The sequence below is a fragment of the Pan paniscus genome, chromosome 9 (assembly GCF_029289425.2).
Source record: "Pan paniscus chromosome 9, NHGRI_mPanPan1-v2.0_pri, whole genome shotgun sequence".
Classification (NCBI taxonomy): Eukaryota; Metazoa; Chordata; class Mammalia; order Primates; family Hominidae; genus Pan; species Pan paniscus.
Genome location: NC_073258.2, coordinates 41,680,363 through 41,968,720, shown reverse-complemented (window position 1 = coordinate 41,968,720; position 288,358 = coordinate 41,680,363). Strand labels below are relative to the sequence as shown.

The following is a 288,358-nucleotide window of genomic DNA, read 5'->3' as shown; positions in this document are numbered from 1 at the left end:
TGTCCGAAAATATCTTCATTTTGCCCTCAGTTGGATAATTGTTTCAGTTGGTATCAAATACTAGATTCTAAGAGATACAAGCATTCTGAAGATATTTTCGGCAGCATTTAAAAGATATTATGGTTTAAAAAAGAGCCTAGTACCAGGCCAGTTGTCACAACTTCATGTGCAATTTGATTTTTTCTCGATTAGTTTTAAGATTTTATTTCAATCTTTGATGTACTGAAGTTTGTCCATGAGACATATGAGTATAAATAAATATTTTTCATGCTCAGTGTTCAGTGTTCACTTTTAGTATGAAGACTCGTGGATAATTCTTTTGTGTGTTTCTTCAAGATTGTTTTAACAACACTTTTTTTCATTTTATTGGTCCATATACATGAGTCTTTGGTCTATCTTTCACTGGTGTCTAATCTTCTTCTGTATTTTTTATTTTTCTCTATAATGCATTCTTGGTGAATCAGTGCTACAACAACTTTATTATTTTTCTCTGAAATAGCATCTGAGGTTTATTCCTTTAATTTAAAAAATTTTTTGTAATTATACTTTTTAACTCCAAAAAATTTTCACCTACACTTTTCTTGAATCATTTATGCCTGTTTTGATTTCATAATTGCTTAGTCTTTTTGCTTTTCCAGTTGCGTGTAAGTAAATAGTCATGTAGCAAAAATGAAATAGTAAAACAGGTCTTTAACTGATTCTTAATGAGGAGATAAGTCTTCTGGCTGGTTGTAGTATGGAATGAAATACTCATTTGGCAAATACACAGATGTCATTATAACTTTCTAGTATGAGTTCTGGAGCAGGGATAAAATAAAGCACTGTGAAAACTTTCACACCTTTACCTTCAGCATGTGCCCAAGTAGACTCGTCTTCCTCCTTGCTCTTCATCTCTCTGAGAAGAGTTATCACTTTTCAGGCTGTTGCTGGACTTTGATGATGATAAACTAGGGGCCTGGAAAAGATGCAGGAATAAAATGGGATCAGAAAGATAATGAGTGAAAGCACTAGAAAAGGGAGAAAACATTCTCTAGAAATTAAAATTATGTGTAAAACAAGAAGCTCAGGCAAAGAAAGAAAGCAAAAAGATCCGAGGCTAGTTGTGTGAAGGAGTTTTGAGAATTTTGTTTGTGAGATGGTCAAAAGAGTTTTTGTTTGTTTGTTTGTTTTTGTTTTTGTTTTTGTTTTTTCGAGACAGAGTCTCTCTCTGTCGCCCAGGCTGGAGTGCAGTGGCGCGATCTCGGCTCACTGCAAGCTACGCTTCCCGGATTCGCGCCATTCTCCTGCCTCAGCCTCCCGAGTAGCTGGGACTACAGGCGCCAGGGCTACTGGCTAATTTTTTGTATTTTTAGTAGAGACGGGGTTTCACCATGTTAGCCACGATGGTCTTGATCTCCTGACCTTGTGATCCGCCCACCTCGGCCTCCCAAAGTGCTGGGATTACAGGTGTGAGCCACCGCGCCCGGCCTCGAAAGAGAATATTGAAGAGGAAAAGAATAAGGCTTTAAAGATGTTTGTGAAATACTATTTAAACATTTTTAAAGTGTGGGTAATTAATGGAGTTATGATCCATTACTCTTGGCTTTTAAATGTACCTCACAGATAGTAGGCCACAGGAGTCCTGGATATTATTAGGGATATATTACTAAACATTATTTGTCACTATGGTAGTTTAGGGTATTATGGTTTAATTATTTTTTGTTTAACATTATGCTAGTTTCTGATGCTACAACTGAAAATATAAAATACCGAAACTACTGAAGATTTTCATTTGAGGTTATCTAAGCAGTATTCTCTTCTTCCCCCACTCAGATATATATATATATATATACACACACACACACACACACATATATGTATATGTATTTATTTAAATTTACTTCAGACTTATAAAATTACAAACAATTTATCCTGAGTGATATATAAATATTTGTGCCTTAAACAGAATTTATTTAGCTTCAGTCAACTTCTCTACTCATGGTAGGTTCTTCCCTGCTAATGGCTAAATTGGCAGGGTGGATATATGCCACTTATTCTTTTGGAATGTGTGTTAAAATTGTGATAAAATAGTGAAAGAAACAAAAGCAATAAAATAATAGAGCGTGATGGCAATAGAGGAAGCGAGATGGGGGAATCCACTGAGCTAGGATGGTCTAGACTTGGCTTCTCTGAAGAGCTGACATTCAAACTATGAATGATGAGAGAGAGGCAACATTAAGACCATGAGGAGAACTGTGTTTCAAAAACAAAGAGACAAGATATTCAAGGAAAAGAGTTTGTCATATTTGAGGAATTAGAAGAGACTAATGTAGCTGGACTGTAATAGTAATCATGTAGAGAGGCATGCAACAAATGTGAGGAAGTGGAAAGTGATTGATTATGCAGCAGCTATTTGGTTAAGTTTAGAGTTTTAAAAAATGTATTTCTGGCCAGGCGCGGTGCCTCACGCCTGTTAATCCCAGCACTTTAGGAGGCCGGCGCAGGGGGATCACCTCAGATCAGGAGTTCCAGACCAGCCTGGCCAACATGGTGAAACACCATTTCTACTAAAAGTACAAAATTTAGCCGGGGATGGTGGCAGGTGTCTGTAGTCCCACTTACATGGGAGGCTGAGGCGGAAGAATCGCTTGAACCTGGGAGGCCGATGTTGCAGTGAGCCGAGATCCCGCCATTGCACTCCAGCCTGGGCGACAAGAGTGAGACTTCATCTCAAAAACAAAACAAAAGAAAACAAAATGTATTTCTATCATTATTTTATTTTAAGTATACCAGGAAGAGGTTGAAGAGTTTTTTATAGATAGAAGTTACTGTATAAAAATTCAAGGTAATTGATAAAGTCTGTCAGTGTGATAAAAACACCAAATGATTTCAAATTCAAGATTTCAGGATAAAAATTCTGCCTTTACTTGAATGACTAAGTCACGCAAATGTGATATTACTTATTTTCTTTATTTTGAAAGTGGTGGATTATATTATGTGGTACCTAATTTCTTGTGATAGGAGAGCATGGTAAAATCAGTCAGTAATTTGCTGTCTGGTGAAATGATCAACCTTTGAATAAACTGAGCAGGTACGAAAGAGTCACTTATTCTTTTTGAGGAGTCATTTCCTGGGGCTGCTCTTTGTGAAGCTGTCACTCCAAATGGTGCTTATTATTTATATTAACTTTTAAATAAGCAACTACATATTTCATTTAAAACAAAATATTTACAGTGTTTAAAACAAAGTATGTACACTGATTTCTATAAAGTAAATATCTACTACGGATGAGTTATGGGAAATCAAGTTGAGATTATATACAGTGGTAGATTATTCTTAAGCTTTCTTTGAATTCTGAATTTCTTTGTTATAAAGACATTTCTTCCAGTCATTCTCTCTGCTCTATCCAGATATGGTACCAACATTTGGATATTGAATTTTGTATTTAGCATCTTAAAAATGTTAATTGAACTTTTAAATTAGCACAGGTGCTGGGGAAAACAAGTGTCTGGTTATTTTCCAGCCGTGCTGGATTCTAACGAAAGCTATGAAGCCATACTGAGAAATATGCAAATATATTTTTATAAAATTTCAGGGGTTCATGAACTCTTTGAAGCCTTTTCATAGGCCCTCCATATGCAACCCCTGTGGGGTGAATAACAGCCCAGAATAAGTACACAGCAAGATATAATCTGTGATTCTCAAAACTGGTTTCTGCCCTAAATTTAATATTTTTAATTAAAAATACATTCTGTTAATTTTTTCTTCATACTGTAACTGAAAATATTAAAAGTGCTACAACGAGAAAGTAAGAGTGAACTGTTAATTGAGAATTCAAATAGAGGAGTTTTGTGACAATCCAGAAGTGTTAGCAAAGGTCATTTTAAATATGGGTTCAGTTGTTTTCTCTCCCATCATATTGACTAAAGGAACCTTGTCTTGTACCTAGTTAAAACTGATTGAAATAGACATAAATTGATATAAATCTGTCTTTTTTGACTTGGTAAGGTTTTTATGCATTTCTTTAAAATTGATGTTATCAACATGCAAAATCCTTTTAGGAATGCAGACCTCAAAAATATGGCCACCATTTTTTCTCCCAGGGTAAATTACTGTATTTACAACTGTACTTGTTTTCCATATTTATCACTGCTATCTTTTATGTGCAAGTAAGCCAACATATTTAGGTTAATAACTAAATTGGAAAGAAATAGTGTTGAAGGTATTTAGATTTGCAGTGAAGTATGGTAAGATAGCAATAGACTGTTGGCAGCCTTTCTAGTTTCTTCAGAAAATGGAAGTAAATATACAAAGTACTGCAGTTTACACTTATAGATTTGTTAACATATTATAATTCTTTGAACAATCCACTGTGATAGTCGTTGTTGTCCATTGGCCTTGAGTATGGAGTGTAAACTCTCTGAGTTTCAGTATTCTCATCTGAAAATTGAGTACAATCACACCTCGGTGGGTTGTTCACAAGATTATAATGAGATAACACATCTCTTGCTGACTAACCAGTGCCTCTGTCCATTATTGCTTCTTGTGCAGGCAGTAGCCACAGAGAAATTTGAACTATTGGACTCAAAGTTGGGTGACTTGTCTGTGGAAAGCAAGCTGAGATTATTTGAGAGCATATGAGTGATAGGCCACATGTGAACAGCCAACAGAAGCAGGCGATAGTGAAGTCAAAGCAGACAGCATCACCTCCTCTTATGGGCACCTGTCTAAAATGTTACCAGGGATTTATGGGCAAGCCGCGAGCAGTGCTCTCATGTTGACAGCTCTCATGCGTCTTCAGCAAATGAAGTATAAATGTAAAAGAAAATCAGGTTTGAAGTAAAAGCTCCAGTAAAATAAACAGCAATCACTAAAATGGTCTACTAAACCATCTGAAATTCTCTCATTTAGAGCCAGAGGTCTGGATTGTCTAAACATTGATTATTTAAGACATTTCATTTAATTCATTAATCATATATAACTTACATCTTAGAATTTAGAGATTGTGAGCTATAGAGTAATTTAGGGACATAATCTGCGAAGAGATCAGGGTATTCTCTTCCACAAATTTCAGATATATTTTTATGTCAAAATTATATTCTCTTTTGCCACATTCTAAATATTAAAAAATATGTTTGGTGACTTTTCAGGACTTGAAATTAATGGTTAATGAATAGAAGGCATCTTTTTTTTGTTGTTGTTGTTGAGATGGAGTCTCGCTCTGTCACCCAGGCTGGAGTGCAGTGGCGTGATCTCACTGCAACGTCCACCTCCCAGGTTCAAGCAATTCTGCCTCAGCCTCCCGAGTAGCTGGGACTACAGGCACACACCAGTGCACCCAGCTAATTTTTTTTTTTTTTTTTTTAGTAGAGACTGGGTTTTACCATGTTGATCAGGCTGGTCTCGAACTCCTGACCTCAGGTGATCCACCCATCTCAGCCTCCCAAAGTGCTGGGATTACAGGTGTGAGCCACTGCGCCTGGCCCTAAATAGTGGACATCTTAATTATAAAATGGCATACTTATTGTATTAGACCATTTCCACACTGCTCTAAAGAAATGTCCAAGACTGGGTAATTTATAAAGGAAAGAGGTTTAATTGATTCACAATTCTGCATGGCTGGGGAGGCCTCAGAAAACTTACAATGATGGCAGAAGATGAAGGAGAGGCAAGTACCTTCCTCACAAGGTGGCAGGAGAGAGAGAGAGCAGGGAGAAACTGCCATTGATAAAACCATCAGATCTTATGAGAGTTCACTCAGTAACATGAGAACAACGTAGGGAAAACCATCCACATAATCCAGTCACCTCCCATCAAGTTCCTCCATCAACAACTGGGGATTACAATTCAGATTACAATTCAAGATGAGATTTGAGTGAAGACAAGCAGCTAAACCATGTTGTTCCTCCCCTGATGCCTCCCAAATTTCATATCCTCACATTTCAAAACACAGTCAGGCCTTCTCAACAGTCCCCAAAAGTCTTAACTCATTCCATCATTAACTAAAAAGTCCAAGTCCAAGGTCTCATCTGAGACAAGTATCTTCCATCAATGAGTTCGTAAAATCAAAAACAAGTTATTTACATTCAAGATGTGATGGGGATATAGGCATTGGGTAAATTCTCCCATCCCAAATAGAAGAAATTGCCCAAAAACAAAGGGGTCACAGGCCCCACACAAGTCTAAAACCTGGCAGGACAGTCATTAAATCTTAAAGCTCTGAAATGATCTCCTTTGACTCCATGTCTCACATCCAGGGCATGAGGATGCACAAGGTAGACTCCCACGGTCTTGGGCAGCCAAGCTTCTGTGGCTCTGCAGGGTACAGCCCCCGTTGCTGCTTTCACAGGCTGGTGTTGAGTGCCTGTGGCTTTTCTTTGCGCATGGTGCAAGCTGTTGGTGGATCTAACATTCTGGGGTCTGGAGGATGGTGGCCATCTTCTCACAGCTCCAATAGGAAGTGCCTCAGTGGGGACTCTGTGTAGGGGCTTCAACCCCATATTTCCCCTCTGCGTTGCCCTAGTAGAGGTTCTCCATGAAGGCTCTGCCTCTGCAGCAGACTTCTGCCTGGACATCCTGGCATTTTTGTACATCATCTGAAATCTAGGCAGAGGTTCCCAAAGCTCAACTCTTGTCTTCTGCACACCTGCAGGCCCAATACCAAATGGAAGCTAACAAAGCTTGGCCCGAGCTGTACCTTGGCCCCTTTTAGCTATACCTGGGGCTGAAGCAGCTGGGATGCAGGGCACCAAGTCACCAAGTCCTGAGGCTGCATAGAACAGCGCCCCCCACTGACCCCCACTGCCACAAAATCATTTTTCCTTCCTAGGCCTCTGGACCTGTGATGGGAGGGGCTGCTGCCAAGAGCTCTGATGTGCCCTGGAGACACTTTACCCATTGTCTTGGTTATTAACATTCAGCTCCTCATTACATATGCAAATTTCTGCAGCTTACTTGAATTCCTCCCCGGAAAATGGGTTTTTCTTTTCTATAACATGGTCAGGCTGCAAATTTTTCAAACTTTTATATTTTGCTTCCCTTTTAAACATAAGTTCCAATATCAGATCATATCTCTCAAGTTCAAAGTTCCATAGATGTCTAGGGCAGGGGGAAAATGCCACCAGTCTCTTTGCTAAAGCATAGCAAGAGTGACCTCTGCTTCAGCTCCCAATAAGTTCCTCATCTCCATCTGAGACCATGTCAGCCTGGACTTCGTCATTCATATCACTATCAGCATTTTGTTTAAAACCATTCAAGAAGTCTCTAGGAAGTTCCAAACATTCCCACAGCTTCCTGTCTTCTTCTGAGCCCTCCAAAATGTTCCATCTCTGCCTGTTACCTAGTTCCAAAGTCGCCTTCACATTTTCTGGTTATCTTTATAGCACTACCCCTCTCTACTGGTACCAATTCTCTGTATTATTTCATTTTTACACTGCTATAAAAAAATACCTGAGACTGGGTGATTTATAAAGGAAAGGGGCTTAATTGGCTCACAATTTTACATGGCTGGAGAGGCCTCAGGAAACTTACAATCATGGCACAAGGCTAAGGAGAAGCAAGTACCTTCCTCACATTGTGGCAGAAGAGAGAGAGAGCAGAAACTGCCATTGATAAAACCATCAGATCTCATGAGAATTCACTCTGTATCATGAGAATAGCATGGGGTAAACTGCCCCTATGATCTAATCACCTCCCACCTGGGGTTACTTCCTCGAGACCCAGGGGTTACAGTCCAGATTACAATTCAAGATGAGATTTGGGGGGCCAGTTGCAGTGGCTCATGCCTATAAACCCAGCACTTTGGGAGGCTGAGATGGGCAGATCATTTGAGGTCAGGAGTTCGTGACCAACCTGACCAACATGTTGCAACTCCGTCTCTACTAAAAATACAAAAAGAAAAAAAAAATTAGCTGGGTGTTGTGGTGCACACCTGTAGTCCCAGCTACTTGGGAGGCTAAGGCAGGTGAATCATTTGAACTCAGGAGGCAGAGGTTGCAGTGAGCTTAGATCGTGATGCTGCACTCCAGCCTGGGTGACAGAGGGAGACTCTGCCTCAAAAAAAAAAAAAAAAAAAGAGCGATTTGGGTGGGGACACAGAGCCAAACCTTATCACTTATGCTGTGCTAAAAGTAACAAAAACATACTAACAAGAAAAATGTTTTTGTATACTTATTGGCTCTAATCATACAGCACACTCATTGAGACACTTCTGTTTCTCTTCCAGAGCATATGTACATGTTCACATCAAGGTACAGATCAAGAAATGCTAGTGACACTGTACATAAGAGGCTTTGGATTCAGGATTAGATTCAGCTCAATCGTTACTACCTTTAACTTAGTGCAAGTAACTTGAACTCCATAAACCCCAGTTTACTCTGGGGTGAGTGTAAGAAGGAGGAAAATACCTCCCTTGAAGGGTTTTGATATACATTTAAGGTAATGTAGGTAAAGTGATTAGCATAAAGTAATCATCCAGTAAATCATCCCTATTATTGCTAATATTATTCTTTCTTATTGGTAGTACACAAAAATATCAATGAAATATCTCTCAACTCAGGATGAGAATTTGAAATATATTTATAAAGCATATCATGTAAATGCTAATTTATGAATAGAGATGATACCTCTTGCTTAAAGCTGTAGCAGGAATAAAGAAAATGTATTATTTTTAAAAAGTGTATACATACAGAGGACAGGGAAAGCATTGATATTCTCTTGGGGAACTTTAGTTCATTGGCATAGTCTATGGTCCCTACGTCCTGTATTTAGAGTTCCTCCTCACCTCTCGAATGTTGACTTTTATGAAGAAAAGAAGCCAGGTGACTTCTTTTCAACAATGGAAAGAAACTAAGGGAACTTGCACAGAAACTTTTATAGTCATTTTATATTTCTATTACCTTTTTGCTTCTCCCACCTGCTTTAAGAATGGACATGTCTCATTTGATATTGCTTCTTCAAGTTTTGGTCCCAAAATGCAAAGACATGGAACAAAGCTGCAGCCTATCCACAGCCTAGTACGGAGCCACAGTTAGAATTTAATGGAGCTACAGCAAAGAGGCCGCCCATATATAATGTGAGGTAGAAATAATCTTTTGTTTTTAAAAACCACTATGTTTTCAGGGGTTGTCTGTTATTACAGCAAAGCTGACAAATGTACCTTCACAGCTATTAAGTCTACTGAGCCCACTTATCATACATTTACATATAAATGTAGTCTCTGCTTTTCTTGTAATCACCTTTCCATCATCTGTACCCAGTCAGCTTGATTGATTGATTGATTGATTGATTGATTGATTTAGAGACAGGTTCTTGCTCTGTCACCCAGACTGGAGTGCAGTGGCCCAATCATGGCTCACTGTGGTGTTGACCACCAAAGCTCAATCAATTCGCCTACCTCAGCCTTCTAAGTAGTCGGGTCCACAGGCGCATGACACCACGCCTGGCTAATTTTTTAAATTATAGTTTTTGGAGATGGGATTTTACTTAGATGCCCAGGATGGTCTTAAACTCCTGGGCTCAATCAGTCCTCCTGTCTTGTTCTCCCAAAATGTTGGGATTATGGGCATGAGCAACTGCATCCCAACCCACCTGTAGGTTTTAATGCACATTATCACATTATGTTTGCCCTCTATGTAAAACCCTCCAATGGCTTCCAAGTGCACTTAAAATAACAATATGTTTCATAACCCCCAAACATATTCAAGAAGGGACTCCACAATCAAGTACTTTCTACCTCTCTAGATTCATTTCATGGCTTCCTACACTATTGTTATTTCGGTCCAGCTACACTAGCTTCTTTTTAATCCCTACAATATTATACTCTCAGCCTGGCATGGTGGCTCACGCTTGTAATCCTATAAGTTTGGAAGGCCAAAGCAGGAGGATCACTTGAGCTCAGGAGTTTGAGACTGGCCTGGACAACAGAGCAAGACCCTGTCTCTACAAAAAATGTAAAAACTAGTCAGGTATATTAGTGCAGGCCTGTAGTCCCTGCTACTAAGGAGACTGAGGTGGAAGCATCACTTGAGCCCAGGAGGTCAAGGCTGTAGTGAGCTGTGATTGCACAAATGTACTCCAGCCTGGGTGACAGAGGGAGACCTTGCTTCCAAATAAACAAATAAATAAATAATTACACTCTCTTACTTTTTTAAAATATATAATTTCTTTGTACCTGGAACATATTTCTCCTCACTGTTTCAACGCTGCCTCCTCTCATCACTCATAGTTTGAATATCACCTTTTCAGAGAAACAGTTTCAGACGAACCTAGCCCAGTAGATTCACCCAGCTCCCCTCTTGCCCTGCCATTATCCTCTAAAATTTCATTGTTTTTGTTTCTCTCATCACTCTCATTACAATATTAATACTTTTATCCCTAAAAGTAATAATAGCCAATATGTATTGAATACTTACTGTGCGCTAAACACCATTTTAAGTGAATGCCTTAGAAAAACCCATAATGTAGATATTATTATTAAGAAGAGGAAAATAGGGTACAATGTATATGTATTAATTTGTTTGCTTATCTATATTATAAGACACATGAGGGCAGTGGCCATGACTATTTTACCACTTGCACTGACATCTATTATAAAGTCTGGTATGGATAGGAACTCAAATGTATTTTTGAATCTTCTCAAATATTGAGTATCTCAGTTGTTATTCTCACAGAACTCTCCTTATACTCCAGTGCCTAAGATCCGTGGTAGTTTTATTTTTTATTTTAAATCAATACATTAAAGCACTATTGTGAAGTCTCTAAACTTTTTAATAGGTCTTTATTTGATAACAAATATTCGGTGCTGTCCAGTACAGTAGCCATCAGCCATATGTGGGATAGATTTTCAGTACATGAAATGTGGCTAGTGCAACTAATGAACTGATATTTAAATTTCATTTGATTGTACTTAATTAAAATATAAATAGTTACATGTAGCTAGTGGCTACCATATTAGGCAGCATCATTCTAGAAACTATGTCTTGAAAGCTAGTTAATATAGCAAAGGGATTAGTCAATGTCAAGCTTTAAGTTTCTTGAACTACAGTGACGAATGTCTACTAAAAAGTTAATTGATTTTTCTCTCTAAATAACTACATCATATTGATGAAACATTGAATTATTCACCAATCAAATATTTACTGAATGTTCATTATATCCCAGGCCCTGTAGTAGGCAACGGTGATACAATAATGCATAAAAACAGACATAGAGTTTGTTCTCAAGAAATGTACAGCTGGGAGGAAAATAGAAACATTCAATATGTATAAAAGAAGAGCTGCACATGCAATAAGTGTTATGAAGGAAACACACATTGGGGGCTGAGCTAAAGAACATGGAGCCATTGGGTGGAACCTCTTTATATACCTCGGATGCAGGCGAGGGCTTCTTGATTGAAGTGACATAAAAAGAGACTAGAGAGTGGAAAGGAGCTACCCACGTGCAAGGATGCAAAGCAGAATTTCTCCAAAAAGAAAGAATAATATATGCAAAAAGCCCAGTGGTGGGAAAGAGTATGACAACTGAAGAAAGGTCAGCTAACCATCGTGGAATTTTAAGCGGGGTTGTCATGACTCATGATTTATTTGGAGACAGAATCATGGGGTAGAATAATGAAAATGGTAGACCAATTAAGAGAGTGGAAATATGGCAGTAAATATTGTTGGCAGCTTGGTTTTAAGTTGCAGTAGTAGAGATGAGATAATAGGTAAAGATTTAAAATTCACAACTGATACAACTTTTTGGGCCAGAGAAAGTTTATTTATTTATTTATTTATTTTTTGGCTCCCACATTTTTTTTCCCCAAATACAGAGCCACTTAAAAAATTGTTTTTAACTGACATGTAGTATTAGGTTGGTGTAAAATTTATTACGGTTTTTGCATTTAAAAGTAATAGCAAAAACCGCAATTACTTTTGCAGCAACCTATAATTGTACCTAAATATGGGGTACCATGTGATGTTTTGGTACCTGTGTACATTGTGTAAAAAAATCAAATCAAGGTACTTAGCATATTCATCCCCTCATACACTTATGGCTTCTTTGGGGTGAGAACATTCAAAATCCCCACTTCTAGCTACTGTATTTTGAAATATACAATATTACGGCCAGGCGCGGTGGCTCATGCCTATAATCCCAGCACTTTGGGAGGCCAAGGCAGGCAGATCACCAGAGGTCATGAGTTCAAGACCAGCCTGGTCAACATGGCAAAACCCTGTATCTACAAAAATACAAAAAAATTAGCCAGGCATGATGGCAGGTGCATGTAGTCCCAGCTACTCGGGAGGCTGAGACAGGAGAATCACTTGAATGCAGGGAGGCGGAGGCTGCAGTGAGCTGAAATTGCACCACTGCACTACAGCCTGGGTGAAAGAGCAAGACTCCATCTAAAATAAAAATAAAAAAAAGAAAAGAAATGTACAATATTATTATTTTTTACTTTTTACTTTTATTTATTTTGAGGTGAGGTCACCCAGGCTGGAGGGCAGTGGCATGATCATAGCTCCCTGCAGCCTCCAACTGCTAGGCTCAAGTGATCTCACCTCAGCCTCACTAGTAGCTAGGACTACAGGTGCACACCACCATACCCAACTAATTTTTTTTTAATTATACTTTAAGTTTCAGGATACGTGTGCACAACGTGCAGGTTTGTTACATATGTATACATGTGACATGTTGGTGTGCTACACCCATTAACTCATCATTTAGCATTAGGTATATCTCCTAATGCTATCCCTCCCCCCTTTCCCCACACCACAACAGGCCCCATTGTGTGATGTTCCCCTTCCTACATCCATGTGTTCTCATTGTTCAATTCCCACCTATGAGTGAGAACATGCGGTGTTTGGTTTTTTGTCCTTGCGATAGTTTGCTGAGAAGGATCATTTCCAGCTTCATCCATGTCCCTACAAAGGACATGAACTCATCCTTTTTTATGGCTGCATAGTATTCCATGGTGTATATGTGCCACATTTTCTTTATCCAGTCTATCATTCATTGTTGGACATTTGGCTTGGTTCCAAGTCTTTGCTATTGTGAATAGTGCTGCAGTAAACATACGTGTGCATGTGTCTTTATAGCAGCATGATTTATAATCCTTTGGGTGTATACCCAGTAATGGGATGGCTAGGTCAAATAGTATTTCTAGTTCTTGATCCCTGAGGAATCGCCACACTGACTTCCACAAAGGTTGAACTAGTTTACAGTACCACCAACAGTGTAAAAGTGTTCCTATTTCTCCACATCCTCTCCAGCACCTGTTGTTCCCTGACTTTTTATTGATCGCCATTCTAACTGGTGTGAGATGGTATCTCATTGTGGTTTTGATTTGCGTTTATCTGATGGCCAGTGATGATGAGCATTTTTTCATGTGTTTTTTGGCTGCATAAATGTCTTCTTTTGAGAAGTGTCTGTTCATATCCTTTGCCCACTTTTTGATGGGGTTGTTTGATTTTTTCTTGTAAATTTGTTTGAGTTCATTATAGATTCTGGATATTAGCCCTTTGTCTGATAAGTAGGTTGCAAAAATTTTCTCCCGTTCTGTAGGTTGCCTGTTCAATCTGATGGTGGTTTCTTTTGCCGTGCAGAAGCTCTTTAGTTTAATTAGATTCCGTTTGTCAATTTTGGCTTTTGTTGCCATTGCTCTTGGTGTTTTAGACATGAAGTCCTTGCCTATGCCTATGTCCTGAGTGGTATTGCCTAGGTTTTCTTCTAGGGTTTTTATGGTTTTAGGTCTAACATGTAAGTCTTTAATCCATCTTGAATTAATTTTTGTATAAGGTGTAAGGAAGGGATCCAGTTTCAACTTTCTACATATGGCTAGCCAGAAGGTTTATTTTTAAATTTCCATTTAGAAATTGTTATCAGAGGAAAACATAAATAAAGTAAAATATGTAAATAAATAAATGAACACATAAGCCATTTTGTATTAAGTGGTGGCAAAAATTTCCTTGGATGCATTTTCAGGTATCACTATGAGGAAACCATACTTATTTTACTTAACATTGTTAGTCCAAAAAAATCTACTAACTTAAAATTACATTGAATTTTACAAATTATCCCTAAGATAGAATTTTATTTAAGGGCTACATTTTTAAGAATTGTTTTGTATTAAAACGAATCCAAATTTCTGATGATAAAAAGATAAATTCTTAGGAGTGAGTAATTTTCCAAGGTCAAGGTATGTTTCTCCTAACCCTCTTTTATGGAGATTTTTGCAGTTTCAAAATCAATCACTTCTCTTTGGGCGTCTGTTTTACTATATGAAAATGAAGATATTGGATTAGTCTGCAAAATCTTTTCTGTGTCACATCTCTATGATTGCTTCAAAAAGCACTATGTTAAACAGATCCCCAAAAGTTCTTGCCTGAATTTTACAAGAAAGGAAGCCGTTTGTCTCTATCTGGGGATCGATCTTTACATCTGACTGGAATAGTATATTAGTGTATAAGGTCAAAGTATTTACATTAAACAGCCCAACTTTGACACGAATACATCAAACATTAAAAAAAAATCCATCTATCATCCTGGACACTGTGCTGCCCTGCCTGCTAAGGTAATTTATATAGGGAACAATAAATAATATCACTGAATCAGTACTATGGAATTTTCTGTTTCACTTTTTCAGATATATCTTAGCATACATTTTTAAAAATTAAGAAGCATAGTTCTTATGAGCATGTCCAATGTCTTATAAGCACATACACATAATTTTACCATGTTATGTATTTATACAGAAAAATTCTCAGATACTATGTGCCAAGCACTGTTCTGAGGATGAAGTGGTGAGCAGGGCAGATTTAATCCCTAAGTAGCATAGAGCTGACATTCTTAAAAATACCACTTAAATGTAAAATAAATATACCTTTATAAGAAAAGCTAAATGTTTTATGCTGGCCGCTAATAATTACAAATAATTTAGGCATTCAACTTTCAAAAAGTCATTTAATTTTTCAGAGAATAAGTATGGTAAACTGAAGGTAAGTGAGACTTAAAGAGAAAACTAGAAAATTACTCCAGAGCTTGGTATTATTTGTATTTATTTACTTTCTTATGTCAGTATAGCATGCACATGTCATTACCTAATTAAAATTTTCCCTCTTTATTTCATTTGATTGTACTTAATTAGAATATAAATAGTTACATGTAGCTAGTGGCTACCATATTAGGCAGCATCATTCTAGAAACTATGTCTTGAAAGCTAGTTAATATAGCAAAGGGATTAGTCAATGTCAAGCTATAAGTTTCTTGAACTACAGTGACGAATGTCTACTAAAAAGTTAATTGATTTTTCCCTCTAAATAACTACATCATATTGATGAAACATTGAATTATTCACTAATCAAATATTTACTGACCATTCATTATATCCCAGGCCCTGTAGTAGGCAATGGTGATACAATAATGCATAAAAACAGACATAGAGTTTGTTCTCAAGAAATGTACAGCTGTACATTTCTTGTAGAAAAAATTCTTGTACAAAATAAAATTCTTATAAAAAAATTTTTACTTTATTAGTAAAAATTAGTTGTATTTCCTGACAACACACCAAAAGAAATTTATAAATTTTTTATAATGTGATGAAAGAGTCTAATATGATGCTGATGTGGAAACATTTGTCTGAAATTGTACAAGTGCAATAAAATACACTGATCTCATTGTAGAATATGCTCTTAAATCACTCTAAAGCTGTCTCTAAATACCATATTTTCTAATGAGTAACAAAATATGGTGAAATAACCAAATACAGTGTGTTTAAATAACCAATGGACACACATTTTAAACCACTGGATCTAAAATATGAATTCTTCAGATCATTTTAGCAGACCATTTTACTGAATGCTGTTTGCTTTATCTGGAACTTCTCACCTGATCTTCTGTTACACTTATGCTTACAAACCACCTCCATCCTTTAGAAACACATGAGAGTTGTCAACATAAGGACACTGTTCTTGGAGCACTGACAAATTCCTGGTAACATTTTGGACAGGTGCCCTTAAGAGCAGTTGACACTGTCTGTTTTGACTTCACTATAATCTGCTTTTGTTGGCTGTCCACATGTGACCCATTTTTCATGTGCTTTTAAATGACATGCTAGCTTTCCAAAGAAAAACCTAATTTTGAGTTCAATTGTCCAACTTTCTCAATGGCCCAGTAGCTGTGTGGTGATCACAAAGAATAATGGGCAAAGACAACTGTTGGTCAACAAGTGGTTTGAAATTAGTTTTCATTAGTCATACTTTATTTAATATTTTAGACACCATTTGTTAGGTTACTGGCATGCTGTTTGGGTAAAATACAAATAATATTTTGGGGCACTGGCTGTTATAAGATGAATGATATTGCTAACTCCCTTGCAAAGAAATAATAATACAGCAAGTGATTAAGTTAAACATACCTGTGAACAGACGAATGACAAAACTACTAGCAAACAAACTCAGTGGCATAGTATGTACTAGCTGGAATATCCTTACCTATGGGATGCTTTAAAAAGATGTACTGGCCAGGCACGGTGGCTCACGCCTGTAATCCCAGCACTTTGGGAGGCCAAGGTGGGTGGATCACGAGGTCAGGAGATCGAGACCATCCTGGCCAACACAGTGAAACCCCATCTCTACTAAAAAAAAATACAAAAAAAAAAAATTAGTCAGGCGTGGTGGTGGGTGCCTGTAGTCCCAGCTACTCGGGAGGCTGAGGCAGGAGAATGGCGTGAACCCGGGAGGTGGAGCTTGCAGTGAGCCGAGATCATGCCACTGGACTCCAACCTGGGCAACAGAGCAAGACTCTGTCTCAAAAAAAAAAAAAAAAAAAAAAAAAAAAAGATGTACCAGCTGTGTCTAACTTTGTAAACAGAAAACAAATATGGAATCTATGAATTTATGAAACAAGGTTCCTTGGCAAATGTCCCCTAAAGAATGAACTATCTGGGGATACAAGAGAAGTTTTATGACCTAAATGGCTTTCTTTGTAATTCATGTAATTGCAAACATTTCTTGGAGACCTCCCATGCTAAATTGGTGCAGAATGCATTTTGATGTAGTAAGAAAGAGCCTGGGGTGTTGCATGTGCACTGGTTGATTGAATCTTCTCCCTGCGTTGCCTGTGCCTCAAAATTACTTGTATCTTTGAAATTATTAGTAAGTCTTGATAGAGGATAAGACATCTAATTCTTGTGAGTCTGATTTGAAAATGTGATTCATTGCATTATGTCATATGGGTTCTGTGTGCAACAGTGTCTTTCGATTTCACATGTCATGAAGACAAAAGTGCTTTTTAGGTAACAAAAGGAGGAGGATAGGAAAAAAGTCTCGGCTTGGCACGGTGGCTCATACCTGTAATCCCAGCACTTTGGGAGGCCAAGGCGGGCGGATCACCTGAGGCCCGGAGTTCAAGACCAGCCTGACCAACATGGAGAAACCCTGTCTCTACTAAAAATACAAATTTAGGTGGGCATGGTGGCACATGCCTGTAATCCCAGCTACTTGGGAGGCTGAAGCAGGAGAATCGCTTGAACCTGGGAGGTGGAGGTTGTGGTGAGCCGAGATTGTGCCATTGCACTCCAGCCTGGGCAACAAGAGCGAAACTCTATGTCAAAAACAAAAAAAAAGAAAAGAAAAAAATCTCATGAGGACCTGATGCCAATTGGCAGCCTATCCATTTGAGGTACTAGGTGGTGAAAACTTAAAGCAAATATTGGAAGATATGTGTTACCATTAGAATTTGGAAGAAATAAACTTAGACTCATGAACTCAGCCTAAATGAATAGACAGAGAGTACAACTCAGAAGAGAAATTATCAAGACAATCTGATTGCATGCCTATGGGCAATTTTTTTTTCTTTTAGCAATTCAAAAAAGGGCATAAAAGGAAAGAATTGACAATGTGAGGGGATGGGGAAACACCTAGCTCAACTGAGTGAAGGTTTTATATGACTTTGCTTTGAAGTGTAGGGTCAGAAAGATGTGATCCCTTTCCTTACCCATCATAAGGGTCATCTCCAAAATTCCTATAACAAAAGACAGATTAACAGGTGAAAATCATGAAGAATTGATTTAATCAAAGTTTTGCATGACATGAATGCTTTCACGGTGAAGATCCACGGCCACAGAAAACTGTCTATTTTTATGCTTAGGTTTTATGAAGCATGAGCAACCATGTGGAAATCTGATTGGACAAAAAGAGAGTGATCTAATGCCAGTAGACTGAGGTGGGGAAATGCCGCAAGGCTTATCTGTTCAAATTCTTTTTGGCCTTTCTGTAGCGTTTCTTCCTCCTGGGTATGGGGCAGGACCCTTCTGAATTGAGGGTCTTATTGAGAGGTGAATCCAGCTGGACTTCTGGGTTGGGTGGGGACTTGGAGAACTTTTCTGTCTAGCTAAAGGTTTGTAAACACACCAGTCAGCACTCTGTAAAATGGACCAATCAGCAAGACATGGGCGGGGCCAAATAAGGGAATAAAAACTGGCCACCCAAGCCAGCAGCCAAAACCCTCTAGGGTCCCCTTCCATGCTGTGGAAGCTTTGTTCTTTCGCTCTTCACAATAAATCTTGCTGCTGCTCACTCTTTGGGTCTGCACTACCTTTGCGAGCTGTAACTCTCACTGCGAAGGTCTGCGGCTTCACTCCTGAAGTCAGCGAGACCATGAACCCACTGGATGGAAGAAACTCCAGACACATCTGAACACCTGAAGGAACAAACTCCAGACACACCATCTTTAAGAACTGTAACACTCACCACGAGGGTCCGCAGCTTCATTCTTGGAGTCAGCGAGACCAAGAACCCACGAGAAGGAACCAATTCTGGACACATTATGACATACCATCAGACAGGATAGGGAAAATAATTTTTTAATGACCAGCACCTACGCAGAAAAACAGGAAAGAAGGCTTAAAGTAATATTTCTAGGTTTTGTAGCTGGCTTTGGGGAAGAGAGATTCTAGTATCTATTGCTCATTTTGTGGAAGATGAACTCTAGTTTCTATGGCTTGGCTTAGAAAAGAAAGTGAAGCAGGAGAAAGGAGGGCAGGAAAAGGCCACAAAGACTTTGCTTCTGAGGCTGCATTCCTTCAATTCAAAATACTCAGCATGCCCAAACGTGAAACTTTGGGGTGTCATCTTCTGAGCCTCAACAGAAGAAATGTATGAAAACACAGAAGTTGGTGGATTTTCACTAAGAAGTTAATAGCACACAGTAACATTTTGAGTGAACTGAACCTGATTCACTCCCCACCCCGTTTTAAATTGCTTTAGCAAATTTGTTCTTTCCTCTATCAGTACCTACTTATGAGTGCTGTAATTTAGAATAAAAAGTGTATAAACAGAAAGATGAATGTATTCTTTCCATTAAATAGTCTGTTTGTGAAACCCCTGGCAGGAGATCTTAGTTATATGCAATGATTTGGCCCAAAGAAGTGGCCCAAAGAAGATATACAAAACTTCTTGGTATCGATAGATATGGATGCTGAATGTGCTTTAATGCGTATGAAAGGTATAGTCATGCTATCATAGACCCCAAGGCAAAACAGTGTAGATGTGGAGATATCATGGTAGAGGAAACAAAGGCAGGCGTGTGGTTAGGAATTAGAAAGTATGACTGAAGAGCCTATTCAGTTCTGATCTTGCCTTTACCTGGGTGTATAATTGAGATGGATATTATGCTCAAATAGACATGTGGCCTTTATCCTTTCCAACAGGGATATAAGTCAACTCCATCCTTTGTACAGTTTAACTGGCCATGCTAAATGAGAAGCTTTGGAATTGCCCAAGCCATCTTTATATTAAACATTAAGCAACAGAAAGTTCCAGGGACACACTAATGAATCATTGTTCTGATTGAGAAAAAGGTTGAGCCTGAAGTTTTTAATTCCACTAACTCCCTCTTTAAAACTATTCTGTACACACCAAAAGCAATCACAACAAAAGCAAAAACTTCTGCACAGCAAAATAACCTATCAACAGAGTAAACAGCCTAAAATATGGAGGAAAATTTTTGCAAACTGCATCTAAGAAATGTCTAATTTCCAGCATCTATTAGGAACTTAAATCTACAAGAAAAAAAACAAACAAACAACTCACTTAAAAAGTGGGCATGTTTCTTTCTTTGCAAAAGACAACATACATGTGGCCAGTAAGCACATGAAGAAAAGCTTAATATCACTGCTCATTAGAGAAATGCAAATCAAAGCTACAGTGTGATACAATCTCACACCAGTCAGAATGGCTATTATTAAAAAGTCAAAAAATAACAGGTGCTGGCGAGCTTATGGAGAAAAAGGAATGCTTATCCACTGTTGGTGGTAGTTTAAATTGGTTTAACCATTGTGGAAAACAGTGTGGTGATTCTTCAAAGACCTACAAACAGAACTACCGTGAGATCTAGCAATCCCACTACTAGGTATATACCCAAAGAAATATAAATCACTCTGTCATAAATATATGTTCATTGTGGCACTATTCACGATAGCAGAGACATGGAATCAACCTAGATGCCCAACAATGATACACTAGATAGAGAAAATGTGGTACATATACACCATGGGATACTATGCAGCCATAAAAAGAATGAGATTGTGTCTTTTCCAGGAATGTGGATAGAGCTGGAGGCCATTATCCCTAGCAAATTAACACAGGAACAGAAAAACAAATGCCACATGTTCTTACTTATAAGTGGGAGCTAAATGATGAGAACCATGGACACATAGAGGGGAACAACAGACATGGGCACCTCCTGGAGGGTGGAGGGTGGGAAGAGGAAGAGGATCAGGAAAAACAACTAATGAGTATTAGGCTTAATACCTGGGTAATGATATAATCTGTACAACAAATCCCTATGACACGAATTTACCTATATAACAAACCTGCACATGAACCCTTGAACTTAAAATTAAGGTTGAAAAAAAAAAGTCTTCTGTAGCCAACACACAAAACAAAATCTTTCTTGAGTCAATAAAAGATGATCAAGGATGAAACAAAGTGATTCCTCCAAATGTCTTAGCTGTATCTGAAATGTGAAAGAATAACAGTATAGTAGACCAAGGGAGGTTTGTAGGGTAACTAATGTCTGCTTTCCAGTTCAAATCTATTAGTCCAGCGAGGCACAATTTACATTTTGTGTGGAATAAAACACAGTATGCCTTTACCATTTGCCACAGTGCTATTTTCTTAAGGAAATTGCATTATCTAGTGAGGTGGGACTTGGACTTCGTACACAGTAAGTGCAAGTTAGTGTACTACATAAATGAGAACATGATTGTTGCTTTCTCAGAGGGAGGTAAGACTATAATTACCAACGTGGCTAATAGAGAGTAGTTGATAAGTCTGTGCAAAATTTTAGAACTAGTCAGTTTATTGAAACTCACAGTCTGGAACAACCAAAAAAAAGCACACCTCATCACTGTAAAAAAAAAATTAGCCAAAATTTCTTACAGAACCTGCTAATAAGCAAGCAACTTAGAGATGAAGAAGGCTGTTTGAGCTTTGGCAAAATGACACTTTAGGGGATAAAATTAACATGTTTTTCTCACCCATCATGAGAGTTATGACTGACACCCATATAACAAAACACAGATTAATAAGAGAAAAGCCTAATAAGTGTATTTAACCAAGCTTTACGTGACATGAAAGACTTCAGAATTGAAGACCCAACATCACAGGGAAAACTGTCTATTTTTAGGCTTATGTTAGATGAATAGTGAACAGTCATGTAGAAACTGTAGAAATTAATTGGACAACAAAGGGGGTATGACCTAATGGTAATAAACTGAGGGTAACTCGGCAAAACCTGTTTATTGAGATTTTTCTTATCCTCCCTATGTAGAATTCCTTCCTTGCAAGTATGGGGCAAAACCCCTCTGGAATGAGGGTCTTATTCCGTACATTCAGGTGAGGTATATCAGAGAAGGATTCTCTATGACCATGCTTCACACAGAAGAGTCAGGGAAGGTCAGAGTGCCCTTCCTCCTTCTGTAGCTTTTTTGATTGCCAACGTGCCATATTTTGGTGCTTTATGATCTGAGCCCTGACAATATTCTTAATATAGGAATCCTGCTGAATGCTCTTCATCAAGTATTGTTTTTGTTTTTTACTTGTTTTTTTTTAAATTTTTTGTGGGCACGTAGCAGGTGTATGTATTTGTGGGGTACGTGAGATGTTTTGATACAGGAATGCAATGTGAAATAATCACATTATGAAGAATGGAGTATCCCTTACCTCAAACATTTATCCTTTGCTTTAGAAACAATCCAATTCTACTAGATTCGTTATTTTTAAATGAACAATTAAGTTATTATTATTATTATTATTTTGGGACGGAGTTTTGTTCTTGTTGCCCAGGCTGGAGTACACTGGTGCAATCTTGGCTCACTGCAAACTCTGCCTTCCGGGTTCAAGCAATTCTCCTGCCTCAGCCTCCTGAGTAGCTAGAATTACAGGCATGAGCCACCATGCCCGGCTAATTTTGTATTTTTAATAGAGACGGGGTTTCATCCTGTTGGCCAGGCTGGTCTCAAACTCCTGACCTCATGTGATCCTCCCACCTCGGCCTCACAAAGTGCTGGGATTACAGGTGTGAGCCACTGTGCCCAGCCAACAATTAAGTTATTAATGACTATAGTCATCGTGTTGTGTGGATCAAATAGTATGTATTATTCACTCTTTCTAACTATTTTTTGTACCCATTAATCATCCCCACCTTCCCTTCAGCCCCCTACCACGCTTCCAGCCTCTGATAACCATCCTTCTACTCTCTATGTTCATGAGTTCAACTCTTTTGATTTTTAGATCCCACAAATAAGTGAGAACATGCAATGTTTGTCTTCCTGTGTCTGGGTTATTTCATTTAACATAATGATTTCCAGCTTCATTGGTGTTGTTACAAATGACTGGATCTCATTCTTTTTTTATGGCTGAATAGTTCTGCATTGTTTATATGGACCAGATTTTCTTTATTCATTCATCTGCTGATGGACACTTAGGTTGCTTCCAAATCTTAGAGATTGTAAACAGTGCTGAAACAAACATAGGTGCGCAGGTATCTCTTTGATATACTGATTTCCTATCTTTTGGATGTATACCCAGCAGTGGGATTGTTATATCATATGGTAGCTTCATTTTTAGCTTTTTGAGAGACCTCCAAACTGTTCTCCACAGTGGTTGTACTAATTTCTATTCCTACCAACAGTGTATGAGGGTTTCCTTTTCTTCACATCCTCACCAGCATTATCTTTCCCAATAGACAGGCAACATCTGAAGCTGGTGATAAGCAGCTTTCCAATAAGATCTCAGGAGTTGGTCAAGTGGACTCAAGCATGCACACTAACAGGAAACATGGTGGAGTTTAATTGGTATATGACCTTCCTCTAGGAATGCTTGACTCATAAGAGAAAAATGACTGAAATATGCATGCACACAACTTCAGTAAACACATTGTGCATGCGGCCCCTCCCAGGTGCTGGCAGGCTTCTGTGCATGCGGATAGCCTGCCTCAACAAAAAAATCAAGGGAGGAGAGATTCAATACCCCAGAAGCATGCCAACCTATAAAACCCTAAGTCATAGGTCAAACCAGGCGCTTGAATCTCTCTAGTTACCTGTCTCACGTGTCCGTGTGAAGAGACCACCAAACAGGCTTTGTATGAGCAACATGGCTATTTATTTCACCTGGGTGCAGGCAGGCTGAGTCCAAAAAGAGAGTCAGCAAAGAGTGGTAGATTATCATTAGTTTTTGTAGGTTTTGGGATAGGTGGTGGAGTTAGGAGCAATGTTTTGTGGGCAGGGAGTGGATCTCACAAAGTACATTCTCAATATTGGGAGAATTACAAAGAACCTTCTTAAGGGTGAGGGAGATTATAAAGTACATATATCAGTTACGGTTGGGCAGAAACAAATTACAATGGTGGAATGTCATCAGTTAAGGCTATTTCCACTTCTTTTGTGGATCTTCAGTTGCTTCAGGCCATCTGGATGTATACATGCAGGTCACAAGGGATATGATGGCTTAGCTTGGGCTCAGAGGCCTGACATTCCTGTCTTCTCATATTAATAATAAAAATAAAATGAAACAGTGGTAAAGTGTTGGGGCAGTGAAAATTTTTGGGGGTGGTATGGAGAGATAATGGGTGATGTTTCTCAGGCTGCTTCAAGTGGGATTAGGGGCAGCATGGGAACCTAGAGTGGGAGACATTAAGCTGAAGGAAGATTTGTAGTAAGGGGTGATATTGTGGGGTTGTTAGAAGGAGTATTTGTCATATAGAATTATTGTTGATGGCCTGGATGCAGTTTTGTATGATGCAGTTTTGAGAAACTAAACGAAAGACACAAGGTCCGAATAAGAGAAGAAGAAAAGCAGGTATTAAAGGACTAAGAATTGGGAGTACCCAGGACATCCAATTAGAGATTGTCCAAGGGGGTTCAACGTTATTGTTTGCTTGGTTGGCGAGTTCTGGGGCTCTGTCCTTGAGTTTTTTTAAGTTGTCATATACCAGGCCAGATTGATTTTAGGTAAAAACAACCCTCTTCATTTAAAAATATACAGAGTCCTCTTTTTTTAAGCAGTGAGTAAGTCAAGGCCTCAGCAATTTTGGAGGAAAGAGAAATGCAAAGCCAGCAATTGTTTGTTAAAGAAGGATTAGAAATGGCTAGGAGAGAGTGACTGAGATTGATAGTGTGGTGGAGATAGCTGGGAAGACATAGAGGGTGGCATAAGAAGGGGAAACAGAATAAGAGTGAGTATAAAAGTAAAGAATAGGACTTCATCAGGGTGAAAGTATTGGAGTGTACTTTGTCACTGAAGATCTTATATCCACTTATAGAAAGACTTAAGGGTGGCAGTTTGAGGTAAAACCAGGTGCCACTGAATACCAAGAGCCTGAGAAACTGCTTGGGTGATTTGACTAGTAAAAGCCGGTCCGTTATCAGACTGTATAGAGGTGGGAAGGCCAAACCGAGGAATTATGTCTGACAGAAGGGAAGAAATGACTGTGGTGGCCTTCTCAGACCCTGTGGAAAAGGCATCTACCCATCCAGTGAAAGTGTCTACCCAGGCCAACAGATATTTTAGTTTCCTGACTTGAGGCATGTGAGTAAAGTCAATTTGTCAGTCCTGGGCAGGGGTAAATCCCTGAGCTTGATGTGTAGGAAAGGGAGGGGGCCTGAACAATCCCTGAGGAGTAGTAGAATAACAGATGGAACAACTGAGAAGTGATTTCCCTGAGGATAGATTTCCACGATGGAAAGGAAATGAGAGGTTCTAAGAGGTGGGCTAGCATCTTGTAACCTACATAGAAGAGGTTATGAAATGACAACAGAATAGAACGGGCCTGTGAGGCTGGCAGGAGATATTTTCCTTGGTCCAAGAACCATTTGCCTTGTGTGGGAAGAGATCGATAGGTGGAAGTTTCATTTGGGGAGTAGGTGGGAGTGACCAGATGAGAAGGAGAAAAACTGCTGTGAGGGATAGAAGTTGAAACACTAGCTGCTTTTTTAGATACCTTATCAGCATAAGCATTGTCCTGAGCAATGGGATCTGATGCCTTTTGGTGGCCCTTGCAGTGTATGACTCCAGCTTCCTTTGGAAGTAAAGCAGCCTTGAGAAGAATTTTTATTGAAGAGGCATTAATGATGGAGGACCCTTGTGTAGTGAGGAAACCTCTTTCAGCCCATTTAACAGCATGGTGGTGCAGGATATGGAAGGCAAATTTAGAGTCAGTATAAATATTGATGCATAGTCCCTTTGCAAGGGTGAGGGCTCAAGTTAAGGCAATGAGTTTGGCTTGCTGAGAGGTGGTGGAGGCAGGGCAGAGTGGTAGCCTCAATGATAGATGTGGAAGATACTGTAGCATAGCCTGCCTTTGCTAGTGAGTGGCGATTAGGCCTGGTGGAACTGCCATCAATAAACCAAATGTGATCAGGGCGAGGAACAGGGAAGAAGGAAATATGGGGAAATGGGGTGAATGTCAGGTGGATCAGAGAGATACAGTCATTGGGGTCAGGTGTGGTATCCAGAATAATGTGGGAGGCTGGATTGAAGTCCGGGCCAGGAACAATGGTAACTGTGGGAGACTCAACAAAGAGTGAGTATAGCTGAAGGAGCCAGGGAGCAGAAAGTATATGTGTCAGATGTGGGGAAGGAATAGATTTTGGAAGTTATGAGAGCTGTAGAAAGTGAGTTGAGCATAATTTGTGATTTTGAGGGCCTCTAAAAGTATTAGGGTGACGGCAGCCACTGCACGGAGACATGATGGCCAGCCTAAAACAGTAAGGTCAAGTTGTTTGGACAAAAAGGCTACAGGACGTGGTCCCAGTCCTTGTGTAAGAATTCCAACTGCACAGCCCTGCACTTCGGCTGTGTGTAATGAAAAGGGTTGGGATGAGTCAGGGAGAGCTAGTGTGGGGGCAGTCTCTAAAGCTGTCTTTAAGGAATGGAAAGAGGAGTGGGGAAAGGATTTAAGATCTATGGGGTCAGCTAGGTTTCCTTTTGTGAGTTTATATAATGGTTTTGTTAGGATGGCAAAACCAGGTATCCAAAGGTGAAAGTATCCAACCATGCCTAGGAAGGAAAGGAGTTGTTATGTTGTAGAAGGTGTTGGGGTTTGAGAGATCAGTTAGACATGATCAGCAGGGAGAGCACATGTGTTTTTATGAAGAATTATGCCGAGGGAGGTAATGGATGGAGAAGAAATTTGAGCTTTAGAGGGGGATACCCAATATCCTTTGGAGAATTAATGTTGAAGGAGCAGGAGGGTGTCTCGTTGAGAAGAGTCAAAGGAGGGGCTACAAAGTAGGTCATCAATATATTGAATAAGGTGAGAAGCAGAGGGGTGGAAAGAAAGCAAATCATGAGAAAGAGCTTGGCTGAAGTAATGAGGGCTATCCCTGAAGCCTTGTGGCAGCACAGCCCAGGTAAGCTGCTGGGACTGATGGGTGTCAGGGTCAGTCCAGGTAAAAGCAAAGAGAGGCTGGGACAAGGGGTGCAGGTGAATAGTGAAAAAAACATCTTTAAGATCAAGAACGGAATAGTGAGTTGTGGAGGAAGGTATTGAGGGCAAAAGAGTGTACAGGTTGGGCACTACAGGGTGGATAGGCAAAACAATTTGGTTGATAAGGTGCAGATCCTGAACTAACCTGTAAGACTTGTCCAGTTTTTGGACAGGTAAAATGGGGGAATAGTAAGGAGAGTTTATAGGTTTTAGAAGCCCATGTTGTAACAGGCAAGTGATAACAGGCTTTAATCCTTTTAAAGCATGCTGTGGGATGGGATATTGGCATTGAGTGGGGTAAGGGTGATTAGGTTTTAATGGGATGGTAATGGGCACGTCATTGGTTGCCAGAGAGGGAGTAGAGATGTCCCATACTTGTGGGTTAAGCTAGGGGGCTATGAGAGGAAGACGCAAAGGAGGCTTTGGGTCGGAAGAAGGGCAGCAATGAGATGTGGCTGTAGTCCAGGAATAGTCAGGGAAGCAGATAATTTGGTTAAAATTCCTCAGCCTAATAAGGGAACTGGGCAGGTAGGGATAAATAAAAAAGAGTGCATAAAATAATGTTGTCCAGGTTGGCACCAGAGTGAGGCAGTTTTAAGGGTTCTGAAGCTTGGCCATCAATACCCACAAAAGTTATGGGGGCAAAGGAACAGGCCTTTGAAAAGAAGGTAATGTGGAGTGGGTAGCCCCGTATCGATTAAACAGGAGATGGACTTACCCTCCACTGTGAGAGTTACCCAAAGCTCAGTGTCCGTGATGGTCCAGGGGGCTTCCGAGGCGATCAGGCAGCATCAGTCTTCAGCTGCTAAGCTGAGCAGATCTGGGAAGGAGTCAGAGAGCCTTGGGCTAGAGCTTTAGGAGCTCTAGGAGTGGCTGCTGGGCAAGCTGGGCAGTCTGATTTCCAGTGGGTCCCTGCACAGGTGGGACATGGCTTGGGAGGAATTGTGGGCTGTGGGTATTCCTTGGCCCAGTGGCCAGATTTCTGGCACTTGAAGCAAGATCCTGATGGAGGAAGTCTTGTAGGAATGTGTGACTGCTGCAGCTTAGGCGTGTGTGGCTTAGGCATTTTGACGTTCTTGTGTGCTGGAGGTGCAGCTGGGTTTTGTCTCATAGCAGAGGCAAGTAATTGTAACTCAGAAATGCGTTGTCATCTGGCTGCCTCCTCTCTATTATTGTACAGCTTGAAGGCAAGGTTGATTAATTCCTCTTGTGGGGTTTGAGGGCCAGATTCTAATTGTTGAAGTTTTTTCCTAATGTCAGGAACGGATTGGGTGATATAATGCATATTAAGAATAAGGTGGCCTTCTGACCCCTCTGGGTCTAGGGCGGTAAAGCATCTAAGGGTTGCTGCTAAGCAGGCCCTGAACTGGACTGGGTTTTCATCTTTACCTTAGGTAGTTTCTTTAAGCTTGTCATAATTAACAGCTTTGTAAGCTGCCTTTTTAAGCCCTTCAACTAGGCAGGAAATCATGTAATCTCGCCTAGCTATATCTGGGCAATCTGCCTGATAGTTCCATTGGCGGTCCCCTTGGGGAACTGCTCTAATGCCTTCCTGGAGGTATGGCTCGTGGAGCCGGTGGTTGTCAGCATGAGATTGGCTAGAGAAAAAACTCTTTCCCATTCATCTGGGGAGAGGGTAGAAGTTAGGATGACATTTAAGTCACTCCAGGTTTAATTGTAGGACAGAGTTAGATATTGGAATTCCTGTATAAATTTAGTGGGGTCTGATGAGAAAGAGCCTAAAAGCTGGCTGATTTGGGAAAGGTCTGATAAAGAAAAAGGCACATGTACCCTGACTATGCCTTCAGCTCCAGCCACCTCTTTAAGAGGAAATTTTTGGGCAGGTGGGGGAGAGCTAGTCACAGAACGAAACTATAAACCATACCGGGTGTGGGGAAAGGAGGTAATAGAAGGGTTATAGGGTGGGGGAGCAGAGGCTGAAGAAGAGTCGGAGTCTGATTCAGCCTGGCGGGGAGCAACCTGAGGAGGAGCAGTCTGGGGAGGAGGTGAGAGGTCAGATGGGTCAGTAGAAAAAGAAGATTCACAAGACTCAGCAACACTTGGGGTTGGGACTGAGGGGACAGGCAGGAGGGAAAGAAGGAGGATTTGGGATGAGTCACATTGGAAAGAGAGACTAGGGAGGGACCGATGTGTAAAAGAATGCCTGGACATCAGTTACCTCAGACCATTTGCCCATTTTACGACAAGAATTATTTAGATCTGGTAGGATGGAAAAATCGAAAGTGCCATTTTCTGACTACTTGGAATGACTGTCCAGTTTGTATTGGGGTCAAGCGGCATTGCAGAAGAAAATAAGGTGTTTAGGTTTTAGGTCAGGCGAGAGTTGAAGAGGTTTTAAGTTCTTGAGAACACAGGCTAAGGGAGAAGAAGGAGGAATGGAGGGTGGGAGGGGTTGCCCATAGTGAAGGAGGCAAGTTTAAAGAGAAGGGTAGAGACACAGAGAGAAGAGGTTAGGGGTGCTTGTCGCCCAGGAAAGTGGAGAATGGGTGGGGAATGGAAAGAAGGGGTGGGGGGGTGTTTGTCCCCCAGGAAAGTGGAGAAGGGGTGGGGAGTGGTTGCCCCCCAGGAAAGTGGAAAAGGGGTAGAGACAAGGAGAGAAGGGGTCAGGGGGTACTTGCCCCCCAGGAAAGTGGAAAAGGGGTAGAGACAAGGAGAGAAGGGGTCAGGGGGTACTTGCCCCCCAGAAAAGCAGTGCTTGCCGCTAAGGGTGAAAGACCAAGGCAGGCGTCCCCACGTCGTCGGACACCTCTGAAATGTGAGTGAATAATCAGGCAGGTGTTCCCGCAATGATTAAACACCAAGGGAAGGCTGCCTTCCCGGGTCTGTAACCAGCACTGGAGTTTTGGGTCCATGGATAAAATGTGTCTCCTTTGTCTCTACCAGAAAATGAAAGGAATTGAAATTAAGAGAAGGGAGAGATTGAAGGATGTCACCAAGATTGAAAGGAGAAAGAGGTTGAGGGATAGTGAGAGAGGTTGGAGAAGAGAGTAAAAAGAGGCTGCTTACCTGATTTAAAATCGGTGAGATGTTCCTTGGGCTGGTTGGTCTGAGGACCTGAGGTCATAGGTGGATCTCTTCATGGAGTGAGGGTGAGGATAGGGACTGGTCTCCCGAAGGAGTGCTGCTGACCCGGGTCTTTGGCACCAAATGTCTCACATGTCCGTGTGAAGAGACCACCAAACAGGCTTTATGTGAACAACAAGGCTGTTTATTTCACCTGGGTGCAGGCAGGCTGAGTCCAAAAAGAAAGTCAGCAAAGGGTGGTGGATTATCATTAGTTGTTATAGGTTTTGGGATAGGCGGTGGAGTTAGGAGCAATGTTTTGTGGGCAGGGGGTGGATCTCACAAAGTACATTCTCAAGGGTGGGGAGAATTACAAAGAACCTTTTTAAGGGTGGGGGAGATTACAAAGTACATTGATCAGTTAGGATTGGGCAGAAACAAATTACAATGGTGGAATGTCATCAATTAAGGCTATTTTCACTTCTTTTGTGGATCTTCAGTTGCTTCAGGCCATCTGGATGTATACATGCAGGTCACAAGGGATAAGATGGCTTAGCTTGGGCTCAGAGGCCTGACATTACCCACTTGTCCCCCTTCCAAATTCATTTTATTTCCTTTCATTCCTGCTCTAAAATTTTGAGTAAACTTTCACTACTGCTCTAAAACTTGCCTTGGTCTCTCTGCCTTGTGCCCCTCGGATGAATTCCTTCCTCTGAGGAGGCAAGAATCAAGTTGCTGTAGACCTGTAAATATTCACCACTGCTAACAGACTTGTGGAGTGGCTTGAGCCTGCGTGCCTGCGGCTCTGTCTACTGAGTGAATTGGAAGTACTAAGGAGAATTGCCTCCTTAACTCCTTGTACCTTATGGCTTTTGTGATTGAAATAGCATCAGTAAGAGCCTGACATTGTGGAAGGATACAAACATGTGTGGACCCAGTTGTCTCTAATCTTGCACCACTCATGACAGTTTCATATGCAAAAGATTCATTCCCTAATTACCACCCAGTCTCTCAGAATATGTGATACCTGCAAAAAGCCATTTCTGTTGGGAAGAAATGGAGAGTTTTATTGTAATTTTAATTGATATGCGGTAGAACAAACATTATTATCTCTACCACAGTTATGTAATGCAACGAAGGCGTTGTATGTTTACCTTTGTGGCTACAAAATATTGTGAGTCTTAATTTCCCAATTAATGTCATATCTAGGAAACCTGCTTTGCTTATGCCTCATGATTACTTGTATCCTGGTAATTATTGGTAAAGCCTGGGTAAGATCCCTGATTTGCATGAATCTCATTTGATGAACTAATCCTCCTTTTGTTTTAGTGCCAGACTTTGCTTTGATCATTGTGGTCAACTTGTATCATGATTCCAGTGTAGATTCATATTTTACCTATAAATATAACTTAAAAAATTGGTTAGGGTGATTCAAATACAAGTAAGTTATGAAAATGTCATTAGTTTTTTACTATTCATTCACACATCTACATCCACATGTGTCTGCATGCACAAACACACACACCATGGAATATACTTTAAATCCTTTAAGGAATTGTGGGGGTCATGGCCATTGGCCCCCTAAATGTTCACTGAAAATTCACTGGCATGAGGCAGATTGACCAATAGAACAAAAACCATACAAATTTATTTAATGTGTATACATGTATAATGTAACATGTATGCAGACTTTTTTTCAGCCTTCAGAATGAAGACCCAACTTCCCAATGAGTTACCCAGACTTTGACACCATTTTGCTTGGATTCTGGCAAAACAGATTATGGGAGGGAGGAGAAGAAGAATTCTATTGAGGAGAAATAAATGATTGCTAGGTAAAATGATTGGATAGGGAACAGAGGTTAACTTGTAAGTGGTTTTCTTTGGAATTTAAATGGTCCTTCCAGACGGACATTATATTTGTAAAAGGTCTACTCAGGTATGGTCGCATCTTGGTCTTTCTCTGCAATTGATATCAGAAATGGGAAGGAAGAACAATTGTTTTCCTATGTGGGTCTAGATCTTAGTCAGATAAAAGAACTTCGGCCTCTTTGGGAGAGATGATGGGTGTGGTAGAGGCCGGGGAAGTCAGAGAGACCTTGAGACTTCTTTAGATCGGCATGCCAAAATGCCATATTTTGGGGGTATTGGTTTTTGAGCTCCAACAGAGTAGTGCAATTACTCTGTGCTCATTATAGTTCTCTTGTGTCTTTGCACTGAAACTTTCTCTAATTTTTAGACTGTAAGTAATAGTCTCACTTTCTCCTGCCTCTCTTCCTTCCTTCATTTCTTCCTTTCTTCATTTCTTCCTTTCTTTGGTTCATCCTTCCATCCTCACTGGCTGCCTCCCTTTTTTTCTTTCTTCTTCACTAGTCATCTTGTTTTCTTTCTTGCTTTCATTTAAAGATTTATTGAGTTCTTCCTGTAGGCCATTCTCTTTGTCAGGTGCTTGTAATATAGTATTTAACAAGACAAACAGGGGCCCTCTGGTCAGGAAAGTTACATTCAGGCAGGAAGTGAAAGTCAATAAACATGTTTACAACTAAGTAAATAAGATGATTTCAAACAGTGATAAGTGTTGTATAGAAAGTAAAACAGGATGAGGTAAATAACAAGTGAGCCTAGAGGTGGGCAGAGTCCCCTTAGATAGGGATAAAAAATATATCTCTGTGGAGGAAATATCTCAGATGATACTAAATCTCAGTTAAATTAATTCATTAATAAAACCAGCTGCTCCAGGAAAAATCTGGAGGCCAAATTAAATATATTCCCACCATCAAACTCAGCGTTCAATCTCCACATAACAATATTATCTCCAAAATATTTCTCAAATCTATTAATCATCTTAATTTCACTACCACTACCCTAGATTTCAGCACTGTATTTGTTACAGGTAGTTAGACAGGCATAAGCAGGGCAGGAGAGGGCTCTCCCCCATTCACTAGGAATGTTGGGTGATGGTTTGACCATTCCCTCATGGTCCATACCTGTTGCACTGAAGTGTTAATTGAATGCCGATGCCAGAGAGAGGGAACTTCCTGGGCATGCACATTAAGAGACAAAATGGTAGAGTATGACCTTCTGGGGGCACACCACTGGAAAAGAGAAGAAAGCTTTCGATGGGCATGTATGCACTGTCATAAACACACTGTACGTGCTCACCTCTCAAGGGCAAGGAGGGCAGTGTATATGTGGGCAGCCCACCCCAGGGGAAGCATCATGGGAAAGGGGCCAGCCTATAAAGCCCTAGGATCAAGGTTAAACACCGCACTTGACCTTCACATACATCTTCTTTCAAGTGTGCTTTCCTTTTTTTCCTGTTCTAAAACCTTTCTAAATAAACTTCCACTCCTACTCTGAAACTTGCCTTTGTTTCTTTTTCTACCTTATGCCCCTCAGTCAAATTCTTTCTTCTGAGGAGGTAAGAATTGAGGCGGCTGCAGGCCTGTACTGATTCACCACAGGTAACTCAAATACCTTCCGCCAGTAACATATTCACTCAGATATACTTTGTTATTACTAATATTATCATGCCCAAACAATTCTCATGACTACAGGAATGTTCTTGTATATATTTAAATAGTTTATTACGTATAATACATACATTATATGCATATATATGTATGTGTATATGTGTATGTATAGATATATATGTATGCATTTGTGTATATATGTATGTATAGATACATATATATACATTTGTGTATATATGTATAGATACATATATGTGCATTTGTGTATATAGGTATGTAAAGATACATATATATGCATTTGTGTGTGTATGTATGTGTATATAAATATGTGTGTATATACGTGTGTCTATATATGTGTGTGTGTGTATATATATATACACACACACACACACACACACACGCACAGACACATATCTGGGTACCAGCCTTCAAACCTAAGAACTGAAATATCCTGGTAATATTGAATCCACCTCTGTGCTCCTCCCTAATCTCACCTCATTGCCTGCCTAGCCCTCAAAGGTAACTATTATTCTAAATTTTATAATTCCATTGTTTTCTAAAATATGTAACACACACACAAACATACACACATACTTTCATAATAAATATTATTTATTTCATTAGTTTTATTTGAGCATTATAAAATTACTATAATATTCAGTCTTCTATGACTTTTTTTCAGTGATACTATGTTCATCAGATTCATCCACATTGTTGAATATAACTGTGGTTTATTTTATTGCTGTATAATGCTACATTGTGTAAATATTTGAATAGTTAATGTTTGTATTATCATGTTGATTGGCATCTGGGTTACTTGTAGTTTTGTGGGTTTATTTGCTTTTGCTGTTACAAACAATGCTCCTATGAATAATCTTGCATATTTATATTTGGGTATATGTGCAAGAGTTTTTTTATTATATATCTTAGAGTTTATTTTCTTTTTGGTTGGCATACCATGGTCAGCTTTACAAAACACTGCTAATTTCTTTTTCAAAGTGAATATATAAGATTGTGCTCCCACTAGCATAACAAGGTGTTCCTAATGTCCCACATTCTCTAAAATGCCCGATATCATCAGAATTCTTCATTTTTGTTTTGAGAGGATAATATATGTGAGTTAAATTTGAGTGCTGTTGATTACTACTGTAATCTTGCAACTTTTCATATTTCTATTGGTTATTTATTTTCTTTTCTCTGAGGTACCTGCTCATGGTTTTTGCCCAATTTTTATATTAATCCATAGGGATATTTTTATTCATTCTAGATACTAATTATTTGTCAGTTATTTGTGTTGCAAATATCTTCTCCTAGATTGAGGTTTGTCATTATTTTCTTCTTTACCCTGAGTTATAAAGTGATTTTTATACCATCTAAGTTGATTCTTTTATATGGCGTCAGGTAGGAGTCTAATTCTATATTTTGTCTAGCATGGTTTTTTGAATAGTTATCCTTTTTCCTTTTAGAGTGTCCACAGCAATATGTCAAGACATGTATTTGCCAGGACTATTGTAGGCTCAAAAATATTGAAAGACAGTTTTAACGTTTTCAATTTGACTGAGATGATAAAGTATATTATATAGAAAGTGGTTTCAAAAGATGTCCATGGTCTAGTCTCTGGAACCTGTGAATAGATCACCTTATATAAGAAAAGGAAATTTGAAAATGTTATTATGTTAAGGATCTTGAAATGGGAGATTGTCCTGGATTTTCTGAGTGGACCTAATATAATCACAAGGGTTATTATAAAAATAAAAGACAGTCAATGTCAGTAAAAGATTTGACTAAGGAAGCAAATATTAGAGTAATCTTGTTTGAAGATGGACGAAGGGGCCACAAGCCAAAAAATGCAAGTGGCCCTTATGAGCTAGTATAGGCGCCAAGGCCTTTGGTGCCCTAAAAGTTCACTGAGCAGTCACTGAGATAAGGTAGATTGATTAAATAGGAAAAAAAGGCATACAAGCTTATTTGATGTGTATATATGGGAGCCTTCCATGAAGATCCAAAGACACAGGAGGAAGTTGTCTACTTTTGTCCTTAGGTTTAACAAAGTATGGACAGCCATGTAGAAATAGGATTGGCCCAAAAGGGCATGATCTAATGTTAATAGACTGAGTGGGGAAACCCTTCGAGGCCTGTCTGTCTACATTTTCCTTGGCCTCTCTGAGCATCATTCCTTCCTTCTGAGTGTGGGGCATGGCCTTGTCTGAATTAGGGGTCTTATGACCTACAGTGAAACAGGATATATCTGATAATTTCTTTATGAGCAGTTTTTATACAGAAAGGCAGAAGGAAAATTAGAGTAGTATTTTTAGTTTTTGTTGGCTTGCTTTGGAGAAAAGAGGTTCTGATTTCTATAAGCCATTTTGGGGAAGACAGATTCTACTTCCTGTACCTAGCCATGGGGTAGAACAGGATTGAAGCAGGGGAGACAGGAGAAGGTCAGAGAAAAGGCAAGGACATGTATTCTCCACTAGCTTCCAGAAGGAGTGTAGTGGTCGCCTTGATTTTTTGCTCCATAAAACTTGTTTTAGACTTTCAGCCTCCAGAATTCTGAGACTATATTATATGGTTTGGATTTGTATTCCCACCCTCTCATGTCAAATTTTAATCCTCAATATTGGAGGAGGGGTGGGAGGTGATTGGATCATGGGGGTGGACTTCCTTCTTGCTGTTCTCATAACAGTGAGCGAATTCTCATGAGATCTGGTTCCTTAAAAGTGTAGCACCTCCTCCTTCACTTTCTTCCTTCTGCTCCAGCCATATAGGATGCGCCTGCTTCCCCTTCACCTTCTGCCATCATTGTAAATTTCCTGAGGCCTCCGCAGCCATGCTTCCTCTGTAGCCTGGGGAAGTATGAGCCAAATAAACTCTATTCTTTATAAATTACCCAGTCTCAGGTAGCTCTTTATAGCAATGTGAAAATGGACTAATATACTATAGAACTAATTTGTGTAGCTTTGAGCCATTATGTTTCTGGTGTTATAGCAGCAATAGGAAACGAATACAGAAGGTAATTGCAGAGTTTTGCACAAAGAAATTGTGTGATTTAACTTATATTTTAACAAGAACACTCTGGCTGCTATGTTGAAAATGTTGGGGCTCAGATAATGATACTCTAAAGTATGGCATTGGCATGCTGAGTCCTTTGAACTAAAGGAGATTGGAAGGCCTCAGAAGCAAAGTCTTTCTGACCTTTTCCTGCCCTCTTGTCTCCCACCACTCTTTCTCCCTTGCATGAGTCATAGAAACTAGAATTTGTCTTCCACAAGGTAGGTCAGAGAAATTATAAGCCCTCTCTCTCAAAGCAAGCCATAAAGCCTATAAATATTATTCCACCCCTCCACCCTTTCCTGTAGAGGAGCTGAACATAAAGAAATTTTCTCCCCTACCTTGTCTGATGGTAGGTCATAAAACCCTCATTCCATAGGGGTCCTCCTCTATACCCAGAGGAAGGAATGCTGTACAAAGAGGCCAAGAGGAATTTAAACAAACAGGCTTAGCTAGGTTTCCTCCACTAAGCTCATTACCATTAGGTCAAACCCTTTGTCCAAGCACATATCTACATGGCTACCCATTCTTCATCCAATCTGTGCATAAAAATAGAGTTTTCCCTGCATTTTTTGGATCTTCATTTCTGAAGCTTCCCATATCACATAAAACTTTGACTAAATAAATTTGTTGTGCTTTTCTTCTGTTAATCTGTCTTTTTTTCTACAAGTGTTGGCTATGAGTGACCTTTATGATGAGTGAGGAAAGGTATGACATTTTTTCTACCCATTTGCTTCTAAAATAGAATGTAGAAAACTAGAGTAGGAGTAGGAAAACCAGTTAGGAGACACTTGAAATAATAGAGGTGACAAGGTTCAGGACACACTACCCCAAAATATATCAGCTTGACATTTGAAAAACAGCAGAAGCAGGAAAGTCTCTTTGACTTTGTCCTGTCATTCTCCCCTGAAGCAGATAATAAAATAATTATTTAACTTTCCTCTTAAGTAAGTCATAAGACCCTCATTTCAGAGAGGAAAGAGATAAAAACACAGACGCACACAAAAAAGAATTTGGCAAACAAACAGGCCTTGCTAATTCCCCAAGTTTATTACTATTACATTATACCCTCTCTTGTTCAATTACACTTCTATACGATTGTCCACTCTTCATCAAACTTAATCACAAAAATACACAGTTTTCCCTGTTTATTTAGGTCTTCAGTTCTGAAGGCACTTGTGTCACACACAATTTATGTTAAACAATTTTTCTTGCTTTTCTCTTGTTAATCTGTCTTTTATTATAGCAGTCCCAACCATAAACCTTGCAATGGGTAAGAAAAAACTATGACTTTTTCTTCCATACAGAGGAGAGCTAGATCAATGTATTGAACTAGGCCACTAATAATACAGGTGGTAAATGGCCTCTGTCTATTTTTGTTCTTTCTCTTAGCAACTAGTTCTGCCTGGCAATCTGCTCTTTTAAAACTTATTTTACTGCCTATTTTGGGTACATACTGCTTTAAACAAGTAGTTTCTTAAAGTCTAACTCTGAAAGAGCTTGTATCCTAGCCTGACATAAGAAAATGCTATGTGTGGTTTGAGTAAGCAAGCATTCTTGATGGTTTTGGAAGGTACTGGGATGACAGAGTGGCCCATTTTTATCTCCTTCTTCTCACATGGTGTTGAAATGTTAGTGGCTGATACAATAATTCTCAGTGTTTGCTACCTCCATGCTGTTTGTTCAGACAACACAATGCAATCAGTAGCATCTCTCCAAGTGATTATCTCACCCATTGTGGGAGAGAGAAGATGAGTGGATGATGTGAGATTGAAGTGGAGAATGTCCCCAGAGAGCAATACCTCCCACTCTTCCAGAATGAGGATGGAAACTAACTATGTGTTAAATGATCTACAAGCTAGATCTTTTTTGTAAAATAAAAAACTAAAATCAGTTTACAAAAATTTAGAAAAAACAAAATAAACATTAGTGCCTTTGAGGCAAAAAAAAGCAGTTGTATGAAGAGAACTCACATAATTAGGTTGCTGAGAGTAGCAGATAAACTTTGCCTGCAGTTTCCTGGCCCTCACATCCCAGAAGAAAGCCACATAAAAACATGTAAACATAAAGCTAGTGAAATAAGAATGCTATGAAAAACATTGTGATTCTTTTGCAGTACAGCAGGTAGATATTTTGTAGGTAAGAAGCTAAAATAGTATATTTATTTTTCTTCGTTTAATATAATTTCTCTACCCCAAAGGAGCAAGAAATGTAACACTGCTATTAATAAGTGATCTACAAGCATCCTTTTGCCTCCCTGTCTCATTTTAAAGCATAAATTAGAACAAAGACTTATAAAACAATATTGTATCTATGCTGCTGGAGAGGTTTCCTGATTCCGTTCAATCTGCCAAACGCTTCACAGAGAGGTCAGTGGTGTAACACATAATTTTGAAATTAAAATGTAGAGTGAGGATAAGTGATCAAGGAATGTAATGTAGGTAAAATTATAGTATAAAATTACATAAAATTAACATAAATGTATGTAGTGTAAATTAACATAATTTTATGTAGTGTAAGTTACATAAAATTAACTTGCCTGTGTTGTTAGAGTATCTGAAAAATCTTTTATTAATTTTTAAGTCTCACTTCTGAAACAAATTTCAAGTCTCAATATCATAACATAATGAATGTTTGTTTTAATCACATCATGGCCCAAATAAATTAATCAGCATGGGGCTGTATTCTGCCAAGTCTTTGAGGAAGATAGGCTCCTTCCACTAAGTCCCTTGGAGTCTGGACTGTTAACACTGACTCATTCAGAAAAGCATGGTTCTTTCTTCTTGTATGTCTGACATTGATTCTGGATCATTTGCCTCTAACTGGCTGATAAGCATAGAAAAAGCAGAAGAATCATGCTAGAGGTTTTAGAGTCAGGCTGCAGATTGTATTGCTTGAACTTAGTCTAAGGTCCTATTACCCATAGAGATGCTTTATTACCAGGAAGCCCAAGAGAAACACGATTATCAATGGGCACAAGCGTTTCCTGTTTCAACTGCTTCTCTCACATAAACAAATGCAAGAGTTAGTTTCATCTACTATTGTTTCAGACAAATTTATAGGCATGCAGTCTTCCAGATTCTGCCTTAGACTATGAGAACATGTAAAGACAATAAATAGCTTTTGTTTTCAAGGTAGTGTCTAGTGGGGAAGATAAACATACAAGTAGGGAAAGCACAATAACAGAATTTAAGACCATACCAGCGTGCTATAGAAATGTAAATGTGGAATGATTTCTCCTCACTGAAGGGCATGAAAGAAGATTTTTCTGACTGTGATTACAGAGTTGTTATGTGAAATGGAGTTAGCTATGGAAAGGAGTTGATTAGGGAAGGAGGCATGTAAAGGCTTAGGGGTATACAAATTTTGTTCCTTTCCCAGGGAATGGCTAGCTGTTTGGAATAGCTAAAATATATAGAGACTACCTAGGCAGGACATGATATAAGAGCCGTATCACCCAGAGCCTTTTATATCTTTAAGAACCTGTAATTTATTCATTAATAAAACAGCCTTTATGGCAGACAGAACATGATAATCCTGTAATCACGTTCAGTCATCTGAAAATGTACATTTTCCAAAGCGACCTCTAGGTGGGGTGGAGAGGAGTGACACTTTGGGTCAGTTTCAAAGATTTGTTTTGTCTGTTAACCCACTTTTCCCCCTCTGAGCCAAGGGGAATTCAAAATAGGACAAATCAGATGAAAGATTCTGAAAAGCTTTCTTGTTTGAGGAATGATTAATTTTATCTTGTTTATATGTGCATGTATTGTCCCTAATAGTCTTCTATATATTTTCAGTTGAAAAGATTTGTGATAGTGAATAAGCAATTCTGTTGCTTAAGTAAAAGACATTTCCAAAAGCTTTCTAATAAGGACTACAAAATTTGGATGTAAGCATGATATGATCTTTTTGATTAAAAAATAGGTGGAGGAATCATTTATTTTCCAAGAATCCAAGTAGAACTCTTTTGTCCAGGTTAGCTTGAGTCCAGTTTCTTGAATAATCCCTCGTCTCCCTCAGAGAAAGAAATGTGAGTGAAGGACAAACTAGCGGCAAGTTGCACACCAGCCTAAGGCAAAAGTGAACATGTTTGAATGCTCTGGGAAACTGATGTGACAAGGAACTGTGTTGGGAAGATGCTGCCAAGGAGTCCAGCTGTGGAAATAAAATTGTTTTGTGTAGCCCACGCTTGGTCACCTCATTGTCATATTGATGGAAATGACTAATGCTCCATGCCCCCACTTTACCCCACCCCTGTCTTTGACACAAGTTGGAAGTACTTTGGACACTGAAACTGTATTATAGCTAAGCCAGTTTCTGCTATAACTATTTCAGGAGCAGGTGGCATTCGAAAGTTTGCAAATAAAATAAATTCCAGGATAGCTGTCTATAGTGGCTAGCAATGTGAATGACTAGAACGGTAGAGCAGAGAAAGGATGGGCTTTAGATGTAGTTGCATGGGAAGCAGGATAACTGCATGAACACCAGCCAGCTGGGTGGATAATTTTTACTTAGCTAACCTCTCCAAGGTTTCACATGTACAATTATTGAATAATAATAATTTCCTTGTCAAGTTTCTGTTGGATTAAGGGTAGTGTGAACAAAAAAGCATTTAGTTTTGGAAGTCAGTGGGTATCTGTTTGTCTTTACAAATTGTATTTTGTAATTTCATTTGGCCCAGTTGCCTGATCTACAACTTAAATTTGTTCTATGTTAACATAACAAGTTATGTTGAGAAAACATGACATGTTGTTAAATGTAGTAGAGTAACAAAAACAGCCTCAGCCTGCATCTTTCATTCATTTATTTATTTCTGGGTTTTTTTTTTCAACTTCTATTTTACAATCAGGGGATACATGTGCAGGTTTGTTACAAAGGTATATTACATGATGCTAAAGTTTGGGTTAGAACTGAACCCATCACCCACGTATTGAGCATAGTGCCCAATAGTTAATTTTTCAGCCATTGCCCCTGTCCTTTTCTCCCCCCTCTAGTAAACCCCATTGTCTATTGCTCCTATCTCTATATCCAGATGTACCCAAAATTTAGCTCCCACTTATAAGCTAGAATATGCTATATTTGGTTTTGTTTCTGTATTAGTTTTGGATAACGGACTCCAGCTGCATCAATGTTGCTGTAAAGAACATGATTTTAATTGTTTTTTATGACTGCATAGTATTCTTTAACTTGTTCTATGAAGCCAGCATCATTCTGATACCGAAATTCAGCAGAGACACGATGAAAAAAGAAAACTGTAAGCCAGTATCTGTAATGAACATAGATGCAAAAATTCTCGACAAAATACTGGCAAATTGAATCCAGCAACACATCAGAAAGTTAATTCACATGATCAGTAGGCTTTATTCTGGGATCCAACAATATGCAAATAAATAAATGTGATTCACCACATAAATAAAAACAAAATCCACATGATCATCTAATAGATGCAGAAAATACTTTCACACATTTATAATGTATTTTTTTAAATGAATTTAAAGTGGGGACTACTGGCCATGCATGGTGGCTCACGCCTGTAATCCCAGCACTTTGGGAGGCCAAGGTGGGCAGAACATTTGAGGTCAGGAGTTTGAGACCAGCCTGGCCAACATGGCGAAACCCCGTCTCTACTAAAAAATACAAAAATTAGCCAGGTGTGGCGGCACGCACTGGCAATTCAGCTACTCTGGAGGCTGAGGCAGGAGAATCGCTTGAACCCAAGAGGCAGAGGTTGCAGTGACCTGAGATGGCACCACTGCACTTTAGGTAAGCTTGGCAAAACAATGTCCTATTTCTCTGTGAAATGAAATGGACAAATTAACTTTAAATGAAATGGACTTTGATAATTGACTACCAAAAGTTATTTATTAGTTCTGCCCCACTTTTCTTCCAGTCAAAAAAAAAATCTTAGAGAAAATAATCCCCTTTCCCCTAGTCACAGAACATAATGCTTGCTCTTAATCATGCATAGTGATCCCAATCCCTGCATCTAATGTATGGTTTAGAATGTGTATGGAATCTAGGTTTTGTCAATTGATGTAAGAGGGGATCTTTGGTATTCAGCAGTAAGTGGAAATTATGAAAAGTTATTTTATCTGCATATAAAGAATCTCAGGAAAAAAACCATTCCCTTCTTTGTATATTGAACATGGTTAATAAGGTTAATGATGCTTGGAGCTTTCTCAGCCATATTCTAACTATGCTCTGACAAGCTTACAGACAACAGCAGCTATGCTAACACATTGACAATGGCAGAGGGTAAAGAAAGACTGCGGGCATTTGAACACATTTTTGAGTGCTTACCTAAAACTTGCATCTTCATGACTTTAGCCATTACTATTTGGACATTCTGTTACACGCATCTACCTGTGCCCTAATTGTTAAAACTAAATGCTAAATGAAGGGAGCTGACTGCCAACACTTGAGAAGAACAAGGCTGCCATGAAAACAACACAAACCTTTTAAACATTTTATTTTTTCCCTTTATTCATTCACTGAGTATTTTTAAAACATCTTTTTCTATGGCAAAGCACTGCTGTAGGAAATTTTACCAAATATCAAATTCTTTTATAAAAACACACAAATGTGCAAAACAAACTCTATTCATTCATTCATTATATTATTTTTTTTTTTGAGACAGCGTACAGCTCTGTTGCCCAGGCTGGAGTGCAGTGGCGTGATCATAACTCAATGCAACCTTGATTTTCCAGACTCAAGCAATGCTCCCACCTCTGCCTCTTGAGGAGCTGGGACTACAGACAGGAGCCACCACCCCTGGCTCATTTTCTTTAAAAAAAATTTGCGGAGATGAGGTTTCACTATGTTGCCCAGGATGGTCTTGAACTCCTAGGCTCAGCCTCAGCCTCCTGAGTAGCTGGGATTACAGCTGTGAGCCAACATACCCAAACTCAATTTAATAAACAATTATTGAGCATCTATTTTACACAATGCTAAGTGTGAGCATATAATGGGGTGACAAATTTTATGAGGCACGTAGGTATTCAAGACAGTATTGTATTATTTATGATCATAGTGTTTATAGAGTATTAAAGGCAGTATATTGTTTATGGTTGTGGTGTTTATGATCAAATAGGCATAGGTTTAAAATCTGGCTTTGGAATTTTCAAACCACGTGACTTTGGACATGTTATTTATCACCTGCAAGCATACACTTCTCTATATGGAAATGCAAATCATACTTACTTTGTTAGATAGCTGTAAGTATCAAATAAAGGTCTGTAAGACATTGTCGTTATCCTCTTCATGATCTGAAGAAAGTGGAAAGAGTATTAGAAGGAGTATCTGCCTTCTTTCTGAGTTTTAATATAATGTATTTTTCATATAGGACGAAAATATACAGGGATTTCACAAGAAAGTACAATGTACAAGCCCACAAAATGTTTTATAACTCCATCCACTCTCTTTCTAAGGAAAGAGATAGCAATAAAAACCAATATTCTCTACTTGTATCCAGCATGAATTGCTATTCTTCATGCAATGGGAGTGTTTGCAAAGGTAATTATTCAATTACTTTTATAGCCAGAGTTAACCATTCAGCTCTAGAAAAAGAAACAAATATAATTCACCTTCCAGACATTTTTATAAACCTAAAGTGGGATGTATGTCAAAGATTTCTTATTGTTTTCAATAACATATTATTTAACACATCATTTGCCCACTATTTATAGTTTTTCCTAGTTTGTTAGTAGCCCTGTAGGGTAGAAACTTCACTGTGACCAACACGAAGGTTCAATGCAGACCTAGGAGCAGGTCCCTTAGTCCATGGCTGGGTTCCCAGTCACCTCAGTATTTTGCCAGTTATAGCTTCCAGTTATCAACATCTGAGGCTATCCTTGCAGTTGAGTTCATGTATGGATAAGAAATATAATTTGGTCATGTAGGTGAGAACATATAGAGAATATAAAACTGGGTCTGGCACAAGTTATTATCTCTACTATCTAGAGCATAATGCATGTATACATAGAGCATTATTTAAATAAAATTTACCATTATTTTGATTAGAAAGCAAAATTAAAAAAAAATGTGATTCCCAGGGAAATTGAACTATGAATCTCTTTACTGCTACATTTGATTACCCAATAAGCCTTTATAACACTATGGCAGAATTATATAACCCAAAATAAATGCTGTTAGGTATTTTACTTAATCTATTTTATTGCTCTTGCCAAGAATTTGCTCCAGTTATTTAAACTATAATTACCAGACTATAGTATTATGTTGTGAATAGTTTATTTTCACTCCTGTCATGCCTCAAAATCTTGTGTTTTGCATACTTTTTTCAGGTGTATTAGTTGTTTGATATATTATTTTTAGCATGTATCACCAACTATGACCCATAAATTCTGATTTGCAACACATCTTTTGATACTGCTACATTTTCTTTCTTAAATTACTTCTTTTTCCATGTGAAAACCTTTAGATCTAACGCAAATAAAACAGTAAATGAAAATATACTTATTTGGAGTTAAGAAGATAAGAATTGCATTTACAAGGCTTTTATTCAAATAAAAGAGTGTGATTCCTGTTTGAGTAAGCAATGATTAAATGAGGTACACACATAGCATATGTAGCAAATTTGAACTTCCATACGCACATACACACACACATACACATATACACAAACATGTGGTCTTGATCTAACTAATTACTTATTAGATATGTTTTTTCTATGTTTAATCAGATATTTAGATTGTTGCCTATTTAAATGACATGTCCATGTCATTTGCTTTCCCTATTGCAAATATGAAGAGTTATGTGCCGAGGTTTCTGTTTTTGGTGTTTGGTTTTAAGTTGAAGTGCAATTCTCTCCAAATCTCTTATTCTCATTGTAGAAAAGATTTAAGGATTTAGAGGGACAAAAACTCATGTAATCATTTAAGCCAACATGTTTTTTATACTCACTTATTAGTATGTTTTTTTCTTCTTGAATAATTTGCTCAGAATATGTATTACATTAGCTTAGGTTATTCCTCTTACCTTCACCCTGCTACCACCCCTTTGAAGTTTCCTTATCCAAAGGCACTGGTTGATGGGAGTGTATATGACTTTTAGGTGAATATTTTACATGAGGGGTGTAGAGAGATACTGACTGTGTGGTCAAATTTATCAGTTTACCTGATGACCACTGGGTCTGGCACAAGTTAAAGCTTAGGAATTGACTGACAGTTCAAATTGGCTTGGGTTGTACTTGGCATGAGGGGTATATCACTAAAAGACAACAGGATATAGCAGAAAAAGCATCAACTCTAGAGATAAAGAGATCTGCTCTTCTACCTTGCTTCTACTCCTTACCACCTGAGTACTTGAGAAATTCGTGTAAATTCTCTGAGACACAGTTATAATTCATATTTCTTGGGGTTCTAAGTGCTAGTTAAGTATGTATTTGAATGTTCCTAGCATATTACATGGCACATAGAAAGTGATAATACAAGATTCACTTGGCATTATGCATATATGTTCAATGAATCTTAATTCTCATTTTGATTGTGCAGACTTCAAACATCCCATATTTCTTTTTTTTTTTTTTTTTGAGATGGAGTCTCACTCTGTCGCCCAGGCTGGAGTGCAGTGGTGCGATCTCAGCTCGCTGCAACCTCTGCCTCCCCGATTCAAGCAATTCTCCTGCCTCAGCCTCCCGAGTAGCTGGGACTACGGGCACGTGCCATCACGCCTGGCTAATTTTTTTTGTGTTGTTAGTAGAGACAGGGTTTCACTGTGTTAGCCAGGATGGTCTTGATCACCTGACCTCGCAATCTGCCTGCCTCGGCCTCCCAAAGTGCTGGGATTACAGGCCTGACCCACCGTGCCTGGCCTCATATTTCTTTTTAGTCTCAGTTTTGATGATTTTATTGCACTTTTAGATGCTTCAGAGAATAGATTTTCAAAATGCATCCTTTCTTTAACTTTTTCCATGTATAATTTCTCTTCCCCTTCCTGTTTTTTGTCCTAATTATTTCTTTTCTATTTTATATGAGCTTTTCTGTTTTCCCTCTGGCTTATACACCTCAAGAACATATCAGGTTGCTCATTATAAGGTAAAATGCACAAAGTAGAAACCCCAAAATTTGTGTTGTTAGACCTGCTTAATATCTACGACAATGTAATTATTTGATCTCTTGTCGTTCAAACTTTTTATGAAGAAACACACAAAAACTGTACTATTTTCCTTCATGAATAGTTTTCCCATTTTTTTAAAAATTTAGAGATATGTTTATTGACACACGCTTTACTGTTCTTAGGATTAAGATTATAATGGAGATAACCCAAGGAGCAGATTTTGGAAGATTCTAAAAACAAGATAAATCATTGTTGATATTCCACGTCTTTCATTTGATATTGAGTGGTAAGGCTTTAAACAGTTTTTGCAATTTGGACTGCCAGGACTTGAAGGATCTTTGAGAAGCAGTTTTTTGTTGTTGTTGTTGTTGTTGTTTTGAATTTCTTTATTTTTCTTATTTCTGCTTGCAATTGAAAGCATCACTTTTGTTTGCTTCCTGAAAAATGACAGACAGAAAGAAGAGAAACAATGAAATTAATGGAGAGGTACAACGTACCTTGGCAATAAAGTAGGTCTGTCACCAAGTCATAATTTTATTGTTCCCGTTACAGTATGAAATCTGTCCAATAGACAGTGAGTTGCAATAATAACTCTGTGTGTAAAGAATAATAATGGAATAACTGCAAAGAGAAGAAGCATCTCTTCTCTCTGCTAAGTTGAGTGACTTCATCTGGATGAAAGAGTTAGAAGCTTGGGAAATAAATTGAGTGGTTGAAGATGAAATATGAGCCTGCTCAGATAATCAAATAATGCACAGTTGAATTATTTATTTCTATTCAGGTTTCAAGTCAAATGTTACCTCCTCATAGAAGCTGTATTAGTTTGTTTTCATGCTGCTGATAAGGACATACCTGAAACTCAGAACAAAAAGAGGTTTAATTGGACTTACGGTTCTACATGGATGGGGAGGCCTCAGAATCATAACAGGAGGTGAAAGTCACTTCTTAACATGGCAGTGGCAAGAGAAAAATAAGGAAGAAGCAAAAGTGGAAACCCCTAATAAATCCATCAGATCTCGTGAGGCTTATTCACTATCATGAGACTAGCAGGGGAAAGATGGGCCCCCGTGATTCAATTACCTTTCCTTGAGTCCCTCCCACAACACGTGGTAATTCTAAGAGATACAATTCAAGTTGAGATTTGGGTGGAGACACAGCCAAACCATATCAGTCCACCCCTGGCCCCTCTAAATTTCATGTCCTCACATTTCAAAACCAATCATGCTTTCCCAACAGTCCCCAAAATCTGAACTCATTTCAGCATTACACAAAAGTCCACAATCCGAAGTTTCATCTGAGACAAGGCAAGTCTCTTCTGCCTATGAGCCTGTAAAATCAAAAACAAGCTAGTTACTTCCTAGATACAATGGGGGTACAGGTATTTGGTATATACAGCTGTTCCAAATGGGAGAAATTGGCCAAAACAAAGGGGTTACAGGGCGCATGCAAGTCCAAAATCCAGTGGGGCAGTCAAATTTGAAAGCTTCAAAATGACCTCTTTTGACTCCGGGTCTCACATCCAGGTCACGCTGATGCAAAAGGTGAGTTCCCATGGTGTTGGGCAGCTCCACGCCTGTGGCTTTGTAGGGTACAGCCTCCCTCCCGGCTGCTTTACAGGCTGGCATTGAATGTCTGTGACTTTTCCAGGTGCACGGTGCAAGCTGTCAGTGGATCTACCATTCTGGGGTCTGGAGGATGGTGACCCTCTTCTCACAGCTCCACTAGGCAGTGCCCCAGTAGGGACTCTATGTGGAGGCTCTGACTCCACATTTCCTTTCCCCACTGCCCTTGCAGAGGTTCTCCATGAGGGCCCTGCCCCTGCAGCAAACATTTGCCTGGGCATCCAGGCATTTCCATACATCTTCTGAAATCTAGGCAGGGGTTCCCAAACCTTAATTCTTGACTTCTGTGTACCCGCAAGCTCAACACCACATGACGTGGAAGCTGCCAAGGCTTGGAGCTGCCATCCCCTGAAGCCACAGCCTGAGCTCTACATAGGTCCCTTTCAGCCATGGCTGGAGTGGCTGAGACACAGGGCACCAAGTCCCTAGGCTGCACACAGCACAGGGACCCTGGGCCCAGCCCACGAAACCACTCTTTCCTCCTGGGCCTCTGGACCTGTGATGGGAGGGGCTGCCACTCCAAGGTCTCTGACATTTTTCCCATGGTCTTGGGAATTAACATTAGACTCCTTGCTACTTATATAAATTTCTGCAGCCACCTTGAATTTCTCCTCAAAAAATGGGTTTTTCTTTTCTACTGCAGCATCAGCCTGCAAATTTTCTGAACTTTTGTGCTCTGTTTCCCTTTTAAAATGGAGTGCTTTTGACAGCACACAATTAACCTTTTGAATGCTTTGCTGCTTAGAAATTTTTTCTGCCAGATACCCTAAATCATCTCTCTCAAAGTTCCACAAATCTCTAGGGCAGGGGCAAAATGCCATCAGTCTCTTTGCTAAAACATAACAAGAGTCACCTTTGCTCCAGTTCCCAACATGTTCCTCATCTCCATCTGAGACCACCCCAGACCGGACCTTATTGTTCATATCACTATCAACATTTTTGTCAAAGCCACTCAACAAGTCTCTAGGAGGTTCCAAACTTTCCCACATTTTTCTGTCTTCTTCTGAGCCCTCCAAACTGTTCCAACCTCTGCCTATTACCCAGTTCCAAAGTTGCTTCCACATTTTCAGGTGTCTTTTTAGCAATGCCCCACTCTACTGGTACCAATTTACTGTATTAGTTCGTTATCATGCTACCGATAAAGACATACCAAAAACTTGGAACAAAAAGAGGTTTAATTGGACTTACAGTTCCACATGGCCTGGGAGGCCTCACAATCATGGCGGGAGGCAATTCTTACATGGCAGTGGCAAGAGGAAAATGAGGAAGAAGCAAAAGCAGAAACCCTTGATAAACTGATCAGATCTCGTGAGACCTATTCACTATCATGAGAATAGTATGGGAAAGACCAGCCCCCATGATTAAATTACCTCCTCCTGGGTCCCTCCCACAACATGTGGCAATACTGGGAGATACAATTCAACTTGAGATTTGGGTGCGGACACAGCCAAACTGTATCAGAAGCCTTCTTGAACATCCTAGATAAAGTAAACACACAACTTAAGCACTAACTTTGACATTTGCTCTCATTATAGCACTAAATATTATATTTATTTATTCTTACTGTTCCCACATAAATATATGAAATACATGAGTAAGGCTATTTGAGCTCTTACCTGGGTCTTTACAAAAACATTTAAAGAGCTTGTAAAAAGTTATATTTCTTTTTTTTATTATTATTATACTTTAAGTTCTGGGGTACACGTGCACAACATACAGGTTTGTTAAATAGGTATACATGTGCCATGGTGGTTTGCTGCACCCATCAACCCATCATCTACATTAGGTATTTCTCCTAATGCTATCCCTCCCCTAGCCCCTCACCCCGCCGACAGGCCCCAGTGTGTGATGTTCCCTTCCCTGTGTCCATATGTTCTCATTGTTCAACTTCCACTTATGGGTGAGAACATGCAGTGTTTGGTTTTCTATGCCCATCAGTGATAGACTGGATAAGGAAAATGTGGCACATACACACCATGGAATACTATGCAGCCGTAAAAAAGGATGAGTTCATGTCCTTTGCAGGGACATGGATGAAGCTGGAAACCATCATTCTCAGCAAAAGTTATATTTCTAACTATCTTACAGTAAGGCCTCTGTGTCTTTATTCCCAAACCACTGTATTTTAGCATGGATAAAAATTTCCACCATTTAGATAGACAGAAAATATGCAAATTGATTTACACTGGTCATCTAAATGCTGTTATCTTTTCACAGATATTGAGCACTTTGTCTGCAGGAAGCTTGATGTAAAAGAGGAAAGAGACAGTTGTCCCTCCATTAAAACTTTAAAAAATGTGTGTGTGTGCGTGTGTGTGTGTGTGTGTTTTACAGGGACGGAAAAGTTAAATAAGTGACATAATTGATGGAGATGCTAAGGAAGTAAAGGGGAAAAAAGGAGGGTACACTGATAATGGTGATAATACCTGTAAAACAAAACCTCTTTTTCCCCTTCTGTTCATGTTCCAATAAAAATACAAAATAAAGTATAAAAATAAAAGTCACACTCAGCTCCTTTCACCAAAATTCCTGATTTATAATATCTGATTTTATCAACATGATACTCTTTCCTTTCTTTGCTATCTAGAATGTTTGTTTGCAAGTCTTATCATGTGGAGTTTGTCTTGTCTATCAGATTAGAAACTCATAAAAGGAAGGGAATACTGGTGTTTATTTATTTATATGTTCTGCTGCAGCACTTAGTACTAACTGATATACAAAATAAACTTAATCCTCTCGATTGACAATAAATCTATATTCCTAAAAAGTAAATGCTGACAAGAGCATTCTGGTTTTTCTAATATTTGCATTCCACTGTATATATGGTGAGCTATCAAGATATAATTTATGGCTGGACATGATGGCTTATCCCTATAATCTCAGCACTTGGGAGGCCAAGGCAGGAGGATCCCTTGAGCCTGGGAGTTTGAGCTTACAGTAAGCAAGACCCTGTCTCCAAAAAAAAAAAAAAAAAAAAAAAAAAAAAAAGATGTAATTTGTTATCTTCTACGTACTTCACCGGTTATTAGAAGATACTGATCCAGGTGAACAATATCATGTCAATCTCACATATACAATTTTCACAGCCATTAATAATAGGGTTACATTTGTACTTGCTATCAATGATTTTGAAAAATAAAGTTTTCTTCAAGAAATAGAATAATTTTCTTCGGGTAAATACAATATTAAAAATTAGTTAGAAATCTTTTAATCCCAGAGAACAAGGTTTTAAGGAAAATACTGACTGTCAGGTTAAGTTTAGTTTCATAACATTTAATTCCTTATTCATTATTTTTTCAATATCAAAAAGCACTATTTATTCTAACTCCAGTTTTATATCTGACTTTAGTAGAGCATATTTTTAATTCATCTTGAATCTTTAACTTGCCGCCCAAGCTTACTTGATGTCAGAATAATTCGATTTTAATGTTTTGAAGCTTTAAGCCATATTTTTGCTCTTGAATACTGTGAGGAATTTAACAATTAATAAAGCAGCAGGTTTTATTTTGCATATTACATATAGTAGTTCTCCCTTATTTGTGGTTTCACTTTCCATGGTTTCACCATAGCCCAAAAATATTAATTGGAGAACTCCAGAAATAAACACTTTTTAAGTTTTAATTGAGTGCTGTTCTGAGCAGTGTGATGTCATTGATGTCCTCTTCTCTTGACATGAAACCAGCCACACTGTCATGTAGTTGTTGTCAGCTACTTTTGGCACCACATCTAAAGAGCTAACTTGAGAACGAAGTCAACACAGAGTAAACCATGGAAAGAGACAGGGACTGATTTCTATTCATGTATTTTTGGACACTTGGATTTGAATGAGAGTAAAAAGAATAATAATCATTTTAACTAAAGCCACTTTGAATTGAGTTTTGATCATTTGCAACTAAAACATTTCTGACTATTATAGCCTTAATTTATGCAAATTTAAAACATGAATAATGCTATTGTTCATTGAGTCGCTCTGGTTTATTTCATAGATATATGAAAATTAAATATATCTATGATATATATAAATATATCTGGTTCATTTCATAATATATGAAAATTAAAATACAGCATAATAGACCACCATTTTCAAACTTTCTTAATCTGAACTGGTAGTAATACATTATTTCAGTCACATTGGCCCTCAATGGGAAATATTTGGTATTGTTTACAACAAATGAATGTTTAAGTGTTTTTTAAAACATAAGGTTTACATCTTGGATAAGTATATTGATAAATTAATTGAAACAAATAATCTGGGGACAATTTAACTAAAAGCAACAGTAATTTAAAAGTCACTTGAGCATGATGGTAGTAAAAGTGAAAAGGAAGTTAGAATAAAATGAAGAGAAAAAGAAAAGAGTAGCAAGGATCACTATATGGAATGACAAAAATATCAATTTAGGAAAAGATACAGAAACTTGACTTTATTCTGTGGACTGGCTTCACTGACATATAGGCCAACACAGCAATTTATTACCAGAAGAAGTTAACATATATTACTTCAAGTTTAGTACAAAAATTACGGGAGCTTTTTTGCTCATTCTCTTGTTGAAAAAGTCTACAAAATTAATTTGTACAAATTTCTGAAACATAGAAGAGAAAGTGAATAAAGTGAGTGTCTCAGAGATAGGGATAGAATTTTGCTGAAGTGTTTATTATGCTTTCTTTTTGGCTTTAAATCAATTTTTATACAATTAATTTTAGTTTTATACTAGAAACTGCTAGTTCATACATTAATATACATAAATGTGAATGCTTCAGTGAAATTTTAGAATACTCCGTAATTAGAAGTAACCATAGAAGAAGAGGACATTAAAATAATTAGAAAAAATGCTTTGTATGATATTCAGTCCCTTGAAATAGAATATGTTGTAGCAATAGAAGACAAACACCCAAGCCTAAGTAGATTAAGGTAACGGAAGTGTTTATTTTCTTGCTCATGCTACATATCTAGTTTGAGTCAGTGGAAGACGGTTGTGAGCATCTACATATCATTGTCACAAAGGGAACATGGCTGTGGGTTTTATTTCAACTCATTTTTTCCCAATCACTGAAACAATGGGAAGATATACATTGATATGCATATTGGCTATAATAAGCTTTGGCCCAAAGTGCTATATATTACTACTACTTATGTTGCATTGGCCATAGTCAGTTACAAGAAGACCTCAGCTAACTTTCAAGGGTACCTGGAAGGAGGGAAGTGAAAAATATTTGTTGAAGAACACTGATGGCTACCAGAGTCCTCTATTCTAATCAACATACATGTGGCTCGTTCTCCTTCCCGCAATTTATACTCTGCCACTTACCAAGACACACAAAACAAAATCCCACCCAGTCTCAGAATCAATTAGTCCAAGATCTCTCGGTGGTGCACAGTTTTCACTCTAAATGGGAATGATGTGTCATACTACTTTCTGTGAATCACCTTGATGTAGAAATTAATGTACTGAAAAAAGCAAGTTAATTGAAACTCACACAAACAAAATATACTATGGAATAGATAATGCTTACCATTTATAAAGGAGAATAAAGGGTGACATAGCATCCATTGGCCTGTAGTAACTTGTAAGTTCTAGGCAGACTTTCCAGGGCATCTTACTCTAGAGTAGAAAATAATCCTTTATTTGGCCCCATTTTCTCTGGAAGAGGCTTACCCATTAATTCTCTGTGGCCTTTGGTTGTGACCTCACAGAACTTCTTTTTGTTTATTTTTGTAAGCCATATGAAAAGTGAGCATTGGAAAAATGACCTATTTGAGGAAGGAGCAATTTTCGTAGCTCACTTGTGGCATAAGTGTTTGGTGACCAAGCTGTCATTTTAATTCCTGGACAATCACATTATATTTTACTATACGTTGACAGTACTTTACCAATATAAATTTGTCAGGAAATTTCTGTTATCCCCATGGAATTATATTCATACCAACGGTTATTTTATAGACAAGTATTTTAGATTCTCTGTGTGTGTGTGTGTAATATGGAATATATATGTAATACATAAGTTATGCTTTACCTCTATTTGTCTTCTCTCTCTCAACTTAATTTTAGGTCTTTTGGCTTTCGTGGAAGAGACATTCTGAGTTTCTTTTTTACTGAATTATTTCGTCTAGTTGAAGCATTTTAATCTATTTAGTGGTTCTAAAAGAGGGTGTAAAGCCCATAGCCTAGATTGCATCTTTATTTCTAGGTTGGATTTTTATCAGCTTTTTTCACTCAAAGTATTTCTCAATTTTGTCTTTTATTATTTGGTGTTCAGAAGAAGTTGCCTCTTCCATTCTGTGAAATTCCTCTTATTTGTGGACCTTTTCTCTTCTCTTTCATTTCTTCTTGCAAATTGACCTATTATTTTCTCAGTACATTTCGGTCATTTACTACCTTATCTAATGCAGACAGCAGCATTCCCCACATGCTGTCAAAATCCTCTTTTCCATTCTCTTATCGTAGAGCTAAAGTTTATAAGTACTGCCTTTGAAATTATTGTGAGTTATGGTTTTACTGTTTCACAATTAGATAACATGAAATTCCATCCTTCCAGCTTCCAGTAACCATTTCTTCACTGACTCCTTTCAGCTTCTTAAACTAGTACCTTCTATTTTGGGAGTTTTTTTTTACAGTAGTTCTTCATCTCCAGTACCAATTTCTGTACCTGTCAGTAGAGGGTAGGTTATGATGCAGTAGAAAGCAAACTTAAGTCTCATTGGGTGAAATATCAATGTATTATTTCTCAGAGAAATAGAGTAGTTTAATATTTCCAAAAGAAATCCAGAACTGAACAGCACCCCTAATTCCATATGCAAATAAGTGTGAAAATTTGGATGAAATGCATATTTTCCTAAGAAAGTATATGTTATAAATATGATGTATAAAGAGATAGAGCCTAGGTATGCAAATAATTATGGAAAAATTAAAAAGTATAATTTTATAATCATAATCATGAGTTTGGAAAGAACTTTCCAATCCTGAATAGCATAAAAATAGAGCCAAAAAGAAAAAGATGTACAGTTTAACAAGAAAATGAGTAAAATTTTGCAAGGCAAATATATAATAGCTAAAGTTGGAAGATAAATAAAGAAATTAAACTTCTTTCTAGACATGAAAAATGATATATTAGTATTAAAATGTGATATCATTTTTACCTCATAGCCTAATGATTAAAATAAAATGATTAAAATATTTTTTTGTTAAAACAGCTATAGGCATTATGTTACATAATATAATATATATGAAGGATACAATTTTCTGCAGAGTGATCTATTTAAGCAACTCTGGTTCTACAAATGTATGATATAAAAGTGATTAGACAGGTAAGAAATGTATGTAAAGAATGTCATTGTAGCAATAAGATTATTTAGAATAATAAAAGGTTGGAATAAACAAATGCATAACAAGTCAAATAAAACTAAATGGATATCAGTAAGAGTTAGTTTCATTAAAAAGCATGTGACCATTCAACCTTATTAGATAGAACACACGTCTTGGCTTAGAAAAATGTGCTGACATGTGAAGATGCTCATGACATGGCAGTGAAAAGTAGTTTTATAGAGAAGTATATTATCTTTTTTTTCCTTAAGGATAAGATTAAGGATTCACTTTTATTAACTGTTATATAAATCTCCACATTATTTTTGTCCATGAATTTTTAAAAACAAATGTCACCAAAGCCAATACAGAATAGTTCCATTTTAGGAAGAAATGTTTTACTCATAAATACACTGCCCCAGTGCCAAGTAGAAAATCTGACATAGAATAAAGAACTTTAATTTTATTGACAAATGGAATTTAAATAAACTAATAGTAACAAAAAATTATAAATAATACTAAAGTTTTTGGAAAATACCCATTTCCCTGCCACCAAAGATTTTGTCAAAATACTAAACGTTTCACTTATTTTAGTTTTTGAGTCAACAGTATCTTTTTAAAATCTAGAATATTTGAACAGCTAAGGAATTTATTGAATTTTCTAAACAGTTACATGAACATGTTTATTATTAAATCACAGCATATACTGTGTGTGCCTCTGTGTGTTGGGCCCTCTTTTCATTTAACTAACCTTGTGTTATTTTCATTGAAAACAAATTACTGTTCATGCATTCAAAGGGTAATGAGCAATTAGAATATAATTGATCCAACTGAGCATCCGATTTCAGCCTTGTGCTGAGAAAATGGTCTTGAAATAATGTCTTTCCCATTAGCAATTTCACCTAATTCAGAAGACAGTTTCTTGAATGTGGGAATGGTATTGACTTGAATGAGGGTTAACTACCATTACCAAGATTATAATGCTAAGAACTTCTCAGATATTTTAAACTTGCATTTGCCATTGAAGAAAATATTGATAAATTAAATAATGATAAATTATGTTTATATTTTTGGTACATTTCAAATGACATGCATTTGTTATTTTATATCTATTTGCACTTCTCTGTAGTTTTAAACTAAGTATTTTAATAGGACAATTTTTTTTCATTTCATTAGCTGTTTGTTGAGTCACTAAAATATGCTAGCCTCTCTGGTAAACTCAGGAAATACAATGATGAATAAGGCAAACATCCTCCGTCAATATAACAGGACAAATAATAGTTTAGCAAGAAATTGCAGTAATTAATTTGAGATAAGTGTAAAATGGTGGTAGGTACTAGAAGAAAAGGATTAATACAGGTGGGACACAGCTTCAAAAATTAAGGAGCACTTGAGCAAAGTGATGGTATTGAGAGACAATCATTGAATTTCTTCAAGGTGGAAGATGCTTTACATGAATTAATCTTCATGATATTTGGCAGTTAAACATTTTCACAACTGTGCTGATAAGTAAACTAACATGCAAAGAAGTGAAAAAGAAATTTGCTGAAGCCCACAAAGCTGACCTTTTAGAAAGCTGGAGTTTGAAATCAGGATTCTCTCCAAAGCCAACGTTTCTCAGCCCCCATCCCATCACACCATGATGCCTAATTTCTAAGACAAACAGGAAAAGCTGAATGGCAGGATGGCTTTTCAGAGACAGGCAGCTGTGTATACTAAAGCATCAAAGTCTGAAACCACTGTAAAGTTGTCTGGAGCATGACATACGGCAGGAGAAAACTGAGGAAATTGGGGTTGAAAAATTGCATAGGGACAAAAACATGGAGGGAATGGTGAAAGCTAAGGGGTTTGGAATTTTTCAATCAGTAATGACAAAACATTAAAGGTGTTAAACAAGGGAATAACTTTAATTGATCTGAACATTAGAAAGCTGATACATTAGAGGTGAGAACTCCTGGTAAAATCTTTGAAGGACTCACCTGATACGCTGCTATTAAGAAGGATGATATGGAATAAAAGGGATGAATCAGAACTATTAAAAGGATATATGAGTAAAAAAGGAAGTTAAAGGAGTACAATGAGAAAAATGAGAAGGGAATATAAGCATTCTGAAATTCCTCTTATGCTGATATCATGTAACCACTAAAGAGTCATTTAGGTAAATTTATATTCAGAAAGTCCTCCTTCTTTTTCAATAAAACACAAATTTCTCATCTGTATTAAGTCAAATTTAATAAAATGGAACAATAAACTGTTCTGTGGTTAAATAATACATTGTGCTAAATACTGATAGGAAATTAAAGAGGACATATGAGGGTCAATTGTACCACTTTTTCTTCAAGCCTCTCTATGTTCTACTGGTGCCAAAAATCTCCTTCCCTTACGCATATCTTGACTGGTTGTATTAGATTATTCAAAGCTATCAAACAAACATTTATTGGATAGGCAACATGTGCCAAGGATGGTGATTTAGAGTTGCATTGAAATGTACCCTGCTATGAAAGATTTTACGTTCTCATAGAGTATACATGCTTAAAACTGTAAATTACGATAGAAAGCAAGAAGCCAAGTAATAAATGTTTGTATAATAGAGAGTGGTGGAACAGAGTAAGAAGTAGTTTGCACTTCCTAGAGGTAACAAGAAAACTCCAGGAAAGAGTAGATGCTTGTATAAGTTTGTAAAGAATGGGTAAAAACCTGGAAATTAAAGGTACATGCATGATGAAGGTGGAAAACAACTTGCGGGGAAATATCACTGCTACTGTTTTAAAGGGAATGCAGAGTATGAAAATGTTTGGTAAAAGGTAGTTGTGAGATACAAAGTTTGAAAGAGAAACAAAAGCCAAATTATAAATGTTCTGCAATAGCATTTAATCTTTAATATCACTAAGGAGAAAAATATAAAATAAATATTAAGCAGAGTGGACAAATTTCACTGCTAAGCTATAAACCCAGTCCAGCAAAAAGACTAAGTGTTGAACTCTGAGGTTTGGGGGACTACAAACACTCTCTCGCTTCCATTCTAGGAAAGTAAAGTCTCTTAGTGTTGGTAATTGGCTGGAGGTATCCTGGCTTGTGGGTTAAGTAAGTGCTAGGCTGACTGGATGGGGTCTTCTGCACATATGGGTCATCTACTGTAAGAGTCTGGTGCTCTGCTGCCTTTGTTATATAAGTAAAGAGCCTGAGCCAAGGTGATGGCACCCAATCAGGTCTATTGGTTTCCATAGCCTGGGTGGTCATGTCAAGATGTGATAACAGAGTTAATCAATATATTTGGAAAGATGAGGGAAATTGCCTTTAAAAAAAAAAAACGGGTTTGAAGGACTGATGAGTAAACAGGCAAGACCACAAACTAAGACATTGGAAACTATGCTAATAAATAGAAGTAGACATATCAGGAGTTTATGTGAGATTCAGTATTGAATTTGGGAATTTAAGGAAGAGGGAAGATTTCGTTTTGCCACTGTGGAGATGCCATTCCCCATAAGAGGGTCCATGAAAGAATGAATCAATAGGGAATGGAAGAGGGAAAAATAATCTGGTTAAGGAATCTTGGATTCATGTCCTATCAGGTCATCTAAATGAATAACACTTGTAGACGGAAGATGCAAATTTCTGAATATTGGGTGAGGGACAGAGGCTAAAATAAGTACTTTGTGATCAGGAATATAGAGAAGTAATTAGAGCTATAAAAGTGATTGGATAAAAATACTCAAGAGAATATAGATTACGAAGATAAAAGAATAATAATTGTTCAAAGATAAACAACAGTATTTCTACAATTAAGATGATAGTTAAGTGGGAAAACAAAGAGTGGCCAGAAAGGTAGAGAAAAATTACAAAGGAAAAAAGAAATACAAGAGAAAAGAGAGAGCAATCAACAGCACAAATGTCAGAGAGAGGTGGAAGATTAAAAAAAAAAAGAAGAAGGAAGAAAGTATAAAAAAAGGAAAAGGATCGGCCAGGTGCGGTGGCTCATGCCTGTAATCCCAGTACACTGGGAGGCCGAGGTGGGCAGATTACCTGCGGTCAGGAGTTCGAGACTAGCCTGCCCAACATGGCGAAACCCTGTCTCTACTAAAAATACAAAAAATTAGCTGGGCCTGGTGGCAAGTGCCTGTAATCCCAGCTACTTGGGAGGCTGAAGCAGGAGAATCACTTGAACCCGGGAGGTGGAGGTTGCAGTGAGCCCAGATCGTGCCACTGCACTCCAGCCTGGGTGACAAGAGCAAAACTCCGTCTCAAAAAAAAAAAAAAAAAAGGAACAGGATCAATACATTTCCAATCAGGTGGTCATTGGTGACTATATGAAGAAATGTTGCAACTCAGAGGTAGATACAGACTCCATAAATCATTGACAAGGTCTGTGAATTAAAAGGTTAGAAAAAGGGGATTAAAATATTTTCTTTCACAAAAAGTATGGTTAGAAAGGAATAAAACACTGAGAGTGCTACTTTTGAAAGACCAGAGGTTTCTTGGAGATTTTGTTTGTTTGTTTGTTAGAATGAAAGAGCCTTTAGCAGTTTTAGAGGCAAAAAGGATGGAGCCCGTTGACAGAAAGAAGCTGAAAGTGCAGAAGAGAAACGAAGCAGAGACCATGGTGATGACCGAGAGCATAGGGAGAGGGAAGGCTTTGCATAGGAGGATGAAGACCTTACCTAATGCAGAGGCTAAAGCATACGATTTGTATAGATGAGATACATTTGTAGGCTTAGGGAAAAAGCGAAGGGTAGTAATGCTTCATACTGTCTATTTTTGTTCTACTTTCAATGATAATTAATATGCTATAAAAATGACAAAGTTAGTTTAGTAAAAATTTAGAATAGTTATTGAAGGAACTGGGAGATGAAGCTGATTCTCAACAAGTAAAATGATTTCCAGGTAGGACTAAGTAACATCTGATACTACAAGTTGTAAACATCTGATATCAGTCTGCATACTTTTGCCATTTTATGTGTTTGCATTCCACATAAATAGACAGGGTGAGGGAGATAGTTGCGTTTAACCAGAGTTTGAGATTTCCAGTGTGGGTATGGTGGAAAGACAATGGCATTCAGTGATTATAGTGCTGTAAGAAATTAAGGCAATGATAAAAATTAAGATGAAAGCTGGGTAGGTGAAGAAGCAAGATGAAAATAGTGCTGATGAAAAGGAAGAAAACAAGGAGTGTCCGTTTGATGAAAAGCAGTTTAAAAGAAGAGGAGAGAGAAAGAGAGAGGGAAGGAAGGAAGGAAAGAAGGGAGGAAAGAAAGGAGTGAGAGAGAGAGAGATGGAAGGATTAATAACTAGTTACGATTTTTTAAAATATGTATTAGAATTTATTTCATAGCTGAATCAATTTAAATATGAGATCTTAGGTTTATTTTGTTGAGAATTAGTAAACTGAAGTAGAGTTTACTTAGATTGTAGTTGTGGATACAAGAAATACTGTATTTAGGGCTGGGCATGGTGGCTCATGCCTGTAATCCCTGCACTTTGGGAGGCCGAGGCGGGCGGATCACGAGGTCAGGAGTTTGAGACCAGCATGGTCAAAATGGTGAAACCCCGTCTCTAGTAAAAATACAAAAAATTACCCAGGCTTAGTGGTGGGCGCCTGTAGTCCCAGCTACTCAGGAGGCTGAGGCAGAAGAATCACTTGAACCTGGGAGGCAGAGGTTGCAGTGAGCCAAGATCATGCCATTGTACTCCTAGGCAGCAGAGCTAGACTTCGTCTCAAAAAAAAAAAAAAGAAAGAAAGAAATACTGTATTTAGAACTTGGAATGACTCCTAATGGACAATAAAATCATCTAACTTTGTGAGGAAATTTGAAATGGAAAGAAACATCACAACTATGTGTTCACTTAGTCAATGAATGTGAAGACTCACCATAGGAGATCATGGCAATGTGATATAGAAAGTGAATCTGATGTAGTTTTAACAGGGAGAGATGTATGTAAAAAGGAGAAAGCAATGTCAGCATTGGAAATCGGAAGCCATGATATTGTTTAGCTTTTGTGCCCCTTATTTGGAGACTAGTTTTGGAGAACGGGAAAATAGGCATCTGCCATTAGAAAAAAACAAAAGATGTTTCCATTAAGGTAGACTGGAGCAAAGTGCTCTATGAAGAAATAAGAATACCTTAGACACACACAGAGAAATGCTTTGGGTGGGGTTAGAGTGGGACAATTTATTATGAGTGAGGTGGGTGGGGGATGTGGATAGACAGCATATGGGAATGGCTGCAAGAAAACACAGTTAACTTGCAAGATTTGTGCGTTCAGTTGAGTTTGGTGTTAATAGGATGCAGGAAAATGTATAATTAACTATCCTCAAGGTTCTAAATGTTTATTTTATACAATGTTGTTTTAATGTAGTGGAAATGAGTGAAGGTCCCAACTGGTGTCTGAGCTTGAAATGTCTATGTAATTTCTAGTATATATTTAGTAGACCGAGTCAAATTTAACAGAAGTGTTGCCACTAAAAATGTATTTGATGTCACTAATTTAGCTTTTACTACGAAGCATTGTTTTGCAGGTTACAGGAAAGATTTAAGAAACGGCTTTTTCTTAAAGAATGACTGACTTCAGGATTGGGGCAGGAATGGGTTATGATGAACTTGGAACTGCTTTGTTATATCAGAAAGTAATGTTGGTAGATTTGATGGGGCCATGTCACAGGGACCTGGGAGCCAACATGAAAGGGCTTCTTCTGGAAAAACCTTGGACACTTTGAGCATCAAAATAATGAGGGACAATGTAAACCATTCATAAAATGTAAATCCATTAGTTAAAAACAACAATAAAGAAAACACCCAGATGGAGAGGAGAGAGGGTTCTTTCTTACAATAGAATGCCAAATAAAAGTGATATATTTGGAGGGGATGGTGGAGTTGGAAGTCTTATTTTCTTACAATCATTTTATAGACTGCTTCAGTCAAGAATCATCACTGGATGCTGAATTTAGGTAAGGGGTTTTGATAAGAAGCAGAATAGTTTTATGGTTTTAAAGTCTCTTCCTATAGACTCTGTATTAGTATCAAGGAAAGAAATAGCAACAATGCGGTAGATAAATCAGGTACTTTTGTATTTAAAATTAACATAAAAATGAAATTACCTGAGAAAAATGCAAATTGAGAAGTTTTACAACATAACTGAATGACACTCGTCAAAACTGTCCAAGTCATGACAAACAAGGAAAGGCTGAGATACTGACATAGATCAGTATGCCATTGTACTCCTAGGCAGCAGAGCTAGACTTCATCTCAAAAAAAAAAAAAAAAAAAGAAAGAAAGAAATACTGTATTTAGAACTTGGAATGACTCCTAATGGACAACAAAATCATCTAACTTTGTGAGGAAATTTGAAATGGAAAGAAACATCACAACTATGTGTTCACTTAGTCAATGAATGTGAAGACTCACCATAGGAGATCATGGCAATGTGATATAGACAGTGAATCTGATGTAGTTTTAACAGGGAGAGATGTATGTAAAAAGGAGAAAGCCATAAGGAGACATGGCTACTAAACACAGTGTGCTATCCTGGATTGGGTCCTGGAACAGAAAAAAAAAAATTACTAGAAAACCTGGGGAAATCCAAATGTAGTCTGAAGTTTATTTAATTGTAATGTGCCTATTTTAATGTTTTAGATTTGAGAGAAGGGTATATGGGAACTCTATAAACTTTTCTGTAAATTTGGAATAATTCCAAAATAAAACTTTATTTAAGAGGGGTGGAGGAGTGCAGATAGACCTTGTGTGCCTTCAGATATGATACCCTATGAAGGACCCAATATCACATGTAGTAATCCAGCTGAGAATGCATAACCTGAACCTACCCATATGAAAACATCAGACAAACTCAAAATGCAGAGCATTTTGTTAAAACAAAAAATATTTACTGCATTATTCAGAACTATCTGTCCGATTTGAAACTGTCCATGTTATGCAAGACAAAGAAATGCTGAAGGAATACTCCAGATTGAAGTAGATTAAAAGACATGACAAATAAATACAATATAAAATCTTAGACCAGTTTCTATACTGGGAGGGAAAAAATACTATAAAGGACTTTAGTGGTTCAATTGAACAAAATTGGAAAATGAATGGTAGATTAGTAAAATGTATCCTGTTTAAATTTAAGTTGACATTTGTATTTATATAAGAGAATATCCCAGTGTAAGGAGTTATACACTAAAGTAAAGGTAAAGAGGCATGATATATGACTCAATCTCAAAAGCTCCAGAAAAATAAGTATAATAGGAATATATACGTAAATATTAATATATATATATATAAACATAAATGTTTATATATAAAGACAAATGGGGCAAAATATTGATGATTGTGTCTAAAGAGCATGTGGGTATTCTTTTCATTCTTATTGCAATTTTTCTGTGTATCTGAGCTTTCTAGCTATTGCTCCTATTAGAAAGAAACAAATTTATTCTAAGAAAGGCAGTGAGACCAATACTTCAGGTAGAATAATTACAGTACAGTAATATAATTTTTAAGCTGGAAGGAGCTCTCTGAGAGGTTGAATTTGGAGACATCTTTCATGTATGTATGCCCAGAATGTTGAATAGGAATTGGCAAATAAAAGAAGTTTGAAATTCACATTTTGAAAAAATGAATGAATGGATGAATGTTGTTAGAACTTGCAGTATCAGCTACTAATAGGTAGCAGGTATTTTTCCATCCTCAAGTAGTTTGAGGAGGTGTTGTCTCTAAATTCATGGGCTAACATAAGCAACATGTGACATCAAGCAAATATCAGCCTTCGCCATCCATCATCAGGATTAAAGGACACTTGATGTCCATGAATGTGATTAAGACATCTAGAAAAAAGTCGTATTTAGACCTACATAATGTCAAAGGTCTGGGAATTTCAGGCTGTATATGGTAGGTTTTTCTGACACATTGCTGTAGAAACTTAGGTAAAAACATGTAAGCTTTCATTTTGGTTTCTTTATCAATAGACCAGCCAGATGTATTTGCTAACAGGCCATACGTGGAAGGCAACAGTGGAAATTAATTTATTTCTTATTTGTAAACATACCAAAGTAAATGAAAAACTGAAAACGAAATCAAATTTAGGTAATTTAAAGTGAGATGTGTTTACATAGAAAAAAATAGATACATCTCTGATAAACTCTTAAAATGTGTGAGCACATGAACTTCTGTTGTGAGTGCACAAAAATGTGTATTTCTTGTGTGTATAAAGACAGCTTCCTGAGACTTTCCTATCTCAGTTTAATGTCTTAAAATCTACTTAACCATAACCATAACCATATAAATGGGTTTGGCGTGTACTTAATCTCTTACTAAGATTTACAGAGGGTATTAAATAAGAGTCTGGGGTATTAAATAAAAGCTATCTGAATGCTCAGATAGCCACAACACTAGCTTTTTTTTTTTCTCCCCTGCCTTTCCCGAAGAGGATGTATTTCTCTGAGTAATCTAGATGAAAAACATGATTTTATTCCCCTCTTTCTCTAAGAAAATTTCTATATAAGCAGCTGATATATTTTCCATTTCAGTAACTGTTCTGTAATGGAATTTTAAAAAGCTGAAACAGAAATTTAGGCTTTTTTTTTTTAACAGCTCCCTCAGTGCTTAAGGTATCTGCTTATCAAAGTGGTTTTCAAAGTGATGAGTTAAATACTAGCTAAGAAGTGACTGGTGAAAACAAAGCTTTTAGCATTCACACAGAATGTGGAATTGTGGACTTTGCTGTTGCCTGTGTATTAGTATGGAGCCAATAGTTGAGGCTAAGTTTTATAACCCCGGGCAAATCCTTTTACAATGCTATGCATCGATTAATGGGATGGTGAATTGAGGTTTTCAATGTTGTCTTAATTAAAATTTGATATTTGGAGGCCTTTGAATGAACATCTCTATAGGAATAAAAACTTTGTTTTACTTGGGAAAAAAAAAGAGACAGAAAGTTAAGTTCAAGAGAAATTATTCTCTTTTTCTATTGGACAGTTTATCATTATTCTTTAAAACAAAATTTAAGCAAATGGCACCAAGTAATAAAAATTTCAATAGAATAGTTTGGCACATTACCATTACGATTACAATTGCATTGAAGGAATGTAGAAAACTCAGAATTGATTCAAAAATTATTACAAAGTTGGGTAATGGTAGGAAAAAAATGAAAAAGATGAAGCGTAAGAATAAAATGAGTAAAATATAGGAAGATTCAGTAGTACTTAAATATGTGGTAGCTTTAAAATTCAGATGACAGGGACTAGCTAAATTCAGCTTCCAATAAAGATAGACAAGGAAAAGAGAAGTCAGAACTCTTATCAGTTAGCCTCTGTGTTTCACTGTGAGACCACAACACTGAAATAAATAAATAAATAAATAAATAAATAAAGTCTGAACACGTTTTAACAATAAAAGGTTTTATTGTTTTTTCTACCTCCACAATAAGTCCAGTGCTTCTATGATGGCTCAAAAGAGTCAAAGCTTCCTTGTATCTTTCTGTTATAGAAGGCTTTGTGTACATTTTTCATATTGAAGTTCAACTTATGGTACAAAATACCTGCTAGACACATAGCCATCCAGACTGTCTTTGAAGTCAGTAAGAAGGGGAGGGCTGGGTGTGGTAGCTCACACCTGTAATCCCAGCACTTTGGGAGGCCAAGGCAGGAGGATCACCTGAGGTCAGGAGTTTGAGACCAGTCTGGCCAACATGGTGAAACCCCATTTCTACTAAAAATATAAAAATTAGCCAGACGTGGTGGTGGGCACCTGTAATCTCAGCTACTCGGGAGGCTGAAGCAGGAGAATTTCCTGAACCCAGGAAGTGGAGGTTGCAGTGAGCTGAGATTGTGCCATTGTACTCCAGCCTGGGTGAAACAGCGAAACTCCATCACAAGACAAAAAAAAAAAAAAGGAAAGGGCAAAAAAAAAAAGTACAGTTCTGGAAGTTCCACTCAATTACTTCTGCTTATACTTACTGGATTTCTTTTCATGCAAGAGAGATGTACTTATATACATATATGTTAATATATATATGTTAAATGTTAAAATATATATATATGAATGATTTCCCTATTTTACCAGATATGTGTCATTCTTAGAATTATTGGCTGCATTTTGATTTAAAAGATTCTACTAGACATTGTAGAATTGCAGGTTGTAGCATCTGCCACACTAATACCTACATGGGGTGAGTTAAATTCCTTGTCCTTGAACAAATTCTCGGATGGCTTGAGACAGTATGGAAGAATGTATCCAAGATATAAGGGACAAGGAAAATGAGGAAAAGGTTTATCCTTCAATTTTACCTACTTCTGAATATTCTCTACTTTCTCATCATTCTCTGAAGTTTGCATAATCTTTCTGAAGGACATACAAACAATGTGAACTAAAAGACTTCATTTAGCTGTAAGCCAGCCAGTCTTTTACTTGTTTTTGTACAATATGAGATTTGAAAATGTTAGGTATTAAGTAGGCATTTAATTCAAACAATCACTATTTTTACCTATCCCTTTTTCTTCCAACATTTCACCATTAGCTACCACAAGAACACAGGTGATATTCCATTTTTTTAGTTAAAATAATCTTTTAAAATGCGGATGCACTTTCAGGAACTACTGGCCAGGAAATGATAAAAAGTGAGGACTATAAAGATTCATAAAGATGTTCCTTGAACTCAAGGAGTGTGCAGATCAGTGATGGATATAAACAAGAAAAATAAAGTTAAAGGTTATAACTGCTATATTTTAAAGAGCTTCAAAAAATAGACAAAGGGTGTCTGAGACAGAATTAGTAGCTCAAAAAATCTGAGAAATATTTCCTTGGGAGAAGAAATATCTTAAGCAGTTAATGGTTCTAACTATTTATGGTAATACCATAAGACAGATATTTTTGCAATCCTACCTGACTGAGCTAAAACACTGATTTGGGATTTTTATTATAATAGAAAGTGAGAGTGGGAAGTTGGACTAATGGGTACAATGTAGGACAACTAAACCAAATCACGAATTTGAGAATTAGTGTTACTTGGTTAAAGGTTAAAATATATACACGTGAGAGCTAAAGTTAAGTGTCTATAGCTTCCCCTTGATTCTTATTAGCTCAGACAAGAACCCCAAAATTTTGATAGTCTTGGTAGTAGTAAACATGGAAAGGAATATTTGCAAAAAGTGAGCATCATTGCCTTTCTATACTGTCAGCTACTGCAGGCCCTAGAAACAAATTATATCTCTATTTGAAGCTATGATTTCCATGATCAATAAGCAATGCCAACCAAACCTTGAAATTTTCAAGTGTCAGCAAGTGTGCAATTTCTCCTTATATCTGCTGGGATTATAGGGCTTTGGTTTTTCACATTTATTTCCCAGAGCTTAATGTGTAGGTGAAGAAAAGGAAAAAAATGATTATATTAGACACATGGAAGAATTGGAGGAGGGAGTGTTGAAAGTTCATAAACTTCTCTGAACTCTAACTTTGATACCAAGAACACGTAATTGTGCAATTAAGTAGAAAGGTATTCTACATTCAATGTATGTGGAATGTCTTGGCAAGATTGCTGTGCAGAGTGAATATACTAAGACAAGCAGATGCCACATGTTAAGAGGTAGTTTGCAAACAAGTATATAATGAGTATTCAGTTTTAATCCTGGCTTTTAAACCCTCATATTCTTTTAAAAGAATTGAGTATGGCTTGCACAATTAAACTATTATAAAGTTATATATAAAAAGATTAGAGATAGTGAAAGAAGAATAGTGAGAGTAAGCTATTCTACACACCCAAGATAGGATAATGACATCGTCTCTTTTTTTCACCCAAAATGAAACTAGTTTTCATTTTTGTTATTATTATTAAAGCACTTGTACTCATTAAAAATTCACATTAGAGCAATATAAAAAAACTTTAAAGAAGGTAGTGAGAATTACTCCATATAGTAATACTGAAAGATAATTATTCATATTTTATTATGTATCCTGCCATAGTTTTCTAAACATATAAACATACATAAATGGCCACTATTTTATAGTTTGTGTTTTAAAAACTCAATACTATGTTCTAGATATATTTTCATGTTAATAGACTTTAATTTCAATTACTGCATTACATTCCATTGTACAGAAATATATCTGTATATCTGATTCCCCATTACATAAACTTAATGATTTAAATTATTAAACATTACAATTAAACTCAATGCATGTTCCAGGCTAGCTGTATAGCCAGTGATTAATTTCAGAAAAGAGAAAGCTCTAGGCTTTTATCAAAATTGTTAACATGGCTACAGAAGTGAGTTCTAGACTGATCCTACAGAAATAATTTTGAGACAATATCAGGGAATAGGCCCATTAGGAGAATAGCTATTTTTCTCTCAATCTGTAAGTCTGGCTATCAGGAAGCAGTCCTTGTGTCTGTTAATTCCAAGAGGACAGTGCCTTATTTGTGATCCATATGTCAGGAAGCAGCCCCCACTGAAATTTTTTCCCGAGAACTAGAAAACTTCGGCTATGATCTGCAGAGTCAAGACGGTGCTTCTGCCTCCTCACTTGTGTGTCCCGAGAAAATTTTGCCAAGCTGTCATCTAAGTATCAGGAAGCTGCTGAGCCAGGAACGGTGTACCCAGAGCTTTGCCACACAGTAAGATGTACACTGTCAATGACAGGCCATGGGGCTTGCCTCTCAGCATCCACGAGACTAGTGATTGGTGCCTGGGATGCTGCCACTAGAAACCGAATGCTCCTACACTGTAGTTACCAGCAGAACATGGAAGGAGCTAATATGTATTACATAGTCTCCAGATCACTCCCGTTTTCCAAATGTCATGGTACTGCACCTGCTTAGATGAACCCATCATACCCGTAATCCTAGCTTCAAGGCAGTCTATAATCTATAAAATTATAGACTCTCTGATTCCACAGTACAGACAGTAGGCTTCTCTGATTCCACAGCACAGAAAGTCCCAGAAGAAGGGTGGAATGGAGGCTAAAAGCCAGTTAACTATATTCATTAAAATTACCTGGTTTTAACGACCTGATAAGGATATAGACAGCCTGATTTAAATGTCACAATTATTGTTAGATTGAGAAAGTTACTGAACTTCTATCATTTTTAGATTCCTCAGTTATAAAACTGGGATAACATAGATATACATCGCCCAGAGTTTTTAATGATTAAATTAGATAATTTATATATAGTAAGATCAAGAAATTTTAGCCATTATTATCATTTTATGAAATCTTTGCAAATTTGTCTAATTATTTCTTTGGAATAAATTTCTTTAAGTGGAATTTTATCACTGGAAGGCACACCTATTTATGTATTACAGGAAGAAGTAAAATGTAAAAATGGCCAGATTTACACTGCTGTCAGCAAAGTGTGAGAGCGATTATTTACCAGAATAATTTCCTATATAGAGTATTGTAAATCTAATCTTTGCTTTGTAAGTCTATCATGTTGTTGTTTAAATCTGCAATACTTAATTAATGAGGGCAACCACATTTAATAAATGCATTGATCATTTGCTTATCTGCTAAAAATTATTATTCCTTTTGTTAATGTTCTATTGAGGGGTTTACATAATTTTTCTATTGATTTATGTGACTTTATAAAACATATATTTTAAGCTTTTGCCATGTATCTTAAAGTATTTTATTGTACATAAGATATATGTCATGTCTAAACACAAATATATGAAATGTTTTAGTATTTTAAAAAGGTTTTAAGATAAAAGCATTTGTATAATATACTTTTTACTTTTTTGGCTACACAGTAGATTCACAGTCGCAATTTGTCTGGTATTACATTGAAGTGTGTTGGGTTGTCAACTGAGAGAAAGAGGTTGAGAAAAAAAGAATCTCTTAATTTATCTAATTGTATAGGTCATTCTGTAGATTAGAAAACAATTCTTTATCATGTATATTCTGCTTATTTCTTACAGAACATTTCTATGTATTTTATGGGTTTTTGTTTCTATTGTAGAGCATGTTTAAGCTTATTTTGTTGTATTTTTTCTGTTTATTACGTAAAATATCTCACTACAAAAATGTTAGTTATAATAGTTATCCATATTAGATTAATTTGGTTAAACAATTTCCTGAGGATTGAGCCTACTGTCAGCACAAATGGAATAATATCTTAACACATTTTAAAGCAAAGCAATTTACAGTATTTACTATTGTGGGCAGGTGCTTTGATATAGTGATTACTATACATTCTTTTTCTATTAGACACAGTGAAAATAGTGCTCTCGTGTAGACTGCATTGGCATATGAAAGAATGTTCAGAGGTTATGGAATCCTAACTTAAAACCATCGTTTTTCCACCCTCAGTTAAGGATATTCATATGCAAATTAGAAATATATATATTTAATCAACTCTAATTTATACCTTAAAATATCACTCATGAATTTTTGCTTTTACTAATAATAAATTATTTATGATACACACTATAATTTAACTACATTTCATAATATAATAATTGGCAGCTCATTTAAGTTGGCATTTTGTTCCCACAGTCTTCTGTTGTATTCTAGAAAAATGTTGACCAAAATACCATTTCTATGAAAAGGTTGCCAATCCATGATAAGGCATCTAGTCTTTTGCAGTAAAATGAAAGGAACCAAATATTCTTGTAGTCACTAAGGGTGCTATGGAACACAAGACAGATGTTATCTTGCCTCTCAGGGTGTTGATATTCAAATGGGAAAGAAATGTGTGGGCAAACAAAAGACTACTAAAAAATCAATTAACAGGGTCATTCCTGATTTGATAAAGGTATAGAAAAAGCAAGACACTACAGACAGTGACTTCAGTTGGGGATTTACTAAAATTTGGTGGACATGGAAGGATGTTTCAGATGGGTAAAAATCTCTCACAAATTTTCAGAAAGGTCTGAAGGGCAATAGGTTTTGCACAAAACATGGAAAGTCAATATTTCAGCTAATCTTACCTAGATCTTAAGTGTAGAAAAACCATAAATAAATTCTGAGCTACCTAGGACAAGAAATATATTGAAAATATGTTTTTCCCAATCCATTCCTATTAATTTTACTTTTATATTTATTAGGAAAGATTCACAGTCCTGAGAACTGCTGCAGAGCATTGGTTCCTGAACATTCATCATTAGTCAGCATAATTACAAAGAAAATTAATGTACCACAATTTATGTATACTTTATTATACATTATATTAATAATTAGTTATTCCTTGAACAACATGAGGATTAGGGGAACCACCCCCCTGCACAGTCAAAAACTTTCATATAGCTTTTGACTCCCCTAAAACTTACCTACTAATAGACTACAATAAAGCCTTCATTCATCTGAAGCTTTACCAATAACATAAGCAGTTGATTCACATGTTTGTATGCTATCTGTATTATATACTGTATTTATATGGTAACATAAGATAGAGAAAAGAAAATGTTATTAGGAAAATCATAAGGAAGATAAAATATATTAATTATTCATTAAGTAGAAATGGATCATCATAAAGGTCTTCATTTTCATCTTCATGTTGAGTAGGCTGAGGAGGAAGAGAAGGGGGTCGATTTGCTGTCTCAGGAGTAGCAGAAGGGGAAGAGGTAGAGGAGGTGGAAAAGGAGACAGGCGAGGCTGGCACATTCTCTTTTACTTTATGGAAACACATAATAATTTCTGTCTAACATTTTTGCCTTTTCATTTCTCTACAAATGTTTCTATATAGTACCAATCATTCTTTCATTGTTTGCTTTCATTTCAGTGTCTGTATCACAGACAAGTCCATGTCATGAAAGAAGTCAAAAGCAGTCTTGAATAACTGGAATCCTTCTGCCAGATTGTCTAATGTCAATTGTTTTCTTGCACTGGTTCTTTAACATCTTCTTCCTCATCATCTGGGGATGGTGCAGAAGTACTCATTCCCATTGAGTCATCTTCTCTTAATTTCTCTGTTGTGGTGTCTATTAGCTCAGGCATTTTTGCAAGATCTGTATCTTGAAACCCTTCACCCTACCACATCCCACCTTTTTGCCATATCCACAATCTTTTTATTATTTCTTTGACTGGCTCTGTTGTAAATTCTGTGAAGTCATATGCATCCGAACACGGTTTTCTCCAGCAGGAATGTATTGTTTGAAGCTTGATAAATTTCATGGCTTTTCTATAGCAATGATGACATCTTCAATGGTGTCATCGTTCCAGACTTTCATCATGTTCTCTTCATTGGGATTCTCTTTCATAGCATTCACAATCCCTTTCATAGACACTGTGTTTAATGGGACTTAAAAGTCCTAATGACCTCTTGTTCTAGAGGCTGAATTCAAGATGTGTTTTAGGACAAGTAAACCACTTCATTGCCTTTGACATTGAACTCAAGAGGGTCTTGATAGCCAGGGGCATGTTCTGACTTCAGGGACAAGGCATAAATGGAATAAATTTAGAAAAAGGGTTCTCTGGCATTGTCCAGGCCTTCTTGTTGTATAACTGAAAGACTGGCAGCTAGTATTTATCTTTTCCCTCTGAGGCTCAGAGGGTAGCAGCTTTACACATAAGGGCAGTAATGATCATAATTCTCACTGCATTGCATTTGCACAAAATAGTAGGCTATTTCTCTCTGCCTTAAAATCTGTTGCTCGTGTTTCTTCTTTACTAATAAATATATTTTGTGGCTTTTTTTCTCCCCAGAATAGGGCACTTTTGTTTGCATTAACAGTTTGTTCATGAAGATATTCTTTCTCCTCAATGATTTTCTTAATGGCATATAGGAACTCATCTGCTGCCTCTTGGGTCGCAGAAACTGTTTCTTCTGTTCTCTTGATATTTTTTAAGCCAAACCACTATCTAAAATTATCAAACCATCCTTTGCTGGCATTAAATTCTCCATCTTTAGATCTTTCACCTTCCTTATATTTTAAGTTGTCCTATAATGACTTCACTTTTTCTCGAATCATATTAGAGTTTATGTGTATGTTTTTCTTATAGGAATCCTACATCCACATAAAAACTGCATTTTTAATATGAGGTAAAAGGTATTTTGCAAATGTACAAGGTTTTTCCACCTGCTGGTGTGACTGTAGCAACAGCTTCAGAAATTTCCTTTCTTTACAGTGGTCCTTACACTGGAGTAATTAGTTTTGAAATGTCAGGCAACCCTCATTTAGAGCTCCAACTTCCAGTTGGAGCTTATGTCTCCAACAGCTGCCAACCTCAATCTATGGTACATATCAAGCAATTCAACTTTTTCTTGTAATGTCATGACTTTTCTCTGCTTCTGGAGAGCACTCCCAGCATCACTAGTGGCAACTTTGTATAAAATCTCTGGTGTTATTCAACGTTTACAGTATTGTATTAAAGGCAATAAAAAATATGTGAGAATCATGAGAGATCATTCTTTACTGAAATATGTAATTTCCTGGAGAGATAAACTGTTCACATAGAGATAATTAGGATCACATGGTGTTTTAAGTGGCTACTCCCAACACTTGAGCTCACTGCAATAGCAAAAGGGGTGGCTACAAAACAATTACAATAATACAGTATGTACTACAGTTAATTTTATACAGTTATGATTTAATGCTGCATCTTTACATTGTTTACATTTCTCTCAACTAAAATAGTGCCATGTGTGCATAAGTTTTGATCAATTTTAACTTTTTATAATAGATTTGTATATATTTTATGGTAGTAAATGGTAAAATAATAGCCACATTATTTTATGCATTCACGACATACCTAACTTTTTTATTTTAAAAAATATTTCTAGGCTACATGGTTTATCTGCAAGTTTTTTCAAATTGTTACAAGTCTCCAAAAACTTTATAATATATTTATTGAAAAAAATCCACATATAGGTAGACCAGTACAGTTCAAACATTCAAGGGTCAACTATATGATTACACTAATATAATATCTACAGTCTAAAATATATTCGAAATAACATATAACCTTGAAATTTAATACATATATAAATAATGCTCTCAATATGTTCTTGCCATAGCACAATAGATCCTGAACACACCCAGTAGCTTTCCATGGTCTACCGCAAATTGCTGCTCTAGGAGTCTTTTCTGTTTTCCATAATATTGTCTTGGAGAAGAAGACAGAAGAAATTATACAAACTTGTATTTTTCTTCCTCTCATGTTACAAGGGATTTTAGATATGTAAAACTCAGCAATAGCCTTAGCTTCAAGATGTATGTTAAGAGTAAAGAAAGGAGTTAATTCTGATGATAAAAATACATAATATGTTGTTCACACTTGTATGTGGGGGCTGAGCTATGGATACACAAAGGCATACAAAGTATTACAATGAACACTTGGAGACTCAGAAAGGGGAAGGATGGGAGGGAGGTGAGGAATAAAACTATTGGGTACAATGTACACTGCTCAGGTAACAGATGCACTAAAATCCCAAACTTCACCACTGTTCAATTTATCCATGTAACCAAAAACCAACTGTACCCCTAAAGCTACTGAAAAAAATTTAAAAAATAAACAAACATGGTACTTGCCAATGCACAAAACCAACTCCCTAAATGATCCCTGCCATTGCAAAGTAAATGCCGACAAGGTTGACCATATTTGTCATACAGGTTTGGAGCACAGAATCATTAGTCAGTTGATATTAATTCAGGGGCTCTTGGTAGTAACATCACGATATTATACCCAGCACTGTTTAAATTTTAGGGTTGGCAAAACTCAGTGCTTCGAGTTGCTATGTCTCTGTTAGTAGTCTTCTATGTAGTCCCACTGACAAATATCACAATAAACAGTGGAAAGAAGAATCATAAGCTAGATATTGATTCTTCCACCAAAAATGTATGTTCCAGGGAGTTTTAAAATTTTGTGTTTTTAGTTTTACTCATTGCAGCACCTAATTTTCATGACAGCTCCTATATTTAAGTTTGCACAACTTAAATAACTGGGAACTGTGAAAGTGAAAAATAAAATAATAAGTACAATTTGCAAATATTCTAGCTGTGCAATCTAAATTCTCAGTAATTTGATGCCTTTTTTACTGTAGGCAATAGGTTCATATTTTGAGCAACCTCCTGAAAGTGCTTGTTTATTTGTGATTAGCTTGATTCAGCTGTAAGCAAGCATAGTCTATTTAATGCAATTATGGGGAGGTCTGATGAAATACTTGATGAAGGAGAGACCAAGAACAGTTTGTCTTTTGCAGCTTCATTCTTTTTTGAAATTTGGATTCTAACTCTCTTTCTGTAGCCATTTCTTCAGAGCTTCTCCTTTATATTTATCTTATTTTTTTCTTCTCCATATTGCTAATTAAATACATTCTTAGGTATTTAGACAAAAATAGGTTCAGGGATGGTGGTCAAATTATAATCAAAACAAGCTAATGCATTGAACAATCTTAGAAAATATTTAATCAAAATCTCATATTTTTAAATGATAAAATGACATTTGGAAAAATTAAATTTGTTGTGTGTCTATGTGTGTATGTCTGTTTTTTTCTCCTGAGGTGAGACAAGTAGTAAAAGAATCATGATTAGAATTAAATGCTTGATTAAAGGATTTTTAAAGTATGTCTATGTGTGTGTGTATATGTGTGCAATATTACAATAGATGTAGTGAGTATAATATATAACATATATTATAATATATTATATATATTATACATTATGGTTAATATAGGTAGAATATATTTTATGTATAATATAACATATTAACATACTAGATATAATGTATTATATATAATATATATAACATAGTAGATATAATGTATTATAATACAATAAATATACATTAGTAGAAGAAATTGAGGAAGAGACATGAGACAAATATAAAGCCAAGATTGATGATTTTTTTACCTGATTATGAGATAGTAATATTACAGCACTTGAAAATGTATAGTTATTTCATATAATGTTATTTAATTCTCTGTGTTTTTTTGGTGTTTGTTTTTTATTTAGGGGGTTTCTTTTTGGTTTTTTTCCTCCCTCTGTCTCCCAGGCTGGAATGCACTGGCACAATCATGACTTACTTTAGCCTTGAACTCTTAGACTCAAGTGATTTTCCCACCTCAGCCTTGCTGGGACCACAGGTGAGATCCACCATGCGTGACTAATTTTTAAAAATTTTTCGTAGTGATGGAGTCTCACTTTGTTTCCCAGGCTAATCTTGAACTTCTGACCTCAAGCAATTCTCCCTCCTCAGCCTGACAGGTCACTGGGATTACAGGTGTGAGCCACCACACCTGGCTAATGTTATTTAATTCTGATAATACGATAGGTAGCTAGATAATATTGTCCCCTATTTTAGAGATTTGAAAACTAAAGTCTGAAAAGACAGGTGACAGGGCTCAGGTCACAGAGAAAATGTTGAAAGTGAGACTGTCCCTGCTTAGAAGACCAGAAAGGCTGTTCTCTTCTGCTATATCACAATTTGCTTGGAAAAGTAATCTCAACTGAAAATCCTTTCTCTCTAAGGCCTACTCATTTTGCTTTCCTATTTCAAGGTTGGATATTCGGGATGCTAATCTGCCAACTTATAAAATAAATGAATGGCAATTCTTAATTGAATGACAGGGCAAACTTTCTTTTCTAACTTTTCTGCAGCCAAAACCTCAAATCTGAATTATGAGGAACATCGATATGTTAGTTGTTTCCAAAGACATTTCAGAATAGACTTTCACAGAGGAGTCAATTTTATCATTTTATCATGTAAGAAGCTTAGGTAGAAGAGTATGTCCTTTGTGAACAAAGTGCTAAGGCTGTGGACTGCCTCTGTTTTAAGATGAAAAATCTCTTTTTTTTCTGTTGCATCCACATCTTATGAGAGAATTAGATGTCAAGGCTACTCGTTAAACCATGCTAAGCATTACTAATTTAGAGGCTGTTATTTGCAGCACACTAAGACAGGTAATTAGGAACATTTCCATGAGTAATTTTGAAATGTGACAACTCACTTGATAATCATCATCAGTGTATCTTCGGTCTCTGAAAATGGCAAAAAATCTCCTTGAAATGTTCATTGTTATCTATTTCCATAGGCTGAGGACATGGCTTAATTACCTATGACTTAAAATTATACCATGCTCATTCAAGATTGAACACTTGACATATGTATTAGAATCCAAACTGCTCACTATTTCTGCTGATTGCTAGACCCTAAAACTGCTAGACAAACATAGGTCATTAAACTTGTAAGCCTGTTTTTCCTTTTTTTTTTGAGACGGAGTCTCGCTCTATCACCCATGCTGGAGTGCAGTGGCATGACCTTGGCTCACTTCAACCTCCGCCTCCTGGCTTCAAGCGATTCTCCTGCCCCAGCCTCCCTAGTAGCTGGGACTACAGGTGTGTGCCACCACACCGAGCTATTTTTGTTGTATTTTTAGTAGAGTCGGAGTTTCAGCATGTTGGCCAGGCTGTTTTGCTTTTTCAACAAGTTTAATACTTATTCTATCTATGCCTTATCATTTTCTTTCTTTCCTTAAAAACTTATGTGAATAAACCAAGGCTAGGCCTCAAGAATGCCATAAAAGGTCTATGATCATTTTAAACTGCTTTGCAGGCTTATTCACCACTATTCCCAAATACTGTAATGTTTCAACTTCTGTGTCTCATCCCCTTTTCTCCTTTCAGAAAACACAGTTCTTGAGATTTTCAAGACTCTCTGCAGCTCTTACTTTGTCTATAAATCCATGTCTAATCCTTCTCCACCTCACTCTCAGACTTCATGCCCTGTCCTTCTTAGCAGTCAGTCACTTCTTCCTCTGAGATCCCAAAGGAGTGATATTTTTGGAGAATTATCACAATGCATTATGGTTTGCTGTTTATCTGTTTGTCCTTCTCATTAGAATGTTAGGTCTCTGTGGCTTGGGAATACCTTAATAATCTTTGTTCCCAAGTATCTAGCACAATGCACATGTATAGTAGATGTTCAATTAATGTTTAATTGAAGTAGCAATAAGACCCAGTATGAAATAAGATCTTTTTAAAATCTAAGCACTACATGAAGCATTTTGTCCTTTCAATGATCCTGTCGCTTAAAATTATTATACCTATTTTACAGGTGTGTAATTGAGACTTAGAGAGTTTAAGTAAATACTCTAAATTTACATAGCTAGAAAGTGGTTTGCTTTGAATTCACATGGTCAACATCTTTCCTAAAAAAGACAGTCAAAGTAAGGGTACCTCAGAATGTATAGAGGAGTGGGGAATTAGTGTCAGTTTTTCTAGGACTCAAAGATTACAGAATGAATGTGGGGGAAAAATTTGTTCTTTCGGCAAAGTTAATCTTAGAAGATAATCTATTTCAAGTTATGGCATTTTTGCCATGTTGCAGTGGTATTTTTGTAGAACATAAAAATGTCTATTTCAGTGCCATGTGAGCATAACTTTATATAGAATGTGAAAGTATGGAATGAGGGAAGGAAATGCTTGCTGTTTTAGCACCACATTGGTAATATGCTCTGAATATGATGCCTGTCCTTATAGATTAGAGGTGAAAACAAAACTCTTTTTGCAGCAAGGAGAAAGTACAGTTGATTATCTCTTCAGCCAAACCTAACTACACAGGTGGCTGTATCTCCCACCTGTTGTAATGTTTATATCTCTGACCCACTATTGGTGTTTCCCGCAAAAGTCTCAGAAGAGCCATAATTACTCTCTTGCCTGGGTTTATCTCACCCAACATAGTTATCAGAGAACTTACCCTGACAAAAAGTAGAATAAAAGAGGGATGGAAGTAAATGACACAAAATCAGATTTCTACTTTTCATACATTGTGGGAGCAGTGTATAGCAATGTGTGAACTTCAGACTTGGCTTTGGATCTTGGCTCTCTGCCTCTCTAGGTGATTGTGAACATACTATTGAATCTGAGTCACAGCCTCAGTGACTACTTCTGTCAAATGGGAGAATAATGTCTATCTCAGAGGATTCAATGAGAACCTGTAATGCACTGATACTCATAGCATTCAACATATATGGGTTGGGCATAGTGGCTCACGCCTGTAATGCCCACACTTTGGGAGGCCAATGTGGGAGAATTGCTTTAGCCCAGGACTTCAAGACCAGCCTGGGCAACATAGCAAGACCCTGTCTCTACAAAAAAGCCAAAAAAAAATTTAGCCATGCATGGTGGCATGCACTTGTGGTCCCAGCTACTTGGGAGGCTGAAGTGGGACCATTGCTTGAGTCTGGGAGGTCGAGGCTGCAGTGAGCCGTAATCATACCACTGCACTCCAACTTTGTGACAGAGCAAGACCCTGTCTCACAACAAACAAAGACTCTCCTGACTTGATGATCCCTCTTGGTTCCTCAGCAGAAAGATTGGCTATTATTCCCAATGACCGAGTACTTAAGCAAAAAACAGGGATTCTTTTTTTTTCTTCCTCCTTGTCAAGTTACATAGTTGAAATAGCCATACACTTACAGTGCTCATAATTGGGTATGTTCACCAAATAGTAATAACCAATATTTTATTTTTCTCTTTCTTCAGAGAGTTTCCTTTAGATGTTTTTAACTATATACCAATCAATTATTGGAAACGTTATGCAAATAAAATAGCTGAAACCATGATGGTACTTTTGGTATCACCTAGGATAGAAAATGATGATAACAGGAGGCTACATTGTATGGTTTGAGGTCCCTTCTCTACTTCAAACCAGAAAGGTAATTACAAAATCTATTTTACATGCTGAGAGCACTGTGTCATTTGAATAAATAATTCTACCATTTTTAAATATATAAAAGTTAAAACTTAAAATTTTTGAAATATTTTTACAGACAGTTGAAGTCCATAGAGGAGACATGACTTAGAGCAAGTTTCCTGATGTTTTAATGTAGAAGGAAAAAGAGATTTGATTTGTTTTCTCATGTTCTCCTTCCTTGTCTTTGTCAATGAGAAACTCAAACAAATAAATGATGACAAAAATAAATAAATGAAAGGAAGAAAAAAAGAAGGAAGAAAGAAAACAGAGAGAGATAGAGGAAGGGAAGGGAGGGGAGGGAAGGGGAAGAAGGGAAGGGGAAGGAGAAGGGGAAGGGGAAGGGAAGGGAAACAGAAAGGTGAAATCAAGAGCTACATTAGTTTCCTAGGACTATCGTAACACAGTAGCATAAACTGGGTGGTTTGAAATAAAATAAATGTATTGTTTCACATTTCTGGAAGCCAGAAGTCTAAAATTCCAGTTATTGTCAGGTTTATGATTCCTCTGAAGCCTCTGGGGGATGATCTTTCCTTGTCTCTGTCAGTTTCAGTTATCCTCAGGGGCTCCTTGGCTTGTAGATACATTACTCCAATCCACCTCAGTCTTCACAGGGTGTCCTTCCTGTGTGTCTTCACGTCGCATTCCCTCTTCTTATAAGGATATCAGTCATATTGGATGAAGGATCCACCCTACTCCAGTATGACCTTCCCTTAACCAATTTTATCAGCAATGGCCCCATTTCAAAATAATATTACATTCTGAGTTACTAGAGGTGAAATTTAAACATGTCTTTTGTGTGTGTTGGGGGTGGAAGGATCGGGGGTGTGTGTGGCAGGGAGACACAATTCAATCCATAGCACTAGTTATTTCCAAAAGATTAAGGTGACACTTATGTAGAAAACATTAAGATTGAATGCCTAGCACTGATAGTGCTGGCCACACACATGCTCAGAACTGTGTTTCCTAGAAGACAGAATAGCACACAGGAGAGTTGAAATGAGTCACATCCCAAGAGTCTCTATGCAAATTCCCTTTACCATTTGACAGTGCCTGTGAATGCAACATTAGAAATATTCAGTCTGAATGAGTTTTTGTGATCATTAAAATTTAAATATCCCTTGATAGGATAGTGCTTTGAACTGTTGGTTGTTTATACCCTTAGAAAAAATGAGGTTATCAGCTTTTTCCTGAAGACAGCTTTTTAATTTCTAAGGAGAAAATATTAGGGCACTGGATAACTACCAGTTTAAGCAGAAATCAACACTAGCAGAACAAAAGCTTGGAAGCAGTTGAATCAGGGATAGGGGAGGAGCAACTCTTCACAAATCTTGACTAGGCCACAAAATTACTCTGAATAACTATATGAAAAAATACAGTACTTCTATAATTTCTGTTCTATTTTGAAAACAAACGTGACAATGAAAACATCTAAAAGAACATACACACGCCAAATTTATTCAGTTAAGATTAGGAGGGAAGGGAAAAACAATGTATTCTTCTTTGACTGAATGCCCCAAATTGTTACGCTGAAAGTGTGCTAAGAAATTTCCATTTTAGCATTAACTTGCTTCCTAAACATTGGAAGGTTGGTTTTACTCTTTGTCTATATTTTGTTTGTTTGTTTCTGATTCTCATGTGTCTCCTGAAAGTTGCACACCTAAAAGAGCAAAGAATATAAAAATATACTTTACAGACAGATTGGGATTGATTGACTAGATAGTAGAAATATGCTCTTAAACATGTCTGTTGTTTGTAAGAATGCTTTGTTAAAATTATGTTATTTTTAAAGCCCTAAATGGAATTTGTAAGAATGCATAAAGAACACACATTAAGGGAATGAAATTTTATCTTAAAAAGTTCTTACTGACGTTTTGTCAGTACAGGTGGATCTTTATTTTTTATTTTATTTATTTATTTAATTTCTTTTTTTTTTTTTTTTTTTGAGACGGAGTTTTGCTCTTGTCCAGTCTGTAGTACAGTGGCAAGATCTTGGCTCACTGCAACCTCTGCCTCCCAGGTTCAAGTGATTCTCCTGCCTCATCCTCCTGAGTAGCTGAGATTACAGGCATGCACCACCATGCCCGGCTAATTTTGTATTTTTAGTAGAGATGGGGTTTTTCCATGTTGGTCAGGGTGGTCTCGAACTCCTGACCTCAGGTGATCCACCCACCTTGGCCTCCCAAAGTGCTGGGATTACAGGTGTGAGCCACTGTGTGTGGCTGGATCTTTATTTTTCAAAATGTAAATGGGTCAGTTTATAAATCACCATGGTATAGATGTCAACACCCATTATCATTCTTCTATTCTTTTCCATAAAATACGTAAAAATAGCACGAACCCAGCACTAGAGACTAGGCAGAGGGGAAACATATGGCCCTCTGAATATTGGCCCAATAGAGTTTTTAAATCTGCATTTTAAAACATTTTTGATAAGATAAAATAAAATAAAGAGAAAGAAGACAGACAAGTGTGTTGGGCATTTGCACCATCTATTGGTGTGCACAGTCTGGTGTTTTCACAATTGAACAGTAGATTCCAAGCTTCTAAGGCAACACAGTGCTGATCGGATGAGAGGATTTGGTAGTAACTAATGAGCGGATTCTCCAAGGGGAACAGAAGCCTTGAAACCAGGTGTGTAATAGTGGAATTGGTTGAGTGTACACCACCAAAAGATTCCACAGGCCAGGGCCAGAAAGGACACTATGCTGTCTTTCTCACTGCTGCATTTTTTTTCATGCACATTAGACAATGTCAGTTCTGAGTCTGCATTCTTTTTGAAGTCGGTACACTGAGATTTTGAGTTGGTTGGTTCAGGGCTGTTAATTCTTCATTTCCATATGGATTCACTAGCCAATAGAAAAGATGTAAAAACTGGAGTTTTACTTCCAAATTTGTCTTTTAAGAAAAGTCACAACAGGACAAAGGTAGATGGCGGAATTTGTGACATTGGCATCTCAGGCAACACATTCTATCACATGAGGTTTTTGTCACCACTGGAAATGAAAGAATACAAAGTCTTCCTTGTAGCAAAAATGAATGCTTCTCTGTGGTTTAAAGAAACTTTGAAACTCCCTTCTCACACAGGTTAAAAAATGGTTCTACTTGGGTGAAACCAGGTGCTAATAGATAAAGAAACCAAACTGTAAACAGAATGACCTAGTGGGGTACTCAGTAAGCTACATTTTCTATTTAACTCAGATGAGGTCATCTACCATGTAAGCACACCTTTATGGGCTTTAAAACCTTTAGCAATCTAATAAGCTCCTCCAGCTTAGCTCTATCCATTAGCTTTTGCTATTTATCCCTATCATATTGTTCATTGGTCCTGCACTAATTCTTCATGTGTGTCCCGTGGGGGTGGGGATATTTATGAGAGAAATGGATATTTTGTAAATATTTCAAATTTTTCATTGTTCTCTGAACTTATTTGTTACTAGCATTTTGTTCTCTGAGGATTCCATGGCATTGCAGACTCTGCGTTCTCTAGGCAGAATACTCTTAATATTTAGGACAAACATGTCAAATACAGGACACTTACATACCTAAAAAAGCAAACAAAAACAAAAAACTTTCTCTGCCAAACTTTCTTCATATGACTGATTTTGTTGTTCCATCCACTGGACCACCCTTAGAAATTTCTGCTAAATTTTGTCATGGCATTATTGTAAACATTGGGATCAATATTCTAGTTCTGGGCAATTATGCTAACAATCCTGCCCGATAATGGGGTAAATAGGATGCCCATAACCCAGAGGTTTCTTTTTGGGAAAATAAGACCAAAGGAGCTAAGCAAAGCCAAACTCCATGCACCCAAATCTTAGCAGGCATACTTATAGCTACCAGTTATCTGGGCATGTCAGCAGCCTCGGGATTTTTAAGCTGTCCTTACCCCCTTGTTTCATTTTGACATGTGTCTTCTAATAGCCTGGTTTCTTTCTTCTTGCCTCCAGTCCATCACACTCCAAACAGTCATGCAACCGGAGCTTCAGATGATGGCTTTCTTTTACCGGGGACCCCTAGATAGGCCTCTGAGAGAGATCTGACTGCCGTTTCCCAAAACAGCATCCCCTGTCAGCAGGAAGCAGTTCAAGATGGGTCATCATCCCTATCCTAACAGCAGTTAGATGTACCTCTTCAGAGGGGAGAACGATAGTGGCAAGAGGCAGACAAATCCTAGGCAGACAGGAGCGGTTCCACAGTGAATCCTGACTTTCAAGCTGAAGACAGTTTAAAGCCTAACTACAAGTCCTTGGTAAAACCATGGGCCAAATTAAGAACCTCTCTTCCCTTTTGGCGCGATTTCCTCTGATTGATCCACACCCTTCACCTATTTTACATATGTCTACACTTCCCTAATTGATTTTTTACACTGTCATGCTCACCTTTGAGTGTGTCTTAGCTTTAGCCTTTTTTTGCATACTCACACACCAATCAGCACACACTCCCCATTTTGAGCCCATAAGAGTCCCTGATTCAGCCACACTGAGAGAGAGACCACCCAACTTCCGGTAGGGAAACACCTTCACATCCCCTTTCCACTGAGAACTGTTTTGTAGCTCAATAAAATTATTCTCTGCCCTCCTCACCCTTCAACTGTTGCATAACCTCATTCTTCTTGGACTTGGGACAAGAACTAGGGACCCACCAAATGCAGGTACAGAGAAGGCTGTAACACTGTGGCCCTCCACCCTCTGCAGATGGAAGGCAGCTGCCCCACATGATGGGAAGGAGCAGCAGCACTTGGAATGGTGGACTGGACCCTGACTTGCTTGCTCATACACCCCTTCCTGGCAGGGGCTGAGTGTGCAGTCACAGTGGCCATGGGATCTGCACCACAGTGCAAGACAGACATAGCCCAGTGGGCCAAGTAGATGGGGCATATCCTGCAGCAAGCTTGGGCCCAAGCAAGGCTTGGGCAGGGGCATCACCAGCTGGATGTCTCCACTCTGGCAAAGTGGCTGAGAAAAATCCTGTGTCATTATCATATTGTATCATAGTTTAAACATTCTTTAAAAACTCATTAAGGACTATTTTATTAATTTTTATCCATTTGTCTGGTATATAGGATAGTATCTGGCATGTCTGACAAACAGCAGGCACTCAAGGAATGGTTATTGAAATGAAATCAGTAGGTGAATGAATGGTGATGATATAACCCAATGGACAGACCTAAAAATGTTGAAAGCCTGTTATTAAATTCCTGAATGGTAGTACTAGACTGGTTTTCTGTCCCACATGGCCATTTGTTCATTTGTTTATTTATGTTTTATTTATACATTTGTTTAGTAAACTTTTTTTCAGGATTCACTCTATCCAGAGACTGGAATAGACATTGGCAGCACATTCATGTGTAAGACAGCATGGTTGCTCTCAAATTACTGAAAGATAGCCATGCCCATGGTTTATCTTCATTTGAAGACTTTTCCACTTTTTAGTCAGAGAAAATGCAAGTATACCACAAAAGAGAATACTCAGCATTACAGCCAGTGTTACAGCCTATAAATATCTCTAGCTGAAAGCGTGACTAAGACTCCACAGCTGATATTACCCAGCTAAGCCAAAAAGTGAGCTTCATACCCTCAAAGCCACCTTTGTTGTTTACTAATTGCTTTAACCTGCCAAGCTGTGCATTCCTGTTCCATTACTGCTCTTTGATTTATACTGTTAGTCTGTGTTCCTTTGTTCTAACAATGATGGCTTGCTGTAAAGGTGATTGTGTATTCTGTCCCTTCACTTTTCTATGAAAATGAAATGGTGCATTTTTAGAAGCTGTTTTCCCAAGGACAATTTTTAAATGATAAGAACAACTGTAAAAACCACCATACAAACACTCATAATCACTGACGCAGAATTGTATCTTTAAAACAACTAACAATGATTTGTTATATTTTTTGGCATGGATTCACTATTTTTGGATTCTAAAATGGTGACGTCTTGAGAACAGACCTAAGACTGACACTATTGGAGGGAAAAAAACCTATGTGTGAAAATTAGACGTTTAATAGTCCCTCAATAGACTTTTAATAGTCCCTCAATGTCACAGTGTCTATTTAGGAAAGAGAGCTTTAAGATAGACTTACAGTTACCTGCACTCCAATTCTCCTGGCTATTGAATGAATTACATTGGCTGAGAGGGTACATTTCTCTTCTTGGTCATGGAACACATTTTCATCCTTATTTAAATTACTCACAATATTTTCTAAGATAAATAAAATTGTATAACATTAAATAATAATAATAAGTTTCCTCCCTTAAAGATGTAAGATTAGGATATTACCAATATTTCAAATTGTTGTGGTAGCTGTGTCTTCAATTAGAAGTATAAATTTAAATAGCCAGTCCTACTTGTGAATTTTCTTTTAAATTTTCTGTGTCAGCCACTGTCTTACCTCCTCCCCATCCACATACTGACTGGTATAGCTTTCATGTCAAATATATTCTACAATTGAAGTACATAGGGTTTCGTGAAGTGTCCATTTGGCATCTCCTATTGAGACTGGTACGCTGGGAGAAGATTGTGGGTAAAGCATTTAGACGATGTAAACTCTTCTATTTTAACAGCAACCTGCATGACAATATTCTCTGGGAAGATGATTTTAACTGGCACTTTAATGAGTTAAAAGATAAATATTGTAAATATTAAGGATTCTTACTAAATAATAGGTGAAAAGAAGTACTTATGATGACCACAGAGCAAATACAAGTAACATGTAATAGAGACACATGAACTTCTTTCTTAGTTAATTTAAAATATAACTATCTAGAAGTCCCTTAAATTAATACCTATGCAGAATACTTTTCCATGTTAGTGAAAAGATAAATTCTGCTTTGTGTTTAACCAGAGTCCCATAATCTAATAAAAATAAAGAGGTTTTAGCATATTTTTCTTTGGGTAATTTTTTTCCGTGAATTGTGATATTAAATACTTTAATGATTGCTTTGATTAGAAAATAAATTAGCAAATATTCATTAAATAGTTGTTAAATGTGAAGCAACAGAGATATATTAAATAGTAGACTTTTTTTCCTTTTGCTCACGAAGTTTTATGTCAAATTAAGGAGATATATATTAAAACTACATAAATGGCTATGGATATGAAAATGTGTAAAATATAGTATAGTCAGACAACTAAGTCTATATTTGTAAAAAACACATGTTTATGTAAAACACACTCTACTGAAACATAAAATAAAAGGCTATAGATTCCATGTCTCTCTCTTGTAATCTTTCTGTCTCTCTGCCTTTCTCTTTCTCTGTCTCCTCCTTCCCTCGCTAGGCTCAGGTGACAGCAGAGGCCTCTTTCTTTCAGTGGAAATTGTGGTAGCCTGGAAGATACACAGTGGATGCAAGGGCTGCAAGCTCAAGTTTCGTGAGAAGAGGCAGTTAACAGTAGGATTCCCTGTAACACTCATTGGGGAAGCACAACGGGTTGTGGGTTCATTGTAAGGCCAGTTCTGCAGTGCAGTTTGGGTCACTGTTCTTGGAAGCACAGACTTGGTGCAGTAGGAAGATGCTAGGCCTTCCAATTACTTTGTGAACCTTCCAGTAACCTGTTTAAAAAACATACTTCTGCTCAAACAGCTGAGACAGCCAAATAAAAACAGCTTCTTCGCAAATCCTCCCACTGGCCTGCACACAGTGGGGGGTGTGTACTGGGGTAGAGCCTTGGAAATTTGCGCCATTTGCAGAGGATAGAAGCCTGGCCTCTCCTTATCCAGGGTGGTACCTGGGATTCAGTCTGTGAGGCAGGAAGCCTGCTGGTAGGACTCTCACTTTGCTGAAAGTCTGTTCCCCCCACCTCCCCGCTTTTTGTTTTTTCCTTTTAGCGCAATAAATTCAATTTTTCTCACCCTTCAAAGTTTTTTTTTTTTTTTTTTTTTTGAGATGGAGTCTCTCTCTGTCGCCCAGGCTGGAGTGCAGTGGCTCGATCTCGGCTCACTGCAAGCTCCGCCTCCCGGGTTCACGCCATTCTCCTGCCTCAGCCTCTCGAGTAGCTGGGACTACAGGTGCCTGCCACCACGTCCGGCTAATTTTTTTTTTTTTTTTTTGTATTTTTAGTAGAGACGGGGTTTCACCGTGTTAGCCAGGATGATCCTGATCTCCTGACCTCGTGATCCACTGGCCTTGGCCTCCCAAAGTGCTGGGATTACAGGCCTGAGCCACCACGCATGGCCTTACCCTTCAAAGTTTCTGCAAGCCTAATCTTTCATGGTCGTGTGACAAGGACGCCATTTTTAGCTGAACTATGGAGAAAGTCCTATAACACAGCCAGAGTCAACTTCTGTTGTGTTCGGCCAAGAGCCCTTGTTGGTAGAAATTGTTTGAGAAAAGAAGAAAGGAGAGAAAGAAAGATGTGCTACCTTAGAATGTATCAACAAAATATACTAGATCACATAGCTTAAGACATTCTGAACACATGCACACTGTGTAATAGTCAAAAACTGGAAAAACATGTAGTCCCATGAATGGATATGGATATGAAAATGTCTAAGATATAGTATAGTCACACAACTAAGTCTATATTTGTAAAAAAATATTTATATAAAATACACTCTACCAAAACACAAAATAAAACGCTATATATCATTTATATTTTTGTAAATATTTACATATCCACATTCTTTCAAATCTACAGGAAGCAAGGGGCAGAGGAGAAAATCAAAGTGGGTAATGGGCAGTTTAAACTCTGGTTTTATTTATAATGTATTACTTACAGGAAAATTTATTCCTGTCTTTCCAGTGAACTAAAAATAAATGTAAACATCAGTGTCTATATAATTATTTCAATAGTTATAAACATAATAAAAATGTATTATAAATAAGTACATATAAATAAATTTATAAAATGTTCATCATTAGTGTTTTAATTGAAGTACTATGATGAGATGTACTTCAATTAAATAAAAAATTATACGAAAGTGCATTTTGTTTGATTCAAGACAATGTCTTCCATAACCAAAAGTCACACTGCCTGACATGAAATTTTAAAAGACTTTCAAAAGGAACTAATTAATCTGAACTCAAAATGCCAACAGCACATAGTCTTTATAATTTCAAAATTTATGAAGTGTGCCAACAAATGAGATGACAAGTTTAAAGATGTTTGGTAACCAAAATAGCTTCTCCTTTACAGATGTGTTTCTATTAGGATCAAGACTAAGAAATATTACTATGCAAAGATGCGGCTTTTTCTCTGTCCCTAGAAGATGGCACCTACTGCAACAGTCAAGTAGGAGTTAAATTTACTTTTTAAATGGAGGTTTTCAAATTATAAAGCAGATTATAACTGTGCCCCAGAGCCATCTTCTTTTTATTGCATTATCCTTACATAGAAGCCATCGTGATTCTGATGGCAGAGATTAGCTTGAGTAGGTGGTACTGAGTTAATTCATATCCCTGTTGCCCTGGGAGACCTAAATTTAAGCTGCCTATTCTTTCTCAGGGCAAGAAATAAAAATGAGTCGAGTGCCATTTTCTTGGTGCTGTGCATTTCAAAACCTAGGCTTTGTCTCATTTCTTCTCTTAGAGCTACCATTTATTTGCATTTTTTCTACAGGGGAGATTTTACACTACTAACTTTGGTTCAACATCAGGGAAACCAAAAGGAGTTTGTTGAACATACAGCTTTGGAGTTTAGGCACTAAATGAATGGATCCGTGAGTAAGTTGAATGATGATTTCTAGTTCATTCATTCACTCATAAATCATTCAGAGGCAGTGCTTTTACAAATCATCAAGCAGGATACAATCAGATTTAGATATTCCTTGCCAAGAAAGTAAATGCCCTGAAAATAGGAAGTGCATCTGTATCTAAGTAATCTGTCATTTGAGAAACATTCATGAGGTGACTTCTCTGTGCCAGACGTTGTGCCAGGCCCAGGGTATACAAAGATGAGTATGTCAGTGTCATTTCTTTTGATGAAGACTTCTAATCTGGAGTAGTCAAAATTACAAATTGATACTTAAAAAAATTCAGAACAATGTAGAATACTTTTATGTGTTCTTCATAATTTCTCTCATGGAGCTCTCTCTGGATTAAAAAAATTCTTGAATGAATTAGTGTTTACATATAAAGTTCATTAATAACACAAAAGCATTCATTATCTAACATCCCTCTTTCCCAAGATCTTTGATGTATGCTGACAAACATAAAAGGAGGTCCGTAATATTATGCTATTCACTGCTGTAATAGGGTTAACGGGTTAAAGCTGGAAGATATCAATATCGTATTTGATTAAAATCAACACACACTTAATGCCTAAAGTATTTTCTGTAGCTATGCAAAGGGAAACCACTCCAGCTCTTTCACAGCCTCTGATTAAGAAAAGGGAAAAGACAAGAAACACAGTCAAAAGCTGCCTGACCTTTTGTACAGAGCTGTTGTCAAGACTGTTACCATTTTGCACTTGTTTGATCAAAAATTGCAGCAGTGCTGCATAAAATAGAGTCAAATGATGGCTCTGCATGTAAAAGAGGGCTCTGAGTGTCTCTTCCTGCACCCTGCTTTTAAAACCTCCCGATGCTTCTGTCTCCACGGTAACAGTATCACCGGGATTCTGTTGAAGTGTGTTTTGAAAGCTGCCTTTACCTGAGAAGTTATCATATGACAGAACTGTCCATCTCTCCAGTTTGCTCAGAATATTTTTCTAATGAAAAAATTGGCCTATATGTATACAGAACCCTATACTATTTCTTCTTCTTCTTCTTTTTCAGAAGTTTGTGAAATATTCCAAATAAATATGATGCCCAAAGTGCATCACATTATTCAAAAGTGTTAGGGGCACAGTTTTAATGAATGAATAAATAGGCAAATTGTAGTTGGGTCAAGGCATCTGGATTATGCTTGCAAACTGCAGAAAACATTCATAGTGACAACCCTGGGTAAGGAACCAGGAGGTGTGTGTTTCTGATCAGGTTTTGCTGCTGAGTAGTTGTGATCTTGGTCAAGATGCCTTTGCTGGGACTTTGTCTCCTAGAAAGTGAGGCTAAACAAGATGATGCCTAAAGCCTCCCTTTAACTCTAATGTTCCCTTCTTCTCTCTGTAGGCTAGAACTCGTTTTAATGAATGAATGGTTGATTTTGTTGTCTCATTTTTCACTGATAATTTCTCAATGCCTAATATTTTATCTATGATGCTATTCACTGTTTTAATCAACGTTCTCTCTCTAACATTCTATCCAGGTCCCAAAAGAACACTGACATTGACAATAACGTCATTGTCGATTTGCTTCCATGTTAGTTCATTAAGAAGTCAATACAGCTTGGATTTGTGCTGTACGATTCTGTAGCCACTGGCTGCTTGTGACTGTTTACATTTAAGTTGAAGTTTATTGAAAGTAAATTAAATATTTATGTCCTCAATTTCACTAGTCACATGGGACTAATAGCTACGATACTGAACAACAAAGATTTGAAATACTTTTATCATTGCAGAATATTCTATTAGACAGCAGTGACCTAAATTGATTCTGATTTCTACCACAGGAATGTCCTTTCTAAGTCTTAAGCTAGGAGGAACACCAGTCTTGTGCCTGAGGATTCTGTCCTATCTATGAACTCCTAACTATATGGCTTTGTGTTTGGGGAGCAAACTAATATTTACAAAGTGATGTTGTAACACTCAGAAAACTACATAGCAAATGTCTAATACATACAAAAATCTCTAAAAATATTTCCTGAATGAATGACTAAATGAATGAATTAATTAATTCAAAGCTAAATAGGATCATTTATACCAAATCTGGAAAAACCAACTAAAATAAAAATAATTAAATAACTCTTTTTGTAACAACTGTTAAAAGAACATACCCATTGGAATAAAAATAATGCCTATTACGGCTTTAACAATTTGAAATAGTGGCTATAAACTCAGTCACCTACATAGGAAAGTATGCCATGAATTTTGAGACCATAAGTAGCAAGCCTGTACCAAACTGAAGACAACATTCTACTCATTTTCATCTAAAAGAAGCCAGAAACCTAGATATTTTCCTCAAATAGCTTGAGTTTAAATGTGGGCAAATAATTCTATATCTATCTATCTATCATCTATCTATCTATCTATCTGTCAAATAAACCTTGTCTTGAAGTACACAGAATATTCTGGAGTAAAGAGTAGTTCAATTAATATATATTTTTAAGTTTTTCAAATCATGACATAATGACTTTCAGAGGTTAAATAAAGTCCAAATTTCCATAACTAAAAAGTGGCAATGTCAGGAAGTAAACTGCAATATTCTGGGATTGATTTTTGCTGTCTTTTTCTTCAATGATCTCATAGTAATAACAATACAAATGTTAAAAAGAGATTCAAGAGAGGCTGTACATTGGGACTAAAAGAAGGATATTCCAGTTATTTATTTCTGCATAACAAATTATCCCAAACTTATAACCATATTTTGGAAAATATAACCTACCAAAAACCTTTTTTGTTAGTATTTATACAAAGAAACATTCATTTTTATTATTCATATAGTCATTTCTTATTTAGTCATCAATTAGTTATTAAATTTTTATTATAATCCAGTTGCCATGTTAGCCCCATAGAAGAATAAGACAGACTTTAGCTGCTTATGTAACAAAATAATAGCAATAATTATTCAAAGTCTTATTGGAAAGGAAAGTGTTATCTGCAAAAAACATATCAGAGAATGAGATCATTTTAGCCTGTCTCATATTATTGTAATTTTGGGAGGTTAACTGGGCTCAACTAAGTGGTTTCTTCTCAGGATTTCTCATGCAGTTGCAGTCATAAAACAGCTGGGATTGGTGTCATTTCAAAGCTTTCTCATTCCAATATCTGGCAGTTAATGCTGGTTGTTCTCTGAAATCTTAGTGGGGCTATTGGCCAGAACATTTATATATGATCTTTCTACGTGGCCTTAGCTTTCTCACAGTATGGTGGCTGGATACCAAGGATGAATTTTCCAAAAAAAAGGAAAAATGCCATAAATTCTTTTTATGACACAACTTCAGAACTCACATAACATTCACCATAATCTGTTAGACAAGGCAATCACAAAGATCTGTCCTGGTCTAAGGGGAAGAGACTCTGCCTCTTGTGAGGGGCAGGGCACAACGATAGAAGAGCAAATGAGATATGTAATATCACTGAAGCTATTTTATAGGAAAATGCAATCTGCCATAGAGGCTTAATTTTATTTTTAATATTTTTATGAAGAAGCATTTCCTTTGTTTATTCATTTATTTACTCATTGTTTCAATAAAATTTATTGATTTTCTACTGTATTTCAGGTAAGTTTCTACTATGTTTCTAGAAGAAAATAATACAGTCACCAAACTTAGGAGCTGATATAAGAAAATACTAGCAATAGTGTGTTCAAAGTCCTATTGGAGGGGCAAGGGTGACACGCAAAGGAAACACATCAGGGGATGGAAACGTGAACTTCTTCAATTTAGGGTGCAGAGGTCACTCCTGCTGTTATTTTTATTTTGTGTTTCTGTAACACAAAAAAATCAAACAGTACCATTCCCACCGGTTTGGTCAACACATAGTAATGTTGACTGACTGCTCATTTGCTCTTCATAAAGTGAGCTTAAACAAACAAACAAACTCTTGACATTAAAATTTTAGTAATCTTGAGATTCCAAAAAAATTCAATTATACTCTTGATGATGGAAACTTTATTCTAGTTTATTTTCTTTTATAAGCATGTTCTAATTGTTTCAAAGTCTGAAATCATAGGCAGTGGGGAAAATGTAAAATAATTGAAGGAAATTTTAATATACATTTATTGTCAACAAAATCATTTTTAATGAATACATAATAAATTTATGATTGTGTTAATTATCTACTTCTAGTTAACATATTATTTCAAAATGTGTGGCTTAAAATAATAATCACAGTTGCTCTTATTATCTTTTACCATTTCAGGAATTCAGGAGCAGTTTGGTTTGACAGTTCTGATTCTAGGATTTTCATGAGGTTGGCATCAGATCTCAGCTGGAGCTGCAGGCATCTGATGGTTTGAAGTTGGAGGATCCATCCCCAAGGTACCTCATCAAAAGATTGTCAAGTTAGTATTACAAGTTGTTTCCTCTTCATGTGGCACCCCTCTCAGGCTTAATTGAGTATCTTCACAACATGTCAACTGGCCTCTCTCATAGCAATTAATCCAAGATACCAAGGCAGAAACTGAAATATTTCTGTGATTTTGTCGACCTGGGAAGTAACATACCCTCAGTGCTATCATAATCTATCGTTATATTAGTCAGGGTTCTCCAGGAAGACAAAACCAATAGAAGATAGATGATAGATGGATAGATAGAAATAAAGATAGATAGATCATGATGATGATGATGAAGATAGATAAGTAAATAGACAGATAGATGGATGGATGGATGAAAGGGAATTCACTGGGGGAATTGGCTTATGCAATTATGGAGGCTGAAACATCCCATAATGGGCTACCTGCAAGCTGGAGAACTAGGGAAGCTGATAGCATGACTCAGTTCAATCAAGAAGATTTTAGGAAGCCAGTGGTATTACTCTCAGTCAGTAGATGAAGGCCTGAGAGCCTGGAGAGGAGCTGGGGTTGAAAGCCATTTTGGAGAGTGGCTACTACAATGATTGACCTGTATATATTGAAATATTATAAGTCACTGGCTGGGTGCAGTGGCTCATTCCTGTAATCACAGTATTTTAGGAAGTTAAGGCAAGAGGATTACTTGAGCCAGGAGTTTAAGAGCAGCCTTGGCAACATAGTGAGACCCCCAACTCTACAAAGCACTTAAAACAAAAATTAATTGGGCAGGGTGGCTGTAGTCCCAGCTACTTGGGAAGCTGAGGCACAAGGACTGCTTGCAGCCAGGAGTTCAAGGCTGCAGTGAGCTATGATTACACAACTGCACCGTTCTAGTGATAGAATGAGACCCTTCTCTGGAAAAAGAAAAAAGAAGTTACATAATATCATATTTCAATACCTGGATTCTGAAATTATGCTGATGCTGCTTGGGTTTGATTTCTTGCGCTACAGATAGGTATAAGATCTTCAGCAAATTACATAAAATTTTTACACTTTTATTTCCTGATTTTATATTAGTGGTCATAAAAACAGTGAGAAATTTATAAATGAAGAAAGAAGCACTCTCTATCATGAATTGTTGTAGGGAATAATGAACTTGTGTGTGCCTGTATGTGTGTTTATATATCTTATATGCAACCTGCACTCTCCTCTTTCGGGATTGACTGTTATTATTAATAGCAATAATCTATCCACTAACTCTTTAACAAGTATTCTTTCATTACCCAAAAGATGAGGTTTTCCCTATACAGTGAAAGACAAAGTTCTACCTCCTAATCTGTTCTGTCAAAATATTTTTCTTCCAAACAAAATAATTTTGGGTTTGTTTTCCCTCCCTCTCATAAATAACTAACTCCTGCCTTTTGCACACTGCTATAATTATATTTTCCTATATTTGTAGCCTACCAATATTTCCTTTCATCCCCCCAAACCCCAATATTCGAAAAAGCAAATCATTTTGACTGTATGTGATTAGTTTTGAGTAAAAGATTAGGTAACTGAAATTATCACTTTTTCTACCTGAGAAGAGTATGGCTTATGATACAATTCCAGGGAAAATAGTGTAAAAATATTAATGTTGACACAAGGTACATTGTCATACAACTACCTGCACAGGTAGTGTATGACACAGTCTAAAGCACAGAAATGAGAACAGAGCATGGGAGCAATCAACAAACCACAAACTCTACCCAATATAAATACTGCAACTGTTTCCTTTCGGCTATTTTTTGGGCAGGGTTGAGAATGAGTCACTTACATGGCAGTTTACAATTCCTCCGAGATGCGTGTACCCACAACACAGGGAACTGGATGGGCTTAAACAATGATTGCTCTAAACCATGAAAAACTTTCATGACATTGCTGAGCATGGTGACTAAAATGGAAAGGCTGTGGAATTATTCAGAATGGAGATTAAATCTCAACTGTCAGTTTTTCATTCTGTACCATTAGTACAGTTAATTAAGCTCTCGTGTCTCAGTTTCCTCATTTGTAAAACAATGGCCATAGTGTGTTGAGCCCACAAGACTGATGTGAATATTACATGAGTAAGGTGCTTAGGACAAGGCTATACATAGTAGAAGTACTTGATAAGTGTTAATTTTTTTAAATTATTTTTTGCAGTTACTCTGTATTCTCTTATGGCATATACAACTCAAAGCAGTAATTGCTCATAATTGGCCTCCACGTTTACCCTGGACTCCTCTTTGTGCTAAAGTTTGGAAAAGGCTAATAATTTTTCTTCAGAACAGCCTCAGATGAAAGGTCATTATCTCTTCTTCTCATATTGTCCAGGCTGTTGTCTCCTGACTTCAGGAGCTTTAAACCATCATGTTAGGTGGGCCCTATCAAGCAAAACGTCCACTGGAGACATATATGGTAATATAGGCTTTAATATAGAAAGAAATAGAGACATTACTATGTTTATCAGTAGGTACCATTGTATTCTTCTCTTTTCTACAACTTGTCTGCCTTTTCCAGAGCAACTGTCCCTATCAACTGACCTTCTTGGCCTTTTGCAAACTCTGCCTCTCCTTTTATTTCATTTCTTAATATATTTTTGTCTCTCCAGTGGCTAAAACACAGTAGGTCTCCAGTAAATGCGTATTGAATTTGTCAACAAAAGAGTGAAACTCTGTAAAATATTTGAAGAGATTTATTTAGAGTCAAACATGAGGAAAAATGACCTGTGCCACACCAGCAGGGGTCCTGAGAACGTGTGCCCCAGGTGGTCAGGCTACAGCTTGGTTTTATACATTTTAGGGAGACATAAGACATTGATCAATACTTGTAAAATGTACATTGGTTTGGTCCAGAAAGGTGGGACAACTTGAAGCAAGGCTATGGTGGGGCAGGGGGCTTCGAGGTCATAGGTGGATTCAAAGATTTTCTGATTGGCAATTGGTTGAAAGACTTATTATATAAAGACCTGGAATCAATAGAAGGGAATGTCTGGGTTAAGATAAGGGATTTGGAGAACAAGGTTCTTATTATGGACATGAAGCCTCCAAGTAGCAGGCTTCAGAGAGAATAGATTATAAATGTTTCCTGTTGAACTTAAAAAAGTGCCAGGCTTTTAGTTAATTCTCTCCTGGATCAGGGAAAAGACCTGAAAAGGGAAGGGGATTCTCTACATAATGTGGATTTTCTCAGGAAGAGACAGCTTTGCAGGGTCATTTCAAATATGTCAAATAAATATATTTGAGGGTAAGATACTTCAATTTCTCTCAGGCCCTGCTATCTGTCATGTGATGCTATACTAAAGTCAGGTTGGAATTTGGTGTCTTACTACTACAAAAACTCTGTTTTGTCAGCCTTAAGATCTGTTTTAATGTTGACGCTGGAATGTTATGCCTGAATTCTAAAGAGAGGAGGGTATAATGAGGCATATCTAATCCCTGCTTCCCATCATGGCCTGAACTAGCATTTCAGGTTTACTTTGGAATGCTCTTGGCTGGGGTGGGGGTCCATCAGTCATTTGAGGGACTTAAAATTTTATTTTTAATTTACAAATGAGAGGTCTTTCTTTCACAGTTTTATATATATTTGAGTTATATTATTGTTTGAAAATATTTAGAATAATTTCTCATTAATAATCATCAAGTGAGGTCTTTTTTACTCCAGTGTTTCTTTTGAACGCCACAATAAAAAGTAAGTAAGCAAAACTTTGAGAGATACACAGGACTTTACAAAGCAACGGAACTCCCATAGCTCTAAGCCAGTAACCTTGACATACCTCTGCCAAATACTGTAATGTCTGTGACAGGGGAGCATGCTGAGAGCTTACACATGGTGTCTTGCATGGCCGGCAGCATACAGATTTCCTGCAAAGTAAGTGTCACTGTCCTGAAAGGCATATTCAATGATGCTTTGATTTAAAGCAGGCAATCTAAGGCTGTGAAGAAGCCACTAGGAAGGTGGGAAATGTCCCCGTAGAGACAAAGTTAAGTACCACAGAATGTCAGGTGAGAGGTGAGATGACAGTGAAAATGTTCCAACAAGACAATTCTATTGTCTATATAACTGAATGTCCTAGCCGAAGATTACTATAGGAGTTAGAGTGGAAAAAAAAGAAGAGTCCGTGAGAACCACATTGAAATCTATAGCTTCTGAAACATGGAGGGCTTTGCCATGACACTGACCTCTTAAAAGGAAACACTAAAGAGGAATATGCTCTTTTCTGTGGCGTGAAGAAAATAACATATTGTGTGAGAGGGTGTTTGAGACAACAAATCCAAGTAAAGGTTTCTGACATAGTATCTTTACTCCCTGTATTATTCCTCAGCAAGCAGCTGCTCCCTTTTATGAATATTAACAAATATTAAGGAACTCATGAGTCCCATGAATAAAATCTGCAAAAACGTAAACATTTTTCAATGAGAAAATGAGCATAAGAAAAAGACAAGTGAAAGGCACAATCACAATATTATCCATAGTCTCAAAAATTGCAGACAACATGAGCTATCTTTAAAAAGAGCTAAAACATTATCAACATTCAAGAAAAGAATGAAAGAAAAGAAGATGAAAAGTGTGGTATCAAAACTCAGAGAACAATAGAATGATACACAAAACTGCTATAAGAATGAAAGCCATAGTAAAAGTAAGAAAAATAAAAAGAAATAACAAAGTTATGTTTCTTTTATAAATGTGTGTGTATATATAGATATGTAGCAACATATACATGAAATTGAAAGGAACACAGATATATGCTAGATAAGGGTGCTACCTGATCATTACAAGAGACTATTCATCAATTTAAATATTGTTCCCGACAAAGATGGAAAAAATAAATAGAAGAGAAAAAAAAACTAGTATAAAATAAAGCTTTTCTAACACAAAGACCTACATCTTAAGCTGAAAATAATCATTGTGTCCTGGGAGAAATTGGTAGAAACAACCTCATGAGATATATCTCGGGCCGGGTGCGGTGGCTCACGCCTGTAATCCCAGCACTCTGGGAGGCCAAGGGGGGGCGGATCATGAGGTCAGGAGATCGAGAACATCCTGGCTAACATGGTGAAACCCCATCTCTACTAAAAATACAAAAAAAATAGCCAGGCGTGGTGGCACATGCCTGTAGTCCCAGCTACTCCGAAGGCTGGCACAGGAGAATCTCTTGAACCTGGGAGATGGAGGTTGCAGTGAGCCAGGATCACACCACTGCACTCCAGCCTGGGCGACAGAGCGAGACTCCATTTCAAAAAAAAAAAAAAAAAAGATGTATCTCAGTAAGACCGGGCACGGTTGCTCATGCCTGTAATCCCAGTACTTTGGGAGGCTGAGGTGGGCGGATGACCTGAGGTCAGGAGTTCCACACCAGCCTGGCCAACATGGTGAAACCCCGTCTCTACTAAAAGTACAAAAATTAGCTGGGCGTGGTGGCGGGAGCCTGTAATCCCAGCTACTCAGGAGGCTGAAGCAGGAGAATCACTAGAACTCGGGAGGCAGAAGTTGCAGTGAGCCAAGATTGTGTCATTGTACTCCAGCCTGGGTAACAGAGTAAGACTCCATCTCGGAAAAAAAAAAAAAAAAAAAAAAAAAAAAAGATGTATCTCAGTTAAATTAATAAAACTGAAGAAAAAATAACATAAGAATATCCAAGAAAAAAATTTATGAATTTTTTTGAACAGCATAGATGCAGGTGGTTGTTCTTCTTCTCTGGAGTGCAGAAGATAAAAGAATAGATACAATTCCAAGAGAAAGAGAGTGTAATCCAAGTGTGTGAATCAGGGTCCTCCAGAGAAACAGAACCAATAGGATGTATATAGGAAGACATTTATTTTTAGAAATTGGCTAATGTAATTAAGAAGGCTGAGAAGTCCTATGATCTGCCATCTATAAGCTTGAGGCCTAAGGAAGTCAGTGGTATAGTTTTAGTTCAAACCTGAAAGCCTGAGACAGAAGAGAAGCAATGGTGTAAGACTGAGTCCAAGTCCAAAGGCTTGAGAACCAGGAGCACCAATGTTAAATGGCCAGAGAAGATGGATGTCCCACCTCAAGCAAAGACCAAATTTATTCTTCTTTCACCTTTTTGTTTATTCAGCCCCTGAATAGATTGGATAATGTCCACCCCCATTGCTAACGATAATCTTCTTTACTCAGTTGACCGATCAAATGCTAATCTCTTCCAGAAACACCTCCACAGACACACCCAGACACAATGTTTTACCAGCTCTCTGGGCATCAATTAGCTCACTGAAGTTAGCACATAATATTATCCATCACACAAATAATTTTATGGACAACCAAACTGGCTCTACTCTCTGAGGGCAATATGACACAGGATTTATTTTGGTGTCACTTCACCAGCCAGAGTCCTCGGTAGCCAGTGATGCACTGCCCAAGTCTTGCTCGGACCCAGGCTTGCTGCAGGAGGTAGCCCACCCACTCAGCCCTGCAAGCTGCATTTGGCTTGCCCTCCGACCTGGATCCTATGACCAGCCTGCAGCGGGAGGGGGTGTGTGAGTGATCAAGCACGGGGTCTAGCTGGCTGCTCCAAGTGCTAGTGCAGGCACTGGCTCCATGCAGGGCTAGTGGCTGGGCCAGATGTGTTGCAAGTGCCTCCTGTGCTGGACTCCAGTGTCCAGATGTGAGGGATGTGGTGCTTCCTGAAAACTCAGAGACACCAAGTGAACTGGAATATGTTCACAGCTCCTTTAGTCCTGCTGTCCACAGCCAGACAAACAGGGGCATGTGGCGCCCGGCAGCTCCCTCTCCCGTTGCTTGGCGAGTGGGAGGGGAGTGCTACAGAGTTACAGCTCTGTTTGCATTTGCCATTCAGTGGGTCCCAAGTTCTTGTTCCACATCCAAGAAGAATGAGGCTAGGCTGACAGCCGGTGGTTAAGCAAAGCACAGAGTTTTATTGAGTGACAAAACAGCTCTCAGTGGAGAGAGGGACCCGAGTTGGGCAGCCCCCTTACCTGAAGTCAGGTAGTCTTCCTCCCAGCCCAAAGGCGGGCAGTCTCTCTCAAGTGTGGCTGATTCTGCGGCTTTTATGGGCTCAGAATGGGGGAGTGCATGCTGAGTGGTCTGTGAATATTCACAAAAGGCTAAAAAAAAGGGTCTGCTCAAAGATGGGCACAATATTCCAAAGAAACAATTAGGGAAGGGTATGTATATGTAAAACAGGTGAAGGGTGGGGATTGATCAGAGAAAAGTGTGCCAAACTGGAAGAGTGGCTCTTGATCCAGTTTATGGTTTTATCTGAGACTCATAGCCTGGTTTTCAGGCTTTAAACTATCTTTGGTTTGAAGGTCGGGTTTCACCAGGGACCTGCCCCTGTCTGTTTAGGATATGCCTGCCTCCTGCCACTATCAAATAGAAAAAAATATTGTCAAGTGTGTCAAGCCTCGGGGATTATAGCATCCATGTGTTCATCTTCAGAAAACTACTTGATAAGAAAATGTAGCCAATGATGAGGAAAATGCATTCAAACTAAAGAGATTATAAAGGGGAAACTGGTGAAGAGCTAGAGAAAAACACTGCAGTAATTTAAATTCAAAATTAAACAAATTTCCAAACAATGTTTGCATAAAAAATGTAAAAATTATATAGTGGATGCAAAAATAATAGAATACAAAGATAGATGAGTGGGAAAATATAGGTATCATCTAATCTCTCAAATAATTCAATATAGTTTTTCTTATCTTTGGAGGAGTTTCCTAAAAAATAACGTGCCTTCTTGTGAAGAATGACTTTTCTGGAGTTCAGTAATGCCTGTACCTTCTGTTCCACTTTGGTTCCTTCTTGTTTGGTAAAATTTAGGTAAAACTAAAACCAAAGTGTTATTTAAAAAAAATATATATATATCTCCTGCTACCTTTTCTGTATATGTGTATATAGGCATGCAGAAGTGGCTAGGATATTGTTCACCAAATGTCAGTTATTATAGGTGGGATTTTATACATTTTCTTTTTTGTGTGTTTGTATACATAAACTAATTAAAATAGATATCTATAAATATCATTTCTAACTAATAACAAAATTGATCACTTCCTGAAAATTATAATAAGAAAAATATTTAACTCAAACCAAACTGATTTAAAGAATGCTATCTCAAAAAAGAAGAGACAGCTAGGTAGAAGAGCCTAAGCTTAATTTAATTTGTAACTGTAAATTAAACTCAGCTCTTCAGGGTACCCTCATCGTGTGTGTATATGTGTGTGTGTCTGTGTGTGTGTGTGTGTGTTTCAGAAAATTGTTTAGGATTCTGATGAACAAACTACATCAGTATCAAGGTTTCCTTCCCAAACACTGAATAAAGCTTGTTTTATTTCTCATGCCTATAAGTGTGAGAAAAAGAATAAGGAGTGATGACCAAAGACAGATACTCAGATAATGCCCTTTGAAACTCAAAGTAGAAGGAAGGTAGTAGTCAAGGCATGCACCATGGAATCAAGAAGACTTGAATACCTGAAGCTAGTTCATTTGATGTTCTTATAATAAAGTCAGTCTCAGGGGACAGCAGAGTTGGAAATGAGAGAAAGGCTCATTTGTGATGCAGTGATTCTTGCTGTCAGAGATTTCATGGCTTTTCAGCAGGCCACAAAAGGCCAATCCACTAGAATATGAATCAGATCTAATCAAGGCCTCATAGAATAAGTAAGAGTCATTAGACCTCCCTGTTTGGATCCTAATAGCTTTTTCCACCTCAGTAACCTCTCACAGTAAACAAAAAGCCAGGACTTTTTAAAATTCTTTCCCTTTGGTTATTATTCTAAGGGCCCAGGATAACTGTCAGAGATTTAATAGCAAAGTGCAAATCCATGAACCAAGTTTTTGAAATTATTTTTGTTTCCATCAGCTGGCCTATAGGTTTCAAATATACACCTTGGAAGGATCTGATTACTAGGCAGCAGGAAAAGTAAATGTAAAAGTGAAAGCAAAGAGATTTGCATCCCAATTTTATGCTTCAACACATGGCAAAGAAAACACTGTTTTTGGTAATGTGGATAGTGAAGGCTTCCTTAAGTCAAATAAGGTTAATAAAAGTAAGTGTGTTGTACCTTCTCACCTTTAATTTGCTAAATTGATTCTACTTGTGATCAAATATATTTTTTAAGGCCACAAGGAAGGCTTCCCATCCTATTATTGTCAGAGGTTTGTAGAAATACTCACGTGATGGGCTTGTAACAGTCACAGGTATAGTGCCACAACTTAAACTTTGCAAAACTTTTTAACTCCTGCCATGGATAATTTTAAGCATGCTATTCAAAGAAATCATATTGATTTGCTGATTTTTTGCTCCAATCTTTATCTTTAGCATATAAGAGACAAAACATTCTGTCCTGTACTGTTGTAGATTTTAGAAACGTGGTTTTACACTTGGAAGTCTTAGGGAAGTCTTTTACGCTAGGCACTCGAGTTTCTATACTCCCACTTCTGCCCCGATACTTTCTACTGTGTTATAGCTAGACTTTTGCCATATTTCAGTTACATGCTTAGGCCTTCACGGTGTTTGAGCTCGTGATCCTTGTCTCTATGATCTTGGTTGTCATGTCCCATGCAATGCAACCCACTCTGGAGACTCAAATAATTAAGTGTGAACCTCGACTCTAAGCTACCTGATGTCAAGATCTATCTATCTGTATGTGGCTTATCATTGTGCCACAGCATCCAGCATAGTGACAGATATTTAGAAAATGATTAATCAATTAATTTTTTAATATAAAGAAAGAAGACTGGGAGCAAGTGAAGAATTCGGAAACAAATTATGATGTGCCATTTTATTTGGTATAGTGGTTCGGTAGTGTTAACTTGGCTAAGCTAGAAATAAATTCCCCCAACACTCCTTTTCTAGATGAAAATGTTTGGATAACTCCAGGTAGAGAGGCCATGCCTGTCCATGAGCATCGTCATCCACTGTCCATTGAGATCCACAATGGCACCTGGGGATTAGCTGACCACTTTTGACAGTGCTCAGGGAAAGTTATTTAACGACTTTTTTTTTGGATGCTCCAGCTTCCTCTTTCAGACCCTTCTTTCTGCAGGTTTTTCAATAATTGTGTAACCTCTTACTTCTACAATAAATCCCCCATTCCGTAATAATGATAGTAGTTTTCTTTCCTTGATTTAGCCCTGACTGACACAGCTTTATAGTTGCCACATAAATTTCTGAAATGCATAAAAAATTTCAAAAGAAAAAGTGTAACTTTCTCTCTTTTTTTTTTTTTTTTCTTTTTTGAGATGGAGTCTCACTCTGTCACCCAGGCTGGAGTGCAGTGGTGCCATCTTGGCTCACTGCAAGCTCTACTTCCTGGGTTCATGCCATGCTCCTGCCTCAGTCTCCCGAGTAGCTGGGACTACAGGCGCCCGCCACCACACCCGGCTAATTTTTTTCTATTTTTAGTAGAGATGGGGTTTCGCCGTGTTAGCCGGGATAGTCTCAATCTCCTGACCTCGTGATCTGACTGCCTTGGCCTCCCAAAGTGCTGGGATTACAGGCGTGAGCCACTGCGCCCTGTGCAAAAGTGTAACTTTCTATAGTGAGTATTCCTTATTCTCTCTCCCTATGTCTCATTCTTTCTCTTACAGACATACCCATTTTAGATGTACTTGGGTCAGGCTTTTCCAGCAAGATTTAATAAAACCTTATTTGTTTGCCAATTTTGATGAAGTAGTAGCTTAATTTTCACAAAAATCCTCCTTCTTGTTTACATAATGTACAATATGTTCATAGCCAGGCATGCATTATTAGTCAAAAGAGAAATCAAGTAAAAGCATGTGACTGGTTTAATTCTGTGAGAGCATTCTGGGTTCTGGGTCTTCTACAAAATTATCTTGACCTCTCTATTCTTTTCCTGAAGGACACACTAAGTGGTAAATGAAAAAATATATTCCTAATGACATCACAGCTGGGAATGTATCTAAAACATGTTAATTTCCCATAATGCATTGAATAGTTTTAATCTGAACTTTACTGATATTTTGATGGGCCTATGTACATTTTCAACTTCTGAGCCTGTTATAGAAAAAAGAATCTGATAAACATAGTGTTTGCATTCTCAGGACATATTTTATTGAACTGAAACATGACTAGGTGCTCTAGTTTTATTGTAGGATAAGATACAGTATCATTTTCATACACGCTATGACTTTCATGGTATTTGAAATTTTGATTGTCACGTATCTGCCATTGTCATTATAAGCAGGGAAAGTTTCTTTCTGTCTCTCTCCTATATTCCTTTTTACCTACCTTCTCAAGTTCTTACTTTCCTGCCACCCTCCATATCTCTATTCTATTATTTTCTTTTTTAAAGGTTTATTATTGTTGTTTTTTGATGTGTTCTCTAGCTGAGAGTCACAAAGCATCTTTATATCCTTTTAATCATTATTTCTTTTCATTAATCTATGTATATACCATCATGACCTTGTGAACGACAATGCTAGAGATGTTTACAGCAATCTATGTATAACTACACTATGTTTCTAAATAGAGAACAAATTTTATTTTATTTTTTAATTTCCTAATTAATGATATCTCATTGTTGTTGGGTACATTTAAGTAGCACAATCCCACTAAGAGGGAAAAAAATAAGTAGTAGGAAATTATTTGTATTACTGTATATTATCTATCTGCACACTTTAGTTTCTTATTCAGATATTTAATAAGTATCCTTGTGTTTTGACAAAGCAAATTAGAATTTTAAAATTATTTGATAAAATATGCCTCATCTATTCAATAAATCTGGGTAATATTCTAATTTATTTGAAATATATTGGTCTCATTAGGATACAATGTTTTATCAAATAGAATATAGTAAAGATTGAAATGAAGTTCAGAGAAATAATTTTTAGGACCTAAGTAATGTATTACCCTCTTTTTTTTTTTTTTTTTTGATACGGAGTCTGGCTCTGTCACCCAGGCTGGAGTGCAGTGGCTCCATCTTGGGTCAAAGCAAGCTCTGCCTCCCGGGTTCACACCATTCTCCTGCCTCAGCCTTCCGAGTAGCTGGGACTACAGGTGCCCACCACCACTCCCAGCTAATTTTTTTGTATTTTCAGTAGAGACAGCGTTTCACTGTGTTAGCCAGGATGGTCTCGATCTCCTGACCTCGTGATCCGCCCGCCTCAGCCTCCCAAAGTGCTGGGATTACAGGCGTGAGCCATCGCGCCTGACCTACCCTCTTTTTTACAATGGCCATGAACCTGATTCTAATGCTGTTAATCCTTTGGTTTTGCTGTCTGTAGATGAAACAATAAATATTCCTTATTGTGAAAGATTTATTTTCTGCACCATCATAATCGAGTCAATCAATAAAGTGGAATGTGTCCCTAGGTATTCTGCTATGCACTACACATTTTATCAACAAGTGCGTATTAACAAAACACCTGAATCCCATGATGGACGACATATTACTTTAGAAATTTAAGATAATAACCATAGCATATAGTCTGATAATTAAGTAGCTAAGTCTTTTCTTTTTTACACAAAAATTACTTAGACATTTACAATCTGGATTCTAAATATAAGGTTCCTAAATGTAAAATGGTAGCTACTATTAAGAATTTTCAAATATAGGCTGGGTATGGTGGCTCCCGCCTGTGATCCCACCACTTCGGAATGCCGAGGCAAGAGGATCACCAGAGGTCAGGAGTTCAAGACCAGCCTGATCAACATGGTGAAACCCCGTCTCTACTAAAAATACAAAAATTAGCTGGGTGTGGTGGCACACACTTGTAATCCCAGCTACTTGGGAGGCTGAGGCAGAAGAATCGCTTGAACCCAGGAGGTGGAGGTTGCAGTGAGCCAAGATTGCACCACTGCACTCCAGCCTGGGCCACAGAGTGAGACTCCATCTCAAAAAAAAAAAAAAATTCAAATATGGTATTGTTGCTATCAAGTTAATGATGATAATTTTGCACATTATATACATAATGCTCTTTTTCCATACAATGAAACATTAGTTTCATGTTTGAACTATACCAGTGTATTTAACTTCTGCTATCATATATCCATTTTACTATTCTGTCTTATTGTACTAGTTGTTTTCTCTCCTCTCTCTGTCTTCATTCTTTTACATTGGTATGTGTAAAATTAAGTAACCAAAGTGTTTTGTCTTTATATTTATGTAATAAAATATTTTTCCAAATGTCAACTAATATTGAAGATCATGAGGTCACTTTCATCTTTAGTGTAAGTTTGCCCATATTAAATTTTTCATCATGTAAACTGGATTCATACTGAATTTTAAATTATATTTCAAGATTTAAAAATTCAAAGTATAAATGTTTTGTTAAATACATGTTTCTTTACAAAAATAAAACAGTAAAAGGAAAAAATTATTCAAGCATATTATATATTAATATAAAGCCAGCAAAATATTGTTTTTTAAAAATACATTTTCTAGTATGGGAGCATAGTCATGATTTATTGAAGATTACACAGCAGGATACACGATTTGATTTTGTTTGTATTGAAAAAGAACTATATACTAAGATCTTGCTAATATTTATCCTTGGGTGGTAGGATTATTTTCAGGGCTCATTGTTTTTATTTATTCTTATTGAAATAGTATATATACATATATATATTTTGAGACAGAGTCTCGTTCTGTCGCCCAGGCTGGAGTGCAGTGGCGCCATCTTGGCTCACTGCAAGCTCTGCCTCCTGGGTTCCTGCCATTCTTCTGCCTCAGCTTCTCACAGGCGCCCACCACCACGCCAGGCTAATTTTTTTGTATTTTTAGTAGAGACGAGGTTTCACCGTATTAGCCAGGATGGTCTCGATCTCCTGACCTTGTGAGCTGCCCGCCTCGGCCTCCCAAAATGCTGGGATTACAGGCGTGAGCCACCATGCCTGGCCTTGAAATAGTATTTTTTTAAAATAAAAATCATTTTTATATTGAGAAAGAAGGATTTTTGTTATTTGGATGCATGACCTATTTATTAATAACCCAGGAGTGAAGCTGTAGAGTGAGTATAAGTAAAGTAGGAGAATGGTGTCCACTTAGGAATGTCTAGCTGACTTTACCTTACTTAAGCTGCCATATTTCAGGACGTGATTCTTGTTAGTGGTTGGGATGCACATTCATTTTCTATTGCTGTCATAACAAATTATAACAAATTTGGCCCCTCAAAACAACACCCATTTATTAGCTTAGAGGTTCTCCAGGCAAAAAGTTCAAGTGGGCTAGGCTTGGTTCTCTGCCTGGGGTCTCACAAGGTCAAACTTGAGATGTTAACTAGCCTGGGCTCTTATCTGGAGGCACTGGGGAAAATCTTCTAGGCTTATTCAGGATTCTAGCAGAATTCATTTCCTTCTCACACATTTCTTCTGGCCTCCTCTACCACTAAGTAAACTAAGACAGGTGAACCCCTGCAGTCAGTGTAGAAGCATAACCAGGCATGCATGACTGAACCCCTTTGAGGTTCTATCTTTCAAAGCTAGCCCACTGTACAGGGAGTGCATTCTGGACTACTTTTCACCATCTGAAAAGAAGCCTGATGCTGCAGGCAGTCCTAGTTATGCTTGTAACTATGCAGAAGAGTAAGTAGCAGCAAGCCAAAATACCTGCAGATGTAAAGCCTCATACCTTTAAAGGTTTCATAATTAAATAGCATTTTGATCTACATCTGTTTAACTTGTTTGACTCTCACTTGTTGCTGAACTTAGAAATAAGCCCAATACTTCCAAACTTTGCTAGTTCAGTAACTTGAAATTTCAACCCAACCAGAGTTGATTAAACTCTGGAATATCAACTTATGCAACCAAGAAAAAAAACAAGTGATTATGTAAATCCATGCCATTTCTGGAATTCATAGTGGGATATGCTTTTCCTCATGAACTGGATGGCATTTCTACTATCTAGGACACCATGTTTTCCAGGATCAGACTGTATGAGCATTTGAATAATTCGGTATGAGTTTTACTGATGTGTCTGGACTGTTAACAAAGCAGACTAGATTAGTTTGAGAGACATCCCATATAGGTCATGGGAAAATTTGATAAAATGTTTCAGTTCTGTGTTAATTTCCTTTTTACAGTTTAGAATCAGAATTTGGGTTTGAGACCTGGCTTTACCATTTAATATATGACCTTAATTAACATGAACTTTTCTAAGCCTCAATGGATTCATGTCTAAAACAGATGAATAGTAATATTGCCTGCTTAATAAAGGAGTCAAGAGAATTAAATAAGATGATGCATTTAACTTAGTTACTGCCAAATAATGATATCTTTGTGTGTATGTATATGTACATATATAAGTATGTATATATGTCTGTATATATAGAGATGTATGTGTGTACATATATATGTACACATATATGTATGTATAGGTACACACATATATGTCTCTATATGTATATATATGTGTGTGTATATATATGCGTGTGTGTGTGTGTGTGTATATATATATATATATATATATACATATATAGTGTATACATTCTACCCCATCCAGAGGCACAGGGAACATTTTATTTCTTAGTATCAGTTATTGGCTCTAGTAACTGTTCTTTTTTCATATTAGTGTATTCTTATGTAATTCTCAGATCTATTTGTAGAATTTATTCTGTTAGCTCTTATTCCTCAATTATATTTCAGTCACATTATTATAATTTGGTTAGCTTATTTGGACATAGGTGACTTGCTTCCCTCTTTTAAAAATTCTTTTTCCTCTCTTACATGATTTCATAGAATGATACATTTTTTCTGCACTTCATCAAAGTTGTAATTTTTATTTCTGCATAAGGAACAATGCCCATGTTGTTTACTGCAATATCTAACAACCAACACAATGTCAAGTGTGTAGTTGGTGTTCAATAAATATTAGATAACAAAGAGTAAATGAATAAATTAATGGATGCATTAAAACTTTCCTAATCGGATTATATCTTGCTGCAATCTAAAAATACATTATTTCAAGTTTGGGGGTACTCTTTACTATTTTTCTTCCAGATTCACTGGTAAATGACTTGAGTGGTATTAGCTTAGGATGATGAATTCAGATGCTTACAAGGTCCAAAAAGTAATACAAAGAATGTAAAATGGGCCATGAGTAAAATGACAGATGACAATTGACATACTGTCTCTATATCAGGGAGGCTGTAAATTGTGTTAGGAATTGTAAATGGAAAGGCATGCCTTGTGTAAAGATGAGAGACTCTTCTCAGCAACAGCTGATCTTTGCTACATAAAACTTCAAGCCTCTAATTATCAAATTGCTCAAGAGAAATCAGAAATTTATCTTTTTGTGAAATATCTTTTTTTAATTGTGTAAACAAATTAAAACATAAATACTATACCATCATTTTGTTGGCTGACCTAGGTTGTAGTGTTAGATGTGACACAGAAACTCCCGGGTTTTGCCTCTGGCTTAGCCAAGCAATCGCACAGTTCTCTCCTTATATTATATAGATCAATGTATTCTGACATAATGTTTAGTGGCACATACCCAATGGGCAGTGCTAACTGGCAAAAATTATGTGTGAATGAGACAGATCAGTGGGTTGCTTACCCTAACTGTTTAGAATATCTGATTGACTTAATTCCCACCTGATGAGTTTTCAAGTCAGATTGATTTTCTAATTGTTCTTTCATTTTTAAAGCCACAAAATATTAAAAAAGAAAATGCAGCTTTTCCACAACTATTTAAAACATATTCCTGGCCAGGCGCAGTGGCTCACACCTGTAATCCAAGCACTTTGGGAGGCTGAGGTGGGCGGATCACGAGGTCAGGAGATCGAGACTATCCTAACACGGTGAAACCCTGTCTCTACTAAAAATACAAAAAATTAGCCTGGCATGATGGCGAGCGCCAGTAGTCCCAGCTACTCGGGAGGCTGAGGCAGGAGAATGGCATGAACCCGGGAGGTGGAGCCAAGATCACACCCCTGCATTCCAGCCTGGGCGACAGAGCGAAACTCCATCTCACAAAAAAAAAAAAAAGGAAAGAAAAAAATATATATATATAGTCTTAAAGCTGTACTGCGAGTATGCGTAGATGCTAACATCAGCATTATTTTTTGTTGTTGTTGTTGATTTGGAAGTTATGCTCCCTTCCCCAGGGGAAAATTTTGTTTGAAAGGCCTGTTTTTCTTCCTCTGCTACACTGCAAAGGAAAAAAGTATGAGTCTCTCAGCCCTCAAACAGCTGATCCCTGCGACACTACTTTGGTTGCTCCAGAACCTCCTCAGATTTTCCTCAGGGATGAGGAATGCAAACAAAGAAGTACAGTGGTGGGTGATAGTAAAGACTCATCGCTTTGGCTTCAAGTAGAACCTCTATTGGTTTATGCTTCCTGATAATTTTTTTTAAGTGAGTGAATATATTGTTTATTCAGGTATGATTCCTTTGCTATCACAATTTCTTTTTTTGGTACAAAATAAATGTATTGCCAATTAAATTTTTATTCAATAAAAGACATTACTTTTTTATAGCAGCTTTAGGTTCACAGCAATACTGAGTAGAAGGTACAGAGATTTCCTGTATGTCACCTGCCCTGGAGCTAACATCTAATACACATGGACATAAAGACAGGAACAAGAGGCCCTAGGGACTACTAGAGGGAGGAGGTAGGGAGGGGAGTGCAGGCTGAAAAACGACCTACAAAGCGCTATCCTCACTACCTGTGTGAGGAGATTACCCATACCCCAAACCCCAGCATCATGCAAAAGATCCATGTAACATACCTGCAAATGTGTACCCACTGAATCTAAAATAAAAGTTAAAAGGGACTGACCCCCCTAAATGTTGATAGTGAAGGTGTCTCATCCATATTCTTATCATTGACGAAAAGGCTTCAATAAATAAATAACTGTAAGTTAGTGATAGTGGTAGGAAGCAGACAGATTCTGGGCAGATAGCGGCGGGTCTCCAGTGAAACCCCACCTTTAAGCCAAAAACAGTCTGAAACCTGCAACCCAGTAAGAACTTCTATTCCTGGTTGTCTGCTCTTTCTTGATTCGTTCTTTCTGAATGCTTTTTAACCCATCAAATATTACCTTTTCCAAAGCTACCTAGGGCCTGATCCTCCCCATTCTGTCCCCATAAAAGTCCCAGACCCAGCCACACTTGAGAGAGAAAAAAAATCACGAAATTCAGGTGTTCTACTCACCCTGGTGTCACCTCTCCACGGAGAGCTGTTTTGTTGCTCAATAAAATTGTTCTCTGCCTTCCTCACTCTTCTGTTGTCAGTGTGATCTCATCCTTCTTGGACGTGGGACAAGAACTCGGCACCCACTGAGCGTGGGCACAAAGAAGGCTGTAACCTCATGGCTCTCTGCCCTCCGCTGGTGGAGGCAGCTGCCCCACACGATGGAAGCAGTGGCGGGGCTGAGCCAGGCCCAGGAGCTGTAGGCCAGAGCGGGACAAGGGCTGATAGAGCTGAGGACAGCTGGACTAAAAGAGCTAATTAGTGCTCTGTAACACCCCCTCTGGGGCTTCAGGGTCACGGGCACCCCTGCCTGGGCGTCACTGCCTTCCCCTTGCCTGGACACGAGAGTCCACCACGGGAGTGGCTTGCAACACGCCTGGTCCAGCCGCAAGCACTGCACGGAGCCTGCCTCTGTGAATGCACTTGGAACGGCGGACTAGACCCCACACTCACTTATTCACACATCCCCTCCCACCGGGAGCTGAGCAGGCAGTTGCAGCGGCCCCAGGACCCACGCTGGAGTCCAGGACTGGGCAAGGGCGTCACTGGCCGGGGGTCTCTGGCTGATAAGTGACAGAAAAATCCTACATCATTTTTTAAAAGTATATCTCCAGGACATTGTACTCTCTTTGCTATGAGCTACTCCTAAGACTCCGTTTCTGACCTGTAAAATTTTCTCATAGTGTATATATTTCTTAGTTGCCCCAAATTACAGTAAGTCCTTTTTTTTTTTTTGAGTCAAGATGTCTTCTACTTCCCTAGTTGTCAGAGAAATGAAATTTAAAAATTCAGATAACATTATCTACACTACTAATTTGTGTAAATTTTCAAAATGACTTCATGTAGCATTTGGAAGGTTTGGGTAGTTGATATAGTCAAAAATTTTCTAATGGGAGTATGTATTGGAAAAATTCTTTGAGGGTAATTTAGCAAAATGCACTGGGCTCCTTAAAAGGTTTCATAATTTTTGTCTCAGCAAGTCTGCTTTTAGTGATTCATTCTAAAGAAATACATTTTTAAAAAAGAAGAGAATTCTCCACAAGGATGTATATTGAAGAATTTTTAAGATATTGAAAAATTTGAAATGATGTAATATATTCTTATAGAAGATTTATTAATTGTTATAAAACCACACCATGTAATACTAATATTCTTTACATGTTAGATAAGAATAAAAGAAGAAAAATATGGAATTGTAATGTAATATCAGTTTTGAATTTAACATTTTTCTTGCACAAACAATTTAATTTATAGCAGTTACCCCTAAGAAGGAGAATTATGGGTAATGAAAAATTCTTCATTTTTAGTTTTCTGCTTTTCCTAGGCATTCTACAATGGACATGTTTTCTATAGCCTCCCCAACCTACAAAAAATAGGATGTTGTTACATAAAAGTGATTAAGACCCAATGAAAGGATGAACCAAAAGGAAAATTTTGTTTCAAATTATTTTGTGTAGCTTTAATTGCTAATGACCCAGTTAAGTTGTAGAAGATGTAAGTTTTCATGAAATGGACTCTTGTGTCAACGGGTTCTAGAACTGAAGAGGCTCTTTCACTGTGAGGGGCACACACAGTGGAGTCACTTTGCCAAAGACTGCAGGACTGATTAATGTCCTAGTCCAAATTAGTTACTATTGCTCCAGTTGTTATTTTACTTGAAGTATTGAATTGTATATCTTTACCATCAAAGTAGTTTATGTTCTTAAAGGCCATAGTTCCCAAAACAAGAGACTTTTCAACAAGGCAACTGACTAAAAAACACTTTTATCAGAACTTTAAGTAAAAATTGTGAACAAAAATAAGCTAGAAAATGTTTGGAAAGACTTCCAAAAATATGACTTTTGTTCAATAACCTTTGATTTTTTTTTTGTTATTTCATATCTACTAATAACTGACACCATGATGAATTCAGTTAGTTATAGAACACATTTAATATATAATTTAATTGAATTTCCAACATAGTAGGACATGTATTATTCTGAGGGAGAAAAATGTCCAAATTTACTGAGGTTGATATATGCATCAGGATATTCTTGAAAGAGTAATTCAGAATTCTTTATTCAAGTCTGACTTCAAAGCACCACTGTTAGATAAAGCAAGGCAGAGTGTAATTAAAACCAATTAAATTCAAACAAAAGCAAAATTATTTAAGTATATTCATCATCCAGTTGAAATCTTATTATTAAATTCATTTCTTCCTAGTTTCAACGAACATCAGTTTGTTAGCCCAGAATACATCTTACGGTGAGAGGCTGGTGGGAAGGAGATTGCAGAGCTCTATTACTTCTGAAAGCTTAAAATAACATGGACAATGAAAAGCACAGCTTATGATTAAAACCACAAATGCTAATATGTTTATAAATTTGTCCCCAGTGACAAAGATCACAAAGTATCTGGCATTTACCATTATGTACCTGAACATACCATGTGTACATATTGGCTTACCATAATTGTATTTTATTTTGTTTTGTTTTTACCATTTCTCATAACTTTATTCCTTAAATCATTAACCAACTGCAGTGAAGACAATAACATTTTTAAAAGCTTTTGTTTCTCCCTGAATGTGTATTTCACAATTTTATTTTTTTAAATAAATTTTATTGTATACACTTAAGCTATACAACATCTTATAAGATGTGTATGTACATACACACACACACGCACACATGCACACACACATATATATAGCCAAATGATTATTATAGTGAAACAAATTTACATATCCATCATCTCACAGTTACTCATATCCCTCCATGGCAAGAACAGCCATAATCTACTTATTTAACAAACATCCTGAATACAATACATTATTATTAAGTATTGTTCACACATTGGGCATTAGATCTTTAGACTCATTCATCCTACACCTGCTACTTTTCATCCTTTGACATACATTTCCCCAGTCTCTCACCTACTCCCACAGCCCCTGGCAACTACTGTTTTATTCTCTCTTATATTTTATTTTTAAAATTTCCACATATAAGTCGATCATGCAATATCATACAGTATTTTTCTTTTTGTGTCTGGCTTATTTCATTTAGCATAACGTCCTTTAGGTCCATCCATGTTGTGGCAAATGGCAGGAGCTCCTTTTTTAAGGCTACATACTATTCCATTATGTATCTATACCACAGTTTTTTTATCTCTGTCGACAGACACTTATGTGTTTTAAAGCTGCAATGAACATGGGAGTGTAGATATATTTATGTGGTGGTATTTTTATTTCTCTTGCGTATATATCCAGAAAAGAGACTGCTGGGCCATATGGCAACTCTATTTTTTAATTTTTTAAAATTTTTTTAGGAACCACCATCCTGTTTTTGATAATAGCTACATCAATCTATTTTTCCATCAGCAGTGTACAAGGGTTATCTTTTCTTCATAGCCTTACCAACTTTTATAATCTCTTTTCTTTTTGATAATAGCTATCTTAATAAGTGTGAGGTAATATCTCATAGTGGTTTTGACTTTCATTTCCCTTTAAATAGATTTTTTGGAGGATGGAGTTACTGAAAAATTATTATGTTCTTTCAGTTATGTCATGTTTCCTTGCTTTTTTATGTTTCTTGTGTCCCTGTGTTGATCCCTGCACATCTGCTGGAAGTCACCTCTTCCAAATTTTATATTGTGGCTTCTTGGCATTGGGTGTTACATGGCCCACAAGCAGCCGTGGTGGCACTGGGTTCCTGGTTGCAGGTACTCAGAGTAGCTATGAAGCCTGAGTGCTGGGATCAGGATCTCCTAAACCTACTCTTGAATCTGGGACTTGGGGTGCAGGTTTACTCTTTGAGGCATGGGTAGATGCAGATTGCCCACAAAGCTAAATTCTGTGATACTAAGGACACCTCAAGAGCTTGGGCCCAGGAGGTTTGGTTGTAGCTAGGACCTTAACCCTGGGGGCAGGGCACAGCATTAGCCTGACTTCTGAGAGGGAGGAGTGCTCTTTAGGTTTGGGCCCTGAGGAATAAGGCACAACTGTAATTTGGAAGCTGAAGCCAATAGGGCATAGCAGCAACTCAGGCCCTGGGGGATGAAGTAACATACAGTGGTCATTCCGGACCCTGGGATAATCCTAGGCTTCTGTGAAGCTGGGTGTAGCAGTAGCAAAGGCTCAGGAATGGTGGAGCACTGCTGTGGCTTGGACTGCGGAGGCCAGGGAGCAGCACAGCAATGAACCCACTCTCTGGAAAGGCAAGCTGCCTTAGCACCTCAGGCTCTGGGGGCCTAGTCCAGTTCCAGGGCAGCAGGGTGCCACCTTTTTTGCCCTGGAGGACAAAGTATCCCAGATCAATGAATGCTCTGTGTCCCTGGGATGCAGGGTGCCATGTCAGCTCAGCCATGGCAGGCGTGGCTGCTCAGCTTGTCCAAGGCACCAACTCCCTGGGAGGTGGCGAACTGCTTCAGCTCAGGTTCCAGGAAATAAGACCACATTAGGGAGTCTTGGTAAAGATTCCCCGGGAGGCAGAGCATTGCTTCTGCTCAGGCAGCTGGGAGGGTGACTGCTCTGAGTTGCACCAATTTTCCAGTAGCTAGGGTACCACTTCAGCTCAGACTATAGAGGGTTGTGACCCTAGGGAGCTATGGCAATGATTCCCTCTAAGGTGGGGTGCTGCTTCAGCTCTGGTGCTAGGATGTATGACTGCTCTGGGTAGCCAAGGCACTATTTCTCCAGAAAGCAGGATGCCAATATTGTTCAGGGCCTGAAGGGCAAGGGGCAGCAGTGCCTAGGAGGGATGGATGGAGCAGCTTCGCTGCAGCTTGGCCCTAGGGTATACAGGGTAGTGGCAACTCAGCTGGGGGATGGCTGACCTCTAGGAGGGTGTGGTACAGCAGGGACAAAGCCCTGAGGATGAAAAGTGTTCAGTGGCTCCTCATCCCTGGAGCAAGACACACTCCAGCAGTGGCTGTGGTTCCAACATGGTGTAGTATAGGCAGCGCCAGCCTTGGAGGACTGGACAGAGCATTGGCTTCTTCTCTGGGGGAAGCACAGTCGCGTGAGCCTCAGGCAGCTGCCTCAGTTGGGCTTAGTGCCTGCGACAATGGTGAGAGTCCTCATTGGCAATGACTGTAGGTGACTACAGTGTTGATGGAGGTTGTTGGGGTCCTCTTGCTTACTTTTGCCCCACAGGGAAAAGTCCATCCTGGGTCTGAGCTGATACCAATTGGGAAATTGGGTGTTAGAGGTCATGTGTATCTGTTTGTATTTTGTGTGGCCAACCTGGATTTCTGTGCTCTACAGTGTTTCTGCTATTCCTTTGATGTACTCTGGAGCTCTCCTTTAGGTATTTTCATCAAAGGGTAGCTATTTATTTGTTGCGTTGGCTGTCTTTGTGTGGGGAATGAGCACTAGGGCCTTCTAGTCAGCCATCTTGCTGACATCACTCCTCCATAATTGTATTTTAAAATTAATGCTATAAAAAGCAGTTTCTTTTAGCCAGAGGGAATACAAAAATAGATCAATTGATAGTTATAATAAGTGGCAAGCAACAGGTTGCACAAATCACCATTTTGAAAAATGAATGTTCTTCTTAGACCACTTTTAATCTCTTAGTCAAAATGTCAAAAATATATTTTAACTTTTGGGGAAAGCCTGTATCATACAATATCTAGATAAAACAGCACAGTAGATAAGTCTTTGTACTGAGGGCATGCTAACAAATGTGCATTGTGTTGGCAAGATGCATTTTGTTTTTCTCATCTGGATTTTAAAATAAAGCTGTTTCACTCTTTTCTCAAGTATAGTACATTCTTTTTAAATCAAAGGAGAAAGAAAGCTTTTCTTTTTTATTTGAATGTGAAAGAAAATAACACATTCCACTTAAAAGAAAGCAAAGGAATGTTTAATGTCAAGAACAGTCCTTGTGGAACAAACAGTATGGAAGACTGAGTGACCACTGGAATTACAAAACAAAACCACAACAAAAACAAATAAGCAAATATTAAAACAACAGCAACTAGTAGTTTTACTCTTATTAGGAAATCGTTAGTCAGAAAAAACACCAAAAAAGAGATGTTTCATTGTTATTGTTGTTGTCATCAGATATGTATTATTCAGCAATTCATGCATTGATGTGTTGTTAAAAAATGTGCAACATATTCTATAGTATGATACATATTGGAGTTTGTGATACTTTAGTTATTAGCTAGACATATGATTGACAAATCTCCTAGAAAAGACTAGTGCTCAAATGCACCGTCAACTGGTGATGAGGGGTGGGAAGGAGAATAACATTCAACATCTCAATTATTTTTAGAGCTAACATTCTATTAAAAAAATCACTCATAACCTGATTCTTCACATTGCTATTCTTTATCACATAATATTTTGGTATGTCTTTTCTTAGACTACGTTAATTTTGTAGAGCAAAGCAGAAAAGTTAAAATACAATTTGCTATTTGTTGATCATAAATGCGTAAGTATAGAATGTTAGAAGGACCTCAGGTACATGGTAGAATCTATTACTTGCCCGGAAAGAAAAATGAAGTCCAGGAAAGACAGTTAATTTGCACCAATTCATGCAGTGTGGTAAAGAGAATATTGGCTCCCCAAAGATGTCTACCTCCTTATCCCTGGAAAAATCTTGTCAAAATTCCCTATGTGGTAAAAGGGCTTTGAATATGTGATCAAATAAAGTATCATCAGGTGCGGAAATGATTCTTGGTTACCAATGTGGGAACCATGTAACATGTGTCCTTGTAAGAGAGAGGTAAGAGGGTCCGAGCTGGAGAGTAGGAGCTGTGATTAGAGAAACACATTCTAAAAGCTTTAAAATGAAAAAAACAAAAATTGGCACCTCCCTCCAGTCTACAGAAGGATTAGAGCCTTACTGACCCACTCTGAATTTCTGATACTGAGACAACAGATTTGCATTGCTTTAACATACTAAATAGTTTATGGGAATTACTTCTATAGTCATATGAAATTAATATAACCAACTATGAAGTTTTGTAAGCAACGACAAGGTTTTTATTTGTACGTATAAACAACCCAACATAATACCATTTAATATAATAATGTGTAAAACTATCTCCCCTTTAAAACCTGTAATAGCTTGATGTCTTCAGTAAGATGTTAGCTCCACAGTTCTCAGTTACATGACCTTTTAAAAATACACTTGATCTACCCAACCCTAGTCATACTACAAATGACTGCAGGCTGCCACTCTGATTTTTAGATAAAACAACATATACATAAGTGAAATAACATACATTAGCCCAAACCATAAGAAATGGTCAATTTTCTAGCATTTTTGGCATATAGAAATGGCAATTTTATATGGTTCTATACCATGAATGCCTGGGGTAGACTCTATAATGTGTTACCTACCTGCCCCCCAAGTGAAGGATTTGTTGCCGTGGTTCCTGGGCGTGCTGTAAGCACTTGACAGTTAGCCCCTAGTATAAAGTCACATGGATCTTTGGATCTAGTGACTGACTAATGCAGAACTTTAAAGTCTTGGCCATCTTGTCCTAGTTGGGAGCAATTCTAAATGGTCATTCTAGCTCCGAAGATTTCCCTGAGTTGAGCAGATGCTGTTGTGAGAGCTACATCATGGTTTAACTCCTATCTCTGCCTAGAGTTGCTTCCTTTTCCACAGGGCTATTCTAAGGGCACTCCTGAATAAACATCCCACATTATTACCTCTCAGAGAACCCAACCTGTAGCAATGCAAAACAACGTTTAATCTTACAGCATACAGCATTTCATAAAAACACAAAAGCCTAGTATTGTGTCTGGGCTAATATCGTGATGCCATGGCAGAGCAGGGGAGTCACCATCAGGGGTCAAGCTTCTTTGGGCAGTGTTGTCCCAACAGGTCTATGACACATTGATTATGGAACTGTCAATTGACTGATAATGTATTAGAATGTACATGAGAGCATTCATTTTGTTTTCTGGGGTAGTAATAAAAATAATGAAGGTTGTCTAATCTTGCTGCCTTTTTTCTCTTTGTGCTTCAGTTTCCTATCTGTGCAATGTGGATAATAATTGTGAATGCTACTTTACCTGCTGTAGTCATCTGAGGGGTTTTCCTGCCCACTGCACAGACAAAATCAGTTCTCTAAGATCATCACATTGCAGTAAAGAAAGACTTTTAATGTCGCGAGGTTAGCCATGTGAAGGAGTAGAATTATTGCTTAAATCGATCTCCCTGAAGGCTTGGAGGTTAGGGGTTTTCGAGGATAGTTTGGTGAGTAGGGGACTAGGGAATGGATGCTGCTGATTGGTCAGGGATGAAATCACAGGAGTGTGAAAAACGGTCCTCAGGCACTGAGTCTGCCTCTGGGTGAGGGGCACAGGATGGGTTGAGTCATGAGTCATGCATCTATATGTGGTCGATTGGTTGCCAGAATGCAAAAATCTAAATAATGTTTCAAAACACCAATCTTAGGTTATACAATATAATGTTATCCATGCAAGTAATTGGTGAAGTTACAAATCTTGTGGAACAATGGCTTGTTATAATTTAATTATGCCTATATCTTAGCAGAATTCAGGTCCGTGTCATAATCCTAACCTTGTGTCCTTTCATCAGTTGTATAAAGGCAGTTTCGTTCTGGGAGGGAATAGTACTATCCTTGCTTTAAGGTTAAACTATGAAATAAATTTCTCCCCAAATTAGCTTGGCCTACACCCAGGAAAGACCAATGACAACTTGGAGAATAGAATAAGATGGAATCAACTATGTCAGATTTCTCTTACTGTCATAATTTTGCGAAGGCGATTGCACCACTAATTGTGATGTTGTAAGCAATACATGAGTTAGTACACGTAAGCTCTTTAAATGGTTCCTGGTGCTTAGTAACCACTAAACAAATGTTAGGTATTAGCTATTGTTTTCTAGTACAATGTTCAAAGAACTTTTCTTATACAGCAGTTCTTGTCCATGAGGGATACGTTCCAGGACCTTCAGTGGATGCCTGGAACCTCAAAGAGTACCGAACCCCGTAGATATATGAATACCTATGATAAGGCTTAATTTTTTTCTCTACATACATACGTATGATAATGTTTAATTTAATTAAGAATAAGCTAATCTGGCACAGAATGTTGCTATTAATCAGACATGTTTCCGCTTCATGTCTTCCATCTACAATTTAATGCCTTTCCCATCTTAATTAAGTGCTTACACAGTGGCCATAACTTTTGCAGTTTGAGATGTGATAGAAAAACCAGCACAAATTTCCTTTTTCTTCTCACAATTTTGCAGGTAGTAGATTCCTTCTTACTGCAGCTCTTAGCAACTTCAGCATACAACTATTTTTATTTTATTAACAAGTGGAGAACCCTTACCTTTTCACATAAAGGAAGAACTTCAAGGCTTCTTTTTGGCATATCAGAAGAGTGAGCCAGCATCACAACTTTTGCACTTTCGAGCCATTATTAAGTAAAATAGATATTACTTGAACTCAAGCACTGCAATACAGAAACCATTAATCTGATAACCGAGACCACTGCTAAGCGACTAACATTCAGAAGAGTATGTACAGTGTGGATACCCTAGACAAAGAGATGATTTACTGCCTGAGAGAGACAGAGTGGGATCACATGAGATTTTATCATGCTACACATAATGATATGCAATTTCAAACGTATGAATTGTTTATTTCTAGAATTTCTATTTAATGCTTTTGAACCATGTTTGTGAATAATGAAACAGTAGAAAGTAAAACCATGAAAAAGGGGAAACTATTATATTGTTGCTTTCTTTCCACTGACTTTTTTTTTCATCTACAAATATTCCCAGTCTCCTAAATAAACAGTCAAACAGGCAAGCAGAATAATAATGTCTTCTCTCTTTTCTTTCCCTTTTTAGTTACCCCATTTCCCCTTTTCATCATGTAACAAAATGTTAGTCTCCAGTAACTGCTTTACTTCCTTGTGCTCTGTTTGGCCCACAGATTTCATACAATACAGATTCTAACTGTAGCAGGATGATACATTTATTTCCACTATAGCTCAGATGGACAGAATAGTCAATTTCATATATATACATGCACATAAACAATAAAATGGATCTGTGCCCCAAGTTTAATCATTTGGCCAACAGGAAAATCAACACCTATAATTACAGAATCCAACTATATAGACAACTCTGTCTAAAGCTTTGTGGCACTTAATCATTCAAATACTTCATTTATGGTGCCTTCAGTCTTAGTGATACAAATGATCAGTCTCACTCAAAGCCACCATTCCCCTTCCTAGTTAGAGGGAATCTCCATGAATGGAAGGAAGAGTTTATATTTTCTCTCAATAGCAGGATGCTTGGCATGAGTGCCTTTTTCTTACTCCTGTGATCTTTCAGCTTGACTTCCGGTCCGCCTGTATTACTTGTTCTCTCTGCATTTGTGGCTGAGTTAAATGGTCATGTAAACTTTTTTGGCCTGATGGCCCCTCCTAGCTGACTTTTCCTAGCTTCGTATGACTCCAGGCTCTTGAGTGGCTCCAGGCCCGCAGCTGCTGGCAAAGTTCTGCATCCAGCTGGCTGGTCTGACAGTCCGCTCTTAAGCCACAGAAGCTAACCACTGTTCCCAAATCCTTGTCCTTAAGCTTTCATCACTACTTACTGCCTGACCATATTTAACTAGCAAGTTTGCTTATCAAAAACTGCTCCATACCCTCCAAACAGATGCTCAGAGAGCAGAAATCTGTAGTTAAGTTTTGATATCTTTGCCTTTCCACTCTTTATCTATTCCTCTTAATTGGCATGAAAATAAAAAGGGGGTGATTTTTCAGTTTTTATCCCTCATAGCATGTACTCTTTCTTCTTTACTTCAGCTAAGAAATAGTTTTTCTTCTCAAGCCACGGGAAAATCTCAACCAGCTAAACCCTCTAAGATCAGTTTTTAAATATGCTAATTTGACATGATCTCAGCTAATGAAGAGATAAGTCTTTGAGGCTCTTACAGGTCAAGTATTTCTCTTGAACTGGGTCAACTGTCTTTAAGGCTCTACAATTTTTATTTTGTATGTGTAATGGCAGGGGACTGTGGCAGTAACTGATAAATAGAATCTAATTTAGATTGAGATTTAAAACTGAATTAGTTTAATGTTATATTGCTATAGACACATTGAAATGTTCTTAGTTGTTCAAATATCCACATTGAAATGTTTGTAGTTGTTCAAATATCCACTTATATTGCATATTCTGTTTTCTTAGCCAACGACACTCATATTTCCATATATATATATATTTTTTTGGTGAGACAGAATCTCGCTCTGTGGCCCAGGTTGGAGTGCAATGGTGCGATCTCGGCTCACTGCAAGCTCGGCCTCCCGGGTTCATGCCATTCTCCTGCCTCAGCCTCCCAAGTAGCTGGGACTACAGGTGCCTGCCACCACGCCCGGCTAATTTTTTGTATTTTTAGTAGAGATGGGGTTTCATCATGTTAGCCAGGATGGTCTCGATCTCTTGACCTCGTGATCTGCCCGCCTTGGCCTCCCAAAGTGCTGGGATTACAGGCGTGAGCCACCTTGCCTGGCCTCCTATTTCCATTCTTTAACTGAAAAATTTTATTCAGCCCGGCAAGTTAAAAATCAGTTGCCACCTATTTTATGAGGTTTCTCTGGATCCCCTTGGATTTCCTTAGCATTTTATATATACCTGTATAAATGACTTATTGCATTAATCTCCTCTGTTTGATTTACTCCTTGGGGAAAGGGTTATTCTTATTTTTTTGTTGTTGTTTGAATTGCTTCTCCCCTTAATATCAAGAAGGGTTCTGGCACAGCATAGACATTCAATAAATATATGCTTGACAGGTTTTGTAAATTAAACTTCTAGATGATATTATAACTGGGTTGAGAAAATACAAAATAACCATGCAAAGTGTGAAATAAAAAAATCAATGTATTTAATGTAACAGTATAAGAAAGATCACAAGGCAGTACATGATGATTCGTAGTCAGGTGAGTAATACAACCAAAGTCTGGAGGAGGGAGAGATTATTAGAATGTAGAATGGTTTCAAAAATCATAAATGGGAAGATGAGGAAAATGTGAACTTCAAACGTCAGTGGTTAGTTCAAACTTACCTAGTATCTACTGATTAAATCATGTACAGGTCTTTCTCAGCATTTCTGTCTTTTCTTAAAATATGCCATAACTGAGAATTTACTTCTGTCATACTGCAAAGATGTCCAATATTATAGCAATTTGATGGGTTAATCTGTATTTACAATAATACAGATAACTACAGAGAATAATACAGAGTGTATGAGGTTTGCAAATTTTATGTATCTAATAATAAATTCAGAATGCCATGTATCAATTCTTCTAGTCAAAATATACCTATTACACATGTACTATGTTAACCGTACTTGCTGGGCTGGGGGACAACTAAGATGGCTGATGATCTCTCAAGAGCTTATAGTCTCGTAGAGGGAGACAGACATGTAAACAAATAATGCAATAAAATATTCTATGTATCATTAATAGATATACACACAGAATTATTGGGCATAATGGAGGTACTTCACACACAAAAAAAGTTTGTTTAGAGTGTATTTAGACTAAGCCTTGAACAGTGAATACATGTTTATCAGATGGATTAATACAGTAGAAAGGACACTGTGGGAAAAAAAGTGTAAAAATGTGGAAAAGCTTGGCTTCTGCAGAAATTTGATGTAATTTTATCATAGGGGCCACTGGCATGTGGGTATGTGACACAGGGACAGAAGAGGGCATTTCAGGAAGAACAGATCTTTTCTCGGTCTCTGTTGGCAAAATTCCTTTCTTTGCTAATATTTTCTTTCGCTATCATAGTTTTTGTTGTTGTTGTTGTTGTTGTTTTTGAGACGGAGTCTAGCTCTGTCGCCCAGGCTGGAGTGCAGTGGCGAGATCTCGGCTCACTGCAACCTCCACCTCCTGGGTTCACACCATTCTCCTGCCTCAGCCTCCCGAGTAGCTGGGATTACAGGCGCCTGCCACCACGCCTGGTTAATTTTTTGTATTTTTTTTTTTTTTTTTTTAGTAGAGACGGGGTTTCACCATGTTAGTCGGGATGGTCTGGATCTCCTGACCTTGTGATCCACCCGCCTCGGCCTCCCAAAGTGCTGGGATTACGGGCGTGAGCCACCGCGCCCGGCCTGCTTTCATAGTAATTTTAAGGACAGGTTTCTTGGCTGGAGGTTCTGCCTTCTTGAAAATTTTAGGTACTCCTCTGAACCTCACATAAATCTATTATCTTCCACGAGATATACTTCTGAGGTTCATACCCTATTTAGATATTAATATTCTTACTTGTGTAGCTTCATGTTTCTATACCTCAAGAGATAATTCATAACAGGTTAAAACTATTTTTAGGCCGGGCGCGGTGGCTTACGCCTGTAATCCCAGCACTTTGGGAGGCCAAGGCGGGTGGATCACGAGATCAGGAGATCGAGACCATCCTGGCTAACAGGGGGAAACCCCGTCTCTCCTAAAAATACAAAAAAATAAGCCGGGCATGATGACGGGCGCCTGTAGTCCCAGCTATTCGGGAGGCTGAGATAGGAGAATGGAGTGAACGCGGGAGGCGGACTTTGCAGTGAGCGGAGATCGCGTCACTACCCTCCAGCCTGGATGACAGAGACTTTAACCTCCACTTTCGAATCAAACTGCTGTTTTCAAAGGTCTCCAGTGATGTCCATGAGGCTAAATAGTCAGTTCTCATGCTTTTTCCTACTTGGCCTGTCAGCAACATTCGACTTAGTTGATCCCTCCCTCCATGAAATACTTGATTCACTACACTTCTAACACAATGCATTCCCCATGTTTTCTCTTTAATGGTCTCTCCTTGTCACTATTTTTTTTTTTTTTTTTAGTTTATCATCATCTCCAAAATCTCTGTAAGACTCAATCCTTAAACTTTTTCTCTTTTTTAAAACATCAAAATTAATTTCTTTGGCAATTTTGTCTAGTCTAATACTTTTATATGCCATCAATACACTTACAAACCCACATTTATATCCCAAGCACTGACCTGTTCCTTGAACTCCAATTCATATATCCATCTGCATACTTAACTGTCCACTTTGATATATAATGTGCATCTCACATTTAACATGTTTGATCTCTCTTCAATTTCCACTAAAATCTGCTTCTCCTATCTTTTTTTCTGTCTCATTCTTACAATTGTTCAGACAACATATCTGGGACTTAATTGTTCCTGACTCGTCTTTTCCTCACATATGCCATATTTTATGAATCAGCAAATATTTTAAGTTCTATCTTTAAAATATATTTGATTCCACACCCTTTCATAGCCTTCACCACAACAATCATGGTTTGAATCTCTATTGTCTCTCATATGGATTATTTTTCGATTTCCTGGAGCAGCCGCAGTGCATCCTCTAATATCTGCCGGATGACCTTCTTCTACTCAAAACACTCCATTGTTTTTGCATCTGACTCAGAGTAAACTTAAGTAGATGACCTAGGAGGTTGTATAAAATCTGCCACCAACATAATCATCCCTCCGACTCATTCTCTGACCACACCCATATTGTTTAGTTTATTTCAAAATGCTCTGTGTTACTTCTACTTGTTTCTCAGGGCTTCTGCAGTTGCAAATCTTTCTACTTGGCAAAATTACCCCTCAGGTGCCTTCAGTACTTACTCTTCCAACTCTTTCAGGTAATCTTCTATGGTCACCTGATTTTAAATTTAAATTTGCAGCAAATCTTTCTCCTTTCTGGATCACACTTTACACCTTTTCTGTCTTAGTGAACTCTATTAATTTACAGCCATACAACTTACTATATATTTTTACTTATTTACTTGTTTATTTTCTATTTCAGTTTAAAATATAGAACTTAGGAGGGAAAGTTTTTATCTGTTTCATTCACTTATGTATCACTAGTATCTTGGACATAAAATAAATATTTTTGGGTAAATAAAAAATGAATATACAGGAATACAGTATAATTCAGTCTTAACTGTTTCCTAGTCATATTAAGAAAAGAAAAATCAAGAAATATTATTTATTTATTTTTTATTATACTTTAAGTTCTGGGGTACATTTGCACAACATGTAGGATTGTTACATATGTATACATGTGCCATGTTGGTGTGCTGCACCCATTAACTCGTCATTTACATTAGGTATATCTCCTAATGCTATCCCTCCCCACCCCATGACAGGCCCCAGTGTGTGTGATGTTCCCCTTCCTGTGTCCAAGTGTTCTTATTGTTCATTTCCCACCTATGAGTGAGAACATACGGTGTTTGGTTTTTTGTCCTTGTGATAGTTTGCTGAGAATGATGGTTTCCAGCTTCATCCATGTCCCTTCAAAGGACATAAACTCATCCTTTTTTATGGCTGCATAGTATTCCATGGTGTATATGTGCCACATTTTCTTAATCCAGTCTATCATTGTTGCACATTTGGGTTGGTTCCAAGTCTTTGCTATTGTGAATAGTGCCACAATAAACATACATGTGCATGTGTCTTTATAGCAGCATGATTTATAGTCCTTTGGGTATATACCCAGTAATGGGATGGCTGGGTCAAATGGTATTTCCAGTTCTAGATCCCTGAGGAATCGCCACACTGACTTCCACAATGGTTGAACTAGTTTACAGTCCCACCAACAGTGTAAAAGTGTTCCTATTTCTCCACATCCTCTCCAGCACCTGTTGTTTCCTGACTTTTTAATGATTGACATTCTAACTGGTGTGAGATGGTATCTCATTGTGGTTTTGATTTGCATTTCTCTGATGGCCAGTGATGATGAGCATTTTTTCATGTGTCTGTTGGCTGCATAAATGTCTTCTCTTGAGAAGTGCCTGTTCATATCCTTCGCCTCCTTTTTTATGGGGTTGTTTTTTTCTTGTAAATTTGTTTGAGTTCTATGTAGATTTTGGATATCAGCCCTTTGTCAGATGAGAAGATTGCAAAAATTTTCTCCCATTTTGTAGGTTGCCTGTTCACTCTGATGGTAGTTTCTTTTGCTGTGCAGAAGCTCTTTAGTTTAATTAGATCCCATTTGTCAATTTTGGCTTTTGTAGCCATTGCTTTTGGTGTTTTAGACATGAAGTCCTTGCCCATGCCTATATCCTGAATGGTATTGCCTAGGTTTTCTTCTATGGTTTTTATGGTTTTAGGTCTAACATTGAAGTCTTTAATCCATCTTGAATTATTTTTTGTATAAGGTGTAAGGAAGGGATCCAGTTTCAGCTTTCTACATATGGCTAGCCAGTTTTCTCAGCACCACTTAATAGATAGGGAATCCTTTCCCTATTTCTTGTTTTTGTCAGGTTTGTCAAAGATCAGATGGTTGTAGATGTGTGGTATTATTTCTAAGGGCTCTGTTCTGTTCCATTGATCTATATCTCTGTTTTGGTACCAGTACCATGCTGTTTTGGTTACTGTAGCCTTGTAGTATAGTGTGAAGTCAGGTAGCATGATGCCTCCAGCTTTGTTCTTTTGGCTTAGGATTGTCTTGGCAATGCGGGCTCTTTTTTGGTTCCATATGAACTTTAAAGTAGTTTTTTCCAGTTCTGTGAAGAAAGTCTTTGGTAGCTTGATGAGGATGGCATTGAATCTATAAATTACCTTGGGCATTATGGCCATTTTCACAATATTGATTCTTCCTATCCATGAGCATGGAATGTTCTTCCATTTGTTTATGTCCTCTTTTATTTCCTTGAGCAGTGGTTTGTAGTTCTCTTTGAAGAGGTCCTTCACATCCCTCGTAAGTTGGATTCCTAGGTATTTTATTATCTTTGAAGCAATTGTGAATGAGATTTCACTCATGATTTGGCTGTCTGTTTGTCTGTCATTGGTGTATAAGAATGCTTGTGATTTTTGCACATTGATTTTGTATCCTGAAACTTTGTTGAAGTTGCTTATCAGCTTAAGGAGATTTTGGGCTGAGAGGATGGGGTTTTCTAAATATACAACAATGTTAAGAAACTCGCTGAAAACCACTCAGCTACATGGAAACTGAACATTCTGCTCCTGAATGACTACTGGGTACATAACGAAATGAAGGCAGAAATAAAGATGTTCTTTGAAACCAATGAGAACAAAGACACAACATACCAGAATCTCTGGCACACATTTAAAGCAGTGTGTAGAGGGAAATTTATGGCACTAAGTGTCCACAAGAGAAAGCAGGAAAGATCTAAAATTGACACCCTAACATCACAATTAAAAGAACTAGAGAAGCAAGAGCAAACACATTCAAAAGCTAGCAGAAGGCAAAAAATAACTAAGATCAGAGCAGAACTGAAGGAGTTAGAGACACAAAAAACCCTTCAAAAAATCAGTGAATCCAGGAGCTGGTTTTTTGAAAGGGTCAACAAAATTGATAGACTGCTAGCAAGACTAATAAAGAAGAAAAGAGAGAAGAATCAAATAGATGCAATAAAAAATGGTAAAGGGGATATCACCATCGATCCCATAGAAATACAAACTACCATCAGAGAATACGGTAAACAACTCTACGCAAATAAACTAGAAAATCTAGAAGAAATGGATAAATTCCTCGACGCATACACCCTCCCAAGACTAAACCAGGAAGAAGTTGAATCCCTGCATAGACCAATAACAGGCTCTGAAATTGAGGCAATAATTAATAGCCTATCAACCAAAAAAAGTCCAGGACCAGATGGATTCACAGCTGAGTTCTACCAGAGGTACAAGGAGGAGCTGGTACCATTCCTTCTGAAACTATTCCAATCAATAGAAAAAGAGGGAATCCTCTGTAACTCATTTTATGAGGCCAGCATCATCCTGATACCAAAGCCTGGCAGAGACACAACCAAAAAAGAGAATTTTAGACCAATATCCCTGATGAACATCGATGCAAAAATCCTCAATAAAATACTGGCAAGCCAAATCCAGCAGCATATCAAAAAGCTTATCCACCATGATCAAGTGGGCTTCATGCCTGGGATGCAAGGCTGGTTCTACATACGCAAATCAATAAATGTAATCCAGCATATAAACAGAACCAATGACAAAAACCACATGATTATCTCAATAGATTCAGAAAAGGCCTTTGACAAAATTCAACAGCACTTCATGCTAAAAACTCAATAAAATATGTATTGATGGGACATATCTCAAAATAATAAGAGCTATTTATGACAAACCCGCAGCCAATATCATGCTGAATGGGCAAAAACTGGAAGAATTCCCTTTGAAAACTGGCACAAGACAGGAATGCCCTCTCTCACCACTCCTCTCCAACACAGTGTTGTAAGTTCTGGCCAGGGCAATCAGGCAAGAGAAAGAAATTAAGGGTATTCAATTAGGAAAAGAGGAAGTCAAATTGTCCTTGTTTGGTTTATATTTTTCTTACATCAAATATCTGTAGACTACAGCAATATAGATTCTTGAAAACCAATTAATATCAAGATGTGAACTTTATAAATGCCTGCCTGTTTCCACGTTTGCTCTACCATACTTATTTAGGGTTGGGAAACTTTGGTAATTCTTATAGATTACTGTTCCAGATCTGGTCAGAAATCAGTGTTTCTACTACACTGAGATTTATTCGTTCTTGCCTCTGTAGCTTATGAACAGAATGATTATCTCTGCAACTAAGTTTTTACATTTATCAATTAGAGATAATTGAAATACTTCTCAGAATTATTGTGAAAATTACATAAGTTAACATATTTACATCTTTAGCTTCTCCCCCAGCACACATATATGCACACACACACACACACTTTCACACATACATTTATTCATTTTTTTTTTGTAAATGATGAAATGTCATAGTGGTAAAGGCTTTGGAATCTGCACAATTTAGGTTTTTATCTCAAGGCCGTTGCATAGTAACTGAATATTTTATGAGTCACATTCTCCCTCCATGCCATATTCATGTTCCTTATCTACAAAATGGGCATCAACATTATACATAAAATACAATATGAGACACTCAAGTGACATAAAAGACAAGTGCTGGATCTGCAAGAGTATGGGCTCTCTAATAAAAAGTAAAAAAAAAAAAATCCTGGATTTATACACATTAACTGTATGACCCTGGGTCATGCACTTAATTATTTTCCTTCTTAGTCTCAACTTATAAAATTAAACTATGATATTTTTCAGAATTGTTGTATAGATCAAATGAATTAATCACTAACAGTGTCATTGGTAAACTCTAAAGGGTTAAATGGGTATTAATAAAATAACATTATTAGGTAAGATTATATGTATGGATGTATGTACATATATATTTGTGTATGTGTGTTTGTGTATTTTACCCAATTGTTAGTAATTGAAAATTACTTGAGTGCTGCTCTACTGGTGAAAGCAGGGAATAGATGAGCTTATGAATAAGTGTGAAAAAGTACAGAGGTGGTGTCTTTTCCTTTCTGTTTATAATTTCAATTGCTAAGGGTCTTCTAAGCACCCATATACAGGAGCACATCCATAGTCTCATTTTAATTTAACCCAGTTGATGTAGCTATTGAAAAATTTTCTGTGTATGGTAGTGTTCTTAGAAGACCTTTCCAACAGGTGAGTCTCCATTTGATTTAGAAAGTATTGACTTGCATTTTGGAAAGTAATGCTTGATCATCAATTGTCTGTTACTATTATTTATAGGAAATGCTTGCTGTCTAAAATTAGGATTTGTAATCCTACAGGTATAATTAATTAATTAGGAATAGATAATATATCTTCTATTATTTCAAGCTAATTTACATATTGCAGAGAGTCAATATTTATTATTGAGTTGAAGATAGGGTAATAGCATAGAGTATTAATTTGCTCATATAACAGATCTTTACTGCCTACTATATTTTTGACACTCTTATTGAGCTTTTACTTATGTTTTATGATTTCTGTATGTATTTATAATGATTAAGATTTTGACCATGCTAGTTTTCCTGCTTATACTCCAATAAATACATGTCTACATACATATTGAAATCATAGAGCTTTGTCTTTTGTAATGACATAAAACTCATTTAGTCTAAGCCTCCAATCAGTGCATGAATTCTTCTACCACTTGATATGGTTTTTCTATTTGTGAATAAACATTTCTTCTGGTGAAATAATTCAATATTCAAATTGTTGATATTAAGTAGAAACATATTATAACTTGGAAAATAAAAGCTAAGTGCTTTTGTTTTTTGTTTCGTTCTTGTTTTGATAAATCTGGTAGAGTCTAGTATTTTTTAATGTTAGTAAAATTTACATTTTCATAAAATATATATATTTTAAAAATCACACAGTGATTTCAAGTTATCGCCATGGCAACTATTTGCATCAGCGTACTATTTCTTTCCCAGATCTATTTCTGTATCATTAAATCCTTGATAATACTTTATTATCTGGTATCTGTTAAACCCACACAAATTTTAGTGTCTAATTTGCTTAACAAATTATGTATGACAAAAGAGAAAATGTATAGAACAATAAACAACACTATTAATTACCTCATGAAGCAGGAAACCACTGTATTTGTCAGTAGCATTATGTCTTGAAAATAATGCCACCACATAATTATGTGTGAGCATATGTACTTCATTATTGGGATATGTATCCCTTTTCAGATTTATTCATTATAGTGTAGCAAAAACCAGAAACTGGGAGTAGTAAAATTACATTTATTAGAGATGCTTTTATTCTATTAAAACAAAGCAAAGAAAATGGAAACAGAAAAAAAAATACTGTCTAACACTAGGTAAGAGAATAAAAAATGTTGCTGTGGCAACCGCATGCCATTTGTTCTATTTTCCTCATTAGACTACTGAAGGTGATTACACAGAGAGGAAAATACCCCTTCAATTTAAGACAATAATTTGATGGGCATACATATTTCTATTTTCCCCTTGAGTACTTATGAAGCATTATTTTTATTGGATAAGTACCAATAGTCCTTGGAGATTTACAAAGACTTAAAAGAGATGTGAGGATTCCTCAGACCTGGGATCATGGTGGTTGATTTTCACTTTTTTTTCCCCAGTCTGGATACAAAGAGAGGTATAAATAACGAAAAGGTTTGCAGGAGAGAGCAATAAAATGCTGTTTGTTTCCATGGCCTCTAGGGTCTTATATGTTTAATGTTGTGTAACTTAGGTGAAGTCATGTCCTCTCTCTCTCTCTCTGTCTGTATATATAGGAATGATATTTGATCACTGATGTATACCTGAACAATGGAAAAATAGATGCATTGTGTAATTGAATGGCTCGAATGCTGAACATGATGCAGTTTCACCTTAAATTCACATATCCCAGTAGCTCTATGTACCTACTGGGCATTCAAAAGTTGACTTAGTCAATGGAAACAGAAACTTGCCGCATGGTTACTATGTCTCAGACTTTCTGAGCCACTTCTCTCTGTTACTGTAATAGTTACTGTGTCTTGATAGCTTCATTACATAATGCTATGGCCTGATGCAGTAGAAAGGCATATCAGCTTGGATAAGCCCGTAATTCCAATTTACTCTAGATGTTGTCTTCAATTTCAAAAACACTAGTATAATTTAATACAGGGATTTTCGGGAGTTGTCAAATTTCTAGATCTTGAAATAAAATGTTCAACTCTATTTTCCAGTTGATTCAACTAATGTTTCAATAAATTAACCTTTCCAAATCACTGCTTCATTTAGGTTCTTGAATCATTAGCTTTCATATGCGAAACTAATTTAAAAATCAGTAAGATTAACTTAGACATGCAAGTGTGTTCTTTATATATTTGATGCGCTTTTATACTATTTGTAGTAGCTGGAAACACAATTTATCCCTGTAGATTTTCACATTTTGAGGCAAAATTCAATGGTTTAAACATGTTTAGGGTTACACATTGTTACAAAAGTAGTACAGGGATAAAAGAGTGTTTACCTTTGAGGCTGTAATATTTCCAATACTATGTAAATACTAAATATCCTTATGTGAGCATGAATTTCCCCTTAGAGCAAAACTGTTTTTCTCTCTGATGTAGTATGTAACAGCATGTCATTTAGAATTCAGTGACTTTTCATGGGAGTTGCTAAAACATGTTCAGTTTACACTGAGCTAACTGCTGAAGTCATCTTTGTCTCAGTCCAGTGGTTAATAAAATTACAGTGTTAAGCAGTATTGAAGGAAATAAGTCTGAAAATACAACTTTTAAATGGAGCTTTACCACGGCCTCTACCTTCATGCCTCACTGGAGATCATCAAGCTCATCTTGTATTTCTTCAGCTTTCCTTTTTTTGCCTTGTTCTACCTTTAAAGATTCCTAATTCCTTAGTCCCAGGAGTTATTTCATAAGTTTATCATTTCCCTTTTTCCCTGGGCCTCTTGAATTTGTGAAGCAATGCATTTTCATACTAAGTACTAAAAACCCATAGGAAACTAGTAAATAATTTCCTGTGAGTTTATGTGCATTCGTGGATTAAGGGAGTAGTTATAATACTTAACTTTTTTTACTGGTAATAAGTAGGAACAAAGCCAGCTGTAAAAGTTACTGCATATTTTTACCTGCCTCTCATTCTTTCTTCATAAGGAATCTTAAAATAAAAACATCAATAATATGTAAGCTGAACAAATCTATCAATAGAAAGAGATACATATGCGATAGATAGTTGGATAGCTAGATGTGCACATACATTTGAATATATTGATATAAACCAAAGTTCAGAAAGGGGTTAGTTCTATTTTTCCATTTTATCAGCCCCCAGCTTTGTACAAGATGACAACGTGTACTTTTCTTGAAAAAGCAGTGACATTTATTGTTTAGTTAAGGATCCAAAATGAAGAACAATAATGTAATATTGTTAAATTACTCATTATGGGCTTCAAAACATGGTTACAATAAAAATAATTTGGTTATTTTTAAAAGAGAAAATCAAGCTATTAAAGGAAATAAAGGAGTAAGCTCTGAGGTCTAATCAAACCTGTATTTCTGTCTAACTTGTAATACTATTTAGCTGTATAATTTTAGATATGTTATTTATATATGATAATAATTTAGTCCACATTTTTCACATTTGTAACATGGAGATAGTAACAGAAACATTGTCAGAAGTCTTTTGTTGGCAATAAATGGGTAAATTTACATTAGCACTAGGAATGCCTGGCATAAGTGTTAAAAATTGCCAATATCAGCATATCTACATCTTGCCATCACCACTACCACAGTCATCAGCATCAGCATCATTATCATCATCACCATCATCATCACCTTACCATTATAATTTTCAGTTGTATTACAATTGTAACTTTGACGAGAACAATTAGCTTTGAAAGTTTGTATAGGGTAGTAATTAAGGGAGGATTTTGAAGTCAGGTTCTCTGCTTTTAAATCACTCCTCTGCCGGAGAGAAGCTGTATAATCTTACCTTTTTTCCTTAATCTTCCAAATCTCAGCACTCTTGGTTGTGAAATGAATCTAACCACAAACCCATTTTATAAAATTATGGTGGACTTTTTTTCCTTTTAATGACTGAGTAGTATTCCATTGTATATAAATACCACAATTTCTTTATCAACTTGATTGATGGGCATTTGGACTGGTTCCATATTTTTGCAATTGCAAAAAAGGGTGAGGGGGGTGAGGGGTTAAAGACTACAAATTAGGTTCAGTGTATATTGCTCAGGTGATGGGTACACCAATATCTCACAAATCACCATTAAAGAACTTATTCATGTTACCAAATACCACCTCTTCCTCTAAAGCCTATGGAAATAAAAAATTTAAAAATAAAATAAAATTTAAAAAATTATAGTATAAATTAACTGATAAAAACTATTCTGAGTTTCCTGGCACACAGTAGGAACTTTTAAGTGTTAGTTTTCATCACCACTATTATTACTGTTACTAATATTATTGCATGGAATATTATTTTACGTTATTCTCCCTTTCTGCATCCTCTTGTCTTGGTTACTACATTCCGCAGATGAGGTAGTATGTAGGATATTTTCTGCTAATTGCCTGAAAGAAAATACCAAAGAAAGTTGTTGATTGAATTTTGAGATTTAATTGTATGTTTAAAATTGACTTTATTGAAGTATAATTTACATACAATATCATGTTCTCTTTTAAGTGTGTAGTTCAATTAGTTTTGACAAATGTGTATTTTCTTGGAACTATCACCAGTAGCTTTTGGGTTTTTAAGTTGACTTTTAAAACTAATGGATATGGCAATAGTTTTAAGGGAGAAAAAGTAACTTGTAATGCAAGAATTTGAATGATTGGGTTTCATATTCCTAAATCCTGCAGGATTCAGAACGTTATACTTAAGCCCATAATAACAGATATCAAAAAGTAGTTAGCTGACTCATTTTAGATAAAACATAAGGCTAAAAAGAGTCAGAGAAAATGGACCATGTGCCCTGCTTTCCAGCTGAGGTGGGGTGAGAGATAGAGAAAGAGATGGCAGAAACTCTAAATAGGTTTGGAAGCTGTAAGAGACAACCTGAGAGAACCCAAGCGAATGGCCAGTCTCACACTCATAAGAGTACCTACATGCACAGCACGGTTTAGGAACAGGAGAAGATAAATGTCTGAGTTAGATATCTAAGCAATGGGTCTGTGACACACTTAGTGTTCCTGGAACTTCAGGGCAGTGCAAGAGTACTGTGCTAACCTGAATGCTCAAGAAAAACACCACAGCATCTGAAAGAGTATGAGGGCTAAGAGGCCTGTGGTTAAGTATGTAGAAGCAGACCAAAGATTAAATTCCAAGTGAAATTTAAATCATCTCAATTATTTATGTAGATGAACCAAATATTGATTAAAGAGAAAATGCTTATCTCAGTATATTTCAGCTTGAGTAAAAGGCAATGACTAATGACCATATAACTACTTCTCTACCCAATGCCTTAGCAATCAAATGGTCCAAGTGGCTCCAGACAAAAATGCAGGGTAAGAGGAAGGGAAATTCTCAAATCATTGAGTTCCTGAGTTGGCCGCGCTTAAATTGCCAAACCCTGCTGGAATTGGGGCTTAAAACGGAAAGAATATTTTATTATAGGGGAAAATATTTGTATTTATATATCTGGTTTGTAGCATGAAATGTATACTAGCATATCATTTATCAATATAAATGAACCTTTGAAAAGGATGAGGTGGGAGCAACCATTTCTTTCCTCTCTGGGAAGGTTTCTTATATCCTAAAGTCTTGAAAGGGAAGTGGAGTTAAAACAGAGTGCTTTGCTTTTTTGATTACACAGTACTATGTTTTTATACCCATCATCTACTTATTGATATGTTGATAACATACCTAAAATTACATTCCTTTAGTTCAGCTTTGCTGATTGCACTTTATGTACTCATCACATGACAAGCTTTAATTTGCTGACCACTATTAACCCTCAATTTCTTTCCTTGTTCCTTTTTATTTTTTTCTTTCTGTTCCAGTTCACATATTTTTCTATTAAGCCAAAATTGTTGATGAAAGAATTTTAAGCAAAGACATAGAATCGTTGCTCCAGAATGTCTCCCTTGAATATCAGTGCTTTGGAAATAAATGCTTAAACTTAAAAGTAAATTATAACAGAAAAGCATGCTTCAGAATAGTAAAATCTAAAAGTAAATTACAACAGAAAAGCATCACTCAGAATACATATTGAAAGACAAAATAAAAAATAGGTGAACGGTAATAAAAACCTTTATTCTGTGAGTAAAGTAGACAATATGTTTTAAGCATTCTACTATTCAGTAAATAATAATAGTCTCTTTATTATGTATCAAAAATATTCCTAGAAGTTGTTTTTTAAAAATTTGCTTTTATCTCATACTGCTCAGTCCAGCATTAGCCTTTTATTTTTTCAATCTTGGGACTAACTTTCAGATTATCTGTGAAAATTTTGGTCACTGGTTACATATCTCCTTTTCCCAGTTACAGGACTTATCTCTTTTCAGAATTTTATAAAACTATGTCTTAATTTCTTGATTCTACCTGCTATTTTATCCCTTTTATGTGCATTCATCTATATGTCTATTTACATTTTATGTGACTATTCTGAGAGAATTCTTCAGTTTGATTTTATAAAACAGTACCATATGGCCTTCTAGCAATTTCTCAACTTTGCTCTTGTAACACATAAGCAGCCATAGATGATATGTAAACAAATATGAATGCTGTGTTCCAATAAAACTTTATTTACAAAACAAGAGATAAGCAGCGTTTGGCTTATGTGCTATAGTTTGCCATCATATATTGTAGAGGACTATTCTATCTTTGTTCAAAGTAGTTTGCAGTTTTCAAAAGATTTGAGTGTTTTATAAATCATTTTAATATTAAATTGGAAAAAATCTAAACATACAAATAATTACATTGCAAATAGACTAAATATTTCACTCAAGATTATCAGAGTAAATATAAAAAATATATAAATAAAAACAACATTTTGTAAGATCTTCTCTACAAGAGAAATACTTCAGATTTAAAGATGGGAATAGATTGAAACTAAAATAATGAAAAAGATATACCATACAAATCATAACTAGAAGAAACTAGAAGTAGCTGTATTAATATTTAAAAAATTAGGTATTAAGAGGCAGGGCCTTTTGTAAAATGATTAAGTCATGAGGGCTTTCCCTTCATGAATGGAATTAGTGCTTTTATAAAAGATGTTGAAGGGAAAACCCTTGCCCACTTCCATCATGTGAGGATACAGCATTCTGCCCTTCTGCCATGTGAGCACACAAAATCAAGACACCATCTTTGAAGCAGAGCCCTTGCCAGAAACTAAATCTGCTAGGACCTTGATCTTGGACTTCCCAGACAGCTTTCCAGAGCTGTAAGCAATTAATTTCTGTTGTTAATAAATGTCCAAGTCTAAGGTATTTTGATATAGCAGCTTGAATAACCTAAGACAAATCCTAATGTTTATTAGTAGTAAAATGTGTAAATAAATTGTAGTATGTTTATACAACAGAATAATAATACATACAATTTTTAAAGAACAAATTTCTGGGACATGTAAGTTATGTATGAATCTTAGAGACAAAATATTGAGAAAAAGATGCTAGACATGAAAAGATACATATTACACGACTATGTATATTGAGTTCAATAAAGGCAAAACCAATCTACCTGCATGGAAGTCAAATGTGTGACTAATTTTTGAGGAAATATTTGAATGTGTAAGAATTAGATAGCAATCTTGTGTGATATGGAAAATCTGATGTGCAGTTACATGGATAGATATGTATGTAAAAATTAGTTGTTCTCTTACAACTAAACTAAACTCTTACAACTAAACTCTGTGCAATTTATTTTTATTATAGTTAGATAAATGGAAATATTTGAAAACAAAATGTGAGGTACATCTATACTTGCTCTTATTGGAAGAAGCTCAAAGATAATACACTGCAGAATTTAAAATTTTCTATAAGAAATTTGTTGCATCAATAAAAGGACACTATGTACATAAATACACACATATGTTCACACAATTTATGTGTGTGAATGAATGAATTTTACATACCATTATATGTTTTCTCTTGAAAAATAAACAAAAACTTTCATTTATTGGTGACTGTTGTAGACACAGAAGTTGGGGATGGGGAAGAGGGGAGACTGCGTTTGTCTTTTATCTTCTTAGATTTTTCTGAATGTATTTTTTTTAGTAGTCTGAATGTATTCTTTATATTTAATTTAGAAAAATAACCAAAAAACCTGGGAAGTTCCATTTTAGACCATTTTTATTTTTTAATATTTTCTCTATTTTAAATAACTAGTAAAAGTTATAAAATGTAATGTATATTTCTATTTAAAATTATGTTATAGTAACAGACACAAAATAATTCTCATATAAATGATAGGTACACACTGTTTTAAGTACAAGTTATATCCATGAAACATAAGTAAAATGTATTTATAAGCATATTTATGAAAAAATCTAAATGCAGAATTTTCAAAACAGAATTCACACTGAAACATGTAATAATAATGAATGACATAGTTTTTCAGATTTGTTATTTAAAATTTGTGTGAGTCATAAAATTATTTTGCTTCCATTGACTTGGATATTCATAATGATATTTGTGGTGTGATTATGGTGAGGGTTCAATGTTTTAAATTTTATTTAGGAAGAAAAATTATGTAAAGGCATGATGTAAGATTTTTTTTCAGAAGAAAAAATTTAAAACTTTTTTTTGTGTATCAATAGAAGATTAATTTTTTACAAAATTAAATTATGGGATAACCACACCTGAAATTTCAAGCAGAAATTCAAAAGAATGAGATAGTTTTATAATGATTTTCATAGACAGATCTGTACAATATGCTTTAAGTAAAGCAGACAACCTTTCCAATTTTTATTTAAAAATAATTAACATCATCACTGGCCATCAGAGAAATGCAAATCAAAACCACAATGAGATACTATCTCACACCAGTTAGAATGGCGATCATTAAAAAGTCAGGAAACAACAGGTGCTGGAGAGGATGTGGAGAAATAGGAACACTTTTACACTGTTGGTGGGACTGTAAACTAGTTCAACCATTGTGGAAGTCAGTGTGGCGATTCCTCAGGGATCTAGAACTAGAAATACCATTTGACCCAGCCATCCCATTACTGGCTATATACCCAAAGGATTATAAATCATGCTGCTATAAAGACACACGCACAGGTATGTTTATTGTGGCACTATTCACAATAGCAAAGACTTGGAACCAACCCAAATGTGCAACAATGATAGACTGGATTAAGAAAATGTGGCACATATACACCATGGAATACTATGCAGCCATAAAAAAGGATGCGTTCATGTCCTTTGTAGGGACATGGATGACGCTGGAAACCATCATTCTCAGCAAACTATCACAAGGACAAAAAATCAAACACCATATGTTCTCACTCATAGGTGGGAACTGAACAATGAGAACACATGGACACAGGAAGGGGAACATCACACACCGGGGCCTGTTGTGGGGTGGGGGGAGGGGGGAGGGATAGCATTAGGAGATATACCTAATGCTAAATGACGAGTTAATGGGTGCAGCACACCAACATGGCACATGTATATATATGTAACAAACCTGCACGTTGTGCACATGTACCCTAAAACTTAAAGTACAATAATAATAAAATTAAAACAATAAACAATAAAAAATAAATAAAAATAAAAATGCAAAAAAATAATAATTAACATAAAATGACATGTATGTGTGTGGGTGTGCATGTGTGGGTGTCTGCTGTTTTTTTGTGTGTGTGCACACGTGTGCATTTAAATGTTTATATGAATGTATATAAAAAGGTCTAGAAAGAAACATTAACTGTAAGTAATAGCTACCATTGGAGAGGATAATAGGATTGGCAGGGGACTTGTGTGGAAGATAAAACAGACTTTAACTCTTCAATCTATGAACTTGCCTCCTGTTTGAATTATTTCACGATAAACAAAGGGTTATGCAGTGCATTTCATGTGAAAAAAAAGAACACAATTAAATTCTGCAGATGGTGTATGATTCCCTAAATCACAAATTCAAAGAAATTAAGAATCTGCCTATATTGAAATAAAACCTCAAACTGACAATTTCTTATCAGTAACATAACTGTCAAGAGAGTCACCCACACAGCCACTTTAAAATCCATTTTGAAAACACACTGTGATGTTCTGTTTTTAAAAATAAATATGTGAGCTTCCCCAGTTTTAAAGAAATGATCCAGTGGTCTCCAATCAGAGATGTAGTCAGTGTTTTTCCAGAATGCTAATTTATCTTTAAAGGCTATCCTTCTTGTATCCAACATAGATCATTTGTACTGAGTATTTTGGTGTTTACTAACTGTGCATTTGAAATAGGGATTTTTTTGTGAAGTGGCTTGAGAGTAAAATGTGCAATAGAGAATTGATAAGAATGGCCCTAAATCTAATAACCATCTCCTCGTGCTGGCTGAAAACAGAGGACTTGAGCTTTCTGATAAGAGCACCCACTCAGCAAAAATAGTCCTTTTAGTCAGTGCAAAACTTAACAGCTCCTCTCTTAAATGAACTGACTTTCATTCTCTGAAATACGTCTGAATAAAGCAACAGCAATCAAATGGTTGTTTCTGCGATGTTTAACTGAACTGCAGCATGGAATCTCACGATGAAAAATTAAATAGAATGTATGAGATCTCCACTCCAAAAAGGTAGGGTCCAATAAAAGAAAGTTGTATAAAGGAAGAAGAAAATCCTTGATATTTATATCAGTTTAGTTTGCTTCTCCTCTAAAGTATTTATTGAAGGCCAATGATAAGTCTAACAATGCTTTTGCACATAGCAGCTATTTAAAATATGTTATTTCTTGTCTCATTGAATTTCTTTCTCTAGCCCTACAGGACACACAATAATCATAAGACTTAGTAATTAATTCACAGCCCTGCATCCAGTTTTCATGTAAAGATTAACACTTCAGTAAAAGTACCCCTTTATACGTGGTCTGTAAACCTGGCTTCTGTTTATTCTTCCTCCATCTCTTCTACCATATTTTCCTTTCACTTACTTCTAGTCATCCTGGCCTCCTTTCTATTCCTAGAACTTACCAAGTTCATTCCTCTCAGAATACTTACATTGTCTTTCCTACTTGTCTGAACTGCTCATCCACTGGGTTATACATATCTTTTTCCAGTCATTCCCATAGTTGCTAATATGGTTTGGCTGTATCCTCACCCAAATCTCATCTTGAATTGTAACTCCCACAATTCCCACATGTCATGGGAGGAACCCAGTGGGAGATGATTGAATTATGGGGGTGGGTCTTTCCTGCACTGTTCTCGTGTTAGTGAATGAGTCTTACAAGATCTGATGGTTTTAAAAAACAGGAGTTTCCCTGAACAAACTCTCTTTGCCTGCTGCCATCCATGTAAGACGTGACTTGCTCGTCATTGCCTTTCACCATGATTGTGAGGCCTCCCCAGCCATGTGGAACTGTAAGTCCATTAAACCTCTTTTTCTTCCCAGACTCGGGTATGTCTTTATCAGCTCATGAAAATGGACTAATATAGTTGCTCACATATTATCTCCCCAGAGAGTCCTGGCTGTTCACCTTATTTAATATTATCTGACACACCTTCTCTTCCATTATCCATTTTTAATTTTCTCATAGCATAGATAATTTTCTGAAAATAAGTGATTTATTTGCTTATTGCTTATTTTCTTATTTCTCCAATATGATATTAAAACTGGGAAAGCAGGATTCTCTTTCATTAACTACTTTATGTTTAAATCTTAGGACATTTATTAATATATTTTAAAAAATCTGATGAATGAATTAATATAAAATAATTATCATCTGTCATTTAAAATATAATTATTGTGTCATTTAAAAGGAATAAATTGTTTCCTAGACAATAATAGATAAAATGTAGTTAACAGACAGTATAGTCTAAGAAATGAGGGTCACCAAAGATATGATCAATCTTCTCGTTAAAGGATTTCACAGTTGCAAATCTTTCACTTAAAGAAAAGGAGAACTGAAAGTCTTAGCACGGATTGCTGTTTCAGGTGATCTTTTGAGTATCAGGCCCTTTAAAAAAGAAATAGCCTACTTGGGTGTTTCCTTTGTCTTTTATTATTTTTTTCTTTTAAAAATTGATGTTAGATTTACATAAAACAAAATCAACCATTTCAAGTGTGCAACTCAGTGGCATTTTATATATTCACAATTTTGTGCAACCACCACCTCTACCTAATTCCAGAAACTTTTCATCACTGCAAAATAATATCCCATACCTATTAAGCAGTTGCTTCACATTTCCTCACTCTTGGCAATACCAATCTGCTTTCTGACTCTATGGGTTTACCTATTTGCTATTGTCTGAATATTTGTGTAACTGCATAGCTCACATGTTAAAATCCTAACCCACAAAGTGATGGTATTAAGAAGAGCAGCCTTGGGGAGGTGATTAGGTCATGAAGGTAAAACCTTCAGGATAGCCATTAAATGCCCTAATGAAAGAGACCCCAGAGGGCTACCTTCTTCTTGTCATTATGTGAGGACAGCAAAAAGTCACTGGCTGTGAATCAAGAAACATGTCCTCATCAGACTCTGAATCTGCCAGTGCCTTGATAATGGACTTCCCATTCTCCAGAACTGTGGAAAATAAATTTCTATTTTTTATAAGCAATCCAGTTTATGTTGTTTTCTTAAAGCAGCCCAAACAGAATAAGATGCTATTCTGGATACTTCATACAAATGAAATCCTACAATATGTGTCTGGCTTATTTTAATTAAAATAATGTTTTCAAGATTCATCCATGTTGTAGCATGAATCAGTACTTCATTCATACCCAAATTTGTTCATCCATTCATCCATTGGTGAACACCTACATTGTTTCTACTTTTTGGCTATTGTAAGTAGTACTACTATGAACTTGAGTATGGTTTTAAAGGGATGATAATTATAGACCATCCCTTACTCAAAAATAAATGTTTAAGGCTAGTGGTAATCAAATTGTGGCAAGAAGTCGTCTATATTTTTATTTTTATTCTTTATATTGTCTGAGATAACAACATATTTTTATATTGGGTTACTTCATTGATAATTGGAGCTGTGTGTTGGGGCTCATGTATCACCTCAGAAGGAAAACAGACTGCCAAACAGGAAATCTTTGTTACCAAACTATTCTACCATGTTTAATTTTTATTAAGATATCTATTTAGTTGTGTTTTCTCTGCGGCAAGATCTGGGTCACATTCCTCTTTGTCTTCTTAACTTTCATATCTGAGCTTGATACATAAATGTTTAATGAAAAACATGAATTAAATGAATAAATGACACATCCGTATAAGAATAAGTAAAAAAAAAAAAAACTTGATGGGAGTGCAACTCTGAAAGATGAGTCAATTGTAGTCATTCTTAAAGAAGAGAGAAAAATAGTGAGGATTTGTACATGCCTGGGAGGAAGCTTCAAAATGAATATATGAATTAAAGGAGTTTTGCAATGGATTAATCATATTATGAAGTATGATTTCTATTTTTTTCTCATGCCAACTGATTCTCCAACTCTGCAGACATTAACTGATTTTCCTGTAATTCAATTCAATCCTGACACTAACTATCTGGAGTTAGCATTGTATTACCCAAGCAAAAGGGCTTAGTCCCGTAAGTCTACTCCCACCTCAGATGCCAATTGCAAGTCCTCCTCCTCCCACATTTCTGACCAACTGGCTATAAATGAGGGGTTCCTATAACTCCCTTCTCAGGTGTGCTAACTTTCTAGAGCAGCTCACAGAACTCAAGAAGTCACTTTACTATTTCTAGTTAATGAACTAGAAAAAAAAAAGACAACTCAAAAGCAAGCAAATGGAAGAGGTACTAGGATAAGGTATAGGTGTTGAGCAGAGCTTTCTTCATGCCCTCTATGTAAATGCCACCTTCCTGGCACATAGATGCATTTATCAGTGCAAAAGTTCTCTAACCCCTATCATTTAGGGTTTTCCAAGGAGGATTCATTATATAGGCATGACTGATGAAAGTATCAGCCATTGGTGATTATTTCCAGCTCTCCTCAGAGGCCAGGTGAGTAGAGCTGAGAGTTCCAACCCTCTAATCATGTCTTGGCCTTTCTGGTGACAGCCTCCTTTCTGAGGATTTCTGGGAGACCCAAGCCATCAGTCACCTTATTAGCACCCAAAAATACTCTACTGTCCCTCTAAAGATTCCAAGGACTTCAGAGGCCCTTGTGTCAGGGATCCAGGATTAAGATGTAATAAATACTGCAAAAGTTATATAGTTGTATATGCCTGGCACAACTATCATCCAGATTTTCCCACTCAACCATGTCCACAAAGGGTAATAAAATGGCAAGTGTGCAGGCTAGATGTGCCAGTGGCAGGGTACCCATGATTCCCTACATGGAGTCAAGACCTACATGCATTACTCACTGTATATTTTGCATATTCTTTGCTTTGTAAAGTTATTGTTGAAAATGTGAAAAAGGTCTGCAGATAACCTTAAGAGTAACAATGTTAAGAAGAAGATAATGAATTTATGCTTATCTACAGCACAGAAATTCAAGCTGTTGGGGAAAATAACAATATAAATGTAAAATATATTACAGAAGAGTATCGTGTTGAAATGACCACCATAAACGTCCTGAAAAAAATAAAAGATAGACTAATGATATTTTATGCTGAAAATGATGAACAGAAAGAAGTTAATGAAAAATAGAAAAACACTGCATAAAGCTAAAAATGAAGATCTCAATTGTGTATTGGAAGAGTGGATCTGTCAGCATGGCAGTGAACACATACCACTCAGTGATATGCACGTCATTAAACAAAATTCTATCATGATGAACTGAAAACTGATGGGAATTGTGAATATGTAAGCTCTTTGCAGAAATTTAAGAAAAGGCAGGATATTACATTTTTAAAAAATTTGTGGTGATAGGCCGGGCGCGGTGGCTCACGCCTGTAATCCCAGCACTTTGGGAGGCTGAGGTGGGCAGATCATGAGGTCAGGATATTGAAACCATCCTGGCTAACATGGTGAAACCCCGTCTCTACTAAAAATACAAAAAATTAGCCGGGCGTGTTGGTGCATGCCTGTAGTCCCAGCTACTCAGGAGGCTGAGGCAGGAGAATGGTGTGAACCCAGGAGGCAGAGCTTGCGAGAGCCACTCGGCTCTTGCAGAGCCGAGATTGTGCCACTGCACTCCAGCCTGGGTGACAGAGCAAGACTCCATCTCAAAAAAAAAGAAAAAAAATATTGTGGTGATATAGCATCTGCTGATCGCAAAGCAGTGAATAAATTTATTGATGAGTTTGCCAAGGCTATTGCTGATAAAAAGCTGATGCCAGAACAAGTTTAGAATGCTGATGAAACATTATTTTGGTAATTTTGCTCCAAAAATACACTGACTATAGTTGATAAAACAGCCCCTGCAGAAAGTAAGGATGCCAAGTGCAGAATAACTAAGCTGAGATATGCTAATGCAGGGAGCACATGTAAGTGGAACTTGCTGTGATAGGCAAAAGCTTGCATTCTTTCTGTTTTCAAGGAGTGGCTTTCTTACCAGTCCATTATGATGCTAGTCAAATTGCATGGATCACCAAGGGCATCTTTTCTGATTGGTTTTACAAACATTTTGTGCCAGCAGCTCATTCTTACTGCACGGAAGCTGGACTGGATGATGACTGAAAGATTTTACTATTCCTTAACAACTGTTCTGCTCATCCTCCAGTTGAAATTCTCATCAAAAATAATATTTATGCCACGTATTTTATCCCAAATGTGATGATGCCCTCAGTCATGTGATCAGAGTATCCTTACATCAATGAAGAATAAGTATATAAACACTTTCTTGAACATGCTAGCAACAGTGAACTGAAATGTAGGTGTGGAAGATTTTCAAAAACAGTTCAGCATAAAGGATGCCATACATGCTATTGCCACTGCTTGGAACACAGTAACTAAAGACACTGCTGTGTGTGTCTGACACAACCTCTGGCCTGTGACTGTTCAATGATGATGATGGACAAAGTGATGACTTTGAAAAATTCTCTATGTCAAGTGAGAAAATAATGTCTGACTTCCTTGCATATGGAAAAAGTATACCTTCAGTGTGCATGAATAAGCTGGAAGAAGTAGATATCAAAGTAGTTTTTAACATACATAATAAGGCCCCAGTTGTTCATTCATTGACTGATGGTGAAATAACCCAAATGGTTTGGAACCAAGGTGATTGTGATAATAGTGATGACAAAGATGATGCTTTCAATACTGCAGAAAAGATACCTATAGATGACATGGTGAAAATGTATAATGGGCTTATTGAAGGATTACAGCAGTGTTCATTAACAGAATATTTTTAAAAAGTCAGCTTGTGAAAACAAAGAGAGACTAAGACAAAAAACATTGTTAATGAGGTAGATGACTGTGGAGAAAACATTTAAGAAACCCATCCAGCAGAATGCCTCCTTATCACTAAAGGGCCCACTTTCTGGCATCTCAAATGTTTCTGATTTTTGTATCATCTAAAAAAGAAAAAAAATAAAATACAGTGTACAGTAACCTTTTAGTCAAAACACAGCATTGTAGTTAGAAACTGTGAGCCTGCCTTCATTGTTTAACAGCTGATACAGGTATTCTCGTGATGCTGCTGTGCTGCTGAGTTATCCTGAACAGGTTACTTTTCACTGTATTAATGGTATGTCATATTTTTTACTGTTAGGTGCTTAAATGTAAATGAATTTAAGAAAATGGTTGTTTAATCAGCAGCATATAAATTCAGTTAGGAATAATGATGATTCCAAACAACCACAGATTGTCCACATGGGTGGCTGAGAGAGTGACACCTTTGCTTTCTGATGGCTTCAATGTATGCAAACTTTGCCTCAAATACAAAATTATTAAAAACATTGTAAAAATTATATTTAGGTTATGGGTATAATATGTATATAACACAAATAAGTTTTATGTTTAGATCTGCATCTCATTCCCAAGATATCTCATTATATATATGCAAGTACTCCAAAATCCAAAAAAAAAATTCTTAATTTTAAACACTTCTCATTCCATGCATTTAGAGTAAGGGATACTCCACTTGTATTCCAATATCACAAGCTCCCAATCTCTTCACACATCCATTCCTGTATCCATCCTTTAGTATATTTCTTGATTTCAAAAAATAAGGCATCTATTTCTAGTATCTGTATCTGGCAGGGAAAGAAAAAAAAGACAGATTTCTAACTCTAAAGGAATCAAAATGTCTACTGTGTCAAATACTGTTAGGTAACACAGAGCTTCACTTCAAATTAGAAGTAAGTAAGAATTCCCTGCTCTTGAAAGCAAGAAAAAAAATACAATTTGAGAAACTTTGACGAAGCTTTTATGCTCTGAAAGTTACGGACTACCCCGGAGACAAAGGTAATATCATGGGTAAGAACAACTCTACACTGGCAAAGAAATAATTTATTTTCTTAGACAAGTACAAATGGAGGATAAGAGTTGTTAAAGTGATGTGGTAATCAAACTATCCTAGTAATGGTTCTTGTCACCTTTAATCAGAACCAAAAATGCCTATAAAAGAAGCCTAATTATTATTGCCTAATTGTTACTGAAGGTAAAAAATAATCCTTAGAATTTTCTGACGTTTACCATATTTCCAGAAAACCCTTTGATGCTAAGTGTATTCATGTCAAGATGACACCACCACCCAGATTTCTCTTCAGAGAATCAGTTTTATAAGAAAAAAATACTCTTAGTCGAAACAAAAATACTCCACAATTGAAGAGAGAGTTGCTTCAAATTATTTTTGGCACAGTCTACTCGTTTAAAAATGCATTGACTCTCCATAACGTGTTCATTCAGATGTTATAGCGACACAGATGTCACACAGTTACTCAGACATTACTGGTCAGTACTTTGCATGCATGGGTGCTGCACCTGCTACACTTTATCTTCTTGTGGAGTTGGCTTTCTATTGCAGAAAACTGTTATTTTCCCTTCCTTCTATGGTTAATAGAAATTGGCTTGTCTTCATGGCAGTAATCTTATTTGTTGTAAGCTTCCGGCATTTCTTTTTTAAAACTGTTGTTGTTTTTTTTTTTTTTTTGATAGAAATGTTTTAGGAAGCAAGTTTGAAAAACTGGAAACTGATTTATCTCCTTAAGAAATGGCATTTCTTGGCAATCTTCTTTCAGTCCTTGAATACATTTGGAGGTTCTTTTGGTCTGTAGCATTTTTTTCCCCATCTTCTTTCACCCAGTTTATTTTTTCTTTCACTCCCTCCCACTTTCTCTCTTCCTCTCTTCTCTTTTCTCTCTCCCTTTCATATACATAACACACACATTTTCCTGTTTTATATCTTAAACTTCTTTGCACTATTTAGTCCAAGTCATTACAGCTTAATACATTAAAAGGTAAGTAAGTTGTAGTTCCCTACTGTATTGCAGCAATTCTCATTAACCGTAACTTGCATCCATACTCTCAGCTTAGTATAAGGAACTTATTGGAAACACCTATGCACATAACATTGACCTTACTTATAAGAGGTTTTGTTTTGTTTTTTTCTTTGGTCGGGGGGTGCTGTAGATATAAAACAGGACTCTGTGACTAGGCTTTAAATCTGAACAGTAGGACTATCCTTCCTCATTGCTACCAATCAAATAACCTTCGTTAGATCCTTACTCAATTAGTATTTCTTTAAAATTAGTTATTACATATGCAATGATCTTTCGCTCTTTACTGTTCAAAAAGTCAGGTTCTAGCATATTGTTTGTACCTTCACCATATGTTGGAGTCGTTAACAAATAATCTTTCATTCTTCAAAGGCTTTGCAGAAAAGATGCACATACATTTTTACATTTAAGGTGGTTTGACTTGAAACTAGCAATACCATTTTGTGTAGGAATTAGCATATCTTTTATTTTATTAAATGTCTTCATTCCCACCATGTAAATTATATCTCTGAAGTATTGTTCTGACATTTCAGAATGGTCTCTGAAAGGTAGACAGACTTAATCTGTCAGGTTTCACATGGTTGAAAGTCAAGAATTTGGCTCTGTAAATGTTTGAGTTGGTCAAAGGTGCTGGTTTATTTTGAAGGTAAGTCTTAGCTCTTCACAATTATTAGTACTCATTTGATTAGGTAAAATAAATATTTTTTGACAAGTATCATTGAGTTATATGAGAAGCATTTACAGGTATGTTTGGTTTCAGAGATCCCAAGCCACATGAATGGATTCATTCTAGAATTTGACATTGTTGCCTTTTGGGAGATAAAAAAAAAAAAAAAAAAAAAAACTTTTGCCTTGACAGAAAATCTTCTCTGGGAAATTTACTCAGAGTCCATAAAAAAAAGGATGAAAGCATGACAAATCCAAGAGGTTTTTACCTGAATAGCCTTAGTGTAATGGTCAGCCAAATCTAAATGATGGGTTTTGTGTGTGTGCGTGTATGTAAAATCTGGACCAATTCTGTTACGATAGTCCTACTTTCAATAGAAAAAGTCTAACATTCCATCATTTAGAAGTAAAATACATGGTTCACAAGTGTAGGGGTTAGACTCAGCTATCATGAGACATGTTGAGAATAAGGTTTTATTGATATTTTCTAGGGATATCTGTATTAACATTTGCCTGTAACCTATTGATCTGTTATTAGTAGCGTGATAAAGTCAACCAGCTGGTAATGTTTTAAGAGGATCACTGCTTTTCTTCACAAAGGGTTAAGTATTATCATCAAACACAGAATAATAGCAGGGAAGCCTAGACCTATCATCATGAAGCTGGATGGCAAGTGTGAGATGCAGATACGTAGCTGAAAGCTAGAAGTTGTAAAAGCCAAAGGAATAATGAAATAAACTGGGAAAAGAACGTTGAGCCAGCAGAGCAACTCCATGCTACATAGGCAATTGCACACTTAGAGGACAGATTGTGATTGTGTCACTCAAGAGCTTTTTTTTTATTATTATACTTTAAGTTTTAGGGTACATGTGCACAATGTGCAGGTTAGTTACATATGTATACATGTGACATGCTGGTGCGCTGCACCCACAAACTCGTCATCTAGCATTAGGTATATCTCCCAATGCTATCCCTCCCTCCTCCCCCCACCCCACAACAGTCCCCAGAGTGTGATCTTCCCCTTCCTGTGTCCATGTGTTCTCATTGTTCAATTCCCACCTATGAGTGAGAACATGCGGTGTTTGGTTTTTTGTTCTTGTGATAATTTACTGAGAATGATAATTTACAATTTCATCCATGTCCCTGCAAAGGACATGAACTCATCATTTTTTATGGCTGCATAGTATTCCATGGTGTATATGTGCCACATTTTCTTAATCCAGTCTATCATTGTTGGACATTTGGGTTGGTTCCAAGTCTTTGCTATTGTGAATAGTGCCGCAATAAACATACGTGTGCATGTGTCTTTATAGCAGCATGATTTATAGTCCTTTGGGTATATAGCCAGTAATGGGATGGCTGGGTCAAATGGTATTTCTAGTTCTAGATCCTTGAGGAATCGCCACAATGACTTCCACAATGGTTGAACTAGTTTACAGTCCCACCAACAGTGTAAAAGTGTTCCTATTTCTCCACATCCTCTCCAGCACCTGTTGTTGCCTGACTTTTTAATGATTGCCATTCAAGAGCTTTTGATGGCAAGAGAAACAAAGAATCAACTTCCTCAGATGTGCAGTTTACGGTCAGTTATTTTGACACAAGTGTTTCTCTGATGCTAACATTCTCTAACAAAAGTACTTTCTCTCGTTTGAAGAGCCTGGAACAGGTAATTCATTTTGTTTTCTGACCTTTGGATACTATCTAGTCAAAAAGGACCTGGCAACTCTTGAACTCTTGCAACCAACTATTAGTTTTCATTCTAGAGGTGGTAATTTCTAGAGAAACAAAATAATAGCAGAAGTAAATGTGGTTTCCACTTCAATTTGGATGACTTGGCATATGATTTTATGTTGTTTCTCAATTCTAAATCCCATTAATGATAGCAAAAATGTACAAACAGGAATACGACCTTAAAGATATGAATTGCAAGATGGAACATAAGAATATAAGGGATTTTGGTGTCTTCTGAAAACAAAAGCACATGGAATGTATCAAAGCTTAAAGAATACTGCTAGCCAGCCAGTATCCACAAATATTTGTTTGAGCTGACCTTTAGCTGCCCTATTTTCACCATTATCATTGCAAAATCAGCATTTTGCATCAGTTTAAAATCAGCAGTATACAAATTGAATGACATACCTGGACCAGGCTAACAGTTTCCAATATAAATTTTAGTTTCTGAGAATGAAGTCATTCCCAGTTTATTAATATATGCCTAAAGTTAAACTCAGTCTTGCCCATCCTTAATTTAAAACAGCTTTAATTTTAAAACTTTGACTTGTAAGTTTAACTTTAAAGTTACAAATTAATACTCTTTAGCAAAAGATCTATAGATCAGTAGAAAAAAATCCATAAAGAACACCCAGTGGAGAGTTGTGTTAGATTTCTATTACATCTGCAGCATCTTACCACAAACTTAGTAACTTAGAACACGAATTTATTGTCATCATACAATTATGGAAGTCAGAAGTCCAAAATAGGTCTCAATGGGCTAAAATCAAGATTTTATGTCAGCAGTATCAGCATGGCTGCAGTCTTTCTGGATGCTCTAGAGGAAAATTTCTACCCCTAACCCCCACCCACCCAACCTTTACCCTCTAGATAATCAAGGATAATCTCCCTGTTTCAAACTCAGTTGATTACCAACCTTAATTCTATATTTTATTTTACTTTCTCTTTGCTTTAACATATTCAATGCTCTTTGGATTAACTCATGGATATCTTCCGGAAGCCATTTTTTTCTACCTATATAAATAGTTAACTGTATAAATTAACTTAATATTTTGTCCATAAATATGAATAAACAGCCAAGATTATTTTGGAAATGAGAACAACAATATTAGGATAAAATCAAAGGAAACAACTGATACTTCAGGAAACAATAATAGCTTAGCAATTTAAAGACACAATGTTCTCAGGAGAAATCGAGGTGACAGACATAAAACAAGAATCACCTATGATGAAAAAGGAACAATCACAAATTTAAAAGATGTTCTTGATAATTAAAATATGATGATCAAACAGTCATGAAAAAATAGCTGGGTGAAAAAGTTGAGAAACTTCCCGAGACATAAAGTGAAGTGACACAGCTTTGGAAATATAACCAAATTACAAGATAGGTGGTGGTTACTTCAGAAGAAAAAAAGTCTGCTAATTAGATTTCAAAAAAGAGAACAAAGAAAACAGATAACTTACAGAGAATGAATTATTGAACAGTAGAATAAATTTCTCCTTTATTTCCTTTTCCTTTTTACTTGTCCCCCATACCCCTAGTTGTTTTTCTTTGTTTTATAGCACTAACCACTACCTGCCATTTTACATAGTAATTTATTAATAAATAATAATAAATACATTATTTATTTTTTCTGTGACAAAATTAAAATGTAATCTCTATGAACAAAAAAATTAGTCTGTTTCACACTCCTATGTGTGGCACTCAGAATCATGCTTGAGATATAATAGGTGATTGATATTTATCACTTAGACATATTAATTAATTTTGTATTGATAATAAGTTCATCTTTGAAGAAGAAAGACAGCTCTTCTATGCTTCTCACATTCCCCAACCCCATTCCAAGGAATCTGCAGTTCTATTATGCAGTCAATACTTAGTCTGGACTTTAGGTCTCCTGTATTCTATAGTGCTATTCTTAATGTTTAATAGACTCAATTTTTGGATTAAAAATGTTAAGCATTTGGCATATTTGTTCTGAATATTAAATGAGAAATTATTCATACACTCTGAATTCCTTCAGTACCAAATCTTCAACGATGTCCTTGAAACAAAAATCAAAGTGACATCTAAATCCTTAATTCTAAATTCAGAGTTTCTATAACATGAATATTTCCAAAAGTAGACACTAATTTGACAACATATATAGTGGAAAACCAGCAAGGAAATATAAAACTTCAAAATCCATTAAAATATTTGATTTTCTTTTTTTCTTAATTATTATTATACTTTAAGTTTTAGGGTACATGTGCACAATGTGCAGGTTAGTTACCTATGTATACATGTGCCATGTTGGTGTGCTGCACCCACTAACTCGTCACTTAGCATTAGGTATATCTCCTAATGCTATCCCTCCCCTCTCCCCCCACCCCACAACAGTCCCCAGAGTGTGAGGTTCCCCTTCCTGTGTCCATGTGTTCTCATTGTTCAATTCCCATCTATGAGTGAGAACATGCAGTGTTTGGTTTTTTGTCCTTGTGATAGTTTACTGCGAATGATGATTTCCAATTTCATCCATGTCCCTACAAAGGACATAAACTCATCACTTTTTATGGCTGCATAGTATTCCATGGTGTATATGTGCCACATTTTCTTAATGCAGTCTATCATTGTTGGACATTTGGCTTGGTTCCAAGTCTTTGCTATTGTGAATAGTGCTGCAATAAACATACCTGTGCATGTGTCTTTATAGCAGCATGATTTATAGTCCTGTGGGTATATAGCCAGTAATGGGATGGCTGGGTCAAATGGTATTTCTAGTTCTAGATCCCTGAGGAATCGCCACACTGACTTCCACAATGGTTGAACTAGTTTACAGTCCCATCAACAGTGTAAAAGTGTTTCTATTTCTCCACATCCTCTCCAGCACCTGTTGTTGCCTGACTTTTTAATGACTGCCATTCAAACTGGTGTGAGATGGTATCTCATTGTGGTTTTGATTTGCATTTCTCTGATGGCCAGTGATGATGAGCATTTTTTCATGTGTCTTTTGGCTGCATAAATGTCTTCTTTTGAGAAGTGTCTGTTCATATCCTTTGCCCACTTTTGGATGGGGTTGTTTGTTTTTTTCTTGTAAATTTGTTTGAGTTCATTGTAGATTCTGGATATTAGCCCTTTGTCAGATGAGTAGGTTGCAAAAATTTTCTCCCATTTTGTAGGTTGCCTGTTCACTCTGATGGTAGTTTCTTTTGCTGTGCAGAAGCTCTTTAGTTTAATTAGATCCCATTTGTCAATTTTGTCTTTTGTTGCCATTGCTTTTGGTGTTTTATACATAAAGTCCTTGCCCATGCCTATGTCCTGAATGGTAATGCCTAGGTTTTCTTCTGGGGTTTTTATGGTTTTAGGTCTAACGTTTAAGTCTTTAATCCATCTTGAATTAATTTTTGTACAAGGTGTAAGGAAGGGATCCAGTTTCAGCTTTCTACATATGGCTAGCCAGTTTTCTCAGCACCATTTATTAAATAGGGAATCCTTTCCTCATTACTTGCTTTTCTCAGGTTTCTCAAAGATCAGATAGTTGTAGATATGCGGCGTTATTTCTGAGGGCTCTGTTCTGTTCCATTGATCTATATCTCTGTTTTGGTACCAGTACTATGCTGTTTTGGTTACTGTAGCCTTGGAGTATAGTTTGAAGTCAGGTAGTGTGATGCCTCCAGCTTTGTTCTTTTGGCTTAGCATTGACTTGGCGATGCGGGCTCTTTTTTGGTCCCATATGAACTTTAAAGTAGTTTTTTCCAATTCTGTGAAGAAAGTCATTGGTAGCTTGATGGGGATGGCATTGAATCTGTAAATTACCTTGGGCAGTATGGCCATTTTCACGATATTGATTCTTCCTACCCATGAGCATGGAATGTTCTTCCATTTCATTGTATCCTCTTTTATTTCACTGAGCAGTGGTTTGTAGTTCTCCTTGAAGAGGTCCTTCATGTCCCTTGTAAGCTGTATTCCTAAGTATTTTATTCTCTTTGAAGCAATTGTGAATGGGAGTTCACTCATGATTTGGCTCTCTGTTTGTCTGTTGTTGGTGTATAACACTGCTTGTGATTTTTGTACATTGATTTTGTATCCTGAGACTTTGCTGAAGTTGCTTATCAGCTTAAGGAGATTTTGGGCTGAGACAATGGGGTTTTCTAGATATACAACCATGTCGTCTGCAAACAGGGACAATTTGACTTTCTCTTTTCCTAATTGAATACCCTTTATTTCCTTCTCCTGCCTAATTGCCCTGGCCAGAACTTCCAACACTATGTTGAATAGGAGTGGTGAGAGAGGGCATCCCTGTCTTGTGCCAGTTTTCAAAGGGAATGCTTCCAGTTTTTGCCCATTCTGTATGATATTGGCTGTGGGTTTGTCATAGATAGCTCTTATTTTGAGATACGTCCCATCAATACCTTATTGAGAGTTTTTAGCATGAAGCGCTGTTGAATTTTGTCAAAGGCCTTTTCTGCATCTATTGAGATAATCATATGGTTTTTGTCTTTGGTTCTGTTTATATGCTGGATTACATTTATTGATTTGCGTATATTGAACCAGCCTTGCATCCCAGGGATGAAGCCCACTTGATCATGGTGGATAAGCTTTTTGATGTGCTGCTGGATTTGGCTTGCCAGTATTTTATTGAGGATTTTTGCATCAATGTTCATCAAGGATATTGGTCTAAAATTCTCTTTTTTTGTTGTGTCTCTGCCAGGCTTTGGTATCAGGATGATGCTGGCCTCATAAAATGAGTTAGGGAGGATTCCCTCTTTTTCTATTGATTGGAATAGTTTCAGAAGGAATGGTACCAGTTCCTCCTTGTACCTCTGGTAGAATTCGGCTGTGAATCCATCTGGTCCTGGAGTCTTTTTGGTTGGTAAGCTATTGATTATTGCCACAATTTCAGATCCTGTTATTGGTCTATTCAGAGATTCAATTTCTTCCTGGTTTAGTCTTGGGAGAGTGTATGTGTCGAGGAATTTATCCATTTCTTCTAGATTTTCTAGTTTATTTGCTTAGAGGTGTTTGTAGTATTCTCTGATGGTAGTTTGTATTTCTGTGGGATCGGTGGTGATATCCCCTTTATCATTTTTTATTGCGTCTATTTGATTCTTCTCTCTTTTTTTCTTTATTAGTCTTGCTAGCAGTCTATCAATTTTGTTGATCCTTTCATAAAACCAGCTCCTGGATTCATTAATTTTTTTGAAGGGTTTTTTTGTCTCTATTTCCTTCAGTTCTGCTCTGATTTTAGTTATTTCTTGCCTTCTGCTAGCTTTTGATTGTGTTTGCTCTTGCTTTTCTAGTTCTTTTAATTGTGATGTTAGGGTGTCAATTTTGGATCTTTCCTGCTTTCTCTTGTGGGCATTTAGTGCTATAAATTTCCCTCTAAACACTGCTTTTAATGTGTCCCAGAGATTCTGTTATGTTGTGTCTTTGTTCTCGTTGGTTTCAAAGAACATCTTTATTTCTGCCTTCATTTCATTATGTGCCCAGTAGTCATTCAGGAGCAGGTTGTTCAGTTTCCATGTAGTTGAGTGGTTTTGAGTGAGTTTCTTAATCCTGAGTTCTAGTTTGATTGCACTGTGGTCTGAGAGACAGTTTGTTATAATTTCTGTTCTTTTACATTTGCTGAGGAGAGCTTTACTTCCAAATATGTGTGGTGTGGTGCTGAAAAAAATGTATATTCTGTTGATTTGGGGTGGAGAGTTCTGTAGATGTCTATTAGGTCTGCTTGGTGCAGAGCTGAGTTCAATTCCTGGGTATCCTTGTTAACTTTCTGTCTATTGATCTGTGTAATGTTGACAGTGGGGTGTTAAAGTCTCCCATTATTATTGTGTGGGAGTCTAAGTCTCTTTGTAGGTCACTCAGGAGTTCCTTTATGAATCTGGGTGCTCCTGTATTGGGTGCATATATATTTAGGATAGTTAGCTCTTCTTGTTGAATTGATCCCTTTACCATTATGTAATGGCCTTCTTTGTCTCTTTTGATCTTTGTTGGTTTAAAGTCTGTTTTATCAGAGACTAGGATTGCAACCCCTGCCTTTTTTTGTTTTCCATTTGCTTGGTAGATCTTCCTCCATCCTTTTATTTTGAGCCTGTGTGTGTCTCTGCACGTGAGATGGGTTTCCTGAATACAGCACAGTGATGGGTATTGACTCTTTATCCAATTTGCCAGTCTGTGAATGAAATGAAGCGAGAAGGGAAGTTTAGAGAAAAAAGAATAAAAAGAAACGAACAAAGCCTCCAAGAAATATGGGACTATGTGAAAAGACCAAATCTGCATCTGATTGGTGTACCTGAAAGTGACGGGGAGAATGGAACCAAGTTGGAAAACACTCTGCAGGATATTTTCCAGGAGAACTTCCCCAATCTAGCAAGGCAGGCCAACATTGAGATTCAGGAAATACAGAGAATGCCACAAAGATACTCCTCGAGAAGAGCAACTCCAAGACACATAATTGTCAGATTCACCAAAGTTGAAATGAAGGAAAAAATGTTACGGGCAGCCAGAGAGAAAGGTCGGGTTACCCTCAAAGGGAAGCCCATCAGACTAACAGCTGATCTCTCGGCAGAAAGTCTACAAGCCAGAAGAGAGTGGGGGCCAATATTCAACATTCTTAAAGAAAAGAATTTTCAACCCAGAATTTCATATCCAGCCAAACTAAGCTTCATAAGTGAAGGAGAAATAAAATACTTTACAGACCAGCAAATGCTGAGAGATTTTGTCACCACCAGGCTTGCCCTAAAAGAGTTCCTGAAGGAAGCACTAAACATGGAAAGGCACAACCGGTACCAGCCGCTGCAAAATCATGCCAAAATGTAAAGACCATCGAGACTAGGAAGAAACTGCATCAACTAAAATATTTTCTTAAATGCTAGAGTTTTACTTTCTTTCAGTCCTACTAAGTCAAAGCATTATTAAATGAGCATAAATGGAAGATATATAATCCTGTCAAAATGAAACATTAATCCCAATTTTACCTATATTTCTCTGATCCAAAATTTTGGGTTGATAGAGGGCTTGAAAAAGATATAATAAAATTTCTTTTTTTATCTCGCCCTTTATGTTAGCTAAGCCTGATGTATCATAATATCTGCAGTTGTTCTTCCTTTGGCTGTGATGTAGCAGGATTGTTTGGTTCAGCTAAAAACAGATGAGAGACATTATTGCTGTATATGATAATGTTTTTTGTTTATGTACATTTTTAAATCAATATAAATGAAGGATTTGAGAAGACACTTTTGGATCATGTTATATTCCAAATCTGTGTAAGAACCATGACATAGTTCTACCAATGGGAATTAAATTTATTTTTGGTACAGAACCTTTTAAAAATTCCATTTATTTGAACACTAGACAAGTCAATTTTTCCTCAGCCCCTTCTCAGAGCAGTGCTAGTATCACACATCTGTTTACTCTTCAAAACTCAGTTCTGGCCAGGCTCAGTGGCTCACGTCTGTAATCACAGCACTTTGGAAGGCCGAGGTGGGCAGATTACTTGAGGTCAGGAGTTCAAGACCAGCCTGGCCAACATGGTGAAACCCTATCTTTACTAAAAATAGAAAAATTAGCCGAGTGTGGTGTGGCACACACCTGTAATCCCAGCTACTCGGGAGGCTGAGGCAGCAGAATTGCTAGAACCTGGGAGGCAGAGGTTGCAGTGATGCAGTGAGCCCAGATTACATTGCACCACTATATTCCAGCCTGGGCAACAGAGTGAAACCCCATTGCAAAGCAAAATGAAACAAAACAAAACAAAACTCACTTCTAAATGCTGTCTCATTCTTTCCACTAATTGTTAATGTTTATTCACTAATTGCTCAATCCTCATCAAGCTCTTGCCTTAAACCAAACCCCCAACCCTCAGAAGTATTCACCTTGGCCATCCTTTATCCAAGGCACTACTAGAACAAGGTAAGATCTCAGTTTTGTTTTATCAACAGTTTATTTTTACATTTATTCCAGAGAGCCAAAATTGACAATTAAACAAGTCTACATTATCATTTTAAATGCCAGTGATAAAGAAAATATGATGCAGGTAAACTACAAAAGAAAATTCTATTACCACTTTGAGACTGTTTTTTTTTTTAGTCTTATGAAAACAGCTATTTTAGCATTACTTAAACTCAGATTTATCATTATTTACTCTTGTAATGAAAGAATAAGGTAATTGAAGTAAGTAGGTTAATGTAATCTTTTTAATACACACTTGTCTTTTATTTTTCCAGCTTTATTAAGGTTTGATTTTAAAAAGGCTATATTTATAGGATATACAATATGTTTTGATATATGTATACATTGTGAAATGACCACAATCAAGCTAATAAAAATATTCATCAACTCAGTTACCATTTTTGTGTGTTTGTGTTCATGTGATAACCCTTGAGATCTATTATCTTAGCAAATTTGAAATATACATTTTTAGTAACTGTAGTCACCATGCTGTACATTAGGTCTCCAGTACATATTAATCTTATAACTGAAAGCATGTACCCTTTGGTCAATATTTCCCTTTTCCCCACACCCCTTCTGCACTTCTCTGGTGACTAGGAATCTACTCTCTGTTACTACAAGTTTGACTTTTTTTTTTTTTAATTCTTACTATAAGAAAGACCACACAGTATTTATCTCTCTGTGTCTGGCTTATTTGACTTAAGATGACCTTAAGTTTCATTCATGTTGTTGCAAATGGCAAGATGCTTTTTCTTTTAAGGCTGAATAATATTCCACTGTGTGTGTGTGTATTTATGTGTGTGTGTGTGTATGTATGTGTTTGTGTGTGTACTTACCACATTTTCTTCATCCATTTATTTATTGACAGACAATTTGCTTCCACATCTTGGCTTTTGTGAACAATGCTGCAATAAATATGAGAACATAGATATATCTTCAAAATAGTGATTTTATTTCCTTTGGATATATAAGCAGAAGTGAGATTATTGGATCCTGTAGTAGTTATATTTTTAATATTTTTGAGGAAACTTCATACTGTTTACCATAATGGCAATACCAATATACATTCCCATCAGCGGTGAACAAGGGTTCTCTTCTACATATCCTTGGAAATATTTGTTATCAGTTGTTTTTTGATAGTTTCCATTCTAACTGGTGTGAGATAATAGCTCACTGTGGTTTTGATTTGCATTTCCCTGATAATTATATTGAACATCTTTTCATGTATCTGTTGGCCATTTGTACATCTCCTTCAGAAAAGTATCCATTTAGGACTTTTGTCTATTTTTAAATTAGATTTTCTTTTCCTTCCTTCCTTCCTTTCTTCCTTCCTTCTTTCTTTCTCTCTCTCTCTCTCTTTTCCTTCCTTCCTTCCCTATTTCTTCTTTCTCTATTTCTTTTCTTTTCTTTTCTCTTTTCTTTTTTCTTTTCTTTTCTTTCTTTCTCTCTTTTCTCTTTCTTTCTTTATCCTTTCTCTATTTCTTCTTCCTTTTCTTTTTTGCTATTTAGCTGCTAAATGAGTTCCTTATATATTTCCATGTTATCCCTTTTATCAGATACAATCATAAAAAGAAAGAAACCCAAATGGCTAAAGAAATCCTGTGAAAGAAGAACAAAGCTGGAGGCATCACACATCCTGATTTCAAATTATGTTACAAAGCTGTAGTAACAATATGGTACTGGCATAAGAACAGACAGGGAGACCAATGGAACAGAACACAAGAGTTCAGAAATAAGCCCACACATATATAGTCAACTAATTTTTACAAACTTGCCAAGAACACATACTGGGCAAGGAAAGACTCTTTAATAAATGTTTCTTTGGAAACTGCATAATAATGGGCAAAAAGAAACAAATAAAATTGTATTCTTCCCTTACCCATTTCACAAAATTAAATTCAAAATGGATTGAAGACTAAAATATAAGATCTAAAGTCATAAAACTCCTAGAAGAAAACACATGGGTAAAGTTCCTTGTCATTGATCTTGCCAGTAATTTTTGGATTTGACACCAAAAGTTAACAAAAGCAAAAATAAACAAGTGGGAGGGACTATATCAAAATAAAGTTTCTTCACAGCAAAGGAAAAAAATCAACACAATGAAAAAGTTAATGTAATCTTAAATCTCTTCACAGTCATGGATATGGGTCTCAGATATGTTAAAATGTAAATAATGTGCCTCTTAGATTTGAAGAAAAGTATTCCTGAACGTTTCAGTGGCAAGTCTGTCTCTTAGTGATAAGGCATCATTAGTTAATCTCTTAAAAGTTCCCAGAAGTGATCCACTTTGCTTCCTCAAGAGACTCACGCACATTGACAGAGGATTGAGGGTGGGGTATGATAGTCTTGTTTGATAAATTCTTGATGGTGTGGCCCATCTTCTCTAAAGCCTTCCACAAAAGAATCAACTTTTTGGACTCTTAGGATTACATGTTTGCATATCCCATTATACTTTATTTTGTTAAGTCCTGGGAGATGAGAGCTGAAATAAAAGTGTGTCTAACCTTCATAGTTCCTTTAAAAGTCAGGGACTGAAAGAGGTAGAAGAAGCAATAGTTAGTATATGTGCTTGAATGATTTTTTATAAATGTAAATCATTATCTTGTAACCTAATAATAAGCAGGAGAGATTTCTTGGAAGACAAGGGAAGATACCCTTGGCAGGAGATCTAAAATCATCAGGTGATTTTTCATCTTTCTCTCTCACTTCCCTTCCCTAAAAATATTTTAAAATCATATTGTTTTATTTTCTCAAGAAATACATTAAAATATTTTATAGGTATAGTATTTCATTATTTGAATAAGTCTGAATGAACTCCCATAGTCAGGATGGTAGTAAACAGACTTACACATTAAAAAGATCTCCGTTGAAGAATTAGTAAGATCTGTTCAATATTTCCAACATGTCTGCTCTAAAATAATAATAGTAATAATCATAATAAGATTACCTTACAACTTAGAAATGATCATAAGATGTGATTCCAAAAACATAAAAATGTTACCTATTGAAGAGTGAAAACTTAAACCCAGAAATAGGCTAAATATCTTTTTCAGAACTGTATATTTTTGAAATATATATTAAATATACTTTTGAGCATTTTGTTGGACAGCAATAGTACTTTGACTTTTAATAAAAGTCACTCAGCAGAGAGAGGAAGTTGAAATTTTAATATCAAGCCTGGGTCCATCTATAGTCACAATCATTCCTCTCACTGAAATAATTAAACTGGAACATTGGAGAAGAGAGAACAGATGTAAATCTATTGGATGTTCAGCAAAAAGATCATAAGCATTTGCTGGCTAGGTCTTGAAATAATACCAGATTCCTTTTTAAAAATACTGTTACAGCAGAACATAAAAATGAGGAAAATAGGAAATATTTTTTAAGATTTTTTTTTCCCACTGTAGGTGATTCCCTTAGAATTGGGTGTGGGAGTTTTTTGTTTTTTTTTTTTGTTTGTTTGTTTGTTTTTTTCTCTCGGAGTGCTTTAACTGAGAAGTCAGGATTTTCATGCTCAAAATGCATAATTTCCTTTGGGAGCACACATACACACAAATATTCTTGTGTAAAGATAATTCTCCACTTATCCAAGAAAATAGTTGTACCTCTCCTTAGACACAAATAGTGGAAAGAAAATGTAGTAGAGAAGGAGCCAGCAGGAAAGAGGGAACTGTAAGGAGAGCATAATAAATATAGCTTCATTGGGATGGAGCCCAAAAAAGGGCAATTATTGAGTGAAAAAAGAAGCAGCAACTACATAATGAAACAAACTAAAGAAGAAAATAATGAAGGGGAGAAAATACTCTTTAGGAAAACATACCGAGAATTCAAATGATAACGATTTGCAGTTAGGGCAGTAAAGCCTTGATAATATACAGCTGGAATAGAATAAATGCATAATATGTTGCCATGTCCTCTAGTCACTGTAAGAAAGGACAATAAAGGTCATAGACCAAGTTTAAGAGTACCTGAGAGCACTATTGAGACAATCAACTAACCATTCTTTCTAGGATGTTTGAAATAGACACATTTTTGTTTTGCTTTGCTTTGTTTGCTCTGCCAGTGCCTACTTGGAAACCGCTTCTCTCCTCTCTAAAATAAACATGTTTTATCCTATTCATTAAGGTTGATGTTGACTTTACTTATCCTAACTCCCAGAAATGGGCACCTGATGTATTCCTAATCAATTTTACCAGTCTGTGACCCCGGTACATTTGGGGATCGGTACATGCCTCAAGGCAGGGAAGCCAGAGATTTCTAAAGGTCTTTACCTGAACTATTAAAAAGACATTTTTGTTCTCCAGGTTATTCTAGGATATGAGCATGTTGGACAATTGTTCCGCATACATTAGCCACTTGAAGAAGATGTGTGAGTAGTGTTAAAAGAGACAGGGATCTGATGACATTATTTGTGACTTTGTGTTCATATTTGAAGAGAGTTTTACTCAAGGAATTCAGTTATGTGAGCCAGTCTATCCCACTCCTTCAACTTGAGGTAGTATGGATATGGTTCTTGGGCTTGCAGTGGTATGTGTACTGGCTTAATCAAGGATTTTTGGTAATAAAATAAATTGATGAGCAAACTAGGTCTGCTTTACTAAACGTCCAACATATAGTGAAGATTGTGTTTTTCTCCTTTAGAAATTTACTTCAGAATTCATATGTTCTGTTTTAATGTCTACATCTAGCAAAAATTCTCCATCAATTTGATCTCTAGACCCATTTCCAGCCAACCTCCTTTTCTTTGTTTCTATGTGTCCAGACACACACATCTTCTCAACAGAATTGTCTATACATAGTCTCTCCAATTGATAACCTCTTGCATTTTTTTTTTTTTTTTTTTTAGATAGAGTTTCACTTTTTTTAACCAGGTTGGAGTGCAATGACGCGATCTCGGCTCACTGCAACCTCCGCCTCCCAGGTTCAAGCAATCCTCCTGCCTCAGCCTCCCAAGTAGCTGGGATTACAGATGCCTGCCACCACACCCGGCTAATGTTTTGTATTTTTAGTAGAGACAGGGTTTCACCATGTTGGCCAGGATGGTCTCGATCTGTTGACCTTGTGATCTGCCTGCCTCGGCCTCCCAAAGTGCTGGGATTACAGGCATGAGCCTCCGTGCCTGGCCAATAACCTCTTATATACTACTTAGCCCTCTTCAGTTTGACCCACATTTTAACCACTGCACTGAAACTGCCTCATTAATGCAAGAGCAACTACCATGTTGATAAAACCAATAGTCAATTTAATCATCAGACCCTCTTCTTAACACCTCAGCAACAGTTAAAATAGCTTTTCATTTTTGCTGTAGAAGCAAACTCATATATTACGCTTCCTATGTACCAAACATGTTCTAAGTGCATTAAGTACGTTTGTTCATTTAATCCTCACAGTAACACTAGGTTGGTAATAATATAATCACAATATTGCAGAAGAGGAAATTGAGTGTCACAGAGAGTAACTTTCCCATGGCTGTATACCTAGTTGATGGTGAAGACTGACTTAGAACCCAGGTGTTTTGGATGTAATCTCTCCTTTCAAACTCTACATTATTCTTTCTTCTCATTTAAGTTATACTTCGTTTCTGAAGACACTTCCTGGCTGGGCACGGTGGCTCAGCCGGTAATCCCAGCACTTTGGGAGGCTGAGGAGAGCGGATCACTTGAGGCCAGGAGTTCAAGACCAAACTGGCCAACATGGCGAAACACCATCTGTACTAAAAATGCAAAAATTAGCTGGGTGTAGTGGTTTGCACCTGTAATCCCAGCTAATCGAGAGGCTGAGGCTGGAGAATCGCTTGAACCCAGGTAGCAGAAACTGCAGTGAGTTGAGATCGTACCACCACACTCCAGCCTGGGTAACACAGCAAGACTCCATCTCAAACAAAAAAAAAAAAAAAAGGAAGAAAGAAAACACTTCCTCTTCCTAACTTCTGGCATATAACAATTTCGTGTTTTTTCTCACTTGATCTTCTTTCTCTGTTCCTTTCTGTGTCCTCTTTTTCTTTACTTGATATCTACATTTTGGAATGTTCTAGTCATAATTACTTTAATCTATCTATATAAATATACTAATCTCATCTAGTTTTATGATTTAGAATTTTAGCAATTTACTATTGACTCTCAAATGTATGTCACCATTCCTGAGATCTTCTAGCATCCCACATTTAACTTTTCTTTGAAGTATACCATCACAAATATAATGTGTCTATGTCTCCAAATATCCCCCATCCCTCACTAAAATGAAATAGATAAATCAAAACATATTCCTCCCACAGGTTTCTTCAGTAAATAGCACCACCATTCATCTAGATCCTTAAACTAAAAAGCTTGGAGTTACCTTTCTTTTTTTTTTTTTTTTTTTTTTCATCATTTTGCAAGTAATCCATTTATCCCTTTTGGTTCTACCTCCAAGATACAGATTGGTTCCCTTTACTTTTCTTGACTTCTAGTGCTACTACATGATTACTAAATGACTCCTAACCAGTTGGTCTGCCTCTGTGTTTGTTTCTTAGCAATACATTCTTCTTGTAGTAATCAGTGATTTTCAGAAATTAATATACTTTATTTATTTATTTTATTTTTTATTTTTTTTCTGAGGTGGAGTTTTGTTCTCATTGCCCAGGCTGGAGTGCAGTGGCGCGATCTCGGCTCACTGCAACCTCTGCCTCCCGGGTTCAAGTGATTCTCTTGTCTCAGCCTCCCAAGTAGTTGGGATTACAATTGCCTGCCACCGTGCCCAGCTAATTTTTTTTTTTTTTTTTTTGTATTTTTAGTAGAGATGGGGTTTCACCATATTTGCCAGGCTGGTCTCAAACTCCTGACCTCAGGTGATCCACCCGCCTTGGCCTCCCAAAGTGCTGGGATTACAGACATGAGCCACAGTGCCTGGCCAACATACTTTATTTTTAAAAACAGTTTTAGGTTCACAGCAAAAGTACAGATAATTCCCATGTACTTCCTGTCCACACAAATTCACAAACTTCCCCACTATTTACATCTTCACCTCTGGCATAGCAGTGGTAAATTTGATACAACTGATGAACCTACATTTATATATTATTTTCACCTAAAATCCGTAGTTTACACTGTGATTTATTCTTGCTGGCATACATTTTATGGGTTTTGGAAAAAATGCACAATATTTTGTATCTGCCATTATAGTGGCATGCAGAATAGTCTCACTGACCTAACAATTATTTGTGCTATTCCCATTCATCTCTCTTTCTCTACTTGCCCCTAACACTAAACTTTATATGGTCTCCATAGTTTTGCATTGTCCAGAATGTCATAATGGCTCACATAGTATGTAGCCTTTTCAGATCATATTCTTTTCATTTAGTAATATGCACTTAAGTTTCCTCCATGCCTTTTAATTCTTTAATTAATTTTCTTTTATGTTCTGTCCTTTTTTTCTCTCTCTCTTTTTTGAGACAAGATCTCTCTCTGCCACTCAGGCTGGAGTGCAGCAGCACAATCATAGCTCATGGCAGCCTTCAACTCCCGGGCTCAAACAATCCTGCTTCAGCCTCCCAGGAGGCTTCACTCCTGGACAATTTTTTTTTTTTTTTTTTCTGTAGAGATGGTGTCTCTCTACATTGCTCAGGTTGGTCTCGAACTCTTGGCCTCAAGTGATCCTCCCACCTTTGCCTTCCATTACTGAGATTATAAGCACGAGCCACTGTACAGAGCCAACCATGTCTTTCATGGCTTGATAGCTTATTTCTTCTTATTGCTGAATAATATTCTATTTTCTGAATGTACCATGTTTTATTCATTTACTTATTGAAGGACATCTTGGTTGCTTCCACATTTTGTCAATTATGAATAAAGCTTCTATAAACATCCATGTGAAGGTTTTTGTGTGGACATTAAGTTTCTAGTTCATTTGGATAAATAACAAGGAGCATTACTGCTGAATTATATGGTAAGAAAATGTTTTGTATTTAAGAAACTGCCAAACTGTCTTTTTAAAAGGCTGTATCGTTTTGCATTCCTATCAGCAATGAACAAGAGTTTCTGTTGCTCCACATTCTTTCTAGCATTTGGTGCTATCAGTCTCTGATTTTGGCCATTGTAACAGGAGTGTAGTCGTATCTCATTGTTGCTTTGATTTGCAAGTCCCTAACGACATATGATGTTGAACATATTTTTATATACTTACTTTCCATCTGTACATCATCTTTGATGAGGTGCCTTTTCAGGTGTTTGGCCCATTTTTTTATTGGGATGTTAATTTTTTTATTGTGTTTTAAGAGTTCTTTGTGAATTTGGGGTAACGTTCCTTTATTAGACGTATCTTTTGCAATGACTTTCTTTAAGTCTGTAGCTTGTTTTCTCATCCTCTTGGTATAGTCTTTCACAGAGCAAATGCTTTTAATTTTAATGAAGTCAAGTTTGTTACTGTTTGCTTCATGTATAATACTTTTGGTGTTATATACAAAAAGTCATCACCATACCCATATTTACCTAGGTTATCTCCTATGTTATTTTCTAGGAATGTAATAGCTTTCTGTTTTACATTTTGGTATCTAATGCATTTTGAGTTAATTCCTATGAAGCGCGTGGGTCTGTGTATAGATTCATTCATTCATTCGTTTGTTTTTTGGCATGCGATTTTGCAGGTGTTCCAGTGCCATTTGTTGAAAAGACTGCCTTTGCCCCATTGTATTGCCTTTGCTCCTTTGTCAGAGATCAGTTAAACATATTTATGTGAGTGTATTTCTGGACCCTGAATTTCATTGAACTACTTACTTATTCTATTGCCAATACCACACTATCTTGATTATTGTAGTTTTCCAATAATTATTGAAGTCAGGTCATTTCAGTCCTTCAGTTTTGTTCTCTTTCACTATGAGTTGGCTATTTTAGGTCTTTTGCCTCTCCATGTAAACTTTAGAATCATTTTGCTGATATCCACAAAATAACTTACATTGAATTTGGAGATCAATTTTGAAAGAGCTGACATTTAAATAATATTGGGTCTTCCTATCCATGAACAAGGACTATCTTGCCATTTATTTAGTTCTTCTTTTATATCTTTTATGAGACTTTTGTAACTTTTCTAATATAGATCTTGTACCTATTTTGTTACTTTTTGGGTGCTAACATAATGGTAATGCATTTAAAATTTTAAATTAAACTTATCTGTTGTTGGTATACAAGAAAGTGATTGTCTTTTGTGTATTAGCCTTGTTTCCTGCAGCATGGCTGTAATTCAGATTTTCTACATAAATGGTCATGTCATCTGCAAAGGTGGCTTTGTTTCTTCCCTCTCAGTTTGTATGCCATTTAAATCATTTTCTTTTTTTCTTGTATTAGTTAGGATTTCCCAAACGATGTTGAAAAGCAATGCTGAGAGGGACATCTTTGCTTTGTTCCTGATCTTAGTAGGAAAACTTTAAATTTCTCATTATTAACTGATGTTAGCTATAGGTTTTCTGCAGATGCTTTTTATCAAGCTGAGGAAGTTCCCCTCTATTTCTAGCTTGTTGAGTGTTCTTTTTTTAGTGAGTGTTAGATTTCTGTCAAATGCTTTTTTCTTCATCTATTATTAATAGTACAATCATGTGATTTTTCTTCTTTATCCTGTGGATGTGGTGGATTATAACTGCCTTTCAAATGTTGAACCAACCTTGCATAATTAGGATACATCTCAATAGGTTGTGGTATAAAATTCTTTATATACATTGTTGGATTTGATGTTAGTATTTTCTTGAGGAGTTTTGCATCCATGTTTATGAGAGCTATTACATTGCTTTCTTCTCTTGTAACATCTTTCTCTGGTTTGGGTATGGGTAATGCTGATCTTACAGAATGAGTTAGAAAGTATTTCCTCTGCTTTTTCATTTAAAAGTGATTGCAATCAACTGATATAATTTCCTTTTCAATGTTTAGTAGAATTCATCGCTGAACCCACTGGCCATGGTGTTTTCTGTTTTGTAAGATTATTAATTATTGATCAAATTTTTAAAATTTATATAGACCTATTCAAATTGTCTATTTTTCTTGTGTATGTTTTGGCAAATTATGTCTTTCAAAAAACTGATATATTTCATCTAAGTTATCCAATTTGTAGGTATAGAGTTCTTCATAGTATTCCTTTATTATCATTTTAATGTTTATGGGATTTGTATGAATGCCATCTCTTTCATTTATAATATTAGTAATTTCCGTCTCTTCTCTCTTGTATTTTTCCTAGTTTGCTTCGCTAGAAGCTTATTGATGGTATTCAACTTTTTAAAGAACTAGCATTTGGTTTCGTTGAATTTGTTTCTGTTGATTTTATGTTTTTAATTCCATTGATTTCTGCTCTAAGTTTTATTATTTCTTCTCTTTTGTTAGGCTGGGATTTAATCTGTTGTTCTTTTCCTAGTTTCCTGAAGTGGAAGCTTAGATTACTGAGTTTACATTTTGCTTCTTTTCTAATGAATTCATTCAGTGCTATAAATGTTCCTGCAAGCACTTTTTTGCCTCATCCAACAAATCTTGATGTTACCTTTTCATTGCATGAACTTCAGAATCTTTTCAATATTTCTCTGGAGATTTCTTTTCTGATTCATTTGTTATTTAGAAGTATGTTGTTCAAGGCATTTTTTTTCCTTCAAGAAAATCAAATATCTCACCCACTATGGCCTTCCTTCAGCCCTTAAATGGCTCTACTTAAACTTAGAATAAATATCATACCATGTACAATGCTTCTACATAATCTATCTCTTGTGCCATCTCCCATGATGTTCCCTTCTTTTCAGCAGTAATAATTTTTCATTGTTTTCACTCAAGTATGTCAAATTCCATATATATGTTCTACATGTATATATATATATACACATATATATGGCATATATATACATATATACATATATATGGCATATATATACATATATATACATATATATGGCATATATATGGCATATATATACATATATATATACATATATATGGCATATATATATGGCATTTGAACTTTTTGTTTTATTCTCTGGATGGCATTTACTCATTCTTCAAGCCCCAGCTTAAATGCCACCTTCTTAGATGTGCCTTCTGTGGCTTTCTAGTTACTCTTTATCAGATAAACCTGTTTTATTTTCTTCTGAGCACCATCACAGTTTGTAATTACATTGTTTATTTATTTTTTCTTCTTTATTCTCCATCTTCTCCACAGTAGAATAAAAGCTCCAAGAGGGTAGACATTGTCTATATTTTTCATAATTTTGTCTCTTGTTTCTAAAACAATGTCCACCATAAAATACTTTTTATGAATAAATCAATATATGGATAAATAGGATTTTATGAAGTTAATCCCATCAATATTTACAATGAGCTTGTGAAACAGAAACTGAGGTTACAAGAATGTATTTGTTTATTTACATATTTATTTATTTATTTTCACAAGGCTTAGTAAAGGTATGGTTACAACTCTGAGATTATTTCTCTTATCCATTTTATGCTTTTATTTTCAATCGAGATACACATTTGCAATTCACTTAAATTGAGAATTTGACAGTTTAGTAGAGTAAAATGGTCATATTATATTGGATGTGTAATATGAGCATCTATGCTTTCCAGTTTCCTGTGGTACCCCTTTCATAAATTTTTTTTAAAAAAGATCAAATCCAACAGCCTAGGTGACTGGAGGGATATAAATAATAGTAAATAATAGTATTGATAACAATAAATATTAACAATAGCTGACACATATATAATGTTTGCTGTGTGCCAAACATTATTGCAAGTACTATGTGTGATTAGATGATTATGTAACTTAAATTCAGTCAGCACCCCTTAAATATCTTCTAAGTCTTCGTGGAAAATTTTAAGATGGAGTCTCACTCTGTCGCCCAGGCTGGAGTGCAGTGGTGCGATCTCGGCTCACTGCAAGCTCTGCCTCCCGGGTTCACGCCATTCTCCTGCCTCAGCATCCCAAGTAGCTGGGACTACAGGCGCCCGCCACCATGCCCAGCTAATTTTTTGTATTTTTAGTAGAGGCGGGGTTTCACCGTGTTAGCCAGGATGGTCTTGATCTCCTGACCTCATGATCCACCTGCCTCGGCCTCCCAAAGTGCTGGGATTACAGGCTTGAGCCACCGCGCCCAGCCTGTGGAACATTTTAATATATCTTATCTGTTACTTATTACCTTTTATTCCAAATGGCTAATCTATATTCTAGGATTTTTCAAGTATTTGTACTTTTCTCCTCCTTAACATCTTGCCACATATTCCTCCAGCAATTTTCATATACTTTGCTCTAAAAAGTCCTAGCTTTTTCCTTCAGTATGTAACAAGAAGCTACAAGAATTTATCAAATTTTACAAAGGACCTGGCATGCTTACAAGGCAGATAAGGAAAGAAAATAGGAGAAAAAAGCTGATTAGATACCACTGCTCCAAACTCTATTGGCTTACTACATAATAGAGACTCTCCCTTTGTAAAAGGCGGAAACATAACGTGGTGTGTAAAAACTCAGAAGCCCTGAAGCCATATGTATCTGGGTTCAAATTCTATCTCCACAACTTAATTGCTATGAGACTTTAGGTGAGTTACTAAACCATTCTAAGTTTCAGTTCTCTTGTCTATAAAATCAGTATAATGTATATATAATACAATGATAAATGAATTTAAATGATCCAAAATGTACTAGCTTACCATAAATAAAATATTTATGATTATTTCTATTATTAATAAAAATGGCATAAGGAGTCATGAGGATCTGGGAAAGGAAACTCTTGGAGTTATAGTTTCATTGAAAGTCCGGGCTGACATAAAATGTCTCTCTCAAGAAGATTTCTCAGCGGAGGCCTAGGAAGCTTGTTATTTAACACTTGGGGGAATCTATACTCTACTTACTATTATCACCTTGATTCATGCCATTTTGCTTGTTTGTTTTTCTTTCCTACCATTTTGCCATGTCTCATATTTGATGCATCTCGTAGTGCCAATGCACTTGAGTACTCAGCCTTATTAATCAAGGAAGTAATATTTATTACAACTGCTCATTTTTGTTTCAGTGCATCTGAAGTCAAAAGTCTCTATACATGTCAGCATACTGATAGATATGTATTGAACAAAGAAAGGATTTCAGCAATTTTAGGATACTTTCATACCTAACCTAGATAATTTAAACATGTTGAAGGTTAAGGATATTTTCCATAAATGCTACCTAGATAATAGCTTGCATAGGCTCTAGAATTTTGACTTTGCAGATATAATCTAGGTACCTAATTATATTCAAGAAGAAATTTAATAATTTCCTTTTATTCATTTCTCTGATAAAGGCTAACCTCTAAGTGGCTAATAATAGTTCATGATAAATATTTAATAATAGCCATAGAATTTTTATATTTCAATTATACATTTTTATAGTAAGACTATATTATAATACAAATTAAATTTCTGTTTCTAACTTCTCTAGTCTTTAAAATGTAGAGCATTTTGTTCAGCTCTATAGAAGAGCAATTATCTAGATGTACAATTTTTGTACACAGTATTTAATAAAGGCTTAATGAATGACTGGTTTATTTGCTATACTGATTATCTGATTGCACTAATGATTCTTTCTAAGTTAAGTATATTGACTTAAACTGACTTTTCTCTATGTCATTGAAAACCAATATGGACTGGAGAGAACTAAATGCATCACAATTTTAGGCATTCTTAATAAGCCTCACTTAATTATGTTTAGATTCTTAATATGCATATGTTACAGAGCATAAAGAGAATACTACCATCAAGCAATGTTTGTAGCAAGTCAGAATAACTACGAACTTCTTTAACAAAAAAGAAACAGTTTTGTTGACTCCTATCGTTAGTAGGAAATACTATAATCACTAGTAATTAGTAAGAAAACATTTAGAAACTTACAATTAAATGTTAAATTTGAAAGTATTTACTTCAGATATGATCTTCTGTCAAGGTTTTCTTATATGAGTGCAAATCCCCAAAGAAGAGATTGTGAAATGAGTAGTCTTAAAATTAGAGTATCAATAGAAGGATGATAGTTTATTTTCTGCCACAGTAGTGAATTGATTTTTGATCTTTAACATGACACACAATGACAAAACTTCTTTATTTAGACTTGCAAATATATATCTTAAAAGTAGAATTATAGTCAATTTAATATATAATCCAACTTAGTGTTAGGGAAAGGAAACTACATAGAAACATGTTCCTCCACCTACCCCACCTCAAAGAAGAAACATAGTAATTTAAAAAATACATTTTTTCTTCTCATAAAATATTGTGCAACATACAGAACACAAATTAGGTAACTGATATTAAATATTGATTGATTTATTCATCAATCCAAAGGCTTATTTATATTCCTCTTAATATTTTTAAATTTTTAATTTTGTATTGATAGATCATTGTTGTACTTACTTTATTTATATTATTTTAGGACCATTAATTAAAATTGGCATTAAGCTCCGTCAAACAATTGAGTTATTTTTTCTTAGCTTTTTTACCCCACTCAAAAATCAAAATTAAGTTTGAGCCTAGCAAGATTGAAGCTAATGTGTCATTACAGAATACTAAATGCCAAGTTACATATACCAGTTGGGAAGACAATTAGAAGCTTCAAGAATCTACTTTTTTGTTATACCTCAAACCACAAAGCTAATTATCTGTTTAGTGGTTTTATTATACATTGATTACATATCATTTGTGGTTATTAGTGAAAGAGACTGGGCTTATATTTTGCAGATATAAATTCATTATATGTGTTTTTTGAGTCCAGCATTGATCAACCTCAGCTTTTTTCTATGTTGCTATTAACTTGTGGTTTGAAGCGAAGAAAGGCCCTTGGACAATTTGAAATTCAAGCCAAAAGATACTTCATGATTTGCTTTTCATGATATAATTAATGTTGAAATATCTAATTATATACAACTTAAAAAGACATTCATTGTTTAATTTTGTTGCTCTTTTTTTCTTAACAGATCCAAGCATTTTACTTTTCTATTTAACTTAGTAAGGACATTTTAAGATAAATTATGTCTCTAGACACTTATATCCAATTAAATTATTTGCAGCCTCATATGTTTACAACCACTTAACTGCCATATTCCTATCACTTGTTTTTATCTCTACTGAAGCAATAAAAGCAAAAGTGCAATAGAGAAAGAATATTAACAGAAATACTAAGCTAAATGTCAACTTCATGTGTATCAATACTCCTGACTGTTACATATCATAATATCAAGATATTATTCAGCAGTTTCAGTGTGTTTACATTACACTGTAGTCTAGAAAATGAATTAGAAAACTAATAAAAGATCTTAGGATTCAGTGAAGCAATGAATATCCAAATGAACATACAAAATAGCAATCTTTGAAAACAGCATATTCTCCAACCTCTAAGATTTAATAGAATTAAATATTTCCAATGCACTTTTCATTTAATTTGAAGATATTCAATTAGATAATCTATAAAAAATACTCCAAACATCTTACCACGTGATATTCCTATACTAAAGTAATTAAATGAATGGGAATATAATATAACGTGGTTGAAATGGTTACATCTTTCAGAAGTCTTTAGAGAATATATGCAAATTTCATGCCTGTTATATATTTAACTAAACATTGAATTACTTTTATAATACTTCAGCAGTTGGTTCATTTATTCCATCTCGAGATCTTCAGTGAGTTCAAGAAATGGCTTCAGAGTCAAGCAGTGACCACATAAATATAAGCTCTGAGACAAACAAGCAGATTTCATTCTCCGTAACAAGATTATATATTTTGCCATTGTCAAGCAAAATAGACTGTCTATATGCCAGTAGACTCTCTTTTTCTAATGGTGAAATTGTGTACTTTTGACATTCTCTTTCCATTTGATCAAGAGTGATACTCAAGTTTGCTTTGGAAGAAAAAAGCCTCATTAATAATAAATAGCTTGACAGAAGATCTTAAGATCTAGCATAGTGTGCTACAATAATCAGTTCTCCCTGGATTTGCATCTTCTTTATTTTCCTTTGATTTAAAGCAAAGCCTACACACCAGAGAGAAGACCAGACTCTAGCACATGTTATTTATCGTTTTTTCCCTTCCATATGTTCCCTGCATACAGCGACTATTTCTTTGTTATCAAATTTAAAATATTCTCTCATTTTTTTCATTAACTGATGCAGATACAACCAAATTTAACCAAAAAGTGTGTTCAGTTGTACCATTATCTCTAATACTCTTAAGTAAATATTACAAACGTGATTTTACTGATGAGGAAACTCTAATTCTAAGGTGTATCTTCCTAGGAGCTCTCAGATCTCCTTTTTGGACAACCTCCCATTTTATGTAGTCCCATGGAAAGTAGTATGGAGATTCTTTATCTCACATGCCCCAGACTTGGTAAATTATATGTGCTCTACATCTTGTGCAACTGGTGCAAGAACATGAGAAATGAAAATAATTCCCTGCTTTGGCAGTGCTGGTAAGGATTGTCCCTGACTTTGGCTGTGGTTCTTGCTGTGCATGTCTTCTAATGACTCTTTTGTCTGCCTCCCATTTACCACTTAGACTGTGACTTCTTGGACTCATGTCTGCTGAAGGCAAACTAGAGTCAATTTCAGAAACTTGCCAGGAAAATTACTTGGACAAAGATAAGAATCTGAGAGAACTATAATTGTTTCTGACGTGAATGGTTGGTAATGGCAGAACTAAATTACGCATTTAGATTAGTTCTAATTCTGAGACCAGTTCTCTTTCCCCTACACCAACTTTTCATTCTGCAGATATCTAGATTCTGTGTAAAGAGTTTTTAACTCAATAACTTCTTAACAGAGAAGAATTTGTTTCTTCATAAAAAATATTGAGTCCATGTTTTTATTCGGAGATTTTTCAGAAGGAAAACAAATGAAATTTATTTATATGCGTGTTTTATTAGTCTTCTATTTTCTCTTTTCTGGCCTAAAACCATAACTGATCTTGAGGTCATCAGTTAATGTAAATCTGAGAGAAGCTGTATCACAAAATTAAATAGAAATTTGATAATGAACTTAAGTGAATTTTGACAATGTGGAGACCAACAAAGCTAATTTAATAACCTACAAATTAAAGTACATAGCTCTACTTTATTTAGTGTACTTAGTAGGTATAAAGTGAAACACAATTTTTATTATCTCATCAAAGAAAATAGGAAAACATTTTCTGTATCGTTGTATTTTTATTTATATCTTTAGAAGGCATAAATTTAAATTTGACTTAAAAAGTCAAAATATGTATTTTGCTCTGAGTGACATAGAAGAGATTTGTTGTTTGTTTATATAAATGAATAAGTATAAAACAACACATACATTGTAGAATTTTAACCATGTAAAATTACACATGAAATGACAGGGTTAGAGGTTTATGTTACTGTCAGCTGAGGTCATGTTAACTTGAAATATCCAAATGGTAAGCTTCCAGAGCCTTCAGCCGTTCTAATGCTTTGAGTACATACAAAATTTAGCATGTTAAATATATTCCATTCCCTTTCCACTAATTATTAATATGATCATATCACAAAATTGTACTTCATTAAAGAATTTTGAACTGATTCAAATTCAGCTAGTTTGTTCTATCTGTACTATATTTTTTATTTAAATAAATTCCTTGAAGGTAAGGATTACCAAGTCTTTGATCTCTCACAAAAGGAAACATGAAGGCTTAATCTAGTACACACTTAGGGAAGATTTTTTTGAATGAATAAATGATTGAATAAAAAACAGTATATACCAGTGCTTCAAAGATATATAAAAGTAAATCAGAATTAATCTTTTACAATGAAAGGATTTATGATTTCAAAAGAAGTTGACTCTCTACATCTGGGCTGTATGATCACAAGGAAATTTAGAAGGCTCTAAATTTAGAAGACTTAAAAATAAATCTAATCTGAAAATTAAACTATACATTGAGAAAAAGACTGGGTATTTTTGAATTATTATACAAAATATTTCTAAAAGTAAGATTATGAATAAAGATAATAAATCAAATAAACATATAAATCAGATTTTCCTAGCAATTTTGCATACTTTCCAATTGACATACTAACTAGTTTAAGAGAACCATTTTTATAATGCTCTTAGTAGGAAACATCTTTGTTTAATTTCATCATTTCAAAAAAATTACCTTTGGTTTTATTTTCATAGTTCCAAAATCTACCTTTATCTGAAGTTTTAATTCCATAAACAATGACACACTTTCTTCAAAAATGAATTCACAAATGTTTATTGGAACCAATCTGGGTAGAGGATGACTTGCATCACATATCGGTCCAGCTGTTGTCCTTGGATTGTAGTAACTGTACCCGCAGTGGTCAAGAATAGTTAAATGTCATTACTCTTGTGAAGAATGTAGGAATTCCAAAGAGCTACTGAAACTCTTCAGAATGTCTTTTATGCTTAATGTGTCCAAACTTTGTTTTCACCCAAGTTAAAGATTTATAAAATCCATTATAATATGTTAATCAATGTCACATTTTAAATAATCCTGGTTTGACACTTGGGATTAATGCTTAGTTTGATTTACATAAATCTCCTTATTTCTCTAAAGCTTCCTTTCCTTTTCTTTCTTCCTTTCTTTTTAAACAGCTATGTCATATACGTTCAATATTGAATAAGTCTATGCAGAATAAAACATCAGATCTCCATAAGATTGATAAATTAGCCCATTTTAATACAAATTAATTATCTGTATGTTTATTGCTCCAAAATACTTTGCCTTTCCCAGTGTGCTGTTTCTTTATAGGCTCAGGAAATTACATGAAATAATGTAAGCTCCAAAGCAAAATAACTTGCAGAGGTGTAAATTTCTGTTTAATAAGATTATGTCCTTTAGAAGGAATGAACTAGCAATAATCTCTGGTTTACAAATTGAATCAAGAAACTTTCTTGGGTGAGAAATAGAGGAGTGGAAGGTCACAAAACTCTTTTTTTTATCAAGACTTTTGGTTTAGGTTGCTCATCCTTGTACTGTTATATCTAACCCTAAATTTAATAAAAGTCATATGTATGACATGTGGCATATTAATAGATATAAACTTTCCTTAGTTTTCATCCAAACCTCTATGATCTCTGAGGTAAGCATGTGTTTGCTATGCAGATGTCCAAATTTTGACCACACTCCACCACCTCACAAGATCTTCTAATTCGTACAACTGAATTTCTTTTCCTACACCCTAAGCAACACATTCCCTGACAAGATTGGAGCTTTTTACTGAATTCAACTGACAGAGCTAGTAAACCTCCTGTATTACTGCTATAATATTATATTTGTCTTTCTTTTTAAATTAACTACAGACATGAAGTAAATAATCAGGCATAATATTTATACAATCCCCTGTCAATTCAAGTATTACTTACATATTAGATTCCAAAAGCTGAAATGGGTAGAGGCATCAGGTTGTGTATTTATATGCTTTTGTTTGTTTTGTCCTGTTTTGTTGTTGTTGTTACAACGGAATTATTAGTCTAACCGCAAGTAAAATTCCTCATCAACATAGTTTTTAAGAAGTTTTATTTTTAATATTTCCCCAGTGTTTTAGATGACTGCAGTAAGAAGGTGTTCCGGAATGTCTAGTCTAACATATCACTGGAAACAGAAGGCCGTCTCATTCTCTCTGATGTCATGATTATCTGTGTTCTTGCTCACACCAGACCTTCAATAAATGACCAAATCACACCTAGGAGAGTGTCTAGACATTGGTGCCTTAGAAGTCATAATAGACTGAATATCTACCTTCTTTGAATTCCTGTATATTATTTTGCAAGGGACAAACCACTACTAATATCCTTTACCCCTAGGAAAACTAACCCAAGTAATGGCTTGAACTTAGAGATGGCTTATACATGTTTCCAAAATTAACTCCCATGTAATTTTCCAAAGGTAAAAACAAAGTATTATCCAGTGAGCTGAATTCTCAGCAGGGGAACAAATTTTTAAGCTGGTTGCCATGGTAATTCCTGTATGCAATTCCCACTCAACTTAGCTTGATGGCATTTGGGCTGAGTAATGAAATGGAAGGAAAATACTGATGATTTTACTTGCCTTGAAAATACCCACAATTAGAAGTGTACGTATTTTACTCCTTCCATTTACCCTCCCGTCTTTTTTTTTATTTCCCTAAAAACTACTGCTTTCACAGCTATCATAACAATTTTATTGAATGTACACACAAATACCTTTGCATCAAAATTAATAGGTCAGATAATTCTACTGACAGGGTTAAATTTCTGGACACTATTTATGGTCCACACCTAGTGTGTTGGCAACATCTTTCCACTCTGAGCTAATTATGGTCAATGGGAGTATAGAAAGGGTATATTTCATCTCCTTATTAAATTATTTACCTAATCTTCTCAAGCTTAAGTGTTTAGGTTTACAATACTTACAATGGTTACTATTGTCATTTTTCTCCAGAGAATCAGCATGACTGCATGACCTATGAACATATATGTATTTGCATGGCTTTATACCCTTGAGAGGTGACATACTGACATATATATATAATATAATTATATAATATATAATATAATTATATTATATATAATATGTACATATAATATATATTATATATATATGAGACATATATATATATAAGAAAAATGTGCCACACATGGTTAGGATATGTATGAAAATATGAGAAAAACAAATGACCACCCAAATACACCTCAAAAGACACTGAAACAAAAATTTAGGCTATCATTTGTGTGTGGCCTTTGGCTAGCTCTTAACCTTCTAACACACATTATTTTCCAAAATAGAAAAGTAATAATTTCACTAATGCTTTGTGATGTTGGTTTAAGAATCAATCGAAACATGAATATAAAAGGTAAAAACAAGGCTAGGCACAGTGGTTCACGCTTGTAATCCCAGCACTTTGGGAGGCTGTGGCGAGAGGATCACTTGAGCTCAGGTGTTTGAGACCAGCCTGGGCAACATAGTGAGACCTCATCTCTATAAAAAAATAAAATAAAATAAAGGTAATAACAGGCCAAGCGTGGTGCCTCACACCTGTAATCCCAGCACTTTGGGAGGCCTAGGTGGGAGGATTACTTGAGCCCAAGAGTTAAAGACCAACCCTGGAAATCAAAAAAAGGAAAAATTAGCTCGGCATGGTAGTATATGGCTGAGGTGCAAGGATTACTTGAGCCTGGGAGGTGGAGGCTGAAGTGAGCTGTGATTGCACCACTGCATGCCAGCCTGAGTGACAGAGCAAGACCTTGTCTCCTCCCGACACCCTCCCCCCGCAAAAAAAAACAAAGATAAAACACATAGCAAATGCATTTTCTTATAATTATAGATGACTAGTCTGATGAGCACAATTATATTTTTTGCAGTTCCTAACATTCATATTACTAAGCACTCTGTGGAGAATTCTTTGTGTAATTGAGTATGTAGGTGAGAAAGAAGGACTGTGCCAATGCAACATACAGGATACACAGAGAAAAACGATCCTCATTAAGACTATGTTCTGAGAGGGTGCTACTTATCGGGTTCACACCTTAAGCATGATGTCTTCACCAAAATCGTCAGTTTGGATTCATCCATTGCATTCAGCTATATTTTACTGACTAGCGGGTTTCTTTGATTTACACCTATATAAGGTAACTGAAAGCTTAACTGATGACAAGTAAATCCATACCGAGGTATGAGGACCACAGAAATGTAATTCTAGAATTGATTATACATATATTTAACTATTTATAAATACTAAACAACTGTTAATGTAAAGTTTTAGTCCCTTTCCTTTAATGAGCCAATAAGAATATAACCGACGTTGTTAAAGGGAATTTTTTGTTGTTGTTATGTGATGTTTTTCTGGCTCAGTATTCATATTTTCCAGATTCCACTAATTTGCTTTGCATATTGTTTTTGTAGCATTTAGTCCACAATGGAAGTGTTTGTTCCTTTTTGTCAGGGCACTAATTCTATTTGAGGAAGGCTCTGACTCTTTTATTTACTGTGAATTTATATGAAGATCTTCCTTCTTCAATATGTTTCATAAAATATCTACTGGTTATTTGCTAAATCTGGAAAGATGTTTTTCTCTTCTTTCAGTGCTATGTGCTTTAGCTTCATTCCATTTTTGTGCTATGTTGAAATACAGTATATTCTGTTCCTTGTGTACAGGAAAGTCACCTGCTTATTTCAGTATAAGAGGAAAAACTGTTTCTTGCATATTTTAGAGCCAAAGTATTTTTTCCTGATACCAATGTCTTGAATTGATTTTCAGTTTAGTCTTTTATTTCTGCCGTGGTATAAGCTACATGAACTCCTAGAAGTGTGTGGAGAAATAAAAAGATCCACTATTCAGGTGCTGGGAGTGATGGTGCATGCCTGTAATCTCAGCACTTTGGAAGGTTGAGGCAGGAGAATCACTTGAGGCCAGGAGTTCCAGACAAGCCTAGGCAGCAAAGTAACACCATCTCTCAAAAAAAAAAAAAAAAAAAAAAAAAAAAAAATTAGTTGAGTGTGGTGACACATGCATGTAGTACTAGTTACTCAGCAGGCCGAGATGGGAGGATCGATTGAGCTCAGGAGACCAAGGCTGTAGTAGGCCATGATCACGCCGCAGCACTCCAGCCTGGACCTGGGAAACAGAGTGAGACGTTGTTTGAAAAAAAAGAAAAAAGAAAAGAAAAAGACCCATGATTCAGATGGTAAATTATAGAGTGATGGATAAGTATAGGTGTCTATCTCAGCATTCTTTTCTCACCCCACTCCATTTTAAAACTTAATTTTACCTTCCACATTTGGCTCTCCTATTTCCCTATTACTTCTTCCTCCTTAGCAGCTCCCAGAGTTATAACTAATACACCAAAGTAAACTATGGTTCATTCACTTCCATTGCTGACTTCAATTTTTTTTTTTTTTTTTTTTTTTTTTGTAGAGATGGAGTCTCGCTCTGTCACCCAGGCTGGAGTGCAGTGGTGCGATCTCAGATCACTGTAAACCTCCGCTGACCGGGTTCAAGCGGTTCTCTTGCCTCAACCTCCCGAGTAGGTGAGACTACAGGCGCACGCCACCATGTCCAGCTAATTTTTTTGTATTTTTAGTAGAGACGGGGTTGAGCCATGTTGGCCAGGCTCTTCTTGAACTCCTGACCTCAGGTGATCCTCCCGCCTCAGCCTCCTAAAGTGCTGGGATTACAGGCGTGAGCCACTGCACCTGGCCTCAGTTTTTCAGTTCAAGTGAAAGTCCATTGGATGTGTCCACAGAACAGTCTGCTAAAAGCTTTAATCACACATACTCAATATATGCTTCCCCCCATATATATCTCTAATTTGGGGTTCCCTATTTTGTCTACCATCAGTTAGCTTCTTAGTAACTGAAGTTCTAGGTCTCAATCAACTTTGATTTTCTTTATGTTATTATGTATTTGCTATACAGTTCATTGTTAGAACATTTCTTATATCTAGTCCCTTCTTGCATTTCATTGCTACGACCATCTTCCAAATCCTTGTAATATTTTCTTAGACTTTTTCATTTCTTAGTAACTTGTTACCTTGCTTCTGGAATGCATCTATTTTATCTCACGTAAAATGTTCCTGTTAAATTAAATTCTCCAAAATACTATAATAATTTGTTTTACTTTTTTTGAAAAATAATAAGTGGTTTACCATTACCTATACCAAAAGCTAGCAGGCAGTCTCTGTAAAGGACCAGGTGGTAAATATTGTATTTTTCTGATATATACTGCCTCTGTTACAGCTGGTCAAATATACCACTGCAGTGAAAAGCTATAAACAATATCTAAACTAATGGGTGTGGGTTATATTCCAGCAAAACCTTATTTACAGGCAGAGTTAATCTGTAGGCCCTAGTTTGCTCACCAATAATGTAGAATTGCTTTTCATATTTGGCTCCTCTTATACCCAGTAAATCTAGGGATCTGTTTTAAGAAAGACTGGTCTGAAGATTAAAGTCTGACTTTTTATTCTGCTTTTCAACAGCTTTCATGTTCTTCCTATGTAAGCTTTCTAGATACCTCCTTTTCAGGCCTGGTACGCCTATCTGACCAGGTAACCTCTTTCCTCTGTCCTTATTATCTCTATAATCTCCTTTTCACCGTCTTTAAGTATATCTTTTGCTTCCGTGCATAAGTCCTCTCTGATTTCTCCAACTATAGGTAGATTCACTACTCCTGAAGTCCATGGAGTCTATTTGTATTTTTTTAACACATTATGATACAGTCATGTATTATCATAACTCATCTTCTCAATTAGACTGTAGGGTCCTGAGAAAATGCAGGATGTGTAGATGTTGTATTTTTTTTTTTAAGCTCCATAGTGCTTCTTGCAGACTAAGGACTTCTTAAATAGTTATTTTATAAGTGGATGTATTTTCTTTACCTGAGGCAGATGTGAAATTTCCCACAAATGGTGGGATTAAGATGAGAGCCAATTTCCACAGGGTCTTTATTGCTTTTTATTCAATCAATATTTATAAAATGCCCATTAGATGGTAGGCACCTTTGTAGACACGAGAGTTAACAGATATGAACAGACTGATGAGAGCCCTACTTTTAGAGATGACATTGTACTGACAAGGGGTTGGTGGAGAAGAGAAAATCATACAAACATATGTAGTATCAGACAATCATATGTGCTATGATGGGAAAAAAAGTTGATGCTATGCTACAGAGAGCAACTGGGTAGAGTATCTACCTTTAGATTGGTTGAGGGTGGAAAGCTTCTCTGAGGATATGGCAGCTAAGTTGAAACTCATAAAATAAGAAGGAATGATATATTTACAGTTTTGTAAAAAGAGGAGCCTATGAAGAAACAGGTGAAAATAAGCATAATATGTTTGAAACAAAGAAAGACCAGTGTATCTGGTGGTAATCTCTAACCTTCATTTATGTTAAGGAAAAAAAATCACACACACGCACATCCACACACAGGCACACACACACACTATATATATATAATTATGCATATATATATATATATATATATATATATATACATCCTGGAAAGGAAGAGATGTTACTGGGATTTTAATATCACAAACAGAATGTGCAAGGTAGAGAGTGTATAACAAGTATGGGCTGGTAGTAGGCCGGGCGCGGTGACGCAAGCCTGTAATCCCAGCACTTTGGGAGGCCGAGGTGGGCGGATCAGAAGATCAGGAGATCGAGACCATCCTGGCTAACACGGTGAAACCCCGTCTCCACTAAAAAATACAAAAAAATTAGCCGAGCGTGGTAGCGGGCACCTGTAGTCCCAGCTACTCAGGAGGCTGAGGCAGGAGAATGGCGTGAACCCGGGAGGTGGAGCTTGCAGTGAGCATAGATCGCCCACTGCACTCCAGCCTGGGTGACAGAGTGGGACTTCATCTCAAAAAAAAAAAGGTGTGGGCTGGTAGTCTAGTACAATATCAAGTTGAAAATACAGAAGAGAAGGCAATTTTTCTTCTATAGATGGTTGGTAAATAATAACACTACTAAGAATTTTAGGGGAAGACCTTGATCTGGGAGTCAAATGGCTTTAACTATAAGGAGAAGTGTAATAGACAGGTGGAATTAGAAAGTGACATTGTCATGGGGCACATAGTTTTCTAAAGAAGTGCATTTTTTCTGAACAGGCACTTAGATTATTAGTATCCGATGTTAGTTCAAGAATAAGTCACTCCAGAGTGCCTCCTTATGTATTATACACACTACGCCTGTTCCTTCAAATCTTTAGTAGGAGCCAAACCAACTCCTCTAGGGACTAGAGGACCTGCTAGTTTTGTTCTGTGTGTTTTCTTCTCCTCTTCGTCTTTAATACTGACAATTCGGAGAGATCCTAAAAGCTATCAAAGTTCCCTGTTGGTGTTCAACACACATCAAATAATAATGAGAGGAGACTTGAAGGTGACATCCCTCTAATCCAGTTTACAGGGACAAGTTTGCTCTTGCAATAGCATACCATGAAACTTTAATAATTTAATAACTTTGCAAAAGAAATAATTTACCCATCTCTAGAGTTCTTTCCTTCTCTTTTCCTGACACCTCCTGTGATATTTTCCAAGAATGTATGCATATTTTAAACTAAAGTGTGTTTTGAGACAACTCTACACAAAGAGTAGTATGGGTGTTTGCTATGATTCTCTGCAGTGGGGTGACTTCTGAGAAGGAAATGCGAGGGCAAACATCTTGGTAACCTTTCTTCTCCCAGGAGTATATATGTTTCTTGCTGCTCTTGAGGTCTACACACAAAAAAATAAGGATAATAATGAATTTTACTATTATGACTAAGTGGACTAAAGGGAAAGGGAATTATTACTAATGCCTCCTACAGGAAAACAGATTTTGTCACAATATTACAACCTCAACTACTCTGGACTTAGGAGACCTGGTTATGTCGGTAGTGAAGAGCATACTTTTCTTGCAATGAAATTCTATGCATATATAAGGTGGTAGAGCCAAAAAAAAATCATTTCTGTGTACTTGCTCATGTGGAACATATTCACTAATATTTTTTCTGCTTGGTTAAAGACATTAAACTTCATAAATATAAAAAGTTGTTTACTAAAAATTTTGTTGGCAAGGTGCGGTGGCTCATGCCTGTAATCCCAACACTTTGGGAGGCTGAGGCGGGCAGATCACTAGGTCACGAGTTCAAGATCAGCCTGGCCAACATGGTGAAACCCCATCTCTACTAAAAATACAAAAATTAGCTGTGTATGTGTGTGCACCTATAATCCAGCTACTCGGGAGGCTGAGGCAGGAGAATCGCTTGAACCCAGGAGGCAGAGGTTGCAGTGAGCCGAGATTGTGCCACTGCACTCCAGCCTGGGTGACAGAGCGAGACTCAGTCTCAAAACGAACAAACAAACAAAAAACAAATTTGTTATACTATTATAAGATCATGAAAGCTCAAATATGTGTTTAGGAAGAGGTCTTTGTATATTCCATAAAGAGAAAGTAATGCCCTAGCTTTGTTCGATGGGACACCCATGATTAGACATGGCTATAGGTAAATAAATACACATGTATACATGAATTTTATTATAAGTCAGTGTTCTATAGTAACAGCAATAAAAGAAATGGAGAAAAGTTTAGTCTATTTGTTTTTTTTCTTAGCATTTTAAAGTGAGGAGTATTATATTAGCATTTTTACTAAGCATTTTAAAGTGAGGAATACTATATTAGATATTAAAGTATCAAAATAAAAAAAATTTTCTGCATTGGGAGATCTCATAGTTTAGCAAAATAGAAAGTTTCATCAAAACTATATAGAAAAACAAAAGCTATAATGAATCTCTGAAGGAATACTAAACCTATTGCCACCTGAACCTACAGTTTTTTGCTTGTTCTTTGGTTGTTATGGTTTATGCTTTTTGTATCCTATTGAATAAATATTTGCCTAATCCAAAGTCACAAGGATTTTCTTCTATTTTTTCTTCTAGATGTTACATGGTTTTAGCTCATAAATTTAAGTACACAATATACTTCATTTTTATACATATTTGTAGTGTGAGAAAAAAGTTTTTTTGGATATGGATATCCAATTTCAATACCATTTATTTAAAAGACTACTTTTTCCACATTAAATTATCTTGACACCTTTTGAAAACTCAATTGCCTGTATATTTAGGGACCTCAGAGATTTTTAATACTTCTGTATGTGGCAATACCTAGTCTTTTTCCCTGAGCCATACAAGTTTCTATTTTATCTGCCTGCCTATGCCCTGGATGGTATTTTTCTCATTTGAGATATGTAATGAAGGTTTTTTTTTGCCCTATTTTTTAATACCTGAGACATGCAGAGGGACTTTATACTTGTGCCATGTAAATTATTTATTTGGTCACAGTGGGAAGAAGGTTGGGGACAAAGCAGTAATTATGCTTTTAAAAAATGATTGACTCTATCACGATAATATCTTGAATTTCTAGGGTTAGAAGACTTTAAATTATGTTTGATCACCCAGCAAATTTTCAGTTGTTCATCGTCATGGAATGCTGATGATGCTAGGTGGCCATCTGGCTCTTATTTCCAATGCCAGAAAGCAAGCACTTGACAGGGTTGAAGCCATGTACATTTCAGTTATGTTTAGAGTCAAACTGGACATTTCCTTCTCAGTTTGAAGCCATGACTTATATAGTTTAGCTTCAGAACTCAGACTGAGAAAATAAGGAAATGTTTAATATTTTTATATCAACTTTGACTTATCAGCCGAGGTACTTAAATCACTTTAGAGCTTACAGACTGAAATGTAAAAAGAACTGGGGTCTGCATTTTGCCTTTATTTCCCTAAATTTTTAAAGTCAGCTCCTTCAAAAGTTGCATATGCATGGTATCAATTTCACATATGAATGCAAATTAAAATAAGTCCTATTATTTAAATATGTTCTATTCAGTAAGTCTTATTATCTAGAGGCATTCCGTTTGTATCTACTTTTATTAAGGTCTTATTTTTAAAAAAGAAATTCTCACAAAAGAGCTATGCAATTCTAAGTCAACTCAATTTTAATTTGGCCGAAAAGTATTTGTGAAGCCTTAATGATTCTTTTTTTTTTTTCAGACAAGGTCTCACTCTGGCACCCAGGCTGGAATGCAGTGGCATGATCATGGCTCACTGAAGCCTTGACCTCTTGGGTTCCAGTGATCCTGCTGCCTCAGTGTCCTGGAGTAGCTGGGACTACAGGTGTGTACCACCACACCCGTCTAATTTTTGCATTTTTTGTAGAGACATGGTTTTGCCGTGATGCTCAGGCTGTTCACAAACTCCTGGGCTCAAACAATCCACCAACCTCAGCCTCCCAAAGTGCTAGGGTTACAGGCCTGAGCCACCACACCAGGCCAGGCTCTAATGATTCTATTGAAAATGTTGACATACTAGCATTTTACTTTATATACTAAAGCAGCCCCAGGGCCATCTTAAAAACTCAGAAAGGGACTGTATTTGTTTTTCCCTTTCTGAGTATTTTCACTGTATTTTCTACTCTAGAAAACCTAGATGTTCTTCTGCTCATAGAACTCTAGGTGCTATCCACTGTCAATGAAGTAAAACCTAAACTTCTGGGCTTGTCATTCAGGTCTCTTAATGATTTCACTACACCATGTCATCCAATCATCCTATTCTCTAAATTCAACCTTTACTTATCTCACATACTAAAAGCAACAGTGTGCTGGGATCATATTACAGCCAGATGTTTCTTTAATTTTGTACCTTCCTTTGTCTAGTAATACCTTTCTTGCATTGGCTCTATGTGTCTAAATTCTAAAAGACTAAATTTTAGAGGAGTAAGCTCAAGTGGCAGTTGATCCAAGAATGATCGTTTCATTAATTTTAACAGCTAGTAGTCCACTTTCCTTATAGTATTTATTTTATTAATATTTGACATAGTCATATAATTTTATTCAGATATCTGAGAGCATGGTCCATAACTCATTCAGCTGAGAAACTGTAACTATCTCAGGACAGATCACAGCACCTAGCTCAGGGACTTGGTTATAGTGGGCATTCATTGCAAGTTTGGTTAGATAATAAAATAAACAAATTATTTGTTTTAGATATTTACACTTGAAACATCCACACTAGAAATGTTGTAGATACTTCTTCAAACCTAACTCGTAAATCTTTTCCATTCTAGACATCAATCACTCTGAAACTGACAGTCTCCCATTTTAATAACTCAGTAGTAACTTCCTCTAAATAAAATGTATGCATTAATCAGCATCTGATAGAAATAATACCTGGCATGGCTTTGTGAATGATTCAGTTTCAGTGTTTCAGGTTCAACACTCTAGAGTCTTTCTACAGTAAAAATTACTCTTGTAAACACTTCACTGGGTCATGGTTGGTAACAGCATTTCCAATCAAGTTCTCCTTTCACTAAAATATGTAAACCTAAACTTACGTTATTCTCCTTCCCAACACCAATGTTAGAATCAAATACAAAGTTACAGCTATACTTCAAATGGTATTTTTGTATTGTTGTCTTCAGAAAAGGTATAAGATTCTAAAATTATATTTTTGCTGTTCTTATAGACAGAACCTCAGTAATTATCAAACAGCCGAGAGAGATTGATAGCATACATGCCAATTATTGTCAAGTTATCCATGTGCAATGTGTTTCAATAACTGGAATGAAGAGTTTCATTTGGATTGTTTGTATGATTATTTGCAGCAATTTCTGGGCATTTAGGGAAAATATACATTGTAGTCTAAGAAGTTTTTGTACAAGTATTATTGGAATCAGTTACTGGAGAATTTAACATTGAATACTGAACAAAAATAGAAAATTAGAATAGTGGTGAATTTAAGTATACTGCTAGAATTGAAGAGAAGTCCTTTATCACAGAAAATGTATCATAAACATAAAAAGTGGAAATGACAGATTTATGGATAGTCATAAGTGATAATGTTTTCATCATGAAAAAACCTGTGGTTTGGATTGTAAAAAATAACTTTCTTTTTTGGAGATAAGCAAATCTTACTATTGTGAGATTATTGATGATTAATAATTATTTTTGATAATTATTTTTTTAAATAAATATAGATGTTTATAACCCCAAACCTTCTAACATTCAATCAAAAATACTCTCCATGAGAAGAAGGGAAGGACTGAGAAGGAGGGATTAGAGTTTATTAGTGAAGTACTAAACAAATAAGATGATTTTTGTAATAAGGAAATGGAACAACCTGAATGTTCCATTTCCTTATTACAAACATCCTGAAATGGACCCCTGAACTTTACTTGTGTCTTGTAAGACATGAACACCAATGCACTGCAGAGAATAAAGAAGTCAAAAGATGTTCAAGGTAACTGTTTTGTTTTTCTACCAGATCTATAGTCCCTGGATCTAGGCTTATTGACAAAAATTTCAGAATATGGAGGTTACCTAATGGGTGACACAAAGAGTTAGAGGTCGTTCCTGATATTTATATATAGCTAAATAACAACTAATTAATATTATTGTTTCTTGCTTGGCTGTGTAGTTGTCAATAATCCCTAAAGAGAGTCTCTACCTTGATCAGACTGACATAAAAATTGTACTGATTAATTTAAACCAAAAACATTAATTGTTTCCCAGCCACATAATTCTCCTTTATATTCTTACATAAAGGTATTTACGTGAAATAGTGTATTCTATACATGAGAATTTAGATAGTCTATCCTCTAATAAAAAGTCATTTTGAGTAACAACATAGAATTAACTAAGGGAATTTGAGTTTAAAAATTTGAAACTTTTACTAATCCTGTAAATGAGATACTACACAATCAAGAAGATTTAAGAAAATAGTTACATACATATATATATGTTACATATATATATATATGTGTATATATATATATACACATATATATGTGTGTACATATATATATATATATATATGTCCCTTTGGCACTTACCTTGAAGAGTTTTAATATAAGATGCTACATAGAAATGTTTTAATATATCCAGTATTTTTAATGTATGAAATATAAGTTATTTATATACTGTTCATTAATCTTTATTTTACTTCTGAAAAAACAAAATATGCACTCTTAAGGGCTTTCAAATATTCTATGATAAGCTCACCTTCTAACATGAATTTTTTCCATAAACTGTTCATTTCTATCACTACTGAAACTTCTCCCGTAGAAAATTTTCTGGAACTTTGATTATTGGTTTTAAAGATGATTTTATAATATCATATACCTCTGGATTTGAGATAAATAATTTTCTTCTGTACTAAATCTAAGTATACTGAGTTTGGACATTTTCATCCTCTATTTGGGATTTTCCTCTGGCAATTTATATTTCTATATACTCTTACTTCCTTTTCAATGGGTCAGAATAAAGAAATTTCCTAGGCAGACTTAAAAGTGTTCTTTTAGCCATTTCATCAGATACACAGTATAATGCAAATGAGTGCACCACGTAATAATAATAACTTAAAAATATTTACCTTTTATTGAGTGTATGCTATAGGCTAGATACAATACTAGCTGTATTTTTATGTTTGATTATTTAATCCTTACAAAACACTGTGAAATAGATATCAGCATTCCCACGTTGTTGACTGAAATAATCAACTGATGTTCAAAGTGTTTAAGCATAGTGTTGGTAAACAGTAGATGCTCAATAGCTATCATTATCTACATGAACAATATGAATTATGGGATGGATATATAAATGAGTGAAGAAATAAATAAATAATGAAAGGATGAATCAATTTGTAAGCTTACTTATGATGACCCAGTTAGTATAAATGGAATTAGGATTTGGACCTAATCTGTGTGAATATAGAGATGATGGGCTTTCTTCAAAATATATTTCCTGAATCTCAGCTCTTATCCTATAGTCAGAGTTGATTGAAACAGTAGAGTGTTGAAATTAAGAGCATAAATACTGATTGACCTTTCAATTTAAAAACAGCTTTATCACTGTGCGACCTTGAGTGAGTAATTAATCTGTTCAGAGTTTTTTATGTTGTGGGCAATGCTGTAGGGTTTGTGGAAGAATTTAATGAAGTCATGTAAGTAAATCAGTACAAAACAATTGTTATTATGTTAATGACTTTGATATAGATTACATGTTTTCCCAGAGCACCAGATCCTCAACTTTAATCCAATAGGAGTTTTAAAATTTCCAAATCCTCTAGAGATGTATATAAACTCCAGATTATCCTGGCTGCAGAAGGCAAGAGTTGTATTTGTGTAGTTTCTAACTTTCTACAGTAACACTAGGGACCACCTGGGTGAACCAGCAAGCACTTGCATTTTATGGCTTATTTCAGTAGACTAAATTAGAGCTAATGCCTAGATGCAAAAATTCCCAAGGGACTTTTGTTCATTCTCTTAATTTTATAGATTAGATACTATGACAAGGGCAGAATGAAACAAAAAGCAAATGAAGAATTCTATTTTTATACCCAGAAAAATATGTTTTTATCCTTCCCCATTCCATGCACATGCAGAAACACTCACATATACTCACTTTTGCAACTCCAGTGACAGCCATCTCTATGGTTACTCTACTTTCTAAGTCTCACATTGTTCTTCACACCTTCCCATAAAGAGAAGAACTATTTTGTCTACAATAGTTCAAAATCTTATCTGAGTAAACTTAAATTAACCAGTCCATTCTAGTTACTTCAAATCATTATCTCTCCTCCTCTTTCACTTATCTTACTATCCATTCTTGGTCAAGGATTCCAGAAAATGAAAAACAACCTTACTTCTTCCTTAAAATTCTCGATTTACTTGACACTCTGTTGCTTTCTTTACAATGCTTTGATCTTAAGCCCTGAGTGTTACTGAGGAAATTCATGCTATTACACTTCAGTAGGCTTTCATTATTGTTAATTAAAAAATATAGTTGTTCTAGAAATGACTAGCATATTTTTAAGAGTGATTCTTCCAAGCTTATTCTGCTTTTAAAAACTCTCTGCCCTTAGAATCCTAACGGTCTTTATTATTTTTATTATGCAATGGTTTGTTATTTAAAAACTTAATATGAAATACATGCTTAAACACTGCTTCTCTGAGATAAACATAATAAACTACCCATGCTTCCCCCCATCTCATATTCTCTCTTACAATGAGTTGGATTAAGAAATAAATCAAACAAACAGAGGAAATCCATTTTTCAAATGTGCCAAAGCAGGGGTTAGGGCTGGTGGGATCCAATTACGAGCAAGCAGTCTTTTGTTTCTAATGACTGCTATAGAAGAAAGATATTAAAGAAAGAACTAAATCCTGATCACAGATGTGATCTGCCTTCACTAGTGTGTGGCTTGCTGAAATAGTGCTTGAAACCTGATCATTTTTAGCATGCTCTAGAAGAAGAACATGCAGCATGTATCCAGAAAGAGTCAGTCTAAAACTTAAGGGACTACAGTGACTTGTCACAATAATGATATTCATTTCTAGATGCATCTGTTTTGAGGGAAGAAACTAAGATTATAAGGATCTCTTGGTCCAAAGACTGACGAAAGGAGGAATCTAAACTTGTGTGTTTTTTTTCTTTTTGTTACAAATATAAAAGTTTTGGTTTTAAGAAGCTAACTATTCTAATCATTCACCGTGGTGGAGGAAATGAACTGATTATAATACTAAAACTTACAATGTTTTCTGTTGGTGGTGGTATCAAATTCAGAGTTTAAAGAATACTGAGTCCTAAAAAGGACAAGTGTGCATTGTGTAACCAAGACTAAATTAAAGCATATGGTCATACGGGAAACTGGAGATGATAGAGGTAGCATAATGAGTGATTAAAGACTTGGATCTGAACTAGGATTATATCTTGGAAACAGCAGTATGAGAAAGAATATTTTGTGGGATAGCCAGGCATGGTGGTGCACGCCTGTATTCCCAGCTACTTGGGAGGCTGGGGAAGGAAAATCGCTTGAATTCAGGAGATGGAGGTTGCAGTGAGCCAAGATCGTGCCATTGCAATCTGCCTGGGTGACAAAGCAAGACTCTGTCTTAAAAAAAAAAAAAACTATATATATATATATATATATATATATATATATATATATATATCTTGTGTGGGAGTATTGAAATCTCTTAGGAAGTGGCCTGTATCAGATCTTGAATGAACCACAATTTGCCTAATCCAGGGATTCTCTTACTGACTCCCTTGATCAAGGTAGAACTATCTGAAATACTGCTATAAAAACCATTATAAAATTATTTTTATGTCTATGTGTAAATTCTTCACTTTCCCTAAGGTAAATAATTTGTAATTATATGATTAGGCTATGAGTTTGTGCAACATAGACCAACTCTTGCACTTTTACTTTGATCAATTTTGTTTTTAGGTGATTTAGAAGCTACAGAGTTTCTAAGATGAATTTCTTCTACCTTTCTATCTCAGGACCTGTGAAAATTTTGTTATTTTTCCCTATTTCCAAGCTAACAAGTTAGCCTTACAGTATCATGGATGCTGGCAGGAGATGTGAAACTCCTGGATCAGAGACCATGAGCTTTATTACTCATAGTGAAGCAGGAAGCATGAGCTTCATGCTCAAATGAATTCCCTTTGGCCCTCAAGTCCCATGGGAATGATGTGGAGAGACTGAGATAAACATAATAAACATCCCCAGAGGGATGATGTATATACAGTGGGTTATTGTCACAGCTGTGGAACACTGAAAAAAAAAATCACCTAGAAAGAATATATATTAGCCCTTAACACAGTCTTGCTAAAGATTCTTCAGTAATTAGGCTATTCTTTATTCCCTTCTCCCCACCTGTACGTCTAGCACACAGTGGATAATCAATAAATAATAGACACAAAAGTAACTTAAGAAAATAGTGAAAAACCAGTATGGATTAGAATTTTACATATGTACTGCTTTATTAAGGAAGTAATAAAATCTAATATGGTCTATAATACACTTACTTGTCCTTGTGGACCAGAGCAGGAAAAAAATTAAAATTAACCCAGAAAATTTACTTAATATATTTTATCTTTCAAGCACTAATTTCACATGTGAATTTCATTTTTTAGGAAAGTCCTCAGTAACCAGGAATGTTAGTTTCAGTTTCTGCTGTTGCCAGTAATCTCTGGCATTTTTGGCTTGCAACTGCATAACTTTAATCTTTGCTTCTGTCATCACACGGCATTCTACCACTGCCTTTATAACATTATCTTATAAAGGCAGCAGTCACATTGAATTAAACATGCTAGTCAGTGTCTGGGCTCTTATAAACTATCTCTGTTTTAGAAAACATAGCTGTCTTAATCCCTCTCTCTCTCTCTCTCTGTGTATATATATGTGTGTGTATCATATATATGTGGGATTCATATATATATATGAATCTATATATAGATATACATATATATATGAATCTTTACATACACACACACACAGAATTGGAATTAGCTGCATTCTTCTGACTCAAGGATATAGAAATCTTAAGCTAGACTGATATGATTCTCCTGCAGCCTTCAGTTTTATTAGTCAAAGGCTACCAGAATACATTTTTTTCAAATTAAATTATCTACTTAAAAACAAATATAATATGGATATATTTTGTGTTCATTATTGCTTTATAACCCACTTTGGGATTAATAAAGGTTGGTAGAAACACAGTATTTACTTTTCCATTCTTTGTCATGTAGGATTTATGTATCTCAATTGCCAGGATTCAGAGAACTCAAGAATTCACTTATATGTGTTCATACAGGGCTAATATAGGGCTAATCTTGAGGTTACAAGACCTCAGAAGACTCCTTTAGGAAACTAAATATGCTGGTGAGACTTCTAAAGAAAAGTGTGTTCTCTCCTCCTCCGCCTAATCCCAGGGAGTTCTCATTGTTTGGTGTAAGATCTTGGTTGTTATGGTGACTGTAGTAGGCTGAATGTGAAGTGAATTAGAGAAAAGATTTCATAGATGAAGAGAAGTCTTAGCCTATGCAACATTCGATGAGAACTGTAAGTGTATAAACTAGGCTTGGAAACACTCTAATGATTGCGTTCACCATGACAGTAGATTAGAACAAAACTGGTTTATTTGTTGCGATAACAAAGAAACCAAACTCTCCATGCCTTAGGGTAACATTATATATTTTTCCATATAATGTTTAGCTCTGGTTATTGTAGTTTCTTGAAGACACAGACATATAGAGGCTCCACCTACTTATTATATTGCTGTGTCTCCAGTAAGTTTCAGTATTTATAATGGTAGGGGAAAGTACATAGAGAAGCACAAACCAGATCTCACATAATTCACCTTAGAAATGGTACAAATTATTACTGCTAATATTTCATTGGCCAAAAAATTACATAATCAGGAAAATATAATCTCCTTATGGATCTGGCTAAAGAAAATAACTTAAAATAGTGGAGTACTATATACCTACTACAGTGTTATGAAAATAAACATGTTTGCTTTCAAGTTCCCCACCATATTACATATTTTCTCCTAGATTTTTTATTTTATTTTGTTTTTTTGAGACGGAATCTCGCTCTGTCTCCCAGGCTGGAGTGCAGTGGCATGATCTTGGCTCAGGGCAACTTCCACCTCCAGGTTCATGCCATTCTCCTGCCTCAGCCTCCTGAGTAGCTGGGACTACAGGCGCCTGCCACCACACCCAGCTAATTTTTTGTATTTTTAGTAGAGACGGGGTTTCACCGTGTTAGCCAAGATGGTCTCAATCTCCTGACCTCGTGATCCACCTGCCTCGGCCTCTCAAAGTGCTGGATTACAGGCATGAGCCACTGCGCCCAGCCAAGAGTGGTATCTTTTTTATTTATTTATTTTTGTACAGACAGGGTCTCACTCTGTTGTCCAAGAATTTCTTGGGACCTGACCTCATATCAAGAGAAGGCTTACTTTAATTTGATTTGATTCATCATTTTTTATCCTGCCTTTCTCTTTCTCTTTATTTTAGGAATGGCCCAAGTATTAGGAAACATCTTTGTCATGTTCCTAATTTTGAATGTAATTATTTTGATATTTCACAAATAATTACATTTACTGAGATATTAATCATGACTCTAGCTAGATTGTTTGAGGTTTTTTACATTTATTCCACTTATTTCTATGTATTATAAATTTTACTTCTACCCAACTATTTTGCACTTATTTTGTCCTATTTTCTTGCTTTTGGGGGTTGCTAATTAAGATGTTTCTTTTACTTCTTTGAGTGTTCTTCTTTCCACTCCAACCTTTGTGGCTGAAAAATCACAAATGTTTATTTGCTCAAAATTCTGTTGGTTGGTAATTCGGGCTGATCTCAGCTCCATGTGGTATCAGCTAAGCTCACTTCTATAAATTAGATTTTCTCTGTCATTTGCAAGCAATAATTTCTATCTTCTAGAAGAAAAGTGAGACTGCAATATTATAGTTGCAAGAGGATAAAATCCTATCCCAGATTAGTTTTTCAACCTGGTATAATAACTATGAAAACAGCAAAAATCTGTTATAAAATAATAGACATGGGTTGGCTCTCAAATATAAATGTAGGCAGTTGTTTATTTAACTATTTTGTTGGATCAAAAGTTCCTAATAGTGTGCACTACACTTCTTGTAACGTCTACTGCATTGTTCAGTAACTTTCATCAGTTTTTGAACAGTTGAATCTACCCACAGTCCAAGCCTGTGTACTCCAGATTTTGCCTGACTGATCCACTTTTAAGATCCAGTCTCCATGAACACATTGCATCTAAAGCAGGCATCTCCTCTAAGTGAATTTAAGAAAACAAAAATATTTGAAGATGGACACTGTCTTAAAATAAATAAAACATGCTGGTGAAAATAGTAACTAAGGCAACAGCAGTAATGGTAGAACTGTTCAGTACAATCTGCAGATGGCCATCTTAAATAAATATTCCAATTATTCTGCAACTGATTTGGCTAGAGCACATCCAGTGCAAATTAGTTAACTGGTAAGAAGCTATTACACTGTTTCTGCCATAGTCCAGGATGTTGTTTTTGATTATATCAACTCAAATCTAACAACTCTCCCATATATATATATATATATATAATTCTGAATGGATTTATTACACATAGCACTTTACTGATATTCTTTGTGTATATGTTCTTCTTTCCATCCGGATTTTGATGTCTCTAAAGGCAAACAAACATTTTATTCAACCTTAATATCTTTGCAGATAATATCTGTTGGCAGAAAATTTATTGTAGGGAAAATCAAGAGATTAGGGATTAGATTTAATGTGGTCCCTGCTAAATAGCATGGGCATAGTCACCATATTTTTCACTGGGTCTTGGATTCTAATATAAAATTAGTATTAGTGATTTATAATTATTAGGAAACATTCCCAATAATTTTCATTTTATTATTTAAAAAGTCATTTCACTTCAACTGATGAATTAAATTATATAATGTATACCTTAGATGTTGTCAGTTACCAACTGGAATCTACTAAATATAACTCAGGGTTTTTAACTAATAGTAATATGTCCTGAATTGGTTCCTTCCGGTGGGTTCTTGGTCTCTGTGACTTCAAGAATGAAGCCATGGACCCTCACGCTGAGTGTTACAGCTCTTAAAGATGGTGTGTCCGGAGTTTGTTCCTTCAGATGTTGAGATGTGTGTGTCCAGGGTTTCTTCCTTCTGGTGGGTTTGTGATCTCACTGACTTCAGGAGTGAAGCCACAGACCTTCACAATGAGTGTTACAGCTCTTAAAGGTGGCACGTCCAGAGTTGTTTGTTCCTCACGGTGGGTTCGTGGTCTCGCTGACTTCAGGAGTGAAGCAGCAGACCTTCGCAGTGAGTGTTACAGCTCATAAAGGTAGTGTGGGCCCAAAGAGTGAGCAACAGAAAGATTTATTGTGAAGAGCGAAAGAACAAAGCTTACACAGCGTAGAAGGGGACCTGAGTGGGTTGCCGCTGCTGGCTTGGGTGGCCAGCTTTTATTCCCTTATTGTCGCTGCCCAGGTCCTGCTGATTGGTCCATTTTACAGAGTACTGATTGGTCCATTTTACAGAGCGCTGATTGGTGCATTACAATCTTTTGGCTAGACACAGAGCACGGATTGGTGCATTTTTACAGAGTGCTGATTGGTGTGTTTACAATCCTTTAGCTAGACACAGAGCGCTGATTGGTGCGTTTTTACAGAGTGCTGATTGGTGCATTTACAATCCTTTAGCTAGACACAGAGTGCTGACTGGTGCATTTTTGCAGAGAGCTGACTGGTGCATTTCCAATCCTTTAGCTAGACCCAGAGTGCTGATTGGTGCGTTTTTACAGAGTGCTGATTGGTGCATTTACAATCCTTTAGTTAGACAGAGTGCTGATTGGTGCATTTACAATCCTCTAGCTAGACAGAAAAGTTCTCCAAGTCACCACTCGACCCAGGAAGTCCAGCTGGCTTCACCTCTCAATCCCCCCTCTAAACAGGACACCCAAACTGCTGTTGGGAATTGGGCAATGACCACTCTAGCTACTTCCTGCTGTATGGGGCAAAGAAGGGGCCCTGCAGTTGTAGTTCCATTTGTAAGACCATCTGTAGCTTCATGGCCTCAATCCTAGAGGAAACAAATTTGACAAGGAGGTTAAAAATATGGGGCCTGAAGGCGAGTAATAGCAAGATGGCTGTCATAGGACTTAGAAAGGGGAGAAGCCATGTCGCCCAACTCCAGAGGTTGGTATATAAGAGTTTGAAAGGTGTTGTCTGATTTCAGAAGCCTTTTCCTGTAAATGCTGGGTAGCATCTCATACTATCCCTGACCAGTTAGTGTAAAAACAACACTCTTCCCCTAAGAAGGTGCAGAGTTGGCTGAGTTCAAACAACTTGAACGTTTGAGCAAACCAGTTATTAGGCCATTTTCCTAACTCTGCTTCTACAAGAGTTTCCTTATCACTTACTGAGTACTCATTGTGTCTTTTTCTCTTAATTGCCTGGGAGGAAACATCTATCATCCCTCCTGCCCTGAAGGGAGTTCCTCCTGGGTCTGGTTGGACATTTGTATGGTAATTAATTAAGATTTAGATCCCTTGTTAGGAAACCTGCTGGGTTAAGGATTTTTGATAGGAAGGCTATGGGTTGTCATTGGCCTCAGTGCTTTTGGGCTATGCCCTTGTTTACACTGACAACAAGGTGGTATTGGAGTGTTATAGGTCAGGGAGAAGACCTTCAATTATAGGTTTAAATTTACCCTGGTTTTAAAGGAATAGGGTACACTGTTTTTTCCTTACTACTTCTATCTCTTTTTCTCTTTGACTTCTTCTTTGTCTCTCTCTTTCTTTTTTTTTTAATTAATTTATTTATTTTTTTTATTATACTTTAAGTTTTAGGGTACATGTGCACATTGTGCAGGTTAGTTACATATGTATATATGTGCCATGCTGGTGCACTGCAGTGGGTGTCTCTCTCTTTCTGACTCCCTCTTTGTCTGTCTCTTCCTCTCTCTCTTTGACTTTGTGTCTCTCTTTCTCTCTCTCTCTGACTCCCTCTTTCTCCCTGTCTCTTCCTCTCTCTCTCTCTCTCTCTCTGACTTTCTGTCTCTTTCTCTCTTTCCTTTCTGCTGGTCTTTCCCTGCCTCTGCCAGCTGCTTCTGCTACTGTTCTCTCCTCTCCTTCCCCTTTTTGATGGCTTTGGCAGTGTAAGGCTGCCACCTCCTTGGGTTTTTGCATTGCGTGCAATAACTCCATGATTTCCTTGTGGTATTTAATGGAGGTTCCCCCAGAGATTAGGAACTCCCTTTATTTCCATATTGCAGCATAGGCATGTAGGATTAGATAAGCATACTTGCTATGTGTATACACATTTATTCTTTTTTCCGTTTCCCAGTTCTAAGGCTTGGGTAAGTGCCACTAGTTCTGCCAACTGGGTGCTGGTCCCTGGGGGAAGAGGCTTACTTTCAAGTACTGTTACTAACTATGGCATAACCTGCCCTTCATATCCCATTCTTCACAAATGAACTTGCATTGGTATATAGGTTAAGCTCAGGACTAACTAAGGGGACTTCTAAGAGATCCTCTCAGGTGGCATAAGTCTGGACTATGATTTGTTGGCAGTCATTCTCGATTGGTTTCCCCATCCTCTGGGAGAAAAGTGACAGAATTGAGGGCCACATACGTGCATATTTGAAGCACCAGTCCCTCAAGGAGTAGCACCTGGTATCTAAGCAGGTGGTTGTCTGAGAGCCATAAACTTCCTTTGGCACCTAGTATGCCATTTACATCATAGGTAGTCCAGACAGTGAGATCCTTTCCTTGTATTATTTTGATAGCCCCTGACACGAAGATGGCCACCACTGCAACTACCCATAAACAGTGAGGCCAGCCTTTTGCTACTACATCAATTTCCTTACTTAGGTATGCCACTGGTTGTGGGGTTGTCCCAAGAGTCTGAGTAAGGACTCCAAGAGCTATTCCTGCTCTCTCTGTGACAAACAAAGAGAAGATTTGTCCCATGGGAAGGCTTAAGGCTGGAGCTTGAGTTTGTTCCTTCCAATGCCCAGATTTCAGGGTTGATACCCTCCTCAAGCAGGAGACAAAAAATGGGCAACTTGTTCCCTGTATTCATGTAGATAAGGGTATGGGACTTTCAGGAATAACAAGAAAGGCATGTGAAAAGAGCAAAGTCTCCCAGTTACAACTGAGGAGGTGGGAGAAATACCTGGTTACAGGCAGTCCCACAATTCCTCGGATGGTAACAGACCTTGAGGACAGTCGTCCAGGACAGGAGATTAACACTGAGAAGGCCGAGCCAGTGTTCAGGAGGAAGTCAATTTCCTGACCCTCAATGGTTATACATACCCAGGGCTCAGTGAGGTTTGTGACATGAGCTGGTGCTTGCCCCGGGCACCCTCAGTCCTGTTGTTGGATCATCTGGTTGGGGACTTCTGGCCCAGAGAAACTTTGTCCTCTGGGGCAGTGCATCTTCCAGTAATTGCCTTGGCATAGTGGACACGGACAAGGGGGCAGCTTGTTTCTCATTGGACAATCTTTTTTAAAGTGTCCTTGCAAACCACACTGATAACAAGCCCTACCAGGTGATTGGCCTGCTCCATTTTCTGTCCTCTCTTAACCACCAAGGTTTGTTTGTCTGAGGGCCATGACTAAGGCTGCGGCCTTTCTCTGATCTCGCTTTTCCTTTTCAGCCTGTTCCTCTTGGTACCTATTATAGAATACCGAGGTTGCCAGGTTTAATAATGCCTCCAGATTTTGTTCAGGGCCCAGGGCTCGCTTTTGGAGCTTTCTCCTGATATCTGTGGCTTATTGGGTAATAAACTTATCTTTTAGGATCAATTGACCCTCTACTGAGTTGGGTGACAGGGAAGTATATTTTCTTAAGGCCTTCCATAGCCACTTGAGGAAGGCAGAAGGATTTTTTTCCTTTCCCTGAGTTATGGTGGACATCACTGAATAATTCATGGGCATTTTCCTGATTCTCCTTAGTCTTTCTAGAACACAGGTCAGCAGATGTTTATGACTCCAGTCCCCATGATCTGAGTCTGGATCCCAGTGGGGATCCATACTGGGGATGGCTTGCTGACCAGTAGGGAATTTGTCCCTTTCTTTGGCTGTCATTCTTTCATTTACTTGACTAAGATACCAGGTATCTCCAAACTCTTGGGCTGCAGCTAAAGCCATATTCTTTTCATTAAAGGCCAGGGTTTGATCTAACAATAGCATGACGTCTCTCCAAGTGAGATCAAAGGTTTGGCCTAGACCCTGTAGGACATCTATTTACCTATCAGGGTTATCTGAAAACTTCCCCAGTTCTGCCTTGATCTGCTTTAAATCAGAGAGAGAGAAGGGGACATGTTCCTCTCCCCCTACAGCTTGAAGGGGACATAATTGATAGCCCGGGGGTTTTTGTGGTCCTTTGGAGATTTCTTTGCTTGTTGCCTTCTGGGCAGGGGAGATTAGAGGAGTCTTATCATTAATAGGAAGGGGAGCTATAGGGAGGCTAGGATATGGGAGTAAGCTGAGAGGTCCTCCTGTGGGATATAAATTGCAAGCTTTGCATAGTTGTGTATTCTCCTTCAATGAAAAAAAAGCTTGGACATAAGGTATTTTACTCCATTTGCCTTCCCTCTTACAGAAAAGGTCAAGCTGCAGGATAATATTGTAATTTATACTTCCCTCAGGTGGCCATTTTTCCCCATCAGAGAGAACATTGGGGCCAGGGTGTAGTGCAGGAAAAAATGAGCAGCCTCTTTTTCAGGGTTTGTGGGTCAAATTGGTCCCAATGGCTTAGGATGCATTTCAAGGGTTAGCCTGTTGATGCCTGAGTGTTTCCCATCTGAAAGACAAAACCACCCATGGTTTTGGTTTGTTTCTCCCCCTGCCCAAGAACCCACAACGGTCCCTGGACCCTGCTGATCAGAATAGTTGCACTCACTGACACAGCAGCAGAAACCAACACCTCCTGCCCAAGAACCCGCAATGGTCCCTGGACTCTGATGATAGGAATAGTAGCACTCACTGACACAGCAGCAAAAACACTAGTTTTCCTCCTAGACCACAAGGAGGACTGAGGAAGGTCAGATTTAGTGGCCCTTACTGACGCATTCTCGAAAACCTATTAGAGTCCTAAGTGTTCTCCTGTTAGTATTGGGACCTTACCACTGTCCTATAAAGATGTTATGTCCCAAAAATGAAGTGGAGGGCTATACCCTGAGGGAGGGAAGTGATCTCCAGAGTTGGAAGGGTGATGCCTTTTGTCCTCACATATATGAATAGGAAAGATACCATTTCTGAAGCTCCCCATATCCTAGCTTCAGGAATAGCTTTTGTTAGGCCTGCTAGTCTGAGGAGAGATCCTAAAGTTCCAGATAGCCCCCCACCCCAATGGGGCTTTGGGCAAAAATTTTGTCTTTCTGATTGGTGAGCCTGGGTGCCTAAAGAAGGTAACAGAGTCCTGAAGTTTATACTATAAATCATTCTTATAGGAGAAACTAGAAAAGCACCAGAGACAGGGAGTGGATTTTAGAAGCAGGACTAGCCTTGGAGAAGAGAGGTGAGAGGAAGTTTGTCTGACAGGCGTTAGGACCCAGGAGGCAAGGGTCAGGATAGATAGGCTACATGGGCGAGTCTCTCTTGGGCGACATGACTTTGAGAGTTCCACTCATGGCCACAGGGTCAACCAACTTGCTGTTGGGACCCTGGAGCTGAATGGCTTTTGTCTCTGTCGACCCTCAGCTCAGCCCAGAAGTACAGGAAAAGCAGAAGCTGGTTCCAGGCAAACCAACGCTCCCAACTCTGAAGAGTTGGGGGTTGTTAGAGAGCCCATTCCCAGAAAGCCTGACACCTGTGTCTTTAGTCCGGTGGCTGTGCTATTTGCTTTTAACTGGCTGACAGGTGCCTGGTATTTAGCCCCTGAATTCTAAGGAAAAATAGGACAGAATAGCAAGCAAAAGGGGTCCGATGATGCTCACTGCTTGGCGATAGTCGATAGTCCCTTTTTGGTCACCAAAATGTGTCCAGAATTGGTTCCTTCCAGTTGGTTCTTGTCCTCCCTGACTTCAGGAATGAAGCCATGGACCCTATTGGTGAGTGTTACAGCTCTTAAAGATGGTGTGTCTGGAGTTTCTTCCTTCAGATGTTCAGATGTGTCTGGAGTTCCTTCCGGTGGGTTTGTTTTCTTGCTGACTTCAGGAGTGAAGCTGCAGACCTTTGCAGTGAGTGTTACAGCTCTTAAAGGTGGCACCTCCAGAGTTGTTTGTTCCTCCCAGTGGGTTCATGGTCTCGCTGACTTCAAGAGTGAAGCAGCAGACCTTCTCATTGAGTGTAACAGCTCTTAAAGGTGGCACGTCCAGAGTTGTTTGTTCCTCCCAGTGGGTTGGTGGTCTCACTGACTTCAGGAATGAAGCCGCAGACCCTCGCGGTGACTGTTACAGCTCATAAAGGTAGTGCGGACCCAAAGAGTGAGCAGCAGCAAGATTTACTGTGAAGAGTGAAAGAACAAAGCTTACACAGCATGGAAGGGGACCCAAGCGGGTTGCTGCTGCTGGCTTGGGTGGCCAGCTTTTATTCCCTTATTTGGCACATCTCATGTCCTGCTGATTGGTCCATTTTACAGAGTACTTATTGGTCCATTTTACAGAGCACTGATTGGTGCATTTACAAGCCTGTAGCTAGACACAGAGCACTGATTGGTGCATTTTTACAGAGTGCTGAGTGATGCATTTACAATCCTTCCTTTAGCTAGACACAGAGCACTGATTGGTGCATTATTACAGAGCGCTGATTGGTGCATTTACAATCCTTTAGCTAGACACAGAGCGCTGATTGGTGCATTTTTACAGAATGCTGATTGGTGCGTTTACAATCCTTTAGCTAGACATAGAGTGCTGATTGGTGCGTTTTTACACAGTGTTGACTGGTGTGTTTACAATCCTTTAGCTAGACACAGAGCGCTGATTGGTGCATTTACAATCCTCTAGCTAGACAGAAAAGTTCTCCAAGTCCGCACTCGACCCAGGAAGTCCAGCTGGCTTCACCTCTCAGTAATAAGGATGTATGTTGAACTGAAGAGATAATATAGTTTAGGGATTAAGAAACTATGTTCAAGAGCCAGACTGACTGTTTAGCAAATTAATGAACAATCTGTTGCCTCACTTTACTCATCTGTAAAAGGACAAAATAATATTTATTTCAGTCTTATTATGAAGATTAACCAGAAAATATCACTAAAGTACTTCAAATGTGTCTGGAATATTAAAGGGCTCATTACCTAGTGTTATCATTTGCCATTGTATGTTGTTGTGATTTGGGAAGAATTTTGGATGCTTGCTCGGATACATTTTCATTTATCTCAACACCAGGAAGAACTGGCAGCCTGCATCATCATAAGCTGACTCACAAAGTAACTATTATTGAGAAAATTATGGATTATCTAAGGAGAAAACATCAAATACAGGGTATAGGGCCATATTTAAGATAAACTATTTCAGATGTGGGGTGCTTTTTTGTGTTGTGTTTTTATTAACTTTAAGATAAAATGCAATATTTTAGAAATGACATTATCCATGGGGAAGGGTTAAAATTTATTGTCATTAATAAGTTCTACAAAAGAACTATTTTAAATAATTTAGTAAAATTAAATTAAACTTCAATTTTTACTCAGTAAAAGCAACCTAACCTGGAAGATTCAAGATGAATTGTGTCATTCCTGAGTTTACGAGTTTGATTCTTGATTTTAATTGAGTCAATTCAGTGTTTGCTGCTTCCTTTTGATCTTTACTTCTAGATGAAGTAAAAGTAGAGGAAGGCAATGCTTGTGTTGTCCATAAATTGGGGAAATGACATCCTGTATCGCCTGGTGTCTCCTGTTCATGCTGGAATCTTTTGAGATGTTACTCAGAAGGTTGTTACCATTGTTCAGTGTTGTCCTTGACTGATGTCTGTGGTCTAAGTGTCTTCTGCATTTCAGATGCACATATTCTTTATATCAGATATAAACTATATTTAAACACAGCTCCACGACTGGGGTAGAGGTGGGAAATAGGAGTAGAAGTACGCATAGGACACTTTCTCAGAAATCCAGACAGTTTTTTATCTAATCACATGCCTACTATTTGTCACTGTAGCAAGCAGCAATGTAAGGTTTTTGAGTTGGAATGAGCTCTGTAACTCTTAACCTATAAATACTGGACACTTTTTTCTTCCTATAGATTCTGCAAAGTCTACTTGAGAGCTCAAAAGCCTGAAATTGAACTCTGTTATTTCTCTTTTTCATACTCTGAAACCTAGGCAGAAATAAAATAGTTCCTGCTGCTTAACTAATGATGGGAGATCTTAGAGTTAAAAAGAATTGTCAAAAGAAGAAGTTTGATCTAAAACAATTACTGCCTACAATATCCATAACTGCAAAATATTAGGCAAAATATAAGTCTAGAAATGAAATATGTAGCTAAATTAAATTAACTGAGATTTTTGATGAAATTTCTAACCATGCAGTTGAAGAAAGCAGAAATCAGGTCAATTTCAGACAAAAGGGCAAAAGGCTAACGTCTATGTGCATTGGAGGTAATGGGGTCTGCTGGTCATCAGCAGATAGGTTTTTTTGTTTTATTTTGTTTTGTTTTGCTTTTTTACTGTTCTGTTATTCTTGATTGTTTGAAAATACATTTATTACTTTTTTAAGATTTAGGGAAAAAAATTACCTTAACAAGCCAATAATTAAATTGCACCAACATTGCCATTTATCTGCTTTTTTCCCCCACCCACTTACTACTAAACCTGTAATATTAATTCAAAACTAGATCAACAGAGTCAGCACCATCATTTAATGCAGCTTTCCAGATGGTTTCCAAGACGTCTCTGGTTTGAATAGTTCTTCTCTTCTCCTCATCCTTTTAGGCCTAAAATTATCATCAGATTGATTATAATACCATCTATGTGATTGTTAGACATTTTGAAAAATATAACTATCCTGATAGTCTTTTCATTTTTCCTTTTAAGGAAAAAGGGGGATAAAATGATCCCAGGAAGATTAAGCTTTGTTACTGTATTGTGAGGCCTAAAACCAAAGTTCAATATTTTATGTTGCTTTATCATCTGGAGAAATAAGGATGACCTCAAATTGCCCAACCTGAAAATCTCCTCTTCATTCCGTTCCTGTAAGTCCTAGCCAAACAACCCTTTTTCTCAAATGGAGGAGGTACAGTTCCTGCTCATCCCTGAAAGGGTTCCCTTCCAGCCTGCAAAATTATTCAACTATGACAATCATACCCTCTCATAAAACCAGGGACACCTCAGTCTCTTAATCCTGTTTCCCACAGCCCACAGTTGCTCATTCTGTTCCCCAGTGCAAGCCTTGTATATGCCTAGCCTGTGGTGTCCTCCTCCGCCTGGCTGTGAAAATGTGTGATCAGTAAACTTCTCTATATTAGTCTGTTTCACGCTGCTGATAAAGACATACCAGAGAATGGGAAGAAAAAGAGGTTTAATTGGACTTATATTTCCAAATGCCTGGGGAGGCCTCAGAATCATTGCAGGAGGTGAAAGGCTCTTCTTACATGGTGGTGGCAAGAAAAAATGAGGAATATGCAAAAGCGGAAACCCCTGATAAAACCATCAGATCTTGTGGGACTTATTCACTACCATGAGAACCATATAGGGGAAACTACCCTCATGATTCAAATTATCTCCCACTGGGTACCCCCCCACAACACATGGGAATTATGGGAGTACAATTCAAGATGAGATTTGGGTGGGGACACAGAGCCAAACCACATCAACTTCTGTGAATCTTTATCTGTCCACTGAGGTGTTGTTTGTTTGTCTATCTTCGTAAACCATAATACTCAAAAATCTATTGGTTCAGTGGCTCCAACTGATCAAGGATTGTGCCAGGATTTTCGCTTATGTTAATATGTAATCATCCTAACAGCCCTCCAGTATTGCTGTTATCTTCATTTTACAAGTAAGGAAAACTCTCTGTGATTCAGAGAGATTAAGCAATTGCTCAGAGTTACAGAGAAAGTAATATTTGAACCCAGGTCTTATTCTAAATCTCACACTATTATCACCACCTTCCATTGTTTTGTTAAAGGTAAATTTATTCTGTATAAATATACAAGACAACATGCTATAACAATTTTTTTCAGGAAATAGGAAAATATCCTTAAAACGAACAAGCCACTGTTTCCCTAGTATCTCATTTTTCATTGACAGTGCTAAATAAAAAGCTCCCTAAATCACATATTAAGATTAATAATAAAAGTGGAATGAAGCTGGAACAATATTTGAAATGTGTGACATCCATTAGTATGGTTGTTTTGTGCTAGAAAGGGTACAAAAATGGGCCTAAAACACTGGGACTTCACTTTTGGTCTTGGGCTTTCTTTCACCAAACTTCTTGAGCTTCTCTATAATAGACTTATTTAAGTTGTCCTCATTTATGTTCTTTTAAACATGACTAGTCCCTAGAAAGTCTGAGTGAATGCACCAGAGGATGGATCCTAAAGAGACTTGGGAGTCTCCCTGAGGTTTACAAACTAATTGGTCTAAAGGTCCAAGTACTTTCTCCTCTATAATTCTTCTGTTATTCATATAAATGCTATGAGCTCCTTCTATTCTCTTCTATCAGTTTGAGTATTTGAAATAACTCATATTAATGGATTCATGCAGTATTTGTCCTTCTGTGACTGGTTCACTTCATTTAGCATAGTGTCCTCTAGGTCGATTCCTGTTGTCACAAATGAGAGGATTTTCCTCTTTTATAAGGTTGAATAATATTCCATTGTATTTACATACACCAGGTTTTCTTTCTCCCTTCATATGAAGATGGGGATTTGGGCTGTTTTCATATCTTGAATATTGTGAATAATGCTCAATGAACATAGGGGCAAATATCTCTTCAAGATCCTTATTCCCATTATTTTAGATTTGTACCCCAAAGTAGTATGGTTGGACCGTATGATAGTTCTATGTTCAATTATTTGAAGCACCTTCGTACTGTTTTCCATAGTGCCTACACCATTCTATATTCCCCTCAACAGTGTATATCAAGGTTTTGATTTCTCCACACCCTCACTGACGCTTATTATCTCTTATCTTCTTGATAATAGTCACCGTAACAGGTAGGAGGTGATATCTCATTGTGGCTTTAATTCGCATTTCCCTGATGAATAATGATGTTGAACAGCCTCTCATATACTTGTTGGACATTTGTATGTCTGTCTTTTTTTTTTGAGACAGAGTTTCGCTCTTGTTGCCCAGGCTGGAGTGCAATGGCATGGTCTCCGCTCACTGCAACCTCCACCTCCCAGGTTCAAGTGATTCTCCTGCTTCAGCCTCAGGGTAGCTGGTATTACAGGCACCCGCCACCATGCCCAGCTAATTTTTGTATTTTTAGTAGAGACAGGGTTTCATCATGTTGGCCAGGCTGGTCTCAAACTCCTTACCTCAGGTGATCCTCCTGCCTTGGCCTCCCAAAGTGCTGGGATTACAGGTGTGAGCCACCGTGCCCAGCCTTGTCTGTCTTTTTTAGAGAAATTTCTATTCACATCCTTTGCCCCGTTTTTAAAAAAGCAGGGTTTCTTCGTTTCACTAGTGTTTGTTTTTTGCTATTGAGTTGTAAGAGTTTATTATATATTTTAAATAATAACCCCTTATCAAATAGATGGTTTGCAAATATGTTTTCCCATTCTTTAGACTGCTTTTTCGATGTATTGATTGTTTGCTATGCAGGAGCTTTTCAGTTGGATGTAGTCGTACTTGTCTATTTTTGGTTTTGTTGCCTGTGCCTTTGGTGTAAAATCCAAGAAATCATTGCCAAGACCAATGTCAACAAGCTTTCCCACTTATATGAGGTACTTAAAATAGTCAAACTCATAGAGGGAGTGAATAAAATAGTGGTTGCCAAGAACTGGGGAGAGAAGAAAATAGGAAATCGCTACCTAATGGGTATAAAGTTTCAGTTATGCAAGATGAATAAGTTCTAGAAATCTGCTACACAACATCATACCTATAGCTAGTACGGTGTTTTGTGCTTTAAAATATGATAAGAGGATAGACCTCATGTTAGGTGTTCTAACCACAAAAGCAAAACGTCAAAAAAAATACACACAGACATACACGCAGGAACATAGGGAAATTTTTGGAGGTGATGCATAGGTTTAGTACCTTGATTATGGTGTCGGTAGCACAAATGTAGACATAAGTACAAACTTATAAAAATGTATACATTAAATATAAGCATTTGTGAACATCAATTCTATTTCAGTAAAGAAATAAAAATATCACAGGAATCTATTTATATCTATCTCCTATACTCTTTCCTCATAAAAAGAAAACTAAATGGGGACATGATCTGGGAAGATTCTATTTACACAGACACTTCTAATTAAGGATGTACTTAACACCACAATTCACTTCCTAATTTCAACTTCTCTCATGACTCATGATTGCAGTTATAATGTATTGAGAGTATATGTGATAGACACTTGCTATACATTACTTGCTATATATACATCACTGCGTTTCTGCATGTAATTATGTTCTCACAATAATTATTTCCACTTATCAATGAATTAGTCAATGCTTAGACATATAAAATACATTTATGTCATGTGATTAATAAATGGAAAAAGTCAGGAGTCAAAATCAGGTCCAATTCTGCAGCCTATACTTGACTCATATGGCTGGACAGAATGATTTGGAATCACCACAATTTGCTTTGAAGGCAAAAGCTGCTCGTGAACATATTTTTTGGTAGAGGCCGGTCTTTTCACTGGCTTGCCTGCTGCCTACTTGCTTCCTAAAAATATACTGTTGATTGTTCGTAGCTTCAGAGAAAATCATTTTTCCATAAAATGCCCATTATAGTGTGTCAATGAACATGATAACATGCATAATTTACCTTGGGCGAGTATGTAATTAGAAAATTAACCTTTTACTTTTCTCCCATTAATCAGTTATAGAAAATGATAGAAGAATAACACATTAACAACCATGTCCACTGTGCTATTTTGCTTTCAATTTCTAAGTTACTAGATAGAAAGAAAATGCTCAAAGACAAGAGCCCGAATATGTTAAGGAGAGATGGCATTTTGCACATATATGGTGACTTACTCCCCATATTTTCCATATCCCTTCAAATATTCTTAATAGTTTCTTTAATTGGAGGCAGCATTTTACTCAAATGAGACAGTAAATTCAGGATTCTATTCTTTACTTTTAAAATAATCCTTACTTTTCAAAAAGCATGACATTTGTATAAGGTTTATGTGTGCCTCCATGAAAGGGTCAGAAACATGTAAAATTGAGTGTGCTGTGTCCTGAGAAATAGAGAGGAACCAGCAGCTCCACTGCCAGATCCTATCCTCCCTCTACAGATGTGGACTTGCTTTCTTACCTTCGAGAAAAGCATAATTATCTAAATGAGAGAATGTGGAGTCATTCTCATCAAATTGAAAGATTTGAATGCCTCTAACTCTGGAACTCACAGATGATCAGCAGCATTCTCTTTGTGTTTTGAAATCACGGGGTTGATTTTAGGCATGTCATCTGTGATACTTCATTTCTCAGAGATCCTACAATGTGTGAGAAGGTAGAAAAATCTAAGATATATTAAAATTATATGTGCCAGAGGGGGAGGCATTGAATCAGTGGACTTGGCCAAGTATTACTGGCTGACTGGTTTTTAGCACATTACTTAAGTTCTGAGATCCTTATTTGTTCTCTTTGCAAAATGGGACTTTTACTTTTCTTGGTTCCTCAAAGAACTTTTAAAAAGAAGAATTGGGGTTAAAAAGTATATGCCAAACATTATAAGTGTATGACATATGAAATGTTATTCCTATCTGCTGGTAACTTTAAGTGGATCAATTTTGATTTCTATAGCAAACCCAAGGTAAAGGCAGGATTCTGTCTTCTTAGCCTCAAATTCTCTGTAAATATAACTTTCATGCTCCAAAAATGTCATATATTTCCTTAGCACAGGGGTCATTCATATATCACCTGTGACCTTGAAACCTTTACCTTTCAACCTCTTGCCTTATCCCCATCTGTGGTAGGCTAGTTAATGCCCCTTAAAAGATCTGTTATCTCCTAATGCCCTTAAGTTATACATTTCACCCCATATTTAGAAAAGGTCTTTGCAGAAGTGATTAAGAATCTTGAGATGGGGCAATTCTGCATTATCAAGTAGGGCCTCAATGAAATCATAAGGTTCTTGTAAGGGAATTTGATACAGGCAGAAGTAGAGAGAGATTTGATACAGGCAGAAGTGGAGAAGCAATGTGACCACTTAGACAGGGGAGGGAATTATGGGGCCACAAGTCAAGGAATGATGGCAGCCACCAGATGCTGGGAAAAGCAGGGATCAGATTCTTCCCTAAAGGATTCAAGGGGCATATGGTACTGTGTATATCTTGATATCTGCACAGTGTAACGATTTTACATTCTGGCCTTTAGAGTGTTAAGCGAATAAATGTGTGATTTATGAAGTCACCAAGTTTGCCATAATTTGTAACAGCAGCCATAGGAAACGAGAACAGTGCCCCTCCCATCAGACCAAAGATAATTCTAGCCAAAATGCAGAATGACTATGCAGTCTCTTTCCAAATATCTAACTTATTCCTCACCCATCTTCTTTACTGCCCCTTTCTAGCTCTTGAGCATTCATCTTAAGACTTTGCAAAATTCACTATTACCTTCCCAATGAGAAACTGAGGGATGCATTATCTTCTCTCATGAATGCTTCTTTGCTTGCATCCTAGGTCATTTATGACACAAAAGGAACACTTTTAGATGATGAAGATTGTTGGAGTTAAATGAGTTGTAAAATATGAAGTGGAGTCTCCCAAGTGGAATGATTTAGATAAATTTCTCTTTGACGGTGTGAGGATAGATCTGAAAATTTTTATTGAGATTATTTCATTTTCCTTTCTATAGTGAATTGTTATACATTATGTGTCTTAGCAGATTCTCGTAAGACATGTTGAATGGAAAGATGAAGTATTCTATCTATCTCTTCAGATTTTCCTTTCCGCTCCTTTCAACCCATGCTGCTGGCTTAAAAACACTTTTCATTGGAAATTTAGTGCCTCTGTTTTTACTGTGAAACAAAACAAAATAAAACAACTTTAAACTAAAGAAACTCTTAACGCTATAGCGTTAAGAAAAACAATGAATGAAACTTCTTGAAAGGTGATATATATTATATATTTTATACATAATATATTTATATATATTATATATAAAATTAGAAATGTGAACAAACAATATATGTGTGTGTGTAGTGAAAAAGGTTATTTTAAATATATATTTATACACACACACACACACGTGTATGTGTGTGCGTGGCTTAAAAACCAGAAATTTATTTTCTTATACTTCTGGAGGCTAGAAGTCCAAGATCAAGGTGTCCATAGGATTGGTGTCTGGTGAGGTCTCTCTCCTTGGCTTACAGTTGGCTGCCATCTAACTGTGTCATAATATATATTCTTTAATATATTTTAATATAAGTAGGGTAAGAAAAAATAATTTTGTTCACATTTCTAAATTTTTCACTGTTGGCTGCAAGATTTTTCTTTTCTGTATAGGCTAATATTCTGCTGTTTCTGCCACTTTTTAGAATTAACTAACCACAATTGATATGAGTGAATTTACCCAGTTGGCAATGACTTAAAAACTGTAGTGAAAAAGGCTATTTTAAATTAGTGTATATTGAATTAAAGAGCTGTTTGTCAGAGATCGTCAGTGAATGAGAAACATCTGTACATGTCAACTAGGTCATTGAGATATCCTCTAATATCCAGTGTCTAAGAGAGAATATATTTCTTTATGGCTTTAATGTACTGTGTACTAAGTACAAATAAATACTCAGATTTTTATGTCTAAATACCATTAATAGCATTTTTATGTCTAAAACCACAAAATGATTTTTAAAATAATGCTACTAAACATAGTGCAAAATAAATTGTTAAAACAGCTAACGGGGAAAAAAATTATCAATTAAGTGAAAAGGAGAATAATTTACGGCTTTAACTAGCACATTTGTACAGATCTCTAGCATACTGGTATATTTCTTTTTCTTTTTCTTTCTTTCTTTTCTTTTTTTTTTTTTTTTTTTTTGAGATGGAGTTGCCCAGGCTGGAGTGCAGTGGCGTGATCTCGGCTCACTGCAACCTCTGCCACCCGGGTTCAAGCAATTCTCCTGTGTCAGTAGCTGGGACTGCAGGCACGCGCCACCACACCCAGCTAATTTTTATGTTTTTAGTAAAGACAGGATTTCACCATCTTGGTCAGGCTGGTCTCGAACTCCTGACCTCAGGTGATCCACCCGCCTCAGCCTCCCAAAGTGCTGGGATTATAGGCGTGAGCCACCGCGCCCAACCTGCATACTGGTATATTTCTAATGCTTATCGCTGCAGCCATTTATCTTTTAGCCTTTGCCCCCATTCTTTTACGTATTTATTATATCACTGTGTGTGTTTGTATGTGAGTGTGTGTTTGTTTTAATTAGTAAGTCAAATGAAGGAGTAAGTTAGAAAATTCTAGACTGGGGATAATATAGGCAAAAATAAGAAAAACAGATGGCCTAGCAAAAAAGTAAAGGAGTTTGCGCAAAGAAAGACTAAGGCAGTCAATATTAAACTATTTATTTCAGTGAATGAAATCAGATATTTTGAAGCATATTTTTGATCTGGGTACTGATGATAAATGTATACTCCTAAAAAAAATACATTAACTGGTATCCCTGTAACTAGTGTACTTTTCTGAATATGTTACAAATTTTAAAATTTCACTTAGAAGTGTGAAATAAAGTGCCCAAGACATTGAAATGCATGCAATGAAGAGAGGGAAAAACTTAAAAATAATCCTATTTTTCTCATATTTTTGAGAATTTGCCCCTTTTAAAGAAAAACATTTTACATTTGATTTAACTCAGCTGCTAATATTGTTCAGTTTGTTAGATATATGTTATTGGTTTGGGTCAGTTACAATTAATTTACCATTCTATGAACAATGAGTTTACATGTCACTATATTCTTATTTTTTAATTCTGAATATTAAAGTTTAAAAGTTTTAATTGTCAAGAGTTAATTTCAAAAGCACCTTTCCATTAGGTAGGAAACACAAGATGCATTTTATACTTTCCTTATGTAGAAAGTTTGGAACAACAAAGGCATTCCATTATTTTCCTGGCATTAAGTAACTTTAAGTGAAGCCAGGGTCTTGTCTTGTATTAAATTTTTTTGGTCTTGTATTAAATTTTTTTTCAAAAAAAAAAAAAGGATTGAGGGCTTAGGGTAAGGTTTCCAAAGAACAGTTTCCAGAAAAAAAGTTGAGAAATTTTGTATTGAGAATAAGAAATATTTTATTAGTGTTGGTATAGACTTGCATTCACATTTCCACTTGATTTTACATATTTAAAAATGTGAACACTTCCCTAAATAACAGAGGTCAAATTATAAAGTATATATTCTGCTTAATGTTCACAATATTGAGAATGCACATTTTATATGGAAATTTGGAGAGTTAGGAGTTTCTAGTCCTGCAGGGAGTTAAGGCAAAGAATATTCAAAGACACAGAAATATTCAAAGGTATAGTAAGATTTTTCCAGATCTTTTTCTTAAGAAAAAAATTTCAGTATTGCACCTGATGTCTTAGTGTTAGCTGTCAGTCATCTTGACAAGTGGAGATATTTAAGGTCAAATATTGAAAATGGAATTTGGGAGAGGGTGGATAACTTATGTCTTGGATGAAAGTGGAAAAAAATAAATGGAAAAATGTGAGTATGCTTCCATTAGAAAAAAATAGATGAAAGCATTTCCATGAACAGGTTAGTATAATAATAATCATTGGAGAGCTGCAAGTAGATAATGAGAAGGATGTGGAGAAAATGAGAACATCTTCATTTTTGGAGAAATGTTGGTGGACAAATTAGAAAAAAATTTAGACCTAAACTGGGGCTCTGGCATTTGCAGTTTTCTTCCTTTGGGAAGAATTCAGGTTCATATCAGCTTTTGTATTACTGTAAAAGAAAATAATAAATCAGTTAGCACCACAGATATTGGTTCAGAAGTTTCTAGACTTACTGGGTATACAGATTGCCCTCTCATTCAGGGGTTGTTAAATTTACCTGGTAATTTACATGAAAAAATATTGTAGCACCTCTCAAACTTATTTTATTTCAATAGTTTTTGGGGAACAGGAAGTTTTTGGTTACATGAATACGTTCTTTATGGTGATTCCTGAATTTGGTGCACCCATCACCTGAGCACTGTTCACTGTAACCAATGTGTAGCCTTTTATCCCTAACCCCACTCCTACCCTTCCTCCTGGTTCCCCAAAGTCCATTATATCATTCTTATGCCTTTGCATCCTTATAGCTCCCACTTATAAATGAGAATATGCAATGTTTGATTTTCCATTCCTGAGTTACTTAGAATACTGGTCTCCAACTCCATCCAGGTTGCTTCAAATGCCATTATTTCAATCCTTTTTATGGCTGAGTAGTATTCCATGGTGGATATATATACACACCCACCCACCCACACACATATATAGAGACACACATATATATGATATATATCATATATATATATATCACATTTTCTTTATCCGCCCGTTGGTCAATGGGCATTTATGCTAGTTCCATATTTTTGCAATTGTGAATTGTGCTGCTATAAACACGCATGTGGAAGTGTCCTTTTTATATAATGACTTATTTTCCTTTCCTTTGGGTAGGTACCCAGTATTTGGATTGCTTGATTGAGTATTTGGATTGCTTGATTGAATAGTAGTTCTACTTTTAGTTCTTTAAGGAATCTCCATACTGTTTTCCATAGTGGTTGTGCTAGTTTACATTGCCAACAGTAGTAAAAAAGTGTTCCCTTTTCACCACACCCACACTAACATCTTTTTTTTTTTTTGATATTTTAATCATAGCCATTCTTAGAGGAGAAGGTGGTATCTCATTGAGGTTTTAATTTGCATTTCCCCAGTCATTAGTGATTTTGATCATTTATTCATATGCTTGTTGGGCATTTGTATATCTTCTTTCAAGGACTGTCTATTCACGTCCTTTGCTCATTTTTATATGGGGTTATTGTTTTCTTCTTGCTTATTTGTTTGAGTTGCTTGAAGATTCTGATATTAGTCTTTTGTCAGATGCTTAGTTTGTGACTATTTTCTCTCACTCTGTGGGTTGTCTGTTTACTCTGCTATTATTTTATTTTTCCTATGCAGAAGCTTTTTTTTGCTTCCCTTTTAAAACATAAATTCCAATTTCATATCATCTCTCTCAAGTACAAAGTTCCACAGATCTTGAGGGCTTAGGCCAATGCCACCAGTCTCTTTGCTAAAGCATAGCAAGAGTGACCTTTGCTCCATTTCCCAATAAGTTATTCATCTCCATCTGAGTCTACCTCAGCCTGGACTTCATTGTTCATATTATTATCAGTATTTTGGTCAAAACCATTCAAAAAGTCTATAGGAATTTCCAAACTTTCTTACATCTTCCTGTCTTCTTCTGAGCCCTCCAAACTGTTCCAACCTCTACCTGTTACCTAGTTCCAAAGTTGCATCCACATTTTTAGATTGTCTTTATAGCAGTGCCCCACTCTCTACAGCATAACTTTCTTGTATTAGTTTTGTTTCCTCACTGCTATAAAAAAATACCCTAGACTGGGTAATTTATAGAGGAAAGATGTTTAATTGGCTCACAGTTCCACATAAATGAGGAAGCCTCAGGAAACTTACAATCATGGCAGAAGGCTAAGGGGAAACAAGGTATATCTTACATGGTGGCAGGCATGATTCAGAGATTGAGAAAGAGTGAGAGAGAGCAAGAAAGCAGGGAAAACTGCCACTTATAAAACCATCAGATCTCATAAGACCTCATTCACAATCATGAGAACAGTATGGGGGAAACTGCTTCCATGATCCAATCACCTCCCACCAGGTTCCTCCCTCAATACATGGGGATTACAGTTTGAGGTGAGATTTGGGTAGGGACACAGAGCCAAACCCTGTCAGATGGCTTTTATTTCCTTGAGGCATATCCCTTCTATGCCAATCTTGCTGAGGGTTCTTTTTTTTTTTATCATAAAGGGATGCTGGATTTTGTCAAATGCTTTTTCTGTGTCTATTGAGATGATCATATGGTTTTTGTCTAACTTATTTTTAATCATAGGCCTTTACTCAATAAGATTATGTCACAATTAGCTCAGACACTATGATAGTGAATTAAAGTAGACAGTCTCAAAGCACATGGCGAATGATTTAACTAGTCTGGGAAGTAAGAACATGGCAGAAGTCACAGTTAAGCAGAGCCTTGAGGAATGATGTGCTACCAGGTAAAACTGTGAGTGTATTTTAGAGGAGGGTAAATAGTGCTCCACACAGAGGCAAAAGCACATGAAAAGGCTGACTAGGTGTATCAGCATATTAGTGCATTAGAAAAAAGGCTGACTAGGTGTATCAGCATATTAGTGCATTAGAAAAAGAGTGATACATTTGGGAGAAACTGAAGGAAACCCAGTGGTGCTGGGAAGCAGAAAGCAGGTGGCAGCACCATTTGAAGTAAAGGCAGAGAATCAGAAAATAAAGAGTCTTATATTTTTTCTAAAAAAAGGCTTTATTCTGAATACAATAGAGAGCCATTGGAGTAAACAGATGATAATATCTGTGTTTTTGAATGTTTACTGGCTGCAATAAGAAAAGTGGGTTGGAAGGTGATTCATGCAAAGCTATTGAGTAGTCTAGATGAGAGATGATGGTGGTATGGCCTGCAATGGGGAAAGTTGGATGAACAAAATTTAGTACATTCAAGAGGGACTTGGTAAAGTCTTAACACTGTATTACATAACTTGAGTGAGAAAGTGGTTGAAGTGGTTGAATAGCTCATGGCTTTCTGGTTTGTGTATCTGAATATATAACTCAACCATACAAGGGATACTGACATTGGAATAATATCACATTTGATATGTAAGCAAGCCTATTGGTTAAGTTTGAGGATAATGACATCAACATATCTTTGAAATATCTAAGTAGAGATGAAAAAATAAGTGGAATAGAGGAGAGGTTTTGTTTACCATATACTATAAAATGAATGATATTTAAAGCCAACAATGTATGACATTGCTCACAGTGTGAGAAGAGAGAGCCTAGGCCTGAGCTTTGAGGAATTTTAACCAAAAAAAATAGGAGAGAGGAAAAAATCCAGTATCGGTCATTGATTGGTTGCAAACTATGAGTCTTTCTAAAATAGTTAACAACAATCTTGAATGCTACTGAGAACTCAAAAAGCTAAGGATTGAAAAATGTTTAACTGAATTTAGAGAGGACTCTTTGTATAGATTAAGTGAGTCCAGAGAGCCTGTTCTTCTCCCCAAGATGGAGACGAGATAACAAAGACAGTGCAGATAATGTTTCTAACAAAGACAGTGCAGATAATGTTTCACAGAGTTTAGCTAGAAATGGAGAGAGAAGTATAGTAGTGATTGAGCAGAAAGTGGGGCGAAGGGATCCTTTATGAGAAAGGATAAACAATGAGAGAGGTTAAATATGTAAAGAAGCATGAATAATCAATGCTGTAAAGGTCATGAAGAGGTAGAGAATGGAATCCAAGCAACAGACATGGACCTTAGATAGGAAAAGATAACCTGCTGAAATAAACTAGGAAATTGGAGAAGTTAAGATTGTTAAAGGAGTTGTAAAAGTCTGAAATACTTGTGGAATGTGACAGAGCAAACAGATCAGAGAAACACAGATCAATTTTTGGGTCATGTTGAGATTGCATTTGTGCTTGGTAATCATAAATTTAAAGTGGAACCAATCTGCACTTTTGTGTGACCTTTTCCAATAGGGCACAGTTATCTTAGTTCTGAATGTAATAGATGGGAAATGCAATAGATAGATTTATCTAGTTTGAGAGTTTTGCTAGATATGAAAAATAAAAAGAGAAGCAGATGTGATAAACTATGCTACTGACAAGTATAAAATTGAAATTATGGACTTTCTTTTGAATAAGGAGTAAAATAATGTTATCTCAAATAAGTGCAGCTGTTTCTATCTTTGTGCAAGTAAGGTTTGCAAAGATATAAAAACTATGGTCAAATAAGTACAAAATCTCCCAACCAAAAGAGAAGTAAAGAATACCGAGACTGCATCTACCATTGTGTTTACCTGAAAGATCTACACTGAGCTATCTTGAGGTTGCAGTGGGTAGGTAGGCTTACTTTTTCTGTTACTCTTCTAATTTACTCTGTCTTCATTTTTTCAGTTGGTTGTTTATAAGAGCTCACAGAGCCCTCAATTTGTCTGAGTTATTTCTGTCAGACACTCGTAGGAACACCTTTATAAGCATTAAACTTAAAAATAATAAAACCATGGAAATTATATGTTTTAATCCTCTCATTTTAAAGATGATGTATTGAAACCCAAAGAGGTGATGTATCAAATAAGAACATAGAATGATTAAGAAAGCTATAACTTAAGCTCAAATACCTTGAACCTTAACATGGGCAAATCATTCATAGCCTTAATTGTCACTGACATAATGTGTTGCAGATTCATATGTTGGTATTGCAGAAGATGAGCCAGACAAAGCATATCTAAATAAATTAATATTTAATATTACTTTAGGGGCTGTTACACCTTGAGGTACAGTGTAGTTGTTTTATAAAATTGTGGCTTTCTAAATATTCTTCAAATTTTTCTACCAAAAAGACTATCCTCTCACTACTTTTAAGAATATTGCTAAATGCTATACAATTTAACTGTTTGCCCCTTTTGAAATTCATGTTAAAACTTAATCCCCATTTTAATAGTATCAAGAGGGTGGGAAATCTGACTACAGTATTTAAAGGTGGGAACTTTGGGAGGTAATTAGAATTAAATAAGTTTGTGAGGGTGGGACATTAGTAGCTTTGTAAGAGGAGAATAAGACCCTGAACTATCACACTAAGCCCCCTAACCATGTGATGCCCTATACTGCCTTGAGATTCTGAAGAGATGCCTTACTAGCAAAAGGTCCTTCACCAAGCATAACCCCTATACCTTGTGTTTTCCAGCCTTCAGAACTGTAAGAAGTAAGTTTCTTCACTTTAAATATTACCCAGTCCTAGGGATTTAGTTATGGCAACAGAAAACAGCATATGACACTAACAGACAAAATATTTCACATAATTTTAGGGAACCATTTGTGAGATATTAAAAAGTCTTACATAAGGCATTACCAAGAATGATATCCTGAAATTTGGCAAATGAAATATATTAAACAAATATGACCACAGGGCACATTTCAAAATGATAATAAAGTTACCTTGGTACATTCAGATCACATTTTGATCTCATCTGAAAAGACAGAAAGAAGAAGAAATATTAAATAAAAATACACAAAGTTTTATAACCATTATTCCTGGTATTTCATTGCTCTTGAAAGATACTAGTCAAATTTTAGTACTTTCAGTAAATAAGCAAGCAAAGAAACAAATAAATAAAATCTAAAGAAAGAAAGAAATTGTGGATAGTAGATCAATGCTTTGTTCAAACCCATACTTTTTCAAATATACACTATGGTGATGTGTAGGCACAATGACAGTTCCACCAAGTAGGAAAAATGGACCTTGAATTCAGTAAAGAAAAACACTTTTAGCAGAATGCTTATGTTCATTAAGAGAAAATTAATAAGTTTTTAGTTTCTATAGGACTTACTTACAAACAAAAGATGGTTAAAAAATGGAAATTAATAGGTGTAAAGGTAAACTTGATGGCATTTTTCACCATAAGCAGTTGTGAGTATTGATTCTTAAGAGATGTAAACATTAATTGACAAAATTAAGAGGAATGTCGAGGAAGACAATAAAAAATGCACTTCTCACTCTTACAGAGTATTTTGGAAACTCATTTACTCTTCTTTCTTTCTTCTTATTCTGTATAATTTATTATGTAATTTATTATGTTTTGTTTGAGTTTTGGTCTAACATTTACCTAAATTTGAACTATCTTCTCATTGTAAAGAAAATAGTTCTAAGACTAAAATCTCATAAGCATGAGATTAAAGAGTACCTTCCAAAAGGGTGGAAAAAAGGTGTAAGCAGCAGTGCCTTTTAAAAAAAGATACTTTAAATGGCAGTAAACTCCAACTCTGTCTACTTAATAATTTTTTCTTAGACAAATTCAATTAAAAAAAGATACTTTAAATGGCAGTAAACTCCAACTCTGTCTACTTAATAATTTTTTCTTAGACAAATTCAATATAGTGTTAAAATAGAAAGAAGAGCTAATTTATCCTCAGCTTAATAATATCAGTTGACTTCATTAAAATTTAAAATTGAATATCACATCAGAAAAGTCAGCTACAGTATGGATTTAGAGAAAGGTAACAGTCACAAGATTAAGGTACCCATTGCCTACACACAGTGTGAATCCTATGTGAAGTATGAATACTCACCCACCAATGGTTTCATGTAATGTGCTTGTGTAAATAAAATGACTTCTTCTATGGGAGTGCCATCAGCAAGATTCTAGAGTAAGAAGTCTTGGGCCCAACTCACCAACAACTAGTAACTATCCATAGAATAGAACATCCTTTTAAAAACTCCAACATCTGGAAATAATCCTGAGATACTCATATGGCAAGCAGAAGGAAACACAATCTGAATTTCGAAGGGTAGGAGGAATGGTCTCACTCCAAACAAGCAGGCATGGTGCCAGACAGAGAGAGTTTTCCTTAACTCAGTTTTATTTTTTTAGAGAGAAAGAAAAACAAAAACTGAATCCAGCTTCCCTAGCATTCTCAGATAGCCCAGTCAGGACTGACTTCCCAGGGAACAGTGGTAAAATCAACATGGCTTGACTGCCTGGTGAGTCAGGTAGAAACAAAGAGGACTAGCACACAGATCTTCGTGGCACCTCTGCTTTCCTGCCAGCTGCAGAACTTGATCAGAAATATCTGCCAATCTCATAATACACCGGCAAAGCTGAGACGGTAGCCTTTAGAAGTAGGATAGGAAGCACAATCTAGCTTAAGCTCCTAGACTGCCTTCCTCCCAACCCAGCCTCAGAACCGCGCCTGCCCCACCCCCTTCCCAGTGATCTCATCCAGGAAGAGAGACTTCTACCCTGTGGATCTCAGATAAGTAAAGGGGCTCTACTGACTAATGATCCTGCTTAGGAATTAGGAAGGAAGACTGCCACCTCTGTGCATTTTGGAGAAACAGAGCTGCTAGTACTGCTTCAACCAGGAAATCAAGCAGCCACCTGACTCAGCCAAAGGCCAACCCCACAGCTCAACCCAGACAGGGAAGCAATCTCTAATTTCATACTTCTAAAGGAGCATAGCCTCAGGTCATTTCCCTGCCTAACCTCAGAGCCCAACCTGCAGCCCTTGCCAAACTGCAGATAACAAAGAGTGAGATTATCCAGCCAGGGAATAAATCCTGTGACTGGCCGACCAGAAGCCTATGCAGTACTGAGCCAGCAGCTCCACCTGAAAGCAGAGCCAGCCAGTGGTCTCACCAGTCAACAGACCTCAGCTAGTAGCCCCTGACAACATGAAAGCAATGGCAGCACCCCAGCTCACTAGATAACTCACAACAAGCTCTGCCTCCATAATGTCATCATTAGCTGGCCTTACATAATCATAGGCTAGATAAATAATGAAGCTCTACACCTGCCAAAGAATATCTGTAAAGGCCAGAAGAAGGAGATGTCTCCTCAAGTGCATAGACAACAACATAAGGACATAGGATTCTAAAGAATCAGGAAGTCATGACGCCCCCAAAGAAAACTAATAAATCTACAATAACAGACCCTCCAACATGAAGATCTATGAAATGGCTGACAAAGAATTAAGAATAATATTCATTAAAAAGTTAGGTAAATTAAAAAAAACCTATAGAAAAACAATAAACACAAAGGTCAGATGAACGAAAAAAACAGACAAAAGAACCAGAGAGAAATCATAGAGATAAATAATACAAAGGCTGAAATGAAAAACTTAATAGAAAGCTTCAACAGCAGACTCACACAGAAGAAAAAGAATCAATGAGTTAAAAAACAAAACATTTGAAATTATCCAGTCAGAAGAGCAAAAAGATAATAAAGGAAGTCTAATGAATTATGAGACACCATCAAGAGACAGAATATTTATCAAATAGGATTTTCAGAAGAAATAGTATAAAAATCAGATCTGTTCATCAGAAAAAAAAAAGAGTGATAAAGATTTTTCAAGAAAAACAAAAGCTAAGGGAATTTATTAGCACCAGACCTATCTTCCAAGAAATGCTAAAGGGAGTTTCTCAAGCTTAAAGAAAAGGACATTAGTAACACAAAAACATCTGAAAGTTAAAAACAAAACAACAACTCACTGGTAGAAGTAAGCACACAGTCAAATTCAGAATATCCTAACAGTGTTATAGTAGTGTGTAAATCACATATATCTTTAATATAAAGGTTAAAAGGCAAAATTATTAAAATAATAATATTTACATAAATTCCTAAGGGATATGCAATATAAAAATGTATATTTTGACATCAAAAACTCACTCAGAATGTACAGATGAGAACTGGGGTTAATATGTAGAGACTTTTCTAAAATATTGCAATTAAAGTTAAGTTGTATCAGCTTAAAATAATCTCTTATGTGTAATGTTTTTTGTAAGCCTCATGGTAATCACAAAGCTAAAATCTATAGTAGATACATTAAAGATAAAAAAGCAAAGAATCAAAACTTACTGTTAAGGGAAGTCACTTAGAAAGTAAAATAGGAAGAAACAAACTACAAAACAACTAGAAAATAATTAACAAACTGGTGATCATAAAGTTTACCTATCAATAATCACCTTGAATACTATGGACCTCAAATATGTCTGGCAGTAGACTTTTCAGTGGAAACCTTACAGGCTAGGAGAAATAGGCATGACATATTTAAAGTGCTGAAGATTAAAAAAAAAAAAAGGATATCCTTCAAACATGAAAATAAAGATTTTCCAAGATAAACAAAATCTGAGGGATTTCTCAATATCAGACCTATCCTACAAACAGAAAGAAAAGAACATTAATGAGCAATAAATAATCAACAGAAGGTAGAAAATTCAGTGATAATAGTAAGTACACAGAAAATCACAGAATATTATAACACTGTAAATGTATTTGTAAACTACTCTTATCCTAAATAGAAAGATTAAATATGAACCAATCAAAAATAATAAGTACAGGCCAGTTGCGGGGGCTCACACCTGTAATCCCAGCACTTTGGGAGGCCGAGGCGGGTGGATCACGAGGTCAGGAGATCAAGACCATCCTGGCTAACATGGTGAAACCCCGTCTCTACTAAAAATACAAAAAATTATCTAAATATACATTCACCGAACATTGGACCACCCAGATATATAAAGGAAATATTAGAGCTAAAATAAGAGATAGGCCCCAATACAGTAATAGCTGGATACTTCAACACTTCACTTTCAGCATTGGACAGATCTCCATATAGAAAATCAACAAAGAAACATCAGACTTAAGCTGCACTATAGACCAAATGGATCTGATAGATATTTACAGAATATTTCATTCAATAGCTGCAGAATACACCTTCTTTTCCTCAGCACATTGATCATTCTCAAGGATAGACTATATGTAAATCACAAAATAAGTCTTAAAACATTCAAAAACTTGAAATAATATCAAGCATTTTCTCTGACAACAATGGAATACAACTAGAAATTAATAACAGAGGAATTTTGGAAACTATACAAATACATGGAAATTAAACAATATGCTTCTGAATGACAGATGGACCAATGAAGAAATTAAAAAATTTCTAGAAACAAATGATAATGGAAACACAACATACCCAAACCTATGAGATATAGCAAAAGGAGTACTAAAAGGGAAGTTTATAGCTATAAAAGATCAGAAAAGAGTAAAAAGATAACAGTATAACAATGTCATAAAGAGTAAAACTTAAAATAAACAATGTAACAATGCATGTTAAAGAACTGGAAAAGCAAGAGCAAACCAAACCCAAAATTAGTAGAAAAAAAGAAATAATAAAGATCAGAGTAGTGATAAATGAAATTGAAATGAAATAAATACAAAAAATCAATGTAACAAAAGTTGGTTTTTTAAAAATGTAATTAAAATTGACAAAACTTTATCTCAACTAAGTAAAAAAGGGAAAAGATACAAATAAATAAAATCAGAAGTGTAAAAAGAGACATCACAAATGATACTGAAGAAATTTTAAAAAATCATTAGTGACTATTATGAGTAACTATATCCCAGTAAATTGGAAAATCTAGAAGAAATGAAGAAATTCCTAGGTACAGACAACCTACCAAGATTGAACCGGAAAGAAATCCAAAACCTGAACAGACAAATAACAAGTATAGATATTGAAGGCGTACTAAAATGTCTCCCAGTAAAGAAAAGCCCAGAACAAGTGGTTTCAATGCTGAATTATACCAAACATTTAAAGAACTAATACCAATCTTACTCAAAATATCCAAAAAATAGACCACGATGCAATACTGCCAAACTCATTCTACAAGGCCAGTATTACCCACATACCAAAACCAGAAAAAGACACTTTAAGAAAACAAAACTACAGCCCAATATCTCTGATGAATACTGATGCAAAAAATCCTCAAGAAAACACTAGCAAATAGAATTGAACAATACATTAGAAAGATTATTCATCATGCTCAAGTGGGATCTATCCTTGAGAGGCAAAGATGGTTCAGCATACACAAATTAAACAATGTGATACAACAGAATAAAGAATAAAAAACATATGATCATTTCAATTGATGCTGAAGAAGCATTTGATACAATGCAACATCGTTTTATGACAAAAACCCTCAAAAAACTGGGAATAGAAGGAACATACCTTAATATAATGAAACCCCTACATGACAGACCCACAGCTAGTATCATACTGGATGGGGAAAAACTGAAAGCCTTTCCTCTAAGATCTGGAACATGACAAGGACACCCATTGTACCACTGTTATTAAGCATAGTACTATTATAGATAGAGGAATCAGATGAGAAAGATATAAAGGGCGTCCAAATTGGAAATAAAGAAGTCAAATTATTCCTGTTAGCAGATGATATGATCTTATATTGAAAAAACCTAGATTCCACAAGAAAACTATTAGAACTGATAAACAAATTTAGTAAAATTTCAGTAAACAAAATCAACATATAAAAATCAGTAGCATTTCTATATACCAACAGTGAATAATAAGAAAAAGAAATTTAAAAAATAATTCCCACCAGGTGTGGTCTCACGCCTGTAATCCTAGCACTTTGGGAGGCCAAAGTGGGTGGATTATGAAGTCACGCTATCAAGACCATCCTGGCCAACATGGTAAAACCCCATCTCTACTAAAAATACAAAAATTAGCTGGGTGTGGCTGCATACACCTGTAGTACCAGCTACTGGGGAGGCTGAGGCAGGAGAATTGCTTGAACCCAGGAGGCAGAGGTTGCAGTGAGCTGAGATCACACCACTGCACTCCAGCCTGGGTGACAGAGTGAGACTCCATCTCAAAAAAAAAAAAAAAGGCAATTTCATTTACTATAGTCACACAAAATTAAACACATAGGAATTAATTTAACCAAAGAAGTAAAAGATCTCTAATGAGAATGATAAAACACTGATGAAGGAAACTGAAGAGGAAACCAAAAAGTGGAAAACATTCTATGCTAATGAAGTGGAAGAATAAATATTAAAATGTCTGTACTACCCAAAGCAATCTACAGGTTTAATGCTATTCCTATCAAAATACCAATGACATTCTTCACAGAAGTAGAAAAAATTCTAAATTTTATATGGAACCACAAAAGACCCAGAATAACCAAAACTATCCTAAGCAAAAGAACAAAGCTGGAGGAATTACATTAACTGACTTCAAATTATACTACAGAGCTATAGTAACCAAAACAGCATTGTAGTAGCATATAAACAGACATATAGACCAATGGAACAGAATGGAGAACCCAGAAATAAATTCACACACCTACAGTGAATTCATTTTTAACAAAGTTGCCAAGCACTTACACCAGGGAAAAGACAGTTTCTTCAATAAATTGTGCTGGGAAAACTGTATATTCATATGCCAAGGAATAAAACTAGACCCCATCTCTTGCCATATACAACAATCAAATAAAAATGTATTAACAACTTAAATTTAGGACCTCAAACTATGAAACTGCTACAAGAAAACATTAGGAAAATTCTTCAGGACATTGGTCTGAGCAAAGGCTTTTGAGTAATACCCCCCAAACACAGGCAACCAAATAAAAAATTTGACAAATAGGATCACATCAAGCTAAAAAGTTTCTACAGGGTATAGAAAGATGGCCAAATAGGAATATCTCTGGTTGGCAGCTCCCAGTGTGATCAACACAGGAGATGGGTGATTTCTGCATTTCCAGCTGAGGTACCTGGTTCATCTCACTGGGACTGGTTGGACAGTGGGTGCAGCCCACAGAGAGTGAGCCGAAGCAGGGCAGGGCATCGCCTCACCCGGGAAGCACAAGGGGTCAGGGGATTTCCCTTTCCTAGCCAAGGGAAGGCATGACAGACTGTACCAGGGAAAAATGGGAAACTCCTGCCCAAATACTGCACTTTTCCAATGGTCTTAGCAAACAGCAGACCAGGAGATACTATGCCACACCTGGCTCGGCGGGTCCCACGCCCACAGAGCCTTGCTCAGTGCTAGCACAGCAGTCAGAGATTGACCTGCAAGGCAACAGCCTGGCGGGGGGAGGGGCGTCCGCCATTGCTGAGGCTTGAGTAGGTAAACAAAGTGGCCTGGAAGCTCGAACTGGGTGGAGCACACTGCAGCTCAGCTAGGCCTGCTGCCTCTGTACACCACACCACTGGGGGCAGGGCATAGCTGAACAAAAGGTAGCAGAAACTTCTGCAGACTTAAACATCCCTGTCTGACAGCTCTGAAGAGAACAGTGGTTCCCCCAGCACAGAGTTTGAGCTCTGAGAATGGACAGACTGCCTCCTCAAGTGGGTCCCTGAACCCTGTGTAGTCTAACTGGGAGACACCTCCCAGAAGGGGATGACTTACACCTCATACAGGCGAGTGCCCTTCTGGGACAAAGCTCCTAGAGGAGGGATCAGGCAGCAATATTTCCTGTTGTGCAATATTTGCTGTTCTGCAGCCTCTGCTGGTGATACCCAGGCAAACAGGGTCTGGAGTGGACCTCCAGGAAACTCCAGCTGACCTGCAGCTGAGAGACCTGACTGCTAGAAGGAAAACTAACAAACAGAAAGAAATAGCATCAACATCAACAAAAAGGACATCCATACCAAAACCCTATTTGTAAGTTACCAACATCAAAGACCAAAGGTAGATAAAACCACAAAGATGGGGAGAAACCAGAGCAGAAAAGCTGAAAATTCTAAAAATCAGAGCACCTCTTCTCCTCCAAAGGATCATAGCTCCTCGCCAGCAATGGAACAAAATTGGACAGAGAATAACTTTCACAAGTCAACAGAAGTAGGCTTCAGAAGGTCGGCAATAACAAACTCCTCCAAGCTAAAGGAGGATGTTCAAACCCATCTCAAGGAAGCTAAAAAGATTAGAGGAATGGCTAACTAGAATAAATAATGTAGGGAAGACCTTAAATGACTTGATGGAGCTGAAAACCATGGCACGAGAACTTCCTGAAGCATGCACAAGCTACAATAGCCAATGCAATCAAGTGGAAGAAAGGGTATCAGTGATGGAAGATCAAATGAATGAAATTAAGTGAGAAGTTTAGAGAAAAAAGAGTAAAAAGAAATGAACAAAACCTCCAAGAAATATGGGACTATGTGAAAAGACCAAATTTACATTTGATTGGTGTACCTGAAAGTGACAGGGAGAATGGAACCAAGTTGGAAAACACTCTGCAGGATATTATCCAGGAGAACTTCCCCAACCTAGCAAGGCAGGCCAACATTCAAATTCAGGAAATAAAGAGAACACCACAAAGATACTCCTCGAGAAGAGGAACTCCAAGACACATAATTTTCAGATTCACCAAGGTTGAAATGAAGGAAAAAGTGTTAAGGACAGCCAGAGAGAAAGGTCGGGTTACCCACAAAGGAAAGCCCATCAGACTAACAGCTCATCTCTTGGCAGAAACTTTACAAGCCAGAAGAAAGTGGGGGCCAATATTCATTTTTAAAGAAAAGAATTTTCAACCCAGAATTTCATATCCAGCCAAACTAAGTTTCATAAGTGAAGGAGAAATAAAATCATTTACAGACAAGCAAATGCTGAGAGATTTTGTCACCACCAGGCCTGCCTTACAAGAGCTCCTGAAGGAAGCACTAAACATGGAAAGGAATAACTGGTACCAGCCACTCACTGCAAAAACATGCCAAATTGTAAAGACCATTGATGCTATGAAGAAACTGCATCAATTAACAGGCAAAATAACCAGCTAACATCATAATGACAGGATCAAATTCACACATAACAATATTAAACTTAAATGTAAATGGGCCAAATGCCCCAATTAAAAGACACAGACTGGCAAATTGGATAAAGAGTCAAGACCCATCAGTGTGCGTATACAGAAGACCCATCTCAAGTGCAGAGATACACATAGGCTCAAAATAAAGGGATGTTGCAAGAACTACCAAGCAAATGCAAAGCAAAAAAAAGCAGGGGTTGCAATCCTAGTCTCTGATAAAACAGACTTTAAAACAACAAAGAAAGATCAAAAGAGACAAAGAAAGTCATTACGTAATGGTAAAGGGATCAATTCAACAAGAAGAGCTAACTATCCTAAATATATATGCACCCAACACAGGAGCACCCAGATTCATAAAGCAAGTCCTGAGAGAGCTACAAGGAGACTTAGACTCCCACACAATAATAGTGGGAGACTTTAATACCCCACTCTCAATATTTGACAAATCAATGAGACAGAAGGTTAACAAGGATATCCAGGACTTGAACTCAGCTCTGCACCAAGCGGACCTAATAGACATCTACAGAACTCTCCACCCCAAATCAACAGAATATACATTGTTTTCAGCACCACATCGCACTTATTCTAAAATTGACCACATAGTTGGAAGTAAAGGACTCCTCAGCAAATGTAAAAGAACAGAAATCACAACAAATTGTCTCAGACCACAGTGCAATCAAATTAGAATCCTAAGCAAAAAGAATAAAGCTGGAGGCATCACATTCCCTGACTTCAAACTACACTACAAGGCTACAGTAACCAAAACAGCATGGTACTGGTACCAAAACAGAGATATAGACCAATGGAACAGAACAGAGGCTCAGAAATAACAACACACATCTACAACCATCTGATCTTTGACAAACATGACAAGAAATGGAGAAAGGATTCCCTATTTAATAAATGGCCCTGGGAAAACTGGCTAGCCATATGTAGAAAGCTGAAACTGGATCCCTTCCTTACACCTTATACAAAAATTAATTCAAGATGGATTAAAGACTTAAATGTTAGACCTAAAACCATAAAAACCCTAGAGGAAAACCTAGGCAATACCATTCAGGACATAAGCATGGGCAAGGACTTCATGACTAAAACACCAAAAGCAATGGCAACAAAAGCCAAAATAGACAAATGGGATCTAATTAAACTAAAGAGCTTCTGTACATCAAAAGAAACTACCATCAGAGTGAACAGGCAACCTACAGAATGGGAGAAAATTTTTGCAATCTAACCATCTGACAAAGGGCTAATATCCAGAAACTACAAAGAACTTGAACAAATTTACCAGAAAAAAACTCCATCAAAAAGTGGGCCAAGGATATGAACAGACACTTCTCAAAGTAAGACATTTATGTGGCCAATAGACACATGAATAAATGCTCATCATCACTGGTCATCAGAGAAATGCAAATCAAAACCAACCACAATGAGATACCATCTCACACCAGTTAGAATGGCGATCATTAAAAAGCCAGGAAACAACAGATACTAGAGAAGATGTGCAGAAATAGGAACACTTTTACCCTGTTTGCGGGAGTGTAAATTAGTTCAACCATTGTGGAAGGCAATGTGGTGATTCCTCAAGGATCTAGAAGTAGAAATACCATTTGACCCAGTGATCCCATTACTGGGTATATACCCTAAGGATTATAAATCATGTTACTATGAAGACACATGCACACATATGTTTTTTGTGGTGCTATTTACAATTGCAAAGACTTGGAACCAACCCAAATGTCCATCAATGATAAACTGGATTAAGAAAATGTGGCACATATGCACCATGGAATACTATGCAGCCATAAAAAAGGATGAGTTTATGTCTTTTGCAGCAACATGGATGAAACAGGAAACCATCATTCTCAGCAAACTATCACAAGGATAGAAAACCAAATACCACATGTTCACACTCATAGGTGGAAATTGAACAATAAGAACACTTGGACAAAGGGCAGGGAACATCACACACTGGGACCTATCATGGGATGGGGGGCAGGGGGAGGGATAGCATTAGGAGAAATACCTAATGTAAATGACAAGTTGATGCGTGCAGCAAACCAACATGGCACATGTATACCTATGTAACAAACCTGCACGTTGTGCACATGTACCCTAGAACTTAAAGTATAATTTAAAAAAATAGAAATTAACACTCCATGAAATGATATTTAAAAGTTGATATGAGGGTAGAGAGAGGGATGAATAGGCAGAGTACAAAGAATTTTTAGGGCAGTAAAGTCTTCCGTGTAGTGGATACATGGCATACCAAACCCAAAGAATGTACAACGCCAAAAGTGAACTCTGAACTATGGACGTTGGGTGATAGTGATGTGTCTATAGGCCCATCAAATGTAAGAAATGTGACATTCCAGTGGGTGATGTTGATTGTGGGGGAGGTTGTAGAGGGGGGTCATGGTGAGGGGTAAATTGTGACTGTACGTACCGCTCAATTCTGCTGTGAACCTGAAACTGCTTTCAAAAATAAAGTCTAATAAAAAATTAAAATAAAAAGGTTCTACATAGTAAAGGATACAACAACAAAGTGGAGAGACAACCCACAGAATGCAAATTACCCATCTGATGATGGATTAATAACCAGAATATATGAGTTCAAACAACTCTATAGGAATAAATCTAATAATCTAATCAAAAAATTGGCAAAAGATTTGAATAGATATTTCTCAATAGAAGACATACAAATGGCAAAGAGGCATATGAAGAGGTGCTCCCAATACTGATCATCAGAGAAATTCAAATTAAAATTACAATGATATCGTCTCACCCCAATTTAAATGGCTTATATCCAAAAGACAGGCAATAGCAAATGCTGGCGAGGGTATGGAGAAAGGGAACCCTTGTACTCTGTTGGTGGGAAAGTAAATTATTACAACCACTATGGAGAACACAATGAGGAACAGTTTGAGGAACCATTTAGAGGTTCCTCAAAAAATTGAGCTACCATATGATCCAGCAGTCCCACTGCTGGGCATATACCCAAAGGAAAGGAAATCAGTATATTGAAGAGATATCTGTACTTCTATGCTGCAGCACTGATTACAACAGCTAAGGTTTGGAAGCAACCTAATTGTTCATCAACAGATGAATGGATAAAGAAAATGTGGTATATATAAACAATGGAGTACTATTAAGCCACAAAAGAGAATGGTATCCAGTCATTCACAACAACATGGACAGAACTGGAAATCATTAAGTGAAATAAGCAAGGCACAGAAGGACAAACAATGCAATTCTCATGTTTTTGTGGGACCTAAAAATCAAAACAATTGAATTCATGGACATAGAGAGTAGAAAGATGGTTACCAGAGACTGGAAAGGGTATTGGGGGTTTAGTGGGAGGTGGGAATGGCTAATGGGTTAAAAAAATAGAAATAATGCCTACTGTTTGTTAGATAGCAAAATAAGGTGACTAAAGTCAATAATAACTTAATTGTACATTTTAAAATAACTTAAAGAATGTAATTGGATTGTTTGTAACTCAAAAGATAAATGCGTGAGCAGATGAATACCCCATTCTCCATGATGTGCTTATTTCACATTGCATGCCTGTATCAAAACATCTCATGAACCCCCTAAAATATATACTATGTACCCCACAAACATTTTAAAAATTAAAAATAAAAAAACATTAAAATTAAAAAATAATCGCCTTGAATTTAAATGTATTAAATTCTATAATTTAATTATAAAAAGTAACTGAATGTATAAAAAAGAAAACAAGGCTGAACTATATGTTGACAACAAGCTACTGATCTCAATGGTAAGGACACATATAGACTAAAAGTGAAGTGATGGAAAAAATATTCCGTGCAAATGGTAACCAAAAGGGAGGAGTAGCAGCAATACTTATATTGGATAGAACAGACTTCCAGATAAAATAATAAAAAAGAGACAAGGGAGGTTATTAAGTAATGACAAACGGGTTAATTCAGTAAGAGTATGTAACAATCACGTATATTCACCCAACATCCAATCACACATACACACGATTGGTCTATCTTTTTGCATTTAGATCTATAATGCATGCATTTTCTCTAAAGAGAGAAATTGATTGCAATACACTAATAGTAAGGAACTTTAACCCCCCTCCCCCAACTTATAGCAACAGACAGGTCATCCACACAGAAAGTCATAAAAGAAACACTAAATTTAAACTGCATCCTAGACCAAATAAACCTAATAAAAGTTTGCACATTTCATCCAAGAGGTGAAGAAGATACATTCTTCTCAACTGCACGTGGAATATTCTCCGGAACAGACTATATACTAAGCTAGAAACAGATCTTACCAAATTTAAGAAGGTTGAAATGATATAGTGTCTTTTTTGACCACAATGGTATTAAACTAGAAATTAATAATAGAAAAAACATCAGAAAATTTACAAATACATGAAAACTGAACTACACACTCTTGAAAAACCAAGGGGTCAATAAATAATTAAAAGGGAAATTTAAAAATTTATTGAGATAAATGAAAATGGAAACACTTCAAATCCAAACCAATGGGATACAACAAAAGCAAAATTAGGAGGGGAGTTTATAGCAATAAATGCCTACATCAAAAAAGAAGAAAGATCTCAAGTAAACAACCTATCATTGCACTTCAAGAAGCTAAAAACATAAGAAAAAAACAAACCCAAAATTAATTGAAGGAAGGAAATAATAAAGTTCAGAGCTGACATAAAATAGAGACAAAAAATACAAAAGATCAACAAATTAAGAGTTACTCTTTTGAAAAGATAAACAAAATTTGCAAGTCTCTACTCAGACCAAGAAAAAAAGAGAAGACTCATGAAAATAAAAGTAGAGATGAAAAAGAAGACATTACAACTGATACCACAGAAATACAAAGGATCATGAGAAACTATTACGAATAATTATATGCCAAAAATCAGATAAATTCCTGGACATATACAACCTATCAAGATTGAATTATAAAGAAATGGAAAACCTGAACAAACCAATAATGAGTAATGTAATTAAACTAGTAATAAAATGTCTCCCATCAAAAGAAGTCCAGAACTCGATGGCTTCACTGAGTTATTCTACCAAACATTGAAAGATCTAACAGCAATTTTACTAAAACTATTAAAAAAATTAAAGAGAAAGAAATACTTTCAAACTCATCTACAAGGCCAACTACCCTGATACCAAAACCAGACAAGAACAAAACAAAACTATAGTCCAATATCCTTGATGAAAATAGATGAAAAAATCCTCAACAAAATACCATCACACTGCGTTTAATGTCATATTAAAAAGACTATTCACCATGATCAAGTGGGATTTGTATAAGGGATGCAAGGATAGTTCAACATCATGTGCATCATATGCAAATCAATCATTGTAATACATTACAATAACAGAATGAAGAATGAAAAAACCATATAATTGTTTCAATAGATATAGAAAAAATTCAAAAAAATTAATATCACTCCCTGATTTAAAAAAAAAAAAACTCTCAACAAATTGAGTATAGAATGGATGTATCTCAACACAATAAAGCCATATATGACAAACCCACAGCTAATATCATACTGAATGAGGAAATGTTGAGAAGTTTTTCTTTAAGATATGGAACAAGACAAGGATGTCCACATTTGCCATTTTTTTTCAGCATGGCACTGGATGTCCTAGTCAGAGCTATCAGGCAAGAGAAGAAAATAAAAGACATTCAAATTGGAAAGGAAGAAGTTAAATTGTTTGTTTGCAGATGAAATAATCTTATATTTAGGAAACCCTAAAGATTCCACTAAAAATTATTAGAATTTATTTTTAAAATTCAGTAAAGTTACAGGATACAAAATCAACTTAAAAAATCAATAGCACTTCTGTACAATAGCAGCAAACTATCGTAAGTAATCAAGAAAACAATTTCATTTATAATAGGCACAAAAAATTAAATATATATTTTTGAGATGGAGTCTTGCTCTGTTGCCCACGCTGGAGTGCGGTGGCACAATCTTGGCTCAATGCAGCCTCTGCCTCCCAGGTTCAGTGATCCTCTCACCTCAGCCTCCCAAGTAGCTGGGATTACAAGCATACACACCATGCCAGCTAATTTTTGTATTTTTAGTAGAGAGGGGGTTTCGCCATGTTGGCCAGGTTGGTCTTGAACTCCTGATCTCGAGTAATCCAACTGCCTTGGCTTCCCAAAGTGCTGTGATTACAGGCGTAAGCCACCATGCCTGGCCTGTATTAAATATTTTAGAATAAATATAACAAAGGAGTTGGCAGATCCCTACACTAAAAACTATATATAAAACATTGATTAAAAAATTAAAGATTAATAAATGCTATTACATGCTCATGAATTGGAAGAATGAGTCTTGTTAAAAATTCCATACTACTGAAAACAGTCTGTAGATTAAATGCAATTTCTACCAAAGACCTTGAGTAACCAAAGCAACCTTGAGCAAAAAGAACAAAGCTGGAGACATCACACTACCTGACTTCAAAATATACTACAAAATATACTTCAAAATATACTACAAACCAAACACCATGGTGCTGGCCTAAAGTGAGACACATAGACCAATGGAACAAAATAGAGAACACAAAACTTAGCACCTGTACTTACAGCCAAGTGGTTTTTGACAAAGATGCCAAGAACACACAAGGGAGAAAGCAGTCTCTTCAATAACTGGTGCTGGGAAAACTGTACCCACACACAGAAAAATGAATCTAGGCCTCTATCTTTCACCACATACAAAAATCAAATCAAAATGGATTAGAAATGTAAAGGTAAGGCCTGAAACAGTTACATTCTTGGAAGAAAACACTTGGGAAATGTTTCAGGAGATTGGTCTTGGCAAGGATTTTCTGGATAAGACCCCGAAGGCACAGGCAACAGAAGCAAAAATATACAAATGGGATTGAATCAAACCAAAAGTTTTCTGCACAGCAAATAAAATAGTCAACAGAATAAAAATAACCTACAAAATCAGAGAATATATTAGCAAACCATGCATCTGACTAGAGGTTCATATACAGAGTATATAAAGAACTCAAACAACTGAATAGCAAAAACAAAACAAAATAACCCCCACCATGCAAAAAAAAACCCCTCAAATAATGTGACTAAAAAATAGGCAAAATATATGAATCGACATATCTCAAGAAAAGACATGAAACAGCCAGCAGGCATTAAAAATTATCAGCATCGTAATAATCAATCATCAGGGAAATTCAAATCAAACCAAAAACATACTGAGACATCACCTCACTCTCATTAGGATGACTCTTACTACAAAGAAAAAAAATAACAAATGCTAGCATGGATATGAAGAAAGGGAAACTCTTCTGCACTGGACCTAAGTGTCTAGCACGGCAAATAAAGAAGGAAAATGTGAAATATATATGCCATGAAATAGTATTCAACCATATAAAAAGAATAAAATCCCATCTTTGTGGTAATATGAATGAACCTAGATGACAGTATGTTAAGTGAAATAAGCCAGGCACAGAATGACAAATAATGCATGATTTCATTCATATGTGAAATCCAAAGAAGTTGATCTCCTTGAAGTGGAGAGTAGAATAGTAGTTACCAGGGGCTGGGGAAAGGAAGGGTGGGGAGATAGAGAAAGATTAGTCAATGGGTAGAGATTTACAGTTGGACAGGATGATTAAGTTTTGGTCCCCTGTTGGAGCATAGAGTGACCCTGGTTAGTAACATTGTATTTTATATTTCAAAATATACAATTTTTAGAATTCTAGAAGAGATTTGGATTGTTCTCACCACAAAGAAATGATAAATGTGTTAGTTTATGTATATGCTAAATATCCTGATTAGATTTTTACAAAATGTATATATGTATTAAAACATCACACTGTACCTCCAAAAATATGTACAATTATTACATGTCAACTTTAAAGAAAATTAAAAAACACTTCTTTTGAATCTATAATTTTTCAGAATACTGTGGTTTTCTCTTAAAACCTGCTGTACCAGAAACATTGGCTTGATATTCATTATTCATAAAGTTAATTTCATTGGCACCAATACCATACCATTTACACATACTCTACTGTCCATATATTAAAGGGTTGATTGTTGGCAGTGTAAATATTTGTCTTATTTAAGATGAATTCCTTTTGACCACATTCATATGCTCTGGTCATAAATGATACTATTTTAATAGCTGTCTGAGTTAATGTTCCAGTGCTAAAATAATAAAGATACATTACTAACCCTTCTCCCTCTTATACTATAATAGTATGGCTCTTCTCATAGATTTACACAGTTCAGATACTGAATACTAATCTATATGCATGGGTAGAGAATCTTATAATGATAAGAAAATTGTTAAGTCGTATCAACTCTTCTAAAAGCAAGAGAGAGAGAGAGAGCTGCTGCTCCTATTTCTGATGTCAGGGGCACAACTTCCTTAAACTTAATGTTTTTGACTTCAATGTTCACTAAGCTTGTAATATAATTCACTATTGGTTTTGTTCATTGAAGTATCTCAAGTGCCTAGGATGGTAAATTGCTCATGATAGGTGTTCAGTAAATTCATGTTGAATAAATAAGATATATGTTGGCACTGGAGAGGCTAGATCACTGTCATAGATGGGATTGCATAAAACAGACATAAAAAGCAAAACATTAAGAATCACTGTTAAAGAAAGAAAACAAAGCACAAAACAATTCTATGTTGTCTGAAACCTTATTTACTGCTTCTAAAGAATCTCTTCATACAATTTGTTTAACATTTGAAAATATCGATAAGCGTTTTACATTAGAAATATTGTATTAATGTCCAGTAGCTAAGAAATAAAAGTTCAGTACAAAGATATGTAACATAACTGGCTGTTGTAAGTGGATTTCACTATAGTTTGACAGTTTGATCATTTATTTCCCTTTGGGAAATGTATGTTTTATTATACACTATGCTGGGGATTATAATTATTTCTAGAGTTGAAAGTCAAACAAAGGTCTAAAGGTCAATTCATGAATTATTGAATCAGAAAGCTGCTGAAAATGGTCACTTGTTGGTGTTCAAATTTCTGAAATCCCAAACCATACCCAGGGGTGATCTAGTTGGAATAATACTGGAGCAGCAGCGATATTTCCTAGAAGTTGAAAGCAACCTGTAAATAGTAAATTGTGATGGCAGGGGCAAACATCAGTTTTAGATATTCTAATTCTCTAACACATGTTTAGCAAGGGATGCACAGTAACAGGTAAGCCACAGATTTTTCTTCAAAATACAGTGAAGAAATGAAATTGAGAGACGTAGCAGAGATTCCAGGTTGAGTGGGCATTTAAACAATTATATCGTTAGCTCATGATATACTAAAATGGGTACTTTACCAAGAACAGCAACCAAGGTAATATTATGAGTTAATATTATACGTTACTACTTTGACTCGATATAATAAACTTAGGATATGGAATAATTGTCACCATCAATTGAGAAATGTTTTGTAATAATGATTAAAGTACCAAAATTAATCCATGAGTAGTTGGCTTTTGGCTTTTATATTTAAATCTGTTTAAAGATATTCCCAGTTTAGCATCACTGTCTCTTGAATTCTAATATATACTTTATGAAGGGAAATAACAAACAGATACAAAAACTCTAGTGAGCTGGGATTCCTGCATAGTCTACTGGCTATCTTATTGTTATGCAGCACTGGTAAGTGATCATTTCTGTTTGGTTAGTAATTGTAGCAATTCTAACTTATTACAGCTCTTGAATTATACTTACTTTATCTTGTTAATGTCTTTATAATCTAGATTGTCCTAGCATATGTTTCAACCTTATCTATCATGTTTCTCATGTATTATTCAACATATATTTTTAGTACCTACCGTACATATTTCACTGTTCTGGCATATGAGGATTAATCTCTGGTCCTGTGAAGCTTGTAATTTAAGGTGCAAATCAAAAGAAACAATGAATAAAAAAGATATATTACAAGTATGTTAAAAAACCATACACTCTAAAGAGAAAGAAAAAGACGTGCCATGCTAATGACTATTGTGTGATGCTGAGTGATGAGTTGCTCTTTTAAACAGGTAATCCGAAAGATAGTCTTCTTTGAGAAATGGATATTTTAGGAGATACTTGGAGATAGAGGAGGAAACTTCTGGGAGGAAAAAAAATTCATGTAGAGAGAAGAGCCGGTGAAAAAGCCCAGGGAGGGAAATTCTGCCTGGCATGATCAAGGAACAAGAAAAGAAATGTGTCTGAAAATGTTGGGAATTTCAGAATTAATTTGCTAATTTACCTAAACTTATTTTTGGAAAAGGACTCAAAACAAAAATGTAGACAAAGTCATGAAGTCAAAACAAAAAATTATACTTCAAACAAAGAAGAATCAGCTTTATAATGTCAAAAGGTTAATCACTGGACAAAAAAACTAGAGAAAAAAAGAGCACTTGATTACAATAAAAGATAGACTAAAAATATCAGCCAAATATATAAAATATCTGAAACATTTTAGCATCAAAACTTACAGTAGATATTTAAGAAAATAACAATATTTTATTGTATAATAGGAGACTATATTTTTTCTTCCAGCTCAGAAGAGACTGAGTGGAGAAAATTATTTAAAAATATAGAAATTGGCCAGGCGCAGTGGCTCACGCCTGTAATCCCAGCACTTTGGGAGGCCGAAGCGGGCAGATCACGAGGTCAGGAAATCGAGACCATCCTGGCTAACACTGTGAAACCCCGACTGTACTAAAACTACAAAAAAAAAAATTAGCCGGGCATGGTGGCGGGCGCCTGTAGTCCCAACTACTCGGGAGGCTGAGGCAGGAGAATGGCTTGAACCCGGGAGGCAGAGTTTGCAGTGAGCCGAGATTGCGCCACTGCACTCCAGCCTCAGTGACAGAGTGAGATTCCATCTCAAAAAAAATAAAAAAAATAAAAAAATTAAAATGTAGAAATCTATAATAACTTAATGAATAAAACTGATATATATTATGCATCAAATCATACATTGTGAAAACAGTGAATATACATTATTTTAAAATACCTATGAAACAGTAACTGCAAAAACTACAAAATACACAAAAGCACAAATAATATTACAATAAGTTACCAAAAAAGTAGAAATGTAGCAGGGATCATTACCTAATCACAATGCAGTCAAACAGGAAATTAATTGTAAATCAAATAATCCATCCAGAAATAAAGTAAACAAAGGAAACTTTTAGCATTTGATAGAAAGGGGAAACCAAACCCAGATAGAATATTATAAAATGAAGAAAATGAAAATAGATCAGAACTTGTGACCAAAGTGTGACTCAAAGAAATATTTATATCTGCCTATCCCTATATTACTAGAAAAGAAGGTAAAATAAATGTAATAGGCATGAAAGATAAGAAAACAAAAAAATTGGAGAGGAGCCAAGATGGCCGAATAGGAACAGCTCCAGTCTACAGCTCCCAGCGTGAGCTACGCAGAAGACGGGTGACTTCTGCATTTCCATCTGAGGTACCGGGTTCATCTCACTAGGAAGTGCCAGACAGTGGGCGCAGGTCAGTGGGTGTGTGCACCGTGCGCGAGCTGAAGCAGGGCAAGGCATTGCCTCACTTGGGAAGCGCAAGGGGTCAGGGAGTTCCCTTTCCAAGTCAAAGAAAGGGGTGACGGAGTCACCTGGAAAATCGGGTCACTCCCACCTGAATATTGCGCTTTTCAGACTGGCTTAAAAAACGGCGCACCACGAGATTATATCCCGCACCTGGCTCGGAGGGTCCTACGCCCACGGAGTCTCACTGATTGCTAGCATAGCAGTCTGAGATCAAACTGCAAGGCGGCAGCGAGGCTAGGGGAGGGGTGCCCGCCATTGCCCAGGCTTGCTTAGGTAAACAAAGCAGCTGGGAAGCTCTAACTGGGTGGAGCCCACCACAGCTCAAGGAGGCCTGCCTGCCTCTGTAGGCTCCACCTCTGAGGGCAGAGCACAGACAAACAAAAAGACAGCAGTAACCTCTGCAGACATAAATGTCCCTGTCTGACAGCTTTGAAGAGAGCAGTGGTTCTCCCAGCACGCAGGTAGAGATCTGAGAACGGGCAGACTGCCTCCTCCAGTGGGTCCCTGACCCCTGACCCCCGAGCAGCCTAACTGGGAGGCACCCCCCCAGCAGGGGCACACTGACACCTCACACGGCAGGGTATTCCAACAGACCTGCAGCTGAGGGTCCTGTCTGTTAGAAGGAAAACTAACAAACAGAAAGGACATCCACACCAAAAACCCATCTGTACATCACCATCATCAAAGACCAAAAGTAGATAAAACCACAAAGATGGGGAAAAAACAGAACACAAAAACAGGAAACTCTAAAATGCAGAGCGCCTCTCCTCCTCCAAAGGAACCCAGTTCCTCACCACCAACGGAACAAAGCTGGATGGAGAATGACTTTGATGAGCTGAGAGAAGAAGGCTTCAGACGATCAAATTACTCTGAGCTATGGGAGGACATTCAAACCAAAGGCAAAGAAATTGAAAACTTTGAAAAAAATTTAGAAGAATGTATAACTAGAATAACCAATACAGAGAAGTGCTTAAAGGAGCTGATGGAGCTGAAAACCAAGGCTCGAGAACTACGTGAAGAATGCAGAAGCCTCAGGAGCCAATGCGATCAACTGGAGGAAAGGGTATCAGCGATGGAAGATGAAATGAATGAAATGAAGCGAGAAGTGAAGTTTAGAGAAAAAAGAATAAAAAGAAATGAACAAAGCCTCCAAGAAATATGGGACTATGTGAAAAGACCAAATCAGTGTCTGATTGGTGTACCTGAAAGTGATGGGGAGAATGGAACCAAGTTGGAAAACACTCTTCAGGCTATTATCCAGGAGAACTTCCCCAATCTAGCAAGGCAGGCCAACGTTCAGATTCAGGAAATACAGACAACGCCACAAAGATACTCCTCAAGAAGAGCAACTCCAAGACACATAATTGTCAGATTCACCAAAGTTGAAATGAAGGAAAAAATGTTAAGGGCAGCCAGAGAGAAAGGTCGGGTTACCCTCAAAGGGAAGCCCATCAGACTAACAGCAGATCTCTCGGCAGAAACCCTACAAGCCAGAAGAGAGTGGGGGCCAATATTCAACATTCTTAAAGAAAAGAATTTTCAACCCAGAATTTCATATCCAGCCAAACTAAGCTTCATAAGTGAAGGAGAAATAAAATACTTTACAGACAAGCAAATGCTGACCGATTTTGTCACCACCAGGCCTGCCCTAAAAGAGCTCCTGAAGGAAGCGCTAAACATGGAAAGGAACAACCGGTACCAGCCGCTGCAAAATCATGCCAAAATGTAAAGACCATCGAGACTAGGAAGAAACTGCATCAACTAACGAGCCAAATCACCAGCTAACATCATAATGACAGGATCAAATTCACACATAAAAATATTAACTTTAAATGTAAATGGACTAAATGCTCCAATCAAAAGACACAGACTGGTAAATTGGATAAAGAGTCAAGACCCATCAGTGTGCTGTATTCAGGAAACCCATCTCACGGGCAGAGACACACATAGGCTCAAAATAAAAGGATGGAGGAAGATCTACCAAGCAAATGGAAAACAAAAAAAGGCAGGGGTTGCAATCCTAGTCTCTGATAAAACAGACTTTAAACCAACAAAGATCAAAAGAGACAAAGAAGGCCATTACATAATGGTAAAGGGATCAATTCAACAAGAAGAGCTAACTATCCTAAATATATATGCATCCAATACAGGAGCACCCAGATTCATAAAGCAAGTCCTGAATGACCTACAAAGAGACTTAGACTCCCACACATTAATAATGGGAGACTTTAACACACCACTGTCAACATTAGACAGATCAATGAGACAGAAAGTCAACAAGGATACCCAGGAATTGAACTCAGCTCTGCACCAAGCGGACCTAATAGACATCTACAGAACTCTCCACCCCAAATCAACAGAATATACATTTTTTTCAGCACCACACCACACCTATTCCAAAATTGACCACATACTTGGAAGTAAAGCTCTCCTCAGCAAATGTAAAAGAACAGAGATTATAACAAACTATCTCTCAGACCACAGTGCAATCAAACTAGAACTCAGAATTAAGAATCTCACTCAAAACCGCTCAACTACATGGAAACTGAACAACCTGCTCCTGAATGACTACTAGATAAATAACGAAATGAAGGCAGAAATAAAGATGTTCTTTGAAACCAACAAGAACAAAGACACAACATACGAGAATCTCTGGGATGCATTCAAAGCAGTGTGTAGCGGGAAATTTATAGCACTAAATGCCCACAAGAGAAAGCAGGAAAGATCTAAAATTGACACCCTAACATCACCATTAAAAGAACTAGAAAAGCAAGAGCAAACACATTCCAAAGCTAGCAGAAGGCAAGAAATAACTAAAATCAGAGCAGAACTGAAGGAAATAGAGACACAAAAAACCCTTCAAAAAATTAATGAATCCAGGAGCTGGTTTTTTGAAAGGATCAACAAAATTGATAGACTGCTAGCAAGACTAATAAAGAAAAAAAGAGAGAAGAATAAAATAGACACAATAAAAAATGATAAAGGGGATATCACCACCGATACCACAGAAATACAAACTACCATCAGAGAATACTACAAACACCTCTATGCAAATAAACTAGAAAATCTAGAAGAAATGGATAAATTCCTTGACACATACACTCTCCCAAGACTAAACCAGGAAGAAGTTGAATCTCTGAATAGACCAATAACAGGAGCTGAAATTGTGGCAATAATCAATAGGTTACCAACCAGAGTCCAGGACCAGATGGATTCACAGCCGAATTCTATCAGAGGTACAAGGAAGAACTGGTACCATTCCTTCTGAAACCATTCCAATCAATAGAAAAAGAGGGAATCCTCCCTAACTCATTTTATGAGGCTAGCATCATTCTGATACCAAAGCTGGGCAGAGACACAACCAAAAAAGAGAATTTTAGACCAATATCCTTGATGAACATTGATGCAAAAATCCTCAATAAAATACTGGCAAAATGAATCCAGCAGCACATCAACAAGCTTATCCACCATGATCAAGTGGGCTTCATCCCTGGGATGCAAGGCTGGTTCAATATACGCAAATCAATAAATGTAATCCAGCATATAAACAGAGCCAAAGACAAAAACCACATGATTATCTACATAGATGCAGAAAAGGCCTTTGACAAAATTCAACAACCCTTCATGCTAAAAACTCTCAATAAATTAGGTATTGATTGGACGTATTTCAAAATAATAAGAGCTATCTATGACAAACCCACAGCCAATATCATACTAAATGGGCAAAAACTGGAAGCATTCCCTTTGAAAACTGGCACAAGACAGGGATGCCCTCTCTCACCACTCCTATTCAACATAGTGTTGGAAGTTCTGGCCAGGACAATTAGGCAGGAGAAGGAAATAAAGGGTATTCAATTAGGAAAAGAGGAAGTGAAATTGTCCCTGTTTGCAGACGACATGATTGTATATCTAGAAAACCCCATTGTCTCAGCCCAAAATCTCCTTAAGCTGATAAGAAACTTCAGCAAAGTCTCAGGATACAAAATCAATGTACAAAAATCACAAGCATTCTTATACACCAACAACAGACAAACAGAGAGCCAAATCATGAGTGAACTCCCATTCACAATTGCTTCAAAGAGAATAAAATACCTAGGAATCCAACTTACAAGGGATGTGAAGGACCTCTTCAAGGAGAACTACAAACCACTGCTCAAGAAAATAAAAGAGGATACAAACAAATGGAAGAACATTCCATGCTCATGGGTAGGAAGAATCAATATTGTGAAAATGGCCATACTGCCCAAGGTAATTTACAGATTCAATGCCATCCCCATCAAGCTACCAATGACTTTCTTCACAGAATTGGAAAAAAACTACTTTAAAGTTCATATGGAACCAAAAAAGAGCCTGCATCGCCAAGGCAATCCTAAGCCAAAAGAACGAAGCTGGAGGCATCACACTACCTGACTTCAAACTATACTCCAAGGCTACAGTAACCAAAACAGCATGGTACTGGTACCAAAACAGAGATATCGATCAATGGAACAGAACAGAGCCCTCAGAAATAACACCGCATATCTACAACTATCTGATCTTTGACAAACCTGAGAAAAACAAGCAATGGGGAAAGGATTCCCTATTTAATAAATGGTGCTGGGAAAACTGGCTAGCCATATGTAGAAAGCTGAAACTGGATCCCTTCCTTACACCTTATACAAAAATCAATTCAATATGGATTAAAGACTTAAACATTAGACCTAAAACCATAAAAACCCTAGAAGAAAACCTATGCATTACCATTCAGGACATAGGCATGGGCAAGGACTTCATGTCCAAAACACCAAAAGCAATGGCAACAAAAGACAAAATTGACAAATGGGATCTAATTAAACTAAAGAGCTTCTGCACAGCAAAAGAAACTACCATCAGAGTGAGCAGGCAACCTACAAAATGGGAGAAAATTTTCGCAACCTACTCATCTGACAAAGGGCTAATACCCAGAATCTACAATGAACTCAAACAAATTTACAAGAAAAAAACAAACAACCCCATCAAAAAGTGGGCGAAGGACATGAAAAGACACTTCTCAAAAGAAGACATTTATGCAGCCAAAAAACACATGAAAAAATGCTCATCATCACTGGCCATCAGAGAAATGCAAATCAAAACCACAATGAGATACCATCTCACACCAGTTAGAATGGCAATCATTCAAAAGTCAGGAAACAACAGGTGCTGGAGAGGATGTGGAGAAATAGGAACACTTTTACACTGTTGGTAGGACTGTAAACTAGTTCAACCATTGTGGAAGTCAGTGTGGCGATTCCTCAGGGATCTAGAACAGGAAATACCATTTGACCCAGCCATCCCATTGCTGGGTATATACCCAAAGGACTATAAATCATGCTGCTATAAAGACACATGCACACGTATGTTTATTGCAGCATTATTCACAATAGCAAAGACTTGGAACCAACCCAAATGTCCAACAATGATAGACTGGATTAAGAAAATGTGGCACATATACACCATGGAATACTATGCAGCCATAAAAAATGATGAGTTCATATCCTTTGTAGGGACATGGATGAAATCGGAAATCATCATTCTCAGTAAACTATCACAAGAACAAAAAACCAAACACCGCATATTCTCACTCATAGGTGGGAATTGAACAATGAGATCACATGGACACAGGAAGGGGAATATCACACTCTGGGGACTGTGGTGGGGTGGGGGGAGGGGGGAGGGATAGCATTGGGAGATATACCTAATGCTAGATGACGAGTTAGTGGGTGCAGCGCACCAGCATGGCACATGTATACATACGTAACTAACCTGCGCAATGTGCACATGTACCCTAAAACTTAAAGTGTAATAAAAAAAATAAAATAAAATAAAATAAATAAAAGAAAACAAAAAAATTGATTACCTAATAAAAAGAAAGGTATGTAAGTGAATTGGTAAAGGTTAAGAATAGAATTTACTGAGTTAGCAGAAAATTATAGCACTTATAATTAAATCCAATGTGGATAATTTTTGAAAAATTTAAGTAATTTGGATGAATTTTTACTAAATTTTGTATACAAAATAATGATGAAGAGAACAACAATACAGATACAATAAAAAGAATTAAATAATGTTTTTGAACTTCTGCAGAAATAAATAAATACAAGAAACACTAATGTATGATTCCCTAGGAGGCCAGTAATTGCCAGACTAACCTGTGAAGATATTTCTATCACCATGATTGTTCAACAAAATTTTCAGAGATTATGTTAACAAAGCAATATGAAAAATAAATTAAATACTTTGTAAGAGAAGAAAAATACTATTTATAGATCATATAATTTAAATAGTGGAATTAAGAAAATCCTAACGAATTAATGACAACACCAAGGAGACAAGAATATTCCTTAAATAAGATCTTCCAGTATCACAAAATATAAAGCCAAAGATATATATATATATAATATAGCATATAAATATCTTATATATCTATGTAAATATATAAAATATATAAATATATGTATCATATATAAAAATATATAACTATATTAAAATTAAGTACTTTTATCAAGAACATGACAAGCTAAGATTAAGAATGGGTGTAGGATTAGAAGAAAATATCTGCGATATATTTAATTTTTAAATAATTGGTATCTAGAGTACCCAAAAAAATGATATGTTAACAAGGAAAAAAGAAAACCAAAGTGACCCATAACACTTTTTTTAAATTTCAAAATTTGCATTGAAATGGAGCTTGCAGTTTAAAATATTAAAAATTTTAAAAATACATTTCTGACATTATAAGACGACTTACTAAAAAACTTTTACATACAAACATGTACAAAAAACCAGTGATTACTACTGCAAGAAAAACCTAATAGAAAAAATAAGCTGGGCACAGTGGCTCATGCCTGTAATCCCAGCAGTTTGGGAGGCTGAGGCGAGTGGATGACCTGAGGTCGGGAGTTCAAAACCAGCCTGGCCAACATGGTGAAACCCCGTCTCTACTAAAAATACAAAAAGTATCTGGGTGTGGTGGTGGGTGCCTGTAATCCCAGCTACTCAGGAGGCTGAGGCAAGAGAATGGCTTGTACCCAGGAGGCAGAGGTTGCAGTGAGCTGAAATCGTGCCATTGCACTCCAGCCTGGGCAACAAGAGCAAGATTCTGTGTTAAAAAAACAACAACAACAAAAAGAAAATCTTCAAATATCTATATCTTTTTTAAAAATTACACTTTAAGTTCTGGGATACATGTGCAGAACGTGTAGTTTTGTTACATAGGTATACATGTCATGGTGGTTTGCTGCACCCAGCAACTCATCATCTACATTAGGGATTTCTCTTAATGCTATCTCTCTTATTTCCCCCCCACAACCCCTGACAGGCCCCAGTGTGTAATGTTCCCCTCCCGGTGTCCATGTGTTCTCATTGTTCAACTCCCACTTACAAATGAGAACATGCGGTGTTTGGTTTTCTGTTCCTGTGTTACTCTGCTGAGAATGTTGGTTTCTAGCTTCATCCATGTCCCTTCAAAGGACATGAACTCATCCTTTTTTATGGCTGCATAGTATTCCATGGTGGATATGTGCCAAATTTTCTTAATCCAGTCTCTCATTGATGGACATTTGGGTTGGTTCCAAGCCTTTGCTATTGTGCATAGTGCTGCAATAAACATATGTGTGCATGTGTCTTTATAGTAGAATGATTTATAATCCTTTGGGTATATACTCAGTAATGGTATTGCTGGGTCAAATGGTATTTTTAGTTCTAGATCCTTGAGGAATTGCCCCACTGTCTCCCACAATGTTTGAACTAATTTACACTTTCACCAACAGTGTAAAAGAGTTCCTATTTGTCCACATCCTCTCCAGCATCTGTTGTTTCCTGACTTTTTAATGATCGCCATTCTAACTGGTGTGAGATGGTATCCCATTATGTTTTGATTTGCATTTCTCTAATGACCAGTGATGATGAGCTTTTTCTCATGTGTTTGTTGGCTGCATAAATGTCTTTTCAGAAGTGTCTGTTCATATCCTTTGCCCACTTTTTGATGGGGTTATTTTTTTATTGTACATTTGTTTAAGTTCCTTGTAGATTCTGGATATTAGCCCTTTGTCACATGGATAGATTGCAAAAATTTTCTCCCATTCTGTAGGTTGCCCCATTCACTTTGATGATAGTTTCTTTTGCAGTACAGAAGCTCTGTAGTTTAATTAGATCCCATTCATCAATTTTGGCTTTTGTTGCCATTGCTTTTGGTGTTTTCGTCATGAAGCCTTTGCCCATGCCTATGTCCTGAATGGTATTCCCTAGGTTTTCTTCTAGGGTTTTTATGGTTTTAGGTCTTATGTTTCAGTCTTTAATCCATCTTGAGTTAATTTTTGTATAACATGTAAGGAAGGGGTCCAGGTTCAATTTTCTGCGTTGACTAGCCAGTTTTCCCAATACCGTTTATCAAATAGGGAATCCTTTCCCCATTGCTTGTTTTTGTCATGTTTGTCAAAGATCAGATGGTTGTAGATTGGTGGCATTATTTCTGAGGCTTCTGTTCTGTTCCATTGGTCTATATATCTGTTTTGGTACCAGTACCATGCTGTTTTGGTTACTGTAGCCTTGTAGTATAGTTTGAAGTCAGGTAGCTTGATACCGCCAGCTTTTTTCTTTTTGCTTAGGATTGTCTTGGCTATATGGGTTCTTTTTTGGTTCCATATGAAATTTAAAGTAGTTTTTTCTAATTCTGTGAACAAAGTCAATGGTAGCTGGTTGGGGATAACATTGAATCTATAAATTACTTTGGGCAGTATGGCCATTTTCACAGTATTGATTCTTCCTATCCATGAGCATGGAATGTTTTTCCATTTGTTCATGTCCTCTCTTATTTCATTGAGCAGTGGTTTGTAGGTCTCCTTGAATATCTTAAGATATGTATGACCTTATTATTGAAGTAAAATACCTTCTTATATTTATTATTTAAAGAAAACTAGAAAATTATGTAATATCGAGGTACTCTCCTTATGCTGCTATTGAGATGTTAATTTGTGAAGCCCCCTCTGAAACTAATCAAACAGCACTGATTGAATTTAATATGGGCATTCTCTATAATCTTGAAATTTTGATTCTGAGGAAAACCTTTGAATACATTTACAAGTATGTATTTAAGAAGAAGTTCATAGTAATGTTACTTTTTCTAACAGTGTTGAAGGCAATGTAGGTGTCCATCACAAGGGGGAATAGATAAGGTATGAGCTAAATCTACATGTTGCAATATGACTAGATCACTGAAACATAATTGGTATTACTCTAGCCTAGGTGTTTTTCCCTGAGAAACAAATACAACTGTCCATCTTTCTTCTTTTGGACATTTTCTTAAATATCATCTTTTCAGTTAGGGCTTCCTAGCCATCATATTTAAAATATCAAGTTAACCAGAACGATTAGAATCTCCTAGCTTCATCCTTCTTTCAGCTTTAACTTCCTTCATAATGCTCATTGTCACCTACTACACTGCATGTTTAAATTATGTATTTTTTGTCTCTTCTTAAAATCTGTATTGAACAATGGTTTGTCCCTTGTGTTTAATAAATGTTTGCTAATTACTTTTTTCCTAAAATCTCTTTGATCCGACATTAATATTGCTGCATCACCTATCTGTTCATTTTTAAAATTGGCCTTAACTTAGTATATTCTGGTTACTTATGAGTTTTCAAATTTTCTGTGTTATCAATTAAAATATATATTTTCTAACTCAGATATAAATAGTTTCTGAATTCAATGAGGTTCATGACATTCATTGGTTTAATATTTATTTTGCTTACTATATGATAAGAAACTTTAGAGAGGTAGGTGGTGCATATCATGTTTACTTGATACTAGTCCAGCAACTAGTATCATTTCTGGTATATGATTAATGTGTTAGTTGAAGGAAGTTGATAAATGAATACTTGTTTTTCAAAATATATGAACTAGATAACAACTGGCAGTGAAGAGAGTGTAAGGAGTGAATTTAAAATAACATGAGCTGAATCATTTTACAGCTAAACATGTTTTAAAGTTTTCTAGTTATATATACGTATATTTATCAGATTATATATATATATATATATATATATATATATATACACACATACATAGAGAGAGAGAGAATACTCAATTGGAGTGAAAACACAATCGAAATTAAATAACCTTTGTGACTTTAGGACTGAGAATATGTATAATTTCCACAATATCAAACATGTTTATTTATGTGATGTTACTTTAGCTAAAAAGAATTTTTTAAAATATTGAGGTTATAAAGATGTTCAACCCATTTTTATTTTATTTAATTGTTACAGGAATGTAATCCATCTCATGAAGTGATTTACTGTATTATGGTAACACATTAGTCACTACATGTTAGCAATTTTTCTCCAAAAATAGGTAATGTTATTAAGTAAAAGCATGTTAGATGTTGGGCATCCCCTAAGGCTTCTGTGAAAAATACCATGCTACTTTCTTTTTCAAATTAAATGTTGCTGGCTTAAAAGCACTAATGGCTGAAATCCCACTTAATCATTTTTTTCTACTTTTACCTGTTCTACTTTAAATGATCTTTCTACATGGAAACAGATTGCATGCATGGATCATGATTCGCATTTTGACAAACAGAATTAGATGGGAAAAGAATTCTGGGAAATATATCAGGGTTATTATAATACAAATCACCAAAAAGGCTGATAAAACATAAGCAGCTAAAATCATGAAAAAATCTCTCTCCTCATGAATCCTTGTGGCTTTACTATTACAGTAGATAATCACCATGGTAAAAGCTTTGGATACAGAATAAGGATAGAGTAAGTCTTGGAAGATAAATTAAGAAAGTAAAATCCCATTATTATGGATAATACTATTCAGATTACCATGTCACAAGGGCTGAATAAATTAAAGAAGTTCCATCTAGCTGAGACTTAAAATAATGATTTACAAAACATTGCATGATAGTAATGAATCTCTGGATTTCTTCAAAGAAAATTCCAATTTAAAGATCTATAAATACTTCTAAATAGGTAACCAAGACAAAAACAACACAATATTTCTGTTTTTCTTTTTAAACTCCTGTTTCTTGCTTCTACTATTTTGATCTTATATTCTTAGTAAGCAAGGTATCTAAACATTTTCCCAGAAATGAAAAAAATCTTATTTTATTATTGTTTCTCTCTCTCTCTCTTGAAAAATCATAGTAGTTCTGATTTAGGTTAGGTGTGTGTTAAAGGAATTTCCAATTTAAGGAAAATAGGAATTTCCACAATAGGCTATACTATGCGCAGATAATGGCTCCTTATCCAGTTTATAATCTATCTGGTATCACTCTACTTTCTTCACATAAGAAGCACATAAACTTTTCTAAGCATCATGTGTCTTCTGTTCAAGGAAGCTCATCAGTATATTAACTGTGATTTTTGGTGATACCAGAAGTAATATTTTTTAGAGGCAAATGTATTTCTGATTAGGGTGATGGTTGGAAAGCTGAGCTGTTAATTATAGAGACTTATGTCCTGGGAATCTCTCCTTTCTCAGATGTTAGGACCTAAAGGATATCATAGATACTTATTTCTGGAGAAAAGATCTTAGGAGACAATATTGATATATATAATGTAAGTATATAAATACATAAGAAATATACATATTTGTAAAATATTTCTCTCTCTGTTCCTCTTCATTTTCCCCCTCATTCTCTCTTTTATTCAGTCATCTGCCTGCTCCATCCTTATAGGTTAAGCAAATAAAATTCAGGAAGCAAGTGGTAGATTTTTCCTTAGTGTCTTTCCACAAGCTTTTCAGACCACATACCCTCCCTCAGAGCTTTAATCCACTCTCCTGCTGCCACACCTTCCCTGTACTTTTCTAGTTAGATATGAGAGCTTATAATATTGGGGTGTCTATGTTGCTTGTGATTTGGTGGATATTTTAGAAGACATATGCTAATACTATAGAATACAATACAACGGACAAAAAATAAGGAATAAATATATGAACAAACAAATGAAATTATAAGGTATGTCTTTAAATTAAAAATACATAAATCATTTACAGCAAAATATCTACAATATGAAATAATATATTAACAACTCCCAACACACCCCTAAATACACTTCCCTCACTATACAAACACACATATTTCTTACTGGTACATATATGTATGTAAATACTAGAAAAAAGCAGTGACTGGTGATGGCAAGGATAGACTTGGAGAAAAGCATGCTAAAAAGGGACATCAGTCCTATCTGCAAAGTTTATTATTGTATTTTTATATGCAGAATATATCTGTGCCTTATATAATTCTTTTTCTATTTTCAGACAGAGTCTTGCTGTTTCCCAGGCTGGAGTGCAGTGGCACAATCTTGGCTCACTGCAACCTTCGCCTCCCAGGTACAAGCAATTTTCCTGCCTCAGCCTCCCTCGTAGCTGGGATTACAGGCACACGCCACCACGCCTGGCTAATTTTTGTATTTTTAATAGAGATGGGGTTTTGCCATGTTAGCCAGGCTGGTCTTGAACTCACGACCTCAAGTGATCTGCCTGCCTCGGCCTCCTAAAGTGTTGGGATTACAGACGTGAGCCACCGCACCCGGATGCCTTATATAATTCTTGAAATAGAGGAAAGTGAGAACGAGATCAAGGGGTAGAAGAACAAAGGAAAGATTAGGCTGTAACAGATCCATTAAAAATATTTTTTAAAATATGCAACTATTTGCTATCTAATAGATGTTCAGTAAATGTTTGCTGAATTTAAAAATTAATAAAGTCATAACAATGGGAGTATTAGCAATTTAATGAAGCAGAATATTTCAAAATTAACTGTCTCATTTCTCTTCTGTAGGTTTCTTATAAGCAATAAGATGTGTGTTGCACCTACATTCAAAGAGGATTTAAAGACATTGAGTCCTTGAGCCTCCTTTGTAACTGAAAGCTTTTTTATTTTTAATACTATCAGAGCCATGATATCCCTAAAAATATGTTTATGCCCCTTGTCCTACCCTGAATTGAAATTCATGGATAATATAGACCATCTAAACATGTAATTAAGTCAATTTATAATAATTGTAATAAATGGAGGAATAAAAATAAACATATTTCTTATAAAGCAGAGTGTAATTTAATATGTATATATTTTCATTACCTTATTAAAAGATGTCATGAATTAACCAGAGATTAAAACCATACATACAAATGCAGACTAATACAAGTGTGTTACATTGGTCACACAAATAACTCAGGAAGTGCTACCTTTGGAGATAGATAGAGCTTTTAGAAAAGTCCTAAACCAAATAAAATACAGTCTTCCATAGATACAGATACAAGAAGATTTCAAGCATAAAAAATTCATTTTACATGAAAATCTTGAAAAATCTGAGAATAGGTAAAATGAGATTAGATTGTATGATCATATAACTACCTTAGTGTTTCTGTGACTATCTGTCATGTGATTTCAAAGTCATAAGGCATGCAAAGGATCCTGTATCATGTGGAATTGTTCAAATGTCTGGTATAGTCCTGCCCTACAAAATGTTATTATCTTTCTCATTAGTGTGGCAATATATAAAACATTAAAAATGTTTTCTAGGTGTATCATACTTACTAATAACTATTATCTTAGATGCTTGGAAGTGAACAGACCAGATTTTTCTAGATGGAAAGTGATCTGATAAGAGTGGCTTCTTAGAGGCAAGAAAGCCTAAGGGAGCTAGGATACACAGGATCAGTGGAAGAGGAAAGATGTACACACACACATACACACACACAGGTTTGGGAACTCCATGCACAAGTTTGATACAGAATGGATGGATGCTACTTGTGGTGCAATTTGGTTTTTAGTAGACCTTGTCAGCCTAGGCAAGAATCCTGAGAGCAGCAGGTATGATGGCTGCAGACTAGATTTGAGCATTTTCCCTAGATTAAGTCAAAGTTTTGTTTACATACTAAGAAAATAGATTCACTCCACTCATGATTTTACTCACAAAATGAGGCCCAAGTCATGTTTAATTTCATTTAAAAAATAAATAAAATAGGAAAGTTCTGGTTAGAAATCTTAAATTGAACACATGAATTTAGCTCTACTGTCTTTTGGAACCCCACCACCACAACAACAAAAAATATAACTCAAGAAGTAAACACACACACACAGGCAAAGAAAAAATTAGAGGGAAAAACAACAGCATTTTATGTTTGAAAATATGAAACAGACAAGCATCTAACCTAACAAGCATAGTTCTAACCTAGAAGTAGGGAAAGCAAAAAAGCAATTCTACTTAAATCACAGAGGTTTAAAAAAAATCTCAGAATCACCCCCATCCCATTTTTTTTTTTCTGAAAAGGAGAATGATTACTGCCCCTTCCCCCGCTGGAAAAGAAAAGTTTGCTTGAATCAACTCGGGCTGCCATAACAAAATACCATAGACTGGGTGGATTAAACAACCAAAATTTATTTTCTCATAGTTTTGAAGACTGGAAGTCCAAGATCAAGATGCGAGTATGGCTGGTGTCTGGGGAGAGCTCTCCCATTGGGTTGCCCATGACAACCTTCTCACTGGCAGAGAGTGGGAAGGAGCTCTGTGGTATCTTTTCTCATGGGAATACTAATTCCATTAGGTCAGGGCCGCACTCTTAAAAACTTTATGTGATATTAATTACCTCCTAAATGTCCTATCTCTAAATATAGTCACATTAGGGGTTAGGGCTTTAACAAATTAATTTTGAGAGGGACACAATTTAGTACATAGCATTCTGACCCCGGCCTCCCAAAATGCATGTCCTTCTTGCGTGCAAAATACATTCAGTCCATCTTGATAGCCCCAAAATACTTCCTTGATTCCAGCATCAACTCTGAAGTCAAAAATCCAAAGTCTCATCTAAATATGTAAATTAGATATGAGTGAGATGCAAAGTACAATTCATCCTGAGGCTACATTCAGCTTGAGCTGTGAGCCTGTGAAGCTAAATAAGTCTGAACTTCTAAAATAAGATGGTGGAACAGGCATAGGATAGAAATTCTCATTCCAAAAGGGAAAAATCAGAAAGAAGAAAGTTATCGGTTCCTAGCAAGTACAAGACCTAATAAAGCAAATTCCATTTGATGCTAAGCCTGGAGAAGAATCCTCTTTGGCTTGATGTTGTGGACCTTCAGGTGCAGTGGGGTAACTGCTCTGTTGGATGGATCTACCTCCATGTCACTGGGCCATGGCCTTGCCCCTGAAGAACTGGTTGAAAGCATCATGGTCCCCCAGAATGAGAGAGGCCTCACCCTTTAAAACTGAGAAAGAACTAGCCCTCGCCCCCGGACCTGTGGTGGGAGTGACGGTCCTACTTTTATACCTGAATTGCCTTTGAAATCATTCTTCCATTTTCTTGAAGGTTTGCTGTGCTGGGAAACTTTATGCTGCATGTTTGCAGCAAGAGGGTTCTGTTGGCACTATATAACACAAGAAATCCAAGTATTTCATTTCCTTCCATCTCTGTCCCTTTCAGTTCAAATTGGCAGTGTGTCTTCTCATATAATCCCATACTCCTTTTATCAAATGATAGTCCAGCTACATATTTTTGGTGTTCTCTTCTGAATATGATTTCTCATTTTTACAATATAGATAAGCTGATAATTTTTCAAATATTTAAGTTCAGATTATTTTTGCTTAACAGTGTCTTCATCAATTCATCTCTCTCTTTTACATTTTGCTATAAGTAGTCAGGAGGACCCAAGCTACACTCTCAATTTTGCTTAAAAATAACCTCAGGAAAATACCCAATTTTATCACTTGCAGGTTTTACTTTTCACAGAGTACTGGAATACAATTCAATACAATCCAACCAAGTCCTTTACCACTTTATAACAAGGACTGCTACTACTATCTGAATGTTTCTGTCTGCCCCCAGCCCCAAATTCCTATGTTAAAACCTATCACCAATGTGATTATATTAGGAGGTGAGGCCTTTGAGGTGTGATTAGATCACTGGGTTGTAGCCCTTATAAATGGGATTTGTGTCCTTATAAATAAGTTCCCAGAGAGCTGCCTTAAGCCTTCTGCCTTGTGAGAACACAAGAAAGAAGGTGCTATCTATGAATCAGGAAATGGACTCTCATTGAATCTCCTGTCACTTTGATCTTGGCCTTCCTAGTTCCCAAACCTGTGAGAAAGAAATTTCTGTTGTTTGTAAGCTACTCAGTTTATAGTATTTTGCTAGTATCCCAAATTAACTAAGACAAAATTGGTACTGAGAAGTGGGAGTGCTGCTGTAACAAGATGTGGATGTGGCTTTGGAACAGGTTAATGGGTAGAAACTGGAATAATTTTGAGGTGCATGCTAGAAATAGCCTTCATTATTGGGAATGGACTGTTAAGGATGATTCTGGTGAAGGCTCAGAAGAAGAAGAGAGCTCTTACATGGCCATGATCAGAATGCTGATAAAAGTGTATATGGTAAAGGTTATTCTCAGGAAGTCTCAGACAGAAATAAGAAACATATTATTGGAAACTGGAAGGAAGGCAACCCTTGTTATAAAATGGCAAAGAACTTGGCTGAATTCTGTTCATGTCCTAGTCTTTTTTGGAAAGTAGAACTTGTGAGCTATGAAATTGTATATTCTGCTGAAGAAATTTAGAAGCAAAGTGTTGGAGGTACAGCTTGGCTTTTCTTAAATGCTTACAGTAAAAGGCAAGAAAGGAAAAATGATTTAAAGACAGAATATTCAATAAAACAGGAAGCAGACACTTTTATATGGAAATTTATCCATATATTCATATTGACAGTAATACAAAAGCACATTTGGGAGAGAACAAGGCTACGTCCAAGCTGACATTTAATAAGGAGATTAACAAGGATCTTCCATTTTTATGGAAGCCAGAGGTTATTTATCAAGGCAATGGAAAAATGACCCAGAAGGTATTTCAGAGATCATCAAAGCTGCCCATTCCATCACAGGCCAAGAATCTGAATGAAGACAATTGCCTTTCCTACAGTTTCTAATAATATTTTCCTCATTTCTGTCGAAGACTCCACTAGAATGACCTTTTAAAGGTCCATATTCCTACCAGCATTCTGTACATCACTATTTATGTATTCTCTAAGAAGATACAGTTTTATCTCTAGCTCTCTTTTCTTTCTGAGCTCTCATCAGAATTGATTTTAATGTCCATATTTCTGCCAACACTATCTTTGCAACAATCTAGATTTTTCTAGCAAGAACCTAAAAAATTTTCCAACCTCTGACGATGACCTAGTTTCACAGCCATTTCCACATTTTTTAAAATCAGTATCAGGCCATCGATTCTTGGTTCCAAAATCTGTTTTAGTTGGCTTGAGCTGCCATAAAAAGATACCATAGATGGGTTGGGTTAAACAGCCAAAATTATTTTTTTACATATTTGGAGACTAGAAGTCTAAGATCAAGTTACTTTCAGGGCCAGTGTCTGAAGAGGGCTCTTTCCTTGGGTCGCAGATGACTACCTTTTTGCTACGTCCTGACAGGGCAGAGCAGGGGATTGGAGTAAGCTCTCTGATGTCTCTTCTTCTAAAGACACCAATTCTGTAGAATCAGGGCCTGGCTCTTATGATCTCGTTTAAACTTTATCACATCCTAAAGACTTTTCTTGAAATACAGACACATTGGGGATTAAGACTTCAAATATGAATTTTGGAGTGATACAGTTTAGTCTACAGCAGTCATTTAAGAAGTGGACTCACCCAAATCTTTCATCTATTGTGAAAAACCAAGAGGATGGTTCTTAGTCATTCTGGCAGAAGATAGGAGGTTTATTCTTAAGGGAAGGTAAAAACAGAGAATCCCTGAACTGAGGATTTTAAAATCTAGCTAAGTGTGGGGGATAATTTTTGGAGACATTTAACCTTAGTCCCCCACTCAGTTCCTAGACCACTTAGTACTTAGTCCTTTACTGAGTTCTCAGATAACAGGTCAGGTATATTTATTCTAGAAAGAAAAAAAATGAAAACAAAACAAAACCAAAACATATCAAAACATGGAAGTATGTTTCTGGGGAAAAATAACTAAGGAAAAATATTTTCTTCTAATGATATCAGGGACTGTCTAATAAAATGTTACAACCAGATTGCCTTACAGACTAGAGCACAGTTGTCATGTTTTACCCACAGGCTTAGAACTTCCAACCAGATTTAAATGCCATGTTTTAAAATGTGAAGAGATAGCCATGGATCACTACACATTTAGACATTTGTTTATATTATGAAAAATAGAAATAAAAAGCAAACAAACACAGGAAGGACAACTTGGAAGAAACCGTTATTGAAAGGAGAATAAAACTTCAGTAGATGTTAAATAACCAAAAAGACCAAAAGGAGATATTTTCTATAAACAATAAACAAAATATTATCTTTTAAAAATCAAGAAATTAAAGAAAAAATGTGGTTGTTAACCTAAATTATGAGAGCAATATGAAAAACCACCCACTTTGAAATTAATATTGTAGAAATTTCCTAGAAACTAGAAAAAAAGAACAAAGAAATAAAAATAGTTTAAAATATTAAAAAGAAAAGTTTAGGGGAAAAATCCATAAAATAAAACATCCAGGCTGGGCGCAGTGGCTCACACCTGTAATCCCAGCACTTTGGGAGGCCGAGGCAGGTGGATCACGAGATCAGGAGATCAAGACCATCCTGGCTAACACGGTGAAACCCTGTCTCTACTAAAAATACAAAAAATTAGCGGGGTGTGGTGGCAGGCGCCTGTAGTCCCAGCTACTCAGGATGGTGAGGCAGAAGAATGGCATGAACCCGGGAGGCAGAGCTTGCAGTGAGCTGAGATCGCGCCACTGCACTCCAGCCTGGGTGACAGAGCAAGACTCCATCTCAAAAAAATAAAATAAAAATAAAATAAAATAAAATAAACCAAATAAAAGTAGTTCAAAAGTGAACAGAGATAATGGAAATAAATTATCAAATAAATAAATTAGGAAAATATTCCGGAACAAAGTATCCAGATTGAAAGAACTGCCTAATGTATGAATATAGACATTCATGGAGGCACATCATTATAAATTTTAGAATGCTGGGGGCAAAAAGGTGAATGTAAAACTTTCTGATGAGGAAATCTGTCTCCTCTCAGACAATATTCCTAATGTTGCCATATTTTTCAAAAGCAATACTTGAAGCTAGAAATCAATGGAGTAAAACCATAAAAGTCAGACTTTTTTTTTAAATCTAGAATTCTATTCCCTGTCACATTAGCAATAAACTTTATAGCTAGAATTGATAGTTTCAGTCATGCAGGCAATAAGAAATTGACTTCACCTTTCCCAGGAGCTAATGAAATAAGTGTTCCCATGGCTTTTTCCCCTGCTCCACCCCTACCCTATGAAAGAGAAGACAAACAAACAAAAGATAGAAGATCTAAGCATAGGACTGCTACATAAGAAAGAGTCTAAGACAATGCCTAAGATTATGTGGATTAAGATCCCACATGACTGCAAAGAATCCATAGAGAGCAATAAATCCAGTTGAAGGAAGTCAGAAAACTCTACAAAATATTTGAATATATGGAAAAGACTTTAAAACTTTAAAAATATTTAGAAATAAATTATTGATATATATCAGTAATGATTTTGCTTGATATATATATATACATACATAAAGCAAATATATATCAAAATCATTAATTTTAAAAATTGTTTTAATCATTTATATATTTATTCAATAAGTATACTGAATGTTCATTAGAGTATAGCACACTATAAGGAAAATCATTTTTAGAGGAGTTAAGTTATAATCAATTCTCATTAAAAATTATTGTCAGAATCAAAATATTTCTAATTACTAGCTATATGAGACAGGCCAGTTACTTAAATTCTAAGCACCTTTAAAACAAAATTATGAAATGAGGATAATTTCTTTTCTCAGACTACTGTGAAAATTAAAGTAGACTATTTGTTTCCTATTACTTTGATATTCCTATTAGTCATACACCCAGACATGCTATTTAAAGTGAATTTAGTGTATTTTAACTGGTTGTAGGTACGGATGCTCCTTGACTTTTAATGGGGTTCCATTTCCATAAACCCAACATATTTTGAAAATATCATAAGTCAAAAATGCCTTTAATATACATAACCAACCGAGCATCATAGCTTAGTCTTGTATTCCTTAAATGTGCTCAGAATACTTACATTAGCCTACAGTTGTACAAAATAATCTAACACAAAGTTTATTTCATAATAAGGTGCTGAATATCTCATGTAAGTTTTTTTTTTTTTTTTTTTTTTTTTTGAGACGGAGTCTCACTCTTGTTGCCCAGGCTGGACTTAAGTGGTGCGATCCCAGCTCACTGCAACCTCTGCCTTCCAGTTTCAAGAGATTCTCCTGCCTCAGTCTCCCGAGTAGCTGGGATTACAGGCACCCACCACTACATCTGGCTAATGTTTTTTTGTATTTTTGGTAGAGACGGGGTTTCACCATGTTAGCCAGCCTGGTCTCAAACTCCTGACCTCGTGATCCACCCTCCTTGGCCTCCCAAAGTGCTGGGATTACAGACATGAGCCACCGCGCCCAGCCCTCATGTACTTTTATGGAATACTGTACTGAAAGTGAAAAAAAAATGGTCATGAGGGTACCTGAAGTATGGTTTCTATTGAACACATTTTGCTTTTGTACTATCATAAAGTCAAAAAGTCACTAAGTTGAACCATCTGAAGTTGGGGACCATATGTGAAAACATTAAAATTGCTAGCATTACTGAAAACTACAATATTATTGAATTTGAGACATAATAAAGCTTTTTTAGGCATTTTAAATATAATTATATTTTAGGCAAATTTTTATGCAAACTTTTTGCTACCCACATTTTAAGTAAAGCATATCTTCATACAAGTTTAGAACTTAATTAGAAATTTGAATTGCTTATAAATTTATCATATCTGTAAATTCAATAAAATGTATGAAATTTCTATTGAGAAGAAGTAGTCATTAGTGCTTCACAAATGTTAAAAAAAATACAATCTTATATTCAACAATATGGTACTGAACAACAATTGAGATGAGATTAAAATCAAGGTTAAAAGCACTTGTATTAATTAAACAATTCCTGGAAGGCTTGGGGTCAAATGTGGGTTTTGATCTCTGTTAATCTGAGTAGACACCAGACCATATAATAAATGTGACCTACTTGATTTTGCAATCATTAGAGTTCCAACTCTTCATTGCTCAAGGTATCATGATTTTTGTTGCATTTGTTTGATGCTTCTACTCGGTTAAACTTGTAAATAAAAGTTGTGTTACATCATAACAATGAAAGAAAAAGAAAAATATTTATATAATTTAACTTAGTTCCTGGGACAGTCATCAATTTATTAATTACATCTAAAAATAATCTTAAATAAAATGTTCAAAGACTAGAAATCTTGACCAGTAAGTACCTCCTTAGATCCTTTGATGACATTAACAGCATTCATGAAAGCTAACTGCAGGCACACTTTATGCAAAACTGTATTTCCAACAAGCCACATATAAGTCATTCTCTATTTTCTCATTGACTACAAAATGAATTCCATGAGGCTTTATCATCACATGCAATTTATTCTTAGAAGGCTGTTGTTCTTAAGACTCATTTTTGAGTTCTTCTTAAGTACCAGGCAGAGGTCAAGGCCACAAACATTAAAAAAAAAAAATTCTAACTTATCTGAGCAGGAAAAAGCTTATTAAAATGAAATTGGTTAGTGCCCAGAAATGTGGAGGGCTGAAAAACCAAGCTCAGAATATGAGCAAGAATGACCAGACACAGTGGTTCACCCTTGTAATTCCAGTATTTTGGGAGGCTGAGGTGGGCGGATCACCTGAGGTCAAGTGTTCGAGACCAGCCTGGCCAACATGGTAAAACCCCATCTCTGCTAGAAATACAAAAATTAGCTGGGCGTGGTGGCTGGTGCCTGTTATCCTAGCTACTCAGGAGGGTGAGGTAGGAGAATCACTTGAACCCAGGAGGCAGAGGTTGCAGTGAGCCAAGATCACGCCATTGCACTCCAGCCTGTGCAACAAAAGCAAAACTCCGTCTCAAAAATAAAACAAAACAGAATATGAGCAAGAGTAAAGAAATTAAGCAGCAAGGCTCTAAACTACTAGCAGAGCTCAAAACTGTTTCATCAAGGGCGACAATGTCACAGCTTCCCCTGATGACCTACAAACTGGTTGTTTCTGTTTCTATTGCAAGCTGCCGCTACTTCCTTGGTTCAATAGCTTATGATTCAGTCGAGGGTATTTCAATAATTAGGTAAATGTACATTCATAGGGACAAAAAAAAAGCTGGGAAAAAGAACGTCTAGCATTTAGGGCTTCTGTAGTAGAAGACTGTTCTGCATCCCCTCAAGATACTTACAATGGGATAATCCCAAATGTACTAAGGGAGTTCAGGTACTAGCAAACAAAGGATGACAACTGTTTATGCCATCTTGTTTCTAGCACCTGAGATCAGTAAAGAATGATTTACAAATTAGCACATACCCAAAGGAGCATAAGAGAACCTTCCATTGCTATCCATCACAAACTTATTGTCACGTGTATAACCTCATTTTTGTTTATTGCCTTGATTTCTCCAAATTTTTATTTGTTTAATGATAGATATACCTATACACTAACATCAATGCTACAAGAAAGGGAGTTTTGTTTCTACGCTTTGTTGATCTTTCAAGCTGACCACTTACACACGTATATCGCCATGTAACTAAAACACACATGATATTGACTGCCCTACAATTTCTGCCTCTACTCAACCATGTGGTTTCAGTGATAGTGATATGGTTTCACTCTGTGTCCCCACCCCAATTTCATCTCGAATTGTCATCTCCACATGTCGAGGGAGGGACCTAGTGGGAGGTGATTGGATTATGGGGGTGGTTGCCCCCATGCTGTTCTCATGACAGTGAGTAGTTCTCATGAGATCTGATCATCTAAAAATGTGCCACTTGCTCCTTGCTCTCTGTCTCCTGCTGCCATGTGAGATGTGCCTTTCTTCCTCTTCACTTTCTGCCATGATTGTAAATTTCCTGAGGCCTCCCCAGCCATGCTTTCTGCACAGCCAGTGGAACTGTGAGTCAATTAAACCTCTTTTCTTTGTAAGCTACTGAGTCTCAGGTAGTTCTTTATAGCAATGTGAAAATGGACTAATACAGATAGCTTCAGTCTAGTTAGTTTACATGATCTTCTCTCCTTACCCAATGAATTGCTCTGAACAGTTGAGCAAAGCTGGGCCAAGGAGAATTATTCCACAAGATTTGTTTTCTAATAGCATTGCAGGAGAAAAAGTATTTCATTTAAATCTGAGACTCAGGCTCCATCAATGATGACTGTGGATTCTGCCAAGTAGTCTGCAGTGAGACAGAAGCATGCATGCATGAGGTGTGCCCTCCAGAGAAATAGAAAAGTTCTGAGGGCATCCTAATCAATTTGTTCCTCCTCTTATTACTATTTAGTTTTCAATCATTTCTTCAATTGCGTGTGATACTTTAATATTCTTTCAATGAATTATCCTTCTTGCCAAAATAAGTTCTATCAATTTTTCTGTCCTTTGCAATTCAAATTGCTAAGACTAACTTACATTGAATAACACCTCAAAGTACCTGATTCACTGAAGGATTTGAGGTGGAAAAATCTTACTTCCCCATCTTCCTTTTTCTGTTTGGTGCAAACCTTCTGTTCCACTCCCCAGGTGGGGGTAGTGTTGAGAAAATTCTTTCTCCTCCTCTATTCGAGCTTTTCAAGGAAAAGAAAAGTAATCTGGTAGGAACATGACAACTTGAACAAACAATGTTAACTATGGTTTTGGCTACTGTTCCTAGAAGCATAAAAAATATCTTTCTCTTTCTCTTGGGACCAGTGTCTTGATTATACAGAAGAACAAAAGGCTCACTCTCCTCTTCCCATATTGGTAGTTGCACAGCAGATTTAAGGCCTATTTTTCTATTGTTTTCCAGTAATGAAATTTGTGAGGTTGGCTGACTTACGGCTCATGGAATCGGTTTTGTGGAATTCACTCTTCTAACAGGTAGGTCAAAAAGAAAAAAAATTGGTGTGGTTAAAGAGAACGTCTCCAGTTGCATCTAATCACGGCTGTATTCTCTAATTCAGATTTAAAAGGAAGTCTTTACATGTATGAGGACATTAAACCCTCAGTGACAAAGTTTACACCATGATCCTCATTAAGTTCCCTGAATTTTATCTGTAAAGGCTAACCTTTAAGACCAGGTGGAGAGAGGAGTAACTGGCATTTCTGGCAACACAACAATATTGACAGAGTTATCTGTATTATCAGTTTAATATACACTCACAGATATTCAGGATTTTGTCCATGTTTTGATACTTTCTTCTCCTTCAATAGGAATCAAATATTTTTTAATTAATGAGAAAAGAAAAACACTGTCTTTTTTCCATGTTTTATGTGGAAGAAGCAAACATCATCTATTTTCTATCACTCATCACAGAGTCAACAAATGTTTTCTGATCAGCAACTGTAATGTCAGGTTCTGTGTGCAGTGCTAGGAAACAGATAAAACATATATGCCTGCCCTCAGTGTGTTTAGGACATAAGCTTATTAACTTTGTTCAGAAATTTTTCTCTTCTATCAGAGATTTCCCTTAGGATACAGGGAAAGTGTATTATACTCACTTGCTATAAAAATGTCTACTTATAATAGGGTATAAAACACTGAAATGTCTTTTATAATATGTTGATATTATAAAACATATGAAAGAACACAGGCTGGGCGTTTGGCTTACACCTTTTCTCTAGAATAAACGAGATAAGTGTCATTTCATGAGTTATTTAATCTTTGAAGGCTTTGATCTTCTCATCTATAAAATGGGAGTAGATTTTGTTGTACAGATTAAATAGACAAGCATATGTCCTGTAAATGTCAATGCAGACACTTATGCTAAGTGAGATCAGATGGAATGCTGGTGATTTTCCACTTAGGCCATGCATTCTATACAGTAATAGGATCCTCAAGTGAGTAAAAAATGGTTATTAAGAGTAAAAGCATCTTACTATTTTGATGGGTAAAGCACAAATACACATACAGTATATAAAAAGATACACACTTTATCTGTAGTACTCAAATTTCATAGGGGAGGTGATTGAGAAAATATTTAAAAAGACTGTTTGTTTAACTGGGGTGAGTTTAAAATGTTGAGAAACTGACCTAGGGAATAATCTAGTTTCTTCCTAACATAGTTACAAGACCATGTGAACATTACTTCTTCTATGTTCCATTTCTAAAATTTGTGAGGGCATTTATTAGCAACCTTTCCTTTTCTACCTTATATGGTTGTGGTGAAGATCAAACGATAATGTGTATGCAAATATTTTGAAGTGTAAAAAGTCCTACATGTTATCAAACATCATTATTGATTTTCTCCCATGATGGGCAAAAATAAAATACAGTTCTTAAACAGAAAATATAATATCTCATGATTTGAGACAACTCACATTCCCAGCTCCTTTACAATTGGAGGTGATGCTGGTGACCATTTTGAAATGTAGTTCTTCTACTTGACAGATTTAGGTATATTACTAAATACACTTTAAAAGAAGGTTGCCTATTTCTCAACTTAGGAAAATAGTGTAGGAAGCAATTCTCTTTTCCTTCAAGTACATCAGTTTTTACTTTTCAGGTCCTGTGTCCCAACCTACACTCCTCAAATCACATATATTATCCTTGAATGTCTAATGTTGTCTAAAATTGCTTGATCACATGGATAATTTTTCTCTATGTCAGTATTATGTTTACTTTAATCTAGTTTATTTATTCTCCACTCAAAAAAAAGTATTGAAGACCAACTATTATTTGGACTCTGTCCTGGGCACTGGACATACCATAGTGACTAGAACAGACAATATTCCTAGCCATATGATGCTAACAATGGTAAATTTTACATTACTTAGGTGCTCCTGGAAAACAATAAAAATTAAGAAACCCTCTCATCATTTTGTGTTTTCAGATAGGCCTACTACTGCAAGGCACAATCATTCCCCGTATGAACTATATATGTAAGATTCATGGATGCCCCATTGTTTACCTATGACAAGGCCAGACGCAGGCCCTCCAAATTTCCTTTCATTCATAAATATTAGCTGAACTGCTTGCATCCATGGACCAATCTGGACAAAATACCTGCTATTTTGGCTTGACCAAATGTTAGCTAGGCTTCTCTCCTTCTGCAAGACCCTGAACTTGAATCCACCTTCAGCCAGAGGCAGCCTACAACCCATCCTTTAGGACCTTTTTGAGAATAGCTGATCTTAGCATAAAAGAGTCTGTCATCTACTATCCTATCAAACAACTATTTCATCCCACCCTCTGGCATCCACTGAGCCTTGTTTACTATTCCCTGTAAATGGAAAGCCCCTTTCTGACAAACCTTTCAGATCCTTCCAGTTCTCATGGTCAGAGTATTCCATTTAATGAAGTCATTCCCCCAATCTATTGCAGTAGTCTTCTTCTCTCCTATTGCAAATATATGTTTGAGTCTCTCCTACCGTCACTCTGGATTTTCTTTTAATTTGACAGTGCTTATATACAAATGGATGTGAATTATTGTGCATAATACAATATTAAATTATCCAATATCTAATCCTGAGCATAAAGTTTATAATGTTCTTCTGAAACTTAAGGAAGTTTGTGAGTATCCTCTAGTTTTCATTTCTGCTCTCCATTTCTAACAGGTAACACATGGGCATTTGACCTAGATGGAAAACAATGTAAATTTATTTCAAGGACAATATTATCAGACTGTGATGGCTATTGGGAATCCAGTAGTAAGGGTTCCCACCCAAAATGCATTCTCTGGAAGAAATGATGATCTGACTATTAATTTTTTTTGGTTTGGTTGGTTGGTATAGACTCACATGTGATTCATTTATACCATCCTCTATAAACCTCAATCCAGGTTTTTCCCAAATTATTTTATTAATTTCCATGACACTGTCATCTCATTTTTTGATTCCCATTGCCAAAACACATGGACGCTTTCCCCTATTTGACCTATTAGTTGCCTGGAAGCCTACCAGTAAGAATAAATCTGTCTCTGTCTCTCTCACACACACACACACACAAACACACACACACACACACACACACACACACACAGAATCATTCCTTCTAGATTATCTGGATTCTTAGTCTTTGTTTATATGTTGCCTTCATGGTCTTGTTTTTTGCAAATATAATAGATAAATTTCGCCTATTTTTCTCGGGTCAGGTAAACCCATTAAAGCCAAAAACAAAAACAACTTCTTGACCCACAACACATAACTTTTACTTCCAAGCAATTATGTTAAATATCACTTTAATTATCATCAGCTACTACCAACTGTGTTATTCTTTTGACCTGAAATTTATAGCTGCTCAAAAACCTTAAGGTGGTAACATAAAATGAAAGCAAGTGCTGATTTTAAATATGGAAATTACAAATTGGGAATTTACAGCTGAAATCCACGTTTGTGCTGAAGCCAGTGGAAGTGAAGAAGGGAAATTGTTGTGGTAAAAATGAAAAAGTAAAGAAGGGTGATATTTTTACTCATTAGTAAAAGAGCTTTAGTTTGGGTCTGCTTCTTAGTTTTTCCTTTTCCAATTTTTTTCAAAGGAAATGAATGATTTAAATATGAAGCAACATTTACAAAGGAGACGGAATGCTTTCATGTTCTTTCAACTGTCTGTATGTAAAGATAACCAGGATTCAATAAGTAATAAATACAGATCAAATGAAGGACATGTGAAGAATACCTAGTACCCACTCTCTTTTCACTTAATAAAGGTAAGGATTAATGTTTTACAACTTTTCACTGAAGTACACTTGGCTTTCCCTGAACCTCTCTCTCATTCTAAATATTACATTCCTTCAACATGAAAAATGGAATGACAGCAATAAAACTTTTTCTTTCTTTTTTTGTGATTTGCAAAACATCTGAGAATAGGGAGCCATCTGCTACTGTCATGTAAACAGGCCAAAATGACTGGGTAGAGGAGAACAAGTCTGGTATTACAGCCACATCTGCTGGCCCAGATCTCAGCCAGGCTCCTGCCCCAGAGGTGTGGAAGACCCAGGGACACCAATTCTGGCAAGTATTCTGGGGTCATGCTGGTGTTCTGCAGAACAAGGAACAGCTGCAAGGAGCAGAGGTGATACAGCAGGTTGTGAAATGAGATATGGGCTTATGTCAGAGTCATTAAGCATTTCTGATAAATGGGCTGCAAATTAATTGCTGGTTCTACTAATTAATTTATTTGAGTTGCTGAAATCCTCAGGCCTGGCCGTGGTTGTTAGCAGAGCAGAGTGATACTTCAACACGGAGAGTATTTATTTTTCCCTCAAATAAAGAATTTGGATTTGGGCTTAGTTGTTGATGCAGCTTTCCAAAACATATCAACAATAAAAATATTAAATAATTCAAAAATATTTTTAATGCCTAGAAATATTTGAGTAGTGATTTTTGGAATCAGAAGAGTAATCAGAGTACACATTCTCATAAATTGCTATTGGATGGCCTGTGGAATGTACGGAATGCAAGCAACAGGCCTACACAGAATTATCATTGTTTTAATTGGCTAAGTATATACTTCTGCCCTAAAAGGGAAGCTGAGCCATCTAAATGGCAAGATTAGGAGAAAGTAGACATATGTGCCCATGTAATTCAGAAATAAATTCTGAGGTTTTCGTATATATATGCACACACAAATATGTGTATATATATGTGCATTATGGATTTGTATATATGCGTGTATATATACATACATACATACACACAACGTTTTTTGTTTTAAATGAGAATTCTTTCTTAAGAGGAAAAAATATTTTTGTCCAATATGTGTCAATATATCTCAATGGATTGGTATTATATAAAGGAAATTTAAAGTGTATATTTTATACACATAATCAGAAATCCCTAAATATACTTGTTTAAAAATAACTATAACTAAAAGCATATATTTTAAATATATCCTTTGAAATATACTTAAATTTTAAAATGTATTTGCTACATTAATTTAAATTTTAATAATTTAATTTAAAATATATTGTCTACTTTTTTTCTTTTTAATTTGATTACACAAATAATATATGTACATTTTTGTGACAGGTCTCACTCTGTCACCAAACTGTAATGCAGTGAAGCAATATAACTCAGTTTTTTCTTTAAAAATCGAGTGCAGAAATAGATTCAAAATTGAGAATCCCTGAACCCTCACCTTTTCATAGAGATAAGCATAGAGATAACCGTAAATTATAGAGATAACCATAAATTATGCTTTCATAGAGATAGCCATAAATTATTATGCTTTATTAAACAAATGTGGAATTAAAATTTATATAGTTTTGGAATACGTGTATATTATGTATATGTATACAGCACACATATATTTATATATGTTACATACTATGCTTTTCCTTGTGCTCACTTAATAGTATTTTTAATCATCTTCCCATGTCCATTGATTTAGTTACCTTTTTAATGGCTTTAAAATACTTTATTTTATAGATGACCATAATATTTTAAATTAAAACCCATAAATGGACATTCAGATAATTTTCAACTTTTTATTGTCACAAACTATTTTTCAGCTGGGAGTGGTGGTCCACACCTGTAATCCCACCACTTTGGGAGGCCGAAGTGGGCAGATTGCTTGAACTCAGGAGTTCAAGACCAGACTAAGCAAACCTGGTCTCTTCAAAAAGTATAAAAATTAGCCGAACACAGTGGTGGGCACCTGTAGTCCCAGTTACTTGGGAGGCTGAGGTGGAAGGATTGCTTGAGCCCAGGAGGCAAATGTTGTGGTTGCGATAAGCAGAGATCATGCCACTGCACTGTAGCTTGGGCAACAGAGCCAGACACTGTCTCAAAACAAAAAACAATTCTTTGTTGATAATCTTAATACATAACATCTTATATATGTGTGTGCTATTTCTTTTGAATAAATTGCTAAAAGTAGAATGTTCTGCAAACATATATGCACATAGTTAGTTTTAATATTCTGTCACCAACTGATATTGTTTTGTTTAACGAGTTAAAACAAAAAGGTGACAGAAGTGATAAAGTGAAAGCAGTTAAAATAGGAAGTAATGATATTTTGTAACAAAATATGCTTGCCATCCCTTTTTAATACTCTTAATTTATTAATTATGATTAACTTTCTCTGAATACTGACTTCCCTTTAAAGGGTATGTTAATTATTACCTATTGAATAGGAATCATCATTTGAAGGTGGATGTGTGGTACGTGCCATAGAGGATCAAAAGGGTGAGCTCAATGTAAAAGTTTTGAATAGTTATTAGGCACATAAATGTGAAGATTGGGAAAATTAAGATATCTTTCCAACACCTAAATTATTGACCATATTTGCATTGGATTTTAGCTAACAAGAAATAATTGGGTTTTTTTTTGTTTGTTTTTTCTTTTTTGAGACGGAGTTTTGCTCTTGTCGCCCAGGCTGGAGTGCAGTGGCGTGATCTCAGTTCACTGCAACCTCCGTCTCCCGGGTTCAAGCGATTCCCCTGCCTCAGCCTCTTGAGTAGCTGGGATTACAGGTTTGGCTATGTTGGCCAGGCTGGTTTCGAACTATTGACCTCAAGTGATCTGCCAGCCTCGACCTCCCAAAGTGCTGGGATTATAGGTGTGAATCACCATGCCTGGTCGAAATAAGTTATTTTAAACAAAAAGTAAATCTAGCTAAACTCATCTCAAAAAAACAAAAAACAACAACAAAAAAACTAAAAAAAGGCTACACTGGCAAATAATTAGTACTGAAATAAGGTTCACCTTGCAGGAGAACTAACAATTGTTCTGGAAGAAATGGATAGAAACAAAAGCATTTCTGCTTTATTTCTTAACCTGAGTAGTCAGTCCATCACTCTCTTATATGCGCATGGAAATATACCTTTCTGGCTGTTCTGAACTTTGCATAAAATATTTAAAGTATTCAGAAGTCATATAAGTAAAATGTAGCTTATTGAAATGTTTTGTAATTATGTCTAAGATCGGTACAACCAGACACGTATTTAAGGACATGTATTTGACAGAGGAAAAGGACATCTTTCTGTCTAGTACATCTATGTTCTTTGTCCTTGTTTTGTTCTCCATAGCTAGTTACTGGACACTAGTCATAAAAAAACCAATTGACTAATTATTCACAACTCAGGAGGCATGAATGCTTTTTAGAAGATTTTCAAGATTACAGCTGTATTCCCTAATCAAAAGCAGCTGGATGAAATTTTCCCAGGGGATATTAACTCCTAAATTTTCCAAAGTAGCACCTGGAGACTTAAATTAGCCTCTATATTTTTCAACCACTGTATTGTTTTGATCTCATCTGTTATTTAAATGATCTAAAACTTCATGCTCTTGTGTTGCAAGTTGATAAATGTGCAAGAATATCAAAAAAAAAAAAAGTTGTCCAAAGATCAAGTTACTGAAATTCCAGTATATGGTCCCCAGAAAAAGATATTCTTTTCCTAGTGACTCTGCTTATACAACTAAAAGTTTTATTTACCTAACATGTCTCTTGAATTGCATGCTTAAAAATCTCTTGATATCATAGGAAATACTATAACTTAGCTCTGAAATCATACAAAGCCAGGTTCAAGTTTCAGTCCTGTGAATTATTAGTTATATGACTTTGGGCAAGTTATCATAACCTCTTTGTACCTCAGTTTTCTTCTTTATTGTGTTTGGGCATGTGAAGTAAGTTGTAGAAAAAAATCACTTTTTTCAATTTAACATGAAAATAATATTCTTAGTTTGGAAATTGAGCTCAAACAACTAACAAATTTGCCTAAAGTAATTTATCTATTTCTATTAAGAAATAAGATTCATCTGGGTTCTAATTTATTTGCAGCATACATAATACATCTCTAGATAAATGATTTTGATGACACAATACATCAAAATCTTCAGTTTTGGTATATTAGAAGAAATATCCAATTGTAAAAACTAGTTTATTTAACATACAGCCTTTCTGAATTCAACTGTTGAATTTGTATTGCCAGGGTTCCATATTTATAGAGCTAAATATAATGCTTTTACATGTAATAAAATCCTCAACATTTATTATGCAATTTTATTATCAGACATTCTATGAGTTTCATATTTTACTAACTCACCTTGTGAGGTTAGCTATCATCATAATTCCTGGTTTCCAGATGAGAAAACTGAGAAACAGAAACATTTTGAAACTTACCCAAGTTTACAGTTAGTGCATGTCAAAGTAATGATGCACTCTCAGGTGTATTGTCTCCTTAGCATATGCCTTAGCCATTAGGCTTCTTTGCTCACTCTCTTTTACTGAGTCGAAAGGAGTTGTATTTTTAGCAAGTTTAAATGTATATCATTTACTATTGGAATCATATTTTCCACTGACTTTTACCTGTCTATTTTTGTTAGAAATGTCTACTTATGTGTGCTATTTACTCAAACTGAGACACAAATTAAACATTCCCAATTGAGTTACATTATCATAAATTTTTTAACTGGGTAAACAATTCCTTTAAAAGCCTACGGGAAGAACTTTAAAATGCATCAATTTTGACAAAAGCAATGTTTCACACAATGTATTCCATGAAACACTAATACCACTTAAGTATCTGTTTGGGATTTCCAGGTCGGATAACTTTGGCTATTTCTGCCCTTTGACTGAAGATCATAATGCAAATTTTTTAATTGTCAAATTAAAGATATTGAAAGTCTTGAAGCAGAGAAGTTTAATCCAACATTTTCTAAACTTGGTTGACCAGAAAACCTTTAATAAATGAGTATCCTGCTTCTAAGCATTCTGTAGAATATATTCTGGGAAATGCTAATTTATGCAACCCATCATGACAGGGGGATTTGAATTCTTTGACACATGCTTTGCATTCTATTTCAATGTTTTAAAGACCCAAAAACTCAGAAGCATTTTCTGTTTCCACTTTCCAGCCCATATTTTAAATCAACAGTTCTGCTAATAATCATGAGTCCTTGAGATAATCACACATAAGCTATTATTTGCTGATGATTGTGCCCCATCAGATATGCAAACCCACATGGCCCAATGCAAGCAACATGAAGATAGTCTTATGGCGTCATGATGCACACTGGCAAACAGATAAAGGAAGGTTTATAAAATAAGAATACTGAAAGTTGAAAAATATATAATACACCTTGGATACACAACATTTCCCAATCCTGTACATAGTCATAAGCAAAATTAAAAAAAAAACCCACCTCCACAGCCCTCCAAAAACATGTGATGATATTTTCTAAAGAATGGTGATCAGTCTACAGCTTGTGCACACAAGCGGTTCAATAAATATTTGCTGAGTGAATGAAAGGAAGAATGAAACAGGCTGTGAAGCTCTAATACAAGATACTGCTTGAGCAGCTACAAAGTCCACAAACAACACGACTGTTTTTATATTCACCCAGTACGGAACAGCCTACTAATCTCTTCATTGTTACCTACCTGTGGAGTTTTAATCGTTATTGGTAACATCATCTCATCACAGGAAGCCCATTGGTATATAAAGCCTGAAGGAAAACTTATACTTGCTCTTGTTTTATAAAAAATATTTTATAAAATATCATACCTGTTAAGGTATTTTTTTCATAACATATGACTGCCCTTATATTTCTCAGTGCTGATAATCTGCTTTTTGAAATTATCTGTACTTTTGAATTATCTCTACAATTTTTTCTACTTTGTAAACTTTTACTCTGTTTTCTTCAAACACTTCACTACAGGGAATCACATCCCTTTTCCTCTCTTCATTTTCTTATACTCTTCCTTTCACTCTCTTTTCAATGTCATAATCTGTTCCTTTTCAATGTCATAATCCCAATTATTTACAAAAGAAAGTGGTTTGCAAATGTTTCTCTTAAGTTAGACATGACTTTAACAAAATGTTGCATCTGACATTTTTAACTTCTGCAGAGTTTTTTCTATTTAAATATTCCACTGACAATTGAAAAAAAATCCAAAAAAAATTATAGTCCATTCTAAAGCCAGTTCCACTTCCACCCTCTCTCTGGAGCCCTATTGGCTCTTTCTAAAGAAGTGCTATCTTCTTATATTCTAGAACCTGGTGTTATTTTCAATTACAAGTCACAGTTCTAGGAATTGAATTGTCCCATTCTCAATTTGCTCACCTGAACTAATCATCTACAGAAGCAGAGTCAATATAAGCTCTAGCTGACCCATTTTGAGTGAGATAAGCACTAACACTTACCTGCTTTCCTTCTGCAGGCAACTAGTGGGATTAATTGTTTTGAAAAATCTGTGTTCCAACAAGAGATGACTTGCAGCCCTTTTATGCTTCTGCTTAACATATTAGTAACTCTAGTCAATGATATTTTCAAAGACCTAAATTGCACTTCCTTTTACTTAACCTAACCTCTTGATTATTGCTCTTCCATCTCTGACTTCCAGAATTTCTGGAGTCTTCATGTACTTTCACACCTCCTGGACTCCTTAAAACACAAGGTCCCCTAAAGGATAATACTTCCACTACATTTCTCTTGAGTATATGCTGTTCATTCTCCTACAACTCATGGGTTGAAGGAGTATCAGCAAGTACCCAGATATACTTAAGGGTCTGTTGCTACTTCTATATGTGAAAAACTAGAGAAAGAAAAGAAAAATTCATATATATGAGTACCTTTCTATATATATAGACAATCTTTGTCGTTCTCATTTGTGTCATCGACTGTTAACTTGAACACCATTTCTTACCTTTGGAAAACTTTGTGACCTGTCTTACAATTCTCTTCCTATTGCAAGTCCTACCATCATATCTTCCCAGACATTGAAACTTAGGCCTACTTGAAGCCAACTTGGTAGCATGTTTATCAGGGAAACCCACCCCCAATATTTCAACATAGGTTCTTTCTATTTTCCCTAAGTGTCAGCCAGTCTGAGAAATAAAGAAAGAGTACAAACAGAGGAATTTTACAGCTGGGCCGCCAGGGGTGACATCACATATCGGTAGGTCCGTGATGCCCCCTGAACTGCAAAACCAGCAAGTTTTTATTAGGGATTTCAAAAGGAGAGGGGGTGTATGAATAGGGAGTAGGTCACAAAGATCACATGCTTCTGAGGCCAATAAACATCACAAGGCAAAGGGCAAAGCACAGATCACAAGGCAAAGGGCAAAATTAGAATTATTGATGAGGGTCTATGTTTGGCTGTGCACATGTTGTCTTGATAAACATCTTAAACAACAGAAAACAGTGTTCGAGAGCAGAGAGCCGGTCCGACCTCAAATTCACCAGGGCGGGATTTTTTCCCCACCCTAATAAGCCTAAGGGTACTGCAGGAGACCAGGGCATATTTCAGTCCTTATCTCAACCACATAAGACAGACACTCCCAGAGCGGCCATTTATAGACCTCCCCCCAGGAATGCAATTCTTCTCCTAGGGTCTTAATATTTAATATTCCTTGCTAGGAGAAGAATTTAGCGATATCTCTCCTACTTGCACATCCATTTATAGGCTCTCTGCAAGAAGAAAACTATGGCTCTATTCTGCCCGACCCCACAGGCAGTCAGTCAGACCTTAAGATTGTCTCCCCTTGTTCCCTAAAATTGCTGTGTTTCTGTTCTTTTTCAAGGTGCACTGAGTTCATATTGTTCAAACACACGTTTTACAATCAACTTGTACAATAGTCGTCCTGAGGTGACGTACATCCTCAGCTTACGAAGATAATAGGATTAAGAGATTAAAGTAAGACAGGCATAAGAAATTATAACAGTGTTATTTGGAAACTGATAAATGTCCATGAAATTGTCACAATTTATGTTCAGAGACTGAAGTAAAGACAGGCATAAGAAATTATAAGAGTATTATTAGGGAAGTGATAAATGTCCATGAAATCTTCACAATTTATGTTCCTCTGCCATGGCTCCAGCCGGTCCCTCCGTTCGGGGTCCCTGACTTCCTGCAACACATATAGCCAGGTTAAGATGTCAAAAACTGAACATCTTTCACTTGGTATTCTATTATAATTATTACTGAGATGAAGTTTCACTCTTGTCACCCAGGCTGGAGTGCAGTGGCACAATCTCAGCTCACTGCAACCTCTGCCTCCCAGGTTCAAGCAATTCTCCTACCTCAGCCTCCTGAGTAGCTGGGATTACAGGTGCCTGCCACCATGCCTGGCTAATTTTTTTTTTTTTTTTGGTATTTTTAGTAGAGTTGGGGTTTTGCCATGTTGGCCAGGCTTGTCTTGAACTCCTGATCTCAGGTGATCCACCCACCTTGGCATCCCAAAGTGCTGGGATTACAGGCGTGAGCCACTGCACCTGGCCAGATATTCCATTATTATCATAACTTGAAATTTCTTTATTACCCTATTTTTCTATGGCAAGCCTATCTAATTTTTACTTTATTTTTTCCACTTGAGAATTCACTCTGCACTTCAACTGATTTCTTGTCAATATCTTTACTTTCTTTTATTGTTTTCTGACACACTCAGCTCACAAAATTTCAATCCATGATCTACTCTCACTTTCATCTTTTCTAGATCCAATTATTCTCCAAAACTATCAGATTTAAGCATACTCAGATTCTTACATCTTTAAAAGAAAAAGTCTTCTGTTCAGAACCTCCTCATATATCTAGTGACTGCATTAACTTTCTTCCTTCCTTTAATAGCCACACTTTCTATCTCTACATGTTTATTAGGTATAATACACATTGCAAGACATAGAAGATAGATAGATAATAGATATCTATGCACTTGTGTCTATATATGTTTGTGTGTGTATATGTATATATATTTATATGTGTGTGTGTGTCTCTGTATACTTGAAGACATTTTATAATTAGCTATTTATTCTTCCAAGGCAACAACTAGGACTTATTTAGATTTGCTTCTTCAACATCTAAAATAATGCTTGAAACATAGAAAGTACATAATAAACATTGTTGCATGAGTTAATACTTGATTTAATAAATATGTGTTGAGGCAATCCAATCAGCTTGTGGCTATTGTTTTTCATCATTTTATATGTAGAATTATATTTTTAATACTTTTCTCTGTCTATTATTACTTATCTTTCTTTGAGCTTAATCTTGAAGTACTCGAGATAAGTAAAATGTCTCTTAAGGACTTTATTAATTTGACATAGTTTGGGTGATCATCTGTTGTTCTCTTTTTTTCTTAATGGACTCTAGAGACTTGACAAATCCATCTTGTTCAAGTGTAATTGTGGTATCACTGGCTTTACTTCAGGCATTCTCACTCAGCACTATAACAGAACTATGAAAAGTGTAAGAAAAGTCCAATTAGGGTTCACATATCCTAGAGGGAAACCAAGTCTTTTTAATTCCAAATGTTCTGCTTCTAGGACTAAAAAGTAGAAACCAGTTATTATTTTCAACAGTTACTAGTATTAATCATTTTCCCTTAAAATTATTCCCCTTTACCTACACATAAACCCAAAATACGATTATAATGTTCATAGAATTTCAATGGTCCACCCTCTCCTCTATTTCTATGGCCCTATGTGAGAAATACCCCTGTGAATAGAATAACATACATCCTTCAGGATCTCACAGATTCATGAAGACTCAAAAGTAAAATAGTAATTCACTAATGCACTTTCAGCCAAGCCAAACTGCTCTGAGCAACCTGTGCTCTTTCACACCTAGTTATGTTTACACTTGCTATTGTTCCTCCTTGAAATATTACCAAGGAGTTCCCCTGCACTTACTCAGTTACTTCCACCTGTCCTTCAAAGTTCAACTGAGATATTAACTATTCAGAGCAACTTTTACTGCTACTTCGCCTAACAGAGTTTAGTTTTTTTCCTCTGAACTTAATTGAAATTTTGTTCTACATTTACAATATCATCGTGGTATAAGTATTAGTAAATTAGTGTTTTATTTTTGAGTCATCATGAATCTTTGAGATCCTGAAGGATATATGTTATTCTATTCATAGCTGTATTTCTTGCATAGGGCCACACAAATGGGAACCATACTGGGAAATGAAACCATTAGTCTATACTCAGCCTGGACACCAATAATTAAAACCTTACTGCCTAAATCAACCTGACTTTGCTATTACACTGTCATTATTAACATGACTTTATTTTCCTGAAAGCCTCGTGCCCAGGCAAATGGCTTGATTCTTCATTATAGGAACATGCTGAAAACTGTATAAATTCTTCAATAGAAAACATGAACAGTTTGTGCCCTAAAATTGTTTTTGGGGCAAAAATCTTCTGCCTTGAAATCTTGCTCTTGTTTCCACCAAGTGAAGCTATTATGGTCCTTTCCAATCCCAATCAAGTGTTTATATTGAAAGACTTGCCTTAAACCAAACTTCCAATTCTCAATAAATTTCTACCTTTCCATCCAACCTTGAGGAAATTGTCAAAGTTATGCAGAGGTGGTGATCTCTTTCTCTAGTGATAAAAGACTCAGATTTGTCTTATCAACAGATTAATTAGTTGAATTAGAGTAAACTGAATATCACATTTGTTGCTTAAAAATGTGGGTTAAGTAAAACTCCAGATTCTTTATAATACAGTGTATTAAAATTTAGGTAGATAAAATTTTATGATGTTTCAGGCCCATAGATTTAGATCATTTGTAAACAAAATCTAGTCAATGATATTGTATACATAACTATTATTAGTTGGCAGAAGCTCAGATATAGCCACAAAGTAATAGTAGGAAAACATTTATTAGATACCAACTCAGTGTCAGTTGGCCTTGTGCTTTCTACAAGCTATCTCCTTTTGCTTAGATTTTAAAGATTTCAGTTTATTTAAATCAAACTTGTAAATCATTTTAGACTCTTTATAGTATTTCCAATTTGCATTAAATGGTTAACATGCATTTAAAATGTAATCAGGCCCAACACTGATTCATTATCTGGCTCAATGGTTCATTGGTTCACTCACTCACCATACAGCCAAAAGCATTATCACAGACCAGCCTGCATTTGTCATCAGGAGCAAACTACCATACAAAGGTAATGTCCACATCAGACTTATATCTTTAAGCCAGGATGATTCATCCACTTATCAAGCACCTGATATTAGAAATGAGCCATCAGAACACACCATTATTTGTCCTATGAACACTCTCACACACCCTCTTTTTATCTCTATTTGTCCAAGTCTGCATGTATCTTTCACTTATGATCAGCAAACAAGATAAAAAAGGATTAAGTAAAAAGCAGTTTCTCCTGAAAGAGCTATCTGGGAAAATTCATGGAAGAGGTGGAGTTTGAACTGACCCATGAATATGAAATTCTCTAATTTCTACCTTTATGTACCTTTGGTTGTATCTTGTCTCTCCACTTCTGGCTTTGTACTTATCAGTTCAAGCTTGAATTTGACCTGTCAGCTTTCTCTATACAGAATGTTAGCCACTTTGACCTAAACCTGGTGATTTAGTTCTTAGCTCTTGCCTACCTGCACATGTTGGATTATCTTCTAGTTAGAAAAAGAAACAGGAAATCACATACTCATGTAAACTATGTAATTGAGCACATGCAATGCTATAGAGTGAGGAGAGAGAGGACAGTGGCTTTTTCTCCTCATTTTCTGTTCCTAGTCCCCACAACAGATGATCTCCTCATACAGGTCTTCTACTCCTTAAAATAGACAAGATTGATGAAAGACTGGAAATGACTTTGCCTGGACCATGATTCAGCGACACTGTCCCTGTGGCAAGACTATTGGCCAGGTACTGCCAAAGGTCTCAAAGAGGATTGGGTTTTAGGGCACCATCCACATAAGATATATTAAGCCAACAAGGTAGCCTCATGGCTTAATCAGGCCTTAACTCTCTTAAAGTGCTTTTCATTCTATTATTCAGGGTCAAACGCAGTGGCTGATCCTCACTGACTCCTCTTCTTAAGGTTGTTGTACTAGGAGCATCTCCTAACACTACACGGACACAATTCAATGACAAAATCAGAGAAAGTGGGTCTATTCCTAATTGTTATAAGTTCAAATGTTTTACCTTGCTTAAGAAGTGCAAATATAATAAGAATAAATATTAGTCAAGTGTCAGCCATATTATAAACAGCAATGTGAAATAATTTTTAGGTCAGGTGAGGTGGCTCACGCCTGTAATCCTAGCACTTTGGGAGGCCAACGTGGGTGGATTGCCTGAGCTCAGAGATCAAAACCAGCCTGGACAACATGGTGAAACCCTGTCTTTACTAAAAATACAAAAACATTAGCCGGGTATGGTGGCGTGCACCTGTAGTCCCAGCTACTTGGGAGGCTGAGACAGGAGAATCGCTTGAACCCAGGAGGTGGAGGTTGCAGTGAGCCGAGATTGTGGCCACGTCACTCCAGCCTGGGCTACAGAGCAAGATTCCGTCTCCAAAAATAATAATAAAAATAATTTTTAATTTACTTATCCATAGTAGTGCATATAAAGCATTCAGTATGGTTTTTATCCTATATTATTTTCCAAAATTACTATATTTTGTTGCACTGCAGTCACATTTAATAAATCAGGGATTTAAATTCTAAGATAATATGTGACTTTTACAAGTTCAAACAGAAAACCATAACAGAAATTTGATTCAGGTTTTTGGCCGGGTGCGGTGGCTCACGCCTGTAATCCTAGCACTTTGGGAGGCCGACGCGGGCAGATCACGAGGTCAGGAGATCGAGACCATCCTGGCTAACACAGTGAAACCCTGTCTGTACTAAAAAAATACAAAAAATTAGCTGGGCGTGGTGGCGGGCGCCTATAGTCCCAGCTACTCGGGAGGCTGAGGCAGGAGAATGGTGTGAACCCAGGAGGCACAGCTTGCAGTGAGCCGAGATTGAGCCACTGCACTCCAGCCTGGGTGACAGAGCGAGACTCCCATCTCACACACACACAAAAAAAGAAATTTGATTCAAGTTTTTAAAGCCCTGGGTATTTCTAGAGCCCTGGAGGCATTATTAAAATATGGAAATATTTGGGCTCAAAGATCAACATCTGTATTCATGCCTTGTCTTTCATTTAATATACTTAAAGATGTAATGTTCAAAGTTCTCAAATAAAAGCATTTATAATTTCATCTGAAATTGCTAAACATCTCATAAAACCTGAAAATCATTAATATGCTGAGTATATTCATTCTTTGCCTTTAAGGGATCTGGTCTGTATTTAAAGACTGAATTATTTATTATAGCTTTGCTGTTTAGAATCAGTTTTTTGGTTTTTTTTTCGAAATCACTCTTATAAGCTATTCTTAGTTAGATGTGGAAATACTCAGGGCTACAACATACCTTTCACTATTAACCACCCTGATTGACAGATCAAAGGATTTAGATGCTCTTGAACTAACAATAATTTTACTTAGGCAAACATCAAGAGTCCAAATGGTTTGAAAATGCATATGTGTTCCTTGAATAGATTTTTACAAAATAAATCAGATAAGTGCCAAGTCCCTCACCTGTAGGAACATAATATTATTTTTCTCTCTGAATTAAATTATGGTAAAAATCCTAAGAGACCAAACAAAATCTGGATGATTTTGCCGAAACACCCCCAAGAATAGAATTCATGGGATTCAGGTGCACAATCTCCGTATAAATTAAGGACTGGGGCTGTGGCTTTTGAAGGAAAAAAAAGATAGAAAAAGAATTAAAAGTTTGCCATCAGAATGGCCTGGCCTTCGATCACACTGAGTGCCTCAAAAGTGTATTGCCTGTTCACACAAAGTCCACTATGAGATGGAGTAACTTCCTGGAGCAATTACCCTCTATGCAGAAACTCATTGCTCTAGGTTCACATGCTCTAGTTTTATAGCTGTGCTCTTTGCGATGTGGTGGCTCCTCTGTCCAATTTAGCAAGGAAAGAGAACATTGAAATTTTTCACGTATACATTTAAATCAAAAAGTGACCCACATCAGTGACTTCTGTTCACAACAAGGAAATAATAACATGACCCTACCTAACTGCAAAAGACGTGGAGAATGGTAATCTCCCATGTACCTGAAGAGAGAGAAGCCAGTAGGGTCTCTCCAGCACCAGTATTATGGCCAAGGAACACTTACATAACCTCTAAGAGCCTCTGTTTACTCATCTATAAAATGGGAATTTTAGAAATTACTCCATAAGTTTGCTGTGAGTTTGAATTAAATGAATACATGCAAATATCTAGCCTGTGGTCTAGCACACAGCAAAAATTTAGAAAAAAGATTCTCTTCTTCCTGTTTTTCTTCCCGTCAACAATTCTGTAACAATTTATTAATTTATATATTTCCAAATGATGTTTCCACTGTGCTGTTCCTATTATTTTATCTCATTTTTCCTCATTTGTATTTTTAAATTTTTTAAGCATTTTGAAAAGTGCTTTCAACTTAAAACAACCTATATTTTTCCAAGGAAAACACAAATAAATGTTACTAAATAATTTAATAAGACATTTTAAACTATTGTTTCAGTGAGTCATATATTTTATTTTTGGATTATAAATATAAATATTATATTTTCATAAAACTGTAGATTCAGATGGAGACTCTGGTTATTCTTCTTTGGTCTAGCTGAGTTCTTGGGTAAAATATATAGGCATGTGGCATTTACTTTGTGATTATTCTATCTTCCTAAATACTGATAAATCACTACCAGTAGAGTTTATTTTCTTGTATTTCCTATTTCCCCCTTAATAAAGAGCTTTTTTTTTTTTCTAATACTTGGTATATCGCATTCTCTGTGGTGGTAGAAGGCCCTTCTCAAGGATTCTCTAAACTGCTCATGAATTTAACAAGAACTAAAGAGGAAGTGTTATAACATCTGTTAAGCCCTTATCACATGCCAAATTATGCTTATAATTTTACATAAGCTATTAGCCATCATATAAATAGGGTATTAGTGTCATTTTAAAAAATGAAATATGGACATCAAAGGAAGTTTAAATAACATGGTTGTATTATATGGCCCATGAATGCAGATAGAAGATTTGATTTCAGGATAAATTCTATGCTGTGTATACCATATCACAGTCTGTGTTTGCTAATTGGCCTTGCCCAAAGGAAAAATGAACTTTCTTCCATCTTCATGGCAGGAGGTACTTTTAAAACTGGGAGAGAGACTTTCACCCAAATTATGTTCTTACCTTCCCACAGAGACTGGAAGATAGGGCCGCTATCTGCCTTGATAATTACCTTTCAAAGGGATTGCTCTTATGTCCTTGCAAAAGACATTACTGGGCTGTAAAACTAGCAAGAGGTTTTTATAAAAGACCCCGCATTGCCCATCAATCCTAAGCCAAAAGAACAAAGCTGGAGGCATCACATTCCCTGACTTCAAACTATACTACCAGGCTACAGTAACCAAAACAGCATGGTACTGGTACCAAAACAGAGATATCGATCAATGGAACAGAACAGAGCCCTCAGAAATAATGCCGCATATCTACAACTATCTGATCTTTGACAAACCTGAGAAAAACAAGCAATGGGGAAAGGATTCCCTATTGCATAAATGGTGCTGGGAAAACTGGCTAGCCATATGTAGAAAGCTGAAACTGGTTCCCTTCCTTACACCTTATACAAAAATCAATTCAAGATGGATTAAAGACTTAAACATTAGACCTAAAACCATAAAAACCCTAGAAGAAAACCTAGGCATTACCATTCAGGACACAGGCATGGGCAAGGACTTCATGTCTAAAACACCAAAAGCAATGGCAACAAAAGGCAAAGTTGACAAATGGGATCTAATTAAACTAAAGAGCTTCTGCACAGCAAAAGAAACTACCATCAGAGTGAACAGGCAACCTACAAAATGGGAGAAAATTTTCGCAAACTGCTCATCTGACAAAGGGCTAATATCCAGAATCTACAATGAACTCAAACAAATTTACAAGAAAAAAACAAACAACCCCATCAAAAAGTGAGCAAAGGACATGAACAGACACTTCTCAAAAGAAGACATTTATGCAGCCAAAAAACACATGAAAAAATGCTCATCATCACTGGCCATCAGAGAAATGCAAATCAAAACCACAATGAGATATCATCTCACACCAGTTAGAATGGCAGTCATTAAAAAGTCAGGAAACAACAGGTGCTGGAGAGGATGTGGAGAAATAGGAACACTTTTACACTGTTGGTGGGACTGTAAAGTAGTTCAACCATTGTGGAAGTCAGTGTGGCGATTCCTCAGGGATCTAGAACTAGAAATACCATTTGACCCAGCCATCCCATTACTGGGTATATACCCAAAGGACTATAAATCATGCTGCTATAAAGACACATGCACACGTATGTTTATTGTGGCACTATTCACAATAGCAATGACTTGGAACCAACCCAAATGTCCAACAATGATAGACTGGATTAAGCAAATGTGGCACATATACACCATGGAACACTATGTAGCCATAAAAAATGATGAGTTCATGTCCTTTGTAGGGACATGGATGAAATTGGAAATCATCATTCTCAGTAAACTATTGCAAGAACAAAAAACCAAACACCACATATTCTAACTCATAGGTGGGAATTGAACAATGAGAACACATGGACACAGGAAGGGGAACATCACACTCTGGGGACTGTTGTGGGGTGGGGGGAGGGGGGAGGGATAGCATTGGGAGATATACCTAATGCTAGATGACGAGTTAGTGGGTGCAGCGCACCAGCATGGCACATGTATACATATGTAACTAACCTGCACATTGTGCACATGTACCCTAAAACTTAAAGTATAATAATAATTAAAACAAAACAAAACAAAACAAAAGATTCACACCTCAAGGGGCAAAGAATTTACAAGTTTCCTAAAGTAAATGGTCTAAGAAAAGGGAGAAGAGGGACCTTGTTGGCTAGGTCATCTGTATTCTGTAAGAGTCAGGGTAAGAGGAAAATCTGCGGAATGGAGACAGAAAGAAACCCCTCTAAAGTTTAGTCAAGTGAAGGAAATGTGAAGGCCTTCTTGGTCAACACGATGTTAAGAATTTTAATACAGCTCTTAATTAGAAGTGGAAAAGATAGCGAACAATAGCCCCAAAACAAGCCCTATTGTTCCAAAGAAATCTTTCTCCATTTGTGTGTAGTAGCTAACACCTAAATTCCTGGGTTTAGCAGCAGTGACCATTTGGGCTATAAACGAGCAGCAGAGAATAATGGAGTAGGAACAAACTGTTTAGGGAAGGCTTTTCCCTGGGAAATCTTAGTGAATAAAGCACCAGTTAAAAATCTGGGATGCCAGTTTGTGTGGAGCAGGGGCTTATTGGACTACAAAGAGG

General features: G+C 36.5%; 1 long non-coding RNA gene across 1 annotated transcript; it reads left to right on the top strand.

Moving 5' to 3' along the window:
• The first annotated feature begins 93,996 nt into the window (after positions 1-93,996).
• LOC117974896 (uncharacterized) lies at positions 93,997-271,249 on the top strand. The gene is made up of 4 exons (XR_004665065.3): positions 93,997-94,135; positions 267,094-267,164; positions 270,761-270,931; positions 271,092-271,249. It is a non-coding gene; the product is annotated as an uncharacterized LOC117974896 (long non-coding RNA).
• The last annotated feature ends 17,109 nt before the right edge of the window (positions 271,250-288,358 follow it).